This window comes from Castanea sativa, chromosome 11 (genome assembly GCF_040712315.1).
Source record: "Castanea sativa cultivar Marrone di Chiusa Pesio chromosome 11, ASM4071231v1".
NCBI lineage: Eukaryota > Viridiplantae > Streptophyta > Magnoliopsida > Fagales > Fagaceae > Castanea > Castanea sativa.
In genome coordinates, this window is record NC_134023.1 from 43,644,026 (window position 1) to 43,932,383 (window position 288,358).

General features: G+C 34.9%; 16 protein-coding genes, 1 non-coding gene and 6 pseudogenes across 22 annotated transcripts in view; 8 read left to right on the forward strand and 15 right to left on the reverse strand.

Moving 5' to 3' along the window:
- LOC142618062 (cellulose synthase-like protein H1) overlaps nucleotides 1-4,682 on the reverse strand; it is a 5,977-nt gene extending 1,295 nt beyond the window's left edge. Inside the window, exons 1-8 of the mRNA XM_075791031.1 lie at nucleotides 4,386-4,682; nucleotides 3,900-4,224; nucleotides 3,319-3,444; nucleotides 2,102-2,218; nucleotides 1,760-1,972; nucleotides 1,466-1,580; nucleotides 1,105-1,280; nucleotides 321-671 (exon numbers count right to left, since the gene is read on the reverse strand). Coding sequence (XP_075647146.1) covers nucleotides 321-671; nucleotides 1,105-1,280; nucleotides 1,466-1,580; nucleotides 1,760-1,972; nucleotides 2,102-2,218; nucleotides 3,319-3,444; nucleotides 3,900-4,224; nucleotides 4,386-4,642 — 1,680 coding nt within the window. The 5' untranslated portion in view covers nucleotides 4,643-4,682. The remainder of the gene's footprint in view (nucleotides 1-320; nucleotides 672-1,104; nucleotides 1,281-1,465; nucleotides 1,581-1,759; nucleotides 1,973-2,101; nucleotides 2,219-3,318; nucleotides 3,445-3,899; nucleotides 4,225-4,385) is intronic.
- A 28,173-nt stretch (nucleotides 4,683-32,855) lies between these two features.
- Nucleotides 32,856-37,047, reverse strand: LOC142614972 (uncharacterized). Its single transcript, XM_075787620.1, has 7 exons — nucleotides 36,283-37,047; nucleotides 35,227-35,359; nucleotides 35,030-35,083; nucleotides 34,828-34,919; nucleotides 33,569-33,804; nucleotides 33,266-33,436; nucleotides 32,856-33,179 (listed from the first exon to the last, which is right to left on the reverse strand). Exons 1-7 carry the CDS (start codon nucleotides 36,948-36,950, stop codon nucleotides 33,082-33,084), a joined length of 1,452 nt encoding a protein of 483 aa, XP_075643735.1. The 5' UTR covers nucleotides 36,951-37,047; the 3' UTR covers nucleotides 32,856-33,081.
- A 2,490-nt stretch (nucleotides 37,048-39,537) lies between these two features.
- LOC142614830 (uncharacterized) lies at nucleotides 39,538-44,389 on the reverse strand. Of its 4 annotated transcripts, none has more exons than XM_075787466.1 (3): nucleotides 43,937-44,389; nucleotides 40,622-40,738; nucleotides 39,538-39,936 (listed from the first exon to the last, which is right to left on the reverse strand). In XM_075787466.1, exons 1-2 carry the CDS (start codon nucleotides 44,243-44,245, stop codon nucleotides 40,622-40,624), a joined length of 426 nt encoding a protein of 141 aa, XP_075643581.1. In that variant the 5' UTR covers nucleotides 44,246-44,389; the 3' UTR covers nucleotides 39,538-39,936. The 4 variants fall into 4 exon arrangements, with proteins under 4 accessions (XP_075643581.1, XP_075643580.1, XP_075643583.1 ...); XM_075787465.1 differs by having other exon boundaries at nucleotides 39,538-39,941; XM_075787468.1 differs by lacking the exon at nucleotides 39,538-39,936 and adding an exon at nucleotides 40,024-40,282.
- A 5,548-nt stretch (nucleotides 44,390-49,937) lies between these two features.
- Nucleotides 49,938-51,140, forward strand: LOC142616549 (uncharacterized). The gene has a single exon (XM_075789378.1). It carries the CDS (start codon nucleotides 49,938-49,940, stop codon nucleotides 51,138-51,140), a length of 1,203 nt encoding a protein of 400 aa, XP_075645493.1.
- A 10,375-nt stretch (nucleotides 51,141-61,515) lies between these two features.
- Nucleotides 61,516-70,909, forward strand: LOC142615518 (pyruvate kinase 1, cytosolic-like). Its single transcript, XM_075788256.1, has 16 exons — nucleotides 61,516-61,743; nucleotides 62,703-62,799; nucleotides 63,232-63,329; nucleotides 63,516-63,671; nucleotides 64,740-64,817; nucleotides 65,142-65,273; nucleotides 65,741-65,821; nucleotides 66,074-66,145; nucleotides 66,402-66,491; nucleotides 66,692-66,836; nucleotides 67,073-67,161; nucleotides 68,037-68,132; nucleotides 68,267-68,334; nucleotides 68,447-68,546; nucleotides 68,985-69,044; nucleotides 70,247-70,909. Exons 1-16 carry the CDS (start codon nucleotides 61,675-61,677, stop codon nucleotides 70,397-70,399), a joined length of 1,584 nt encoding a protein of 527 aa, XP_075644371.1. The 5' UTR covers nucleotides 61,516-61,674; the 3' UTR covers nucleotides 70,400-70,909.
- Nucleotides 70,910-72,674: 1,765 nt separating this feature from the next.
- Nucleotides 72,675-72,747, forward strand: TRNAR-UCU (transfer RNA arginine (anticodon UCU)). Its single transcript has one exon. It is a non-coding gene; the product is annotated as a tRNA-Arg (tRNA).
- Nucleotides 72,748-76,248: 3,501 nt separating this feature from the next.
- On the reverse strand, nucleotides 76,249-77,232 carry LOC142616550 (agamous-like MADS-box protein AGL8 homolog). The gene has a single exon (XM_075789379.1). The coding sequence runs from the start codon at nucleotides 77,230-77,232 to the stop codon at nucleotides 76,249-76,251; it is 984 nt and encodes a 327-aa protein (XP_075645494.1).
- Nucleotides 77,233-90,355: 13,123 nt separating this feature from the next.
- Nucleotides 90,356-95,722, reverse strand: LOC142614836 (mRNA cap guanine-N(7) methyltransferase 2). Its single transcript, XM_075787476.1, has 9 exons — nucleotides 95,372-95,722; nucleotides 93,279-93,350; nucleotides 93,035-93,144; nucleotides 92,053-92,175; nucleotides 91,876-91,968; nucleotides 91,448-91,516; nucleotides 91,177-91,265; nucleotides 90,962-91,059; nucleotides 90,356-90,686 (listed from the first exon to the last, which is right to left on the reverse strand). The coding sequence occupies exons 1-9, from the start codon at nucleotides 95,660-95,662 to the stop codon at nucleotides 90,546-90,548; spliced, it is 1,086 nt and encodes a 361-aa protein (XP_075643591.1). The 5' UTR covers nucleotides 95,663-95,722; the 3' UTR covers nucleotides 90,356-90,545.
- A 2,420-nt stretch (nucleotides 95,723-98,142) lies between these two features.
- On the forward strand, nucleotides 98,143-103,754 carry LOC142615355 (uncharacterized). The gene is made up of 4 exons (XM_075788105.1): nucleotides 98,143-98,436; nucleotides 98,542-98,661; nucleotides 100,628-100,858; nucleotides 103,014-103,754. The coding sequence occupies exons 1-4, from the start codon at nucleotides 98,242-98,244 to the stop codon at nucleotides 103,392-103,394; spliced, it is 927 nt and encodes a 308-aa protein (XP_075644220.1). The 5' UTR covers nucleotides 98,143-98,241; the 3' UTR covers nucleotides 103,395-103,754.
- A 13,413-nt stretch (nucleotides 103,755-117,167) lies between these two features.
- Nucleotides 117,168-121,342, reverse strand: LOC142616551 (ADP-ribosylation factor 1-like; the record flags this gene model as incomplete). Its single annotated transcript, XM_075789380.1, has 6 exons — nucleotides 117,168-117,451; nucleotides 117,542-117,613; nucleotides 117,761-117,879; nucleotides 118,941-119,076; nucleotides 120,829-120,880; nucleotides 121,147-121,342. Coding segments are annotated over 5 exons (504 nt in total), but the record flags the coding sequence as incomplete, so codon positions are not given.
- An 879-nt stretch (nucleotides 121,343-122,221) lies between these two features.
- On the reverse strand, nucleotides 122,222-124,155 carry LOC142615014 (uncharacterized; annotated as a pseudogene).
- A 12,875-nt stretch (nucleotides 124,156-137,030) lies between these two features.
- Nucleotides 137,031-150,464, reverse strand: LOC142617245 (dihydrolipoyllysine-residue acetyltransferase component 1 of pyruvate dehydrogenase complex, mitochondrial). 2 transcript variants are annotated; one of them, XM_075790016.1, is made up of 23 exons: nucleotides 150,156-150,464; nucleotides 148,941-148,991; nucleotides 148,014-148,068; nucleotides 147,902-147,938; nucleotides 145,526-145,572; nucleotides 145,376-145,420; nucleotides 145,130-145,203; nucleotides 144,762-144,831; nucleotides 144,240-144,428; nucleotides 144,099-144,143; nucleotides 143,910-143,983; nucleotides 143,273-143,342; nucleotides 142,569-142,949; nucleotides 141,423-141,483; nucleotides 141,289-141,333; nucleotides 141,117-141,200; nucleotides 139,680-139,756; nucleotides 139,542-139,604; nucleotides 139,109-139,179; nucleotides 138,966-139,026; nucleotides 138,366-138,426; nucleotides 138,204-138,284; nucleotides 137,031-137,543 (listed from the first exon to the last, which is right to left on the reverse strand). In XM_075790016.1, exons 1-23 carry the CDS (start codon nucleotides 150,266-150,268, stop codon nucleotides 137,485-137,487), a joined length of 1,914 nt encoding a protein of 637 aa, XP_075646131.1. In that variant the 5' UTR covers nucleotides 150,269-150,464; the 3' UTR covers nucleotides 137,031-137,484. The 2 variants fall into 2 exon arrangements, with proteins under 2 accessions (XP_075646131.1, XP_075646132.1); XM_075790017.1 differs by lacking the exon at nucleotides 148,014-148,068 and having other exon boundaries at nucleotides 147,902-147,984; nucleotides 150,156-150,458.
- Nucleotides 150,465-152,288: 1,824 nt separating this feature from the next.
- LOC142616552 (putative glycosyltransferase At5g03795) lies at nucleotides 152,289-163,584 on the forward strand (annotated as a pseudogene).
- A 6,907-nt stretch (nucleotides 163,585-170,491) lies between these two features.
- LOC142615569 (uncharacterized) lies at nucleotides 170,492-173,098 on the reverse strand (annotated as a pseudogene).
- A 1,862-nt stretch (nucleotides 173,099-174,960) lies between these two features.
- On the reverse strand, nucleotides 174,961-182,382 carry LOC142616554 (putative phytol kinase 1, chloroplastic; annotated as a pseudogene).
- A 6,630-nt stretch (nucleotides 182,383-189,012) lies between these two features.
- On the forward strand, nucleotides 189,013-200,028 carry LOC142618067 (putative glycosyltransferase At5g03795). Its single transcript, XM_075791033.1, has 5 exons — nucleotides 189,013-189,756; nucleotides 194,768-195,054; nucleotides 196,767-196,999; nucleotides 198,767-198,924; nucleotides 199,624-200,028. The coding sequence occupies exons 1-5, from the start codon at nucleotides 189,259-189,261 to the stop codon at nucleotides 199,723-199,725; spliced, it is 1,278 nt and encodes a 425-aa protein (XP_075647148.1). The 5' UTR covers nucleotides 189,013-189,258; the 3' UTR covers nucleotides 199,726-200,028.
- A 9,258-nt stretch (nucleotides 200,029-209,286) lies between these two features.
- LOC142614974 (uncharacterized) lies at nucleotides 209,287-213,540 on the reverse strand. 2 transcript variants are annotated; one of them, XR_012840621.1, is made up of 2 exons: nucleotides 211,338-213,540; nucleotides 209,287-209,613 (listed from the first exon to the last, which is right to left on the reverse strand). XR_012840621.1 is itself a non-coding variant. In XM_075787622.1 (1 exon), the coding sequence occupies exon 1, from the start codon at nucleotides 213,212-213,214 to the stop codon at nucleotides 211,400-211,402; it is 1,815 nt and encodes a 604-aa protein (XP_075643737.1). In that variant the 5' UTR covers nucleotides 213,215-213,540; the 3' UTR covers nucleotides 211,278-211,399. The 2 variants fall into 2 exon arrangements, 1 of the variants encoding a protein (XP_075643737.1); XM_075787622.1 differs by lacking the exon at nucleotides 209,287-209,613 and having other exon boundaries at nucleotides 211,278-213,540.
- Nucleotides 213,541-224,761: 11,221 nt separating this feature from the next.
- LOC142617530 (uncharacterized) lies at nucleotides 224,762-226,733 on the reverse strand (annotated as a pseudogene).
- A 7,522-nt stretch (nucleotides 226,734-234,255) lies between these two features.
- LOC142616555 (uncharacterized) lies at nucleotides 234,256-234,906 on the forward strand. Its single transcript, XM_075789381.1, has one exon. The coding sequence runs from the start codon at nucleotides 234,256-234,258 to the stop codon at nucleotides 234,904-234,906; it is 651 nt and encodes a 216-aa protein (XP_075645496.1).
- A 7,000-nt stretch (nucleotides 234,907-241,906) lies between these two features.
- Nucleotides 241,907-245,922, reverse strand: LOC142614485 (large ribosomal subunit protein eL24-like). Its single transcript, XM_075787001.1, has 5 exons — nucleotides 245,788-245,922; nucleotides 242,932-243,007; nucleotides 242,662-242,763; nucleotides 242,431-242,579; nucleotides 241,907-242,294 (listed from the first exon to the last, which is right to left on the reverse strand). The coding sequence occupies exons 1-5, from the start codon at nucleotides 245,796-245,798 to the stop codon at nucleotides 242,141-242,143; spliced, it is 492 nt and encodes a 163-aa protein (XP_075643116.1). The 5' UTR covers nucleotides 245,799-245,922; the 3' UTR covers nucleotides 241,907-242,140.
- Nucleotides 245,923-257,672: 11,750 nt separating this feature from the next.
- Nucleotides 257,673-259,372, reverse strand: LOC142616556 (uncharacterized). Its single transcript, XM_075789382.1, has 3 exons — nucleotides 259,019-259,372; nucleotides 258,662-258,825; nucleotides 257,673-258,525 (listed from the first exon to the last, which is right to left on the reverse strand). The coding sequence occupies exons 1-3, from the start codon at nucleotides 259,370-259,372 to the stop codon at nucleotides 257,673-257,675; spliced, it is 1,371 nt and encodes a 456-aa protein (XP_075645497.1).
- A 7,794-nt stretch (nucleotides 259,373-267,166) lies between these two features.
- LOC142617818 (uncharacterized) lies at nucleotides 267,167-273,918 on the forward strand. The gene is made up of 6 exons (XM_075790777.1): nucleotides 267,167-267,245; nucleotides 272,066-272,195; nucleotides 272,283-272,452; nucleotides 272,941-273,226; nucleotides 273,341-273,504; nucleotides 273,620-273,918. Exons 1-6 carry the CDS (start codon nucleotides 267,209-267,211, stop codon nucleotides 273,766-273,768), a joined length of 936 nt encoding a protein of 311 aa, XP_075646892.1. The 5' UTR covers nucleotides 267,167-267,208; the 3' UTR covers nucleotides 273,769-273,918.
- A 13,896-nt stretch (nucleotides 273,919-287,814) lies between these two features.
- The window catches only part of LOC142617453 (bark storage protein A-like), a 3,185-nt pseudogene continuing 2,641 nt past the window's right edge, over nucleotides 287,815-288,358 (reverse strand).

Consider the following 288,358-nt stretch of genomic DNA (forward strand, 5'->3'; position numbering starts at 1 on the left):
AGCTAACAAATTGAGATTGTATATTTCTTTCTATAAGGTGATAATTTTTTATTAGAAATTACTTCTCTTATTATTTTCCATCTAAGCAAGAAAACGTCAATAAGGGACTTCATTTTGCCACACCAAAATTAGTGTCTTAAGAAAAAGAAAATCTCCCCCCCCCCCCCCACCCCCCCCTCTCAAAAAATAAGCTATCATTAATTTATTTTAGTGGCAAATACGAACAAAATCGTGCAATAAAAAGACAAATTAGTTAGTCAACATTAGAAGGTGCATATATGCTAAAGTAAAATTAGAGGCTTGCTATGGTTTGTCCTCACCTTGGGCAAGAAGTGGGAGTTGGTGATGAGACAATACGCAGGCAAAGCAGCATAGCATAGCTCGGGGATGGAGCGTAGGCCCCACATGAGGACCCACAAATATGCCAAACATTGCCTAAATTGAAGCTCCCCAAAGAGAGTAGCAAATATAGGACAACTTTTGCTAAAAAGAATTTCAAGTAGGCCTGTGACCCACCTCTTTTGTTGGGTTGCTGCGGAAGGCCCACCTGAGGGTGCACACCCTAAAAAGGCCGGTGGGTTTGGTGATAAAAAGGCCGACCTCCAACCTCTTTTATGGATCATTAGTCCAGTGTGGGCATCTTCTGTGGTGGATCCATATTTCCAACCAACCTGAAATGGGGCACCCACAATCGTCAGAGTTGGACCGTAAAAATAAAAAAAAATACTAAATAAAAAAGAATAAGGGAAGTAATTAAAAGTACACCTTTCAATACATATTCAGTGAAATATACTAGCTCAACGCCTTATTAAAAAACAACCACTAAAAGAACTTAACGCATAAAATTGATCCATGTAGTAGGCTAAACTTTAAATATTTTTTGAAGTAAGGTGGAGTAATTAAATTACATACGTTTAATGGTCCTCCTAATTCGTGATTTGTATATATTTATTGAACAAATTTAGGGATTAAATTTTTTTAAAATTATTGGTAGATAATAAAAATAGATTCAGTAATGGCCATATAATTACAACTTATTAATTAGCACCGTAACAAGTTTTGAAAAAAGTGGCATATTTAACAGTGCTCTTTTGTGTTACTGACCTTTGTACCCCAACTAGTACCGTACTCGTAACCAGAACCACTGACTTGGTATGATGCCTGAATAGAATTCGAAAGATTGAGCGGTGAATCTGTCTTCCCTTTCAAAGCATTAGCACCTGATTTGATCAACTCCTTTGAACTCCCAAAATTTGAAAGAATATTATTAACCGTTTTTTCTACCAAAAGGAAAGGGAAAAATAAAACATTAGTAGTACAAAAAGGAAAATCTCCACCATGAAGTAATTGTGAAATGGACCCAAACATGTATTTGTTTGTACTTTGTACCCCCACGATAGTTAATAGAGAATGACATTTTTTTTTTTTTGGTAGGCTAAAATCCAAAATTAATTTACATATTTACCATTTACTGAATCTACATCGTCTGGAAATAGACCATAGATAACTTTCCGACTGTGAAAGCATCCTGTTCCACTATAAAAAGGTCCTTGAAGTCCCGCTATTCCATGCCCCATATACTATATATGCATATAAAAGGCAGTTAAGTACTTGACTAATCAAATGATAACTTTCTTCATATTATTAAATTTCCTTTAGTCATGTAACATATCCATGGAATTTGATCTTTATTTAATTATAGAATATAAAAGAAAAAGGAAAGACTTATTTTGTAAGATTAAGATTAAATTTGACGCACTTTAAACAAAACCACCATTTGATTGCCGTATGGGTCATCCTTTAATCCATCATAGAACACTTGTGGGAATTGAGAAAATGCAATTTTGTTTTCACTCTTGGAACCCAGTAGTGGGCACATTGCATGAAGAGCAGTTTTTGGATTGTTGACAAACATATCACAGTCTACATTCAGCATATAGGGAGCATTCGTCATCAAACCAGAGACTCTGGCCTATATATCATATAAACGGTTACAAAAAAAGGGGAAAAAGTGTTAGCCAATTAGAATACATCAATAAAGAGTGATAAGATTTTAACCGAAAAAAAAAGAGTGATAAGATTTATTAAAATAAAATCCTACGAGAACATTCATGGCTCCTGCTTTGTAATGATGTAGATGTTTTGGTCGCTTCTCCCTCGATATATAAATCAAATGTGGCAATCCATCTGGAAGACTTGTCTTGTTCTCCCATATAACCTATTGTAAAATAATATAAATAAGAACAAAGTATCATACATATATCAAACATATACATATGTAATGCTTCTTTCACATGGAAATGGTTTTATGTTTATGAGATTCATCCTTATGTTTTAAATAAACCCAATACACTAGATATCTTTCAGAATTTACATGTAATTTTAACAGGGCCGGATTAATGTACATATTTAAGGCATACATTAATCATTAATTTTAGGAAATTTTTTATGATGAATTGAAAAAGTTGTTAAAAAATTAGTATATATATATTTTTTTTAATAAAACATTTTCTAAAATAATTTATTAAAAAAATAAAAAATAAAAGGGAAACGCTGTAGTCTCACGAGTCAGCAAGGCTAGACTGGTAAAGGTCAAATATTAAATTCTGACAAACTACAATAGTAATAACTGTTCAGAGCATTCCCATCAAGTGTGCTAAATGTCAAATATTTGGCATTTGATGCACCAAACTCTAAAAAATCACTTTCATCAAGTGTTTTAAATGTCATAATATTTGGCATTGATGAACAGTGCAATCTCAAATTTGAGACCGAACTGTTCACAAATTGTAAAACTTATATTATTTTTTATTTAAGTGGGGCCTGTTTTCTTTTAAAGAAAGAATAAAAATTAAATGAAGTTGGAAAAAAAATGAATAAAAATATTAAAGAAAGAATATTTAAATGAAATTGTAAAAAAAATAGAATTTTTGATATTTGGTATATTGTAAAATGGGGTTTTAAAATTGTAAAAGTAATATTTTGAAATTGTAAATACTAAAACCTTTACAATTGTTGATGAGAATGCTCTCAATAGTCAAAGGGGCGGCTGCTATATGGAAACCATTGGTTAATTGAATTTTTTTTTTTATGGAACATTGGTTACTTAATTGATACACTACGAGTATGTACTCTAATATATAAGCGGATTTTGTGAAAGGATAAGCTAACTCTTCAACTGAGTTTTGCTTTTTGTTTTTGTTTTTGTTTTTATGTTTTTTTTTTACTTTATGTTTTGTGTTTTTTTTCCCCCCGAATCATTGAGTTTTACTTCTTCTTCTTTTTTTTCTTTTTTCTTTATTTGGGAGTTAATGTTACCTTGATAATAGCTGGATGGTTTTTGCGTTCTATGTTTGAGAATTCTGCAAAGTCTCCAGTAAAATCACTTGGCACAGACTTTTGGACCGCATCCTCAATTTTGCGGCTAAGTCGCTCATACTCGTCCTACAGAAGAAAAAGACAAACAAATTTGCATATAAAGTGCAGGCAAAGATCTCATCGTTGTCCCATTTCACAATTGAAAAATGCTATACTATTAATTTCAGATTAATTTTAAAAAAATTGATCTGCCAATCAACGTTATTAATAGACTTAAATAATATAATATATAGAACTTTGAATTTTTTTTCTTAAATTTGTGATTGATGATATACGACTTTATAAATTTATGTAACAAGATTTGTAATAATCTCGCCATTAGATTCCTGCAATACAGCAAACAAAAAGTTTTTTTTATAAGATATACCAATTTTGTGATTTAAGATTGAAAATAAATTTTGTGAATTCTAGTTAGCTTAACTGGTAAACTGGTTGGTGTCTTAATATGATAAATGTTAAAACACTCTCTCAAAAAAAATATTGAAAATAAATTTTCAGACACAACTCCAGATTTGGATTACCTTCATTCTTTTCCATTCCTGTAGAAAATCACTTGAACTACCACCGAAAGTTTGGGGGTTACTAGAAAAGTATCTAAAGGGGGCTCTAACATGAATATTGAACTTCTTACAAAATGGAACCCAAAGCTTAGCAAACTTTGAGGCTTCCACAAGAGAGTAGTAAGTGATTGGAGAACAACCATCATCTGATACGTAACAAGCTAGCTTGTGAGCTGGATAATCAATTGCCAACAAAGAGAGCACGGTGTTTACTGTGATGAGAGGTGGTTCTAGCACAGGGTCCGCAGTTGTCACAAACATGTCCACCGATGGAAGTTCAGGGACCCTATATCAAAGTTATGAACAAGAATGAATCAATCATGTTAGACACCTGACTAGGTAAAGAGATTGTAATAAAAATAATATAGAAGAAGAACAGCCAAATACAAATTGTAGTGGCAACTAAAATTAAGTCACATATTATTGGCACAACATGTTATGGGTTACCGTTGTAAGAGTCGGTCTGGATGCGTTTTGTATTCAACAGGATTCCATTTGGTGCTGATGACGAGAGCCCAAGTGAAGGTGAACCATGACTCGCATAGGAAGGCAAGAAACCAAGTGAGACCATGATTTTTGAGGAATAGAAAACGATAAATAAGAAGAGAAAGGAGAAGGAAGAAGATTAGGATATCGAAGACTCTTTGTAAAGTGTTTTTACGTGGGATTTTTTCATATAGAGGGAGAGCGATCTGGTTGGCCATGGAGTCGATAGGAATACAATTTTAGCGGCACTACTTACTACTCTGCTGGTCTGGTAGATGGCCATGAATATATGTGGCAGAGATAGGTGAAGACATGGACATCGTGTTTATTATTGTGGCCACTCTAGACGTGGATTTCACATGCATGGGTCCTACTCCATTGTTACTGCATGCATTCGGTGTAGATAGAAAATTCAGTCTTTCCGTGGGTTTAAATCCCACTTACTTTTCTAAAAACAAAAAATAATAAAAACAAATATTTAAAAAGTTACTATTTATACAATTTTTACTATTCACATGTCTAAATACACTCCTAGACAATGAACAGTACAAGAGGCGCTCAGTTGAAGAAAAAAAAAACCCACAAAACATGAGCTTTTCTAACCGCTCACTTAGGGTATGTTTGGTTCAGGTAAAAATAGGGAGGAAGGAAAATAAAGAGAGGAAAATGAGGTGGAAAATAACATTTTTCACTGTTTAAATGAGAATGGTAGGGGGAGAGAAAAGTTGTGGAGCCTACCTGTTTTCTCTCCTCCCCTTTAAAATACAATCTCTCCAAATTGGGGTGAAAAGTAAGAATAATATTTGTACAAAATTGCCCCACCTCTAATTAACATTTCTGACTTTTTTTTTTTTTTTTTTCTTTTCACTTTTTCAGTTTCCTTGTAACGTTAGCTTGCTTTTTTTTTTTTTCTTTTCCAGTTTCCTTGTAACGTTGGCTTCTTCTTCTCTCTCTTTTTCTTTTTTTTCTTTTTTTGGTAACATTGGCTTTTTTTTATTCTTTTTTCTTTTTTTGGTTTTGTCGGTGGGTTCTTCTTCTTTTCTTTCTGTTTTTTCTTAATTTTTATTTTTATTATTTTTTTAAGAAAACACTGTTGAATAATTTTTTTATGTTATTTTTGAAATGTCTATTTTTATTTATACACAATTTTTTTTAAAAAGTATAATGTATTACTTTTTGCTTTATTTAAGAGGGACATGATAGTAAATTTATACAAACCTTATTTTCAACCAAATTAAAAAGTTTTCTGTCCTTCAACTTTTTCACACTTTCAACCAAACACAAATGAGGAATTTTAAAAAAAAAAGTATAATGTATTATTTTTTGTTTTATTTAAAAGGGATATAATGGTAAATTTATACAAATCTTATTTTCAACCAAATCAAAAAAAATTTCATCCTTCCACTGTTTTACACTCTCAACCAAACAGAAATAAGAAAAACTAAAAATTTTTATATCCTCTCATTTTTCCATTCTCCTAACCAAACGGACCCTTGGAGTAAGGACCCAGGACAATATCTTCAAACTCTTTGGAATGGAGTGTGGAGAATCCTATATATCGATATTATGTTTCCTTTTTTTAATATAATCATAATGAGTGGACAATTTTCATTGATCCAACTAGCTTCCCACGTTGATGCCCTCGTCGATGGTACAATACACAACAAAGGGTTATTTATGTGAGGACCGTGAGGCGAAGGTGAACAGTACTGACGAGTGGATTTCCATGATCACAAGTGCGTGGCCATTTATTCAGCAAAAAAATAAAAAGTGTGTGACCATATAGTGTGCGTGCGGCTTTTTAATTTATTCTCACTCATCCATTATTTCACCTTTTTTCTTTTCCACATCCGCTAGCTTTTATATGTTAAATTGTGGATATCTTTATATCAACTTTGGATATCATGCATCCAGTTTTTTCTATTTATTGATAATATCATATATACAACTTGTTGTTGATGTGTGTATATAACTCTAAGTAATATCATATCACTTAATAACTTATTATTAGATGCGAATTCTAATAAATCTACCGTTGGAATACTTAATTTTATATACTCTCCGTGCTTGAAAAATTTCATGGTGATCAAAGATTAATAGTTATGTTATCAATCAATTGTTTAAATTCAAGTTTTTATAATTTAAAATAATTTATAAAAGATGACTTTATAAATCACATGATAAATAACATCTAATTAGCATGAAAATTAACGTGCATGTTAAACACATATAAAACATGTAATTCAACGGTAGGATTTTAAAATATGAATTTAATAACAAGTTATTGAGTAGTGTAATATTACTTAAAGTTATATATATACACACAAATATATTTCACATGCTTAACTTGTTGGATTATATATTGAAACTTCGCCTAGATGTTACTCACATGATTATAGTCATTTATGTGAAATGCTAGCCTTAGCTATTAAATTAATTATACTCCTAAGGAAATAGAGAAAATTAAAACACTTAAAAGTAATGGTACTTATTAAAGATATCAAAGTCCCAATTTATAAACTTCTAGGTTTATTTTTTCTTATGATATTTGGAATGCAAATAAAGTATTCATATTCATAATTCTATATATATATCTTACTTATAGTTCAAGTCATGTGACCTTAAAATGAAATTACTCTCATAAAAAAATTATTGTATATTTCATTCAATAGTTATATTGTAGCATTAATTAAATAAATACTACTTAATATTAAAGATCTAATGATTAAGAATTTTTACTATGAAGGTAAGTGTAAGGTCACAATTTGCACCCAAACCCAACAGTAAGAAGGGGATAGGCCCAAAAAGCTCAATACAATGAAATTTGTAGAGAGTGGGCTTGAAATCTAAGTTCTAGTGATGTTGGATAACAAAAATGATAGGCTAGATTACCACGTCAAATACAATGAACTGTTTATGTAACAAAATTTCTCCTCGGATACAAGTCGAGGATGATTTGTATTATCTTTCCCTCTTTTTCAAAGATAGATTACAATTATGGAGGGTGATGTGTACGATGTTTTCTCTTTTTCTTCTCCGATCCCCTTTTCCAAATGCCTTTCTTTTCCTTTTATATCATCCTCCTCATTCTCCCCATCTTCCACGTATGGATCTAATTGTCGATCAAGATGCTTGTCCCATCATCCCCTTCCTAAAGTCTTCAGACAATAGCTGTAAGGCTGGTCACCACTGTTCAAATGTCACTTCCTCATTAATGCGGCCATAGATTTAGGTACAGAGCATTCAATGCAGTGGTAGCACTTTCTCTAAGATACTTCCCATATGTTCTTCCTCCCTATGCCCTAGTGAAACATATCTTCATCCATAAGACCTTCTAGAATATCATTATAATCACCATGGCGTACCATCTGACCTTCACTTCACTTAGCCGAGGAGATACCCCTCCTCAGACTATTTCCACCAGTCTATCTCGCAACAATTTGATCGTGGGCCTTTAAGTTTGATATCATTATTACCACTAAACCCTCCTCGGACAAGTAAATAGCCTCGGATCAAGCCCAAGGCCCAAGAACATGCCCTGGACCTTTTGTCCTCACAATAGCCCCTCAAAACTTCATTTTTCTTCCCTATCAGAGGAGAAAATTGAGGTTTTAACCCAATGCTCCAGCTTTCACATGCTTCTTAAACTACCACACGTAAAAACGTCATTTCCCTCCTTTAAAACTGTTTCTGACGCCTCGAAATCCACAACATCCCTATTAATTGGTCCAAGTAACGCATTGTCTTCCATGTCCAACGGTGAGATGTACATCTAACGGTCTGGATTTTTCCTTGAATTTTGAGCAGGATAGCTCCCATTTGATGTCGCCTCTCATATAAAATGCCTGGGAAGTTGCAATTTTTTTATTACTCCGGAAATCAACCAGCTCTTAAGAATTCCTCATTTTCTTAACTCCCAAGAAGCTCCTGAAGAATCGTCTACTCATTTTCTCGTAAGTTTTCACGCTTTTAAATTCTTTTTCTCCTCGACCATCGTCCTCGGCCATTAATTTTACCCCTTTTCTTTTCTAAATCTTCACTTTTATTTCAACCAAATAGGTAGGTTCAAATGTTTAGTAGATACACCTGCCGATATGGAGAGTTTTCGAGCCAAATACCACATTCCCCAGAGAGTGGGTTTGAGGTACTATGCCCCAGAATCCATAGCCGACGATAGGAAAGAAGGGGAAGTTGTCACTCCCATAATCGTGTTTTTAGAAGAAGGAATGACACTTCCCATGAAGAGTGTAACCCATGACTACTTGTATAATCATAGACTATGCTCAGACCAATGTACACCTAACATGTTTAGAATATTAGGTTATGTCGATGCGCTCAACGAGCAAATGGGTTTGAGACTCACGTGGCGCGACGTTGTCCATATGTATGAGTGTCACTCACTTAAGGACGCGGGGTATTACCTCAAGTCTAGGTCTAACATCGTTAGACTCATATCATGTCTTCCCAAATCTAACAAAGGCATGAAGGACGACAACTTAATCGCCTCCGAGGAGTGGTACGACGGTCCTCATTGTCCAGTCAAAGAGGGAACACTAGGTGTGATTCCATAGAGTTTAGGTCCCCTGGAATGGGGTCTAGTTCTTCTAATTTTATCATTTGGATTTACATTGCACTTTACTTTCTCTTTGTTTGACATTTGTTGTTGGTCTAGTCATGTTTGGCTTCTCGGATGTCTTTGCAGATAAACAGCACGTATCACCTCGTTTGAGCCTATCCAGCATCGAGGACCTCAATAGAGTTTTAAGATCCGAGGTATTTGTGAGTGAAGACGAGTAGGTGAGGGCAGCCCATCTCATCCTAGGGTACGAACCTCTATCGTCTACCTTCCAAGACATTGGTAACGCAATCATTGCGGGTGATCGGAGACGTAAAAGGATAGACGTCTCAAAAATGGGATTCCTTGCCTCACGTGATCTGCCGGACGACCCTTATATCATCCTCTACATACGCCCAATAACAGCAGTCCCCCCACCTGTAAAACCTGCTGAAGCAGCAACCATCCGAGAAGAATCCACATCTTCACGCTAATCCCTTGAGGAGGAAATAGACCAATTTCGACTTGAGGAAGTAGAGAAACCTTCAGAAGGCCACATTATTAATCTCTCGGACAAAGAAAACGAATCCGACGAGAGCTCTGGTATCAGAGGTTTTGTAGTTGCACTTGTGGATAGTAGCGCTGAGGAAGAGGAAGAAGACATGTCTCTATGACAAGGAAAAAGCTTGAGGACTCTTCTTGCTGCAAGGGGTAAACAGATCACTACGTAGGACACTTCAAGATCTCAACCTCCGACCAATCTTCCACCCCCTCCACCTCCTCCAAGTACCCTTCTTCCCACACCTAACCTCAAAAAGAAAAGAACGGAGGAGGCTAAGGAAGGGGAGTTGGCACAGCAGAAAAAATAGAAACAACAAAAATGGCAAAGGGCCAAACACGAGCCTCTTCCGTGGAAAGCAAGGAAAGCCATGATTTGGCCGAGGTGCGCCAAATTCAGTCCAATTGGTCACCTCAGTTGGAATTGGATGGAGCTCCCATTCCTCGCCACTCAACCATAAGGGAATTCCAAAAAGGGCACGCCCATTACTTACCCAAGCCCTTGGAGCAGCCCATCCTACTGTCGAAGGACATGGCCGCCCTAAAGCAAATGAGTCAACCAAAACTTTTTGTCTCTAAAAAGGGATTTAGCTTTGGTATGTACCATCATCAACAACATCAATCCTATAGTTACTTTTGCGCAGGCCATCCAGGAGGTTTTTGTAGCGAAAAAATGGGTAGAAGATGCTTGGAACGAGGCTAAGGCAGAGGCTCATGTTAGGATCAAGACTGAAAAAGCTTTGGGTCAGGCCGAGCAAGAGAAAAAAGATCTTGCCGATAAATTGGTGGAAGAAAGGAAAGGAAGAAGGAGTGCCGAGGCAGGACTAAAAACTACCGAAATTCAGGCGGAGGAGCAGCGTAAACTGCTTCATCACAAAGGGATAAAGCTAGCCACAGCTCAACAAGAAATCTTGGATCTGAAGAAGGAACTTGCCCAGGCTAAGGAAGCCGCCCGCACTATCAAGGAGACCATGGATGCCGCATCAATGGCATCCTTCAATCGTGGGGTCAAAGAAATGGAAATCTGACTGGCCGAGGAGCTTGCTGAGGTATGTAGGGACTACTGCTAGCAGGTATGGGCAGAAGCCCTCAATGTGGCAGGAATCCCTACTACCTCTGAGTGGAGGAAGGCCGAAAATAGGTGGTATCCCCTAGATATTTATGCAATTGAGGCCTTTCCTCTTCCTCCAACAGCCCTCGAGATAATTTGTACCACACAACCCTCCATTGCTCATAGCTCTCTTCCACCCCCTGAAGTATCTATAGGTCCCGATCAAGCTGTGGACCAGGGTGAAAAGACTGATAAGGGTTTGAGCGAGAACGCTAGCCAGGGTGAGCCTCGGACAAGGGTGAAAGAAAAAGGAAAACAAATTATGACCCTGCCCGAGACCAAATCTTCAAATGCTCCCCTTACCATCAAAAAAGTGGCTCCCCAACCTAAAGAGACTAAGGTCAAATCAAAGGGGTCTGAAAACAAAACAAAGGAGACTGCAGGCAAGTCCAAGGAAGACCCTCTGCCAAAAACTAAGGCATAGACCAGGATTCCCTTTCCTCCATGCCCACATTTGTGACAACTCCAGCTTACCATAGGCTTATTTTTGTTATTCTGCCTACATTTCTTTTTCACAATGTAATTACGCAAATTCATAATGACAAGTTCAAGATTTTTATCTTTCATTCCATACAAATTTCTTTTAAGGGGGATGTTTAACTCTTTATCTTAATGCAACTTATATACATCTTAATGCAACTTATATACACATCTTAATGCAAATTATATACACAATATGAATGATTTGGTGTTCAATTGAATAAGGTAGGTCTTAATACTGACTTTGGTAATATCTGTAATCTAACAAGGAAATAATCTCATGTTAAGAATGGATGAATGAACACTTAAAACCCATATCCTCATTTGATAACTTGTGTGTTGGGATTATATTCTTTAACAAGCAATAGCAAACAAATAAACACCAAAGAATATGTATAAACCCAAAGCGAGAGAAATGTGGCCTAAGGCTAGGCTTTATGTAATACTTAAGCAAACAAAGAAAGATACCAATTTTACCGAAGTATGTGGTCCAAAGATCCAAGCATAACCAAGGTTCTATTTGATTCTTAGAAAAATGAGCGGAAGTGTTAATTTTCCCCAAGCAGGTGGTCCGAGGACCAGACGTAACTAAGGTTCTGTTTAACACTTGATAGAAATATCAATTTATTCAAGGTATGTGGTCCGAGGAGCCAGGTATGACCAAGTTTCAGTTTGATACTTAGAAAAATGAACTAAAGTGTTAATTTTCCCAAAGTAAATGGTTCAAGGACCAGATGTAACTAAGGTTCTATTAACACTTGATAGAAATATCAATTTATTCAAGGTATGTGGTTCGAGGAGCTAAGCATGACCAAGTTTCAATTTGATACTTAGAAAAATGAACTGAAGTGTTAATTTTTTCAAAGTAGATGGTTCGAGGACCAGACATAACTAAGGTTCTGTTAACACTTGATAGAAATATCAATTTATTCGAGATATGTGGTCCAAGGAGCCAGACATGACCAAGTTTTAGTTTGATACTTAGAAAATGAAAGTGTTAATTTTCCCAAAGTAAATGGTCTGAGGACCAAACGTAACTAAGGTTCTGTTTAACACTTGATAGAAATATTAATATATTCGAGGTATGTGGTCTAAGGAGCCAAGCATGACCACGTTTCAGTTTGATACTTAGAAAAATGAACTGAAGTGTTAATTTTCCCAAAGTAGATGGTCCAAGGACCAGACGTAACTAAGGTTCTATTTAACACTTGATAGAAATATTAATTTATTCGAGGTATGTGGTTCGAGGAGCTAGGCAAGACCAAGTTTCAGTTTGATACTTAGAAAAAATAGTAATCAACGTAATACAATATCAACAAAAATAAGATGGCAAAAATGTCTTTCATTAATAATAATACATTTGCAGGTTATTTACGTTCCAAGGACGTGGTACAACGTGCCCATCAAGATCTTCAAGATAATAGGCCCCTATGCCAGCTACCAAAGTGATATGATAAGATCCTTCCCAATTAGGTCCTAGTTTTCCCCATGCTGGGTTTTTGGTAGTACCCAAAACCTTTCTCAATACTAAATCTCTAGGTGCAAGTGGCCGTAGCTTCACATGGGAATCATATCCCTGCTTGAGTTTATGTTGATAATAAGCTAGCTGAACCATGGCATTTTCTCGCCGTTCCTCAACTAGGTCTAGGTTTTTTTTCCAGTAAATTGTCATTACTGCTTGGGATGAAAGAACTCGTCCTCAGTGTTGGAAACCCAGTTTCCAAAGGGATTACAGCCTCGACTCCATAAGTCATAGAGAAGGGTGTTTCTCCAGTTGATCTTCTAGGCGTAGTTCGATACGTCCACAAAACATACGGCAATTCTTCCACCCACCTTCCATTAGCATCATCCAGTCTTTTCTTGAGCCCATTCACCATAACTTTATTGACCACCTCGACTTGTCCATTCCCTTGCGGATAAGTTGGAGAGAAATATCTATTCGTGATGCCTAAATCACAACAATATCTTCTAAAGGCCTTACTATCAAATTGCAGGTCGTTATCTAAAATAAGAGTATGAGGGATTCCAAACCTGGTAATAATGTTTTTCCAGACAAATTTCTTCGCATCCACATCCCTAATGTTTGACAATGGCTTAACTTCAACCCATTTAGTGAAATAATCTGTTCCAACGAGCAACCACCTCCTATTCCCTACTACTTTTAGGAAAAGCCCTACAATGTCCAAGTCTCATTGAGAAAAAGGCCAAGGACTAGACAGAGGGTTAAGGACACCCCTTGGTTGATGGATGTTGGAGGCAAATCTCTGACATTGGTCACACTTCTTTGCATAATCCTGTGTCTCTCTCTACATATTGGGCCACCAATACCCTTGTGTAAGAGCTCTATGAGATAGAGACCTTTCCCCTGTGTGACTTCCACAAATCCCTTTAAATAACTCTTCCAAAAGTAATTTTGTTGTCTCAGGGTGTATACATAGCAAATATGATCCTAAAAAAGAGCGTTTGTACAACTTCTGGTCCTCGGACAGCCAAAACCGAGGTGCTTTTCTACGTACTTTATCTGCTTCAGATCTCTCTTCGGGCAAGATATCATTTTTAAGGAATGACACTATAGGATCCATCTAACTAGGTCCCACCCTAATTTGATTAACCCGAATGGTGTCGCTATTGGTTCCAACGGATTTACACAGATCTTCAATAAGGAAGACCCAAGGTAGGCCTTGTGCCGAGGATGTTGCAAGGGTGGCTAGGGAGTCAGCATGGGTATTCATACTCCTGGAGATATGTAACAAGGTAAAAGATTCAAATTTTGATTGTAAATACCTGGCCCAGGTTAGATACTCTTGCATTCTCAGATCTCTAGCCTCTAACTTTCCTTCCACCTGGCCCACCACTAATTATGAATCAGAGAATATTTGCATTGTTTTTCCACCCATTTTCTGAACCATATCCATTCCAACCAGTAAAGCTTCATATTCTGCCTCATTGTTGATGGCCGCGAACCCCAGTCTCAAGGATTTCTCAAAAGTTATTCCCTCATGAGACACCAAGACTAGCCCCACACCAAATCCTCTTTGATTAGCTGCTCCGTCAACATACACTTTTTATATCAAAGGTTCCTTGCACAAAATCATGCTAACTAATTTTTCATCCATGTCTAACCTCTTAGCGTTCTCTTCTAATGAAGACTCAGCAAATTCCGCCACCAAATCAACTTTCATGGAGGTGCGAGGCATATACTTGATATCAAAAGCCCCCAATATGGTACCCCATTTAGCAATCATTCCCGTGTAATCAGCACTCCGAAGTATAGACTTAAAAGGAAGTTAAGTTAAAACAACAACTGTATGAGATTGGAAGTAATGAGCAAGCTTACACGTAGCATGCACCACTACTAGGATCGCTTTTTCCAATGGTAAATAATGCACCTCGGCCTCATGTAAAAATTTGCTTACGTAATAAACTGGCCTCTATACATCATTATCAACACGTATCAAAACCAAACTAACGGCATGATTAGCCACAGCAATATACGCGAACAGAACTTCATCAACTTCTGGCCGAGACATAATGGGTGGTCGCGAAAGATACTCCTTAAGCTGTTGAAAAGCTAAAGCACACTCCTCGGTCCATTCAAATCCCTTCCACTTATTCAGCAACTGAAAGAAAGGCCTGCATCTATCTGCGGACCAAGAAATAAACCGGTTGAGGGCAGCAGTCAACCCTGTCAACCTTTGAACTTTTTTAGGATTCCGAGGTGGCTGTAAGCTATCAATTGCCTTGACTTGCGATGGGTTAACTTCAATTCCCCGATGAATTACCATATAACCCAAAAATTTACTAGATCCCACACCAAAAGAACACTTGGAAGCATTAAGGCGTAACTTGTACCTCCTTAGCGTCTGAAAAGTATCATTTAGATCTTCCACATGCATGGAAATTGTTTTACTTTTCACCACCATGTCATCCACATACACTTTAATAGTCTTTCCTAGTTGTGGCTCAAACATCCTGGTCATCATCCTTTGATAGGTAGCTTCTGCATTCTTCAAACCAAAAGGCATCACCTTATAGTGATAATTCCATGTAGGAGTGACAAAGGACGTCTTCTCCTGATCCTCCAAAGCTAAAGGTATTTGGTGATAACCTTAAAAAGTATCCAAAAAACTCATCTGAGGATGCCCAACAGTAGCATCCACCAGCTGATCTATACGAGGCATTGGGAAAGAATCTTTAGAACAAGCCTTGTTCAAATTTGTAAAGTCTACGCATACTCTCCACTTCCCATTCTTCTTCTTCACTACCACTATATGAGCCAACCATTCAGGATAAAACACCTCTTTGATAGCACCAGCCTTTTGAGTTTGAGTACTTCTTCCTTGACGACCTCGGTTGCTTCCTCGGCACCACAGCTGGATTGACATTCAAATGATGATAAATGAAACTCAGATCAACCCTGAGGGCCTCATAAGCATTCCATGCAAATACATCCACATTCTTCTTCAAAACATAACCAGCTTCGCCTTCTCCTGAGGTGGCAACTGAACTCACACTTGAAAGAACTATTCAGGGTCGTCATCTATAAGAACCTTCTCTAATTCTTCACATGCAGGTTCTTCTACCTTCGCTACCCTAGGCATGGCCAGAGACATTGATTGTTATGAGCCCCCCTCAGTTGAGGTCGAGGACTCCAGCCCAGGATGATGCAGAATTGCAGCCGCCATGCCCTGTCTAGCCACAGATTGACTCCCAATTAGTTCCTCAATCTGATCCCTAGATGGAAACTTGACTTTGACATGCAGAGTTGAGGACACGGCACCCAGAGCATGCAACCAAGGTCTTGCCACAATGGCCGTGTAGGGAGAATAGGCATCTACCACAATGAAATCCACGTCTACCACTTCTGGGTCTGATTGCACAGACAATCTAATTTGCCCCTTTGGTATGACAAACGTCCCCTCAAAGTTTATCAATGGCAAATCATAAGCCGTAAAATCCTCAAGCTTTAATTTTAGCCCCCTGAACAAGTCAGGGTACATAATATCTGCACCACTACCCTGGTTAACCATCACCCTCTTCACATTGTAACCCCCTATCCTCAGCGTAACCACCAAAGCATCGTCATGCGGTTGGATAGTCCTAATCTTGTCTTCTTCCGAGAAACCTAAAATTGGTGGGACATTCCCTTTAGTCCTCTTTGGCTCAGAACTAGAATCCTCGGCAAGGGTCCATGCTACAAACATCACCCTGGAAGGACGAGAACCAGTCCTCCTAAGAGTAGCAAAAATAACATTGATCATACCCAAAGGAGGCCGTGATGAAATGTTCCCCTAGTTCATCGAAGCTGAATAGTCTCTCTGCCCATTGGGCCAATACAAAAATTGCTTTAACTTGCCCTCCTTAACCAATTGCTCCAAATGATTCCACAGAGTCCTACAATCCTTAGTGGTATGACCCCTTTCTCAATGATAGTGGCAATGGAGGTTCTGATTACGCCTCACGGGGTCCCTTGCCATCTTGTTGGGCCATTTGAAATATGGTTCATTCTGGATTTTCTCCAACACTTAATGCACAGGTTCCCGAAACACAATATTAACCACCTGAGGAGTGGTAGGACCAAATTGCCTGGCAAAATCTCTTCGGGGCCTGTTGTTGTTGAATCTGTCCGACCTGAAATCCCTCCTCTCCTGAGGGATAACCTTCGCCTTTCCCTTACCTTGCTGTTGATCTTCCTCAACCCGTTTGTACTCATCAATGCGATCCATGAGCCGACGTGCACTCCTTACAGGTTTTTTAGTCAGAGATTTCCTTAAGTCGTGCTCAGTAGGGAGGCCAACCTTGAATGTCCTTATTGCTACATCGTCAAAATCACCATCGATCTCATCGAACATCTCCCACTACCTATCAGAGTATGTTTTTAGGATCTCCCCTTCTCTCATGGCCATAGACAATAACGAATTCAAGGGCCGAGGAACTCTACTACATGTAATGAAGTGAGACCCAAATGACCAGGTAAGTTCCATAAAAGAATTGACAGAACATGCCCTCAAGCCATTAAACCACCTCATCGCCATAGGTTTTAGGCTGAAGGGGAAGACTTTGCACATTAAAGTTTCATTCTTAGAATGCACCGCCATCTTCTGATTGAAATGACTCACATGCTCTACGGGGTCCATTTGGCCGTTATAAATGGTGAATGTTGGTTGGGTGAAGCATCAAGGGAGCTTCCCTTTCTCCACCTTGCATGTGATGGGTGACTTGGAAATTTGGTGCAACGCTCTACTCATAGTATCATTTCTCAAACCTCAGGAGGAAGGCTTCTTGCCCTCACGACCACAACCATGAAGATTACCCTCCTCGTAGGAAAAAGACTCACTAGGAGGAGTTCTTGACCTAGGCCTGTAACTACTACCCTGAGTGTCCTCAGAAGAAGGGTTAAAAAAAGAGGGAGTTCGCCTTCGCCTCTCATGACGCAATTTCTTCTTCAGGTGGTTAATCTCCTACTGCATGGCCTTAGCATTTTCCTCGTGAGGAATTCTACTTCCACTTCGTGAATGACTCCTACCGGTGTGCCCTATATGCACACTACCCTCCCGATCTCTTTCCTGCTCAAGATGCAAGAAGTGGACCTGAGCCTACCATAATGCTAAACTTCCTAAAACACAAGATTTCCCACAGACGGCGCCAATTGTAAGGTCACAATTTGCACCCAAACCTAACAGTAAGAAGGAGATATGACCAAAAAGCCCAATACAATGAAATTTGTAGAGAGTAGGCTTGAAATCTAGGTTCTAGTGATGTTGGATAACAAAAATGATGGGCTAGATTACCACGTCAAATACAATGAATTATTTATGTAACAGAATTTCTCTTCGGACACAAGCCGGGGATGATTTGTATTATTTTTCCCTCTTTTTCAAAGATAGATTACAATTATGGATAGTGATGTGTACACTGTTTTCTCTTTTTCTTCTTCAATCCCCCTTTCTGAATGCATTTCTTTTCCTTTTATATCATCCTCCTCCTTCTCCCCATCTTCCACGTATGGATTTGATCGTCAATCAAGATACTTGTTCCATCAACCCCTTCTTAAAGTCTTCAGTCAATAGCTGTAAGGCTGGTCACCACTGTTCAAATGTTACTTCCTTATTAATGCGGCCATAGATTTAGGTACAGAGTATTCAATGCGGTGGTAGCAGCTTTCTCTAAGATATTTACCATCTGTTCTTCCTCCCTGTGCCCTTGTGAAACATATCTTCATCCACAAAACCGTCTAGAATATCATTCTAATCACCATGACGTACCATCTGACCTTCACTTCACTTAGTCGAGGAGATACCCCTCCTCGGACTATTTCCACCAGCCTATCTCGCAATAGTTTGATCATGGGCCTTTAAGTTTGATATCATTATTACCACTAAACCCTCCTCGAACAAATAAATACCCTCGGATCAGGCCTAAGAACATTCTCTGGACCTTTTGTCTTCATAGTAAGTTTCTAATACCAAATCATTCTTCCTTATATTCTCTCTCTCTCTCTTCATTTTTCCTATCAAATTTTCTTATGTACTGTATAATAGTTATATATACTATGCCACATCTTTAATAATATAGCATCAATATTGTTCATAAAAATAATAAAAAAAAAAACATAGCATCAATTTTCATTAGAAGCAATAATCATTTTATAATCCAGGAAAACAAGTTTACCATAGGATTTTTATTGATTTAGCATTTATAAAGAAAGATGATAAAGTGGAGAGTCGTTGGTTGCTTGCGTCATTACATGCATAATATTTGCCAAATGAGAACTAGTGCAAGGATGGATATGCATCAAAAGTTGAGCCAAATTCAAGAAGACTATGCCCAGTTTGTTAAACATATTCCAAAAGTGAAATGACCTTTTTAAACCTCTACTTTTTGTTTCCTTAATTAAGGAGTAGCTAGGAGCATGTTTTTTTCCTTATTATATCTAAGCACATTGAAAAATTTTCTATAAAAACTAACTAATTTTTCTCAAAAAAAAAAAAAGAATTATGCATTCAATTTAATCATGATTAAGTACCACAAGAAAACTTATGAACTCATTCTCAGGAAGAATCATTACGAGGTTTAATCTTGACCCCTACTATTTAGAATTCAAGTATTACAATTGAGATATACATAAACCCCTAACTGCTATCCAATAAATTCTTATAGACATGACCCCACAATCTACTTCGAGTTACTTGGACTCTTCTATATCATGAGACTCTCTCATCATGAACTGTATTGTGACAAACAAAGAGGGTTTTAAGGGTTTAAGCTTGATCGCCAATAAAAAACACATCATCTTAAGATTATCTATCTTAACTCACGGGTTGTGGTGAAAAGAGAGGTTTTGTGATTTCCTCCTTTTAAGTGAAAAAAATGGCTCTCTAGCCTCATTCTTAGTTAATTATTATGTGCTCTTTTATACTTTAGAAAGTATTTCATGATTACCAACTGAGACCTGATTAAAACTTAGGTTTTACATGTCTCAACCAAATGAGTCTCAGTCAAGGGAATCAATAGGTTGATCTTGATTAATCGAGAGATGATGAGAGTCAATTGAGAATACAATGACTGCCCTCTCTTAAGCTAAATCATGAAACATAACTGTTATATTTTAGACCCCTAAACAAATAAGGTTTAACCAATTTTAAGGCCAAGTTGTTAATTATATTAATTGTGCAAGCTCTAGGTTAAAAAATTAATCAAACATATCATGCACAGTGGAAAAGTAAATAATGCAATGATATGATGACCTAGAAAAACCAATGAAACAAATTATTTTCATAGTAAAAAACCTAAGGGGACCAATCCCAGGAAGAACAATCCACAATTAGATAGAAGTTTACAGTCAAAATATATAATAAATAGTAAACCTAATTAGAGTTAACAAATAGTTCTAAATTCCACAGACTTCTCTGATATAGATGTGTTCCGAACATGAACCTCCAATCCACGACTCCAAGACCACCCTTGAAGGTTTTGTCTAGCATAGACCTCCGGTCTATAACTCCAAGATCACCCTTAAAGGTTTAGATCCAGCACCTTTGATGACTGGTTTGCAGCAACTTCAGGTCTACCTATTCAGATTGTATGTAAATTGATTTCCGTAGTGACTTTGAAACGAGAAGGCACAAAAAATTTTAGATCTCAAATGAGAAACTCCAAAGTCTCTGAAAACTTGCCTTAGGGTTTCCTTTAAATACTAAATGAATTACAACTGAAACCATAATCATCTGATTTGCTGATGTGCTAAAAACTGATTTAGCAAATATGAATTTCAATCATGCGAACTTAAGTTTCGATCAGTTGAAACTGATGAAATTTCAATTCTTGAATCAACAATTTTCCAATTCTTGCACACCTTGAACATTGAACATTGTCTAATCATACCCATAGACTTAGTAATCGATATTTAGACAAGTTTGTGCTCACGCGAATTGCCAACAAATCCATACACATATAGAAACAAACAAATCTAGTTTTTGAAGTTGAATTTATTGAATAATTTTCTATTTCATATTTGACTTTGGTAATATAAAGAATGATTTATGCACTAATAAAAAGAGTCACCTTTGAAAATGTTGCTTTGAAATTGAAGGTTGCTTATTAATTATTATTACTAGTATACAACTCGTACTTACGCATAGGAATAATGAATTGTAGTGGTACTATTAATGTTGGCTTGGGTTATAAAACATATAGGATATTAGTTTGATTTGAATATTTAGAGGTACTTAAATAGTATTTTCTTGCAATTTTCATGATATTGGTTATGTCTAGTTTCTCATTACACGGCCAAAATGGGCTTTTGCCCTTTTCGCAAAAAAAATCAGCATGTTGCCCCCTTTCCCAAACTAATTAGGAAAATGTCCCTCTTTTGAAACTCAATTTTCTCAAGATCGAGTTAAGCCCTGTAGCAACGTTTTAAGGAGCCTATAGTGACGTTTTTAAGGACCTATAGCGGCGTTTTGTAACTTGAGCTCCATGAAGTCGAGTTATAGGTAAAAAAAAAAAAAAACTTGCATGTAACTCGATTTTATAGAGGTCGAGTTACAAAACGCCACCATAGGTCCTTAAAACGTCATTATAGGCTTCTTAAAACGTCGCTATAGGGCTCCAGAAATTTTTTTTTTAACTCGATTTTCAAAAAAATCAAGTTTCAAAAGAGAGGCATTTCTCTAATTAGTTTGGGAAATTGGGCATTTGCCTATTTTTTTTGTGCGAAATGGGCATTTGCCCATTTTCGCCCTCATTACACTACTATTATGTATATAATTTTGAAATTCAATATTGGATATTACATATACAATATCAATTCATAATTGTTGTCTGTGAAATTCTACTAAATGCAACACAAAATAAAAAAAATAAATTGGTCTAATAGTATCTCTTAAATTGCATGGGGATAGGTGCATGAGATCGTTCAGCTCAATTAAATTTTGTTACGTTGAAGATCCTAGCATACAAAATATCTTAATAGAAATAGTATTAAAAAAAATGCTCATTAGTTCAAAAAAAATAATAGCAAAAATCTAAACAATTTAATTTGTATTAAAATGCTAACACAAGCAAAATTCAATTTTGAATCTAAAAATTTTCTCTAAGCATTGGTTGTGTGTGTGTGTGTGTGTGTGTGTGTGTGAGTGATTAGGTTTTTTATGGTTTATTTAAAATTTAACTTTAATTGAATTCTAATTTAAAATCTAATTGGATTTTCTCTCAGTTTTGTATATATACATGTGTGTGTGAGTGTGTGTGTGTGTGTGTGTGTGACACGTGGTGCAAAATTAAACTTTAATTGAAATCTAATTGAATTTTCTTTCAGTTTTGCCTATATATTTTGCAGCACATGTCACACACACAAATATATATATATATATATATATATATATATATAAAATTTTGAAGTGGAAGGTTCAAGATTGCTTATTATTTCATAAAAAATTTTAAAAAATGTTGCTTAAGATGATTTATGCACTAATGAGATGTCACCTTCGTACATATTACTTTGAAACTGATGGTTGCTCATTATTAATTACTAGTCATTAAAAATTAAAAGTATATATTTTTCTTAAAGGTCTATAAGTTGACTTAAAAAAATGTATAACTTGAAAATGAATGAAAATAAGTAATTTTTTTGTTCAATATAATGGTTTAGAAAAATTCTTTTTCTTTCATATCATTGGTCTCACACAACACAAGCTATTCTATAGTGATGACTTCACACAATACTCAACTGCAATTAAATCTACTATCCACCACCAATCTAATCTATGTTATCTTGATAGTAAATCTACAAATTGCATTCTCATATCCTTCATCATTTAGAAAATAACTAAAATAATGATTGTATGTAATGTATAAATTTTATTCTTTTACAATATAAAATTATTAAAATAAAATCTAATGTTTTGAAATAGAATTTTAAATTTCTTAAAACTTAGTTAATAAAGTTTCTATTTTACCTAAAAGTTAACTATCACAATTAACGAGAATTTAACCTTTTTTTGCAAAGAGAAGATAACCATAGGCCAAATTTTTATTTTATAGCATAGGATGTTACAGTTAAATTCGTACCATATGTAATACATTAGTTTATTATAATAGTTCCAAATAATATCCTAATACAAATCTATATGAGTTTTCTTTTTAATGATGCCATATTATTACCCAACTTAGTCTCTCACATATTATCCAACTTGGGCCCACATGAATACTTCTCAAACTAGTACCAAAATTTGGCCACAAAATTATATCATCTCTATAAAGCCTAAACTCATTTATCTTGTGGGCGAAACCCAAAAGGCCCAACAAAACTTCTTATTAAGCATGTTGCTACACTGCACTCTAAAGCCCGTTGCTACACAACACTTTTAAAAGCCCGTTGCTACACGGTACTCTAAAACCCGTTACTACACGACACCCTAAAGCTTATTGCTACATGGCACCCTAAAACATGGCACTCTTACAAAGCTCATTACTACACCGCACTCTTACTAAACCCGTTGCTACACAAGAATATATTTACACAAAAAAAAAAAAAAAAAAAACTTAATATTATTTGGCAACTTTTACAAAAAAAACCCAATGCTATTTTGGCAACTTTTACAAAAAGCCCAATACTATTTTTGGCAACGTTTTACAAAAGCCCAATGCTATTTTGGCAAGTTTTACAAAAAGTCTAATATTATTTTGGCAACTTTTACAAAAAAAAAAAAAAAAACCCAAAGCTATTTTGGCAACTCTTACAAAAATTCTAGTACTATTTTGACAACTTTTATCAAAAAACCTAATCCTATTGGATAAACAATTATTCTATCAAAGCCCAAATATTATTTGTCAAAATAATTATATTACGCTCAAAGCCCAAAACTATTTTTTGACAAAAACATATTTCGATATACTAAATTCTCAAACTCATGGGAAACATAAATTACTTATGACATACTAGCCTCTAAGCACGAGCTCAAGCGCGTGCTCAAAGGCTCTTCTATTTTTTGGATGAGCGCGTGCTCAGAGGCTCTTCTATTTTTTGGGTAAGGGTTAATTTAGAGCATTTATTATAATTTAGGATTACTACATTTTCCAATCACAAAAAAAAAAAACTAGGGGTGTGATGAAAAATTATTTCATTGCACATAATACTCATCTCACTCCTAGGTTTTTTTTGTGATTGAAAAATGTAGTTATCCCAAATTATAATAAATGCTCTAAATTAACCCTTACTCAAAAAATAGAAGAGTCTTTAAGCACGAGCGTGAGCGCGTGCTCAAAGATTAGTAAGCACTAACATATCTGATTTTGAAAGACAATAAAAGCCTAAATTTTAGGGAAATTTAAAAGATTAAGGTCGGGAATTGGTGTAACCCCATCCTTATTTAAAATTTTATCAAAAAAAGAAAAACTACACGTTTAAAAAAATCTCATGTTCTATATATCCATGTACTATTTAAAAAAAAAATCTCACTTTCTATCCCATGTTTAAAAACTACCCGACCACCCTTTTTTTTTCAAATTCACGTTTTCCTCTTTTCTTTTTCTTTTAAATCTCTTCCATATTCTGGGAAAAAAAAAACTCCTTCTATAAAACCACTACTATAATTTCTCCATTCATATCCTTATATTTAGGCACTAACATATCTGATTTTGAAAGAAAATAAAAGGCTAAATTTTATGAAAATTTAAAAGATTAAAGTGGGGAATTAGTGTGACCCTATCCTTATTTAAAAGTTTATCAAAAAAAAGAAAAACTACACGTTTAAAAAAAATCCTATGTTCTATTAATGTACTATTTAAAAAAATCTCATTTCTATCCCACATTTAAAAATTACACAACCACCCTTTTTTTTTCAAATTCACGTTTTCCTCTCCTTTTTTTTCTTTTAAATCTCTTCCATACTTTAGAAAAAAAAAAATGACTCCTACTATAAAACCACTACTATAACTTCTCCATACATATCTTTATATTTAGACAGTAACATATCTAATTTTGAAAGAAAATAAAAGGCTAAATTTTAGGAAAATTTAAAAGATTAAGGTGGGGAATTGGTGTGACCCTATCCTTATTTAAAAGTTTATCAAGAAAAGAAAAACTACACATTTAAAAAAAATCTAATGTTCTATCCATGTACTATTTAACAAAATCTCACTTTCTATCTCACGTTTAAAAACTACCCAACCACCTTTTCTTTTTCTTTTTTTCAAATTCAAAGTTTAAAAACTACATATACTGTTTTAATCCTAACAGTTAGCCACTTACTACACATCCAAAACAAAAATTACCCTTAAAATTGAGAAAATGTACGTAACATTTTTTATGGAATAGTAAATTAATAATTCTAAAAAAAATGTAAATTGAATTTCACATAGAATTATACAAATGATAAATATAATTTATGTTACAAAAGAAATTTTTTTACAATAATTACGTAGATAAAAACCACTTCATGTGACATTTAAATTGGGTAACTATTAACATGATACATCAAATATATAATAATACCCTCTAAAAAAAGTAGCGTAAATTACATTTTTAAAAAATAGCATAAATTACATGGAAAAACTTGTTTACATAATACCCTCTTAAAAAAGTAGCGTAAATTACATTAAAAAAAAGTAGCGGAAATTACCACTTCAAGCAGCTTAATTCCCTTCAAACCCAACACCAAATTGACCAATCATGCACACATTCGCTCTAGCCTGCAATGCCTCCATAAATTCCTTGGTCCTAGACCTCGCAATTATACCCAAATTGTTCACTAAATCTATAACCCAAAAACCAGAAAAAGTGTTAGCAATCTAAAATCACATTAAATATTAAGTTCTTGGACCAAAATAGAGAAGAATAATATATAAGTACTTGAACACATGAATAGAGAGAGTCTTGCTGAATCGAATCTTATCCAATACCTACACACATAAATGCAAAACCAATCAGTCTTAATTCTCATCCAAGTAGCTTAATTCCCTTAACAAAAATACCGTAAATTCCAAAAAAAAAAAAAAAGACTCAAAAAAGGAGTTTGCCAATATACTTTTTCAAGCAGCTAGTTCAAGCACAAACCCTCCTAAAAAGCCACAGTGAAAAGATATAACCTAAAAAGTTGTTGGAGCCTCTGACAGTAAATATCTTCAATCTGAAGAAAAATAAAGGAGGATGTAGAGCTAAATTAAATGCCTTCAATCTGAAGAAGAATGAGAAATAGAAAATGAGATAGTAATTGACAGTGTACGTGAGTTTGTGGGTCTTAAAGTATAGGATTTTTAAGTTACATATTTATCCCCATTGGTTGAAAACTTGTAGGTGGGTATGATAAGGGTATTTTGGGCAATGTATTAGTGAGAATTAGAGTTGCATTCTTACCATATTATACTTTAATTTTGTCTCTACTTAAACATAAGGGTGTAAGGGCATTTTTGAACTAAAAAATGAGGAATCCAAATAGAGGAAGCCCATTAAATAGTAGCATAGATTACCTATATTTCAAAACCATTTTTTCTACAAAATTTTATTGGAACTATGCTTATTTTTTCCTAAGAAACTCTAACTACAAAAGCCCATGTATATTGAAAACCCATGGCAAAACTATTCATTTTGTAGGGATGAACAAGCCCAAGAAGACCAACAATAAGGCCTAGCCGAGACAGTCCAGCCCATGTGCCAAATCCCAGCAGCTAAAGCTTACATGGGTAACTAAAATGGTTAGACCAGCCACAAGTCACGTTTTAACACAACTAGACTAGCAGCTAGGATCCATTGCAATCACCTTCAGCTTGTCAAATTAGCACAACCAGATTGACAATTAGGACCCAATGCAATCACCTTTAGCTTGTCAAATCAGGTCAAAGGGACACATGTCAAGCTGAGCTTAAACTCTTCCTTAGTAAGCTGATTTTCATGATTACTAACAAGACATAAAGCTATGAAGGCTGAAGCCAGCCATGCTCTCTCTCATCTCCAACACAATGGCCAGGGAACAAGGGGCTACCACAACTAGACCATGGAAGCTTCTGGAATCACTTATGAATAGCTCACTACCTTGCCAAAAATGTATATTTTCTAATTCATGAACCAAGCACATGAACCCAAATAGAGAAACTTAGGGAAATGTAGTTTGGAGGGCACCAAGGAGATCTCCAGCAGAGTTTCTAGTAAAGGGCTCCAAGATTGATACCTGGCTTGGGGTGACACAATTTGCCCTTGGAACTCTAACACTAGCAATAGACAACCAGGATCGTTAGCCTCAACACATGCTCTAATCTCATCGGCCAAGGACAATCAGCATTTAATGCTAAATCAGAGCCTCCAGCTGCTATTACCCAAAACAACAAGAACACCTTAATGCTAAACATACCATTCTTGGCCAAATTATATGAATGATTTTTTGAAGATTGAGACAAATTTTGACTAAGATTATTTGCTAAACAGCCCCTTAAACTCAACTATAAATAGAACTCTTCACCAACACCTCAAGGTACACCAAAATAGAAGAACAACTCTCTCATAAACTTCTCTATTTTCCTTTTCCTCTCCCTCTAATTTTCTTAAGTTCTTAGTAAGCCTCTGAGCTTCTGAGTTCTTAGTTTCAAAATTAGAAATTAAGCTCTTCAACCTCTAGCTCACAAATACCACTCACACCTCTACTTATAAGTTCTCATCCATCCCCCAGCAGAAAGTCCCAGCAGCTTTGCTAAATACTCTCTCTCTCACTACTCTTACTACTCACTACATATACTATCTTCATGAGCATACCCTGGAATAATAATAATCTTGTTGTGCTAACTAGAATCTCTCTTTCTCCCTTCATCTCACACTAAGCTTTTTCCATTACTTCCATTAAACTCAACTATAAATAGAACTCTTCACCAACACCTCAAGGTACACCAAAATAGAAGAACAACTCTCTCATAAACTTCTCTATTTTCCTTTTCCTCTCCCTCTAATTTTCTTAAGTTCTTAGTAAGCCTCTGAGCTTCTGAGTTCTTAGTTTCAAAATTAGAAATTAAGCTCTTCAACCTCTAGCTCACAAATACCACTCACACCTCTACTTATAAGTTCTCATCCATCCCCCAGCAGAAAGTCCCAGCAGCTTTGCTAAATACTCTCTCTCTCACTACTCTTACTACTCACTACATATACTATCTTCATGAGCATACCCTGGAATAATAATAATCTTGCTGTGCTAACTAGAATCTCTCTTTCTCCCTTCATCTCACACTAAGCTTTTTCCCTTACTTGTTATAATGGACCCTGTGGTATTTGTTTATTCATTTACTATTGAATGCTATAATATAATTGCTACTATAGAGTATTTCCCTTGTGTTGTTATATTGGAGGACTTCCCCTTGTTGGAACCTATGGATGATAATTTTGGAGATGTAGACAATCTCCTTAATTTATGAAATAACTAACAGCTGGAGCTTTATTCTATTCTGTCTTATTTTACCACTGGAATATTTTTCCGCTAGAATATCTTGCTGCTGGAATATTTTACTGCTAGGTTATCTCTTTATTGTAGTGGGTTTTTCTATTCGTGCTGATGTACCTGTTGAAGGAAATGTTTTGGGCCATCCCATAATCCTTGTCAGTCCTAACCTAGGCCAAAGCATAAAAAAAATGCGAATTTCTCAAAAGTTTCACCGATAGCATTTGGACCATGTTTCATGCCCATTGTGAAGTTTCGATTTAGGCCCCTAACCCAACTAAAACCTGTTGAGGACTCTTTTTTCGGCCCACATGGCATTACTTCATTGGCAACCCATGCCACATCAACATATGGATTGGGCTCACACAGTGAATCAAAACTCACGGCCTATATCACCTTTCTTACACTCATGGCAAGCGGCTTCTTCAACAAGAGCTCATATTTACACAATGTCACAACAAAACCCGAGGTACTTCATCTCATCTTGGGCTTATGATTAAAGCTCATAAGTTTCTTTGGGGGAACTTTGGGAGTCGTGGTTTAGAGGGCCAAGAGGTATGTTCAGTAAAGTTCCAGCGGTTTAAAGTTGATAAAAGAAACATGTTGCTTGGCGTGTCTTCTTCAACTCCCTAAACTCTGACGAGTCCGTGTGTGGTGGATAACATATGATAAGCATCTCTTATCACATAGCACTTAAAATGATAAAATTCCCTATTGCTCTTTTCCTAAAGCTTAATATTCATCACATGACACATACTCAATATCCCCAGCCATCTAGCTGCTGGGAATATAACTGCTCATTCAATCCCCAACTGTTGCTATACAAATTTGGAAAACTTCATTATATTATTCTACATGATCTCATTACTGCTTTCGGCTAAAATCCAACTCATAAACATGGCCTAATCTGATTGACTATCTTTTATCTCCAACTATGTACAAAATATTCATTATATCTCTCATGCCCAGCTGCTGTCTGCCACAATCAGACCATATTTCTTTGCCAGCTGCTAGAGCAGAGCATTAAAAACTCTTCTTGCTCACCAAGATTAAGTTACAACACAATGGGACCTCAACTAAATCTCTAAACCTTCATTACCTTTCAACCAATGCTTCTATTACTTGCTAGAAATGTGTTGTAATGGAACCTTGCACCAAAAACACAAACACCCAAAATGGGAAACATTTTCAGCAGACCCCCAGCAGTGTATTCAGCACTTGACACCTGGCTGGGAGTGACATCATCACCCGTTTAATACTGAAAGCCCAGCTACCAGCTGCTATGCCTAAAATAGCAAGATACCCTTGAAAGTGATCTTACCATTTTCAGCTAAGACCATAAAGTAAATGCTAAATGACCTCTCCAAGACTCTTCAATCACCATGCTGACCTCTTTTGCTTCTGCCCAAAGTGACAGCTGCTCCTAACAGCTGTGACAGCTGCTCCTGACAGCTAGGACAGCTTTACCTGACAGTTAGGACAGCTTTTTCAGGACAGATGTGACAGCTGACCCAGCAGCCTTAGCATTACTTTTTTTTTTTCACATTTGACTAAAACCAAAACCAGCTAGACTAACCATATTTTTCTTGCCAAAATACATTCATTTTCTGTTACTTTTTCCCCAGCAACTCTTACCCGAAATAGCAAGAACATCTTGAACCTAAATTTACCATTTTTGCCTAAATCTTAAGATGGATTTTCTGAAGATTCATTGCAAGTTGGGACAGATATTGGCTGATATTATTTGCTAAAATACCCCCTCAAACTCAGCTTTAAATAGGACCCCTCATCAACACCTCAAGGGAACAACCAAGAAGGGAGAAGAACTCTTTCTTAAACTTCTCTATTCTCTCTCCCTAAGCTCTGAATGAAGTTCTGAGTTTTTAGTTTCAAAATCAAGAACTAAACTCTTTAGCCCTTGGCTCATAAATCGCTTCATAAGCCCTCATCTATCCTCCAGCTAAAAATCCCAACAGTACATACCAGCAGAAAAGCCCAGCAGTAAATTCCAGCAACATTGCTAAACACGCTGCAGCACTATTACCCCTCATATATTGATCCTCTCACTCTTCATACTCAGAGAATAGACCTATCTTACTGCTTCCATCTCCAAATACTTATACATATCTCCATACTCTTCTCCTACAAAATCTTTCCTCTTGGAAAGCAATCTCTACAACTTCTCCAACGATTGTAATCTCATATTTTTACTATCTTCAACTGTCATATCTTTCATACTTTCATATATCATACATATTACAAATAATACATCCCACAAAGCATCTCTTTCTTTACTTCTCTTACACAATCTCATACATATTTACTACAACATTACATATAATACACTACACTCTTCTAAACTCCACTCTCATACTCTTTTACTCTGAATTTCTATTGTTTTGCTGCTCATAAACACCTATCAATACTCTTCTCTATCTCTCTTACTAAAGCCTTTCTCCTAGAAGGCACCAAGATCTCACATCAAAGCCCTTCTCATGGAAGGCATAAATCCATCTTACACAAAACTCTTCTCTTAGAAGGCACAAGTACTCTATACAAAAGCCCTTCTCATCGAAGGCAACACTATTCATAACTTCACAATAACTAAAAGAGTATTGTCAAGGGGAAAACTCATTTAAGTGCATGATAAGAGGGGCAAGCCTAACCAGCCCTTACACACAGCTAGGCATACTCTCTCTCCCTCCAGTTGCACCCATTTTTCCCTTTCAATCTTGAAGTTATTATGGCAAACTGCCTCTCTACCGCTGGGGTCACTCTGCTGGGATATCATCAACTCACAGAAGCTGTACAGCTAAATTACGAACCATACAAAGATAAGTGACTTTGCTTCCTTATCTTTAAATTTACATTATTGAGCACATGAATACTTCACATTTAAATACATTTTACTTTATTCCAACTATTATTACAACCATTAACTAAGGCTTAAACTCATTTAATTGCATGATAAGAGGGTCAAGCTTAACTAGCCTCTACCGCTGGCATTCTACTATAATCCTATCAGCTCACTGATGTTATACGGCTGGGCTACAAATCATACAAAGGAGGGGCCAGCTTAACTAGCCTTTACCACTGGCATTCTGCTATAATCCTATTAGCTCACTGATGCTACACAGCTGAGCTACAAATCATACAAAGGAGGGGCCAGCTTAACTAGCCTCTACCACTGGCATTCTGCTATAATCCTATCAGCTCACTGATACTACACGGCTGGGCTCCAAATCATACGAAGATAAGTGACTTTGCCTCCTTATCTTTAAATTTACATCATTGAGTACATGACTACTTTACTTCTAAATAAATACTACTTTATTGCAACTACTATTACAACTACGAATCAAACCTATTATATCAAGCACATATTACATATTCATTCAATCATTATCATGATTCTTAGATTTTGGCTTTAATGGTTTGATAGGCTTAAAAGGTACACCGGTAGCCGTTGGACCACGTGGCCCAATGTTGAGTTACGGGACGCAACTCCCCAAAAAGAATCCGGGCCTAGCAAGGTCACTAATCTAGTGAATATCACGTGGCCGAGCAATCGAAAAAGGCCCCCGAACAAAACCTCATTTGTTGGAGGGAAAACTTTTTCACCCCTAACACCTTTTAAGCCTCAAAAGGATTTTATTTAATGAATATATTTTATTTAATTATTTATCTTCGACTTTTTTTAGTTGCCTTACAATATTAAAGTCAAAATTAAATAAGGGATGAGAGAGAAAAGAGAGTATTTTAGGGTTTATGTTAAAAAAAAAAAGTCTAAAGTATTTTAGGTTTTATTACGTGTCAACAAAAAAGGCAAAATAAAACAAGGCAGAAAATAAATAAAAAATAGACAAACAGAATTAATAAGGAAAGAAAAAAAAATGGCATTAAAGACAAGATAAAACAGAAAATGAAAAGAAATCTGGAATCTGCTCAAGTTGGCGTATGCCATGAGAAAGGTACATACGCATCATTCTATAGGTGTTTGCACCTGGGCTTTAAACACCTAGCAGACAGAGAGGAGAGAGAGTGCTTTGAGAAAGAGAGTGATAATGAGGAAGGACAAGAAAAATGAAGGGAAAGAAAAATACACAGAGGGATAAAAATAGGGGGTTTGCACTTTTCAAGGAGGGCGGAGTGGCCAATGTTCAATTGTTAGAGTAGAAAAAGACCAAAGAAAATAGACTAATTTTATTTAGAATATTTTATAATAATTTTTGGTAGGTAATTTCCTGCTAATTAATCAAGTTGGAACATATTTTATTTCGGTAAATTCCTTTAATGTGACACATAAGCATCCGACAACCACATCAAAAAATCCTATGGACAACAAATCCTAAAAGTTAATGAACAATAATAGATTTAATCATAAATTATAAAGAAGTGTCATGGTAACAATATTTTCACAACAAATTATAAATGACTAGTTGTTATTGGTTCTAATTTGAACCTACCACTGAAATTTTTTTTTTTACTCACTAGTAACAACCCGTACAACCTGTCACATAAAATTTATAAACAAAAACCTGCGCATTGCTCAGGTAACAAGCTAGAAAAATTCAATAAAGAGGAAGAACTGTGCTTTATATTGGCATCAACAGCATTCAAGATCCAGCCTGATCCAACCTCCCCAGAATCTAAACCCACAAACTGGAGTAAAATCTGTAATAAAAACTTTACAACAATTGTTAACAAATCTTGCAGGGTACAGAGACGACGTTATTTCTATATTCTATACCAAATTCCCATTCATCTCTAGGGGGAAAAAAAAACTAATAAGTTATTATGAGAAAAACTGATGGAAAAATTTACAGGCAATGTTGAATTAGGAAAAGAGTAATACAAATGGAGGAAGTAAAAAGTATACTGTAAAACTACAAGGACAAAACTTTCCAATATCACTATGAGGCCTAATTTGCTCCTAATTTTCTATTTAAATACTTCTAACAAGGACTAATGACACTTACAGATTAACTTATACTAAACTTTAAAAGAATCAGGTTAGACATGGCTCCAAATGCATTAACTAATACTTCCAGCCTGATCAATCAAAGTGCCAACTTGGTCTCCACATAATGCTCTCGAGATATTCCCAGGCTCAAGCAGATTAAAAACCACAACTACAGAGAAAGTATAAATACCTTTTAGACAAAAGAGAAGGATAAAATACGGCATTGAAAATTTAGAAGAATGAAATAAGACCAACCAGGAATTCCATTCTCTTCACAGTATGTTATTGCCATCAGGTCCATAGAGGTTATGGTGCTAGAAATAGCATCGCGATAGGAAATGTGATCAAGTATCACATTGCTGTTACCAGAATGAAAGTCATAGACACCATTCACACTGGTACCTTTAAGAACTGCATCTGCATTAACTGAGACCCAAAAAAAAATACACAACATCACAATGTCCTCCAAGACAATGTTCCTCAATATATATATATAAAGATAGTGAACCAGAAATGTAGAGGAAAATATTGGTTTGTTGGAAAAGGGTAGGGTCATACGCTCAGAAGCTCTCAGAGCTGCAGCTGTATCAGTAGTGAAGAGTGGATTTCCAGTGCCAGCACCAACACCACCAAATATGACAACTCTTCCTTTCTCAAGATGCCGGATGGCCCGTTGCCTGCTATAGGGTTCAGCAATCTCTGGCATAGCAAATGCACTTTGCACACGTGTCTGAACGCCAAGCTTCTCTAGTGCTGATTGAAGCAGTATAGAGTTCATAACTGTTGCCATCATACTGCAACAGATCAAAAATGGCCAAATGGTCAGCACGAAAGCAACAACTGAAGTTTAAGATGAGAACATAAATTACTTAATCCGTATACAGTGGAGTTTGAGAAAAATATATGGAAATAAAGAAGCAAATCAAGTAAATAGACCATCAGGAATTATAAAATTTGACATAACAAACATGTCTGTACTATGAGAGTACAAACAAGTTTTCCTTTTCAAACCAGTTTACATATCAGCAAAAAGGGCTGAGAACTGCCAAAATATCTATTTAGCACAAGAAAACCTAGTAACTTCACTACACCTAAATTTGCATCAAAGATCCTGACAAACTAGTAAAACAGCAAAAATCTGTAACAAAGGAAAAGAAACAGTATGAAAACAATTCTAATTATGCTGACTTCTGAATCGCTATGTTTCTCAGTCTCATTCTAGTTCTGCACACAGCATCAATAAAATGCAGCAAATAGAAATGGCCGAATACATTGTAGTTTAAAAGTAACAATGATACCATAGGGATAACACCAATGTACTTCAATTTGGGCAATGCAATAAAACCAACAACATAACAACAAGGACAGTAAAGATAAAACTTCTTCTTTTTTTTTCAGAAAACAAATCATTAACAAAAGAGTATGCTCAAGTACATGGGACACGTACAAGAACTGCTCTTACAAATTACAATCTAGAATTCAAAGGTTCAATGAATTCTTAAATAGAAGTGGAATAGACACTGGCTAGAATAGTCATCCAATCATACAAAGATCTCAAAAACAATGATTAACTGAATTCCAAAGGAACTCAGCACCATTGTAAGTCAGACATTCCCTTCTCTCCAAATCATCCACATTAGGAACAGTAGAACAGCATTACAAAATTTACTGCTCTTATGAATTCCTCAAAAAACAGAGCTGACTAGCCATTGCTGATTGAACTTTTAAACATCAATAACGTGATAATATTAAACCACAGCCTGGTGCAGAAGTTTTACTGCAAGATAGAAGTTGTAATGTCGGTTAAAGGCCATTACCCAATTTGGTAAGCTGTAGGTCTATCTAAGCCAGTAGCAGATACCCATGTGTCTCCGCAAAAGAAATTACGACCTCCAACAACAATTGCCACCTATACAATAATTTGAATCACAAAAAATTAACATTGAAAGCATAAAATTTAAGAAATACGTTAAAAATGAAAAATAAAAAATAAAATAAAATTAGGGAAGTTTGGTATACCTCCACCCCAATGCGGCAAGCAGATGCAACTTCCTTAGCAACCTGCATCGCCACCTAATGACAGAAGATAGCAGTTCAGGTTGAATTTTTCATTCAAAAACTGCTAGTAGAATGAAATAATTCATTTGTTCAAAATTTCCAAAAGTCATAACAAATCCAATTGCAAATCAATGATAACATGTAGAGAGAACGTGCACCTTGGGGTCAATACTCTGGCAGTTCCCAGCTAATGCAGTACCACTGATTTTAAACACTACTCTACGCCATTTTAAATTTGATATCGGTTTGGATTTCAGATTGTTTGCCAAGGCAGCATTGCTCGACACATATCTGTCCATAAAAATATCAGACATTTGATTAGATGAATATGAAAGTCTTCTATGCCATGACATGCTATGAACTGACTAACTTGGCAACAAAAATGTTTGGTCTAAACATCTACTATGCATGCTGCACCTCCCCCTTAGCAAGACAAACGGTCAATGAGCTGATTCAGCTGTACCCCTAAAAACTTCATTTTAGCAACACAATTTAAAAACAACCCAATTAATCATCAATTCTCGTAAATGTCACACACGTCATCTACCATAATAGTATTAACTTATAACATATAAGCTCAACCAGAATGTCTGCAGTAGAATAAAGATACACAGTCAAGCAACATTCCTCATATCTCACATCCCTTCCAAGATAATCCAAGAAGTCATTCTCATCAACAACACAAAATTTCAGTCACAATGCACATACCACCACAAAAAATTTCACCTTTTGAAGATTTTACAAAACTAAAATGGTTTTTTTAGATTTGCCAATGTGCTCATCCTCAAACTATGTCATGAATTCAACAAAACATTTTATTATACATAACAAGCACTTTAAAATAAAAAATAAAAAAAATAAAAAAAATTCACTCCCCAAAACTAAATCCGTAACCAATTTAATCCAAAACTCGATAAATTAACCCAAAAAAAAAAATTAAAACAACATCAATGACAAAGAACAAAAATTAGAATATTTTACATAACTCAAATGCTAATAAAATAAACTCATTACCAATGAGCTCACCCTCAAACTACATCATGAATTCAAGAGTCCTCATTGCATGTGTAAACATACTAATAAAACTTGAAATTAGAAAACTTGAATTTCTGAAATTAGAAAAATCATAACATGAAACGCGAAGTTATGACTTAAATTTAAGAACAAAAAATAAACAAATTTTGGTTAAAAACTTGAAATTAAAAAAAAAAAACCTCTTAGATTGGCGAGGCGATCTAGCGTGAGAAATGGACCGGTCCTCATCGGAACCGCCGCCTTTGTTGGCGGTTCCAGAATTTCCGACGATAGCCTCAATCTTCTTGAACCAATGCCAATGCGAGTGCGTCGTGGTGGTTGTACTACCCGTAGCAGCGCTCATTCTCTGCAGCTCCACCTTGTACCTTTTCTTCAAATTATCGATCTTGTTCTTACACTGCTCCACACTCTTGTACGTCGCCTTGCTCTTATCGCCGCCGCCGACGCCGCCGCCGCAGCGATCGGTCACAGCCTCCGCGACCTCCTCCCAATCCCTCCCGCGAAGGTTCCCGCGGTTCAGCTCGTTGTACTTCTCCGTGTACGCCTCCAGCAGACACGCGATCGCCGTGTCCGACCACTCCTCGCGGTCCTTCCGGTACGACTCGCTCTCCGACTCGCCCGAGTTGCTGCATTTGTGCTTCTTGTAGTGGTTGTAGGGAGAGGCGGTCCGCTTCGGCGGAGTCGGGGCTCCGGGAGGCCCGCCGGGCCTGTTGTTCGGGTCGGATTCGGCGTCGTTGAACGGGGCTTCGGTGGAGTAGTAGGCGGCGGTGTCGTGGCGCGTGTGCGCGTGGAGGTTGGGAGAGGAGGAGGAAGAGTCGATGAGAGGAAAGTCATCGGAAGAGGCCATAGATAATGGAGCGGTTAGGGTTTGGGGAAAGGGAGTGACGGCAGCGTTTAGAGGGATGTGCCGTCACGTCATGTAACGGTTCCGTCTAACCTGTTGTTGTTGTTTTATGGTACAATAATTATATAAGGAAATTTAAATAAAAAAAATTTTCTTAAAATGTCATTTACTTTACATGAAGAAGATGAAGTGTCTCATGGTTTTTAATAAGGATTTTATAATTTTTTTGATTTTTAGAAAAGAAAATGTGGGAGGATAATATAGAAACATCAAGTTTTTATTTTTAATAATTTTTTTTTTGTTTTTTTGGATATTTAAAAATGAAGAATGGTTATCTATTGGGAAAGGTAGCATAGGGAATATCCAAAGATTATAACTATGTTATATAAATAAAAAAATATTATAATTATGGTGAAATGAAAATAATGTTTTTTTAATTTAAATTAATAGGAAATGAGAAAAGAAAGTTAATTATAATGAAAAAAAAATGTGAGAAAGAGGTGGTTTGGGGGTGGGGTGGGAGGATAAATATAATGAAATTAATTAATAAAAATTGAAGTTTCACACAAAACAAAAGGCTTAAATTGAAGTTTTTTTTTTTTTTTTAGAATGGCTTAAATTGGAGTTGATATAAATACCAAGAGGGATATGGTTTGGAGTGAAACAATGTTAATAAATGAAGATTGCACGTGTGTTAAAAAAACTACATGGTATTGTTTTGTTTAAACATTTTTCGTTAATAATGTCAATGCGTGCAATGAAGAAAATATTCAATCCTCTTGTTGGATCATTCACATGGTCTTCTCCCACCAATAAAACAAAATAAGTTTTATAAGTTTTAATTACCATGTGAAATCCTTGAATTCTAAATTTGATTGTCATCTTGTAGGACTGAATAAAGTCTAAATGAGCTTGTGGTTTGATATTTTTTTTAAGTACAAAGTTTGATTTCACTTAATTTGAAACCACTCATACTCTGATATTTAAAATATAATTAGTATTACTTTTTGGCAATGCATGGCTTGATAAAGATTCATATATAAGGTCAAAATTTTTTAAATAATTAAAACTAATTATTAAATAAATAGTAATAATAAATTATAAAATAAGGAATAGTTTTAATAAAAAGAATTCTTTTAAGTTCTGATTGTTTAGAATTTAGACTTTAGCAATATTTATTCATTTTTATATATTAAAATTCTCTTTGTACTTTGTGTTAATTTTTTAATATGAGACATAGAGTCTGTTTAAATACCGATTATTCGCTAAAAACTGAAAACTTATTACTAAAAACATTAAAGCAAAATTATTTTTAAATATGTGAATAGTGCCGTGAGACTCAGAAATGCATGGGTATGCGCGTTTTTCAGTTCTTGGTGGTCCTTGAACGGTACCCATGGGACCCACTAAAAAAAGGCAAAACGCCCAATCCAAACGCACACATAGAATGAGTTTGATTGTCCTATCTGAGTTATATTTAATCTATGCCCTAGCCAACACAAACAACAATAAACAAAATAGTTCTTTAATACCGATTTTTCCTAGCGATAGTCTAATTGAAAAAATCAACACAATCACAAATTAAATATAATAACCTAAACTGAAAATCAAAACATACACAAAAAAGTTCAAAAATCGAGAATTTAAAAAAAATTACATAAGAGAACCAAGAACTTAAATGGGTTTCCATTGTTTCATTTCTTTATAGTAAACTTCATTTGACATAAGTAAGATTAAGAAGCAAAGAACAATAAGTGAGATTAATTTATTAGAATTTAAATTTATAAAACTTAGATGATAAATCTTTATCTAAATTAAATTATTGCTAAATTTTATCCCTTAGTTAAGAGCTTTGTAACTTAATATCCTAATAAAATATTAATTTAATAAGATGCAACTTGAGGAAAAAAACAAAAACAAAAACAAAAACGTGGGTTGTGTCATGTGTTGGATTTAAGTTTAAAAACTTTTGATAATAGACTTTTAGTTTGAATATAAATTTAATTTTTTTAAAAATTATTGTTAAATCATGCAAGTTGAAGGGAAAAAAATGAGAGTTGTGTGAGATTTAAGTTTAGAAATTTTTTATAATAGATTTTTAGTTTGAATAGCGTTTAAATTTGTTTTAAATTATTGTTAAATCTTATTCCTTAATAAGTTTTTTTTTTTTTTTTAATAAAGAAAACATAGGTTGTTGTGTGGGATTTAAGGGTAGTTACTTAGCGCAATTACTGCTTCTAAACTAAAAAAAAAAAAAAAAAAATCACCTCATAAATACGTTTAGTTTCAAGCCTGTTTCAATTGTCAGTTTTTTCAAAAACCTCTTCTTCTTTTTTCCTCTCTTCTAAATATAACCCTTAGTTTATATATAATTGTTTTTTATTAAAAAAAAATGGTTTTCTTTGTCATCGTTAGACTTTAACCCTTCAGGCATAGCATTTTCACTTGGCAATATCTCATCACAAATGTCGAAATGCCCATTGGTGGAATTGCAATTAAATGAGTTTCTCCTTTCTTCTACAATTGGTGCACCCTCAAAAAGTAATTCAAAGTTTCAAAACCAAATTCTTCCCCACATGAGTATTAGAAAAGATTACTAAACCGCAGGACCTTTGCCATATTATTATCTTTTGCCTTTTTCTAAGAGTGGAATTCTACATAGAAACATCTGTGGCTCTTATTACCTTGTTTGAGCTAGTCATGCAATTATAAATTGCATCAAGGAAAGGAAAGTCTCAAAACAGAATTTGCGTATTCATCACCATTCAACAGATCATAGAATAATAGTTGAGTGCTTTTCATGTCAAATATAAGCTTGAGTGATTCAAATCCTCCTGTTATCCTTCTAGTTTAACTCTCAGCATCTGCAGCTGCATGCTACTCCTACACAACAGTATCTTGAGTTCTATGCTATTACCACAATCCTCAAACTTTGTACTTTCACCCGAAAGTGTTAACTGTGTAATTGGCATGTCTAGAGCTCTGGCCTCTGAGCTGCATTATACAGAAAATTGATAAGAAGAAAGAATTTGGGTTTGCAGTAGGTAGAAAATTGGATGGGGCATGAATCCTAATATATTGCCTTCATCTACCAACTGAACACACTCATAAGGCCATAACCCTTTTTTTCCAGTCACATGGTAGGATAACTCCATTGATAGTTAAATGGTCTGCTGAGAATCAGTTGTATGGATTGCAACCATTGCCATGTAAATGGACAACACAAGGATCAACTGAACTCAAGTTCGTATTTTATAATTAAACATCAGAAGCAATTGGAGAGCTTGAAACCCAAAGAGAGTGATAATAATTATCTGCCTGATATACTGCATCACCTGATTCACCCGTAATAAAAAAAACATTCATTTCTTTATAAGTGTAATAAAAAAACATTCATGAGGCGAAAACTCTATTTTTAACCCGGTACGGGCCTTATGAGGATATTGTTTACAACCAAGTGACATGAAAATGCAACAAGGATAGAACAAGTACGTGATTTGAGAAGCAAACCAGAAAGGCATTTAGAGAACTTGAATCCCTGTATGAATTAAAAGCTATTATACGCTAGTTCAGTGACCAACTACTTTTTACATTCAAAGCAAAAGAACCCCAAATATTAGAAACACTATTCCAATATGTTCACACATTGAGGATTAGTGAGATCAGATGATAACCTATTCAGCATCTGAAGATTCATCATTATCATCATCATCAGGACCCCTTTGGGCCTTCCTCTCCTGCCATCTTCCCCATATCCACTTCAATACAATGAATCCTCCCAGAGCATAAACCTACAAGTATACAAAGTATATTCATTATTATATATAAACAAAGGAGGTGGAGTAGGGGAATTACAACTGCAGTTGAGTGGAAACTTAAGTTTACAATCATTCTTGTGTTTATGGTCTGAGAACACACAAAAAGACTGTTACAAAGTGCAGTAAAGGAAATTCGCCCAAATTAGGTCATTTCAATGCAGTGCCAAAATTTAACTAAACCTAGTTAGGATAAATCTTGGTAGCTGAACCTTCAAGGTATTGAGACAACCAACATTAGACCACCAAAGAAAATCTGATAGTAAGCTTTGAACGAACAGAAAAGAAAGGTGAATATCTCATTCAAAACTGTTATTACCATTACTAAAGACTTGACTGATAGTGGACAGGACTTAAGTAAAACTGTTAAAGGCTTTCCCATTCCTATCAACCAGACCTGATGAGGTAAAGGCTGGAGAAGACATGAATAAGTTGGAGAGAGAAGATGCTCCATCAAGTATGGCGGATGGCATTTGGTTAATGAGGAGGCATGCAGTTAGAACAACATTGCTCCAAAACTGTTTGGTACATTCATATGAAACAAAAAGTCTCAGGAAATATCAAGGGGAGGTCTAAATGTGCACTCAGCAACACCAATTTGTTGTGGTAAGTGAGGACAAGTGGTATGGTGCACAATGCCTTTTTCAGATAAATTAGTAGCTAAGAAATTATGTTTTTTAGACATTTTTTGGCATTGTCAGAACGCACAGTTTCGGATATTTCTGGCCAATTAGGTTCTGATTTCTTTGCAAAAAATTTGAAAATTTGACATTTACTCTGAACGATTTCACATTAAAAATAGCCAACACTCAAGTCATTCAGGAGTAATCGTCAACAAAAGTAACAGTATATTGAAATCTATTTGATGAAACATGGAAATGACCTCATATATTGAAATGGACTAACTCAAATGGATTAGGAACTAAAGCAACAGAACTAGAGGGGAATGACACACTATTGTGTTTACTGATTTGACATAATTCATGGGATAAAGAAGAAACGTGACTAAGAGTCTAGACTTGATTCTTCAATATGGCCAGAGACGAGTGACCAAGTTGACAATGCCACTCCATGAAAGATAAGGAAGACTATAGGACTCACAAAGGAGAGATAGGTGCAAAATCCAAATAGTTGCGAGCACCAAACTTATGTCCCACACCAATCATCAGTTTAAGCTGCAGATCTTCAAAGATACTTCTGGAGGGGCAAAAACTAACACAACACTTAAGGTTTTTCTTTGGCTACATTACTAATGGACAACAAATTAAAGGGAAACCAGGAATGATTAAAACAGATAACACATAAGGCAAGTGGTTTTAGAGCCCTGAACTTTGGTTAAGGAACCATTAGGTAATGTAACACTCTAAGGTGATGTAACAATATGATAACAAAAAAGATTAGTAAACGCACCAATCATATGCTCAATGGCACCAGAATTGATGACCCATAGATAAAAGGTAGAGAGAAAAGATAGTGGGGTGCAATGCCTGACTAAGCTAGAGTGGTGGTGTAGTAAGCAGCTACCCACTTTTGATGCAAAGCATGCCCGTCCTTGGATATAGAGATCAATTCTACTATTGGGTATAGTGGACAATCTTGATGCTAGAGGAGACTCATCCTGATAGAATTCCTAATTGGCAAACCCAAGGATTTGCCATGGAGATCCCAAAAGTAATCTATGGTATGATTGTTGCCCCCACATGCATACACTTCTTATGTTCTTGGTTTCTAGTGCAGTTGCGACTCCCCTAGAGTCGCATCCACCATGCACATTATGATCACCCTGACTACTACAACATCTTAGTGATACATTAGCACTGCCACAAGAGGTGACAAGCATAGAGCTCTCACTAGAACCAGTGTTTGTGTCAAAATTATTAAAGAATTGAGGAATAAACCTCATGTAAAGAGGGAAGGTCAGAAGTTACACAAGATCTAGGCACAAACTGGCTCATACTCAGATTTCAGACCACCGAGAAATGGCACTACATCCATATGCTGGCATTATCTTTCCATATAGTGTAGATCAGTTGAGAGTGGTTGACACAAGTTTCTCCTCAATTACCCCCAAGACCTAATAATAATATTCTGCCAAGCTCAGACTGCCTTGCTCAAGATTGAAATACTACTTACAAACATTATTCAAACCTAGAATAAATATGCTGCAAGTGATCCCACATGGCCTTCACAGATCATAGGTGCATCAAAGTGACTCCTATATTGGGATTGATAATAGAGAGCATGAGTGACACGATAAGATTGTTTTCTTGATCCCAAAGGCTTGTTGAGGTAGCAGAAGTATGAAGGGTAGTTTACCCATCTACGCTTGTCATATCACTAACACATGCAGAGGATGGTGGTTTGTCATACAAGAGATGGTCAAATAATTCCTTTCCTCCTAAGAATATTTCAATTGAGCTAGTCCAACAAATGTAGTCATAGCCAATAAGCTTAAGTCATATCATGGGAGAACTCATAGTCGATGGGGAGGAGATCAGATAAGCTCATGTCTAGTATTCATTGCGCAAGGAAAACAAATAAGTTCAAGCGCAAAAGATGAACAACTTAGAAACTCACTGAGTAGCTGAATAATGGTTGAAACAGCTGAAGCTGACTAAAAATGGTACTGAATCAGCCTAGCCAACATGTGCTCTGTTTTGGCCAAAATATGCTTACTCTCTCTCTCTCTCTCACACGACATGCAAAAAGTCTACTTGACCCAAATATCATATCCTAAACTTCATCCTCATCTAGTTTGGGGAAAAAAAAAACTATGGTCCCTTTGTCTAAGCCTTGAATTGAATCAACTTTGCTGATATAGTTTCTCTGCATTTTGCAACTTTTCCAGACACACAAATGGTGACAAAACCCGATTAACAAAAGGCCCATCCCATCTCAACTCACAAAGACAAAGTGTAGACTCAATCATCCAAACACAATTATCACAACCCCAATTTCAAAATCTTACTACAACTTTATCATGCCATACTCAACTCAACCTGAAAAACACCATCATCCAATGACCAAACAACACGAATTACAAGTTATCACATTCAAACTCTCACTCTCTCTCTCATTTTCCTCCACATTCCCAACAACCAAACACAATTTACCACAACACACACACACACACACAAAAATATTTAAAACAAATATATAAATAAAAAGGCAGACCTGCCAGAGGATAAAAGGATTGGAAGTCTTAGAAGAAGTCTCTTCAGCCTCAACCGCCAAAGGGGGTGGAATCAACGGTTTCCTCTCTGCAAACTTCACAACATCAGGTTTCTTAGTCGAGTCTTCTTTACCCTCATCACCACCAACCACTATTTCACCTTTCACTTCCTTCTTCACAACCACCTCTGCCTTCGGTCCTCCACGCTTCAGAAATGGGATTTCAAGCTTAAACTTTGGGAAAAACGAGAACAGGTTCTGGGGTCCTTTTGGGTCTTCTTTACTGGTAGAAATTTCAGTGTTTTCAGCCATTTTTGATGTTGAGAGAAAATGGGTTATGCTTAGAATGTGGGTTTTTTTTTTTTTTCCTTGATTTGGAAGCGGCGGAATAAACAGAGTGAGAGATATTTGAGAGTAAGGTGGGTACTGTTCTTGTTTTAAGCCCCAAGGTTTTGGATTTTCTTGAAGCTACCGAGTCTTGTCCGGAAAGTTTTAGGTACACGAAGCCACAAGCGTGGGCTAAAGATTTGACACGTCAGTAGCAGATGAAAAAAAATAAAAATAAAACATACATTTTTTAATTTATTTAACAATTCGATAGTTATGAGATGAGAGATTTGAATCGGGTTGCGTTCCTAACAAAATTTTTATTTAGGTTAAAATGTAAATTGCACGTAATATGTTTGACTAATATTCATTTTGTCAAAAGTCTTATAATTGAATTGGCACCTTCTTATATACAAAATGTTTAGAAGGTTTAAGAGGTGAGATTTGAATCGGGTCGCGTTCCTAACAAAATTTTTATTTAGGCTAAAATGTAAATTGCACGTTTTATGTTTGACTAATTTTCATTTTGCCAAAAGTCTTGGAGTTGAATTGGCACCATCTTATGTATAAAGTGCTTGGCAAGTTTAGGAGAGAAATGATTCGAGTTGCGGGATTAGCAGCATGTTGTAATTATCTCTCAAAAAAAAATGTTCATTTTAGTAATGGACTTTATTTTTAACTAATTTGAGTTCTCTAAATTTTAAATATATTAAGTTTAGACATTTTGTCTAATTCCATTAAATTTGCCATTAATTGTGCAATTTACTAATGAATTTTTTTTAAAATTATCACATGAAAAAGATATAAAATATTTTTTTTTTAATTTTATAGATTTTTTTCATGTGAGAAATTTTTTTTTTAATGAAATTGGATGGATTGCTTGAATTGAATAAATTTAAAATTTAGAGGATTTAATGAACCTATAGCGTCCACTCCTAATGATAACTCTTTATCGTCAGATTAAAATTCCAATCAGATTTTGATGTAGGCGAAGATTGAGCCTCAGATCTCTTATTCAACCATTAAAGACTTTACTAGTTAAATAAAAGTAAAGTCAGAATACTGAAATGGATTTAAGTTAAACTTAAAGGGAGCAATTTGCATTTTACCCTTTATTTTTTTGAACATGAAGAAAATAGTTTTTAATAATGCTAGAAACACATGAATTAGATTAATTTGACATTTAAGTAATTTTACATCTACTAAAATGATAAATTATGATTAATTTGACATCACATGAAATCATCCATTACACCACTTTTTGGATATCATACACTATCCACATTCCACAACTTACCGCTTTAGCCGTTGTAAATTTATTGTAATTTTGAATTTACCTTTTTTTGAGGGAAGAATTGATATCAAACACACCAACCACAACCTACCATTTCAAATTTTCAAACCATAACTTTCTTATTATTTGTGTCTTCCTTATAATATCATACACTAACCAATTGCAACCAATAATGTGGCGTTTGGTACGGGGAATCCACATTACTCCTGGCATCCAGATTCCTAGGAATGTGATTCCTAGGAATCACATTCCTAGGAATGTAGCTATTCCTATGTTTGGTATCATTAGGAGATTCCCAGGAATGTGAGATGATAATGTTTGGTGTATTCCCAAGAATCTTAAATGAATTATTTGTTTTTCCCATTTTGTCCTTAGATTTGAATGTGAAGTACCAAGCCCTTTAAAAAAAAAAAATCTTCCTTTAAATAATAATGAAAAAATATATATAAACTATTAATTAGTCCTTAAAAAAAATATCTTACTCTAAATAGATAGATAAAAAACATTATATAAACTATTAATTAGCAACACATTCATTAAAACTGTGATCTAACATTTCAAAATGACAAGAATAATATAAAAATAACTATTAGCAAAGTTATTTATCCTGTTTATGTTATTTTGGCGGAAAAAGATAAAGACAAGAGAGAAGATATTGATAATTTGTTTTATAATTTATCTTAATTGCTTAAATGATAAGGAAAAAAGGTTAAAATTGTCAATTTATAAAAAATACAATTTCTTTTAAGCTTGGGAATCTGGATTCCCACCTGTTTTAAAGGGAATCCACATTCCTACTGAGAGGGGTTTAAGGATTCCCCTGGCATCTGATTTCTTAGCGTAATTTGCAACCAAACATGGGAATCTTTAAACATTCCTAGGAATCCTAAAACATTACCCCATACCAAACGCCACCTAAGAGTATCATACACTCCTTCCCCCCCAACCTATATCGTCCGCTCCTAATGGTAGTTTTTTATCATCAGATCATGACACTAATCAGTTTTTGGTGTAGGCGGGGATTAAATCATAGATCTCTTATACAACCAACAGAGACTTTATCAGTTGAGTTAACTGGAACCCATCACACACACACACATATATATGTCATACACTAAGCACAATCTGTGTGTAGTTTTAAACTTACCTTTATGAAAAAATTGGTAACAAAAGTTATAGGTAAATCTTAATCAAAAGGCAATGAGTTCTTAATCAATTTATGTGAAAATCAATAAAAACTTACAACTTTAACAAGTTATTATAAAAAAGAATGTGTTGGTAAGATCACTCAAGCATATTTATCATGTACTTCAAAAAAAAAATTTAAAACATAATTTTTACGTATCAAAAGAGAAAAAGAATCATATAATTTTTCATATTGTATGGTATTGGTAGGTCAACAAGTAAATTTATTACCAAATCAACGTATTATAAATATATATACTATTCTAAAGGAAGATGATTTGTTTTATGGTCAATATCTACCAAATTAAACATATTCTTATCATCTTATCTAAATTCTAAAACTTAATTTCTTAAATTAAGAAATATTAGCTGGTTTTAAATTATGTGAATATATGACATTAGGTAATAGGTACACCTTTAATATTATTATTATTAAGAAATGAAAATTGGTTTTAAATTATGTGAATATATCAACAATTGTCTTGGGATACGGGTCCATTTGAATATAACTTATTGCTGAAAACTGAAAACTGAAAACACTATAGTAAAATAATTTTTAAATGTGTGAATAGTACCGTGGGACCCATTTTTAATATTTTTTCTAAATAAAGTGCTTATGGGTCCCATGAATAGTGCGTGAACAGTAACTTTGTCTCCCCACAGTGCTGAATAGTATCGGTTACTGTTCATGCACGTTGAAAAAAAAAGGGGAGAAAACGCAAAAACTTAAAACGCAGCCATTATAATCTGGATCCAAATGGTCACGTAGCCTCATTTTCACAGCAATAAAAGTTTCTATTTTCCTTAAAAAAAAAATGTCCCCAAGCATATGATTAAAACAAAATAAAGCCTTATTGGAGAGCACAACTCTTCCGAACAAGACCACCCACCAGTTTGTTTGCTTTCTTATATAGTTATATCCATGCTTCTTGCTCTTGGAAGGACTCGGACAACGAGTCATCAAGGTCATGACTCATGAGGATCTGTTAGTTTGTGATTCACAAGCACCCCAAATTTTTATTTTTAATTTGTGATTTGAGGTTCCAACCATTTGTCAGAACTGGTCTACACCTTAGATGAGTGAATATTGAATAATATACAAAGGAGGTTCTTTCATCAAATGACATGCTCGTCTTTCTGGAAAATTACACTTTACCATCCTAAATTATACCTCATATTACATTTTGTACATTAAATTTTTTAAATGCACATTTTGCACCCAAGAAGAAAGTGTTTCGTTTTGAGGAGATGTGGTTATCTAACACACGATGTGGAGAAATTGTGGAGGCGGTTTGGAGGAATGGGGAGGATGGTGACATCATGAAAAAAATTGAAAAATGTAGTAAGGATTTGGAAGAGTGGGGAAAAAATGAATTTGGTAGTGTAAGGCGAGAATTGGAGGAAAAAAAGAAGATGCTAGCCAGGATTGAGGCCAAGACAATTAGGAGGGGAGATAATTCTCGACTTAGAGAGTTGAAAGCTGAAATTCATGATCTCATGGACAAGGAAACACGGATGTGGTGCCAAAGATCTAGGGTGTTGTGGTTGAAAAATGGGGATAACAATTCCAAATTTTTCCACAACAAAGCAACTCAAAGATTCAGGAAGAATTCCATTCTTGGAATTGAAGATAAAAGGGGGAATTTGCAAGAGCAACCGGAAGTGATTGGAGACATCATTGTAGAGTATTTTGCAAAATTGTTCACTACAAGGAATTCGGTCATTGAGGAAGGTTCTCTCTCCTTTATACCAAGGTTGGTCACAGATGAGATCAATGAACAGCTAATGGGGGAGTTCATGGAGTGGGAAATTGAGGAAGCACTAAACCAAATGGCGTCCCTAAAAGCACCAGGTCCTGATAGGATGCCACCCTTATTCTATCAACACTTTTGGGCGATTATGAACAGAGAAGTTACTTCCACAATACTAGCTTGGCTGAATTCAGGTAAATTACCTTACCCAATAAACCATACTTTTGTCACTCTAATTCCAAAAGTGAAGAATCCAATTTCAATCTCTCAATATCGCCCTATTAGTCTATGTAATGTATTGTACAAAATATTTTCAAAAGTCCTTGCAAACAGATTAAAAAAATTCATACCAGATCTTATAACTGAGCATCAATCTGCTTTTGCAAAGAATAGGCTTATTTCAGATAATGTATTAGTAGCTTTTGAGACCTTGCATTGTATGAAAAATCACAATTCAGGACAAACAAGTTTTATGGCGCTAAAACTAGACATGAGCAAGGCGTACGACAGGGTGGAATGAAATTATCTTCAGAAACTAATGGAAAAAATGAGATTCTGCTCAAGGTGGATCAGTTTAATTATGGAGTGTGTTCATACAGTCTCATACTCAATTCTGGTGAATGGTGATCCAAAGGGGTTAATAAATCCAACAAGAGGCATAAGACAAGGCGACCCACTCTCTCCATTCCTTTTCCTATTATGTATGGAAGGATTACATGGCTTAATCAAAAGAGTTGCAAGGTCAAAGGAGATCAACGCCTTCTTAATATGCAAAAGAGGCCCCAAACTAACCCACTTATTTTTTGCAGATGACAGCTTGCTTTTTTGTAAGGCAAATTCTCAAGAATGTGGAAACGTGCTTAAAATTTTGGCAAAATATGAAGAGATGTCGGGGCAAAAAATAAATAAAGAAAAAACTTCTCTTTTCTTTAGCAAGTCCACAAAATATGAGGTTAAAGAAGAGATTAAAAATGTGTTGGGGGTGAATGAAATAAGGTCTTATGAGAGGTATTTAGGGCTACCCTCATTGGTAGGAAGGGGCAAAAAGGCAAGCTTTAACTATATTAAGGAGAGAGTGTGGAGGAAATTACAAGGGTGTGAGGGGAAGCTCCTTTCTTAAGCTGGTAGAGAAGTCCTAATCAAAGCAATTGCTCAAGCCATTCCAACTTATGTCATGGGTTGTTTCAAGTTATCCTTGATCCTTTGCCATGAAATTGAAGCAATGGTAAAAAAATTCTTTTGGGGGCAACGAGGTAACAAACGAAAAATACATTGGGTTAAATGGTCAGAGTTCACAAAACCAAAACTAGAAGGAAGAATGGGTTTTCAAGATCTTGCTCTTTTCAATGACTCTCTCCTTGCCAAGCAAGCATGGCGGCTCTTACACAATGAAGGTACTCTCTTTTACAGAATTTTTAAGGTGAGATTTTTTCCCCATTGTTCATTCATGGAAGCAAAAGAATCGGCTTCCAGTTCCTATGCTTGGAAAAGCATCTTGAAGGGAAGAGAGGTGATACAAATGGGAGCTAGATTCAGGGTGGGTAATGAAAAAAGTATCAAAATCTGGCAGCATCATTGGTTGCCCATAAAACATCCTCCATTGATTTCATCCCCAATCATTGAATCTATGGAAGATGCCACCGTGGACTGCCTCATAGACAACAATATGGGTAAGTGGGATGCTGAAATGCTTATAGGTGTGCTCATTCCAGCTGAAGCGGAACTTGCTCGAGGGAAACCATTGCCTCGCTGCCAAATAGAAGATGTTTTGTATTGGCCCTTCACTGCTAATGGACAGTACAATTGTAAGTCCGGATGCAAGTTTCTAAAGGACTTGGAGGAAAAATCAGAGGATGGCACTCACTCGAAGGTGGACAAGAAATTTTGGAAGAGTATTTGGTCCCTAGAAGTTCCAAAAAAATATAAAAATCTGTTGTGGCATGCGTGTAGGAACTCACTTCCAACTAAGCAAAATTTGGTACGGCGAACAATCATACAAAATCCCAGCTGTGACCGTTGCTCCCTACAAGCAGAGGATACCTTGCATGCTTTATGGAGTTGCACGAGTTTGAATGAGGTGTGGGAAGGTGACAGATGGAATTTCCGTGCAAGGATTCATTTTGCTGATTTCAAAGAGTTGTGCAGTTGGATTCTTGAAAATGGGAAGCAGCTGGACCTGTTTGCTATTCAGGTGTGGAGCATATGGAACCAACGCAATAAACTTAGGCTGAATCACTCTTGCCACCTTACCAAAGAGCTACGAAAAATGGCAGAGGAGAGCTGGAATGAAATCCGTAGAAGTAACCTCAGGCAGAACCGTTTCAGTTCAAGCTCAATGCATCAGAATTTGTGGACTGCACCTGCACCGGACAGCTACAAGATCAATTACGATGGAGCGCTGTCAATTGCAGACAACAAATTTGGGATTGGCATTGTTGTAAGGAGCTGTCATAGAGAGGTTATTGCTTCACTTATACAGCAGCTGGACCAAGCTTACCAACTCGTGGAAGTTGAGGCAATGGTAGCTAGAAAGGCTGTGGAGTTTGGCAGTGAGTTGGGTCTTCATAGAGCCATAATTGAGGGTGACTCGGAAGTAGTTGTTGAGGCCCTAACATGCAAGATTTTGGATTGGCTTCTTACACACATTTGATATATGACGTATCGTTATTTTCCGGTTTATATTCACAATTGTCATACTCTTATGTAAAGAGAGATGGTAATAAAGTTGCTCACAGTTTAGCTAGGCTAGCTTTGACAACTCAAAATTGTATAGTGTGGATGGAGGATATCCCATCTTGCACCTTACCTTATGTTCAAGCTAATTTGGTCGCTCTTTAGTTTTTTCAATAAAAGTCTTCATTCTTAAAAAAAATAGGGTGTAAAGTATAATCAAGAGTATAATTTACGATGATAAAATATAATTTATCTTTTATTTTTAAAATATTGAGAAGAGGGGCAACTAGGTTTTTTCAAGTGGTGCTATATTTTTCCATCCAAGTTAATAGTAAACTCGATGTCGGAGTGCAAAATGTAACAAGGTTATAGTTTAGGATGTAAAGTATAATCAATGGTATAATTTAAGGTGGTAAAATGTAATCTTTCCTCACCCTTTCCCTAACAAAGAGTCATCCTACAAATCTTATGATGTGTATTGTGCTCAAGAAATATTCTTTATCAGTTTTAATCCCATCATTCTCTACACTACAAACTACCAGTTTATTTTTTTTTCATAATTTATTGTATTTCCCTTCATGCTTTAATAATATAAACATTACGGTCATTACCCTTTGGTTTGTGAATGGATTAAACATCACTAAGGTTACAAATATACCTAATTTCACACTCAACTAATGTATCAAGCTGTGATTGGTTCATGTTTTTTTTTTTTAATAATATTTTAAAAGGTTGTGATTCGGTATAGAAAAATTAAAGTGTAAAGTGTCATTAGTAGACTCATATGAAAGTAATGTTACTTTCATAAAGTGACAACTTCATAGTATGTGATATGTACATAAAATGAAAATTGGCTTTAAATTATGTTATTTCAATTTTTAGGATTATTGATTAAACATTCCACTAGCAAAGGCCCTGGTTGTTTCAATTAGGGGTGTTTGCAGTGCGGTTCGATGTGGTTCTAAGCCAATTTAGGCATCGCACTTTGTGGTGCGGTTTGGCCAAAACCATAACCACACCACACCTCAATTTTGCAGTCACATGTGTGGTGTGGTATACAAGATACGGTTTGGTCAGTTTTTGGATGATATATTTTTCAAGATGTGATGGTCAATTTCTAGTTTACTACTCTCTCTGTCCCACTTTGTTTGTCCTATTTGAAAAGTCAAACTTTTTAAGGGAACATCATTTATTGTCTTATCTGCCTTATAAAAATGTATAAGTTTACAAAACTACCCTTAAATAAATTTATCAGCTTTTTTAAAAAGGAGTTATTCTTAATGAGGCAACTAAAAAGGTGCCCCAATTAGATTGATTTTTTTTTAGTTTTCTTTTCAAATAGCTTTGAAAATAAAGTATGGGTATAATAGGAACATTAGTAAACTAATAACTTTTATTTTTAGAAAAATGACAATATTTTGGGACATTTCAAAATGGAATAGAGGACAAACAAAGTGGGACGGAGGGAGTATTAATAATCATGACAATATGATAATAAGTTTATATATATATATATATATATAACAAAAAAGGTCACGCAAATATATACAAGACAAAAAAAAATTCATGATAGATTGACAGTAAATTAAAATTACCACAAATATATACATAAAATTAAACTTTTGAACTTCTGATTTTGTGAGAATGAGAGTGTGAGATAGAGTATTTAACCAAAACAAAGTAGTTTTTACTGTGAAACTAGAATACACTAATACTAAGTTCACCACTTACTTTATATAATATTAAATCATTAATATAAATTTAACATCAAGGTGCACATTACGCTGTGGTGTGGTTCTCTACTACTTGCAGTGCAGTGGGGTGCAATTATTTCATTTTACAGGCAATTTTGCTCGATTTAGGTGCAGTCGAACAATGTGACGAACACCCCTTAATTGACTGGGTTATGCCCATTGGAAAAGAAAAGGTCATAGTCACACATAATACAGAATAAAGAAGGAAAAGTTTTTTCTTTGGTAAAATTTGGCTAAAGGTTGTCATTCATAAAAACTAGTATTTGCTTTCTTGGTAATTAGAGCTCTCTATACAGGGTATTGAACCCACAGACTAGCAAACCCTCGTGCTTGCTTCCAAATAATCATTCCTCTTTATCAAATGCATTGCATATAGTGTTAACCTTTTCTTGGACAACTTCACCAAAAAAAACCTTTTCTTGGACAACACAATCCATATCAGTGCATGAAAATCTGAACGTTCATACACCGTGATCCAAGGAATTATCATTCCTTCTTCAAGGGGGTTTCCTCATTATTTCTTGAGATTGCATCACACCTCACATGATAAGTGATGAGCAGACTTTGAAGAGTATTTCTTCCTATTCACACTGACTATTGGGTCAAGTACACATGTAGAATCATTAATTCCTGTGTTCTATCGTTCTATGACTTCTGTCTAGTATTGAATATACTCAATTTCACAATATATTTAGGTGTCAGCTTATAATTGATTTTTAAAAAAAAAAATGACTCTGTTGGCCATAAAATTGAATCAAGTTGGATCGTCAATTGCATCCATCTGATTGTGAGAATCAATCATAAAAATTAATGTCTTAACAAATTAGTTTTTGGCTTCCCTTAATTGTTTGATGTTAATGAATTGATCAGGGCGGAGCTATGTTGAAGCTTGGCCCCCCAAAATTTTGAAATTTTTTAAATTATATATATAATTATTTTAGTATTTTCAAAATTTAGTCTATAAAAATAAGAGTTGGCCCTCCCAAATATTTGAATTAGTTCAATGATGCTCTTAAAAAAAATAATTGGTCTAAAAGTTATAGAGATATAACTTTATTTTTTACAATTCTATTTTTTATTTTAAAATGTGCTCTTAAATCTGTTAAATATTTGATAAAGTTTGGCATCAAACATGTTTGAATTTATCTTTTTTAACCCGTTATGTGGCGATTAACAAGTCATTGACTCATTAAAAAAATCTTGTCACTAAAACTACACATAATAGGTTAGAGCAAGATAGTTTTAAAAATGTTTGGAACCTAACTTATTTTAGTGTTTTTAGTTGCATATTTTTGAAATTTTCATTAGTTCAATTGAAATATTTTTTACTTTAGTATAAAATTTGATAATTTGTATTTAAAATGAAATTTTTTAAGAATTTTACTATGAAAATGGAAAAAATAAATTTTATTTTATAAAGATCGTCATCAAACATAACTTTGATTGAAAATACTAAGTTTTTTTTTTTGTTTAGTGAGTGTATATATATAACTTATCAAATAAAAAAATGTGTATATGTGTGTGTATTTATATGAGGGTTCCGCACTTGGCCCCTAAACAAAAATTCCTAGCTCCGCCCTGAAATAGATCATGATCAGATGGCCTCCGTTAGTCAAACACCTGATCCCACTCAAACCCAATTATAAAAGCTCCTATCTGAAGTACATGAATAGGATTGAAACAGCAGAAGAGTTTTCTCACTGTAAGCTGCAAATTTGAAATGAGTTGTGTATAGTTCTTAAAATACTTTTTTTTTTTTGTTGCTAAAATCTCAAAATATTATTCATCTATTTTGAAACAAGTAATTTTATCACACTTTTAATTAAATGACATTCAACATTCAAATACTCCCACACCAATTATCAAATTATCATAAAAAATAAAATTAACATTATTTTAATAATTATATAAATTATTAATAATATAGAAAAAGTTTAACTCACTCATTTAAATATAAAATGAATAGTTAGGATTTAAAAAAAAATGTTTAATAACACTTTAGGTGGTGTTTGGTACATGGGAATCCACCCCTGACATCCAGATTCCTTAAAATATGATGTCTTCTAATTTAGATGCCTTGAAATGTAACTATTCTTATGTTTGATTTATTCTTAGGAATTTTAAAGGAATTATTTATTTTACCCATACTATCCTTAGATTTATAAACCCAATATCAATTTTTTAAATCTTCCTCTAAATAAATAATAACAAACAAAATATAAAATTAAGACAAATTCATTAAAACTATAGTCTAAAATTTCAAAATGACATGAATAATACAAAAATAACTACTTAAATTCTTGTTCTTTATGAAAATCACAACATCCTGTTTTGTTAATAAAAATAATATTTCATTTTATTTTAGCAAATAACCAATCCCAAATAGGAGATATAAATATTTTATTTTATTATAGCATTTATGTTGTTGTGGTAGGAAGAGATAAATATAAAGGAATAAATGTTGATGATTTGTTTTATGTTTTATCTCAATTTGTTTTTGATAAGTATGTTTTATCTCCATAGGTTCAATGCTAAGTAAAAAATAGTAAAATTGTCAATTTTGTTGGGAAATTTAGACCCCGGTTGATAGAATTAACAAGTTTTAAACCTAAGTTATTCATTAGATTTATAATAAATAAAACTTGTTAAAACAAACAAACAAACATCAATATCATGTTACAAATAATGCAGCGGAAAAATAAATAAGACAATATATTATGACATAGAAAAACCAATGAAACCAACTAGTTTCATAGTAAAAAACTTGAGGGGAAATCTTCCCGAAAAGCAATTCACTATAATAAAGAGAAGTTTCAGATCTAGTACAAAACCTTTGTCCCTAGACTCTACAATCCCCGTAGATGAACTTACAATAGAAACCTTTTACTGGTTTAGAACCTCTGAACTCTTCAATATATGAACGCTGCCTTTTGATACATGGATCCCAGTACGTGACTAACTCCTTTGCACAAATCCCAGTACGTGATTCACTCACCAACTTGAGAAAGAAAAATGTTAGTTACAAAGTTCTTCACTTCATCAACAATAAATATCAAGAAGCACTTGATTACAAAACCCTAAAGCGCAAAGAAGCAGTAGCTTCTTTTAGAGAGAATAAGGTTTCAGTCACCTTTTGCATGTGTTATCCTTGTATTCTCTTATGTGACGGTCTTTAAAATAAGTCTTATATATGTTTAGGGTTGTGAAAAAAGAAATCATACACAAATACATAAGCATGGGCCGAAAATTAGATCTGAAAAACTGAATTTTGTACCTGTTGCGAGCTATCGAGAGGTAACGAGAGCTATCTAGTAGCTATCGAGATTTAATGAATCAGAACTTCTTCACTTGTGAGCTATCGAGCATCTAGAAAGTTTATTGATCGATCGACCTAGCTATCGAGAGGTGTCGAGATTGCAATAAAAAGCAACTGAAGAGCTCGATAGATAAGCTATGTGTCAAGAGGTGTCGAGCAGCTATCGAGTTTTAAAATCCAGTACTTTCTGACTTGATTCTTGGACTGACTTGCATGTTTTTAACACTTGAACTTGAAACAAGGTTTCTTGAAGTATTTAAACACATCCTAGATCTACCCAAATACAAGTAAAGTGCATTTTGTCAAAGGATTAGTCAATTACATAAAATGTTGACATATGTCCCTAACAACCAATCACATATGTCCTAACAAATTTATAACAATTTATTTTATTTTATTTTAAGTTTGGAAATTTGGATACTCACTTGTTTTAAAGGAAATTCACATTCCTAAAAAAATGGGTTAAGTGGAAATCCAGATACTTGGAAGGACTAGGACAACGAGTCATCAAGGTCATGACTCGTGAGGAATCTATTATTTTGTGATTAAATTATTAGTCCTAGGTGAGAGTCACATGCACCTAAAATTTTTAGATTAAATTTTTTATTAGTCCTATGTGAGGTTTGAACCATTCGCCAGAATTGGTCTATGTCTTTGATGAGTGAATATTGAATAATATCCAAGGAGGTTCTTTCATCAAATGACATGCCCACCTTTCTTAAAAACTATATTTTACTACCCTAAACTATATCTCATATTACACTTTGTATCTTAAACTTTTTAAATACACATTTTGCTCTCTAAACTATGACATTTTGTTATACTTTGCACCCTAACGTTAAGTTTGCTATTAACTTTGATGGAAATTCAAAGTTTAGGATGCAAAGTGTAATCAGAAGTATAGTTTAGGATGGTAGAATGTAATTTATCTTTTATTTTTAAGAGATTGAGAAGAGGGGCAACTAGGAGTCCGTTTGGATAGAACTTATTGCTGAAAACTGAAAACTGAAAATACTGTAGCAAAATAATTTTTAAAGGGGGTAAAAAATACTGTTCATTCCAAAAGTTACTGTTCATTGGCCTAAAATCACTGTTCATGGCCAATGAACAGTAACAAACACGCGTTGAAAAAAAAAAAAAAAAAAAAAAGCCAAAACTTGGACGTGGACGGGCTATCCAAACGCCCTCTAGGTTTTTTCAAGTGGTGCTATATTTTTCCATTCAAGTTAACGGTAAACTTGATGTTAGGGTGCAAAGTATAATAATGTCATAGTTTATGGTACAAAACATGCATTCCAAAAGTTCAAGGTGCAAAGTATAATTAGAGGTATAATTTGGGATGATAAAATGTAATTTTCCCTCACCCTTTCCCTAACAAAGAGCCATCCTACAAATCTCATGATGTGTATTGTGTTCAAGAAATATTCTTTATCAGTTTTAATCTCATCATTCTCTACACTACAAACTACAAACTACCAGTTTATTTTTTTTTTTCATAATTTATTGTATTTCCCCTCATGCTTTAATAATATAAATTATGGTCATTACCCTTTGGTTTGTGAATGGATTAAACATCACTAAGTTTGCAAACATACCTAATTTCACACTCAACTAATGTATCAAGTTGTGATTGGTACATTTTTTTTTTAATAATGTTAAAAAAAGTTGTGATCGGTACATAAAAATTAAAGTGTAAAGTGTCATTAGTGAACTCATATGAAAGTAATATTACTTTCATAAATTGACAATTTCATAGTATGTGATATGTACATAAAATGAAAATTTGCTTTAAATTATGTTATTTCAATTTTTAGGATTATTGATTAAACATTGCACTAGTAAAGGCCCCACTTGTTTTAATTAGGGATGTTTGTGGTACGGTTCGATGTGGTTTAAGGCCAATTTAAGCATCTCACTTTGTGGTGCGGTTTGGCTAAAACCAAAACCACACCACACCTCAATTTAGCGGTTACATGTGTGGTGTGGTATACAAGATACAGTTTGGTCGGTTTTTGAATGATATATTTTTCAAGATTTAATGGTCAATTTCTAGTATTAATAATCATGACAATATGATAGTAAGTTTATGTAAGTTCATATATATATATATATATATAACAAAAAAAGTCACACAAATATATACAAGTCAAAAAAAAAAAAATATCCATGACAAGTTGATAGTAAACTAAAAGTACCACAAATATATACATAAAATTAAACTTTTGAACTTTTGATTTTGTGAGAGTGAGAGTGTGAGATAGAGTATTTAACTAAAACAAAGTAGTTTTTAATGTGAAACTAGAATGCACTAATACTAAGTTGATCACTTACTTTATATACTATTAAATTATTAATATAAATTTAACATCAAATAATATATATATATATATATATGTATGGGTGTGGTGCGGTGCAATTTTCTTATCATAAAGCTACACACTACAGTGTGGTGTGGTTTACTATTACTTGTGGTGCGGTGCGATTACTTTATTTTGTAGGCAATTTTGGTCGATTTGGATGCAGTAGTAAGGTTTGGCGAACACCCTCAATTGACTTGGTTATGCCCATTGGAAAAGAAAAGGTCATAGTTACACATAAAACAGAACAAAGAAGGAAAAGTTTTTTCTTTGGGAAAATTTGGCTAAAGGTTGTCTTTGATAAAAACTAGTATTTACTTTCTTGGTAATTAGATCTATACAGGATATTGAACCCACAGACTAGCAAACCGTTGTGCTTGCTTCTAAATGATCATTCCTCTTTAACACAAGCATTACATATATCGTGTGTTTGAGAAGTAATGAAAATTATAAATTATTTCACTATTCAACTTATTTTTGGTACTATTCATGGGCTCCACTGCATTTTTTGGTACTATTTATAGGTCTCACTGTACTATTTCAACTAATTTTTACTTTTATCTATAGTACTTTTAGCAATATATTTTCAGTTTCAGCAAAAAAAACAGTATCTAAACAAGCTAGTTTATTAAAAAGCTAGCTTATTTTACTATTTAACTTTATTTTTGTTATTATTCATGGGTCTTATGATACATTTTGATACTATTTATGGTTTCACTGTACTATTTCAGCAAATTTTTACCTTTATCTACAGTATTCTCAACAAAATAAACTAATTGGCTAATCCCAAACAGTGCTAACCTTTTCTTGGACAACACAATCCATATCAGTGCATGAAAATCTGAACCGTTCATACAACGTGATCCAAGGAATTAGGATCTTTTAAAGTTATGTGTATAGTTCTTAAAATACTTTTTTGTTCTTAAAATAGATATGTGTATTATTCATCTATTTTGAAACAGAGTAATTTTATCACACTTTTAATTAAATTACATTCAAGATTCAAATACTCTCACACCAATTATCAAATTATCATAAAAAATAACATTATTTTAATAATTATATAAATTATTAACAATATAGAAAAAGTTTAACTCACTCATTTTAAATATAAAATGGATAGTTAGGCTTTTCAAAAAAAAAAAAAATGTTTAATAACACTTTAGGTGGCGTTTGGTATGTGGAAATCCACTCCAAGCATCCAGATTCCTTAGAATATGATGTCTTCTAATTTGGATATCTTAGAATGTAACTATTCTTATATTTGATTTATTCTTAAGAATCTTAAAGGAATTATTTATTTCACCCATACTATCCTTAGATTTATAAACCCAATATCAATTTTTTTAATCTTACTCTAATTAAATAATAACAAACAAAATATAAAATTAAGATAAATTCATTAAAACTATAGTCTAACATTTCAAAATGACATGTATAATACAAGAATAACTACTTAAATTCTTGTTCTTTATGAAAATCACAACATCCTGTTTTGTTAATAAAAATAAAATTTTATTTTATTTTAGCAAATAACCAATCCCAAATAGGAGATATAAATATTTTATTTTATTTTAGCGTTTATGTTGTTGTGGTAGGAAGAGATAAAAATAAAGGAATATATGTTGATAATTTGTTTTATGTTTTATCTCCATTTTTTTTATAAGTATGTTTTATCTCCATTGGTTAAATGATAAGTAAAAAAAAAATGGTAAAATTGTCAATTTATAACAAATGTATTTTTTTTTTTTTGAAGTTTGAAAATTTAGATACCCACTTGTTAAGGGGGATCCACATTCCTAAAAAAAAGGTTAGGTGGAAATCTAGATATTTGTGTGATTTGCAACCAAATGTAAGAATTTTTCAATATTTCCAAGAATCTTAAAACATTACCCCGAGAGAATGTTAATACTCACCCAATGCATTGGAAAGTGAACATCAAGTATCACACAATTTCTCCGTAATTATCTTATGTAATAGACTGTCATTGACTTTTTAGCATAGACTAGTTATTTTTCTTTACTACTCACAGTCTGTTACATCAAAATTATTGCAGCAAAAAGCGAGTGATCCTAAAATTTTTCCCGACTAGATAGGTTTAGGGCATGTTTGGTAACGTTATTTAAATAACAGTTTTCGTTGTTTAAACAACACAACAAGTATTTTTATTTTCTATAACACTTTTTTACTCACACGTATTTCCACAACACTTAAATAATATTACTAGAATAACATTACAGCTCTTAAATTTTTTACATTTGGTTTTGGAATTTGGATAACAAATGGTAAAATAGTCCATTTATAACAAATGTACTTTTTTTAAGTTTAGGAATTTAGATACTCATCTGTTTCAAAGGGAATTTACATTCCTAAAAGAAGTGAGTTAAGTGAGAATCCAAATACTTGTGTGATTTGTAACTAAATGTAAGAATTTTTCAACATTTTAAAAATCTTAAAGCAATATCCTGTACCAAATGACCCCTGAAGTTTAGAGAATATTAATACTCACCCAATGCACTAGAAAGTGAACACCAAGTATCATACAATTTCTCCGCAATTATCTTATATACTAGACTGTGATTGCTTTTTAGCATAAACTAATTATTTTTCTTTACTTCTTACCGTCTGTTACATTAAAATTGTGGCACCAAAAAGTGAGGGATCCTAAAATTTTCCCGACCGGACGGGTTAAAAAAATTTTAATGTTTGGTTTTGGACCCAAGCATATTCCTTTAGTTAACAGTGAAACCTTTGTTTTACCACCCATAGTTTTCGTGTCTCCTTCATTTCACAGTGATTTCTTTCCTTCTTTTTTTGACTTTACATTCCACGACCACGTTGTCTACGGGTCCACATGACCATTGACTCCACTGTATACCATTACCCCTCTCGCTTTCTATAAAACAAACAAGAAAGCTATAATAAAAACAATAGAGAGTAGATAACTAAGAAACTCATAACTGACGCGACCTTTGATCATAGTACTGGTTTTTTCATAATTCACATTCCTCATCTTCCCACTGTCTGTCTGTTTCATCCAGATCAGTCTGTGTGTGTGTGTGTCTCTCTCTTGATCATCAGAAAATGCATTCCAATCACTTGCTCCTTGAGGAGCCCATAAGAATGGCCTCAATTCTCGAGCCATCAAAGCCTGTAAGTGTTTCACTTTCCACTCTCTGTGACACTGTTATTAATTCAAACCAAAAGTCAAGGAAAAGGGTTACTTTAATTTTCAGAGTTAAGTTTTCTTTGTTTGTTTGTTACTTGAGCAAACAAAAACATAGTTTTTTTTGGGTAAAAGTGTTGGGTTTTTTTATTTATAATCTTCTTTGGTCCCCCACCATGTTCTGCTTGTTATCGATCCGTTTGGTTGCTGAGAAAATGTTTGAGAAAATATTATTAAAAAAAAGTAGATTGAAATGTGATTGATATATGGGACCTTTAAACAACATAATTTCACCTCTCAGAAGTGCTTAATACTAGCATTTGCTTATGATAAATAATTACTTGTACCAAAAAGCCTAAAATATTAGGATACTTGTGAATTTGTTTATATTATTAGGATATTAGGATACTGGTGAATTTGTTTACTTTATTCATGAGACGGATAAGTGGAATTACACAAAGATATGATTCGAAATAAGATAATTCTCTTATAGATAGGGGTTGTACTTATTGACGAAAAAATGAGGAGAGTTGCTTTAGATGGTTTGATCATTGATCAGAAGAGAGCGATTAATGCACCAATGAAAAAGAGTGAGTTGATTCAAGTTGAGGGAATGGAAAAAAGTAGAGGAAGAGCAAAAATAATATTAGTAGAATTAGTAAAAAAAGACATGTTAATTAAGGAAGTAATTGAGAGTATGAGATTGGACAGAACTGAATGGCAGAAAATAATACTTTTGACTGACGCAGACTAGCATGTTGAGGATAAAACTTTTGGATTAAGGCTCGGTTGTTGTTCTATTGTTTACTTAATTTACCTGGTAATGAAACTGAAAAAAAAAATTTGGGATAGGAAAAATTGTATTGATTATCTGTGGAATCTTTGTTTAGGATTGACACAAGTTTATGTTTTGTCATTCATGTTTCTAATGAGATGTTCTCTGCAGAGTTTCTTTCCTGCAATGACGAAGATTGTTGGAACGCTTGGTCCAAAATCACGATCTGTTGAGATCATTTCCGGTTGTTTGCAGGCGGGAATGTCTGGTATTTCCGGACCTGTTGCCTTTATATTCCTTATCTCTTCTATTTTGCTTTATCCATGGTTGATAATTGAGACTTGAGAGAGCATATTGTACGTTATATGAGTCTTTATGTCATTGTTTTTGCGGGTTCTGAGAGATATGGAATAATTTGTTTAATGGAACTCACTAAGTTCTCTTGCTCAGTTGATTGGAGGTTTGTATTTACTTGGTCACAAATATTGAGAAATACATACTAAAAACTCTACTTTCTTTTGCATCTATATGTTTTTCAAACAGACTAAAACAAGTCATCAAGTTAACATGTACTTTTTGTTTTTACTTTTCTTGTACAGTGGGTTTCCCCTTACTAAGTTCTACTGTCAGATTTGGACTTATTTTTGGGGTTAAATTTAATGTACTTATGTTCATATTTATTTTTTTGGGTATATGTTAGTGGCAAGGTTCGATTTCTCATTGGGTGATACTCAATTTCACCAAGAGACACTGGAAAACTTAAGGACTGCTGTCAAGAATACCAAGAAGCTCTGTGCAGTAAGCCTGACATTCTTGTGTTCAATACTTTTCATAGTTTATGTTCATATTAACCATTTGTGGTCAATTTTGGCTAATAATGCGATTTCCCCCCTGAAATGACTTGCTACCCCAATTTACTCTTTGAATTCTATGCCTTGCAAAGATGGATAATGTGAACTTAATTTTTTTTCCCCTCTAATTCAGGTAATGCTCGATACTGGGGGTCCGGAACTGCAAGTTGTCAACAAAACTGAGCACCCCATATCCCTTCAAGCTGATACATTGGTCATCCTGACACCTGATCAAGAAAAAGAAGCTACTTCAAATCTCTTACCCATAAACTTTAGTGGGTTATCAAAGGTAAGCATTTTATTGTTTTGTTTTCATAATAATATATATTCATTTTTGGCTTAATATAAAATTGACATTCTGACAAGGGTTAGGCCATTTCTGTAAGATAAATGTTTAGTTTAGGTCCAAATGCTACAAGCTGTTTTGCCTTGCTGAAAACCATCGTATTATTGGCATAATTCTGCTTTATCTTTCTATTTGTTTTAAACAGAATATGAATTACAGTTTTACACCTATGCTACATATATTCAGTTGACTGTCTTTTGGTTTCCTTGACAGTCTCTAGACCATACTAATCATTAGGTATTTGTTCAGATTGTCACTATACAAAGTAAAAAAGTTACTATAATCAATTTGTCTAATGGAATTTTCTCATATGGTGGGAGTGCATGTTCTTCTTTATTATGGACTTCTTCACAATTTTACCCTGATTTACTGCAACTTTTTTAATGTTCTTGAAGTAATTGCAACTTATGTATGCACTGTTTTTTTTTTTTTTTTTTCAAACTTGATTGTTTGAGTATTATTTCTGACCGGGAGGCTCGTTCTTGCTGTATGTCTTCACTATCATGTATAAAAAGGAATCACTCATTTTTTGGAATCTCAAATTATATCACTCAGTGAAGATTTCTGAGAACTTTTATTTTTAGAAATTGGAAATAAAAATAGTGAAGGCCAAAAACATTAAATTCAAAATCTTTAAACTGAAGGAAAGTGTTTGTGTTTAATCCTTGCTGCCTATGCCTTTCTTTAGGGATTTTGAGCTAAATTAGATGTTTGCACTTGTCTACAAAGTTAGTACACTGCTAAGAAGGATTTTCTGCTCTGCCATGTCTTTTTTTTTTTGAGATAGTAAGCTGGAATTCCTCATGAGATTGTATCTTCTTTCGAAGATATTTCTTTTTCCACCTATTGTTTTTTCTGGCTCCCTCTCCTACATCTATGATGAACATAAGGAGAATTGTAGAATAATATTCTAGTTATTTGTATATATATTTATTATATTACATTTGATTCATTGCAGCGACATGTTTGGTTGCACTATTTCCGTGTTTGAAGTTAACTTATTCTTTGCAGGCAGTGAAGAAGGGAGACACTATATTTATTGGTCAATACCTCTTTACAGGGAATGAAACTACCTCAGTATGGCTGGAGGTAAGGCAACGGTGAAAAAAATGAATTTAATTATAAGGTACATGCTGATTGGACCCGATATGTAACTTATGAAATTAGGCATGTCGAATCACCTATTTGCCTAGTCAGACATTATCTGTCATGATCACGTTTTTAAGAATGAGACAGAAGTAACTAGGTTGCTACTAGGCTGCCCATCTCAAGCATGCTTATTCTTACAGGCAATGCCAAGTATCTGTACTAAGAAAAATAAAAGGCTGTATAAATTCAAGAAAGTTCAAAAATTGGATTTTATATGGTTGTCTGTAATTCAAGAATGTCATGAATTCCAATTTCACTATGCAGGTCTCTGAGGTGAATGGTGATGATGTGGTTTGCTTGATAAAGAATTCTGCTACCTTGTCTGGGTCGCTGTACACATTGCATGTCTCCCAAATTCGTATTGATCTACCTACACTCACTGATAAAGATAAGGAGGTAAGTTCTCTGTTTGCACCAGACACTATGAGCACACAAAATCAGCCATGAAAGGTGTTAATAAATTTCTTATCACTCATTAATGTTTGCAATGGGAACCTTTACTATGGTGTTTCTTTTTTTGAAAAATATAACTTTTGGTGACATTGCTTGATTGTCATCCCTTCTGATATCCACCAAAAAGTTTTATAGTCATATTTATTAGGCTTATGTTCCTCATAATTCCATTAATAGTGTCATTGGGCCCTGCTTTATTGACATTACTTAAAATGATATGATTAATGAATACTTCTGGTAATCCATTGATATATTATGATTGTCTTTCACATTACAAAGATTATGTATGTCTTGATTATGCAAAATTGGTTTTGGGGCCAACTATATGAAAAAGATTGGTGCAGTTTCCCCTCTAAAAGATTGATGTGTTCTTATTAACTTCTTTCATGCATTTTGTTGATTGAAATCAGGTTATAAGGACATGGGGTGCTAGAAACAATATAGACTTCCTCTCGTTGTCGATTACACGGCATGCAGAAGATATTCGCCATGTAAGAATTATTCCTGCTGGGAATTCTTGTCTAGTTCATTTTTCTTAAGTCAATTATATTATCCAACCACCCCCTCTCTCCCCATCTTATTTGTTCTCGTTCTCTTATATTAGCTTCCATCTTTATCCTTGCTCTTTTTTATTGGCTCTTAACTTAATGATGGGTTGGCTTAAATTTATAATTTACTGCAATAAGTTTTTTTCTTTTAATTAATTCTTACATTCAGCTGTGATTGTTCTTGCCATTGTGCAGGCCCGGGAATTTATTTCTAAATTAGGTGGCCTCCATCAAACTCAAATTTTTGCGAAGATTGAAAACGTAGAGGTGAGGTGCACTAACAAAAGTTATATTCTTTTAACCATCTCCTAACCACCATATTTACCGCTAAGACACAAACGGTATGCTTACCCCCATTTCTTGTGGGTATGACCATCCGTGTCTAATTGTTGAAGTGGTGGTAAGGAATGACAGTAAGAATAGGAGTCATACATAAACAGTCAACAAGCTTTCCCTTTTAAATTTATTGTGCTTGAATTTGATTTTGAATCTGCACTTTCTTCTTTCTCATGTATTCTTGCAGGGGTTGACTCATTTTGATGAGATCCTAAAAGAAGCAGATGGTATCATTATCTCGCGTGGGAACTTGGGGATAGATCTCCCACCAGAGAAGGTCAGTTTTCAAATCTGAACATGTTATCAATTTGATGTTGCTAGTCAATGGGCCTTGGATTCAGGATGAGGTTACAGGCTTGATCCTACACTCTGGATGTTGGATTACCACTTGTGTTTTTTTAACTGTTAGGTTGGTTTATGTTTGTGCACCATCAGGGACCCGTAATGACATGCTGGTAACTCCTCTGAAATTTTCAGGTGTTTTTATTTCAAAAGGCTGCTGTTTACAAGTGCAACATGGCTGGAAAGCCAGCAGTGGTTACTCGTGTTGTGGACAGTATGACTGACAACCTGAGACCTACTCGTGCTGAAGCAACAGATGTTGCCAATGCAGTATTGGATGGTAAATTTCAGAATTCTGTCATTGAAAATGTTCTACTTATTTCTTTTGGTGGATGGCCATTGTATCAGTGTTTTCTGGATGTCTTTTCTATCTTTTAATGTGAGAGAATATACCTCTCCTATTGTTTTAGCACTCATTCATATTGTATTTTCTTGAGAATTGCTGACATCTTCAAATAATAATATAGGCGTGACCAGTCTGGAATCTTATATTTTTTAGGGCTGTTTGTTTTTCAGGGAGTGATGCGATTCTTCTAGGTGCAGAGACCCTGCGGGGATTGTACCCAGTAGAGACCATTTCTATTGTTGGAAAAATTTCTGCAGAGGTAAATGTTGCTATTTTTCTTTTGTAGTTTCTCTCTCAACCCCCACCTTGTACAGGCACTAGGGGAATTTTAATTCTGAAAAAATAGGGGTCTGTATCCCAATTAGCTTCACTGTTATCTTATTTCCATCTAAAGCTCCTTATGAGTCACAACACTGGTGCGGTTCATAAGATTTTGTTTTTGTTTCAAATAGTGCCTCAGCATGCACTCATAAAAATTAAAAATAGGGCCTCAGCATGCAAGTGGACATTCGTAGTCTTAAGTCCAACTGGTAAAATGCCTTACATGGGTTTTCGAAATGGTGACTACCCTAGCTTTTTGTTCTAAACCTTGATGCAGAAGACTTTAAATCCAGTCTTTTTATCTAAAAATGATTAGACTTATTATTCCTCATCAGTAAAAATTTTATGTCTCCAGCTTAATTGTACTGTCTTTTGTTGGAATAAACATTTTATTGGCAGAGAGTCATCTCAGCAGGGACTTCCTATTAATTATACATATATTCTTCTCAAAAGTTTGCAGGACTTTTTGTGGTTAGATATAGATATTCTGCTTCTTCTTGTTCCCCGCTTTATAAATTTTTTCCTCAAATGAATTAAGTATTATTTTCTTCTCTCTATCTTTATCAATCTTTGGGGTTACTTCTGTCACATGCTGGCCTTGGCTGCTGATCATTTGCACAGGTCTTGTTTGACAGTGATACAAATTTCAAAATTTGAAGAGAATGAAATAATCTTTGTTGTTATTATGGCACATATGCCATGGTCTGGATCATCAAAAGTTTATTCAACAGAGAAAATTATGGCCCTGAACTTTGTGTCTCCTCAATGTGTACATTTTAGATTAAAGGTTATTAACTAAAATTCTGACTGCAGGCAGAGAAGGTTTTCAATCACGACCTATACTACAAGAATACTGTCAAATATGTTGGAGAACCAATGACCCACTTGGAATCTATTGCTTCCTCTGCGGTACTTGTGACGTTCCTGCATTAAATTTATTCTATTGTTACCATCATATAGATTGCTGATGAAGAAGAGGTTTTTATTTGATAAATGAAAGATATTCAGTCCCTGCTAAAAAAATTTCTTTTTCCCTTGTGTAGGTTCGTGCAGCCATCAAGGTGAAGGCCTCTGTAATTATTTGCTTCACTTCATCTGGAAGAGCTGCAAGGTCTTCCCCCTTTCTTTTTATATTTTTTTACCTTTTTATTTGTGGTTATGCACATGGGTATCTTGGGACATTGAGTTTTCATAAAAATTAGTTTTGTTCTCTTTTTATTCAGGTTAATTGCAAAATACAGGCCAACAATGCCTGTCTTGTCTGTTGTCATCCCTCGGCTTCAAACAAATCAACTCTGCTGGACTTTTACTGGTGCTTTTGAGGTACATAATTTTAATTTATTTTTTTATTTTAAGGCTTCTGTTGCGGCAACTTATCTTTCTCTCTCTGACAGACACTAGATTGAGGCATTTTATTGTTCTTGACTTGTTGGGAAGTAGTTCTACGTTAAACCAAGGAACCGGACCCGGTAAAAGTGGGGTTAAAGTGGCCCACTTTGACCCAAATTTATTAACACTATAAACTAACCTGCAAAAAATCGTGTCATGTTTGTGAATCATGTCAAACGTTGCCACCCTTGCCTCCAAGCCCTATAAAGTTAGGAGCTCAATTCCAGGTCTGAAGCAGCAACAGCCACTAAAGAAGCAAATATTATCTTAATTCATTTTTTTCCAAATTAGTTCTTGCATTAGGCATTGCATCATATGACTGCAACTGATGCTTATTATTGATACCTTTTTCTTTTGATGATTTTCTGTCAGGCAAGGCAATCACTAATTGTTAGAGGCCTTTTTCCCACGCTTGCAGATCCTCGACATCCGGTAAGAATTACATTTTGTTGATTGAGATACTTTTACTCAAATACAAAATTGGAGGTGTATTATCATCTCTCTCTCTAAATTGTATAACTTAATTATTTTGTCCCCCCACCCCTCCCCCCTCCCTTCTCCTCTTAAAAGTGTAGAAGATAGAAGTCACACAAATGGAATTTCATTGAGCTAATGCACCCACTCTAATAGATTTCTCATTTTACAACAAGATAGTATGTTTTACTGAACTAAAATTCATTGACTATTGTATCTTGCTATTGTCCACAATCTTTATTTTATTTTATTTTTTTCTTTTGACATTCATGATATAAGATTTCAGCCAAAAGAAAAATTGATATAAGTTATTCTCAATCTTAATGACTGGTATTGTTACAATCTTATGTATAATGACAGTTTTGGTTTTGACCTTAACCTTTGCTTGGATGAATTTTCTAGCCACCCCTTACCCTCTCCTCTCCACCAATCTCAAACATACCCCTAAGGTTAAGTTTCACATAATTACTTTCTTACTTATCAAAAAAAAAGAAAAATTTTCACATAATTACTAGAATCCTATTATTTTTATTCCCTAGTCATCAATTGCAGATATGCTATTTCACACGAGTAAAGCAATGAGGGTTAGTTTGGCTAGATGTGTTGGTGAAAAAATGCAAATTGTAAGTGTTGTTTAGGAATAGAAGTAAAAAATTTAGAATCTTCAAATTGTGCCTATGATGCAAATTTGGGGTGTCAACCAACAAGACTCCACACCATCTAGAAGTTTTTGGGGGAGGGAGGATTTGAATCTTGGACATCTCCATTAAAAAAACTAGGAGGTTCCAGTTGAGTTACAAGGGCTCTTGGCCCAGAAGTCAATATTACCATTCTTGATCCAATCCTGTTGACCCTATCCAAGCCTACTGAGTTCAGAACAACTGAATTGTGGACTTAGTTTGGTTTCTCAGGCCTTTTGCCGAAACACTGTTGAGTTATAGAGATATTAGGTATGGTATAGAAGTGATTGGTAGAAATGTCTAGAAATATTTGTGTAGCTAAGGATGCATGTACTAAGTACTACATAATGTGGCATATTCATTTCTTTTGATAATATCATAGAATATTTATGATGATGATTTGTCTATCATCGGCTGATATTTCCCTTTCCTAAGTTTTGCTTTACTACCCCATTAGATGATCATGCTCGGTTTTTGCAGGCTGAGTCAACAAATGCAGCAAATGAATCGATTCTAAAAGTTGCTTTGGATCATGGCAAGGCGTCTGGTGTCATAAAGCCTCATGATCGTGTAGTTGTCTTCCAGAAAGTTGGTGATGCGTCTGTTGTGAAGATCATTGAGTTGGAAGATTAGAACTGCTCTGGCATTTTTTTTTTCGAGTATATTTTTATTTGGAGTTCTCTACTGCTTGCCATTTTGTGTTCAAAAATAAGCAAAAGGTATGTGCAAGAGGTTGTACACTAAGACAGACGGCAGTTCTTACTCTTTTGCTCAACTTAGTTGAAGTCATCAAACCTTATCTTTTCTGTGTAGTACACATCTCTACATGTTCTTGAAGGAAGCTGTTGTGGATTCAACTCTTTTATTTTGGGTTGTTATGTAAAAGTTGTAGGGGGCGACCAGTCTGTATAAGAGCATAGTAGCACCCATCTGCTGAGGAATTCATCTGTTTTTACATGCAGATTTTACTCCCAAGGTTACCAATGCTAGGGCCTATATAGTTGGAGTTGCCATTATATACAGTTTTGAGCGCATAAAAATTGTTGTGAGGATTATTGTTTAAGCATGAATGACAGGTTGACCTAAGTCAGTGATATTGTGCTTCAGTTTGGAGACCTCTTAATACACCAACATAGTTGTTCATGGAGTGTTTTATTGTGTCTAGAGTATCAAGATGTTCAAAGATTAATAACATCATCATAGAACAATAGAACATGAATTTGTAGCAATTGAAAAGGCCAACTCATGAGGTTATTTCTCAACAAAAATGCAAAATTTGCTAATTTGGACAGGATCTTAAGAATTTAATTTTTATTCAAACTTTTGGTGTCTATTTGGATACTACTTTTTGCTGAAAACTTATTACTGAAACTACTGTAGCAAAATCATTTTTAAATGTGTGAATAGTGTCGCCGGACCCAGTTTTAAAGCAAAATTTGTGTTTATCCATACTTGCAGGTCTCGTGAACAGTGCACGAGAGGGAAAAAATGCCAAATGCCCCATTTATCAGTGCTATTCAAACTCACACTAGGTGGGGCAAATGTAGGGATTAAAAGTTTGCAGGCCAAATTGTGATGACACCAAACTAAAAGTGGTACTTATTTATCATACGTATATAAAGCAGTACTCAAAAATTAAACGCGAGCTACTCCTCAAGCATGTGCAACCCAAAATGGCTTTGCATAAACGTGAGTTCATAAGCTAGTGATGGGATCATGGGAGTTTCTGATGCATGGGTGTGTTTGTGGTGCGGTGCGGTGTGGTTTTGGACCAGTTGTAGCACCGCACTTTGCGGTGCAATTTAGCTAAAATCATAACTGTACCACATCTCAATTTTGCGGTTACATGTGCGGTGCAGTGCGATTTAGGGTTTAGCCAAAATCATAACTGCAAAATTTATTTTTTCCTTTATTTTGGGCCAAGTTTTAAACTATTGAGTTAGTTTTTCTTTATTTTATGCTGTCTTTCCTAATCAACACTTACTAGGATTATTAAACTTTTTGTTTTTGTTTTAAAAACTAGGCCTATTAAACTATTAATAATATATTTAATATTTAAAAAATAAATATATTAATATGTAGAGAGAGTGTGGTTTGTGCAGTTTTCTTATTATAAAATCGCAAATTGCAATGCTCCATGCAGTGCGGTGCGGTGCGATTATGCTATATTACGGGTGGTTTTGGTGCGGTTTGGTGAATACCCCTACATAGAAGTACTTGCTCTTTGGTAGGAAATATGAAATTTTTTATTTATTTATTTTTTTGTAGATACTAGAGAGAATGATATTACTGACGTTGAACTGGGATTCTTCTGGGAAGCCAAAAATATGCAAATTTACAAGATTGCTGTTCTCAACTATTTGCCGGAGGACGAGTGTTATCTTTTTAGTCCATTCTAATTTTCCTAAAATTAGGCAAAATATAAAAATTTTAAATTAAAATGGCCATGTTTTCTCAATAATATCCCGAACATTGTTTTTAATTTAAAGGAAAAACCAAATTACTGTTTGAGAAATGGTAAATTCACAACACTTTCATAATATTTTTACAAAAAATTTTAAGTGGCAGACTATTACTGTTGGATAAAAAAGTAATGTTAATGATGAGCTTAAATTATAACCAGTAATAGTATGCATTATTATTATTATTTTTTTTTTGAGAGAGTATGCATTACTTTTGTTTGTTCATCTACTTTCCAAGGCTAAAATTTAATTCATCCAAGTGGTTCGTTTGATAAATTAGGCAACATGCTGCCTTATTCATAACTTGATTTTCTATTCCGTTTTCAGCTAGGAAAAGTTCTTCTCACCAAAAAAAAAAAAAAAAAAAAAAGACTAGGAAATGTTTCAGAATCCACCCTAATTAGTTTCATTAAAATATAATTATTAAGCCATACATGACAAGAGAAGCGCCCATGGCCTAATGGATAAGGCGTCTGACTTCTAATCAGGCGATTGTGGGTTCGAGTCCCACTGGGCGTGTTTTTGGATTTTTTTAAATTTATTTTTTGGGCTGATATTTTCAAGTCTGAGCAGCCTCAATTTAATTAGTAATCAATCTGAAACAACTTGTTCGGGCTGAGCAGATAGCTATTTTATCAGGTTGCAACTCTCGGGTTAGAGGTCTGAAATCTGAAATTAATGACTTGCTGGTTAAGGAAAATAGGCTGTGGAAACAACGCTCTAAGACTTTTTGGCTTCTTTGAGGGGATAAGAATTCTAATTATTGCCATAGCAGGGCGACTTAGAGACACAGAAGGAATAAAATTACAGGTATTTATAACTCTTCGGGACAGTGGTGTACAAAGCCTGATGAAGTGGCTGATTCTCTAATTGCTTTCTATCAAGATCTGTTCACCTCTTCTAAGCCCAGTTGAAAAAAAATTGTTACTGATGAGATGTACATTCAGCTTACTCATGAGTTCACAGCATTGGAAGTTCAAATTGCTTTAAAGCAAATGGCCCCTCTCAAAGCTTCAGGTTCGGACAGTATGCCCTCTATTTTTTACCAAATTATTGGGATCTAATTGGTAGTGATGTCTCTCAAACTATCTTGTCTTATCTCAATTACCCTCTTAATCATACTTTTATTACCCTTGTCCCTAAGGTTAAGAGTCCTGTGTCGGTTACTAAATATCGACCTATCAGTTTATGCAGTGTGCTTTATAATATTTTTTCTAAGGTTCTAGCTAATAGATTTAAGAAAATTTTACTATCCATTATTACTGAACATTAGAGTGCTTTCACAAAGAATCGTTTTTATTTCTGATAACATTCTTGTAGCATTTGAGACCCTTCACAGCATGCATAATCACAAGAGTGGTAAAATGGGGTATATGACTTTTAAACTTGATATGAGTAAAGCCTATGATAGGGTGAAGTAGGGTTTCTTGGAGGATATTATGAGGAAGTTAGGATTCAATGAAAAATGGATCATTCTTATGATGACATGTGTTAAATCTGTTTTCTACTCTATTTTGTTAAATAGGGAACCCAAGGGTTTGATTAAACCCACTAGAGGGATTCATCAAGGAGATTCATTTTCTCCTTTTCTTTTCCTCCTTTGCACTGAGGGTTTGCATAGCTTAATTACTCAAGCTGGTTTGGATGGTTCTATTCAAGGTTTCTCACTTTGTAAAAGAAGTCCTAGACTAATTCATTTGTTTTTTTTGCAGATGATAGTCTTCTTTTTTGCAGAGCTAATAGGAATGATTGTCAAAAGGTGGTAGATATTTTGGCAAACTATGAGGCAATATTAGGACAGCAGGTTAATAGGGGGAAAACTTCTTTGTTCTTCAGCAAATCCACTTATGATGAGATGAAACAAGAGATTAAAAACTCTTTAGGTGTCCCTAAAATTGTGCACTATGATAAATATTTAGGGTTGTCCTCTCTTGTGGATAGATGAAAGAAAACGAGTTTTGATTACATCAAAGAAAGAGTGCAGAGGAAACTTCAAGGTTGAGAAGAGAAGCTATTATCATAGGTAGATAGAGAAGTGTTGATTAAAGCTGTAATGCAGGATATCCCAACTTATTCTATAAGCTGTTTCAAGTTGCCTCTGCGTCTTTGCCATGAACTTGAAAGTCTGATCCGTAAATTTTGGTGGGGACATCGTGGATATTGTCAAAAAATTAATTGGGTTAAATGGGAGGATATGTGTAAATCCAAATCAAAAGAAGGCATGAGTTTTAAGGATTTACCTCTTTTTAATGATGCTCTATTGGCTAAGCAGACTTGGCAACTGTTACATAATAAAAACTCATTATTCAATTGAGTTTTTAAATCGAGGTTTTTTCCAAATTGCTCTATTATGGAAGCAAAGGAGTCGAGATCAGGTTCTTATGCTTGGAAAATCATTTTACAGGGTAAAGATGTTATTAAAAGAGGTGCAAAGTGGAGAATAGGTAACGGTGCTTCAACCAAGATTTGGTTTGACAATTGGCTTCCCTCAATCACTTCTCCAAGAATCCAATCTCCCATGGTGGCCAAAATTGAAAGAAGCCACTGTTAGTTACCTTATTAATTCGTTTTCTAGCCACTAGAATATGGACATTCTACCAACAATTCTAAACTAGGAGGAAGTTGAGATTGTTAGGAAAATTCCCTTGAGTCACGTTGATGCTGAGGACTCCCTCTTCTGGCCTTATGTGCAATTAGGTGTTATTTGGTTAGGTTAGGTTATTTTTGTTCTACCAAAAGCCTTTACCCAAACTCCTTAGCTCAGGTCACGTAGTCTAGTTCCTTTTGGAAAAAAATTTGGAGTATTTTTGCACCTAATAAGGTCCGCAATTTTCTGTGGAGAGCTTGTCGGAATGCAATTCCTACGAAAGCTAGTCTGGCTCGTAGGACCGTAATTGATTCAACTATAAGTGATCACCGCAATCATGACTCGGAAGATGTTCTGCACGCGCTATGGTCTTGTTCACATCTTACTTTGGTCTGGGATATGGACAGCCAGTGGAGTTTTCGACAAAGCCTACAATTTGCAGATTTTCCCAACTGGTTCTTCATGTTATGGAGACAAAATTGGATTTAGTTTTGTTTGCTTAAATGGTTTGGACGATCTGGTTTAGGAGAAATTCGATCAGGTCCTCTCCCCTAACTTTTCCGATTCAGATTGTGATTCAACAAGCCCATGATTCTTTGGATGAATATCAAGCTGCACAACCCAGTCACAGCCAATTCTACCCGCCATCTTCGACAACCAGTTTTGTGGTCTCCACCTCCAATAACTGTTTTCAAAATAAATTTTGATGGGGTTGTTTTTTCAAAAAGAAGGTACTACTGGTATTGGAGCCATTATTCGTGATAACAAAGGTTTGGTTATTGCTTCCATGTCCGAGAATTTTTGCTCTCCTCCATTCTATTGTGGACATTAAAGCCGTTGCTGCCAGTAGAGCTTTAGCTTTCTCTCTTGAGGTTGGCATTTTTTTAGCTATTCTTGAAGGAGATTCTGCTATAGTGACTAATGCACGAAAGGATTCCTCTCCCTCAGTAGCTTCTTTTGGTCTTTTGATTCAGGATATTTGCCTCTATGCAGAGCATTTTTATTGTATTAGTTTTTCTCGTGTATGTAGAAATGGAAACTCTGTAGCTCATGACCTAGTTAGGCATGCACGCCGTATCATAGGTTTTCTTGTGTAGATAGAAGATATACCTCCACAAGTTTCGCACTTTTATCTTGCAGATTTGGCTTCTGTTTCTTATTAATATTTCGGGTTTTCTTTCTCAAAAAAAAAAAAAACCAGAATAAATAAATGGAAGAAGATCCAATAGGATTTTGGAGTCATAAATACTTGAAACAAGCCTCCAAAATTATAAGCCAAGGCTCTCACATCCTTGACAAAAAATTAAAATAAGAACCAAGGTTAAACAACTAAGTACGTGAAAACCAAAGCTAACTAACATTCAAGTATGAAAGTCCTAATCTTCTCAAAAAAAAAAAAAGTATGAAAGTCCTAATCTTCAAGATTAGCTAATCTAAATCATGGCATTCTTGTCCTTCATATTAAACTGGCCGATATCATATAACTCATTCACTTGAAAACCAGGCATTTGAGATGAAATATTTGGCAACATAGGGTACTGCACATATTGTGGAGTACTGAATTGTCTGGTCAGGTCATTGTAGTTCATGGAGGCACTAGGATTGTTCAAGATTGTGTTCTCCAACATGCCATGTATCATATTGTAATTAGACGGATCATTCAATGGAGCATATTGAACAATATTGTTGGAAAACACTGCATCAAATTGAGTCCAATCCTCACCATACAAAAGATTCAGGAAAGAATTGTCCATATGATCACCATAATGACTTGTATCAATTGGTACCATGTGAGATCCTTGGGTGGTTTGGAACTGAGTTGGCCACTGAATATCAAGTGGCTTTATTGAAGAGTCTTGACACTGTAAGGCTTGCATTTGCATGTTATCAAAATGGTTTTTGGTTAATTCAGGGTTATGAGAAACATGACCACCTACCATAAGCTGCTTTCCTTGCAACATCTTCATCCTCCTTGTCATAGCTTCAAACTTTGCATCCAAAACATCAAGAAAAGCCATTAGTTGATCCTGAGGCAATGTTTCAATGCGATCATCCCATGTTGGGTACTTTGCCTTGAAAATGTTCTTGCGTAATCTTGAAATCTCAATGTCTACCTTCTTGTTCCTCTCTTGAAAAAAGTCGGGCAAAGTAGTGCTTCCCCTAGAACGTTTATGCCTAATATTGACCTTGTACTTGTTAATCATTTTGACAACTTCTTCATGGTTTTGGGGCCAAGTTTCAAGCTCCATTGGTCGAATCTGAAGTTTAGGACCATAGATGATCATACAGGTTTCAACTCCACAGAGGGTGGAGAACTCATAAGCCTTCTTCATTAGGCCCTTCTTTCTCTTCTGAAAAGTCACATTACGAGATTTCTCACTCTCCATGAGTTTCATGGTTAGTTTTCCACGACCCATTTTCTAAACTAATAGAACAGAGATCGATGTAGTTAGAATATAGATATATATTTGGACAGAAAAAATTGAAGAACATATATATATCAGTTCTTAATTTTGGACACTAAAAGAGCTAAACATGATCTACTTGAAACATTAATGGTCTAAAATTGTACACTTGATTGAAAGAATAAAACTCACAATATAATTGGCTTAGGCAGTGTTCGGTTGATTTCTGATTCCTGAGAATTTAAAATTCTTGTGATTTAAATTCATAGCTATATGAATTCCGGAGAAATTAAACTTTAGGGTACGTGCTACACTATAATAATTATTACATTGTAATAGGAATAAGTATTATAAGTAATAATTCATCTAAAAAAAAAAGTATTACAAGTAATACAAAAAGCTGGAATAACAGAACTATTCCTATGCATTTGTTTGGTGATAACACTGTAATGGAAGCCTGAATCTATGTTAAGATCGTGGAATGCCATTATATTTTGGATAAAACTTATGTACAGTATCTTAGGTGTTGTTCCTTAAGTTTCCTTCTTAAAATTCTATCATGTGGCTACTTAATTTAAAAAATACACTTCCGGCCATCATGAGAAAAAAGCCACATGACAATCTTAAGAGAAAAACTTAAAGAATAGCACTTAAGTACTGTACCTAAGTCTTGCTCTTATATTTTTGTCAAATTTCCTAAAATACCATTTTAAAAAAAGATATATATTTTGCCATATGGCTTAATATCTATCCTTTTATAAATTGAAAAAATATATATGATTAATTGATTAGTATTATTTTTATTTTTATTAATTAATCTTAAAAAATTTAAAAAATTCATAACATCATATCATAGTAATATAGTTATTTTTATCACAACATATAGATACCAATTTATAAATACAAAACTAAATACAATTTATAATTTTCAAAATTTTAATACCAAATCATAACAAAGAACATGCTAGCATTGACTCTTTTCACATCATTGAGCTTTGAATGTAGAACCAACAGTGATAATAATAGTAGAAAAAATTAATATGGAGAATAACGAAGCCAAAAAATAGTAAAAAAATTATGAATTGATTCTTGAGAGAGAGAGAGAGAGAGAGAGTTATTAGTGTTGGGGGTCTTTTAGTAATTTTTTATTTTTTTATTTATTATGCAGGTTAAAGAATAGTTATTGAAACCATTTTGGTAAGGAATTGTTATTCTTCATTTTAAAGAATAGATATCCCTAAGAAATGACTATTACTTGTAATAAAAACACAATCAAACAACCAAATGGTTATTCCTAAGGAATAGTTATAACCGTACCACTCCGTTTGTTTCGAAGTAAAATATTTGCAAATGTAAAATATTTTTATTTTACCGTGTTTGATTGTCAACATGATAATACAGTAAAAATAATTTTTCAATTATATGTTTCACTATTTTACGGTGAAATCCCAAGAGTTTAATGTGCGTTGGTCGATTAACATATATTCTACTAAAAGGAAACAGCTCTAGCATGCTACTATCTCTCTCTCTCTCTGAATATTATGAGTTCATTAAGACATTCTTATATACTAAACCACGAAAAAAAGAAGAAGCGAGGATGTTATGTTTACAACTACAAGATTGAAACATGTATATATATATATATATAACACCCAAAAAGTTTTATTATCAGAGTTAAAAAGGTACATGTGAGTTTAAAAACAAAGCCTGTCTTTTTATCTCTCTCTTTTTTTTCTTTTTCTTTTTTTGAGAAGAAAAGCCTATATTTATTGGGTATAGGAGTTTTTAAAATTTTTATTTTTATATTTATGTGTATTGGGTATAGGAGTTGAAACAGAACTCTATAATTATGATTTAAAAAAAAAAAACTCTATATATTTGGGCTAATTTGCCTATCAAAAAATAATAGATAGATAGTAGTGGAGATGCTCAGCAAACCCCTTGCTAAAACCATGGCTCGTAATTTTCTTTTTGGGAAACATTAGTGCCGATCTTTTTTTTTTTTTGGTCTCTATTTTATCAGTTTTTTTAAAAAAAAAATTTTGCACTTAATTTTAAATTATCGACATTTTAGAGTGTACTTAATTTAATAAATATGAATTATTTGAAAAAAAATTTGACCTCAAGAATTTAATCTAAGTCTAACGTGTAAATCCCATGAAGACAAAGTGTTTTGCTATTATATCATGTGGAACTAAGACTCCACTTTTCTGCTACGAATGAGTTAGACATACTAGAATCTATTTTCATCTAATTTGGAAGGCAATTTGGGTTGAGATATATTCAAACCCAAATGCTTAAAATTTTTGTTATAGCCTAAACCTTCATATTGTACCTCTAGATTAACCCAAAGACAACTATGTTTTATATCCAAGCTACTTATAAAAGAATAATATATATATATATATCTGTGTGTGTGTGCGTGTGTGTTTATCCCAAGTTTCTTTGGAGAACTTCGTCAAACACTTAAGCTGCAATTATCCTATACTAATGCTTTAAGATAAATTTTATAAATTATTTAGAACCAAAATAGAAACACACAAAAAGAATCAAAATTTAATGAAAATTTGAATATAGAAAGTCTACTTTTTGTGAAAGCGTAGAAGTATTGAACAAAAATGGAGCATGAAAATTCAAAACCAAGCTTTATGTATTCTATATTTTGCCTTTTCTTATTGGGCTTGGGAAGGGGGGGGGGGGGGCATTGCCCCCCTGGTTCAAACATAGTTCCGTCCCTAAATTATGCCAAATAGCCAATGCCTACTACTTTTTTTTTAATTTTATTTTATTATGCAAGATAGATTATAAATGTGTGCGAAACTCCCTCTTATGGATTTGAATCTCGGCCTTTACCCGACACCCTATAAGAATTATGTACTTGTGGATCATCACACTAAGGGTGGTCGGTTGTCAATGCCTACTATTAGTAAGGGCAAGGCTTTCTTGCTCTACATGTGCATTTATGATTTGACCATGAAATTTCAAATAATTCCTTATTCTAGGTCTTGTTTTAAATGTTAATGCAATTTCTGGCCAAATCTACTCTACTCTCCTTCAATCCAAACTAGACATAAGATTCTTTATAAGAAATTCATTAGAACAAGACAAGAGTCAAGAGGTTTATTCTCCTGATTTTTCACAAATAAGTAAATAACCTTCTATTTTGTGGGTAACCGTAGTTCATATCATCATACACAATTAATTAATTAATTGAGGCTGAGTGGATCTTCTTTTCTCAATTAAGAAGAAAGTGCAATTGTTGAGCATAAAATATGTGAGACCGAGAGTAAAATAAAAACAAAAACCAAAACGAAACAAAACCCTACAAAAGACTAAGGAAATTCTCCCAAACACCGAACTCTCCACCACTTCTCTCTTTCTCCCTCTTTCCACACCACAATTCTGTCAGCCCAGTTTAATTTAAATATATAATAATAATAAGTCTTATTTTGGCATATAGAAGCTTAAGAAATCCAAATATTGTTTAACATAAAACGGAAATTTTTTAAGTATTTTCGAAATAAAGAGAAATGGTGCCCCCTCTTCTCATATGTATGATAGATCTACCATAATTAAAAATTACTCACATAAAACCAGAAAAGAAAAAGAAAAAAATCAATTCATAGAAAGAGAAAAGATAACGGTTTCTACCAATTAAGAGTGAAGCATTGAAAATTAATGACAAGAAAATAATGAAAAACATATAGTTTTTATTGCATACAGAAGAGCATAATAAATAAATAAAAGAAGACAAAAGAAGTAGGCGTTTTTACAAAACTAACTACAAAACTGAAACTATATCATTAGTAAGCAAACGTTTGAAACATATTTGGTTTCTAACAATTCGAGTCTATTGGACTCGATTTTCGGTTTATATTTCTCCTACGCGGCACTGGCTGAGCTGGACAGGGAGGCCACGTTGGCACAAAAATCGAGTTCAAAGAACTCGATTTTTGGTCAAGAAAATCGAGTTCAATGAACTCGATTTCTATTTTCCACACTCACGCCGGCGCACGTGATCACGTTAGTAAATCGAGTCCAGTGGACTCGATTTTTGGTCACGTGATCACTTAAGGTAAATCGAGTCTACTGGACTCGATTTTTGGGCACCATAGTTTTCGGGCACGTGGATGTAACTCGAGTCAAGGAGGCTCGATTTATTTGCTTCTAAAAATCGAGTCTCCTGAACTCGATTTCCGTGAATGGTCCCCAACCCATCCACGTGTCATGTGGGTCCCAACTGGGACCTTTTTCCCCCTTACCCGGCTCACTTATGCTCTCATTTCTCTTCTGCTCTCACAGCAACACCACTCACACAACCCTCATCACTCACACAACCCTCATCACTCACACAACTTACTTCACTCACACAACAATCACACTCATCTTTCATCAACTTTCATCAACTCTCAGGTAATATTTTTTACAATATTGATAATATTTTTTGTTAGTTAAATATAGTAATTATTTGCTAGGTTATTTTTTTTAAGAAACAATTAGAACATATTAGGAAAATTTTTGTTTTTTTGTTTGTTAGTGTAAATATTGTGATTAGTTTGTTTGTTTGTGGGTAGTTTGTTAGTGTAAATATTGTGATTAGTTTGTTTCTTTGTTTGTGGGTAGTTTGTTAGTATATTGTGATTATTTGTTAGTTTTTTTTTAATTATTATTATGATTAATTATTGGAAATACTTAGTACTAAATATTTTGATTAATGTTATTACAACATATTTGGAAATTTTTTTTTTTGTTAGTGTAAATATTGTGATTAAATTATTTGCTAAGTTTTTTTTAGGAAATTAATATTGTGATTGTAAATTGGGAATTTTTAGTACCAAATATTGTGATTAATTATGTTATTACAACATATTGAGAATATTTGCTTATTTTTTGTTAGTGTAAATATTGTGATTAAATTATTTTGTAGGTTTTTTTAAAAAATTAATATTGTGATTAATTATTGGGAATATTTAGTATTGGGGAAATATTTAGTACCAAATATTGTGATTATGCTAGGTTTTTATTCAAATTAATATTGGGAATATTTAGTACTAAATATTGTGATCAATTGTTAAGAATATTTAGTACTTTTAGGTTTTTGTCATTGGTATGAAATGGATTATGAGTTTGATACCTAAGACACCCATTACAGTCTTTTTAGTATAAATTATTTCAAGATATAGTTGTTTCAGATTTGTAACAAAGATTTCAATGGGTAACTAGTTGCTGACGGTACCGAACCAAACAGATTTCGGCGGGGCTATTCTTCGTGCTCACGACCCAAACCAACCTACAATGAAGAAAGAGGAAATCAATATCTACCAAATATGCAATGTAATAAAAAAGAAAAAGGATATGTATGTTGAATAATGCTAAGTTCAATGTGTCATATCGTTTAAAATGATGAATCCAAAAAAAATAGAGAGAATCGGTCAAGGAAGAGACTTACTTAATAGACAATGGCGAAGATGGTAATGGTGGGCCATATGCACCATCTGGTGGGAGGTCCATCCTTGGGCACAAGAAAGGGAATCTGGACCATGCCCAATATTGAACGAGTATTAAGGCCCCACCAATCTGACTAGCGTTTTTGTCGGTTGCCCGCATAACTCTCTGTACAACCATGCAAGGCAAGCGCTCCCCCAACGTCCGAGGTGGATTGTGAAGGTCCCTCAACATCTGCAACCACATCGTATGCACCCTATCGCCGGACTTGTCGGCGAAAATTGTGTCCCCTAGGAGTGCTAGAATATAACACCGTGCATGCGATGCACAACAACCTCTTCGCACCATCGAGGGCAACCCTTGGTCAATTTTTTCAAGTAGCTTCTTGATTTGGATCCTGTCCTTTAAGCACCACGGAATTAGTAACAATTCCAAGCATTTCTTGACATTCAACAGCCCATTTCAAGGCACAAGTTCCAACAATTGCCTCACCATCGATTGGAATCCCCAACAGAACCTCCACGTCTTGTAATGTGATCGTCATCTCACCATGTGGAAGGTGGAAGGTGTGGGTTTCAGGCCGCCATCGCTCAACAAAGGCCGTTATCAAATTATGGTCAAGCTCTCTAAATGGAGTCCTATACAGCCCCTCTAATCCAATTCTCTTGACAATGTCGAGGACGCGATCATCCACCATCGGGCTTCGTTTTCGAAACTCCTCATTACGACCACGACATTTCAATACCCCCGGATCCTGCACATGATAGAACCATGGTGATGAGATGTAATATGCCATAACCTTTGTATAAATGATTGTAGCTATTGTTGGGAAAATAGATTATAAGTTCTTCAATAGGAATTTCCATGAGTTTATGACAACTTCTTTAACGAAGGGTTTGTAGTCTTCTTATTTTTTTTATACAAAAACCAAAAATACAAAAGCTATATATCAAGATTAAGGTTATGCTCAAGAAGAATTACATCAACAAAATCAGGAGTATAACCTAAAACGAAAATGATAAGAGGTAGATAATTATTTAGAGACCATTTTGCAAGAGCATTACTATGCATTCAAAGCTAGTGATACCATTGACAAACTTAGGATTTTAGAAATGAAAAAAAAAATCAACATAATGTGAAAGGATAAGAAAAGAATATAGAAATTCGGCGGGTCGTCGATTTTAATTTTACCTGGCCTTCCCAAACGACGGATGATCGATGTTCTGTTAGAAACCTTAACAGAAGGAACCACGGGGGACCAGGACCGAACTCATCATCCACCTCGGCAACGGCGACCATACTACAGGTGCACCAATGTCAATAGAAGAGATCTTGCTTCCTGTTAATGCATCAAACTCTGCATGTAGAAATTTGACATCATCGTTAAGAAACTCATGATAGCCCTCAAATGACAGAGAAATCACCATAAATAGAAGGATTAACTTTTTCTTTAAATGAATTTATAAATGAGGTGCTCAACATATGAATGTTTCAAATTAAACAAATGCAAATGCGCTTTTTAGCCTTTTCCAACATTTTCTCACATATGGCCACGAAGAGACCCTTTAATATCAGTGCAGCTGTAGTTTTTTATTAAAAAAAAAGTAAATGAGCATTTTATAGATAAGAGACTACTTCATATACATGATTGAACACAAAGAAGTCTAAAGAATTACAAAATGGGTTCTTAGACCACTAAATACCATGTTTTCGGATAAATTGATAAACTAAAACGGATCACCTAAACAATTTCCCACAAGAATCAATAACTTAATTAATAGAAAAATGACTTGCAACAATTTAATAAATAGAACCATTAGTAAGGCAAAACCTACCAAAGACATACCTTTGAGATCTTACTTTATTATTTCTTCTAGATTTTTTATTTATTTATTTTGTACATAATCATGAAACAAAGTCAAGAAAGAATGCAACGACTTTTCATACATACTAGCAAGAGAACTTGCATTGCAAAGAATGAAGAATGGACAAATTTTTAGATGCTCACAAAGATATTTGCATTCGTGAGTAAAAGCCATCAATAACAAGACGAGTTTCATAGGATCATTAGAGCTCACAGAATAGCATCTCTCAACAGTTCCAGTAATGTTATAGTTGGAAGATATGGTCTCTTGAGACTTGAATATCGTAAGTGCACCATACAAATGAATTTGATATGTTCAAGATGAAAACTTGAAGGCTTAAAAAATGTCTATTAACATAACAGGGAAACTTGAGTATCAAAGATTTGCAGAATTTGGAGAACCAAACAAAAATAAGTCTTCAGGGTGTTCAAATGAAAAAGTTTTGGAGGCCTCTTCCTATATGCAAAGCTCATTCACTAGAATTCCAATACTTGAGTAAAAAGCACACACATGGTACTTACCATAATTTTTTTACTTTTGTAGGACTAAATTTTAATGGATTAAATAAAGAATTTAACCGAAAAAAAAAATTGGCTGCTTATTTTCATTTTCATTTTTGTTACTATTCACACAACTAAATTTCATCCTTCTTGTTGCAGGGAAACCAACTTCAACATGAAAATAAGGAACTATATAAGAAGGTGAACTTAATCCACCAAGAAAACATGGAATTATATAAAAAGGTATTAATTAAAAACAATAATAAGAATTTCAACTATCTCTTACATATAAAAATTCAATCCTTAAAATTATGCCAAATTTGAGATTTTTTACAATTGCCCTCAACAAAAAAGTTTCAGATCCCAAGTCTATGAAACAAGGGATGCCAATGGAGCAAACAGAACTTCCCTTCTCTTAGATGGTCTTGGAACTGGAGAGTGGACCTGTCCATCTCCAACTTTTTTTCTTTTTTTTTGAGAAGGACCTGTCTATCTCCAACTTAACCAACCACAACAACAAAAACTAAGAGACACCAACAAGAGCTACAAAATAATTAGATATTTCAATCATAACTACCAACGTACCTTGCCAAAATCATGATACCAAACTTGTTTCGTTGATAACTGCAGCAAACTACAACTGCAATAGTGAAGAAGATGTAATTAGAGATGGATGTTACTTGGTCTCAATCAATAAAATGGCCTGTTGAGATAGATTTACGCTTCCATCAATGAGGTATGATATAAGAGTCACATAACAAAAAAGAAAGGTATGGTATAAGAGCGACAGATAAATTCAATAAAAAGACACTTTGAAATGATCAATGAAACCAAATATAGCATGTGGGTAATGAGCGATGAAACCAGCTACTCATATAACGATAAGATCAACTCTAGTAAGAATAGCGGTAATATATTGCATGTGCAATGCATTCTTTTAGCAGTCTTCAAGTCATCATCCTTGAAACAGACAAGCCAGCTGAAAGGTTGATACCAGTTATATTGTTGGTAAGGAGGATATGAAAATAGAAAAGTTCATCGCCATTTGGATGGACACGAAGAACCAAAAGCAGCAGGTACTTATGCAAGAATAAAACTTATAGATAAGTAAGCATAACTATAGAAGTATATATAAATAAATAAATATATATATATATATATATCAACTCAGTGTCATATAAAAAACTTAAAAAGTGATTTATTAATCTCTGTTGTGATAATAAAGGTAATAGCATACCAAGGTCATTAAATTATAGATATATGTCCTTCTTTACAATAAGAGACAGAGAATAGTGCAATACTAAGCATAAGTGATAAAACAAAAACAAAGGCAAAAGAGAAAGGGGTAAAATAAAATAATAATAATAATAAAAAAGGAATAATTTCATTATTTACACATGGCAACTAGCATAATTAAAACATACTTTAACTCCACCAAAGAAAACTTGATTTACATTAATGGTTAACAGGTACAGAAACTCAACAATATGTACCGTTGCTCTGTCTAAGAGTAATGATACAAATGCAGCTCTAGAACCTGGCTTAACTAATAAGCCCATTGAAACTCTATTAAGCAATCAGGAAGCAAAAACACGTAGAGTTTGTTAACATTAAATTTGGTACATTCCCATAACTACTTAACCGGAACTGTTCCCTGTAGGATTAGAGACCTGTCCCTCCTAATTTATGTTAACCTCAACTAACTACAATAACCTTTGGGCAACATTCCCCTTTTTCTCATTAACATAGCTCAGTTGAACTTGTCATACAATTCTTTGAACTTGTCATACAATAACATTGCTCAGTTGAACTTGTCGAACCCTTAAAACACAAAAAAAAAAAAAAAAACAAATAAAGCAAGGAATTTAAGAATCAATTACCTGAGAGTGAGAGAGAGATGGTGGGTCAGAGAGATGGTCACAGTCCGACGAGGAGAGCCCGAGCTGCCGATGAGTTGAGAGGAGAATGACAGAGAGAGGGAGAGCTGCCGATGAGTTGAGCGTTTGGGTGTTTGAGAGTGAGAGACTATGAGAGAGAGAGTGAGTGTTTGAATTTTTGTGATTTTGAGAGTGAGAGATGAGTGTGATCTGTGGCTTTGAGAGTGAGAGCGAGAGACTGAGTGTGTGAGGTGTTTGAGTGTTTTGGTGAGAGTGAGTTGTTAGACACTGAACACAAATCGAGTCTCTTAGACTCGAGTTCTTAAAACGAGTTTAATAGACTCGATTTTTAAATCTACGTGGACATTTTGTCCACATCAGCCGTGCCGCGACAGAGAAATCGAGTACATTGTACTCGATTTATAGGCCCAAAATCGAGTTCAATGAACTCGATTTGTTAGAAACCAAATTAGTTTGAAACGTTGCCCAACTAATAATATTGTTTACATTTTATAGTTATTTAACAATTTTGTTCAAAGAAGTACATACCTAATTAACTTGAAGTTGAATGGCTTCTTACAGCTTTTTCTGAAAATGTTACGTACAGACAAATAATGGAGTTCTCCATGCATGGTCTTGAATGCTTGATATATAAAAAGGAGGAGTTCAAGCTAAGTTCAAATACTAATCTTTCGTTTCAAAAAAAAAAAAATACTAATCTTTATTCTCAGATATCTGCAGTAATAATTGCATTATTAATACAAAATCTTAGATTTTATTTGCCCCAAAATTTTTTTTTTTTTATATGCCTTCCGGCTTCCACGTTGATTTCCAAAATCTTAGATTTATTCCGCCATAACAATTACTTTGTGCCCATCAAAAAAAGTTATTTATTAAGCACGCAACGTCAAATCCTTTTTTTTTTATTAATAAAAGCAATGTCAAACTCTTGATTGTACTACATTCAAATATATATATATATATAACCGAAGTCTTTGAAACTCTCACAATTTCCTACGTTATCACTATTCTCATTTTCATTTCTTTTTATTTTAGATTGTTTTTATTTTAGGTTTTATATCTTATATATTTATTATTTCTCTTCACCGTGTAATTATCTTCAAGTGTTATAATAGTTTAGATTAAGTAAAACTCTATTAGAGATATGTTTCAAGAGTTTGAAAATTCTACTTTAACTAAAATTCTATAACAAAAATAACCGAAGTCTCTGAAGCTCTCACAATTTTCCACGTCACCACTATTTTCTTTTTCTTTTTATTTTAGGTTTTATATCTTATATATTTATTATTTCTCTTCAACGTGTAATTATCTTTTCAAATCTTACAATAGTTTAGATTAAGTAAAACTCTATTAGATATATGTTTTAAGAGCTTGAAAATTCTACTTCAACTAAAATTCTATAACAAAAATTTGAACAAATAATAAGCCCCTACCAAGGTTGAAATCCTTCATATTCACTCAAATTTTCACAAAGAAAACGTGAAGGTTCAGAAGATGAAGATGACTTCAGAATAAAACTTCTACATTTTGGATGTTATTCTATTTGGTCATAGTGCGCACTATGTTTAAATTTTTTTCTTTTACTTCATTCATTCATTCTATTCTTTTTTTCTTTATTTATTTATTTTTTTTTTTGCACTTTTATGTGCGAAAAGACATAACTTTTGCCTGGAAGAAGGAATTGGAGCAATGGGCAATTCTGTCCTGGTTATTATGGAATGCAAGAAACAAAGTTTATTTTAAGAATATTCAAACACAGCCATAGATTATTCTAGAAGGAGCCAATACAGTTCTGAAAGCATATCAGCGAGTTTCGTCTACGTTTAAAGGATAAGCATGTTTTTGTGTTATAGAAAGTCATTGTTCTTTTTATAATTTTTTTGAAGTTTCCATGGTTGGTTTGGTACTGTAACATGCATAGTGTTGGCATGTCTTACTCTGTATATGTTTTCCTTTGCATCAATAAAGTATTTATTTTTAATTTTAAAAAAAATAGTAATTTCTACCTGGAATTCATCAAACCGAAAATTTCTTAGAGTAAAAAAAAATTAAGCTTGAAATTCAAAGCAAAGAATATATGATTAGAGAAAAAGCAAAGAGAAGAGAGAAAAAGTGAGAGAGCTTACCGTGAGAGAGAGAAGACACCAAAAAATTATGTTTTCCATGGCTACAAAAGAATATAACATTTATAGGAGATGCAATGAGTGAGAGAGATTGTTTTCAAAAAAAAAAATTTTGGAAAGCAACCTATAAAAAATATGCCTTATTTTTATTAGGGTTTTCCGTTAACTAAAGATTGCTTTCTGTTGACCCGTTTTTTTTTTTGCTACCAAATACTGAAAAATGCTAAAAACTATCTTTACTGAAAGTTTTCTAGTGAAACAAATAGAGCGATATATATAAATATATATATATATATATATATATATATATATATATATATATATATATATATATATAGTGTGGGGACACTTTTTAGCTTCTGTCCAAGCAAGTGTTGCACTTGTACTTGGTTTTGGCTTTTTTCATGAATCCCACATTGAAGAAATACTTCCCCACTTTCTGCCTTATAAGCATGAGCTGAAGGAAGTAGTGTACCATCAGTTAAAAAAGCCAAAACCAAGTACAAGTGCAACACTTGCTTGGACAGAAGCTAAAAAGTGTCCCCACATATAAAACTCAAATATTTTTTTTTTACTTCAATTTTTTAATATATAACTATAATTAGCTCTTTGAAAATGGACAGCTAGAAAAAGTTTATACCTAAAAAAAAAAAAAAAAGTTTTGAAAAACTGTACTTTGAAAAAATGCAATTTCAAAATGGGCATGGGAAACGGCGAAGTTTTATAGTTCCACCTGATATCTACAAGCTTAAAATGTTCAAGAAAAGAATAGAGTTTATTGGCATCAAAGTAAATATGTTAATGTACATTTGGTACATTAAATGATGATTACTACAAGAATTGTAATCTTTATTATTAGTAATAAAGTGTGTTGTAATATAATAACTAAACCTATTTATTAGTTTAGTTATAATATTAGAATGAAACTTAATATTTATTTTAGGAAATATCTTACTCATACAATTATATCTCCTTAAAATTTGTTATTTTTTAAATTTAAGAGAGACATGTTATTTTTTATGATTTTTTATTTTTATAATTGTTATATGTATATGGAAAGTTTGTTTATTTGAAAATATATTAAGTTTTGAAATTATTGCATTTACTAAGGAATAGCTAATACAATCTTTTAAAGAGAAATAGTTATTCCTCATTTTGAAGAATAGCTATTCATAAGGAATGACTATTCCTTGTAATAAAAATATAACCAAACTAAAAAAAAAACTAAACAAAAGGAATAACTATTATATTACAACAGCTATTATAGTCTACCAAACATGTCCTTAAAGTAAATGATAAACATCCCTCCTCCCCCCTCCCGGGGCCAAAAAAGAAAGAAAGAACTAAATGAAGCCTACGAAATGAAATGGATCACTCCAATATCCACATTCATTACAACTACAGTCTACATGCACAAAATTAGTTTGCAATTGCAACACTGTATCTGGTTCTTCCCTTTGCCATCCGCATTCCTCTTGCTTGTTTCCAACCCGGTCATAGTGCCTCAGGAAAACGTAAATCCGCAGGGCCTGGACCCAGAATCCCTTTCTGGTCGTTAATCTTGGGGAGTACAAGAGGTGGCTCTGTATGTCCATCTTTTTCATCATCTCTCCAGCCAGGCGCTGGCCAATCTCTCTATAACATCAAGAGAAAAGTAAATGAACTACTAAAGAAAATAGAGAATATTATGCGGGTCAAGTAGAGAAAATGATCATTTCTTTTTGAGAAGAGAAAAAGCTATAAAGAGGGACCACCATGGAAAGAAGCATTAGGAGTCCATCACCACAATCAGATTGAAGTAACCTCAACATTTGCTTCTTACTTTAAAAAAGTTATTATCGCCTTATAATTGATTGTGCCTTATAGATGATGCTCTTATTATCGTGTTTGCTAATGTCAGAAATACTTGCCTCATCATGAGTGTAACTTGTGTCCTGCAATATAGGGGTCACTATTGGGGGAGCAATATCCGGGTCTGGTTTTTGAAATATAAATGTGGTGTAAAGACCTGTGAAAGGAAAACGCCAAAGAACCTATTAGTAAACTGCTGAACTGGGCAAGTTGCAACTGATAAATGGTAGAAAGAATAGGCTTTGAAGTAGGCAATGAAATGTAAATGAATCACCTAACACATCATAAGATCGAGGAAGAAGTCTCCCTCTGGGATCAACAAGGTTTGGAACAGAATTCGTTATCATGCCTGCAAATTGGGCTCTTTCGGCAACACCAAATATGGAGAATGAATAATCAGCCTCACTAAATCAAACAATGTTAATCACAAGCAAATACATTACATAAAATCAAAAGCAGAGCACCGGGGATTGTTTGGACTTCTAAGATTTTAATAATTAATTCATTTCAGAACTTTGTTAAGGCATTAAAGAAGATTCACAAACCTGTTATCATCATAAAATTCAGTTAAGTTTTGAATCTCGACATACTCAAGACCAGCTTCCCTTGCCAACCTGAGTCATATTAGAGAAGTTAATTGTTACAACATTTCAAAGTCAGCGTCTAAGCTAGAGAGCACTTTAAAACTATAAAACCATTCCAGTACTACCAACCCAAAGAAATATGAGAATGCCAAACAAAAGAACTAAACTTGAGGTCATTGAACCAAAAACATAGTGTGATACGTTGGCAATCTAGTGTGAGCCATAATTAGCACTCTGCAATTTTAAACATTATCATTTCTATTCCAACTGCAGTTAAAAACTTCAATTCTCACTAATCTGCAGTCACTTTGGAGGCAGGATGGATTTATGGCAGTTTATAGGATTGACCAAAGTCTAGAACCAAAATATAAGATAGTATATAAATGAACCTGATGAAACTTGGGAAATGAACCAGGCAATGGGTTTCAGCAGATGGATCACTAGCAAATTTCAGCTGATATTTCTTTCCAAATAATGGGAACCTGGAAATATACAGTTTATTCAATTGAATTAGAATGAAAATATAGAACAAGGAAACACGCTTCTTATTGAAAATTCATACATACTTTTCTTCCTCAACTTCAAACGTGATCATGTAGCTTTCTGATCGAATGCAATTGGGAACAATGTTTGGCTTCATGCTGCTGCCTTTGTTGTGGTATGCTTCAACATTCTTTTGGTACTTTGCCCTGAATGGCCAAAATGTTAATATCTATAGTATAGCACTCCTTTTCTAAGAAGAAAGATCTCATGCAGCATTGATCACAAAGATAAAAAATCAAGCAATGTCACGAATAGAAGAAAATATCATTGAAACCTGGGCTGAAAGCTAGAAGAGAGCTGGAAAAAACAAACAACATTAATGATGGAATTAACACCCAGACAGAGATGCTCTTAACAACTGCAAAGAAAGTTTTGTTTTCATTCAAAGAAGTATATGGTTGACATTCTTAGACTTAAGTTGCTTGACCTTAACACTATCTCTATACCTGATTTGTTAAATAATAAGGAGGCACAACCATTTGTAATCTAAAATGACTTTTTAATTCAAATTTAACATGACTCTGGCTCAAGGGAAACTGAAATCAACTTAAGTTCTCCATGTTTTTGTTAAAGCATCAACCTTGGCCCTATGGAAATTAGCAGGGACAAAGAACCATGAACAAATATTAATACTTGATGGTGGAAGGTGAATTATAACCCTGAGTAATCTAAAGAATTTAGAATCTGATCACAATGCAAGATCTTTCTATTAGATCAAGCAGGGCAAAAGGATAAAAGTCTACCAAATCAACTGAGAGAGATGGAGAGCAGCATATGGGTGAGGGCCCTGTTATCTTAGTTTTAGTACCAAGAAAAGCCACTAATATGGATCAACAATTAATTAAATCACCAAATTGCAGTCAAGTACTGAAAGCACTAATTAGCTCAAATTTTTGAACTGATTTCTTTAAATATATACAAACAAAACAAGTATACAAAGTAAATCCAATGCAATCAACTAAGCAACTCCATAAACAATAGGTCTTAACAATCACTATTTCATACCATATTGTAGATGAGTCAGGAGTAATACCGAAAAAATAACCCCCCGGTTTCAGCAAACATGACACATTTTGTAGAAGTTTCCTTGCTCTCTCCTCGGTTTCAAAGCATAACTGCAAGTAGAAATGCTTTTCAGATTTGGGACCTGATACTCTGGAGGGAGATACAGGACTGTTTGTGCGTGTATGTGTGTGCGTGTGCAAGCATGTGTGTGTGCACAAGAGAGAGGGGAAAACATATATGAAACCTGTAAATGCTGCAAGCAGCATACTATATCGGCCTGATTGGTCTTATCCTTTAAATGCGTCTCCATATTTTCCTATCAAGGCATACACTGTCAGAGAAGGAGGAAAATGTAAAACAAAGACTATCTGGAAGTAACTTTTGCTCCAATATATATATATAATGACATTTTATACAAATTATTGATGGATCCAATGCGACAAAGACAACTTTAAGTTCTATTTTCTTTGTTGTTGTTTGTTGTTTTTTCTTGTGTTCACCATCATGAACACCTTGTATTTTCATTCTATATTTTTCTTCATCTTGATTAATATTATTCTTATTACCTATCAAAAACAAATGACCACTTAAGAAGAAACTATAAAAAATTCTTAGAAAAAAGGATCTTTTATCCCCATATGAGGTTGAATTAAGTAAAGCATAAGTCACTAAATAATACAGAAACTTGTCACAAACTGCAAGATCCCAATTAAGACCAAAGTCAGAGGGTATTTTTAAATCAAATGTGACAAGAGTTTTCAGGACATGTAGAAAAGGAGGCAAAAAAAGAAATGATTCTGAACCCCTTTAAAAGCAATGAATAAAGGCTTCTGGAGCAGATGGAAAGTCCTTTAAAAAATGAGGTTCAACATTGTCAAAATGACTTCAACCTATGCAATGGGTTAAGCTCATTAGTTAATCTCCTAGGCAATTGCAAGGCCACCTTAACTGCATTCATATTTCTGAAATCATCATGTGGTACACCTATTTAAAATCTTTGCATAGTGACAATTAAGGTACCAGAAGATGTCTCACTCACTACCATTATTCTAGAGGCAAACTTGAAAGTAACCCCCCCACCCTCCTTTTTTTATTTATTTATTTTTTTAAATTACACTCTCAAGAGTAGCAAAATGAACAATTTGTATTATCATCATTTAATTATATTAGTAGATTAAGTGGATAATATTTACTTTGGGGGAGGGGGGGGGGGGGGGGTTTAAAGCAACTCATGCACCCAAGCAAGATCGAACCTGAGACCACTCAGAACCACTAGAGTGGTATAGCCCAACTGGTGGATTAAGCGTATAATCATTACTATAATTTTAGCTAGCAAATGGCACAGCATAAATTGCACATAGGCTGACAGCTGAAATCCAAAAAGTAACTATTTCCAAGGTACGAGGATCATTATCCCAAGTCTTGTGACAGAACCCTGTCACCGAAATAATTGTCTTAAGCCTTTTACGTATGTACAAAAGCACTCAAAAGCTGGAGTGAGTAAGTTTTAAGGTCAACCTTTTTACCTTAAAGATCTACTTCGAATTGCTTACTAAAAACATGTACTACATGTAAATGTTCTTCAATGGCCCCAAAACGCTTCAACAACCCCCAACCAGGAAGTAACACAGAAATCGGCGGGGCACAAACTAAAATATTGGTAGGTTCTGCCGATTAGGTACAAAATTCCTAATGCATAACAACACCTATCAAGATAACTAGACACCCACCTGGATCAAAATTTGAGAAGTATAGTCAAGGCACCTGCATTGAGGGACTAGAATCACATACAACATTTAATTTTAAATCTGGTGATCGATAATTTGACGTTGACAAATCAGCTTTTAAGCCATGTGAATCATAGGCATAGAAATGCGCTTTGGTGTTCAACATGAATGCGAGTTATTATATACAGGAAACCAGAAAACTAAATTGAACTGAAGCACAGATAGCAGACTGAAGACAACAAAGTTTATGAATCATACATTAGTATCTATATCAAAACTGGTCAGTTTACAAAAAAGAAAAAACCACCTGTGACCCTTGTTAGCCTATGTTGTTCCATTTCATGAAATACAATAAAGTACAAAACTTGTCACAACAAGATATCTGATCATCTTAGTCACATTATCCTCCAAAACCCACAAGCCAAAATCCAAACTTGAACAGACCCAGAAGTTGTATACTCAATAAACAAAGCTCCCACTATGCAAAACACTGACTTTATAAGAATAAATAAGCTTCGCAAAGCCAACAACAAACACTAAAACCCAATAACCAAAACTAAATAGCAAAAGAGAAAGAGAAAGAGAGAAGAAGAAGAAGAAGAAGACAGACCAAGCAAGGATCAAAGTGAAAGAATTCAGAAGGGTAAGGCTTCTTCTGAATCAGGCTCTCCCAGGCTTCTCTTAATTGGGCTATTCCAGTCGAAGATACATCGATTCCGATGTAGTGACCAATTTGGGCATCGTTGTCGAGGCCAAATCCTCCTCCTCCACAGCAATACAAGTCACAAAGAGTCGCATATGGGTGCGCGAATATCTTTATCAGCGCCATTTTTGCGAACTCGTACAGCTTTTGCTGACTCGACTCGCTCCGATTTGGGAGCCCCACTACTTGGGAACTCATCCCTGAGTTTGTCAGCTCACTGGCGGAGGAACTGGAATAAGTATAGTTTGCAATTGCATTGCATTAGAATGAACCGGTGTTGGGCCTGGGCCTAGGCCTCTAATTTGTAGATTTTTCTCCCCCAAAAAAAAGAATTTGAATGGGCAAAGGTTGGATCCAGGAAAAATGGTAAGATCACGTCAAATGACATAACTTGTTTTACAATTGTTCACGTGACAGGCTGTAAATAGTAGAGAAAAAGTGGTGGATTTATGTAAAAGTAACAGGCAGCCAATAACAATTTGACACGTAAGATAATTATGACAAAAGTTGTGATATTAGAACTACTCTAAATCTAGTGTTCTAATGCACTAAATTTATTGGATCATAACATGTTTCGAATCCAAGCCAAGTTTAAGATCTATATAAAATTTATATGGGCTCATGGCCTTTTGTTTTTAAGATGGATTATATATCGTTAAGTTGAGTTTTTTAATACACTGAAACCAAACACCGAAACAAATAGTAAGGGTGGTTATGTTTGACACATCTATTGATCACCACACTTTTTTGGGGATTAGTTGGGGTGTCCAACAACCCATGAAACTCGACCAAACTAATCAACCCAAACCCCTCAACTTCATGATTGATTTTCTCAACTCCTTTGATTGACAACAAGTTACATGTCTTAAAACCCAACCTTTTTCAATTGAATAGCAAGTGGAGTTGGTGGCAAATTGAATATCAACTGATTGCTTAAACGTATTCATTCTTTGTCGGAGATCTATTGTCACCAACTACCTCCTTAGCAAGAAGTACCAGATTTGGCCATAAGAGGCTGTAGTCTTAAAGAAAAAACCATATTTGGTTGTGAAACGCTGAGATCGTCATGAATAGAAAAATAAAAAAAAGTATAGATATGGTCTTTACAGGTTAAGATCTTCACCTCTCTCCCTGCCCCTTGCCATCATGTTCTTGTCTTTGTCTTTAACAAACCAACTGATGAAATTGACCATATCCGACTGATTACTAGAGGCCTACTAGTAGTCGAATAACTTAGACTCAGCGCTCAATGGCAGTTTCTTGATTATCCCACCTAAACAAGGTAGGTTGAGTGAAGAGTAGAGTATAAATCCAACCGAACCCAACCCATGGGAAACCTCTAGGAATTAGTGTTTAGCTTAAATGATTTCGTGTTAAAACAAGTTGACCTAATTTGACACAATTAATAGTCAAACCAATTCAATGCTAATCTACTTAACTCATAATAAACTCAAATGGCCCTATGCATATAAATAGAGATTATTTTTTATGTAACACAAATTTTGAACGTCATATATATAGAACTAAGAAATGGAAAGAATTTTTTGTCATATTACGAAATCTTCAATTTAGTTCACTTTTTTTATTATTTTATAATTTGATAATTACAATGAGCGAAGGGAAAGTTAAACCCTATATGTCATACTAATTACCAACCAATTTAAAACACTTTCAAATTAGTTATATCCGGTCAAAAGTTTTGTAGCTTAATTTACGTCTAAATTTTAAATCCTCTATTTTCTATAATAATTTCAAAATTATCCAAAAAAAGAAAAAAAAAAGAAAAAGAAAAAGAAAAAGGAGTGATAGGACATCTTGACACAAATTATCAATCTGTTACCTCTAAATTATTAAACAAAGGCATTTCGTTTCTAAAAGGGGCGAAAATAGTAAATTAGGCATAACTTTTTAACTATATAATTATCAGTTTCGATTTACAAACTATATTTTTTACTAGCATCTCGAGGATTAGAGGCTCGATTTTGGGTCTAAAAATCGAGTTTTTGAGGGTCGATTTTTAATGTATGATGTGGCATTTTTTCCATGTGGAATCTACCTGGAAATCGAGTGTCTAAGACTCGATTTACAAAGCAAAAAAATATTAAATCCATCCACCATGACTGAGCAAAACTCACCACAAAAAAAAAAAAACCAGCGCAAGCCCAGATCTAGGCCGCGATCCCCCAGATCCAGGTCGTGTCGCGCCCAGGCCGCGGCACGCCCAGGTCGCGCGACCTGGGCGCGACGCGGCCTGGGTCGCGTGCTGCCTGGGCGCGACGCGGCCTGGGTTGCGCGGCGGCCTGGGTCAGCCTGGTTCGACGGCAGATCAATGTGGAGGAGGAAGAAAGGAAAAGATGAAGAGGTAGGGAGGAAGAAAGGAACAGATGGAGATGTAAAGAGAAGAGAGATGTGAAACGTAGAAAAAATAAGAAGGAAAAGAGGGAAGATTTAGGATGTAAATCGAGTCTTAGAGACTCGATTTTCAAGTAGTCGCCACGTGAAAAAATGCCACATCAGATAGAATTAGACTATAAAAATCGACTATCAAAGACTCGATTTATAGCCTCAAAATCGAGTTTTTTAGACTCGAGATGCTAGTAAAAAATATAGTTTGTAAACCTTAACTATTAATTATATTGTTTGAAAATTAATGTTATTTTACTATTTGTGTATCTAAAAGGTGAAATGCTGATAGCTCATCATTTTGTTTTTGGAATCTATTACTAATTGCAAAGCAGAAAAGAAAGAAAAAAAGAGAGCAAACAGAAAAGCAAAACATGAGCCCACAGCAGCAAGATGGTGAGGAGACATTAGTGAAAGCAGCATTACGAGTGCTGAACACAGCCGACCCATACGAGAAGGCTCGACTCGGCGACTCTGTGGCATCCCAATGGCTACAAGGGACAATCACTCAGCCCTACGACCCTTCCCTGGACCTGCCCGTGCCAGACCGCCCCGCCAGGCTCGCCAACGTACATTTTTTTCTATTTCAATGCCCATTTGCTACTTTGCATTCCAACTGTTCGATGAAATGCCTCAATGAAACTTTTTTGTGTTTTGTTTTTTTTTGGGTGCAGGTTAAGTTGGTGTCGCCGAGTCTAATGCCGAAGCTGGGAAAAGCAGGTAGCTTGCAGAGTAGACAGGCAATCGTGCATAGCCTGGTGCACACTGAGAGCTGGGCTATTGACTTGTCTTGGGTACTATTTTGATGTAGAAAATAGGAACAAATTCCAAAAACCAATGTGGGACTAAACAGGAACTGAATGAATAGGGAAACACAGAGAATGGGTTCCACTTTAAAGGGTCACTTATAATATAATAAAGAAGAAGACTAATTTATGAAACTTCTTGTACTTTTCAGTTGGTTGAATGATAAATTTTCTTATTAAATTAAGGAATAAACTAATGATGAGAAGGACAAGGATGATATCTATATTGTTTTTCAAACACCCCCCCCCCCCCCCCCTACCCCCCTTTTGTTTTGTTTTTATTTGAATCATGTTTGTTTTTATCTTTGTTTTTAGTCATACACATTGATTGGTTCTATTTTACCATTTTTTGTGGTACTAATTTAGACCATCTAATATGAAATAAAGTATACATACATTGGTAACCTTTTACCAGTTTTTCCATTCATTAATTCTATAATTTTGAGGGATTATGGCATGGTACATCATACATGGTGTGTAATAAATCATTTATTAGAAGAACTATTTCCATACTTGTACTTAATTGTAGTGGATAAACTAGCACCTGACTTTATAAGTTTTAAGGGGAGGGTGACGTCACGAGTTGAAGACTTATTGGTACACGTGTGTGTGTGTGTGTGTGTATATATTCATTAGAAGAACTATTTCCATACTTGCACTTAATTCTAGTCGACAAACTAGCTCCTGACTTTAAAAGTTTTAAGGGGAGGGTGAGGTCATGGGTTGAAGACTTATTGGTGCACGTGTATATATATATATATATATGTGTATGTATGTGTGTGTGATGTAGCAGATAAGGATTCTTGTATTCATTCTTTGTTGGAGCTTGTGAATGAAAAGGGTGCCTCTTGGACCATTGGATTTGATTGCTTGAAGTGGAGATTGAAGAGTAATGGCAAATTTGATTTGTTCTTATTACAAGACTCTAGGAGGATACAGTGATGCCAGTTTCCCAAAGGAAGAGTATCTGGTGTAATAAGTTATTGGAAAAAGCTGGATTTTTTTTTGTGTTTGCATAGCAGCATGGGGAAAAACTTATATTGTGACAACCTTAACAAGAGAGGTATCATTTTGGTAGACTAGTGTTGTATACGCAGAGTTAGTGAAAAAATGTGAATCATTTATTATTGATCCACTATGTGGTAGCCTATGAATTGTGGTTTTTCTTTTTCTTTTTTTGTCTTTTCTATGTCTGTCAGTAGGCAATGCCAAAGAGTGTAGTGGATCTGGTTTTTGAATGGAGAAATTGGTTTGAGAAACAAAGATCTTCAGTATAAAATATTGTTCCCCTATGCTTAATGTGGGTCATATGGAGGGAGTGAACAATTTTTATGATGTGGAGGGATCAGTTTTGGAGCTGAAAAATAAGTTTGTGAGATTGTTGTTTCGATGGTCTAGAATCCTTGGAGATATTGATATGTATTCTATTATAGACTTAGACTTCTCTTTTTCTTGTAATTCTTTGTTGGGACATTGTTTTGTACGCATCCTATGTACATGATATATCTCCTCATCTCAATAAAATTCTATTATTTATTAAAAAAAAAAAATTCTAGAAGTTTAGGGATCTTATGTATGTATTTTATTAGGAATTCTTTTTTGATAGGTATATTTTATTAGGGATTCTTTCATGTAACACTTCTTGTATTAATTTTTTTTTGTAATAATCCTGAAGAGCATTACTGCAGAATATTATATTTAGAAGAAGCTTTCCGAACTTAGTTTCTTAAAATACATTAAAATAGCTTATTCTTTTTTTCTCTTTTGCATTATTTTTTATTTCCTACTTTCGAAAACGAAGAACTGATTCCAAATGTGAAGCAAGCATGCATTAGTTATTCATATACTTGTTCATGTGCTTCATCTATTCTTTTTTGGATGCATTAATTTCTTGTTCTATGCATCTCATGTATGGCCTTCCATCTATCTATCGTGTACTTTTGGATTCTTGTAGGATATAATTGCTCGTTTTGGTAAGCAAGAGGCAATGCCAAGGGAGTTCTTTACCGATTTTGTAAAGGTGGCTCAAGATGAGGGCCGGCACTTCACTCTCCTTGCGGCACGGCTAGAGGAGATAAGTTCTTCTTATGGAGCATTACCGGCTCATGATGGCCTTTGGGACTCTGCCATTGCTACTTCAAATGATCTCCTTGCACGCCTTGCAGTTGAGCATTGTGTCCATGAGGTGCTTTTTCCTTAAAAACTTTCTTGTTTTGAATGGACCAACATGGTCCATGGAGTCATCAAATAACTGATTACGAATTTCAAACGGACACACTTTTCAATAAATTAATTAAAATATAGTATGTATATTTCTGCAATTGTGACCTGGTGGGGTCTAGCAGTCTTTCATTGGAATAATCTAGTGTTCTCAGGTTTGATAAAAAACAAAAATCTAGTTTTCTCAGGTTGGTAGGTTTGGGGTGGGAATTGATTTTTTATATATATAGGTAAGTAGATCATCACAAATTTAGGGCACGTTTGATTAGCTGTAATGGTGATTACCTGGGAAGATGAGGAGGAATCAGAACTTACTAGGAATACAAGAAGTTGGAATGCAATAATTATTCTGTTCAACTGTTTGGTAATGACACTGGAATAGATCAAGAATTATTATTGTTTGAGCAAACTCTTAGGTTCTCTTACAGAGTTTCCATCTACCATATTTAATGAAGATGCAAAGACCTGGACTTAAGGGTTATATTATTCTTTCACAAAAAACAAATTTGGCTTTGTCACTGACCATATATAAAGGGTTATATAATTATTTTACTTGGAAAATAAAAATAAAAGCTATGAGTCTATGACTTCATCACTGAGCAGGGATCACATATAATTAATAAATGACAATATGTACTCATGCAATATATACCACTAACATATTGAAAAAAAAAAAAACACTAAAAAAAACAACCATTATTTTAATTTTTGGCATCTTGCTAGGGAAGAAATATGGATACTACATCACATAGGTGTAAAAGATCATAAAAAGACCTACAATGAGTATTCAAATGCGCTTTTAAACCCATAGAAAACCTAATCTGGTCAGTATTGAACTTTCCTCCTACTTTGTTTTCAATTTGACTCAAGAGTGTTCAAAATCTGATGTGCTACATTCTCCTCTAATGATGGATAGCTTGGGACCTAAATTTCCATGGAGCACGAATGGAGCCAGGAGGATAAGATACTGATTAACTATCAAGACGAGATTCCACTTTGCTGCCAAATTATTAGCAACAGATTTTAGATGGTGCCACTTTGTTGCCTAAATGTGATTCTAAAACGCACCCACTCAAATAAAGCCATGAGGATAAGATACTAATTAACTATCAAGGTTGGATTCCATTATGCTGTCAAATTATTAGAGTAATATATTGTAGATAGTACCACATTTTAGATAGCGATAGATCTGAGGAGACTGAAAGCTAATAGCGGTTTTTTGGGATCTTTATTTTTTAGAACTATTAGAGCATCTCCAATGGTGTAGCTAAAGACAAAATATTCTCTATAATAGAGAATGAGACCAAAAAAAGGTCTCTAATAGATTCTCTAAACTCTAATTTTTTTTTTGGCTCATGAACAGTAGCTCATCAAATCTGATGGGCTACTGTACATCCTTCAAATTTTTTTTCTATTATAATAATCAGGTATTGAATAAAAAAATGTTGGAATATGTGTAGTTGTTAAAAAAAAGAATAAATAATGAATGAAGAAATGATATTTAGATGTGATAGATAATGGGATAGAGAATCTGTTGGAAAATGTATTTGAAAAAATGGGTAGCTAAAAGGTAAAAGTCACTATTCATTCTTCAAACAGTACAAAAATTTGGAGAATCTGCTGGAAATGCTCTAATAAGTTAAGAAATAGCTATTACCAACCTTTTGGGAAAGAATAGTTATTCTAATAGCTATTCCTTAGTTTAAGTGAAATATAGTTATTTTATTACAAGATCTATTCTTTTATACCAAACTTGCCCTGAATTTCTAATGAAGCCAGCTATTGGACTTGCTATTTGAAATAAATGGAAATAGATTTTCTTCATACATGTTGTAATAGCATCTGTTGGTAAAAATCCATCTAGATTGCAGGAATTGAAGAGAATGGAACCATAGTTCAAATCATGCAAATGATGGGCATCCATTTGTCGAGATGAATTGAGTCCTATCATTTGTGAAGATGGCTCCATTTTCTTGAATTTCTGCAAATGATGGGTATTCTTTCATGCAGTTTTCATGTAGAGGGCTCATTTTTCTGATACACCCTTTCAGTATGGTGTCCAAACATTCCATCAGTGAATGATGTTTCCATAATCATAACCCTTTTCAGTTTGAACACAGGCCAGAGGACTTGACGTGCTGCCCACAACCATTTCTCGTTTTCGCAATGGAGGTGATAATGAGACAGCAGAATTACTGGAGAGTGTGGTTTACCCAGAGGAGATTACCCATTGTGCTGCTGGGGTTAAATGGTTTAAATATATTTGCCTGAGGGATAGTAATCCTGCTCGGGATCAGGACAGCTTGGCACCTCAAGGTGGGGCAGGAGAAAATGGAACAATGGAGATTGAAAATGAAGTAATTCAGAAGTTTCACTCAATAGTGAGAACACACTTCAGGGGACCATTGAAACCACCTTTTAACGTGGAGGCAAGGAAAGCGGCTGGGTTTGGTCCTAGGTGGTATGAACCACTTGCTGTCAAAGAGGCCACCCCAGAATGATGACACTATTGTAATTAGCAAGAATACTCTGATAATTTTTGTTTGGGAATTGAAAATGTTTCTTTTAGATTTCCCCTTAAGAGGCAAATGTGTTTTTTTCCCCCTTATTTAAGATGAGTTGGCATAAACTTTCGATCATAGAAATCCTAAGAACTAGTATTTCAAGTGGCGTATTCCTTCCTCTGTTTTTGGATCATGGAACTTCTAAGTCTGGCCTTTTTGTTTTACTTGTTTCTTATATGGTGAGCTTCTGCTGTTTATGCTACTTGTTGCAGTTTGGACTCTTATGGGTTCATCTTGATTGGCTGATATTTGATATTTGACAGGCTTAAACTACCTGGCTGAAAGTTCTCATTAAAACTCCATTGTATCACATTCTCCAAGTTTTAGAACTTTCAAGCAGTCAATGAACTTTTCTAAGACCAAGAGAACAATTAGCAAATTGACTGAGGTGCTACCTAGTGTTACGAGAACTGGACAGAACCATCAGTTCAATTAGAAAACTCATCACCCCCCAATAAAATTGTCCGGACCTTTGTAATGCAAATAAGCCACTCGCCGCTCGTGTTTGATGCCCCTGAACTAAAAGAAGACAATTGATGGCATTGAAAGAATTCGAAGGGCACTTTTTTTCTAATCTAGGGACATGCCTAATTTCACCACCAATTAATGTGCTGTTATTGGTGTACAATAGAAGGACAAAACCTAGTACAATACTTTAGGTGCTGCTTCTTAAGTTCCTCTCTTAGGATTTGACTATATGGCTACTTAACTAAAAACTACATTTTCACTCACGAAAAAAAATCCACATGGCAGAATCATAAGAGGAGAACCTAAAGAATAACACCTAAGTACTGTACCTAAGTTTTGCCTATGATAAAAATAGTTTCAATGATAAGTTCATGTGAAAGTAATCTCACTCCTATCATAAATTGATAACTCAGCAGGGTATGACGAGTTTGTTCATATGATTGTTGTTTACCAAACATATTTATAAATCTTGATGTTTTAGTCCCATAATGTAGGTGTCCAGAACTCTTTAAACAGTTAACTTTTCTCCCAAATGTATATAGGCCACCATACCACACGTACCAAGGAATTACAATGAGGGATCCCTCCCCCTTTCCCCCTTAATGTGGGTGTCTAGAACTCTTCAAATACTTAACTATTCTTCTGTATGTCTAGGCCCGATCCCACTCACACATAAGACCTATATGGAGTACTCCCTTGAGGGTAAACCTATAAATGGACCGAGTTTTTTATGAACAAGTCAAGCTTGACTTAAGAAAAGACTTGTTTATGTTCATTTATCTGGCAAGTAAGTCAAGCTCAAACAAAATAATCTACTTGCAAACATGCTCGCGAACATGAAGCTAAATTTAGGTATTATAATATATGTATATATATATATGTATGTATGTATGTATGTATATTTCATTTCGTAGTAAAATTTATATATACTTTTTAACAAGAAAAGGTTGGTGAGTATAATTTTATAAGTTTATAAACATAAACTATTATTTTTAATTAACTCAAATAATATAATTTTAACTATAATCTCGTTATTAGTTATTAGCATAAATTTGAGAATGCAAAAATTTTAATCATGGTATTATTATATATAAGAAAATAATTAGTTAATTAAGTGACTTGTTTACAAGTTGGAATAAGAAAATGATCCAAATTTGAAAATTTAATTTAGTTTAATAATGGGATTCAGATCATCTAGATTTATTAAGTAGTCTATCAGTAGATTTTCTTAAATCCTTACTACTCTAATGATTTAATGGTTTAAATTCTGCTATATCAGCATTCCACTAACAACATTCTAGGAAATCTAGAGGATCTGAATCCCATCATTAAACTAAATTAAGTTTTCATTATTAAGTGATCACTTGCTATTTGGTTGGAAAAGGTGGTCGGTCCATGGTGTTTATATATATATATATATTAGTTAATTACTAAAGAATTCCAAAACAAATAAATATATATAATTATGCCTACCTTTTTTTTTCTGGGAAGAAAAAATTTTTTGAGACAAAAAACTAAGATACAAAGAGAGCATACTCCAAAATAACATTCACAACAGCAAGAGGAACCAAAGAACCCAAAAACTCTATTAGAGAGGGACTAACAGCCAAGCTCATAAGCAGCCTTATTGGCTCTCCTGGAACCCAGCTAAAAGAAGAGGAAGGTACTGGGTTCGTTGAAGAACCTGGCTTCTAACAAAAGATTAGCAACAAGCCGAAGGACTGGAGCATTAGGAAAAGAAGGGCCTTTCAAAACATACATTAGTAAAGTTTGTGTTTCAACACGGTTGCATCTAAGGTTGTGCACCGATTGGATTGGGTCAAATTTAGGTATTTTTGAACCCAAGGTTAAGAAATCTTCATTTCAGCCCAGCCCATAAAAGATCTAAAAATTAATTCAACACAATTCACGTCAACCGAGTAAGGTTGGATGGGGCCTTCGGGTTTGTTAAGCCTGCTAAACACTACTTTTTTTACAATAAATTTCACAATTGCAAAAATAGTTCACCGTGATAGGTGAATAACTTACATTGATGAACCCACCGCTTTATTTTTGAGAGGAGCTACGTCCACAATATTTTTACAATATTTTCACAACAAATCATAGGTGATTAGTTGTTATTGGTTCAAATTTGAACCTAACACTAAGATTATTTTTTTACCCTAACAATAACAACCAGTAACAACCTGCCATTTAGGATTTGTTATAAAAATGTTGTGAAAATGTTGTGGACATATCATTCCTCATTTATTTCCTTCACAACTCACAGTCCACTATTTTAATTATTGTAAAATTTATTGTGAAAAAGTTGCGAATGCATTATTGTATGACAATTCAATTAGTAGGTTCTATAATTAACTTTTGTAGATTGATTTATTTTTTTAAATTTTTTTTAAGTAATCAAATTATGTCTAAATTTTATGTATTTAAATTAATTTCCCACTTTGATTGTTAGTAACTATGATTGATTATTTTGTTCTTTTGTTTTAATAATATGAAACATATACTTGTAGTTACAATTGTCTATTTATTTTGTTATTATTATCAATTAATGTTTTTAGATTAATTTTATTAATAATATTGCTTTTCAATCTTTCCTCCCCTAAACTGAAATCTTAGCTCAACCACTGTGCGTAACTTGAGCAAAAAAAATGTCTTTTTTTTTATTTTTACTCTCACTTACTGTCACGGTGTTTTCTCTCTATTTCTTTCTGACTGCACCTCTCATGACGCTCTCTTTGTGTCTGTGTCTCTCTCATTGTCTGCGACTTTAAGGGTGAGTTTGGTTAGGCTTTTTAAAAAAGTGCATAATGAAAAAGTTGAGTTTTGAAAAAGTGCATAATGAAAAAGTGATTTTTCAAAAAGCTGAGTGTTTGGTAAAAGCTGTTAAAAAGTGCTTTTTGAAAAAGCTGAGTGTTTGGCTAAAACTATAAAAGTTGCAGTTTGAGGGACAAATTACCAAAAAGGACAACGTATATATAAGGGAGTTTATTTCATACTTATAATTCAACTACTTCATATACTTACTAAATAATAATAATAATAATAAATTTATATTATTGGTATTATTTTAATAATGTTTGGGCAATTATTCTTTTTTAGTGGCATAATTATTTGTTATTACCATTAATGACTTCTTATTAATATTAATTAAATCTAAACAATTTTCATCATCATGAAGCACAAAATGAAAATGTAAAAAGATGATAAAATATACACCAATAATCCAAGTTTAAATTGTGCTATATAAAAATGTAAAAAGATATAAAATACATATCAATAATCCAAATATAAATTGTACTACATGATATTATACAAAAAAAAAAAATACAACTACTAATTATTACCCCCCCAAATAGAATTTGCATGACCCATCGGCGGCGACGGCATCGGTTTCTTCTTTTCTTGACGTGATGCGGCTGCTTCCTTCTTCTTCTTGGGCGGAAATTTGGAACCAAGGCTAATCAGATCTAAAATATTTTTTCCCACACAACGTAACTTCACAATGATAATTCCCCTAAATGCAATACAAACCAACAAATCATAATATGGTTTCATAATATTATAACAAACTCAAATATTATAACAAATCATAATATGCAGCATCGAGCCTAGCCTAGCTGGAGCATGACCCATCGAGCGGGCGAAGCTTTCTTCTTCTTCCTGTGAGAAATTTGGAACCAAGGCTAATCAGATCTAAAAATTTTTTTCCCACACAACGTAACTTCACAATGATAATTCCCCTAAATGCAATACAAACCAACAAATCATAATATGGTTTCATAATATTATAACAAACTCAAATATTATAACAAATCATAATATGGTTTCATTTTGGCCAAACAAACAAATGGGGCTTTATTTCAAAACCATTTGCAACAATTTCTAAATCCGAAACAAATGGGGCTTTATTTCATTTTGGCCGAACACACTATCAACTAAAGAACTGAAACAAACAAACAAAGTTAGATCAAATACACCCAATCAACAAACAAATTTCAAAACCCAATCAACTAAAGAACCAAATGGGTCATCATTAAATCTCCAAACCCTCAAAAACTCAAAAAGGTACAAATAAATTAGATCAAATACACCCTGTTTCAGATCTTAAAAAAAAAAAAAAAAATTCGGATCACTGTTGGTACTTGGTGGATTTTGGTAGCAGATCAGTCTTGCTTGGTGCCTTTTTGATCAAATGCGTACCTTCAAGATTCCTGTCTCAGATCAGAAAAAAAAAATTAAAACAAAAAAATTACAGATCAGAGAAAACGAAGAAAGCAGAAGAGGAAGAAGAAGAAGAGGACGAAGAAGAAGAGGAAGAAGAAGAAGAGGACGAAGAAGAAGAGGAAGAAGAAGAAGAAGTCACAGATGACTTACCATAGGGAGATCGGTAGCAGCACGGAGAAGGCAGAGTAGAGAAGAGATGAGAGGAATTATTACACAGAAATTTCAGCGAAGCAGAGAGATGAGATGAGAGGGTGATTCGGTAATTTTAGGTCTCAGCTATCCGTTGAGCTGAAAACGTTGATGCGCGTTTGAGATATGGACCTTCAGACCACCATTTCAGAAATCAGCGTTTTTGCCTTTGCCTTAAAACACAACTTTTATCTAAAATTTGCGTTTAGGCTTCACCAAACGCCCAGCCACTGCCAACTTTATGAAAAAGCTACGTTTTGGGTCCTAAAAGCCCAACCAAACGGGCACTAACTCTCACACCAAAAAATGGCCGAATGGCCTCAATGCTTTAGCTCTCTTTCTTTCTTCATTCTGAGACATGCTTGACATCGCTTTTCATTAAGAGAAGTCTAACTTGTTACAAAAGGCTTGGGAGACAAGATCATTAAATGAGCTTCGACAAATGTGGCAAGCAAGTGGGCTGGACCCACACAGTGCTATGACACGGGAAATATGTACATACTCCGGGAGCATTGTACGTAGCCCTTTGATGCACCCAACATTTAGGAATTAGGAGCAAGTCACTTCCCCCAAATTGGTTGTATTCCAGAAACACTCGGATCCAAGGCCACAAATTATGATCAAGGCCTTGTACTCTGCATTGAAGGATGGCCATCACCTTTGATCAAACAACTGGCTGAAGCTAGCTGCTCCAATTTTCTCCTCCATATGAGACTTTACCTTGGCCCATCAGCGGTAAATACCAGTAAAAGAGACTCAGCTTAGTCCACACTCCACCTGTCCCCCCAGCAATGGGCTTTCAAAGCCTCAAACCTGCAACTTGCATTTTATTGATCATATATTCCACACATAGTACAAATCGAACGCCCCCAAACTTTTCATAAAATAGCACAACATTAACTTATTTATCCAAAAAGAAAAGAGAGATCAGTATTAGCTGAATTACAACAAGAACTTCCAGATTTTTGCCCATAGAAATCCCATAATTTGGTTTCACAATCTGCTCATTCAGTAATGTTACCCACATTCCTGTAAAAAAAAAAAAAAAAAATTAATGTTACCAACATAATTTTTTTAACCATAAATTTCACAATGTTTAAATTAGTCAATAATGGGTAATAAAATAAAAATGTTTATAAATGTCAATTGTGTACCGTCCACCACTCACCAACTTAATAATTAAGAAATATTGAAAAAAAAAATTGAGAAGATGAAATATAGAAATTTGTTTTGGAAAAAAAATTGTATTTGTAAGTGTAACATTACTATATATATATATATATATATATATATATATATATATATATATATATATAAAAGATCATGTTAATGTGTATTCTTATTTCTTAGAGCAACCGTTAATTAAACATTTTAAGAAAATTTGACACTAATTTTATGACAAATATAAAAAATCTTCAAATAGATTAATAACTTTTTCCTCATAAATGATTTTTAAAAATATTTCTTAAATTAATCTCATTACTCCATCCATTAAGTTTTTCTTAACATATTAAACGAAAGAAAAAAAAAAAGGAAAATAAAAAAGAAGGTAGATGAGAAACATAATGCAGAACCCAACGTTATTGACCTGGATTGGGATTGGGAATTGTTTGTGGTTTTTTAGTTTTTCTTTTTAGAATCCGCTTATTTTGCTAAAACTGAAAACTTTTTGTTGAAAGTATTGTAGATAAAGGTAAAAGTGAGCTAAAAGAGTAGAGTGTGACTCATGAATAGTACTAGTATTGTGAGACCCATGAATAGTTGCAAAAATAAGCTAAATAGTAAAATAAGTTGACTTTAATTTTTACCAAACATACACTTTATGCCCATGGAGCTATGAAGGTCGCGCTCTAAAAAATGAGTTTTACTAATGTATGTCCTTAGAGTATGTGTAAATGAACCATTTTAGAAAGTTTTTTTTATGGAAAATTAAAAAAGTTATCAAACATTTTGACAATTTTTTTAAAAATACTTCTTAAAATGGATGATTAACGGCCTTAGAGTATATGTTAACCGAATCCAAAAAAATCACCTGGAAGGTTTGGAACTGGGATCGTACGGCACTATAAAGTTTAGAGAAAGAGTAGAATAGAAATTGCACAGAAAGTGAGAGAAAATCCACACAAAAAAAAAAAAAGGAACAGAGAATGTGGTGTGGTTTTGAAAACTTTGAGAACACATTTGTCTCTCTATTCTATTTATACGAACGTCGCTTGTTTATTTTGGACCGACTAAATCATTAAATTGGAATCTGAGTTTGTTTTTTCGTTAAACTCCCATTAGTCATGAGTGGGAGTTGAAATTGGGTGTTTGTGTGTTTTGAACTATATTCTCTTTCACAGGTTGGAGACATGTGTTATCTCGTCCCTCAAACTATCTGAAGAGAACCAAATTTAAAGCCAGAATAAGAGTTTAAATTTCATGTTTTTGATGAATTTGGGAATACTCAGATTTATTTTTATTTTTTATAGATGACCAAGTTTGTGATTTTTTAGGCGATGTTCTGGGTTTTACATGTTGGATTATATTCTCATAATTTTAATTGAGCATCTTTTTGGGTATTGAGGAATAAAAAACAATGAAGAAAAAGTGATTGGAAGCACAATCAATTGTGAAGGGTTTTTTACTTTTTTTTAGATATGTTGGTGAATTGTGAGTTTTGCTTTGTTAATTTGCAAATTGAGGATTACTTTATAGATATTGGTAGATATTTTTTCTAGGGAGAGATTTAACAAAGCAATGAATGATAACTTTGCTATTATTTATTTTTTCTTTTCTAATAAATTTTTTCTTTATGTTCTTTCTACTAACATATGTCTACGGTTTTCTATTTGACTTCCATTGCTTTTCTTTTTTGTAGATTATTCAATCCAACAGATTTTGGGAACACACTAGACACCACCATTCATATGGGAAGAACACTTTAATAACTTCTTCATTCATAGCAGGTACTTATAGTTCTTTGTTTGGCTTATTTTACCATATAATAATATTTGGAATTGTTTTAGTTCCACTATTATTGTTTTGGGATAATATATAAACTTTGATTTTTTTTTGACACATGAATATTGATATATGGAAAAAAGAAAAAGAAAAGAAAAAAAGAGGACATTATTGGCCCAATGAATGAGGAAGAACAGGGCAAAGGAGAGCTAAGGCATTGCAAAGCCAGTTTATGGATATGCATCTTACTTTGATTGGTAATTTGGTTCTTCCTTTGTTTACTGCATAATATTTATTTTTCACGAAGTTTCATTGATATTTTAAACTATATTTATATCTTTTTTATTTGTCTATGGTGTTTGTATCTTGTTTCAATGATTGGACCAATACCATTGTTTCATGATGCCATTGTTGACGTTGTTAGTATTTTGTTTTAGTTTATATTTCTACGTGTTAAGAATAACAACTTGAATTTTGGAGTAAAGACTGTGTGCATTTTTATTAATATATTTACTCTATTTTTTTCTCCTTAAAATTTCGATTGACATGGTAGTAGATTCAAAACATGTGTAATTTCTTCTTCATCATTTTTTCTTGTAAAGTTTGATTTTTCTTTTATCACCACCATTATCAATTCATCAATATTTTTAATCAAAGTTGAGTGTTTGATTTTGTGTGTGTCTGTGTATACTATTTCTCTTCGCTTTTGGTTCCAACAAACACAGTGGGTTTTGGTTTCAGGCTAAATGTCAAGTGGGGATTTCCAATTCAGGCTCATTTCCTGATTCCCTCACCAATTCACCCTCCGAGCTTATTGTCACAGTTTTTCAATGATGCACACTTAGTGCTTTAAATTTAGCTTATATACAAGCCACCTCATAATTTTGAAGTCCACATTTAAGCCTAACAAGGTATGAATAGAGTAGAGTGCAAATTTGACTTTACAAGCTAACCAACTTAAAACAATTTTAATGGGTATTGAAGTTTAGAATTTGCTCTGAGAATTGGTTCTAATAGCTTGATTTTGTAGATATTAGACACTTGAAGTATGTAACCGGCTCTTTACGGATAGTCAATTTGAGGATCTATTTAATTATATAACAAGAAAATAAGGTCTCAAAATTTTCAACTTCATTGCTTTGAAAAAAAATTAATTGTTGTCATTCCTTTGTACCCAATAAGTATGCAGTGCTTGTTAGAGCAAATAAGGAAAAAAAAAATTAAAGAAGAAGAAGAAGAAGAAGAATGACCAGTCGTTATGTTCCATTAAAAAAGGTTCAGCTCTTTTAGAGCCTCAACGGCTTTAACACCTCGCCAAAATGTGTTGTTTCAAGGGAACCCCCAAGTGGGCCAAATTGCAGCTTATTATTTTAAACTCACTATCACATTCTTTGATTTGAATAGTTTTCTTGGAATGAGTTGTGTCAATTTTGGGAATTTATTCAGATAGACAGTCTTCTTCTCTATTTCTAATCTACCTCTGAATTTCTATCTTTATATCCTTTTGTGCAATTGTTGTAGTGAATTAGTACTAAAGATTCATAATGATATCACTTAGCTATCGATTGTTGATGAATGATTGTCTCAAGAGCTTAAACTATTAGGAAACAGTGAATTTTCCACAATTCTAACACTCTTATAAGAGAAAAATGTTAATGGGAATGTACATTGGGAATTGGAATTGTGCATGTTGATCTATAGAACAAATGGGGTTTGATGGATAGCTTAGTCTCATATTTCTTGTCTTTTGCAGGAAGGTTGAATAATATTGGACATAGCTTGATTTTGGATATAATATATGTTTATTTTTGAACTTGAGTTGGTAGCTAGATAACACATAAGAATCTTCAATCAAATTGGATTTTTTAGCATTGTAGACATTACAATTTCGATAATTTCCTAAACATTAACGATAACTCTTACATCTATCTATCTATCTATTATCTTTTGTCATTAAGGAGAGACCTCATGATGGTGTACCCAAAATCTCTGATATCTTTTAGGCCAAGGGTGTGAGACCACTCTACAAACATTTTCATGCATGATGATTTCAGCACTGTAATTGAGAGTGCTGAATTGTTAGATATTTTATTGTTTCTATCCCTCTATATTGCCCACATTCCAAACAAAAAGGTCATCAATGTTTAAGTTGGAGGCGATGCTTGCTATTGATACTGAATTCTTCTAGAGGCCTTCATTTTTTTTTTCCCAATTAAATCAGTCTTCCTCCCTCTAACTTTCTTTATGGTTCTTGGTTGGATATAGCACAAAGAAATTTAATTTAGTCAAACTACACAAATATGAATTGTGGACAACATTGAATATTGTCCTTTTTAAAGAGAGATATCTTATGACAAATTTTTTGGAGGAAAGGGACAAGGCCATGGTTTGTAAAGTTATCGTGTTTAGTTTTGAGATTGAACACTTAGTTGTTAAAAATTTGTTTTTTGATGACTTTATGATTTATATTATATTTATTTGTACTCAATTTTATATTAGGATACGATTTTTCTTATTTTGTATTTTCTTATTATTTTGCAGAATGATGAATCCCTGATTAATTGGACCTTCCTCTTTACGAGCTCACAAAAAAATTCACAAAAAACTAATCTTGAGCTTGTCTTTGTTCTTTCTTCCTTATGGGTGGTTCAAGGAGTTTGTTTGGCTAATTTATTTTGTTCAAATATAGTGTGTATTTTGTAAGTTTTATTCAAGCCATAAATGGAAAATGGTTGTAATTTAGTATTTTGATGGGCCTCTAATTTGGTGGATCTCTCCACTTGGGCCTATCCTTTTGTTTTCTCATTGTGAGCCCTACAAAATGGACAAATCTACTATATATTGCCATGAATTTTTATTCCACATGGGTTTTAGTTGTTAGTAAAAATAAAATGAATCCATGAGCTTTAATAAATATTTATGATAAGTTTTGGGTATTAATTTCCATGGGCTTTAAATAACAACTTGTATAGTTTCTTATAATTTTTGCTATGGATTATTTTTGTAAATGATAGTTTCTTTGGGGCTTTTAAATAATGACCTCTAATATTTCTCAAGAATAATATTTACCATGGGTTTTAAATAGTGGCAATATCCATGGGTTTCAAATAAAATATAGTAAAAACCACTATAGTGGAATATTGTGATATTACCATGGGTTTTCTATAGATAATCATAGTAAAGTGAATAATTATTATGAGTTTTGAAAATAGATATTAAGAATGTATAAGATAAATAGTGACCATGGGTTCTTATATAAATTCCATGGGTTTATAATATGGTATAAATAAACAAATGTCATGGGTTTAAGATAATCATAACTTTCCATGGGCTTTTATAAGATAATTGCCATGGGTTGAGAATAGATAATTGTCATAAATTCCATGAGCTTGTAATATTATAGTAATAGGTTTAAGAACTTAAAGTATTGTTCATTATTGGACTTTTAAGTGAAATAATTATGATATAATATTTTGTCAAGTATTGATAACCTTGGGCTTTTGATAAAATAGTGTTAAGTAGATAGCTTAGGTTTTTAATAGTGTCAAAGTAAATTAGGCTTTTGATGTTGTCATTGCATGCCACCGCCACCACTGGTGGTGGCTTCTCTTCTTCTTTCCCCTCTCACTTATTCTCTCCTCAACTTGGTTCGATCTCTTTGAATTAAACCCAAATCTTAGAGCGTTTAGAGAGTGCAAAAGTTTCTATTTTTGAATATTCGCCTTGATTTGCTAAGTGGGTCTAGCGGATTGTAAGTGAATATTACCAATTTCCTATCAGAAAAATACATCTACAACACAATTTGGCTGTAACAGCTTAAGAATCTAAGAAAAATTAAATGAAACTTGCCATCCACAAACCTTAACGTACTAAGAGGCTTCTATTATTATTTTTTTCTTCTTCTTGATATTCTTTGGATTTGCTGGGTATTTGATCAATTGATCAAATTGGAAAGCCTGTGACGTTTTGATATCTTTAGTCCTTAAGAATTTTATTTTATTTTTTGAATTAATTGAATTTAAATGTTAATATGGCACATTTTAACGACAATAAAAAAATTTTAATTTTTTTTTCGTTGCCACATAGGCTTCAAATGTGTCAACAATGCACACTGTTTGCAATGTAAGCATTTTGCATTAGTGAGTCAATTGTAAGAACCAAATTAACTACAAGTTGAAAATAACATGGACTAAATTGATTACTGCCAAAATGTAAAGACCAAATTGAATATGACCTCAAAATGTAAGGACTAAAATGGAGTTTTCGCCAACTATTTATTTGTTTCAAAGTTCTAATAATTTCTAACAAATTTTCTTTAAATCAATCATTGTACAACAAAACTTCCCCATCAAATGCATAATATTTTAGAAGCAAAATTACACATAATTCCTTACATTTATTAGGATTCTATACCTTAGGTTCTTGAATTAAATTCATCTATGTAATTGCATTGGTTAATACAATACAAAATGTGTTATCTTCTTTCAATAATAAATAGATTAAAAGTGGTAGCTTATCGGTCAATGCAACCATGTGAGTGAATTTAACATAATAGAATTTTTTCTCTCTTCTATTTTTTTCTTGTCTAAATCGAAATTTGATAATAATTATAGTTATTTATAGACATTTATTATTACTATATTTGTATATGAAATTTAGAAATCATTTATTATACTATTTATAGAAAATATAATATACTAAGATCCTAATATAATTTCAACTTAGTTGATTTAAGCGTGTTTCATTTAAATCTTATAACTTCCAAAATGTTTCATTTAAACATAAAAAATTTTAAAAACATTTTATTTAAACCTTTTATCATGTTTTCCTAATTGCCATGAAAAAAAGAATGTAGTGCTAACTAGTTAAGTTGCAATACTCTCGGCTAAATAAAATGTATTTTGAGATTTTAAGATTTAAATAAAAGACATCAAGGTTTTAAATGTAAATTAGCTGTGTTTTATTTAGTGGAGTCGTTATACTTGATTGTAGTTTAGCGGAATTGTTAGAAACTAAAGATGGGATAGGTGTCATTATAAGTCGTAGTGTCTCACAGTAATATATTACACTGAACAAAGAATAAGTAATAAAACAAAACAAAAAGTTCAACAATATGATATGAGCCATCAACACCAGATGGTCAAAACTTCATGGCCTTCAGCCAAAAAAAAAAAACTTCGTGGCCATCAACTTGGATATTGGTCAAATTCATGTGCCATTAGCGACAATAATGAGAGATGAATCTCTTTCAACACCAAGTGATGCAAATATCTGAACTCAAAATGGGTAACCCTTCTGGCCTTCTCAATGTTTCAGAATGGCATATTGGTTCACCAATTCAACACCTTTGCTCAACAATGCAATGTATTGTTGAGCAAAGTGGTGCAAATATCAGAGCTCTAACTCAAGATGTGATGCATTCAAAATTTACTTGGCCTCAAGTACTAAAAGCAAGTGCAAATATTCACAAGTTGTTGTGGTTGCTGTATACAAGATGCTCTCCCCACAGTTGGAATACTATTCTTTTTATCTGAAATTTCATAAAGACCCCTAGCTATTGAGATGTAACCAATCACATGTTAATCTATTAAGACTTCAACACCAAAATCCTTAGCATTAAACCAAAATCCTGATGGTTATGGATTAAAATTTCAACAGCTTTTTTAATGTACTTGTGCATTGAAAGAGGACCCATTATGGAAGAGAAGATCAAATCAACTGTCCCATAATCAAGCCCTAGAAACTAAAGTACCACTTACTACCACTATTCCAAACAAAGAGATTGGAAACTCGCAAAAGATTAACATCAATGGATCTTCAACTACCCATGCAACTTCACCACATAGGAGAATTGACCTTTTAATCATAAATGAGAATTAGGGGGAGGAGAACTTATTACAACCATATCCATTGAAGGTCAACCAAAAGCAAGGGTATCCCAAAAGAAGCAAGGTTTAATCATATCTATGAACTGTGAATCATTAATTAATTAGAATCTACAAGGCAAATGTCAATTTCTATCATATTGTAACAATGATCTAAACAAACAGATACATTCTCAAGACAATATCAAATGTAAAATGCATAAACACCACATACCGACAAAATCCCCTTTGACAGAGATTGCAGCCCAAAAAAGTAAATGAAGATTTACGAATCTCCTAAGCCTGCAAGAACCAAATAGAAAATATTAATAAACCAGCCGATAACCATATCCAAGATTTTCACTTATGTTGCATGCAGCACTAGAGCCTAACCTTGTTAGCAATATTGTTGGAAAGCCAGTCTAGTCCCTCGTACAGCCATTCCCCTGAAGTGGCACATGTGCTCTGAATATACATGAAATAGAACCCAAAGTAATGGCCCCAATCAGTGGATACCAAATTTCCTATGCATAGGGTAAAACATGAGAGAGAGAGAGAGAGAGGGAGGGAGGGAGTGTGTGTGTGTGTGTGTGTGTGTGTGTGTTAATATACCAGTGGTGTTGACGGAGGGAATGAAGACCAAGCTTATCACTTATTTCAGCAGCATTCATGGCATTTTGAAGATCCTGCTTGTTTACAAATACAAGCAGCACAGCCTCCCTCAACTCATCCTAGGCATTCAACCAACAATATTATCATGCACAAGAAAATTTTAAACAAAACTGAGAGATAGTTAAGTAAAATGAGCTATTGGCAGTAAGATGTACAATGGGTATATATGTTAGTGGCATTATATCTCTAATTAGTGCACAAACCATGTACACCTGCACCATTTTCAGGACTCAAGGCTATATTATGCTCCAATCCAACCATTTATAGATACTTTATTAAACATTGAGAATCTTACAAAGTATATAATAATAGTTGTCTCCGATAAACAATATGAGCCATTAGCGGTTGTCAGTGTCACGTTTTCAACAATGTGGGTCATCAATATCAGGTGTTCACGTCTTCAAGCCCTTAAGAGACCAAAGTGATGCATTTTTATCCCATCTTAGCTCTATCTAGGTGATCACCTTTGGCAGCATTTACTTAAGCTTCCCATATAGATGCATAATGTTTTAAGAGCAAAACTTACAGTACAATATCTTCTGTTCCTTAGATACGTTAGGTTCACCGTTCACCAATTAAAATCAATCGTGCAATTACATTGACCAAGCAACACAAAAGCTGGTATCTTCTCCAGCAGACAAATAAATTTAACTACGTGGCCCATTAGCCAGCCACATGAGTGAATTTAATTAGGGAACATTAGGTAAAACATCTAAGGAATTGTATCTAAGTTCTGTCCATATTTCAAAATGACAAAAAGGTCTACTCATTTACCAAAAACAAAAACTTTGCATAACAATGCACACAACGAAAAAGGCCAACCTTCAATTAACGAATATGAATGCTGGACGTACTTGAGAACAACCACTGGGCTCAAGTACTAAAAGCAAGTGCTAGTATAACAAAATTGTTGTTGGTGCAGTATAATACACACTTTCCTCACATTTAGGACATACTTTCTGTTTATGTAAAATTTTATAAACATCCCTAATCATAGAGATGTAACCAACTACTTTATGAAGATTGGCACGCTAAAAGCCTAAGCATTCACCAAATTCCCAATGGGCTTCAAAGCAAAAGCATGATTCCATTGAGAGAGAGTCAGTTGTACACAAAATACCTGAGCGTTAACTAACAATGAAAAGCATTTGAATGTATCTACACATTGAAAGTTAATCCACAATGGATGAAGGAACAGATCAACTGCATCATAATCAAGCCTAGAAACCAAGGTACCACTGCCATCTGCTATTGTTCTAGCCAAAGATATTGGGAGCAATTCCTAGTGATTTCATATCTCTATCTAAATTAATGACCACAGAGTAATGCTTCATTCTTGAAATGGCACCCAAAAATTGATTAAAATCCACAGGGGAAGGGAAAGGGTGCATGTGAAGCATTGTATCAAACAGAAAAAGAATGAACCTCTCAAAACCATCTTTAGCAACTATACCAAATGAATTTATATTCATCCAATTCATAATTATTTAGGAATCAATAAAACTAACTGCAAATATTATTAGAAAAATTTCAAATAAATACAGGAAATGAAATGCTTAGACCAGAGGACAAACCCATATGGTCCCTCCAATGAAGGCTTTTCCATCCTACATAAAACAATTTGATCTAGATGAAATGTTGTAAGATATGTCAATAGAGTTGTATATAGAATACGTACTACACTTTAATGGTTTACCATTTTCCGAGGTGCAGTAGGATTGCAACTGCTACCAAAGTTAGCAGGCATATTGGCATAAAGTAATAAAGTTGCATGAGTGTCCTCATTCGATGATCCTCTAGTAGAATTAACAATCATCATCCAAACCCCATATATTTTATATTAAAACTTTTGTTATAGTAACTTTACTGCCATCATCCTGCTACAGTATTAACACATTTATGGATCAAATGTTTTAGAAGTGACCTTGAAAAGTCCTCAAAGAGTTCTATTTTTTGTGAAAAAAATTTAAAACTTCAATGCTTATAATCTAGACCTAGTAGTGAATGCATGCAACTAAATGTAGCATAAATCCACCTAAGAATTGATGACCATTACCATCTTTGTTGATTTAAGTATCTCCGTAGCACAACATTCATAGTGAAATAAAGTGATACAATGTGTTTAGGTAGTACATCTATATTACTATTTCATTTCCTTAGATAGAAAACTTTAATTGCCATGCCAACAGGTACGCAACATGGGATTAAAATCCAAAACGGAAGGAAAAAGGCACATGTGAACCGATTGATCAAACAACCCTAAGGCACTACCAACATTCCTAAAGCTTTGAGATCTGCATTGATCTCTCACAAATTTATAGAACCAATTGAGGTTTTCCACATCTTCACTACTAATATACATGAAAACAAACTCCTTATAAATTGACTAGCAAAGCATTAAATTATGAAACCGAGTACCTGATGTTGAAAGACTAAAAGCCTTCATACAAGTTGTTCTATATGTTGAAAAACTGATCCCTTGCATATGCTAAATAACCATGCAACTATTTATCCTAACTAACTTCCCAAATGGATCAAATTATCCCTATACATGAGAACCCAATTCCAGCCATCAAAACAGTGTTCCCAACTTGCCAACACATATTAGCAACTATCAAGGAGGTGTTGTAGGAATACAGAGCTTAACAAAACAAGATAGGCTGATCGGCACACAACACTATAGGTTAGAGCCTTTGTGTCAAATTGTCATTAGTGTCGTTCAGCACTGATATCCTGGACCAAAGTGATGTTCAGCACTCTTGGTCAGATCCCAATTTTCCAGTCCCGCCTTCATTCATCAAGTCAGTTTGAGTTTTGGGTTGAGTTCCTTTCAAACTCCATAGAGACTAAAGTTCTCCTTCATGGCTCTCTCATCCAATAATTCCTTTTGAGGATCTACCCCGATGTACCCAACAATAGTTAAGTTTATTTTTAGAGCCAAATCTTCAATTGCTTCTTCTTGGAAACTCCAATGACACCCAAATCAAGTCATTCCTAGAAGTATATACCTTCGCCATAAACGAAGTTCTGAATGATTTACTTGAGGACAACAACTTGAGCCTGGATTAATGACAAACTCATCCAACCCAAATAATTTGAAGGAAAGTTAACCTGAGCATTTATCTTTCTATTTTAGCTAGAGAAAAGTTAAAAATATTTTTTAATCATAAATTATTATAGATATATTTTCAAATGTTTGGATATATTAATTAATTATTATGAAAATCAGTGTCACCTGCAAAATTCTAAGCAACAAAAGGATTTGTAAAATCCAACTACCTATAACTACAAACAAGCAGCACATTATATAATAGAGCAACGTTAACAATATAGCAAAAGAATACCAATGGTAGGAAGGGTGGTCCCAATCTCTCCCAATTTCAGCTCATACAAAATGGTAGTCTTGCCCGCTGCATGAAGACCCACCATTAGAATACGCATCTCCTTGGCAAAAGGCCAGCTAAAAACTTGGTGAAAGAGAACCCCATCTTTTATCTCAAGCTGAATTCCCAAAATCACAAGTCAAAGACCAAATCAACCTAACAAGAAAACACTCATACATAATAATTATCTTATTATAATGATTTTGCAGTAACCTATGGCACGACTTTTATAAACCTTGTTGTATATTTCACAAGACCTATGGGATTATCTATGTTATACTTGACCAAACATGACATCACTAAGTTAACCTTGTGTATTTCAAAAAGATTGGTTTTCTTTAAGCATAACATCACTAACTAAAACTAAGAAACCTAACCTAAGTTAGGCTAGGAAATCACAATCTACATACAACAAAATGACATTACAAAAGCTCCAAAAGAATCAGCTCTTGGTGTCCATGAAATGTAATCAATCACTAACAAATGAACTATTCTTCAGCTATATGGTCGCAAGTTAGGAGTTTCCAACTCAATTCATTTACTTTAAATCGTAAATGTCAAAATGATTATACCATGAAGTTAATTTTGTATTGCACTACAACGTAAGTTGCTTCTCTCTTAGACAATTCAAGGAGAAGCACATACAAAATTATCAGCTGTCACCTTGAGTTGATAAACCAACTAAGCTAGACTAACAAAATTTGACTTGAGTCCACTGCACAAAAGCACCACAAGGCTTATAAGAGGGGGAAAAAAGGGAGGGGGGGGGGGGGTACTCAATTTGCATAAATGCAACTCCAAAACTTAATTTCATTGGAGGAAACATTTATTATCATTAATTCCACTGGCTAAGGGATGTATAACCACACAAAAAATGCCAGATTTTAGAGCAACAATATTTAGCATTAACCTTAAATAAGAAAAAATTTTGAAACAACTATCCAGGAAAATAGGTTCTAACTTCCAAGCAACAACATGAGTGCACAATGAAATCACAACAAAAGATAGAACAGTTAAAGGTACAAACAATCATGCATACATAAATGAAATAGAAAATCATCTTTAAAAACTATAAAATTTTCCTGAAATGATACACATCTTTTAAAGATTGACATGTGATGGATAAAATATGAAACTTGTCCTTGATTTTGAGAAACTAAAAAACCTTCACACAAGCTTCTAGAGAAATTCTTGAATGTTCTTATCTACTTGATTAGATGACAGCAAATCAAATAACATGCTTGCAACTGTCGCATTTGCTGAAAAACCCTTGTCAACCATTATTTCAAGATATTTAATTGCCTTTGATGTCTCATTATGTTGCAGTAACCCTTGGATTATTGTGTTATATGTGCGATCGTTAGGTGAACAACCACTCCTATCCATTTTCTCAAATATCTCACTTGCTTCTTCTAGCAGTCCTTCTTTGCAAAGTCCTTTGAGCATTATGGTGTAAGTTCGAACATTGGGTTGCAATCCTTTTGCAGGTAGACTATAAAAGAGTTTTCTTGCAACTGTAAGATTCCCGGCATTACACAAACCATCAATCAAAATGCTGTAAATCACAATATTGTTGCCCAACGTTTTGTCTTCCATCTCAAGAAACACTTTTATTGCCTCAACAACTTGTCCATTCTTACATAGGCCGTCCAACAAGACAGCATAAGTTTGGGGATCTGGAGGTTGGCCACAAGCCTGCATCTTATGGAATAGCTCTAGAGCAGCCTTGTGTCTCTTCACTTGACAAAACCCACCTATTAGAGTGTTATAAGTCGCAATGTCGGGAGCCACTCCCTTGTTGGCCATTTCATCAAAGAGACTCCTTGCTTCATCAATTCTTTTATTTTTGCAAAATCCATTGATTAATATGTTATAGCTAATCGCATCAGGTGAACAATCCCTCTCATCCATCATATTAAATGTTTTGATTGCATCATCCATTTTGTTTTGCAAACAGTAACCATCAATTAGAGAACTGTAAGTGATTGTGTTAGGCCTGATTCCTCTTTCAATCATCACATCAAAAACTTCTTTTGCCTCTGTCAGCATTCCCTCTTTGCAACGTGTGTCCACCAATATATTGAAGGTATACACATCAGGCATGATCTTCCTTCACGCCATCTCATTCAATAGAGTAGTAACCTCTCTCCACTGGTTGAAATTGCATAGGCATTGAATTAAGGAATTGTAAATGACAAGGTTCGGCTGAATGCATTTACTCAACATATCAGATAAAAGGTTCAAAGCCTCAGTTACTGATCTATCCTTACATAAACTATCAATGATTGTGCTATACACTATCAGATCAAGCTCAAAATCTCCTTCTTCCAATTTCCTAAGCAACCCAATAGCCATATCAGTCTTACCAATCTTACACACAGCATTTAGTATCGTTCCACAAGTAAATGCATCAGGTTGATACCCTTTCTTCTCCATATCTTCTACCAACTTCACAGCTCCAGCAATGTTACCTTGAAGACAGAGACCCTTCACAAGGATGTTTAGAGTAACAAAGTCTGGGTGATAACCAAGTTTCAAAATTGTTGCCAAGACAGAAAACCCAAAACCTAGACGGTTCCAATGGCAAAAGCAGTTAATCAAAATATTAAGAGTATAAATATCGGGAGAGATTCCAAATGATTCGATTCGTTTAATTAGAGAAATGACTACTGGGTAATGCTTCATTCTTGCAATGCCACCCAAAACGTGATTAAAATCGGCAATGGAAGGCAAAGGGCACGTGTGAAGCATTTTATCAAACAGGTCTAAGGCATGATCAACATTCCTTAAGCTTCTAGATTTGCACTGATCTCTAACAGGTTTCAAGAATTGATTTTGATTGTGATTGTGATTGTGATTATGATTGTGATTCGGGGTTTTTTTAGCACTAGCAGCAGTAAGCGTAGAATAACAATAATAACGAAAACAAGTGTGGGAAGAAAGAAGCAGCGTACCCAGCGTACCCATTTTCCTGAAGATCCAGCAAGCAAACAATTCGGCAGCCGAAATCAGAACGAAACGATAGATAATATCTCATGGAACGAAACGGAAATCAGTTTGAGAATTGAGAGAGAGAGAGAGAGAGAGTTTTGAGGGCAGTCTGAGAACTAAGCTACTGATCAGTTATTTTATAAGTACTCCCACTCTCTAACTGCACTTATAAATATCATTTTGTCAACAAGTTAAATGAGGTTTTGGTATTTTGTCATTTTGTACAGGGTAATTTGTCTAGTACACGAAATTTAACACTTCAATAATTTTATTATTTATGATTTGGTTTCATATAATTTTTTAGTTTTCTTTTGTTTTTTTTTTTTTTTTTGAGAAAAGGTTTTCTTTTGTTTATACCACAAAAATCTATTAATTTTTTCGTTAGACCAAAATTGTAGTGCGTAAACTTTCCATAAATTAGAAATAGTAATAGCATACCATACATTCAATTTGCATTTAATTATTTTAACGTTATTACTTAATGATATTGACTTATTGAGACAACATAAGTGTAAGGACACAATTCAAGTTCCCAAACTACGACTGGGAGAAAAATGGGCTTGAAAGGCCTTTCTTTACAATGAATTTGTAGAGGATGGGCTTGTAATTTAGATTTCAAGGATGGTTTTAGACAATTACAAAAAGAACGGGCTTTGGGCCCAATAGAACAGAACAAAGAATCGTTTGCAAAGAGTAAGACTGAGAAATCGTCCTCGGATTGTGTCCGAGGATGGTTTCTAATGATATTTCTCAAGTTTGGATACAAGTGTTGATTATCATTTACTATTGGCTCTATCTCTTTTACTCAGAAAAGTCCTCTTCTTCTTCGTATGCCTTTCCTCCTATTTATATCCTTTTCTTTCCCTTCATCACCTTCCACTTTTCTGGTTGCAATCCCCCTTTTTGGATACTTGTCCCATCCATTCTTCCCTAAAGCCCGCTGGGATTAGGGACCAAGTTCCAAGCTCGATGTTCAGGTCCCATCCTTCCATCTATACAGTCAGCGTATCAATTTACAGAGCTTTTAATGTATGGGCGGTGGTAGCAGCTTTATTTTTAGGCATTCCACCGTTCTTTCTCTCGCCCTCCACGTATACCGTGCATCCCCATAATTGTAGGACTCATTATAATATAACCCAGGGATACCAAACTTCTCTTTCTATGTCCTCGGCCTTGAAATCCGAGGACAAATCTACTCCTCGGACGTGTTTGGATATGTAAATAGTCCACGACCATTTTGATGTCTTCGGATTTTGGGTTTCCACCCAAAATACTTCGTGGGCCATCCTTCACTTACTATCGGGCCCAATACCCCTACAATAGCCCCTCGAGTTTCTTTATTTTTTTCACCTCGGGAGAAAAATAGAATCTCGACTTAAAAAGACCCTTACCCCGTACTTTGGCAACATTGTTGACGAAATAACTTCGAATCACCCATCGCGTGTTCCCAATGCTTCGGTATGCGAAACGCCCCGAATTGATTGTTGGCGCTTCTATGTCCCCCACGTTTCATTAATATGACACATATCCAACGGTCGAGAGCGATTCCCCGGGTTCGAGGCGGAATTCGCCCGCTTTAAAACATCTTCTCGACATATAAATACTAATTTTCTTCAAAATTCTTCACACTACGTAAACCTCATAACGTACCTGCCACACTTTTCATCTCCCCGTACTCTCTCCGTCTATCAAGTACCCCGTCCGAGGTGACCGTGCTTTCTTCCTTTTTAAAAGTAAGTTCTTCAATACTCTGCCCCTCCTTATCGCCTTTTTGTTTTCTTTTGTTTCTTTTCTTTCCCATCTTCTCTTTTTCACCGTGTCTTTCATCCTCGGCATAGTTATTTTTTTCTCCACACCCCCCCTTTTTTCAAAAAAGAATGGGTAGATTTGCGTCCCCGGTGGATTCAAACGAAAAAATAGAACAGGTTTAAGGTTAAGTACAAAATTCCTCGATGTATCCATTAGGTACCGTAACGAGGAAGAGTTTTATACAAAAAGAAAAACGGGGGAAGTTGTAATCCCGATGATTGCGTTCATCGAAGGGGGAATGAAAATCCCAATGGGAACTGTGACTAGGGATTATCTTAGGGCTTTTAGGTTGGCTCCCACCGTGTGCCCCAAATGTCTTTAGGATCTTAGGTTCCATAGACGCTTTAAATGAGAAGATGAACCTAGGGCTCACTCACCACGACGTGAACTCGGGTTTATAACCTCCATCACCTAAGCAAAAAAGATGAATATTACCTAAAGTCTAGACACCCAAGGAAGTCAAGTGCTAATTCAATGTCCGCGAATCAAATAAGGGCCTAAAAATGACTTCCCGATCATATCAGAAATTGGCACGACGGCCTCCCCGTCCGACAAGGGAAGGGACTCCAGGTGAAGTTTCTTTTACATACTTTTATCTTTCGTCTTTTTACTTACTCTTACCCACTTTTACTTGGACAACTGAGATCCACACTGGCCGGATCGTCATCCTAACCTTGTGGATTTCGGGCGATTGGATAGGATCCTACAAGCCGAGATCTTCGTGCACACCGACGGTCAACTCCGTGCGGCTCATCTCGATCCTCGGCTACACTCCAATATCAAAAGCCTTTCAGGGCGCCGAAGTGCGTGATTAAAGCCCGCGATCCTCGTCTTCCTCTGGATTAGCGTTGCCTGGGAGGGTTTGCTACCGGGGGGACTACCATTCCTCAAGGTACCTTGGTCACCTCAACCAATCCAACCGCCACCATTTGTTCCAGTTGGGATTCCCACAGTTCCTTTCTCCACAATTTTAACCTCTCGGTGAAGCCGCATCTTCCTACCTTACCGTAAAGGAAGAAGAAGAAGAAGAAGAAGTTGACGTACCAGATTCCGAGGACGAGTTCGAGGTTTTTAATCAACTCCACTCTCCCCGAAGACTCAACTTCCATCCTCGGCACTTCTACCCAAATCTCAAAGGTTACTACCGAAGAACTTGACGTTACGGGCATTCAACGAAAGATTAAACCTACCGAAAGATGTCCTTGAGGGCGCCGACAAGGACCCTAGAGTCCAAGAACCTCCAAAAGAGGTGCGCCCTCGACTCAAGAAAAGGGTGCCGACAAACGCCCCGAAGCTAGGCTTCCTCCTCCTCCTCCATCCTCCCAAACTCAACGTGCCAACATAGCTGATCTCAAAAGAAAAAGGGATCAGCCGAAAGGGAAGGAAGTTGTGGAGGTAGGAAAGGGTTCTCGTATCCAAGGAGCCCGAGGTTGAAAAGGGTGCAAAGCAAGCCCGCACCATACGTACTAGGTCGGAAAGAAGAACCGACCAACAAGGCGGTCGTACGCGCCCTCATGGCTTCCCGACCTTTCTATGGACGACGAGGTCATCACCGTGGATGCGTCCATTAGAAATTCCGATGAAGGGACAGCGGCATGCGTCGCAGATGCTTTGGAGCAAGCACCGTTACTCCCCGAGGATATGATTGAGCCGAGAAAGAAAAGGGACCACACCGTCTTCATGACTTTGAAGAAGGAGCTTGCAATGGTGAGTTTTCTCTAAAACCTTGACTTTTGTTTTTATTTCCTATATATATCTATACGTCTAAGGTTTATATGTTTTGTTTGTAGGCCGTTCAATCCGCCCATAGGGCCCAAGAGATTGCCATTAATTCCTACAAGTCTCGAGGGCCGAGGAGTCCAGGCGTGAAACCGCTCAAAAGATCTCGGACCTTCATAAGCAAGAAACCGCAGGAGGTCACAACAAAATTGGCTAAGGTTGAGAGTGCCAAGGCGGGCTTAGAGGCCGATGAAAACGACGACTAAATGCCGAGGATCGCGTCTAATGCTTCGCCAAGCCGAGGATAACCTCTTAGTAGCACGAAGGCTCGGAGAGGATCTTAAGAAAGATCCGCACGAGTCCGAAGAAGGCCAAAGAAGAAGCCATCAAGGGCAAAGAAGAAGCCATCGAGGAGAAGAAAAGGCCGAGAAAGCAAAGGAAGAGGCCGAGAACTCGAGCTGGACCAAGCCGAACAAGACGGCTATGATATAGGCGTGAAGGAGGTCACCGAAACCTTCAAGGCTCAGGTTCCCGAGGTATGTAGGCACTACCGCCTCCAAGTGTGGAATGAGGCACTTTCCCAAGCTTGGGGTTGATGCCTCTTCCACTCTTTGGAAAGCGTAGAGTGTCTACTATCCTCCTGCAATTCGCGCTTCTTCCATTCCCGACACGCACAAGAAGCCGCCCAGGATCATCCGAGGATAAAGGGGGGTGATTTGGCGAAGACTCAACTCTTCCCGAAGATGCCCCCGAACAACTTGACCTCGCACAAGAAAAGGCAATTGAAGACGTACGCCTTCAAGTGATCTTCGGGAATCTTCAAAGGATGAGTTGGGTGATCAAGCTAACCCAATAACCTTGATAGATGATCCCAAAGGCAAAGGAATTGCCGTTGAGTCTCTCCTCGCCTTTCCATCTCCTCAAGACTCCAAAGGCCCTCGAAGATTAAGCTTGAAACACTGACTTGCTCGTTGTCTTTCCTTTCTTTATTTTTATTTTGTCTCCAAGTGTAATACCTAAGTATAGGTGCAAAAGTACTTTTTTGGAATTTAATACAAGAATGAATGTTTGTTTTTAGATGATTCTTATACATATATTTTTTTTGTTTTTATGCCGATCATATCATTCCATAAATATCATCTTCTTGTCTTTTACCAAAGTTACTAGCAACAACTTGAATTGAAATTTGATACTCCAGAGGGTTTAATTATGCCCTGAACCGCATTAAGTGATGTTTTTTTTTTTGAGTATTTGATTCTTCATTTTGGATCTCTAGTTTGAACTATGTAAAGATAAGGCATATGGTCTATGCAAATATCCGATGTTTATGTCAAAAAAAAAAAGAACGAAGTATTAATTTTTCCCAAGTAATTGATCCGAGGATCGAGGCATACCAAGTTTCAGCTTGAGACTTAGATGAATAAATTTAAAAATGTTAATTTTCCCAAAGTAGATGATCCGAGGACCGACGTAACTTAGGTTCTGCTGAACACTTAGTAAAGAATATCAATTTAGACGAGGTACGTGGTCCGAGGATCCAGTGCATACCAAGTTTCAGCTTGACACTTAGATGAATAAATTTAAAATGTTAATTTTCCAAAAGTAGATGATCCGAGGACCAGACGGAACTTAGGTTCGTTTTAACACTTAGTAAAGAATATCAAGTTAGACGAGGTAATGTGGTCCGAGGATCCAGTCATACCAAGTTTCAGCTTGATACTTAGATGAATAAATTTAAAGTGTTAATTTTCCCAAAGTAGATGATCCGAGGACCAGACGTAACTTAGGTTCTGTTTAACACTTAGTAAAGAATATCAATTTAGACGAGGTATGTGGTCCGAGGATCCAGGCATACCAAGTTTCATCTTGAAACTTAGTTTGACACTTATATGAATAAATTTAAAGTGTTAATTTTCCCAAAGTAGATGATCCGAGGACCAGACGTAACTTAGGTTCTGTTTAACACTTAGTAAAGAATATCAATTTAGACGAGGTATGTGGTCCGAGGATCCGTGCATACCAAGTTTCTAGCTTGACACTTAGATGAATAAATTTAAAGTGTTAATTTTCCCAAAGTAGATGATCCGAGGACCAGACGTAACTTAGGTTCTGTTTAACACTTAGTAAAGAATATCAATTTAGACGAGGTACGTGGTCCGAGGATCCAGTGCATACCAAGTTTTAGCTTGACACTTAGATGAATAAATTTAAACTGTTAATTTTTCCAAAGTAGATGATCCGAGGACCAGACGTTACTTAGGTTCGTTTAACACTTAGTAAAGAATATCAATTTAGACGAGGTATGTGGTCCGAGGATCCAGTGCATACCAAGTTTCAGCTTGATACTTAGACGAATGAAGATAACGAATATAATGTAGTTTACAACAAAGAACGGCCGAAGTGCCCTTTATTTAGTAATAGTACCTTCGTAGATTATTTACATTCCAGGGACGTTGTACAACATTCTCGTCCAAATCTTCCAGATTGTAGGCCCCTATTCCCGCGACCGAAGTAATACGATAAGGTCCTTCCCTAGCTGGGCCCCAATTTTCCCCACGCAGATTCTTCATCGTGCCCAAAACTTTCCTTAATACTAAGTCACTCGGTCCAAGAGGTCGAAGTTTCACATGAGAATCATATCCCTGCTTCTGAGCTTATGTTGATAATAAGCTAGTTGAACCATGGCGCTTTCTCGCCGTTCCTCAACTAAGTCTAAGTTTCTCATTAATAGATCATCATTGCTATCCGAAATAAAGGAGCTTTTCTTCTTCTGTGGTTTGGAACCCAGCTTAGTGGGATTACCGCCTCGGCTCCATAAGTCATGGCGAAGGGTGTTTCACTCCGTGGATCTCCGTGGTGTAGTTCTATACGTCCACAAGACATGTGGCAGCTTCTTCCACCCACCTCCCCTTGGCGTCACCCAACCTCTTTTGAGTCCGCTCACTATTACTTTGTTGGCCAGCTTCGGCTTGCCCATTTCCTTGGGGATAAGCCGAGTGGAAATATCTATTCGTAATGCCCGTATCACAAGAAGATTTCCGAAAGGCTTTGCTATCAAATTGTAAACCGTTATCCGAAATGAGAGTATGAGGGATGCCGAACCCGGTAACGATATTCTTCCATACAAACTTTTTTGCTTCCGTGTCTCGATGTTTGATAATGGCTCACGCTTCAACCCATTTGGTAAAGTAACCGTTCCCACGAGAAGCCACCGTCGGTTTCCCGTTGCGTTGGGGAAGGGTCCAACAATGTCCAAGCCCCATTGGGCAAAGGGCCATGGGCGAGATAGAGGCTTTAGGACTCCACCTCGGTTGATGTATATTTGGAGCGAACCTTTGACATTGGTCACATTTCTTTGCATAATTTTGCGCTTCTCTCTCGCATATTTGGCCACCAATAGCCCCGAGTAAGGGCCCCGTGAGCTAAAGACCTTCCTCCGTGTGACTTCCGCAAATCCCTTCGTGTAGCTCTTCCAAAAGTAGCTCGTTGCTCCTGGGTGTATGCATAGCAAATATGGTCCCGAAAAGGAACGTTTGTACAATTTTTGGTCCTGATAACCGAAACGAGTGGCTTTTCTGCGAACCTTATCCGCTTCAGCTTTTTCTCCAGTAGGATGTCATTTCGAGAAATGTTACTATTTGATCCATCCAACTAGGTCCTGTCCTAATTTGAAGAATTTGAGTGGAGTTACCATCCGTCCTGGGCTTCAACAGTATCTTCAACGAGGATAACTCGTGGTAGACTTTGTGCCGAGGACGTCGCGAGCGTGGCTAATGAGTCGGCATGGGTATTGCCACATCCGGATACATGCAATAGTAGAAAAGACTCAAATTTAGATTGCATAAACCTGACCTCGGGTTAGGTATTCTCGCATTCGGAATCCCTTGCTTCTAGCTTCCCTTCTACTTGGCCTACCACCAATAGTGAGTCCGAGAACATTTGCACCGCCTTTCCTCCCATTTTATGAACCATGTTCATCCCCGCGAGGACCGCTTCATACTCGCTTCGTTGTTGGTGGCCGAGAATCCTAATCTTAGGGATTTCTCAAAAGTAATACCCTCTGGGGATATCAAAACTAATCCGATACCTCGATCCCCTCCGATTTGCTGCTCCATCAACATGGACTTTCCATAACGGAGGCCCTTCACACGAAATCATGCCTACCGATTTTTTACCCATGCCTTCTTGATAGTCTTCTAACGAAGGCTCGCAAACTCGCCACAAGGTCCGCGATGACCTGCCCCTGTATAGAGGTGCGAGGCATATACTTGATATCGAAAGCTCCTAGGACAGTTCCCCATTTGGCAATTCTTCCCATATAATCTGCACTTCGCAAAATTGATTTGAGAGGGAGTTGTGTAAGAACAACAACCGTACGAGACTGGAAGTAATGGGGAAGTCTTCGTGTAGCATGTACCACGCCCAAGATAGCTTTTTCCAAAGTGGCAACAACTCAAATTTCGGCCTCATGCAGAGATTTGCTTACATAGTACACCGGCCTCTCGGATGTTATTGTCATCTCGGATAAGAACCAGGCTAATCGCATGTTTAGCCACCGCAATATATGCAAACAGAATCTCATCAACCTTCCGGTCGAGACATAACTTGGTGGTCGCGAGAGATATTCTTTTAGTCGTTGGAAAGCCGTTGCACACTCCTGGTCCATTCAAAACCCTTCCATTTATTTAATAACTGAAAGAAAGGCCTGCATCCGTCCGCGGACCGAGATATAAATCGGAGAGCAGCGTCATACCCGTTAGCCTTTGCACCTCTTTAGGATTCCGAGGTGGGTGTAAGTCGCTTATTGCCTTAACCTGAGCAAGGATTCACTTCAATTCCTCGAGTCACCATATATCCTAGAAACTTGCCCGACCCTACACCGAAAGAGCATTTAGAGGCATTGAGCCGCAATTTATACTCTCTTAGCTTCGAAAAGTGTTGCTCGAGATCTTCCAGATGTGCGTAAACTTCTTTACTCTTTACTACCATATCATCCACGTATACCTCAATATTTTTTCCTAGCCGTGCCTCAAACATCCTCGTCATCATCCTTTGGTAGGTAGCCCTGCGTTTTTCAAGCCAAAAGGCATTACCTTATATTGATATTTTCCCGTTGGAGTGACTTATGAAGTCGTCTTCTTGTCCTCAACGTCTAAAGGTATCTGGTGATAACCTTGGAATGCATCTAGAATACTGATCCGAGGATGTGCAACAGTAGCGTCAACCGCTTGATCAATCCGAGGCATCGGGAATGAGTCCTTTGGGCAAGCCTTGTTTAAATCTGTGAAATCTACACATACTCTCCACTTCCCATTCTTCTTTTTCACCACCACGGATGGGCTAACCATTCAGATAAAACACTTCTTTGATAGCCCCCGCCGCTTCGAGTTTGAGCACTTCCTCTTTGACGGCTTCCGAATGTTCCTTTGAGGACCTCCGAGGTGGTTGCCTCCTCGGCACTACGGTTGGATTGACCCTTAAATGATGACATATGAAGTTCGGATCAACCCGTGGGCCTCATACGCGTTCCAAGCAAATACATCCATATTTTTCTTTAAAAATAAAATCAGCTCTGTCTTCTTCCCCGCGGCAATTGAACTCCAACCCGGAAGAACTTTTCGAGATCATTGTCTATGATAATTTTCTCCAATTCTTCACACGTTGCTTCATCTACCTCGGCTATGGGAAGAGACTTTGATTGCTATGCTTCACCGTTAGCCGAGGACGGGGAGTCTCGGTTCCGTCGACGCAATTGCAGCCGTGACACACCGTCGAGCCACAGACCGACTCCCAAGTAACTCCACCACCTCGATCTCCAATGAAATTTGATTTTGACATGCAAGGTTGAGGAAACAGGCCCCTAACGCATGCAACCAAGGTCTCGCCACAATAGCCGTATAGGGAGAGTAGGCATCGACCACGATGAAATCTACGTCTACTACCTCCGACTGATTGCACATGGGCCCTGAATCCTTCCTGGAACGACAGCTCTCCTTCGAAGCTTATCAAGGGTGAGTCATATGGCATAAGATCTTCAACTCTTAACTTCAAGCCTCTAAATAGGTCGTGTACATGATATCTCGCACCACTACCTTGATCAACCATTACCCTCTTTACATCATAGTTCCCAATTCGAGGGTTACCACTAAGGCATCATCATGAGGCCGGATGGTCCCCATCTTGTCCTCTTCAGGAAAACTTAGGATCGGCAGAGGATACTTGCCTTGATCCTCTTCGGCCGATCCCGTGACTCCTCGGCCAATGTTCGAGCAACCGACATTACCCCGAAAGGAGCCGAGCTGAGTCCCTACCGTGTGCCGCAAAATGACGTTGATAGTACCTAGAGGAGGTCCGGATGAAGGACCGTCGTGGTTTGCCACTCCCGATTGGTTTCCTCGCCCGTCGGGTTGGTAGAGAACTGCTTCAGCTTTCCTCTTTAACCAATTGTTCCGCATGATTCCACAAAGTGCGACAATCCCCCTGGTATGACCTCTCTCCCCGGTGATAATGGCAGTGGAGATTTTGGTTGCGTCTGGGTCCCCTCGCCATTTTATTTGGCCATTTGAAAAAAGGCTCATGCCTTATTTTCTCCAACACCACAGACCGCTCCCCGAAGACGGTGTTGACCACTTCGGGGGTATGTGGCCGCCCGCCTCGGAAAAATCCCGCGTAGGCCTATTGTTGTTGTATCGGTCCGACCCGAAATCCCTCCTTTCCCCGTGGGATAACCTTCGCCTTGCCCTTTCCCCGCTCGCCGATCTTCCTCAACCCTTTTGTACTCGTCGATGCGATCCATCGCCGACGTACGCTTCCGACAGGTTTCTTCGTTAAGGATTTCCTCAAGTCATGCTCTGTTGGTAGGCCGACCTTGAAGGTCCTTATTGCTACATCGTCAAAAGTCTCCGTCAATTTCGTTGAACATTTCCCGCACCGGTCCGAATATGTTTTCAGGGTTTCCCCTTCCCTCATGGCCATGGATAGTAAAGAATCCAATGGACGAGGAACTCTACTGCACGTGATAAAGCGAGAACCAAATGCCCTAGTAAGCTCTTTGAAAGAATCAATGGAGCCCGCCCTTAAGCCGTCAAACCATCTCATGGCTACGGGCCCTAGGCTAGAAGGAAAAATCTTGCATAACAAAGTTTCATTCCTGGAATGCAATCGCCATTCTCTCGGCCGAAGTGGCTTACGTGCTCTACAGATCCGTCCGACCATTGTAAAGAGTGAAGGCCGGTTGTGTGAAGCGCCGAGGCAACCTTCCTTCTTCCAATCCGCGCGAAGGGTGACCTGGAGATTTGGTGCAATGCTCTTCCCATTGCGTCATTTCCTAAGCCCCTGAAACCTGGGGTAGTCTCGCCACGTCTCCCATGCATTGTCTTCTTCGAAGAGGCATATTCACTCGGGGGAGTTCTCGGATCTTTGCCCGTAATTGTCATCCTCGGATCCTTCCGAGAGGGGTCGAGGTCCTGAGGAGTTCTCCTTCGCCTCTCGTGGCGCAATCTCCCTCTTTAGGCCGTCAATCTCCTTCTCATGGCCCCGGCATTTCTTTCATAAGGAGCTCGCGCTTCCTCCTTGCGAATGACTTGCACTTCGATGGCACGTGTAGTATGTACACTTCCCTCTTGCTCTCTCCGTGATCAGGATGCAAGGAGAGATCCTCACGCTGAGAGCCCACGGACTCCGCACTGCGTTGTGGTCCTGATCCTACCATGATGTCCTAAACTTCCTTAAAGACTAAATTCCCACAGACGGCGCCAATTGTAAGGACACAATTCAAGTTCCCAAACTACGACCGGGAGAAACGGGCTTGAAAGGCCTTTCTTTACAATGAATTTGTAGAGGATGGGCTTGTAATTTAGATTTCAAGGATGGTTTTAGACAATTACAAAAAGAACGGGCTTTGGGCCCAATAGAACAGAACAAAGAATCGTTTGCAAAGAGTAAGACTGAGAAATCGTCCTAGGATTGTGTCCGAGGTTGGTTTCTAATGATATTTCTCAAGTTTGGATACAAGTGTTGATTATCATTTACTATTGGCTCTATCTCTTTTACTCGAAAAAGTCCTCTTCTTCTTCGTATGCCTTTCCTCCTATTTATATCCTTTTCTTTCCTTCATCACCTTCCACTTTTCTGGTTGCAATCCCCCTTTTGGATACTTGTCCCATCCATTCTTCCCTAAAGCTCCGCCGGGATTAGGACCAAGTTCCAAGCTTTCGATGTTCAGGTCCCATCCTTCCATCTATACAGTCAGCGTATCAATTTACAGAGCTTTTAATGTATGGGCGGTGGTAGCAGCTTTATTTTTAGGCATTCCACCGTTCTTTCTCTCGCCCTCCACGTATACCGTGCATCCCCATAATTGTAGGACTCATTATAATATAACCCAGGGATACCAAACTTCTCTTTCTATGTCCTCGGCCTTGAAATCCGAGGACAAATCTACTCCTCGGACGTGTTTGGATATGTAAATAGTCCACGACCATTTTGATGTCTTCGGATTTTGGGTTTCCAGCCCAAAATACTTCGTTGGGCCATCCTTCACATACTATCGGGCCCAATACCCCTACAATAAGTATTTACATAAGCTAAAGGAATGATTACCCATGGTATTGATTAAAAGTTCAAATCTTTTTTCTTTTTCTTTTTGTGTGTGGATATTTTCTATTTTTTCTTGTTTGTAATGTATTTTAGCCATTTTAATTAAGAAATGTACTCAATACTTAAATATTAAACTTATGGGCAACCGATGAACCATTGATTAAACCAATAAATCATTCATTTAGTTTATTCGATCCTCGGCTCGTTTCTGAACCTGTGTCACAAACGACTAACTAAACAACTGTCCCTATGCATTGCTCATAAAGCTTCATAATTGGGATCTTTCTTTCCAGGTGCAGGTTGTCTGTATTTTCAGACAAGTTTTATCTCCTATACAGTGCCTAGTTCATTACACACTCTATCTCGGTCAACACTTCAAAATAACCAAAGAATTCCACAATCTATGAGCCATTCTATTTACGATATCAATTTTTCATCGGCTTCCCTATCATCAGGTCACCATCATCTTGACCTTACCGCTCTGGGAAAGTAGCAGCCCGTCGATGGTCTTTCTCAAATTTGTAGCCATAGAATGCTTTGGGTAATATTATCTACATATGCAACAAAAACACTAACAGAGTATCAAGAACAAAGGTTAGGATCAAGCTTTGGTCTCATTTAGGAACTACTGGCACAAGCAAACAGCTAAGATTTCACCAAATCACTATCAATAATAATAAATAAATAAATAAAATCAGGGGGGAAAAAGATTGAATACTGCACAAATAAGCATTAACTCATTGATATAGAAGTTTATTTTCTGTAGCTCTTTTATACATCATTTTTCCAAAAAAAAAATGGAACATAAAGCTACAGAATTATGTTTGATGACAAAAAGCATCAAAACCTTGGAACATTTCTGTTGTTTTCTTGTTCAGAAAACCTCAGACATTTGAAACCTAAAATCATGCCAAACCTCATGGCTTATGCTCCTCAACAATTCAGTTCTCTATGGGGAAGTTGGATTCAAGGAACCAGCAAAAATCCTCTGACTGAGATGGTACAACAAAAGTAGAATGTTTTGGGCTGGGGTATTCCAGGAAGAAAAATAACATGTTAATCTGAAAAAAAAAAAAAAAAAAAAATTGACTAAATTACATCCGCCACTGTAGTTGATCTCTTGGAAGCCCCCATTAATTAATTTCATGGCTTTTCTCATGTTTATTACAAAAGAAGTCTTCGGACATCACTAAAGTTTGAACCCAAAGCTGAGAGGAATGCTCCTGCAAGATAGAATAGCATTAACCTGATAAGTACTCAAAAATTATGAATAGGGATGAAACTTTGTGATCATGACCTTCAATAGGTCCTTTTCAACTGCTTATATATCAAATCATCCCTAGGATAGCTAATGATCAAGACAATATAAGAGTAAACATTAAACAAGAAGATAAATCAGAACCCTTTATCAGGTCTGAATATGTCTGACAACAGCAATGAGAAATTGGTGCATATTTCAAGACTGGTTGTACCCAACAAAAAAAAGTACGTCTTCAGGTTCACTGGTTGTCAATCTCAATAAGGTTTTAGTTACTATCTGCAATGAGCCTCCCCAATTTGTCATTCACCCATAGCACCATGCCACATTCAAGGACATACATGATCTGTTACCCAATACAGGGGCAGCATAGTAGCTAACTTCTCTGATAAGTCAACTGTGGCCCCATGTCATGATTGGCATGTCACATTGACTACGAAACCAGAAGGCTCAAGAAGAAGCCAAATAGTTCACTGTTGTCAATTGTGCTAAACAGAGTTTGTGCAAGATTAATCATTTACGAGGCAACCTCCTAAATTAGAAGCAATGGATTGGTGATTGATGAAAAGATTCATGTCAAACATTAGCACACAACCTCACACAAATAGGATAGCAAAGATTGTACCTCCAACTTTGCCATCAAAAACACGATGATCAGCAGATAATGTTAAGTTCATTTTTGTGACAACTGCAGGCCTTTCCACTCCTGGGTAAAAAATAATTCACGTCATCTAACCTGTCACTAAAAGCATATAATATTTGGTGTAGAAAACAACAAATTTCTTACCATCACTTCCAATTACTACTTCAACAACTTTGTTGCCTCTGCCAACAGCAAGGATACCAGCCTGCAGGAAGTCAACAAATTTATACAAGAGACATTTACAGCATGCAATGCCAACTAAATGTAGAATAGAGTACTCTAAAGGGTCAATTTGGTTTCTTTTTGAAAGGCATTTTCTATTTTCTGAAAATGGAAAAGAAGAAGAAGATTATAAAAATAAACAAATATAAAAAAAACCACAAGATTTGGCAGCACAAATTCTTGTCAATTGTTTCATGTAAACAGCCTGCATTCAGCAAAAGATGAAGAATTGTTTGCTGTGTATGAACATGAAGATTATTGAACTGACAGGAACCCAAAAACAATGTGCATTTAATCATTTGATATCTCAAAATGCCTCTTAGATCTTCCTCTGTTAATTAAAAAAAAAAAAAAAACAGCTTTTCATCTTCCGAAACAAAAATAGCACCATCATTTTTAACACAGATAAAATTAATTTTACCAATTGCTTATTCTAGAGCTGATATCATCACTTGTAAAGTTAATAACCAAACAGAGAAATAAGTAAATTTAGGCTCACAGAGAGAGAGAGGGAGAGAGAACCTGTGGAGGATTTATAATTGCACAAAATTGATCCACTGGAAACATTCCCAAGTTTGAAATGCTGCATAAAAAATAGAACAATTTAAATTTTAACTATTTTAGAAAACGAAAGAGTAATTAGGTCCCTAGCATGATATATTCACCTAAAAGTTCCTCCTTGGAATTCATTTGGTGAAAGCTTCCCTGCCCTTGCCTTCTCAGCTAATTCCTTGATCTGAAGCCAAATATCAGCAGAGAAATTGACAATGATCCATATTAAATTTGAATGGATGATTAACAAGAAAAGGTGGATCTAGAACAACTTTTTTCCTGTTGAGCAGTGAATTTAAATAACTTCAAATTCTATGTTTTTGTATCAATCTTTTTCCTGCAGCAGATTCCACACTAACTTCTTTGGACATCATAGCAATGAAGAGGAAATAATAAATTGACGCATGCTTCAAAAGTGCAACTGCATTCAAGCAGATTTTGACCCCCATTGGAGGAAAAAGAAAAACGCAAGGAAAGCCTCAAATTGTAAAAGGAACCCAAATTGAAGTGATCAAACTAAAAACTACTCAAATTACAATAGAGTACCTCCAAGGATATTGAAGATAGGGTCTTCTGATCTGCATTCCTCACTATTGGAGTCATCAATCCCTAGGCAATACAATAGGATGACATTAGGCACTGTTTAAAACTTCAAAGCCACAATTGTTGATATAATATTCATACCTTCTCTGTTGCCACTGCAATCGAAATATCAACAGAATCGCATAAAATGACTTCTCCTTTCTCAGCATTCCAGTAAGCTGACATGCATCAAGAGAGAACAAAATTTCAGTATCAGAATATCACTGACTAAATTGCTGTTTTAGAGTCTAGAGTCAAAATGAACATAGATAAAACACATGCATATTTGTATGTATGTATGCTTACTCAGTAGATCCTGCCAGCAGTAGAAAGAAATGAAGTTCCGAGTATTATACAACAATAGAACATTGGGGAAATTTTTTTTACCTTAAATTCATCAACCTGACCAATAATAATATACAAGAAACATTGGGAAACAGATACTGGTGTCGAATTTAATGCAAGAAAATTGAAATACTCCTAAACTTCTGATGTATATCTATAACACATATTTCTTTTTTTTGATAGGTTTTAGAAAGCAAACTAAATGAATTTTTTTTTTTTTCTTTTTATACAAGATAGAAATTTTACTATAGAGTAATCTAAGTGTATATGTGTGTGAAACTCCCTCCTAGAAACTTGAACCCCGGCCCTTACCCCTCACACCCTGCAAGCACTTATACTTATGAGTGACCATCACACCAAAGGTGTGCGATGGTTACATATTTCAGAGAAGCTTGTTGCTAATACAAGCCAGTGTGGTGGAAAAGAGCATCCGTATTAATTAGTGGGCTAATGACAAGTGAGAGGTTGCAGGAATGATAGAGAAAAATAGTTACAAACTCCATGAAAATGACAATCAACAAACAAGCACACGAAGAGAAAGTGTATTAGTTTTATACATTCAGATATAACTAAAATGTAATCATTTTATTGTTTATTCATTGACAGCCTTCAGATCAACAAATACTGAGTATTCAATTAAAACATTTCAGATGCAACTAAAAATAATCTTTTCATTGTTCATTGACCACCCTCAGATCAAGCTGACATCCCCTATCCCAAAAAAAAAAAATCTTTTTTTTTCTCCCCTCAAACCTACAATAGTTGGAATTAAAAAAAAAACACAAGCAAAGCACAAAAAACAACAATTATAAGTAATAGCAGGGCATGAAAATATAGGAGAATCAGCATTTCTCTATTTCTTGGTCAAGATATTGGGTTTTCTACTACCTTTTGGGCATAAAATAATCAAGAAAAATACGGGTTTATATATGTTTTGGCACAGCCTGTTTCCCTAAAGACTGACATCAAATATTTTCTCGTTGCTCCATTTTTCTTTATATAAAAGAAGTACAATTTGATTTAATTATCAAAAAATAAGTACAATTTGATTTTCTAGAAGACTCTACCACCTTTTTTAATAAGAATTACAATTTCCAGGATTGACTCTACTATCTGGCAACAAAAAACGTCTGCCACCAATTATATGTGCATCAACGAATTCACTTGACCATTATATAACTGATATGTCTTTACCATTTGCTTCCGGTACATTTCTCAGTGCCACAGCTACAGCTTTGATGACGATGTCATTCACTGAAACTTTAACATCATGCTTCTCTGTAATTAAGGAAGTAAAATGAATGATCACAGAGAGTACATATAAGCCCAAGAAACTGAATTAATAGATTTGAAACTTATTCCGTACCTTTAAGTTCCTTCCGAAGAGAAAGAAGAGGATCCAGTATAACATCTGACAAACATCATTTTAATATTTTAGATACATCATTTTATATTAACAACCATAGAGTATTCACATTATCAACTGTAGAGCTTCAGAACCTGATGATAAATATAAATGTGGTGTATTTTGTTTCGATTCCAATAACCTTCTGGCTATTACCTGAAAAACAACAATGATATTACAGCACAATCACTATAAACTACTATTTAATCACCAAAAAAAACAAAAGAGACATTCTAAATAGTCTAAATATCAGAGATTTTGAAGCTCAAATGTTATGCTTTTGGTGGCCTTTAATTAGGCTGACATTCAATTTAAAAATTAAGTCTAAACATTATTCTAACACCTACCCCTCACACGTAGGCCCAGACTCCCATTAATAAGTGGGGCCCAAGAAGTGGGATTTTTAATCTTTTAAAAGTTGAGGAAGAGTGGAGATCTAGTTCGAACTCGAGACCACCTACTCTAATACCAAGATAAACTACTACTTTTCCCAAAAGATTAAACTACTAGGAAATGGTAAATTGAATCATTTAACAATTATTCTAACAAAATGTATCTCTTTATACAAAATTCCCTGACATACATACCAAGTTCCATGTAAAGACAAGTCAATGAATTCTCATTCCAACCACTAATGATCATTCGTAGAATCCTTTTTTATTGTTCTATGCTACCTAAGTCAAGAACATAAGGCCACAATCTTTTCCTAATTGCCTTGACAGTGGTTCTTCTCGGCACTTACCCTTGCCTTTGAGTTGCATGCACTTGAACCAAATTACTCCTGCTTCTAGTGCATAATCTTCTCCAGACCATCTTATCCAACTTTTTCCCACAATGTCCTCTTTTAGTTGCCGCCATGTACTTCTCATGAAAGCAATTTTTTTAGTCAACTTATATTATATATATATATATATATATATATATATATTATTCCCTTCTCACAATTCTAATTTACATTATAATCATGTAATTCTTAAATACCCCGTACTCTAGGCCACCAGCAAGGCTAGCATTGGAGCCATTTATGGATTTTCTTTTAATTTAACAAGTACTCATCAACTATATGAAAAATATTTTAAACACTTGGATTATCAAATATATGAGACAGCAACAATGCGCCTGGGATGCTGTATTGTTGTCTCTTAAACTTCTCCAACCTTGGAATCCACAAAACATGTATAAAAGGACATTCTAAACAGAAAATATTGCTCAAATCTAATTACTAGTTCAACAAAACCAACCTTGCGTATTTGACTATTAGGCAGATCTTCAAAAGAATCTGACTGCTTTATGTGAGACCTTGAATCTGTTGACACAGTGGGAGAAGCTTTTTGAGGCGATGGGAGTGTCTTCTCTTTAGATGAAGATCCTTTTCCTGACTTAATTGCAGCTAAAACATCCCCCTTGAGCAGCGTACCATGAGAACCTGATGCCTTTAATGATGATGAATCCAATCCATATTCTGTAATTAGCAACTTTGCAGATGGACTGATCCTTGCAACACCTGTTTTCTGAGCTTTAGCTTCATTTCCATCATCATGATGCATTGGCTTTGCCTCTTTGATTTCAGAACCACTGCTAACACTATTGTTTACTGTCTCAATATCAGCTGGATCCTCAACCTTGCAAAACAATAGGCAATGGTGTTTCCATAAAGTATAAGTGGCTAGTTTAAAGGATGACCTTTCCATAAAGTAACAGTGCAGAAAGAAACTATAGCTATTATTCAATTTAGCTGGCAATTAATAGCAGCCTCTACATTTCTTTTTGGGGGGCAATAAAACATATTAAAATTTAGACTAGAACAATGTCAACCCTTTACAGGTGCAGGCTGGAACCATTAGCAAGCTTACAGATGCCCTACTACTCAGCTATAATAGCATTGGCTGAAAGTTGCTAAGGTCAAAAGTATGTTATACATTTGTACAAGCATTATCACACTTACTGTTATTGCAATAGGTTGACCCACAGCCACATCCTTTGAACCTTCAGGTGCTAGTATCTTAGCCAAGTACCTAAACCCAATATTCCATTTTAAAATGTAAGCAAACATGTTAAAAGTAACAAATAAAGGGCTTCATTATTAACGATTCAAATGCCTCCATACCAATAAGAAGAAGCATCCCAAAAAAACTGGCATTAGCATTAAATTCAAAAGTTCTAAACTCAAAGATGGAACCAAAGCAAGCTATTTTAAGGGAAAGAGAGAGGGTGATAAAATAATATACATAAATGCTTTGGTTCCCTAGCCTTTTCCTATTCTTTAAACTATACAACTACCAGTTAAAAACAACTAGGACTACTTAACAAAGACACCCAACAAAGCCCTTTTATTCTGTGAAACGCGTTCACGCGTATACCTACATGACCGTGGTTATATTGCATTTCAACTTTATTAAAGTCACAATTTGGACACAATGAATCAGTTTTTAACAACAATATCAGTCACTTCCTCACACTGATCAGACATGCAAAATAAATGGTGATCTATTCTACAAGTAACCAAACACCATGTTAAGACACAAATATTTAACATCAACCAACTGCAACACAATAATCCTAACATAGAGAAAGAACATTACCCCTCTTCAAGACATTCAAATTCAAGGGTAGCTTTGTCTGTCTCTATCTCACATATAACATCACCCACGTTGATCTGTTAGTTTGAGTAAACAATCAAGAGGCATTTTAATGCAATTATTCTGTATCCCCTAAATGAGAAGCAAGAAGTAGTTCAACAGCAGATTTAAAATATATTAAACACAACAAACCTTGTCTCCTTCTTTCTTTAGCCACTTCGCAATGTTTCCCTGATTCTGTGCATACATATAAAAGCAAACTTAAGCTTCACCCAGAAGAAAGAAAATTTAGCATGATAATCTGAGCAGAAACTAACATCCAATGTTTCTTACCATAGTTGGGGATAATGCTGGCATTCCAACAAGAATATGAGGAGGAAGCGCAGATGCACTTGTCTTAATTGAACTTTTCTCTTGTACATTGTTCTCATTTTTCACATTCTGATTTATTGTTTCCTCTTTAATCTCAGATCCACCTGCCACAGTAGCAGGGATATTTTGGATATCATCTTGATCCTCAACCTAGTAAATGCACAAATGTTAGTTTTTTTTTTTTCTTTTACTGGTAAACTACACACACACCCAATAGATTCAAGACCTCACCCTCCAACCCATTACAAAGAAAGGAAGTACCAGTTGAGCTATTGCTCATTGGCACGTGCCTAATTTAGTTTTTACAATAATTAAATACTTGAATGGTTAATACAGAAACTATTAAAACAGCAGTGTCACATTAAAATGATATTAACTTTCCCAAAAAAAATTAATATCTTTACAAAGTAAATAAAATTTACTGCAGTATGATTTTCATGAAAAAGAAATGGCAATCTTTCATAAAGGATTATCATGAGTTACCGTTATTGCAATAGGTTGTCCAACAGGCACATCTTTTGAACCATCAGGTACCAGTATCTTAGCCAGAAACCTGCAGAATTTAACCCATTACCCATCCAAGAACAGATGTGATAAGCATTTTAGGATGGATCAGAATTTGCACCTTTATGTAGTTCTGATCAACTTAGAATACAAAAGAACTGAAGACCCAGGAAACAGATATGAAGCAAACTATTTCAAAAGACCAATCTAGAAAGAAAACATTCTTATTGCCAATGCCAAATGAAACATCTAATGTGAAGAGTGGTTACTAAACAATTCCTTTCTTTAATAGCTGATGTGCAACACGCATTCAAGCATTATGCATTTTCCAAGCAAATAAACATTACCCCTCCTCAAGACTTTCTAGCTCAAGAGTGGCTTTGTCAGTCTCAATTTCGCATAGTACATCACCCACTTCTATCTGTTAAATTAAATCAACAGTCAGGACAACACAAATTTAATAATGAAATAAATAAATTTATCCCCACTTCATTAAGAGATTTATTTTTCAACAATTATCTTTAAGTATATTGAATTGAAAATAACTAAGCTTTAATCTTTCAAAACTATATGAAACTTTTGGTATAACTGACCCTATCTCCTTCTTTCTTCCTCCATTTTGCAATGTTACCTTGGCTCTGCACAAAAGAGTAACAATTAAGATTGCGAAACTTCTTGGAAGCAACAAAAGAACAACACACGCATGTGGATAACATCTAAAACCAACTCCTCGCATATCTTACCATTGTAGGAGACATAGCTGGCATCTGGAGTACTGTATGTGAAGAATCTGCAATAACAGTCCAATTGATGATGAAAGTCAGAATATAATTCACTTACACGCATGATTAAGCATGCACAGTAGAGTATTTTCATCATTAGATAATATTAATAGTTGTAAAACCATACTGCAAGGAAAAAAAAAAAAACTAACACTAATCTGGTATATGTCAGAATAAAGTTAAACAAAATCAAAACAAGAAGAAGACGCCATTTGATGAACATTCATACTAATAAATAAGAGAAAAGGTGATATGTGACATTGCACCAACAATCATGTCACGTAACTTATGAGTCTCTAAAATGATAAACAAAATATTAAAAAAATTATTTTAAAGAATTAATTTGGGTTCTATGTGAGGGGGATTATAATGAAAAAGTATGATACTTGGAAATTTATGGAAGTTTAAAGAGAAGAGAAGTAATCCTTGAGAGATATGAAGGATTTCTTTTCTTTTCCAATTTTTTGTTTTTGGATAATTTCCATAATGGAAGAACATCAATCGAAAACATTGAGGACATATGATAATTAGAAGAATGAAAAGCAAAATTCTTTCAGAAGTATGCTTTTGTCAAGAGTTGATAAGCCCTTTTTTTTATGAATAATAAATTTTATTGAGTAAAGAAAATGGAGTGCACCACACAGGATGTGTACCAAAGGTATATCATAATTAAACTCCAAAGTTACGATGATCAATGAAATCTAATAAGTTTGAAAAAGAGAAACGTTTCAGAACTTTGTATAAAAAGAATTGATAAGTCCTTAATTTATTTTACATTGCTTATGGAGACATGTGCAAGACTTTTCCATGACAGACCGAGAGTAAGGTTAATTCTAAGTAAAAGCAACAGAGATATACTTTCAAATTTGAACAGTTTAAGGTTATGCACAAGACAAAATATAATTCAAACCATACTGCTCTCTGTCGCAGTCAGTCATTCTTGGACATTATATTGATTTAATATAAAAAATGCCTTCCTTCATGGAGAACTTCAAGACGAAATATACATGGATCAACCCCCTGGATATGTTGTTACCAGTAGTGAACACATGTTTGTTGAATGCACAAGGCTTTCTTTGGTTTGAAGTAGTCTACTCATCCATAATTAGATCTAATATAAATCTTTTTATTAACGAACTGTTTTAATGATGTTGGTCAATACCGCTAATTGTTTGGGAAGTTATTTCCAACTATCAATTGCCTGACATTACTTGTTTGATTCGTGTGGTTAGAAAATATATGCATGCTCCGTCCCAGCCCCACTAACAATGAAGCTATTTTTCATATCTCGCATTATCTAAAGGATGATCCTAGAAGAAGACTATTGTACATGACCTTTACTTTTTTGCCTGACAGATTTTCCTGATGCTAACTAGGCTGGTAGTCATTTTGATCGGCAGTCCACTTTTGGCTATTATAGCTTTGTCAAAGGTAATCTTGTTACGTGGCACGGGGAAAAGCAAAATGCTATCACTCATTCTATTGCCGAAGCTAAATATCAAGCTATGGCTCATACTGCTTCCAAGATGTTATGGGTTTGCTCTCTCCTTCATGACATGGATATTGATGCTCCTACTCCTATGCAAATAGTCAGTGACAACCAAGCTACTATAGTATTTTACATGAGCATCCCAAACATATCAAGGTTGACTATCACTTTATTTGAGATTTATTAATGTGGCAACAGATTTCCACTCCCTATGTTCTCTTAGATAATTATATGGGTGGCATTCTCACGAAGTCGTTAGCTTGTGCCTCATTGCAAACACCGTCTTTCAAACTAAGCACGTTTGATGTGTATGCTCCAGCTTGAGGGGGAACGTTAGAATTGCCCTTGTTATTTTTAATATTAGCATAAAGGTGTTCTTTTGGTTATATATATATATATATATAGGTAAGAATAATTTTATTGAAAAGAAACTACTACATGTATAAAAGACACAAAAAATTCTATAGAATTATAACAAAAAGAATTATCTACAGAAAGGTAATTACTCTATGAATGATGCAATGGAATCACCATTTCTAAGCCCCTTGCACGCAACCACCCATATAATGAACTAGTAAAAGTTGCCTCCCTATGCCTTCCAAATCTTCAAAAGTGTGCTGCTTTCCAAATATGCGCTAAGGCAAGGGACTAATTAACAAAGCACTAAAACTTTTATCAAATGTCTCTCCCCCCCCCCCCCCCGCCCCCTCCTCAAACCTAATGCCTCATATTTTACAATTTAATTACCATGATAAGCTACCACTTGTCCCAAAAGTTTAAGCTAATAAGAAAGCATTATTCTGTCAAAGACAAGCAGAGATTTGTAACTGAATGCATAAGACATATACCTGTGGAAGAGAAGTGCTTGATACCACCAACCCACAGCTGAAAAAATTGTAATGGTATCAGAAGACATCCTGGGTATGAAGAGCTATTTACCAATACATTTCAAACACTAACCTTTAGTTTTAAAGAATTATTTTGAACTCCAGTGAGCATAAATAAAGATGCGGGCCTGATTAATTTCATTGTCAGTAAATAAGAAATTAAAAACAAAAAACAAAAAGAAAAGAAAGAAATATCTAGGAGTGACAGCTGAGTGAGTCCGACAAGACAAAGCCAAATAGCCCCTGAATAAAATTTTGGGTTTTCCCTACAACATTTTTCTTTTTTCTTTTTTTTGTAAGTAACATTGTTTTGGTTCTATGCTGAACGCCTTCAAGATATGCATACAGGCATACAAGTGAAAGATGGATAAAAAATTCATACAGGGTCACAAGACTAACAAAACATCTGTCATACTACGTGGACAATCACTAACTACATCTGGAAAGGTAAGAGCTTGTTCAAGCTTATGCAATTGAGGTCACAAATGCAAAAACACATTTAAAAGAAAGATAAATTATTATAAATTATTGAGGATAACAAATTTAACATAATCTTCTTTATACTGTAATTTACCACCTCAAGCTGTAATAGGAAAATTGGGTAAGGACCAGACAAGTTTAGAGCTAGTCCTTTTGCCATCTTAGGTCTGTCCTAAATTTATCTGCGTGGTTGGATTAAACTGGTTCCTAAGCTGATGATCCTAGCTTGGCTTAATTTCAACTTTCAAGTATCAATGCAACTAAGTTTTGATGGCAATATGCCCAAGCCAAAACAACTTTACCCTTTTGAGTTGTAAAGACAAAATGCCCAATAAATTCAAAGTACATTCATTGAAAAAGGGGTAACACCTTTACTCCTCAAGCTAAATAACAAGTGCTTCAAGACAGTCACGATTTCCAAGAGAAAGTGAATACGGAGTTTATGAATCATAAAACCATGTAAAGCAATTGTAATTGAATTTGCAAACTAATGATAAACAAAAAGCTGATGAATGCAAACCTTAATGGAGAGCCATGACCACCCACAAGAGAATTTTGAACACAGGGAGGGCTGCATCAGCAGGACAAAACAGCACATAATAAGATCAATTATGCAGCTCTATACAGAAAAATACTGAGCAATATGCATTCAAAACAATAAGAGTAATATATATATATATATATATATATATATATATATATATATATATATTCCCTGATAAGTGAAAATATAAAGAATTCTTCTAGATTAGTTGAGAAGCGATCATTTAAATTGTTAGAAGAACATTGACGTGTAAAGGAAACACAATGGCCATTGACATCTTATTTTTATGTATATTCAAGTCAAAGTCATCAAGTGTTGTAACATTAACCCATCATCCACTCTTAAAATTTTCAAAAACACACTTATTTTTACTGAGATTTAGCACAACACAATGATTTATTGGCAGCTTTATTCGATTGACCAGCATTGTCCCAGTTCTGTTTAGTGTCAAACGAAAAATATGTCCTAATTCAATATAAATCCACTATAGTGCACACATTAATTAGTTCTTTGATCATACTAGCAGCTCATTTCAAATATTTTCTCCTCCAAATCTAGTCATAAACCCTCTTTCTCCGATTCCATGCTTTTCATACACCAGTTTAGTAATTCATAATATAGACCATGTTCTTGCATTTCCTTCACAGCTCAGTCTATGAAAATGCCTATGGAGTATCACACTTTACTTGAACACAATTTGGTCTCCCTTCAACCTTTTTTGTTCCAACCCAAAACAACAAGCTTGATATGATACCAAAACTTTTACAATAACAACAACCAAGCCTTGGTCCCAAAATTTTGGAGTCGCCTATAAATCCTCAACAAATTAGTCAACATCAGCAGACCAACAGCGTATTCTTTTCCGTCATTCTATTCTATACGAAATCACACTCTCTGTTACCTCCTTAATTGATACCGAAACTCGCGGCAGCACAAAATTCACCAAATAAAATTTGCAGAACATTATAAAATAAAAAAAAAAAATTGGCCAATTGTTGCTATAAGTCGAACTCAAAGCTTTCAACAGAGTAGTTATCAATATCAGTACACAAACAGATTCACAAGATTCTCATCATCTCAATAACAAGTTCGATCATATGCGATAATCCTCAACACCATTTCACCAATCCAAACCATCCAAAATCAAAAGAAGAAAGAAAATAAATTTCAAGAGAGAGAGAGGGTGTGTACCGAGAGAGGGATCTAGAGGAAGAAGAAGAAGAGAGAAAGCGAGCTCTTAAGAAAGAAGGAGCGTGAGAGTTAGAGATCTCTTTGACTGGACCTCGAAGCCGTGAAAGCGCCATTTTCCAATTTTACTTCACTGTCTCTCTCTCTCTCTCTTCTTCGTTTTCTCTTCAGAAAACGATCTAGCACGCCGTGGGAACCAAAAGCCGAACGGCAAATGAAGAAGAATTCTGAGTCGCTCGAACGAACAAAGGAAGTTGAAATGGAACGATCGTTCGTTAATGGCGAGCCGAGTGCGAGTGCGAATGCAGAAAGGTCCTCGTTGTCGTTCCACGACTCTTTAACAATTTTTTTTTTCCTCTTATTTAAATTAATTTTTTATTATTTATATTAGTATTTTATTTTAGGCTGAGTAGTAGCAGCCTGGGCAAATTGCAAAGGGAAAAGTAGCACGCACTAGCAGTCTAGCTCTAGCACTCCATTTTGGTAGCTTGCGCCAGCCAACTACTACTTTCTCTTCTATTCACTATTTACTACCCTACCAACCTTGGACTGGAGTAGGGGAATCTCTTTCATTAGTATTATTTTTATTGATTAATAATTCTCTCTCTAATACTTTTTTATTTTTCCTAAAAAAATTGGTAGGAATAAAAATTAAAAAAAAATTCACAACTTTTGTCATGCCTTATAAATGAGGTGCAGTTAATGGAGGTAGAATGCTTTAACTGCTCATAACTCATCACGTGAGGTGTGGCAAAAATTATGGAAATTTTTGTGCCTTTAATATTGTTTTTTAATTTTTGGGACAACACTACCCCCAAGTACTTATGATCCTGACTCCCTACAAAAATACTTGCACTCTCAACAGGAAGTATTTGTGTAAAAGGACATTTTGGAAAGATATTGGCTTTTAAGTATTTTTACTATCTTTTTTTTGGTCTCAAAAAAGTAGGAATTTTACTATTTTTGGTTATTCGTCAAATAATGAGTTTTAAATAAATCATGAATATTTGTGGGTTACTTTTTCTGTTTTGCAGTGCATGGGCCGAGTTGGGTTATGCATGAGAAGTGGAGCCCAATACTATTGCAATCTTTTCCCATTCGATAGGTACCACCAGCACATTTCCAAACTCGCAAGCTTAAAGGCCATGTCAACCATTTTAAGAAAAAGAATAGAAAATAACAAACTCAAGTGAAGTGAGTACGTTGGTATAAGAAGAAACCCAAAATGTTCTATCTATTCACGATAATTGCTTAAGATTTTTTTAATATAAATAATGTTAATTTCTTTTGTTGGAATTTCTGGGAGTGAGAGTCCGGGCCTTGCAGACACCACACCAGGCCTATAGTGCAAAGTCCAAGTCTGTTGGGCTAGGAGACTTTTTTTCAAGACCTAGTGAGAGTGAAGCTCCCATGAGTTTAAGCCCGAGGAAAGATTGATCCACTGGGAGGGGAATGATTTTGAGCGTGAACGTTATGAGTTGATGGGATTTTGACGGGCTTTCTTTCAGGACCAGTGATTGCTCCTTTTGTCATCAATTAGATCATCTCTAATGGGCTTCCTTGTTCTTAGTGTAAGTTTTGTTATTAGTTCATAGTTTTGGCCTTTTTATGGCCTGGGTCTTAAAGCCTGCAATAAATGGGTCATGAACATTAGCCCGTGTGAGTGTCTTCAGTCTTTTGCCTTTTCTTGACCTAGGCCTGTCCACAGGCTAGGTCGGTTCAATTTTGGACCCAACCTGCTGGTATCAGGTGGAAGGTGAAGGGACTCGAAATTGACCGATTTGGTTGGGGGTGAAGTTCACATGGAATCTGCAAAACGTTATCAGAATCTTCAAATTTTCATTAAAAATTGCTAGGATTTTGTCGGATTTGAATAAATCAAACGAGGTCTAGTAGAGAGCTCATTAGATCTAGCCGGATTTCTTGTATAACATTGGTCTGGTCGGGTGGCTTTGGTTTTGGAGAAGGAAATCCGCCATTAGACCTGCCGGTGTCAGTTCTTGGAATCGGATACCGACTGTCGACCAATTGAAACTTTGGTTCAGGCTAGAATTGGGTCAACGTCAAGTAGTTTGGTCAAGTTTTTAGGCTCCGGTCTAATGTGAACATCCCTATGGGGGTGGTGTGGGTCGCAGCATGAAGGGTGTGATCAAGAGTAAGGTCTCCAACCTCCACTATGTATATCACCCTAATATTGTGTAGCTAGGTCTGGACCTCGACCAATGTACTTTTTGCCACTCTCATGGTATCAATTTATCTACTACCATGACCTTAATCCCAAACCTCTGGCTTGATGAGAAAAGTTATTTCAGGGTCTCGGATTTTGGTGATTGCCTTGTGCCCTTTTCAGACTAGGTATGCTCTTTTGTTTTATGATGTGGGTGGTAATTATGGATTGCAATGACAAAAGAGAGCTAAATAAAAATTGTAAGAAAATAATATTTTAACAATGTAAAAAATTAAAAATAAAAAGAATTGGATATGTGGTGTAATGTATTTGAAAGTGAGAGTAACTAAATATGAAATATAACTTTTTTGTTTCATTTTATTTTTAAAAATTAGGGTAAATTATAAATTACCCCCTAAAGTTTAAGGTGTTTGGATTTTATTTTACACACCAAGTTATGAAACTTTGGGATTTAAAATTCAAATATTCCCAAATTTTAAGGCGTAAAATCTAAATTCTAAAATTTCAGAGTGTAAAATTCAAACACCCTAAACTTTATGAGTGCATTTTTTAGGGATGTAATTTGCAATTTACAAAAAAAAAAAACTATGCTAGTGCTAAATTGCTAATACTCTTAGAGAATTAGTATTGGTGGAGACAAATTATTAAAATGCTAAATTTATCAACCAAATATAAGAAAAGTGGGTTGCATTAATGGAGGAAAAATAAAAAAAAATTTCCTGTTGAGCCACCGTGAACATCCATCTTTGTGTGTGCACAATTGCTTAGATGTTAAAGGAATATATATATATATATATATATATATATATATATATATATATATATATATATATATAAATGATATGTCCACAACATTTTCACAATATTTTTACAACAAATCCTAAGTGGTAGGATGTTACTGGTTGTTATTGTTGGGGCAAAAAAGTAATCTTAGTGTTAGGTTCAAATTTGAATCAATAACAACTAACCACTTATGATTTGTTGTAAAAATGTTGTGGACGTAGCACCTCATATATATATATATATATATATATATATATATATATGCTCAGATTATGATTATTGTAGTGGATCTCCATCACTTTCTACCAAACCCTGAGGAAGCTCACCGGGAAGTATGCCAGCGAGAGCTATTTCTTCCAGAACATTCGCGAGAGCCGATTCCGGACTTTAGATCCCGATCAGGCGCACCTCTTCTTCATCCCCATTTCCTGCCACAAGATGCGAGGCAAGGTACTGCGCTTTTCGCCAATCTGAACCTGTTCTATATGCATTGATTGAAAATGTGAGAACAAGTTGGTGTTTTTGTGAAATTTTTTTAGGGATTTTAGGAGTATTTGAGAGATAAAAGAGAAGATTTTTACTATTGAATTATAAAAAATAAAATATAAAAAAAAATGTTGAATTTTTTGTTATTGACTACAATAAAGCATTGGACTCTAATTGATCTATTCCTAAAAAGACTAGGACTACAAGTAATAACTAAGAAAAGTACTGAAGAATTTAATCAAAATACAAAATAAGACTCATGGGCATTTGGGTGGAGTCAGTTGCCTGTAGGAGTTTGATTAACAGTATGCAACTAATCTGAGTGAAGTTTTCTTATGTCATAAAAAAAAAAAAACTCATATGGGCATTTGGTACAGGGGCAATCCATTCCAAAAAAATTTAGAATTAACTATGAAGCACGGACGCGGCTGGGAGGGTGCCGCATCGGAGTCCGATGCGGCCTGACGCGGGACGTGGCGTCCGACGGGGTTGCCTGTGCGTCGGTGCCACGTCCGAGGTTTTTTTTTTTTTCATGGATTCGCGCCGACTCGGCTTGATTCGCGCCGAATCGGGAAGATTCGGCCAAAATCAAGCCATATTGGCCATATCGACCGAAACGGCCGAAACGTACAGAAATGGTCGAAACAGCCCAAAATCTTCCTTGAATCACGCTGGAACAGCCAAAATCGGCTTTGAATGAGGCCCAAACTTCCTAAATCTTTCCTTCTTTAATTTTATTATGAATTTTTGTTGCTTCTTTTGTGTTTAATGTTTTGTTTTGTGTTTCTTGCCTTCTTCTTTTTTTGTTTTGTGAATCAAGGCATAGTAATGTGTTTTTTAAGAATATTTTAATAGTAAAAATATAAATAAAAATATTTTTAATAATTTTTTAATCGCCACATCTCGCTGCACCCGCATCCAGCTTTTTCAAAAATTGCCAAGTCCTGCACCCGCACTCGCACCCGCACCCGAATCCAGAAACGCACCCGTGCTTCATAGCGAATTAACAAGATTGGCATTGTTATGTAGATGTAATTAAAATTGATCCATCAACAAATAAACAATAAAGTAAGACTAAATTCAATGTAACTAACTAAGCAGGTCCTAAGAGAGCTATACATCATCCAAAGGATGTCAAAGTAATGCTTCTATGCTACTTTTTCTGATGGAAAGAATTTGGTGAAAATTGGAGAGGTTGGATTTGTGCCTGTATTTTTAATGTTTGATTCTTAGTCTTAGTGAACTGTCCCTGTTCTGGTTTCTTTAGTGGTTTGAGGGGGGTCTAAGATTTGATGGCCACTATTTCCATTGTCTTTTGTTTTGGTTATGGAGGTGTGGAACAAGATGATGTAGAAAACTGAGGAAAGAGGCTTCATTAATGACTTCAGGGTGGGAGCTGTTGCAGAAACTAGGCTTCGCATCTCTCACCTCTTATTTGCCAATGTTAGAATTTTATCCGTGATGCAAATGTTGAAAAAATTCTTTATATTAGAATGGTAATGAATTGTTTTGAAGCTGTTATAGGTCTAATAGTAAACTTGGGTAAGAGTGTCAGACTGAAATGGTTCCAATAGAAGAGTTTGGCAACATGGTAGAGCTCATAGATGTAATATGTTGCAAGATTGGGAATTTTTTGATGGCTTATCTTGGGATTCCATTGGGGTCATCCTTTAAAGTGAAAATGCTATGGAGTCCATTTATAGAGAAGATGGACCGTAGATTATTTGGTTAGAATAAGTTGTGCTTGTCAAGGAGGAGGGGGGGAGGATAATGCTTTTGAAGAGTACACTTTTTAGCTTACTTACGCACTCTCTCTCTTTATCATCCCCACATGTGTAGCAAACCAATGGAGAGACTACAGAGAAGCTTTTTGTGGGGTGGCTCAGGAGATGTGGGTACAAATACCATTAGATGAGGTGGGATACAGTTTGCTCCCTTGTTGCTAATGGAGGATTAGATGTAACTTTGTAAGGAAGATTAGAACCCTTAATCAGGCTTTATTGGAAATGGTTAGGGCACTTTGGGATGGAAAATACACATTTATGGTGACAGGTGTTAGGCTATTAGCTATGAAGTAAGGTGAGGAATGGGGTGGATGGGCTTTGAAAGCCATTGGAGGGACTCATGGTTGTAGCTATGGAAAAGTATTAGGGTGGAATGGGACATTCCTCTACACTGATAGATAGGAAGATGCAGAGCTAGAATGTCATATTTCATAGAGGCTTTAATGATTGGGAGTTAAAGTAAGGTGAGGAATGGGGTGGATGGGTATCGAAAGCTATTTGAGGGACTCATGGTTGTAGCTATGGAAAAGCATTAGGGTGGAATGGGACATACCTCTACACCGATAGATGGAAGATGCAGAGCTGGAATGTCAGATTTCATAGAGGCTTTAATGATTGGGAGTTGGGAGTTGGTGAACTCCTTACTAAACCCTCTTTACTTACCGTAGGAGAATGGGATGTGATAGAATGAGTTAGAGATTAAAAGGGAGTAGTGAATGTGATGTTTGCTCTTTTTACAATACCTTAAGGGGTACATGTGCAGTTTCTTTGCCATGGAAGAGTATTTAGTGTGTTAAGTCTCCAATGAGGGTCTCCTTTGTATGGTCAATAACTTGGAGAAAATCCCTTAAATGTGATAATCTCATTAAGAGAGGCTATATATTAGTAGGAATAGGATGGTGCTGTATACGTTGGTGCAGTGAGGAGACAGTGGATCATTTACTGTGTTGTTGCATATGATTTGTGGAGTTTTGTTTTTAGATCTTTTGGGATTTCAATGGATGTTACTGAAAAAGGTCGTTGATCTTTTGTTTGGTTGGAGGAATTGGATTGGCAAACATTTATCAGATATTTGGAATTTAGTCCCTTTATGTTTGATGCGGACATTGGGTAGAGAACGAACTTGTCGTACTCTTGAGGATGCAGAAAGTCCAGTGACTCAATTGACAACAATATTTGTTAAATCTTTGTTTAATTGGTCTCTTGCCTGGGGCCTTACCAATAATAATTTTATTTTTGATTTTAAAGAGTCACTACACGTTTGTATATAATACATTTTCTTTGTAATTCTTTAGGCCTCTTTGTGTTCAGTCTTTATGTTCATGAAGTAGTCTTTTTTGAATAAAATATCATTACTTTAAAAATTAAAAAATAAACCTAGATTTCCCTTGCCCCCTTATATCTTCAAAGGGGGGCCGCCAATTACTTTCCCCATCAGAGTCTACTGAAATCCGAAAGTTCATTTGCCTTTCTAGGTTTCCACAAAGAGTTTATTCTAGTGTTGTGTTGTATAACTTCTCCAATTAACCAACTGGATATTACTATAACTGATGTAGCTCCTGTACATAGCAATGGCCTGAGAGATACTGCCATTCATATTCATAAGCCTGTAATGGAGAAAATTTTCTACTCATAAAGGTGGAGAATTCTTTTTCCTTAATTATGGGAAGATCTTGCAGTATTTAACTTTTTGTTTTTTGCTTTGATTTCCTGGTCACATATTTATTATTTTTTCCAATGAAGGCTATATCACTAACTGCTATATCATTTTTGTAGAGATAAAAGATGAATAAGTGTTTTACTTTATAATATGGAACATATTGCAGTTGCTGGTTGTTTTGCTCGTGTCAGTTGTAATTTTGTAGGTTCATGTTCATGAAAAAAAAAAAAAAAGAAGAAGAGAAAAATGACATTTTAAACCCTATAATTTGGAGGGTGTAACAAATTAAACCATTTAGTTTCACATGTAATAAATTAAACCATAAAAGTTTCAAAATTTAACAGTATACCTTGAGATTTCAAAGAGTAACAAATTAAACCCCATTGCTTAATGTGGGCTATGGTTTTGGGTTTATTTGGAGTAAGCTGGGTTATGCCCCAATCTGTTTAGGGGCTCTTATAGTGTTGGCAAGGCAGGTTTGGTCGTCATCGAAATGGTTTTATTTGGTCAATTGTACCACATTGCTTAATGTGGTGTCTTTGGAGAGAGAGAAATAGTAGGTGTTTTGAGGATATTGAGAGATCCATACCAGACCTCAAGTCATTTTTCTTTAACACTTTATTGGATTGGTTGGTTGTTACGCAAAACTAATCATTCCCTTCTTATATTGATTTCCTTGATTCTTGTAATTTTTGTCTTTGAGTTGTTGACTCCTTGTACACTCCCTGTGTACTAGGGTGATCCTATTTTGATATCAATAAAACTTATTACTTATAAAAAAAAAAAAAAATTAAACCTCACCCCATTTAAGTGGACTTTGTTTGGTGTTTGCTATAATTTTAGGGTTTAATTTGTTACTTTTTAAAATCTCAAGGTTTAATTTATTATTTTGAAACTATAGGATTTAATTTGTTACTTTAAACTTCAGTGTTTAATTTTTTACCATTAAAACTATAGGGTTTTATTTGTTTTACCCCTTAACTATAGGGTTTACACATGGTTCTTCCATTTTTGAGTTCCATAACTCCCTTAGATTTTCTATTTGATATTCTTGTAATTTTTTAAGCTACTTTTGTTTACCCTCGTGACTGTACAGTACTTTTCATTTTCAATAAAAGTATAAAACTCTAATTGCTTAGAAAAAAAAAAAAAATCTATACAAAGAAATTTTCCCTGGAAAATAATCGTTATGGGTTCTGTGAAGAAGCAATGGCTATAATGATTTCAAATGTGGATGGTTACATGTTATGGAAGGTTCTGCCGTGCTGACTATGACAGCAAGTGCTTCTTTTACAGACTCAGAACTATTTCTGAATTTGTCAGATGTTGGTCATATTCAAGACACATACAACTAATACAACACGCACACACACACACATCCAAATGCATTGGGTTAGGTCTGACTGACATTTCCTTCCTATCTATAATTTGATATATTCTGTGCTGGTATGTGATGATTGCTTGATCATATGCAGGGTACTTCTTATGAGAATATGACCATAATTGTCCAGAATTATGTGGAAAGCTTAATTTCCAAGTATCCTTACTGGAATAGAACCTTGGGCGCGGATCACTTTTTTGTCACTTGTCATGATGTTGGCGTTAGGGCAACAGAAGGATTTCCACTTCTTGTAAAGAATTCAATTCGAGTTGTGTGCTCCCCAAGCTATGATGTTGGATTCATTCCACATAAAGATGTTGCTCTGCCTCAAGTTTGCAGCCATTTGCTCTCCCAGCTGGAGGAAATGATCTTGAAAATAGGTAAACTTGTGGGATGTGAATTTTTGATTCCCTGATTAACATTCTTTCACATCTTGACTTAGCTTATGACTAGATGACAGATGGACAGTTTTGTGGGGTATTTTCTTGCTTTGATTATTTGCTGCTCTTTTTCCACAGCTAGTCCTTCAAAAAATCAATTGGAAATAGTTTAGCTCCAAATTGGCTTGGAGCTATCTTCCTCCAACCCACTATGTTGCTATTGAAGATATCATCCATTTACAATATTTTAGTCACTTGACTGTTTGTAATGTGTAGTGTGACTTATTTAAATAATACACATAGATAATCTTATGAATTATCACGTAGTGGGTTGGACTCTGTTGGAGGATATAGCTCCAAACCAGTTTGGAGCTAAAATTTTTGCAACTCAATTTGATTTACTTTATCTCAAAAGGAAATAGTCCATATTGGAAAAGAAGGCACACCTCCCCCTCCTGTTGTAAACAATTTCCTGGTATTTGAACCACAATCTGATTGTTACCTTGAATGCAATGTGTTTACTGCTTTATGTTGTGGTGTCATAATGTGCTTAAATCAAATGAGAAGAGAAGATTTTTATATTCACCTTTCGAATAAGGTTTGGATGAAACTGCAAAGGACGGTTAGATATACACAATAAACAGTTACTGTTGATGATCAATGGCATGACTCGTTTGGAAGTTCAACCATGAAACTTGTCTGAAAGTCTACTGTAGTTGAAATTAATTATGCCGCTTTCTTCTTCAACTTTCTTTATATGTATAGAATTCTTTATCTGAAAGTGGATTGATTTGTAGAGATGTTTGGAAATACGTGGAACTTGAACCTATTTCAGTTCAGACCTCAGCTCGAGTAGTTTAGAGTATTGCTTCCCTTTCTTAAGATGGAGGTCAGGCCATCGGTTTAACTCAGTAAGGGTGGGAACCTGTGGGGTTTGGACCTTTGGGGTTGTTATTACCTTTGCATTAGAAAGAAAAATTAAGAAAAGAAAGTCATCTTAGTGTATTGCTTCCCCTTCTTAAGATGGAGGTCAGGCCATCGGTTTAATTCAGTAAGTTTGGGAACTTGTGGGGTTTGGACCTTTGGGGTTGTTATTACCTTTTCAGGGGAATGAAAAACTAAGAAAAGAAAGTCATCTAATTAATTTTTTTATTAGGTTTGTCTCTTTTTACAGGAGGACTTGTTAAGTTGTTGTATATGTTAATGTCTAGTTAGACGTAGCACAAGTCATCTTCTCTGTTTTCCCTAGCAGCTAAGAGTTGAGATGTATCACTTCATAAACTGAAATTGAGATTGGAAAAGGTGTCTATCCAATCTGTGAAGCATAATCTAGGAGCTTGGTTCACTTGATTTAGCTTTTGTCAACTTACCAACCCAAACATGTTCAATAATGTTGTCAAGCATTTATGGGAAAAATGAAATGTGAGAGTGGTAATATTTCACAATCCCCTGAACCTATCAAATTTTGCAGAGACCTTTTGTTTTCATAAAATTTTTTATTTTATTTTTTAATTATGAATTGTTACAAGACTCTCACTCCTCATCTTGAATGGAACGTTGTTTTCATTTCATAAGAATGTCTCATGGTGTCGTCTTATTGCTTGTGGAGAGTTGTCAACTTGTTATAGGTTAAGACATGCCTTACATGGGTGGGTGATTATGATTTCTTTATATTATCCACCTAAAAAACGCAGTAAGGTAGTTCATTGCTTATAAAAATAACAAAGATGCTTTGCAGGACAAAACTTGGATTTTGGGCTGGACATCGGAACTCGAAAATTAGAGTAATACTAGCATGAGTTTGGGAGAATGACACGGAACTTGACATTTCGAATAACAGAATTAATAGGGCTATTGGACCGCTTGTATATCAAAAGAGATTTTATAGTACTAAGTTCTCCATATGCCCTGGTGGTTCCCAGGTCAACAGTGCTCGCATAGCTGACTCAATCCATTATGGGTGTGTTCCTAGTAAGATCTCAGTGCTTCTAGGCTGTTCATATGATTAAGGTATTGGATAGTTTTTGTTCCATTTTCTCTCGTTACATGCATGGTAAATGTGGATTGTGCAACCATATACCTGAATAATTGAGTAAGTAGAAATTAATCAATGACCCATGGCCTGTTCCAAAATATGATCTTTATTCATTATTGATGCAAGGCAGACCAGAACGTGCATAATCAAATTGAAGAATAGGAAAAATAAAATAGAGAACCTAGGAATTAGCAGCTAGGCCTGCTTAGAGTTAGCACCAAGCATGAGAAAGCCTCTAGGAGTCAACACTTAGGTTGGCTGAAGTTGGCATTAGACCTTTGGGACAATTTCAACATAAATTTTATTCATCAAATCACTACCCCTTTCATTGAAGTACAATACCTTGTTTATATAGACTACTAAACCCTAATTCTACTGACGTAGAAACCCCTAATTCTAAATGATTTGGGAAAGTCCCAATTATTGAATTTCAAAAATGATCTTGACTCTTAAATAAAAATACTAATAAAACTAATTACATACTAGGACCTAAAATAAAATACAATTGACCAATAATACATATAATTGACTTGAAAATTAAATACAACCAAATTAAAATCAAAATATCTTTGCACTTCCCGAATCAACTATACTTCAGCCTAACAACTTGACTACATAATACCTAAACCCAAAAAAGATCACTTTGACATTTTGCCTGTGCTATGTTGGATATGTGATGATTTACCTTTGACTGAGATTATAGTTGCAATGCTTTAATAGGAGCTGTCTCAAAATATAATTCAATTTTCTTAAACAACTTTTGAAACCTACCTGGTAATCACCATCGAACATTTGGAGAATATGGTTAAGCTAGAGGAGAAAACTGCAAACCTGAAAATAACCCAGGTGTCTAGCAGTCATGATTTCTGCTTTTGGATCATGATGGGCGCTGCCTATGTAATACTGTAACTAGGAAACAGACCTGCTACTATTGAGTATGTTCCATGGAATGCGTAGGAAACTATCTTTTGAATAACATCAAGACATGAGAATGCCTTTGTTATGGAAATGTACAGTGAAGCACTAAGGTTCGCTTTTTTGGCATGAAGCAGATAGCATTCTAATAAGATGAATCCCTTGGAGTACTTCCTGTGCACTTGGGTTGTGTCCCTTTGTGCTGTATTTTATTACTTAACCTGATGAGAAGAAAATGAATAAATTAGAGATTCCATATAATAACACCTGCTCTCCCCATGAAGAAGTATAAATACTTTTGACTAAATCTTAAATAGTACTCTTAAATCTTAAACAACTTATTCTATTTTGGCTAATACATTCATGTGGAAGTTTAATTGCAAAGTTATTTAGGTGTAAAGCCTGTGGCGTAGAACTTGACCTTATTAATAACATTAAGGAATTAATGGTAGATGTTAGTCTCAGTTTAATGTTTGGGTTTTTTCTTGTGAACTTAAATTTTTTTATAATTATTATTACTATTATAATAATGGTTAATTGCTTAAATTCACTTGTTCCTTTATTAGCTTAAACTTTTGGAACTAGCAATAGTTTATCATACTATTAGAGTAGATGGTCCTAATCACAAGAGGAAGAGTGTTACAATAATTGCTAAAGTCATTAAATATACATTTTCCTGTTAGTTCAAGCATTTGGGACTACCTGTGGTTTATCAATTTTTTTAATTAATTTCCAAAGCCCTAAGTTCCTTATGTACTGGATCTCTTGCTGTGATATTGTTAAATTATTACGACCTGCCATTCAATGATATTATTGATTGGCATAAATTTGCTGTTGTACTTGAGGAGCATGATGTGTACTGGCTAAAGCAAATTCTCAAGGGCATTGCTGATGCTGAATTTGTTGCTCTTCATAAGAACTTAGTTAAGGTAGAATATGACTTTCTAAGTAGTATATTTGATTTATATCACTTCTCATTTTCATATAATTGATTTGCTCCTACCCTTTATATATATATTTTGGGCATCAACATAGGTGGAGATTAAAATTTTAGGTTTTAGCAACTCAAAAAAACTACTTTATTTATTTTAATACTTCACTTTACGATTCACCCAACATCAATGGTTCTTTTTTTTTATCACTTCATTTAAATATTCCTTCTTTATTTATTATTTATTATTCTTTCTTTCTCTCTCTTTCTTACTTTATCAATGTGGCCTACCTTTTTTACTTTTTTTTCCATGCAGTTTCTTGATCCCACTTGTCTGAATTGAGAAAGAAATAAAATAACATTTTTTTAACCATACCACCATCAATGTGGCCTACCTTTTAGTGTTATGGGTGGTATAATAGCAATTTAGCTATTATACCACCATCAATGCTAATGCTAATATATGTATTGCTTGTGTATATATGTATCTGTGTCTGTTTTGTCTAGAGAGCCTCAACTTCCACAGGGGAAGAAGTTATACTGAATAACTCACTGCTGTATTAAGTGCTGTTTTATTGTTCATTATCCAAAAAAAGGGTAAACTATGATTGTTAAGAATTTCCTTTTTGGATTGTCTTTTATCAGGTTCAGAAGCATTTCCAGTGGAACTCTCCCCCCAACAGATACGCTGCATTCCATATGGTCATGTACGAGCTTTAGTTGTGCCACCATGTTATCAAATACTAATTTATCCACAATTTCAATAGATTATACGTACATTTACTGGCTAGTTATCAAAAAATCCTGTAAATCATCATATATATATATTCTTTATCTGCCCTGATTGACTCTTGATGGGGAAGTAAACTTACAAGTGTTTTCGTTTAGGTGTTCCCTGGAGGTTTTGTAAAAAATATCTTTTTTTAAAGATAATTTGTAAAAGTAGAATACATTTCAAATCATCTGGGGATCTGATGCAATTTTGAAATCATGTTGTGACATGATTTTTGTGCTCAATTTCAAAACCAAACCCACATCTATGGCTTATGGCCAAGAAATCTCTACCAGTACATGTCGAAGCATGCCTCTGATATGGCCTAAGACAACCACACCAAAATCCATATAGCAAGATTTTGTTGTGAACAGCTGCTACTCCACTTTCAGACCCACAATAGGGAGGTGAGATATGAGCTCGTGAATGGCTGCTACGCTGTTGCCCCCTGCTGGCTCCATTAGCCCCCACTTGACTTCTGCTCTTTGGTGTTTTGTTCTTTCATCTTGTTTTTCATCGAAATTTCATGTGTCACTCCCCGAACCCAACAATATAGATAAGCACGTGATAACGGCCGCACTCTTATAAAGTTTTCACCGTACAAATGTGCGAGGCCTTTTTAGCAATTAAAATTTATCCTCAAGGAAAATTCCATCAATAAATGCACAATCATCCTCAATAATGTAGTTGTCAAAAGATCTCCAAAGTACTAATAGAAACAATCCAAACTTCAAGAACGTTAAACAAAAAATGTACTAATTATTACAAGATCATCTTATTTTAAAAATTCCTAATCTTCAAGTGTACACTTTTATCAAAAATTCTAAAAATTGTTATTCTTCGTAATATGAAATTCGAGGGAAAAAGCAGGGGAGTTGACAGCTCAATAAGTAACCAAATACCAAACTAGTGGAAACAAGTGTATAGATTGACAAAATAATATAAATTTATGAGATCAAAATACTTCACATATGTCAAAGTTATAATATATTATGGGTTTTCAAAAAATAAACTAAAGTTTCATAAACTTAAAATAATTCATAAATTCAAATATATTCACATTTCTAACAATCTTATATATTTATGACTTTGGTCATGCTATATCTTCGTAACTACAAATCAGATTCAAAATAAACTAGTTCTGTGCTAATGTATGTCCCTTATTAGCTGAGTCTAGAAACACGATAAATTCGTGATGCCCTAGATAGAACTAGTTTTGGTGCCAATGAATAACCCTCATTAACTGGATATCAGAGTCAAAACATAGTCATATTGTCCAAAATCATATATATAAATAAGAGTTCAGACAAAAATATATCTCATTCAAATACATATATATATAAAATCATATATTCAATAATCAAATGTATTTGTGATAAATTTTTATTCTTTACTTTAAATTAGTACAATTGAAATAAAAATATAACAATTATAAACAATATTCAGTAGTTAAAATACAGTAGTATAAGCAAAATAAAATCAATTATGATAAGGTTACTTATTTCAATTAGCTCACCATAAAAAAATTTATCCCTAACACTTCTTCTAAAATCTTTAGATATCACCTAAAATAATTTTTTTTTTCAGATACCATATACTGAATAATCAAATAATTTAAGAAAAATTTATATGGAACCCTGCTAGAAGAAAAATTGCTAAAAATATCCAATAATTTCCCATTACTAAATCTCTTCATAAAGGAAAAAATAGCATTACAAAGGGCCTATTCATATTTTGGAATCATCAATAATATATATATATATATATATATATATATATATATTTTTTTTTTTTTTCTTTACTTTCTGCCACTAATAGTTCCCTATGAATAAAGCCTATAGAATACATATAGCCATGTAGGGTCAAAAGTCAATTGTAAAAGAACACCACCTGGACTTTACTTCTTCTATACGAATGTACCTTCTTTTTTTTTTTAAATCTGATTTCTGGTCAGACTTCAAGTCTATACTAGTAGACTTTTCCTATTCAACCAATCCAACACTCCAGTACAACTTCTTAAGGATAAACATGTGCTAAAACTAGACCGACCATGCCAAACAATCTGCAATTCTATCTACCACGCAACAATAGGCATGGAAAAAATATTAAGGCTGCGTTTGTTTTGGCTGAAAAAGATTTCAGAAAATCATTTTACACCAGCCTATGTGTTTGATAAGCACAGAAAATTGGGTCAAATAAAAATCAATTTCCGCGTTGACTGTAAAATAACCATTTCCAACCGGAAATGAATTTCAGTTTCTATTTTACCTTTAAATGATTTCCACCCCAGGAAAATAGAAGAGAGAGAGAGAGAAACAGCAAGAAGAGATCGCATCAGAAGCAGAAGCGTCGATCTCACCATCGCCCCCAACCCCACCGAGATCGCACCCCAGACCGATTGTTACCACCCAAGACCGATCCACTCAAAACCGATCTCGTTCTCGACCCAAAGCTCATCGGCACTGCCATTCTCATTCTCGTTCTCGTTCTCACCATCGTTCTCGTAAGCCTATCTATTTAAATCCACCCTCGCCGGAAGTCTGGTTGCATCCCACCGCACCCATCCCTGAAACCCAAAAAACCCATTCCTCAAACCCACTCCGACAAACCCACCACTCCGCGAGATCGAACCCGGTCGCCTTCGCCGTGAGATCAAACCCAGTCCCCTCCGCCGCGAGATCGAACCCAATCACACCGATCTCTCTTCCTTCTTCTCTCAATTTGACCGGATTTGATGAATTTTTTTTGTTGGGTTTTGTTTGTTTTGTGTTTATCTGTTGAGAAATGATATTATATATTTGTTTGGAAGCTGAGAAAATGTGAGCAATAAGTAGAAAATGTGTTTTCTATAGTATTTTCAAGAATACAACCACATACCAAAAAATATTTTTCAAAGTATTTTTTAAAATGCAACCAAACACTAGAAAATATTTTCCTTTCCCGAAAATATTTTCACCTGAAATTATTTTCCACTTCGAAAATATTTTCCACTCAAACAAACGCAACCTAAATTACAATAACATGTACTTAGCGTCCAAATTACAGAAAATCTAATTTAAATCCTTATTTGTTTACATCATAAAACTCATTGGATACTTAGATAGTCTCATTACTAGCCAAAAATACCCACATAAAAATATTCTAATCTCATATAAAGCTTAGATTTGATGAAGGATGAGATTTCTTAGACTCTAACCTCAAGTGTGTCATCAATCTTTCTCTACATGAATGTATTGAGAAGTCCTCCTTAAAAAATATACATAGTTATACGCTGACTAATTAACTTATATACAACTAGGGTTTCAACTTAATTTTCTAAAAACTCCTTTAATAATATTAAGGGTAAATTGCAAATTATACCTCTAACATGTTTGGATTTTTCACCTTAAAGTTTTAGAGTTTGGATTTTACTCCCTAAAGTTTTGGGTGTTTGGATTTTACACCTTAACATTTTAAAATTTGGATTTTATCCTCTAAAGTTTGGCAGCGTTTGGATTTAACACCCGAGAGGTGCTACATTCACAACAAATCATAGGTGGTTAGTTGTTATTGGTTCTAATTTGAAACTACCATTGAAATTACTTTTCTACTCTACCAATAACAACCTGTAACAACATGCCACATAGAATTTGTTGTGAAAATGTTGTGGATATAACATTTCTTTTTAACACCCCTAAATTTTAGGGAGTAAAATTCAAACATTTCTAAAATTTAGTGGATAAATTTCAAATTTTAAAATGTGAGGGTGTAAAATCCAAACACTCTCAAACTTTAGGGGATAAAATTCAATTTTTGAAACTCCAAGATGTAAAATCCAAACATCCCCAACTTTAGAAATGTAATTTGCAATTTACCCTAATATTAATTATAAAATTAACCCCAGAAAAAGATTTACTTAAATACCGCACCTTTAACTCTCTCTCTCTCTCTCTCTCTCTTATTTTTATTTATTACTTTTTATTCTGGATATTACAGTTTGAAATTTCTTTGTGCTGTTGAATTTGTTTGTGCTTCATTTTGCACTTCTCTTTAACAGGAAGAATGGTAAAGTTGGAATTTTGTTTGTGCTGTCAAAATTTTATTTTTTTTCGTTGCTTATGCTGTGTTCAAGACTTCAAGCCTGGAAATATTTCTTGCTTCAAAATGCTCAATCATACTTTTGATTGTAGATGGAGACACAATTTTGGTTTTGATAGTGAAATCGACATGACTTCAATATCTATACCAAAATTATATTTTCAAGACATGATTTCTACATGTTGATGAGTTTTTAAAATTTACCACATCAGTTGGGCTAGATTAGCAGGAAAATGCAGAAATCATGAACATTCAATTTTTAAACCACATTAGATACCGAAATAATTTAAGAACTGTTGAACTTATACAGATAATTCTTAAAATTGCAAAATTTTCAAAAAGCTCCCATAAAATCCTTAACAAGATGTGGAGATATTTTGAAAAATCTGCGCAGATTCCGTATTATAAAGGTTTAGAGAAACTCTTAAAAATGTGGAGATACAGGGTATTATATTAAATTTTGGAGAATTTTTTTTTTTAATGTGGATAATTTTTAAAGAAGTGTAGAAATTTAAAATGTTTCTTTTTATTTAAAAAAAATATATGTAAAGATGTTTTGTGAAAATCTGGAGGTCTTGTACGTTGTTTTGAAGGTTCTTCATAATTTTTTTTATCTGTAAGATACGTACCAATGGGTCTTGACTCTTGAGTCCCCAATCTCATGTCTTCTCCCATTATTAATTTGTTATGAGATGAATAAGTATATGATATCCAAATTATGGAGATTGCATATAAATTTGTGGAGATCCTTTGTAAGATAAAGTAAATCCTTTGGAGATCCTTTTCGAGTTGAAAAAATAACTAAAAATTAGGGAAATTTTATTTCGCATTAGTAGCAAAAAGGGGTGGCTTAAGGAGGTGGATAGTTATGGTATTGTGCAATAAATGGCTGACTAAGGGTATGGTACAATGGAGGGAGAGAAGGGGAAAATCTTTATGATTATGAAGGATAAGAGTGATTTAAGGAAAACAATTAAGTAAAGGTAGCATTGTGCAAGTAAATGGGTGATTAAGACCCAAGTGGGGGCATAAATGTGATGGTTTTTTTACTACTGCACACTCTTGGTACGTTGGTCAGTCCACAAGTATAAGTGTTTGTGAGGTGTGGGGGGCAAAGGTCGGGGTTCAAGTCTCCAGGAAGGAGTTTCACACACATATACACTTAGATTAGGCTAGAGTAAAAATTCTGTCTTTTATATATATATATATAAAGAGTGATCAATGATTGTATATAAAAAAAGAGTGATCAATGATCATGGAGGAAATCTCTGCATTGATTGCAAACACAAAAAACAAGTTGTGCAAGAATTTTCTTAAAAATAAATTTCAAAGTCTTTCTTCTTGCTGTCAATTGCACTACCCTACAGACAAAAAGTAAATCGGCAAATTATAACTTACCTACATGTGATTTTGCCGAAATTTAAGTTGCCTACTTATGGTTTGAAATTTAACACTTTATCCACTTGAAGTTTACCTAAGTTAGAGTTCAATAACCTACTTTTATTAAAAATATGGCTAAATATGTAATTTTGCTATACTTTTATGTCTCTCTTCTCCAAAAACCCAAAAAACATAAAAATATAAAATCAAATTATATAAAAAAGAATCCGGCGGAACACTTGCATCTTGGGATTTAAAACCACAGGTGAGTAAGTAGTAATTTACCCAAAGTAAATTGGTCTTCAATCTTAAAATCTTGGACCCCCTGACATTGATTAGTATACAAGCTTTTGTTCCAGGGACTTTTTACCCTCCCTCCAATTTCAGCTCAACATAATGTAAACTTTCTGCGAGAAGAAGTAAATTTCAGACAAACAAAGTAACACAGCAATCCTAAAGACCATAAAACAAGTCTGCATGGACTAATTCAACACGTCCTGCACCATTCTGCAAGGAAAATTTAATGCCCCTCAGTTGGGAGGTACCTTCCTTTTTGATCTCTATATATAGAGGCATGCAAGAATTCAAGCTCCAACAAAATATAAGCTCTTCTATTTGTCTAGGAAATTACTACTAATTGCTTGCAATGGCTCTAAATAATTTCCTACTTGTGTCAGCATTTTTACTTCTTGTGCTATCATGCTCACACACATTTCAATCAAAACCAGCCGGGTGTGGCAAGTTGTTCTACTTTATCCAAGAAGGATCCTTATCACTCAAGGGTCAAGATGTCAGTGAGCTCCAAAAGCTGAACCAAAATCTCAAGGAATTAGGATGTTCATGCTGTAATCATCAAGCCAACAAAGTTGGTGAGCAAGTCAAGAAGAAGAATGAATTTAACTACCTTCTAAAGTCATACCAATCCAACGCTTATCTAAAACTCAGCAGATTTGTTGGGGCGCTACTAATTTGGAATCTGTTACATGCCAAATAAAAAACAGCTTTTCATGTTTCTTTTTCTTTTTTGTAGGGGTCTTGTTGCTGCTCCATTAAAGCATCTACCACATTCATGAAATATATTGACACTGGAATTCATGATCAACAAACTATCAAGTTACTTTTGTACCAGAATGAAATCTAAATTTCCTATCTTCAAGTCGATGGACAAAGAAGCAACTTCCTTAAGTTGAGAAGCTATTCAAGCTACACTGGTCTAAATAGGTTCCTATGAAAGTAGGCTACGTTCAGCTAAGAAATATGAGTAAGGCATTCACTGCACCTTATCATAGAGAATAATATATAACGTTTAAGCATAATATATAGTTTATTGAATTACAATTTAACATGCAACAGCTAGACTTTTTTTTTAATAAGAAATTTTTTATTGAAAATAAAAGGACTACTTCATGCAAAAAGGACACAAAGCCGCAAACAAAGTACAAAGAAAACTCAAAACTATGTACATAAGAGAAGATGATCTATAAACATTGGAAGGGAATCACTAGATATGAGTCTCAAAAACAATAATTCGAGTAGCCAATGGACATATAACTACAAAAATGCCACACTTTACAGGATAACACTTAGCAACTGCCAATCAACCAAAATTTGAAAAACAATGTTGGTGAAATTAGGTTTAAAGCAATAAAATGAGTGCACGACGAAATTGCAACAAAAGATAAAATTGTTAAAGGAACAAATAGTCTTTCGACATAAATGGAAACATATATCAGCTTGTAAAAATTATAGAATTTATATGAAGCCAATACACGTCATTTACATATTGAGTTGTGATGAGTAAAAATATGAAAGTTGCCCCTGATATTGATCTCGATAAACTAAAAAACCTTCACACAAACTTCTGAAGCAATTCTTGAATATTTTTATCAGCATGACTAGATGATAGCAAGTCAACCAACATAGTTGCAGTGGTCGCATCTGCGGAGAACACCTTGTTAACCCTTATCTTAACAAGTTCCATAGCCTTTGACGTCTCACTGTGTTGCAGTAAACCTTGGAAGATTGTGTTGTATGTGCAATCATCAGGTGAACAATTGTCCCCATCCATTCTCTCAATAAGCTCACTTGCTTGGGCACATAAATGAAAAGAAATACCATCTCGTAAAATGTATAGAATTTTACTCAAAGCAAATATACCACTCACATAATGACTAGTGATAGGTTGAAATATAAAAGTTTTCTTTGATCTTGAGAAACTAAATAACCTTCACCTAGACTTTGGAAGCAGCTCTTGAATATTTTCATCTATTTGATTAGACAACAGTAAGTCAATAAACATGGCAGCAGTTGTTGCGTTTGCTGAAAATCCCTTGTCAACCATCATCTTGAGATATTTCATTGCCTTTGATGTCTCACTATGTTGCAATAACCCTTGAATTATTGTGTTATACGTGCACTCGTCAGGTGAACAACCCTTACTATCCATTTTCTCAAGCAGCTCATTCGCTTCATCAACTAGTCCATTCTTGCAAAATCCTTTGATCATTATATTGTAAGTCAGAACATTCGGTTGCAATTTTTTTGCAGGAAGACCACTAAAGATTTCTCTTGCAGTTGTAAGTTCCCCAACATTGCAGAAACCATCAATCAAGATGTTGTAAAACACAATATTGTGGTCCAACTTTTTTTCTTCCATCTCCCGAAACAATGCCATTGCCTCAGCAATTTGTCTATTTTTACAAAATCCATCTAACAAGATGGCATAGGTTTGGAGATTTGGATGTTGGCCACAAGCTTGCATCTTATGGAATAGCTCTAGTGCAGCCTGGGGTCTCTCCACTTTGAAAAACCCATCGATAAGAGGGTTGTGAGTCACAACATTTGGAATCACTCCCTTGTTGGACATTTCATGAAAGATACGCATTGCCTCATCAATTTTTTTAATTTTGCAATATCCATTGATCAATATGGTATAGCTAAACACATTGGGTGAACAACCCTTCTCAACCATCCTATTAAATGCCTTAACTGCCTCATCCATTTGGTTTTGCAAACAATAACCATCAATCAAAGAATTGTAAGTGACTATGTTAGGATCAATGCCTCTTTGAATCATCGCATCAAAAACTTCATTTGCCTCAGTCAACATCCCTTCCTTGCAAAGTGTGTCTATTAATATGCTAAATGTTTGTACATCTGGCATGACCTTCCTTTGCCCCATCTCATTCAACAAAGTAGCCGCCTCCCTCCACCGGCCAAAATTGCATAGTCCTTGAACTAAGGAATTGTAAGTGACAATGTCTGGTTGAATGCCTTTACGAATCATTTCAGATAAAAGGTTCAAGGCCTCAGTTACCAATTTGTCTTTACATAAACTGTCAATGACCATGCTATAGAGCACCACATTTTGTTCAAAATAACCTTTTTCAAGCTTCCTGAGCAACCTAACAGCCACACCGGTTTGGCCAATCTTACACAGACCGTTTAGTATTGTTCCACAAGTAATTGCATTAGGTTGGTACCCTTTGTTCTCCATTTCCTCTACCAAACTCACAGCTCCAGAAATATTACCTTTAAGACATAGGCCTTTGACAAGAGTGGTTAGAGTTATACAGTCTGGCTTATAGCCAAGTTTCAAAATTGTTGCTAAGACAGAGAAACCAAAATCGACCCGCTTCAGATGGCAGAAGCAATTAATCAAAACAGTGAAGAGTATAAACATCGGGAGAGATTCCGAATGATTCCATTCGTTTAATTAGAGTAACGACTACAGAGTAATGCTTCATTCTTGCAATGGCACCCAACAATTGAGTAAACTCGAAATTGGAAGGAAAAGGGTGCATGTGAAGCATTGTATCAAACAGGCCTAAAGCATGATCAAGATTCTTAAAGGTTCCAGATTTGCAGTGATCTCTCACTGATTTCAAAAACTGATTCCGATTCTGATATGGGGTTTTCGCATTTTCTCTAATAGTAGAACAATAATGAGAAGAAGTAAAAGCACGAAATGGATGGCTTACTACTCTAATAATCAAACGATTGCATAGAAAAAGAAGAGAGGATGTTGATTTATCCATTTCACAAAGACGACAGTCTCAGCTACCAAGTCGGGTGGGTCGGGTTTGGTTTCGGCTTAGCTTCAAAAATCGAAAGGAGGAGAAGTCATGGAGGTGGAGTGGCAGATCGAGATCGGAGAGCGAAGCAGTGAGTACAACTGTAAATAGGAAACTCGTTCAGTCTTGAAAAAGAAAGAGTGAGATTTAAGAAATTAAAAGTAAAAGGCTTGAAAAAAAAATAATCAGTTCAGTCTTTTTATCCCGAATCAGCCCAATCAGATGGGTTCCATGCCCAATCAATGACTGTAAATAGGCCCGTAACATTGAGCCCATTATTATATTATGATTTTGTATTAAACAAAGGGCCCATTGTTATTTTGAATAAAAGTTAGAAAATACTAGAAAAGCGAAACTGTGAAATAACAACAACGACGGAGTTTCACACTTGGGAGTATGACTGTGAGAGAAAGTGGGCTAATGGGGAGCGATATATATATATATACTCGCGCGTAAGATGAGGTGTTTTTTTTTTTTTTTAGTAGTAGTAGTAAAAAAAAAAACAGTTTTTTATTATATATATAATTTTTATTTTGAGAATCTAATTTATAAGTGAATAAATAAATTTGAAAATCAATAGGTAAGTGACCCTATTTTTTAGACAATGTTTTAGTAGAAATTAGGATTGTATTTTTACTTGATTGTTCTTTAATTTTGTCTCTACTTAAACATAGGAATGTAAGGGTATATTAGAACAAAAAAAAAAAAAACTGGATTGTGCTTTAGTTTTATTTTATATATTTAGATTTGTTTTTTAATAAACGTAGGGTGTTTAACTTATTTTTCTATTTAAAAAAAAATATATAGTTACTTTGAAGAAGTGGGTTAGTGGAAGAGTATTCTTATTTTGTAGGTAATATTTTAGTGCAAGTTAGACATGTATTTTTACCAAACTATCCTTTAGTTTTGTCTCTACCTTAACATAGGGATGTAGGGGTATTTTGGAACAAAAAAAAAAATTCGGTCTAAATAGGAGCAACCCCTTAAATAGTAGTATAGATATATATACTAGCCATCACACGCGAAGCTTCGCATGTGAGATGAGGCTTTTTTTTTTTTTTTAGTGGTAGTAGCAAAAAAACAAAAAATTATGTTTTTTTATTATATATATAATTTTTATTTTGAGAATATAATTTATAAGTGGATAAATAAATTTGAAAATCAATAGGAAAGTGACCCTATTTTTTAGACAATATTTTAGTGGAAGTTAGGATTGTATTTTTACCGGATTGTTCTTTAGTTTTGTCTCTATTTAAACATAAGAATGTAAGGGTATTTTAGAACAAAAAAAATCCGGATTGTCCTTTAGTTTTTTTATTTTTTATTTTTATATATTTAGATTTGTTTTTGAATAAACGTGAGGTGTTTAACTTATTTTTCTATTTTTTTAAAAAAACACAATAAACTTATACTCGCTTTGAAAAAGTGAGTTAGTCAAAGTGTGTTCCTATTTTGTAGGAAATATTTTAGTGCAAGTCAAACATGTATTTTTACTTGACTATCCTTTACTTTTGTCTCTACTTAAACTTAGGGGTGTAAGGGTATGTTCGAACAAAAAGAAATTGGAGGTTACTTCTAAATCAATCCCTGAACTTTCACAACCTTACAACTTACATCTTCCACCATGACAACAATATCAATGTAGTGTTATTAACATCTGTTAAAATATTACGTTAAGTGTTAACCCACACAAAAATAAAATTTTGGATAGAAAAAAAGAAGAAGTCAATTTTAGGCATATTAATTAAGAGTGAAAATGTGAAAAACCGTGATGGATGGAGTACTTTGACATTGATATTGCAAGTATTGAAAAACAAGGGACCTATTTAAAAGTAACCTTAAACTATTTTGCTTTCTGTACTTATTTCATCTTTTCTCATTACGTAAGAGACAGAAATGGCCTAAAAAACATGACAGTCTAATAAGAAAGAGTTAGCCCAGTGGACATCTTGCTTGTCTACTATCAAATTATGGGGGGAAAATGGTCTGGAATTCCCCATTTGTATGAGCTGAAGCAATAAGAAACAGGAGTATTCAAGAACACTAAAAAGAAAAGGTACAAATCAAACAGTCATATAGATGAGCTGAACATGAAAATACAAAATTAAAAGGGTTATAAACAAACAGATGACCAAACATTGAAAATGCCACTGCCATGCTTACTAAAGGAACAGATATGTTGTCATCTACTACCTCTGTCGTTGGAAGGGACTCCACCACAGTTGCCACCAAAGAAACTAGAGCGACCTTTTGCACTGTTTGGACCCAATCCAAATGTAAATATCCCAGAACTGAATAGTATTGCAGCATCCTACATTATAAAGATAATTTTCATGTCAATGCCAAAATCCATACAAAGCAATTTAAATTTTGATAACCTATTTGGTTGACCACAATGATGGTTTCAAACTCACCCGATGGAAATTAGAAATCCAAAAATAAACATGGATATGCTACCCGCCCAACTCTTCTGCTGATTATAAGGAATCTTCAAGGACCCAAATCTTCTACCTATGATATCGGCAATACCTATAAGCCACCAGGTTGAAAATTAGTAACTGGAAGTAGTCAGGGGCAGCTGAAATTGGATGATGGAAGAAGTATTACCATCACCACCACACATCATTGCAGCGAGATCACTCCAACCGGAGACTCACGCCAAAAGATAAGAGCACATAAAATCAATATCAGAACATAATACAAAGGACCTTTAAGCAACTCCCTGTGAAAACATTGATATTGAAGCGAAATTACTTATCTCTATTATCACAAAGAGATGAATCCAAATAGCTTTGTAATGATGACTGAAAAAATTACTCTGGTTTTCCTTCTCGAGTAACAGATTTTATGAGCCCTTCATCAGAAGCCAATGAGAGGCCGTGGATGACAAGCCTTAAACAGTTCACAAGAGGAACTAAACAAGCAAAGTACCGAGCCTCTGTTGTGGTGCTATTTTAGGATTAAAATGACCAGCTGAAGTGGTTAAGGAAAACGGCAGTTCAAACCACTAGTATTTTTTTATGAATAAAACCAGTTAGGATTTCATATACAGAGGGAAGCAATACCTGAAATTTGGCCAAGAATCCATGGAAAAACAGCCCAGACAATATATGAACCAGCTTCTGCTTAAGCTCTGCTCCAATCACTAGAGATATGAAAATTTGTCAAAAAGAAAGCAAGTCATGACAAAGAGAGAATATGTATACATTCTTAAAAGCACAATGCAATGCTTGCTTTCTGCTTGATTAAGGTTTATTTGTCAACGGAAATACACAAAAGCCTATTATATATCTTCTCTGCTAAATAAGTGGCATCATTTTTAACAAGTAATGAATACAGTTTCACCCAAAGCTTCTTTTTCCAAAATTCACTAAAGTAGGCTACCACTACCAATTCCTTAATGTCCCTGAACCTTTTCAGTTAATGGATCTGCACAACATATGCCTTTTAACTGCTACAAGGAAATCACCTTACCACAATGACTCTTCCATAATATATACATTTGGAAGGCACTCTGTGCTTGGAGTCCAACACTAACTGGACACCAGTTAATAAATCCAACTAAGATACTTCATGTTACAATAGTTGTTGCAAAGTCCTTCAAACTAACTTTAAAACTAAAATGCACAAAACATGGATTCTTGGTTTCCTTAGCAAAAAATAGATACCTATCTTCCTTAGTTTGGCTTGATGTAAGTATTTTGGCTTTAAAACCTAAACTTTGATGGATTCAAAAAAATTACAACTTGCAAGGTCAATGTTTTTGTATTTCTAACATTATAAGGATCTGATAGGCAAGCCCAACATGGCAACATATGTAAGTGAGCAACCCTATCTCAATTTTTTCTCTCTTTTAAAAGTTCAGCAATGGAAAAATAATGGAGCTTTTGAGTAAATTTAAGGCTTTCAAGAAAACCCTGATGTAAATTATATCCTAGTATCCTACAAATTGGTGGACAAAGACACAGATGTCATTTAGTAACATAGCAACACATGTGGAGTTGATAAATTAGAACTTAAAAGCTTAACCTGATGGGACATGGTGAATTCAATCACTTAATCAAAATGTGGGATTTTTAACTTTAAACAAGAGGTACAAAGTGGAGAAATTATTCAAACTCAAGACTATCCTATAAGCCTAAGCTGAATCACTTAATCAATATCGAATAATGATGTTAAATAAGATAACTCCAAAAGAACAAGAGAGTAAACACGAGTGTGAAATCAATTTGTCATTGTGCCTCATGACACAAATATTAAGCCAAGTGCACAAGTCTTTGTTTGTGCATGTGAAATAGCCAATTCTCCTAATATTAGAGATGAGATCATGATTTCACTTCAAAAGAGGCGAAATTCAAAATCAATTAATATGTGGATCGGCTATGAAATCAATAGATACAACAACAATAACTAAGCCTTAGTATCAAAAATTTTGGATCAGCTATGAATCTTTAACAGACGAATTAGGATGTTATTTTCCACCATATCAGTGTTTGATATTTGTATGTGGATGGTTGTTGTGCACATACGCAAGTCCAGCAATGTTAACAAAAAAACAATACTTGGCCTACAAGATCCTTTGTTGCTAGTGTATTCATCTGGTAGTGTGACAAAGACCTAGATTACAGCTCTCATGAGTTCAAATTAAAAGAAGAAATGAAAAAAAGAACAGACAAATAAATGAAGCTCTAAAACTAAGAATGTTGAAAAGGAGTAGCCAGTGCTTATCTAGTGCAAGTGTTACCATTCCAATATCATGTTCTTATTTCCTTTGTACTAGGTACATGGTCTTTGACGGTTTTTGTATTACGTTAACCTTAATATTGATGAGAAGAAGCTAATTTATATGACAAAGAATCTATTCCAAGATATGTGATCTTGCTATATCATCTTAACTCTTGCCTTTGAGAGCTGTATCTTGGTAAGGAATGTTATTGTCAGCTGATGGGGATCAAAATGTTTAGGTGCTTAAATGTTGCGTTGTTGTTATTACTATTGTTTTCTTTATGATAAAGAAACATGTTGCGGTTTATAATAACTAGCCGCAGACCCACGCGATGTGTGAGAATATAAATATTATGTAATGAAGTGTAATATATAAAAAGTAATCATTACTTCAAGTATTGTCTATTTAAAAAAAAAATATTTCTACAAGTATTTTTTTATCATTTTATCTCTACAAATATATTTTTATTTTTTAAGTTTGATTAATATTTTTTTAAGGTGAACCATATTCTTCTAACTTCCTATTGTAGTGTATTATATTAGCTTAATATACAAGTAAACTTTATAAGTTTCAAATTTATTATTTAAATTTCTCATATCTAAAGGATTAAGGAAATTATCATAATAATCAAAACTCATTACAAAATTACAATGTTATCTTAGCCAAAATTAAAATGAAACTAAAGGAATAAATAATAGGCTTTATAATAATTTATTACTCAAACAATTGGTAGGCATATTCAAATTCCTGTTTCCAAAAAAACTAAGTATTAACCCAAACTAAAATTTAACCAAAGCTATAAAAGAGAAAGAGAATACTTTCTTATGGGATATTAAAAAAAAAAAACACAGTATCAAAACATATGTTAAAATTTTTTTTTTTTTAAAATCAACCTTAATTAGAGTTATAAGAAAGAACAAAAATTCACTGAAAGAAAGTATAGAGAGAGAGAGAGAGAGAGAGAAAGAGAGAGAACTCACAATTTTGTGTGGAAAAAATATGGATTGAATGAGAAAACGATATCAAATTTATACAAAATAAAATGAGTCGAAGAAGAGTTAAAAAAAAAAAAAGAAGTATAACGGTAAAGTAGTGAGGAGATAAAGAGGCAAAAAGGAAAGGGAAAGGTTGGAAGAAGTGTAAGAGTACGTGTGTAAAATAATAGGGAGAAGAAGAGTTTTTTTTTTTTTGGAAAATAGGGGGAAGAAAAGTTTAAATAGAGAAAAAGAAAAAGAAAAAAAAAAGAATAACATAGCTGTTGATGTGGCTCAACAAGAGCGTAGCAACAATAAATGCTACGCTTCAACTTTTAGTAAATACTAGTCGCAGACTCACGCGTTGCGCGTGATAATTTTTTAGATAAAATATTATTTTAGTCCCTAAACTTTATAAAGAGTTTTTTTTTTTTTTAAGTTTTATCACATTTTTAATAATCTTGTCTATAACATTTTTTACCATTATCATATATATATTAGTTGATGATTTGCATAGCATAGACATTAAATAAGAGGTAGAACTATTCCTTAAATTTTTCAAGTCATAATGTATGAAGATTATGATTATATATATATATATACACACACACACACATATAATTTCCCTAGTTAGAGTTTGATTAGTTTTAAGTTTAAATTTGTATTATTATATTTAATTGTTGATTTTATTGCACTATAAAGTTTTCAATGTCCTCTGTATAGCCATCTCTATTTTATTTCTTACTCCTCTTGACCACTTTTTTTTTTTCCAAATAACAATTATTAATTGACGTTTGATTTCATTTCTTTTTTTCTTCCTTCATTTATTCTTTAATTTATTACTTTGTATGTTTCCTTGCTAGTTGTAAATTTTATGGTTATCAATAAGAAATAGGTATCATAGATGGCTTAAATAGTTATAGATGTAGTTATGTTAGTGGTATGTCAAATGTTTTTTTTTTTCTTCTAAATTTTCAAGAAAATATGAAAGTCATTTCTCTAGTTTAATCTCAATCAATTAAGATATCCATAATATATTATCGGAAGTAATAATGAGCTTTAAATTTTTTAATGTATGAAGTGGTTAGGTTAGTGGTGTCAAAGGTTTTATAAAAAAAATTTAAAAATAATTCCAAGGAAATGTAAAAGCCCTTTTTTTGAAAGAAGAAATTGTGACTTTTTGAATTGTAAAAATATGATTGTTTTAATTACCTTGTTTATAGATTTCATTATTAAGTTATAAACATCTAAATTAAAGTAGATGAATATATAAATGCAAAATTATATGTAAAGTTACTACCGCACAAGATAAATATGTATAGATAGTTTTTTTTTTTTTTTTTTTAATTCATGAATCATTAGTTCATTGTTTACTTATAAATATCTAAATTAAAGTTTTTTTTTTTAAAAAAAATCTAAATTAAAATAGATGAATATGTAAAGATAAAATTATATGAAAAGTTAAAACTACTCAAGATGAACGTTTAACCACTTGTAGAGTGTTTTTTGAAGACTAAAAGTATACATAATTGCTTTAGCTGGAACTATATAACTATGTAAATATTGTTGTGAGTGGTTCCATCATTTGCAAATTACCAAGTTTGGTGGCCTTACAAAACATATATATTATTTTGCAAAAAACTTTACACGAACTCCTTTTTTGTGACAACTTTTTTTTTTTTTTCTTTTTGCCAAAGCAACTTAAAAATATTAAGACTTAAGTTAACACATATGGTAGTTATAAAACATATCAGTGATATGAAAAAACAAAAAAGTTTAAATATTAAAAAAAAAACATTTATAGTAGATTGTAATATAAAACATTTTTTTTCTTAATATTTTATGTAACTTTTCCCACAAAATCAATATTGTTGGCATCCTTTAAAGATGATACATAATATTTTTGAGAAGAAAAAGAAGAAGCAGAAACAATGCTAACACATAACTTAAAATTATTAAGTTTGCATGATTTAAATTTGTGACAAAAAATATTAATGCATCTATGATAAAAGTTTTTATCTAAATGATATATAGTAGTTTATATTTTTTTAGACTTGATTCAAAAAGTTCATTCTCAATAGCCTTTTAATTCTACAAATTGCTAAATCTATGGGCCTAGACACATTCAAAGGATGCTATCAAAATTATAAATTATATGACCCTTTATCACACAAATATATTGATTCCCCCAATGTACGGTAAATGAACGCAGGTTTGTGTCTAGCCATTTTCTTGATTTGTGCTGCATAATTTAATAGTATGGAGAATGCGACTGGATTTAAATGTTAAATAAAATAAGATGAGGGGAAAAAAGAGTAAAAATAAAATATATAACAATAAACATCAAATTATCCAAGTCATTATATATAACATAATAACATTATATTATTATATGTTATATGTATAATGCAGTAGGATAATACTTAATCAAAGAGAGTATAAAAGATAACAACTTAAAACACAAACTAAATTGTATCAACCCAAAGTAGAATTCTAATTAACACAAAAAATTATCAACCTAAAGAATTGATGCAATTAAAATAAAAAAATCAAACAAAAAATGAAAAACAAATTGAGAGAGAGAGAGAGAGAGAGAGAGAGAGAGGAGTAACCTTTTTTGTGTGAGAAAACTATGCATAAAATGAAAACGAAAATGTCAAATTTATAGTAAAATGTTGAGAATAAGAAGAGTCAAAATAAAGGAAGATAAAAAAGTAGAGAAAGAATGATATTAAGGTAGAAAGTAGTGGGGATATGAAAAGGTAAAAGGGAGGGAGAGTTTTAAAAAATTAATAATAAAAATAATGGTTAAAGATATTTTAATTTTTAAATAATGGAGTTTTTAAGTCACCTTAAATGAGAAAATGTTTTAAAAATATATATAACAAAAATTGGAAACAAAAAATGATGACGTGGCTGTTGATGTGGCTCAATGTAAGAGTGACAACATTAAATGCTACGCTTCAGCTTTTAGTAATATATAGATGTTTGGTTAACGAGGGAGAACTTAAAGTCATATAGAATTATTAGGTTATGATGTCCATTTGCTTTTCTCCTGGGCATTGATTGGACTTTAGGGACCCAATTTATTTATGAGAAAATTTGTTTGATGCTGATTTTGTTGTATGTCATCCCAAGATTAATTTTGGAACTTATTTGACTTCTTGCATGGACATCAACTAGTCATCTATATATTTGGATACATACTGGAGGTGGTTTGCTTATACTCTCAAGTTTCAACATCTTGAAAATGACAAATATTCTCTAATTCTCAAACTCTCTCTCTCTAGCATATACCCACTTTTTTATAATACTAGAGAAATTTATTGTAATTTTCCCTTTTAAGTGCGTGGAATAAAAGTACTTTCTTAGAACAAAGAAAAGCATAAATTCATTCCTGAACCTCTATTAGAGCAATACCATTCTCCCTATATCCTTGTACATTACCCATTGACCTTCCAACTCGATAGCATGATTTCCATAACCAGCATTCTACCTCCTGCAAACACATATTTCTCCAGTCATAATAAGATAACTGTTTTATGTTGGGAATTTTGTTTGGATGCCAGCCTGCCTAAGTACACTCACTCATTCACAAATTACAATTGTCTATCACTTTTTCTTCATTCTCTACCCATAATTTGTGGAGCCACATACGCTGATCCTCCAAGTCAGGACCAACCATTTCTCTAGTGACGTCATGGTTGACATCCTAAAGAGGCTGCCATTGAAAACATAGATGAGGGTTCATGTATGTAAAAACCTTGCACACAAACTCAACAACAGTAGTGGCTTTCTCTTACTTTGATTCCTGCTAGAGCCAATGCCACTCTGATACCATGATAAAATATAGTCTTTCAAAACCTTAATTTATTTGGATTATATCATGTAACCGTTATTTTAATAAGATTGAAGTTGAAATAATCAAATATCAATTTCTTGGCTCAGGGAGGTTACGCAATATTCAAACTTAAAATTTCATCATAGCCAAATTTGGTAAGATTGCCAAATTGGCTTTTTATTTGGTTGCATTGGATAATATTCATCATAGCTAAAGATTTGCTGAACAGAGCAAAGAGACATCGGTTGAAGTGGGAGAGAAAGAGGGAGTGTGAGTGTTTGGGGGTTTGGTTTCAAATGCTAAGTTTCAGTGTTTGGGTATGAGCTGGGGCTGCTGTGACAATGGATTGAAGGAAAGGTAGAGAATGGGTTGAAGGAGAGGCAGAGAGCAGTAGCTGCGCAAGGGAGAGAGAGAAAAAAATTTGATTTTATGATAGTTTACTCAGACTTACTAGAAGAAACATTGGGCGGGCTGTGAAATTTTTTAAGAGTAAAACAGTAGGCGGGATATGAATCCTCCTTGTTCTTAGTGTAAGTTATGTTATTAGTTCATAGTTTTGGCCTTTTTATGGCTTGGGTCTTAAAGCCTGCAATAAATGGGTCATGAACATTAGCCCTCCTAGCACATGTGCTGCGTGTGAGTGTCTTTAGTCTTTTGCCTTTTCTTGACCTAGGTTTGTCCACAGGTCAAGTTGGTTCGATTTTGGACCTAACCAGGACCTAACCCATTGGTATCAGGTGGAAGGTGAAGGGACCTGAAACCAACCGATTTGGTTGGTGGTGAAGTTCACTTGGAATCAACAAAACGTTATCGAAATCTTCAAATTTTTGTTGAAACTTGCTAGGATTTGGCCGGATTTGGCTAAATCAAACTAGGTCTAGTTGAGATCTCATTAGATCTGGCTGGATTTCTTATATAGCATCGGTCTGGTTGGAGAAGGAAACCTGCCACTAGACCTGCCATTGTCAGTTCTTAGAATCATATACCCATTGTTGACCAATTGGAGCTTTGGTTCGGGCTAGAATTGGGTTGACATCGAGTAGTTTGGTTGGGTTTTTAGGCTCTGGTCTAGTCTGAACACCCCTATGGTGGTGGTGTGGGTTGCAGCATGAAGGGTGTGATCAAGAGTAGGGTCTCCATCCTCCACTATGTATATCACCCTAATATTGTGTAGCTAAGTCCGAACCTTGACCAATGTACTTTTTGCCACTCTCATGGTATCAATTTATCTACTACCATGACCTTAATCCCAAACCTTTGGCTTGATGAGAACAGTTTTTCCAAGGTCTCAAATTTTGGTGATTGCCTTATGCCCTTTCAGATTAGGTATGCTCATGTGGGCGGTAATTATGGATTGCAATGACAAAAGAGAGCTAAATAAAAATTGTAAGAAAATAATATTTTAACAATGTAAAAAAATAAAAATAAAAAGAATTGGATATGTGGTGTAATGTATTTGAAAGTGAGAGTAGCTAAAATATGAAATATAACTTTTTTTTGTTTTATTTTATTATAAAAAAATTAGGGTAAATTGCAACTACTTTTTGGGGAATATGAGTCGAAGCAATAACAAGAATATTTCTAGTGGAATGTCTTTCACAATCCCTGGAGAGATAGTTCACTAATAGACTGAGGGATAAGTAATTCGACTCATTCACATCTAGATCATGAATGTTTGGAATCCATATTATGCAAGGAGACATTGCTTTTGCTAATTCAAATTGAAGGGTGATATAAAATTAGTCTATTTCCGGCATCATATCCATAGTTAGTGCATTCGTCATAGTTAGAAGCTCCAGCTCCGTATCAAGGTTACAGCCAATATCGTCACTATCATCAATAAGAAAACCCTTAGGCTTGTTATCCAGGAACTTGTTCAGAAATACTGTAATGAAAGGAACATAGGAGTTTTCTGCTAGGTATTTGACCAAATAGGATTGTCTAGTTCCTATAGAGCCTATCACTAAAATACCCCTAGAGGGGGATAGGGCTAAGCGACGCGAAAAGGGTTTTCCATGAGATGGGAAATGAAAACTATTAGCCTCACACGAGGTTTGTGAATAAGTGATTGTCTGATAATGAGCAAGAAATATCCGTCTTTCTGCTAAACAGGATGTATTGAACTCATAATTCATTAGATACTTTTTATGAATGTCAACTAAGTATCGTAAGTAAATTGCTCCCGGTTGTTCAATCATTTGATAACCAGAGTCATTCTTTGATAAATGATCACTATGAGTCAGACTCAATAGAATTTGATCAATCCTTTTTTCTGTCGTTAAGGTGGAGAACTGAACCAAGAATTCTCTTTCTTTATCATCAATCGAATCACTGTTCGAGACCCAGGATTCTATTTGATCATCAATCCAATCACCGTTCACGTTTTTTCTTTTTCTTATCAATGAATAGATCTCTTTACTTGTATGACTTAGATGTCTCGTATTTCTCGAAAAAGCGATTCGATTGATGGGATTTGGTATGATACTCATGAGATCGATGAGATTGATATTCAAATATTTCTTCTTAGAACGTATTGATTTGACCCCATAAGCGGGCCCACCGCCCCATAGCATGTTGCCGCCGGAAGCATAACCCCGTATTTCTTCTATAGAATCTCCTAATTGTTCCAGAGCAACTAGAAAGAGATTCTTTAACCAGAAAGAATTCAGCTCAGATGTAGGATACCTATCCAGAAGTTTTCGCAACTCAATCATGTATGATGGAATCATCAAAGATTTGACCTTTTCGAATTCTGTCTGTAACTCACTATAGGCTCGAGAAACAAAGAGAAGATGTGTACGAACGAGATATCCAGCAACAAGAAGAAGGAAAAGGATTGAATAGAGGAACTCCCGAACATTTTGCGATCTCAGATGTGTCGATATCAATGGTGACTCATTATTTCGATGAATCATTTCTTCGGACAGAAGAAGATTATGTAAACACTTACTCGAAATCTCACTTATCAGATTCCATTGTGGAAGACACAATTTTTTCTGAAGAATTCGCCATGATATATCTGATCCATGCATAATATCATGAAAAATGGATACAAATTTTTGGCTGCTACTTAGTATCGGCAATAGGTCTGAAAAAGTATCTAAAAATATCAAATTTAGATATTTGTACCCTGTCGAAGTAAGGAACCATGGCATATATGTTTGGAATAGATTCCATTTTGAGAGAGTTGAAAAAGCACTATCTCGTTGAAAGGTTCTATACATCTGCCCTTTCTCAAGGCATTTCTTTAGACAAAGACTCCGTTTTTTCCTCTTTTCGGATGGTAAATATTTCTCAGAACATGGAGTGCGAATCAAACCCATGTTTGAATTGAAATTGAGATACTGCTGCAAGTTCTTCCCCTCTGAATCAGATAAATTCATATCTGAAGGAGGTTTACAATAAGTTCTTTCAAAATTGACTATTTGTCCCTCTGTTAGAGGTGTTCCAAAAATGTCTGCGATCGAGTAAATAGCTCTACGAACGAATGGATCGGATCGAATTGGAAAATGGAAAGATTTGTACAAGTTATACCTTCTTTCGTCACCACTTTGTGGAAAATCGTTAGGTATGAATATGTTAGATACCTGTAACTCGATTGGTGAAATAGTATCTCTCTCCAAAAAAGCATGTTTTTTTTTACCGCCGCGCAAAGAAAATATTTTGTTGCGAATGAACAAGATATTGAGGAATTGTCCATACGTAAAATCATAATTATTGACACGGGCCTTTTCCACATAAAAAGGGAATCTTTTGTTACAATCGAAGCAGAAGTGATGTGGATTATTCAAGAATCGAAGTCGATTTGCTTTATAAAAAGAAGATATCAATGAACTTCTATGAAATGGTTTCGCGGGATTCGGCCAATTGTCTTGATCGTGGGATATCATTGAGAAATAGGAATCCGTGTTCTCAAAAGATTTCCTGCGATTATTTCTAGTATGGAATGAGTCAATCATCCACCACTTTGGTATCTTATTGAACAAAAATGGTGATATTGTTCCTCCGTTGATCAATAATTTCGATTTCTGGGAAGTATCATGATCATCCAATAAGAAGGGTTTCAATTTTTTCAAATGAACGATTTGAAGACCTATTGATTCTAACAACTGATTGCAGAGTTGATCATTCGGACCTTTCAATTCATAGATGTGGATCTCGGACCTATGAATGGGGATATTCCCGAAACTCACAAAGAAAAAAGGAAGTGAGTTAGACAAAAAGAGAAGAAACTTGGACAAAAAAAGAAGTAACTTGGACAAAAAGAAAGGAAGTGACTTAGACAAATCTTTTTTGTCGATAACCTCAGACCAATCAATCGAATATTGATTAATACGTAATCGATCGAACACTACTTGAAAATGAAAACGGCTCTTCTGTTCAGAAATGAAATGTTCCAAATGTTCCTGGAAATTCTTGCTCCCATTGGACCATTTGTATCTATATGCATTAGGATCCCGATTCATGGATCTCTCGGTTCGAGAAATAAAACTACGAGGATCGAACCCTTTCTTCTGGCTCTTTTTCAAATTTGATAAATGTTGGTTGATCGTATATTTCATTATAGTTCTATGATTCAGAGTATCATTTCCTATTTGATCCCTTTGAATTCCATATTCGAAGTTGCGATCGGATCTATTCATTAAAAAGAATCGATTCAATACATTTATTATGTACCCACAGGTGTTATATTGGATTTGAATCAGATTTCGGATCAATTTATATTGATTGACTGCCTCGATTATGTTGTTGCTAGCAAATGCCACTATTTTTGGTTTTGGATCTTCCAAATCATTCCCGCAGGAGGTCCGGACCCATTTTTCTCTGATCCTTCGATAAAAGGATTCATTCTCTTCATAAAAAATAGGAGGTAGAACCAATAAATATTTCTTTTTCGATTCATCCCTGGAGTTGAATACCTCATTCAAGAATTGTTTTTGATCCAATCTGCAGGAATCAATAGAAAAGGTAAATCCCCTATGATACGACAGATCCGACTCGGTTATTGATAGAGTGAATATATCTGTCATTTCTTGAAATCTCTCTTTTTGATTCAAATCGTGGTGTAACGTGTATCCCCCTGTTCCGGTCACGAAATAAATCAAAAAATGGATTTTTGTTCAAGGATGAAATCTTATTGGAATTGTCCATATCTAGTTCATCCTTCGGAACCATATCACATCCCGGATTGGATGAAATAGGATGAATTGAGGCGGTATTTTGTAAATAAGTAATTATCTTGAATATATTAGCTATTTCTTTATTTTCTGATCGCCTGGAAGGGACAAAAGAAACATCTTGTTCTTTCTTCAACAATTTCTGATCTCTAGTGGACCTTTCAGTAGGATTCGAACCCAGATGAAACTTTGGGGTTTAAAATTCAAATTCTCCCAAAATTTAGGGAGTAAAATCCAAACACCCCTAAAATTTATGGGGTAAAATCTATATTTTGAATCGCTAGGGTGTAAAATCCAAATACTCCAAAATTTCAAGGTGTAAAATTCAAATTTTAAAATTTCATAGTGTAAAATCCAAACATCCCAAACTTTAGGATTGCACTTTTTTAGGGATGTAATTTGCAATTTACCAAAAAAAAAAAAAAAACTATGCTAGTGCTAAATTGCTAATACTCTTAGAGAATTAGTATTGGTAGAGACAAATTACTAAAAGGCTAAATTTACCAACCAAATATAACAATAGTGGTTTGCATCAATGGAGGAAAGGCCAAAATTTTTTGCTGTTGAGCTACAGTGAACATCCATATTTGTATGTGGACAGTTGCTTAGATGTTAATGGGATATATATATGTCTTCCACTGTAGCTCAGATTATGATTATTGTAGTGGATATATTATTTTATTGTGTTGAATACTAAAATAAAATTATTGATGTTGGGTGTTTTGTAAAGTGATATGGTAAAATAAATAAAATAGCTTTTTGTGGTGTCAAATTGCTAAATTTTTTCCACCACCAATGCTAATGCTTTAAGGAGCAAGTATAGCAAGTTAATTTATATTAAAAAAAGTGAAGAAAAATTTGTCATTAATTATGGCATTATTATAATAAAAATAAGGGCATAACATCTTTCATAATTATGAATAAATCTATTGTGATTGATTTGTTATAAAAATAACATTATTGATCTACTAGATCTGTATTTATTTTTATTTTTTTGAGAAGGTGATCTACTAGGTAACTTTTTGGGTAATTTTTCAACTTTTGACAGTTTTTCAGTTTTTGACAATTTTTTTAATCTCTTTTGATAATTTTTTTGACAAATTTTTTTTTATTTTTTTAAGTGAAACACAAGAAAAAAATAAATTTTAACAAGCACTGCTTGATACCTATTAACATTTCCCTTTATAATTATGAATAAATCTATTGTGATTGATTTGTTATTGATCTACTAGTTTTTTTTTGAGAAGGTGATCTGCTAGATCTATATAGTTAGAAGCAATCTAATGTTGGTCCACTAGTGGAAAAAAAACAAGTATGGAAAGAATGGTACTTTGAGATGGTGACTTCACTCATATCACATGTACGATAACACAGATCTGACAGTCCTGCCGAAATTATATGGCGTGAATTTGAAGCCTCTGAACCACCGACTTCCTATTTTCAAAGCTAAACAGTAAACCACACCCCATTCAGCCATTTACCATTTCTTCTTCTTGCTCTCTCTCTCTCTCTCTCTCTCTAATTCATACATACATATCCGGCAATGTTAGCCGGCAAGGCAGCAGCAGCAGCAACGACGTCGTTTTGCTCACTCCAAGCCTCCCTCCTCACACTGGCAATCCTAACTCTCCTTTCCTTCACCTACTTCTCCCTCAACTCCTCCTCCATCCTCCGCTCCCCCCACCACCCCCACCACCACCACCTGCTTTCGGCCACTATCCCCGAAGATCACGTCAACACCACCACCACCACCGCCACCATTGATGGCGACCACCACCACCAACAACAACTCTCCGATATTTACCATTCGCCCAAGGTTTTCGGGTTGAATTTCGCGGAAATGGAGGCCAATTTCAAGGTCTTCATATACCCAGATGGAGATCCCAACACTTTCTACCAAACCCCGAGGAAGCTCACCGGGAAGTATGCCAGCGAGGGCTATTTCTTCCAGAACATTCGTGAGAGCCGATTCCGGACTTTGGATCCCGATCAGGCTCACCTCTTCTTCGTCCCCATTTCCTGCCACAAGATGCGAGGCAAGGTACTGCGCCTTTTCGCCAATCTCAACCTCTTCTATATGCTTTGATTGAAAATGTGAGAACAAGTTTGAGTTTTTGTGAAATCTTTTAGGGATTTTAGGAGTAATTGAGAGATAAAAAGAGAAGATTTTTACTATTGAATTATAAAAAATAAGACTAGGACTACTTGTAATAACTAGAAAAGTACTTTAAGAATTTAATCAAAATACAAAATAAGACTCATGTGCATTTGGGTGGGGTCGGTTGCCTGTAGGAGTTTGATTACCCGTATGCACTGTGGCGAGCAACTAATCTGAGTGAAGTTCTCCTCCGTCATATAAAAAAAAAGAAAAAAGATTGGCATTGTTATGTAAAATGTAATTAAAATTGATCCATCAACAAATAAACAATAAAGTAAGACTCAATTTCAACATAACTAACTAAGCGGGTTCTAAGAGAGCTCTACATCATCCGAAGGATGCCAAAGTAATGCTTTTGCGCTACTTTTTCTGATGGAAAGAATTTGGTGAAAATTGGAGAGGTTGGATTTGTGCCTGCATTTTTAATGTTTGATTCTTAGTCTTAGTGAACTGTCCCTGTTCTGGTTTCTTTAGTGGTTTGAGGGGGTCTAAGATTTGATGGCCACTATTTCCATTGTCTTTTGTTTTGGTTATGGAGGTAGAAAATTGAGGAAAGAAGCTTCATTAATGACTTCAGGGTGGGAGCTGTTGCAGAAACTAGGCTTCGCATCTCTCACCTCTTATTTGCCAATGTTAGAATTTTATCCGTGATGCAAATGTTGAAAAAATTCTTTATATTAGAATGGTAATGATTTGTTTTGAAGCTGTTATAGGTCTAATAGTAAACTTGGGTAAGAGTGTCAGACTGAAATGGTTCCAATAGAAGAGTTTGGCAACTTGGTAGAGCTCATAGATGTAATATGTTGCAAGATTGGGAATTTCTTGATGGCTTATCTTGGAATTCCATTGGGGTCATCCTTTAAAGTGAAAATGCTATGGAGTTCATTTATAGAGAAGATGGACCGTAGATTATTTGGTTAGAATAAGTTATGCTTGTCAAGGAGGAGGGGGGGAGGATAATGCTTTTGAAGAGTACACTTTTTAGCTTACTTACGTACTCTCTCTCTTTATCATCCCCACATGTGTAGCAAACCAATGGAGAGACTACAGAGAAACTTTTTGTGGGGTGGTTCAGAAGATGAGAGTACAAATACCATTAGATGAGGTGGGATACAATTTGCTCCCTTTTTGCTAATGGAGGATTAGATGCAACTTTGTAAGGAAGATTGGAACCCTTAATCAGGCTTTATTGGTAATGGTTAGGGCACTTTGGGATAGAAAACACACATTTATGGTGACAGGTGTTAGGCTATTAGCCATGAAGTAAGGTGAGGAATGGGGTGGATGGGCTTTGAAAGCTATTTGAGGGACTCATGGTTGTAGCTATGGAAAAGCATTAGGGTGGAATGGGACATACCTCTACACCGATAGATGGAAGATGCGGAGCTGGAATGTCAGATTTCATAGAGGCTTTAGTGATTGGGAGTTGGGAGTTCGTGAACTCCTTTCTAAATCTTCTTTACTTACCCTAGGAGAATGGGATGTGATAGAATGAGTTGGAGAAGATGGAAAGGAGATTAGCAGGGTGGAAGAGGTTGTATCTATCTAAGGGGGGTAAGGTAACTCTTATTAAAAGTACCCTCTCCTCCTTACCTACATATTTCCTTTCCCTTCTGCCTATACCTGGGAAGGTGGCAAATCGTATGGAGAAGATACAACGAGATTTTTTGTGGAGTGGTATTAATGGTGACCCTAAATTACACTTGGTCAGTTGGGCTCAGGTTTGTAAACCGATGCAGGTTGGAGGGTTGGGTATTAGAAGTTTGAGGAGTTTTAATGCTGCCTTGTTAGGGAAATGGTTATGGAGGTATGGCTTGGAGACCGATGCTCTTTGGAGGAGGGTCATAGAAGTGAAATATGGGAATGATTGGGGTGGTTGGTGCACAAAAAAGGTGACCAGTGCTTATGGCGTTAGTTTGTGGAGACATATTAGGAGTGGTTGGATGAGTTTTTCTAAACTAATTCGGTATGAGGTAGGGGATGGTACTAGTGTGAAGTTTTGGAAGCATGTATGGTGCGGAGATCGTACTCTCCAAGAGGCTTTTCCGGAGCTCTATTGTATTTGTAGAACAAAGGATTCTTCAGTAGCGGAGATTATGTGTTGGTTTGGTGGGAGGATTCATTGGGATGCTAAATTTCGTCGTCCTCCACAAGATTGGGAACAAGAATCCTTTGATTGTTTCATGGATATGGTTTACTCTTCGTCGGTAAGGGGATTGGGTCTGGATCGGTTGTGTTGGAAGCCAGCAAGGAATAGAGGTTTTGAGGTTAGAGGATTCTATCTTTCTTTCTTCCCTCATAGCATCTTATCTTTCCCTTGGAAGTTGATTTGGAAATCGAAGGTTCCTCCAAGGGTAGCTTTCTTTTCGTGGTCTGCTTCTTTGGGTAAGATTTTAACAACAGATAATCTTCATAAACGACGTGTGATTGTTCTTAATTGGTGCTATATGTGTAAGAATTGTGGTGAGTCGGTGGATCATCTGCTTCTTCATTGCCCCATTGCTTGTGAGCTGTGGTCGTTGGTGTTTTGCTTGTTTGGAATTCAGTGGGTTATGCCACAAAAGGTTATTGAGTTGTTTGAGTCGTGGCAAGGTAAGTTTGGAAGACATAGAAATATAGAGCTGTGGAGAATGGTGCCTCATTGCGTGTTATGGTGTGTTTGGCGCGAAAGGAATGCGAGATGCTTTGAGGGCTGTGAAAGCTCTATTTTAGAGATTAAGTCTTCTTTCTTACACACTCTCCTAGATTGGAGTGTGGTTTTTTGTCATTTTTCTTGTTCTTCCATTCCTGTTTTACTTGATCGTTGTAATCTTGGTTTTTGACTTATGCCCCCATAGTACATTCCCAATGTACTCGGGTTGGCTATTCTTCATTTTTTAATAAAATTTTGTCGTTACTTATCAAAAAAAAAAAAAAAGGGAGTAGTGAATGTGATGTTCACTCTTTTTACAATTCCTTAAGTGGTACATGTGCAGTTTCTTTCCCATGGAAGAGTATTTAGTGTGTTGAGTCTCCAATGAGGGTCTCCTTTGTATGGACAATAACTTGGAGAAAATCCCTTAAATGTGATGATCTCATTAAGAGAGGCTATATGTTAGTAGGATGGTGTTGTATACGTTGGTGCAGTGGGGAGACAGTGGATCATTTACTGTTACATTGCGTTGTTGCATATGATTTGTGGAGTTTTGTTTTTGGATCTTTTGGGATTTCAATGGATGTCACTGAAAAAGGTCGTTGATCTTTTGTTTGGTCGGAGGAATTGGATTGGCAAACATTTATCGGATATTTGGAATTTAGTCCCTTTATGTTTGATGTGGACATTGGGTAGAGAACGAAATTGTCGTACTCTTGAGGATGCAAAAAGTTCAGTGACTCAATTGACAACAATATTTGTTAAATCTTTGTTTGATTGGTCTCTTGCTTGGGGCCTTACCAATAATACTTTTATTGTTGATTTTAAAGAGTTGCTACACGTTTGTATATAATACATTTTCTTTGTAATTCTTTAGGCCTCTTTGTGTTCAATATTTATGTTCATGAAGTAGTCTTTTTCCAATAAAATATCATTACTTTAAAAATAAAAAAATAAACCTAGATTTCCCTTGCAACTTATATCTTCAAAGGGGGGCTGCCAATTACTTTCCCCATCACAGAGTCTACATGAAATCTGAAAGTTCATTTGCCTTTCTAGGCATCCACAAAGAGTTTATTCTAGTGTTGTGTTGTATAACTTCTCCAATTAACCAATTGGATATTACTATAAGTGATGTAGGACCTGTATATAGCAATGGCCATACTGCCATTCATATTCATAAGCATGTAATGGAGAAAATTTTCAACTCATAAAGGTGGAGAATTCTTTTTCCTTAATTATGGGAAGATCTTGCAGTATTTAACTTTTTGTTTTTTTCTTTAATTTCCTGGCCACATTTATTATTTTTTCCGATGAAGGCTATAGACTCTCACTAACTGCCATATCATTTTTGCCGAGATAAAAGATGAGTATGTTACTTTATAATATGGAACATATTGCAGTTGCTGGTTGTTTTGCTCGTGTCAGTTGTAATTTTGTAGGTTCATGTTCATAAAAAATAAAAAATAAAAAGAAGAGAAAAATTACATTTTAAACCCTATAATTTGGAGGGTGTAACAAATTAAACCATTTAGTTTCACAAGTAATAAATTAAACCATAAAAGTTTCAAAATTTAACAGATTATACCTTGAGATTTCAAAGAGTAACAAATTAAACCTCATCCCATTTAAGTGGACTTTGTTTGGTGTTTGATATAATTTTAGGGTTTAATTTGTTACTTTTTAAAATCTCAGGGTTTAATTTATTATTTTCAAACTATAGGATTTAATTTGTTACTTTAAATTTTAGGGTTTATTTTTTACTATTAAAACTGTAGGGTTTACACATGGTTCTTCCATTTTTGAGTTCCAAAACTCCCCTAGATTTTCTATTTGATATCCTTGCAATTTTTTAAGCTACTTTGTGTTCACCATCTTGACTGTAGAGTACTTTTCATTTTCAATAAAAGTATAAAACTCTCATTGCTTATATATAAAAAAAAAAAATTATAAAATGAAAATTTCCCAAGAAAATAATTGTTATGGGTTCTGTGAAGAAGAAATGGCTATAATGATTTCAAATGTGGATTGTTACATGTTACGGAAGGTTCTACCATGCTGACTATGACAGCAAGTGCATCTTTTACAGACTCAGAACTATTTCTGAATTTGTCAGATGTTGGTCATATACAAGACACATACAACTAATACAACACACACACACATCTGAATGCATTGGGTTAGGTCTGACTGACATTTCCTTCCTATCTATACTTTGATATATTCTGTGCTGGTATGTGATGATTGCTTGATCATACGCAGGGTACTTCTTATGAGAATATGACCATAATTGTCCAGAATTATGTGGAAAGCTTAATTTCCAAGTATCCTTACTGGAATAGAACCTTGGGTGCGGATCATTTTTTTGTCACTTGTCATGATGTTGGCGTTAGGGCAACAGAAGGATTTCCACTTCTTGTAAAGAATTCAATTCGAGTTGTGTGCTCCCCAAGCTATGATGTTGGATTCATTCCACATAAAGATGTTGCTCTGCCTCAAGTATTGCAGCCATTTGCTCTCCCAGCTGGAGGAAATGATCTTGAAAATAGGTAAAATTGTGGGATGTGAATTTTTGATTCCCTGATTAACATTCTTTCACATCTTGACTTGGCTTACAAGTAGATGACAGATGGACAGTTTTTTGAGGTATTTTCCTGCTTTGATTATTTGTTGTTCTTTTCCACAGCTACTCCTACAAGAAATCAATTGGAAATAGTTTAGCTCTAAACTGGTTTGGAACTATCTTCCTCCAAACCACTATGTTGCTATTGAAGATATCATCTGTGTACCGTTTTAGTCACTTGACTTTTTTAATGAGTAGTGTGACTTGTTTGAATAATACACATGGATAATCTTATAAATTGTCACGTAGTGGGTTGGACTCTGTTGGAGGATATAGTTTGGAACTAAAATTTTTGCAACTCAATTTGATTTACTTTACTTTATCTCAAAAGGAAATAGTCCATATTGGAAAAGAAGGCACACCTCCCCCTCCTGTTGTAAAAGATTTCCTGGTATTTGAACCACAATCTGATTGTTATCTTGAATGTAATGTGGTTACTGCTTTATGTTGTGGTGTCATGATGTGCTAAAATCAAATGAGAGGGGAAGATTTTTATATTCACCTTTAGAATAAGGTTAGGATAAAACTGCAAAGAACAGGTAGATATACACAATAAACACATACTGTTGATGATCAATGTCATGGCTCGTTTGGAAGTTCAACCGCAGAACTTGTCTGAAATTAATTATGCTTCTTTCTTCTTCAACTTTTTTTTATATGTATAGAATTCTTCCCTGAAAGTGGATTGATTTGTAGAGATGTTTGGAAATATGTGGAACTTGAACCTATTTCAATTCAGACCTCAGCTTGAGCAGTTTAGTGTATTGCTTCCCTTTCTTAAGATGGAGGTCAGGCCATTGGGTTAACTCAGTAAGGGTGGGAACCTGTGGGGTTTGGACCTTTTGGGTTGTTATTACCTTTGCAGTGGAAAGAAAAATTAAGAAAAGAAAGTCATCTTAGTGTATTGCTTCCCCTTCTTAAGATGGAGGTCAGGCCATCAGTTTAACTTAGTAAGGGTGGGAACTTTTGGGGTTTGGACCTTTGGGGTTGTTATGACCTTTGCAGGGGAAAGAAAATCTAAGAAAAGAAAGTCATCTAATTAATTTTTTTATAAGGTGTGTCTCTTTTTACAGGAGGACTCGTTAAGTTGTTGTATATGTTAATGTCTAGTTAGACGTAGCACAAGTCATCTTCTCTGTTTTCCCTAGCAGCTAGGAGTTGAGATGTATCACTTCATAAAATGAAATTGAGATTGGAAAAGCTGTCTATCCAGTCTGTGAAGCATAATCTAGGAGCTTGGTTCACTTGATTTAGCTTTTGTCAACTTGCCAACCCAAACATGTTCAATAATGTTGTCAAGCATTTATGGGAAAAATGAAATGCAAGAGTGGTAATATTTCACAATCCCCTGAACCTATCAAATTTTGCAGAGACCTTTTGTTTTCATAAAATTTTTTATTTTAAATTTTTAAATATGAATTGTTATAAGACTCTCTCTCCTCATCTTGAATGGAATGTTGTTTTCATTTCATAAGAATGTCTCATGGTGTCATCTTATTGCTTGTGGAGAGTTGTCAGCTTGTTATAGGTTAAGACATGCCTTACATGGGTGGGTGATTATGATTTCTTTATATTATCCACCTAAAGAACTCAGAAAGGTAGTTCTTTGCTTATAAAAATAACAAAGATGCTTTGCAGGACAAAACTTGGATTTTGGGCTGGACATCGGAACTCAAAAATTAGAGTAATACTAGCACGAGTTTGGGAGAATGACACGGAACTCGACATTTCGAATAACAGAATTAATAGGGCTATTGGACCGCTTGTATATCAAAAGAGATTTTATAGTACTAAGTTCTGCATATGCCCTGGTGGTTCCCAGGTCAACAGTGCTCGCATAGCTGACTCAATCCATTATGGGTGTGTTCCTGGTAAGATCTCAGTGCTTCTAGGCTGTTCATATGATTAAGGTATTGGATAGTTTTTGTTCCATTTTCTCTCGTTACATGCATGGTAAATGTGGATTGTGGAACCATATTCCTGAATAATTGAGTAAGTAGAGATTAATCAAAGACCCATGGCCTGTTCCAAAATATGATCTTTATTCATTATTGATGCAAGGCAGACCAGAACGTGCATAATCAAATTGAAGAATAGGAAAAATAAAATAGAGAACCTATGAATTAGCAGCTAGGCATGCTTAGAGTTAGCACCAAGCATGAGAAAGCCTCTAGGAGCCAATACCTAGGTTGGCTGAAGTCGGCACTAGACCTTTGGGACAATTTCAACATAAATTTTATTCATCAAACTACCCCTTTCATTGAAGTACAATACCTTGTTTATATAGACTACTAAACCCTAATTCTACTGACGTAAAAAACTCTAATTCTAAATGACCTGGGAAAGTCCCAATTATTGAATTTCAAAAATGATCTTGACTCTTCAATAAAAATACTAATAAAACTAATTACATACTAGGACCCAAAATAAAATACAATTGACCCATAATAAATATAATTGACTTGAAGATTAAATACAACCAAATTAAAATAAAAATATCGTTGCACTTCCCGAATCAACTATACTTCGGCCTAATAACTTGACTACATAATACCTAAACACAACAAGATCACTTTGACATTTTTCCTATGTAATGTTGGATATGTGATGATTTACCTTTGACTGAGATTATGGTTGCAATGCTTTAATTAGAGCTGTCTCAAAATATAATTCAATTCTCTTAAACAACTTTTGAAACCTACCTGGTAATCACCATCGAACACTTGGAGAATATGGTTAAGCTAGAGGAGAAAACTGCAAACCTGAAAATAACCCAGGTGTCTAGCAGTCATGATTTCTGCTTTTGGATCATGATGGGTGCTGCCCCTGTAATACTGTAACTAGGAAACAGACCTGCTACTATTGAGTATGTTCCATGGTATGCATAGGAAATTATCTTTTGAATAACATCAAGACATGAGAATGCCTTTGTTATGGAAATGTACAGTGAAGCACTAAGGTTAGCCTTTTGGCATGAAGCAGATAGCATTCTAATGAGATGAATCCCCTTGGTGTACCTCCTGTGTACTTGGGTTGTGTCCCTTTGTGCTGTATTTTATTACTTAACCAGATGAGAAGAAAATGAATAAATTAGAGATTCCATATAATAACACCCGCTCTTCCCACGAAGAAGTATAAATACTTGTGACTAAAATTCATGACTTGACTTCTGACCTGATTAAGTAGTACTCTTAAATCTTAAACAACTTATGCTATTTTGGCTAATACATTAGTGTGGAAGTTTAATTGCAAAGTTATTTAGGTGTAAAGCCTGTGGCGTAGAACTTGACCTTATTAATAACATTAAGGAATTAATGGTAGATGTTAGTCTTGGTTTAATGTTTGGGTTTTTTCTTGTGAACTTAATTTTTTTAAATTATTATTACTATTATAATAATGGTTTAAGTACTTAAATTCACTTGTTCCTATATTAGCTTAAACTTTTGGAACTAGCGATAGTTTATCATACTATCAGAGTAGATGGTCCTAATCACAAGAGGAAGAGCGTTAGAATAATGGCTAAAGTTATTAAATTTACATTTTCCTATTAGTTCAAGCAATTGGGACTAGTTGTAGTTTATCAATTTTTTTATTAATTTCTAAAGCCCTAAGTTCCTTATGTACTGGATCTCTTGCAGTGATATTGTCAAATTATTACGACCTGCCATTCAATGATATTATTGATTGGCATAAATTTGCTGTTGTACTTAAGGAGCATGATGTGTACCGGCTAAAGCAAATTCTCAAGGACATAACTGATGCTGAGTTTGTTGCTCTTCATAAGAACTTAGTTAAGGTAGAATATGACTTTCTATCTCAACTTGAAAATTCTAAGTAGTATATTTGATTTATATCACTTCTCATTTTCATATAATTGATTTGCTCCTACCCTTTATATGTTTTTTTTTTGGCATCAACAAAGGTGGAGCTAAAATTTTTAGGTTTTAGCAACTCAAAAACTACTTTATCTATTTTAATACCCCACTATATGATTCACCCAACAACAATGGTTCTATTTTTTTATAACTTCATTTAAATATTCTTTCTTTATTTTTTATTTTTTATTCTTTCTTTCTCTCTCTTTCTTACTTTATCAACGTGGCCTACCTTTTTTACTTTCTTGTCCATGCAGTTTCTTGATCCCACTTGTCTGAGTTGAGAAAGAAATAAAATAAAATATTGTTTTTTTTTAAAAAATAACTTGTAGCTACACTGGAGCTCGTTGCCACCATCAATGTGGCCTACCTTTTAGTGTTTTGGGTGGTATAATAGCAATTTAGCTATTATACCACCATCGATGCTAATGCTAATATATATATTGCTTGTGTATATATGTATCTGTGTCTGTTTTGTCCAGAGGCCCTCAACTTCCACAGGGGAAGAAGTTATACTGAATAACTCACTGTTGTATTAAGTGCTGTTTTATTGTTCATTATCCAAAAAAAGGGTAAACTATGATTGTTAAGAATTTCCTTTATGGATTGTTTTTTATCAGATTCAGAAGCATTTCCAGTGGAACTCTCCCCCCATCAGATATGATGCATTCCATATGGTCATGTATGAGCTTTGGTTGCGCCGCCATGTTATCAAATACTAATTTATTCACAATTTCAATAGATTATATGTACATTTACTGGCTAGTTATCAAAAAATCCTGTAAATCATCATATACATTCTTTATCTGCCCTGATTGACTCCTGAATCTTGATGGGGAAGTAGACTGACAAGTGTTTTTGTTTAGGTGTTCCCCGGAGGTTTTGTAAAAATTATATTTTTTTAAAGATAATTTGTAAAAGTAGAATACATTTCAAATCATTTGGGGATCTAATGCAATTTTGAAATCATGCTGTGACATGATTTTTGTGCTTAATATCAAAACCTCTAACCATTAATCCAAGCACTTCCAGAACTCTCAATCAAACCCACATCCTTAGGCCCTCAATGACTGTTGGAATCTCCATCACCACCACATGCATTTCACCAGTATTATAGACACATTCAAATCATAACCAAACCCACATCTATGGCTTATGGCCAAGAAATCTCTACCAGTACCTGTCGAAGCATGCCTCTGATATGGCCTCAGACAACCACACCAAAATCCATATAGCAAGATTTTGCTGTGAACAGCTGCTACTCCACTTTCAGACGCACAATAGGGAGGTGAGATAGGAGCGCGTGAATGGCTGCTACGCTGTTGCCACCTGCTGGCTCCATTAGCCCCCTCTTGTCTTCTGCTCTTTGGTGTTTTGTTCTTTCATCTTGTATTTCATCAAAATTTCATGTGTCACTCCCCGAACCCAACAATATAGATAGGCACGTGGCAACAACCGTACTCTTATAAAGTTTTCACCCTACAAACGTGCAATGCCTTTTTAGCAATTAAAAATTATCCTCAAGGAAAATTTCATCAATAAATGCACAATCATCCTCAATAATGTAGTTGTCAAAAGATCTCCAAAGTACTAATAGAAACAATCCAAACGTCAAGAACGTTAAACAAAAGATGTACTAATTATTACAAGATCATTTTATTTTATAAATTCCTAATCTCCATTCAAGCGTACATTCTCAGCAAAAGTCTCAAAATTTGTTATTTTTCATAATTTGAAACTTGAGGGAAAAAGGAGGGCGAGTTGACAACTCAATAAGCAAACCAAATACCAAACTAGTTGAAACAAGTATATAGATTGACAAAATAATATAAATTTATGAGATCAAAATACTTCACATATGTCAAAGTTATAATATATTATGGGTTTTCAAAAAATAAACTAAAGAAGTTTCATAAACTTAAAATAATTCATATATTCAAACATATTCACATTTTTAACAATCTTATATATTTATGACTTTGGTCACGCTATATCCTCGTAACTATGCATCAGATTCAGAAGAAATTAGTTCCGTGCTAATGTATATCCCCCATTAGCTGAGTCTAGAAACATGACAGGTTCGTGATGCCCCTGATAGAACTAATTTCGGTGCCAATGAATAATTCTCATTAACTGGGTATCAGAGTCAAAACATAGTTATATTGTCTAAAATCATATATATAAATAAGAGTTCAAACAAAAATATCTCTCATTCAAATACACATGCACACACACATATATAACATCATATATTCAATAATCAAATATATTTATGATAATTCTTTATTCTTTACTTTAAATTAGTAGTACAATTGAAATAAAGATGTAACAATTATAAACAATATTCAGTAGTTAAAATACAATAGTATAAGCAAAATAAAATCAATTAGGATAAGGTTACTTATCTCAACTAGCTCAACACAAAAGAATTTCTTCCTAACACTTCTTCTAAAATCTTTACATATCACCTAAAACAAATTTTTTTTTTTCCAGATACCATTTACTCAATAATCAAATAATTTAAGAAAAACTTATAATGGTATCTAGTTAGAAGAGAAATTGCTAAAAATATCCAATGATTTCCCATTATTAAATCTCTTCATAAAGGATAAAATAGCATTACAAAGGGCCTATTCATATTTTGGAATCATCAATAATATATATATATATATATATATATATATATATATATATATATTTTTTTTTTTTCCCCCTTTACTTTCTGCCACTTTATGTTCCCTATGAATAAAGCCTATAGAATACATATAGCCATATAGGGTCAAAAGTTAATTGTAAAAGAACACCACCTGAACTCAAACTTCTTCTATACGAATGTACCTTCCTATTTTCTTTTTTCTTTTGTTTGTTTGTTTTTGTTTCATCTAATTGCTGATCAGACTTCAAGTCTACACTAGTAGACTTTTCTTATTCAACCAATCCAACATTTTTTTATTTATTGAAACTTGACTTGATTTCATTAAGAACACTTCAGAAATTGAAGTACAACAGATCAGGGCAAAATACATAAGAAAAAGAATCTAACATTTGGCCCTATCAATTTGGCAAAGATGATGAAGCATTGAAGGCTCCATATCAATCTAGGTCTGTGATGTCCTGGACTCTCTAGCCATTTTGGCTAACTCACGAGCCACAATGTTGTAATCCCTTTTCAAGTGCTTGACTTTCCACATCTCAAAAGAAGAGGACAGAGATAGGATACACTGGATGATTGGCCTTAAGTCACCATGGGGCGAGTTTGAGGAGATAGCCTAAATTACCAAGAGCGAATTAGACTCGATAATAACATGCGTGAGCTTCTTCTGATGGGCTAGGAGGATGCCTTCTTCAACTGCCAAGGCTTCGGTGACTTCCACACCATACTATGCATGTAGTAGCTTTGCACTTGCTGCAACAAAAATGCCTTTGCAGTCTCGAATTACCACACCAACACCTGAGGGTCTACCATCTTCGGACATTGCACCATCAACATTTATTTTATACATATCCGAGGGTGGTGCACTCCAACCAACCTCTGGTGATTGCTGCCGAAGAAGATTAACAGTTGCAATGACTTTATAGTCATTACAAGTTCGTTGCGCAGTACCCAGATTTGCATTGAAGGGAGGCCTTGAGCCTTATGAGCCACTTGATTTCAATTGTACCAGATCGACCACGCAGTGACAAAAAATATCTCTAAATCCTGATTGGTTCCAACTTCCATAAGTCGCAAAGCAACATCCACTACATTACTTGTTTCAACTAAGAGATTTATTGGGCATGACTGCCAACACCACCAGACATCACAAATTTGTTTACAATAGAGAAGAGCATGTTTTGTGCTTTCTCCATCTTTTCCACAGAAAGGGCAGGTTGCATCAACATCAAATCCTCTTATTACCATGTTCAGGTAAGTTGGCAGCCCATTCACACAGGCTCTCCAAGCAAAGATTCTGACTTTGGCCGGAATCTTTAGGTGCCACATTTTCCTCCAAAGTGGGGCTCGATAGTCTCCATTTGAGCATTCTCCTAAATCTGGTTCCTCAACTAAAGGCAAGGCAACATAGTAAGCACTCTTAACTGTAAATACATCTCTTTTGTTGCCCACCCAAGCAATACTGTCATCCGGTAAGCTGTAGCTCAGAGGTATATTAAGTTTAGTTTCTGCCTCACAAGGGTAGAAAAGTGCTCTTCCTCTATTAGCTCTCCATCGTCTTGTGTCCTTATCAATGAGAGATGAGACCATTGGGAAGTCATCTATGTCTCTTTGGGGGAGCAGACCTTATAGGTGGTTGGGTTGGGGAGTCATTTGTCCTCCCATATGTGTATCATTTTCCCATTCCCTACCCTCCATCTAGTGCCTTTCCTTATTACTTCCAAGTTGTTATAGATACTTCGCTAGGTATACGAGGGATTGCATCCAAGTTTTGTTGCAAGGACATCACTTGTGGGGTAATACTTAGCTCTGTAGAGACGAGCCACTAAGGATCTTAGGTTGGTTAGGAGGCGCCATCTTTGCTTTGCTAGGATAGCTAAGTTGAAAGCCTTAAGATTGCGAAAGCCCATTCCTCCATGTAATTTAGATTTACACATTTTCTTCCATTCTACCCACGATGTCCTTGTTCCTTGGTCCTTTTGCCCCCACCAAAAGTTTCTCATCATCCTTTCCAAGTCTTCACACAAACCCTTTGGAAGTAAGAAGAAACTCATTGTGTATGTCGGGATAACTTGTGCCACTGCTGTGATTAAAAATCTTCTTGCCACCCATTGAGAGCATTTTTTCCTTCCATTCGGAGAGTTTTTTCCCCACCTTTTCTTTTATTTCCACAAAGACTTGGTTCTTTGACTTCCCAATTATGGAAGGGAGGCCAAGGTATTTACCATGCCTTGTGTCTTGCATAGGGCCAAGGATGCCCACAACTTCATTCCTTGTGTCAGGTGTTGTATTTTGGCTGAAAAACAATGAAGACTTGTTCGTATTAATTTTTTGCTCGGATGCCAACTCATACCTCTCAAGGATCTCCACCAGCTTCTGACTCTCATGCTTTTCTGCCTTACAAAATAAAAGACTATCGTCTGCGAAGAATAAATGGGTGATTCTCGGACTCCCCCTACATATGGATATGCCACTGAGCCCTTGATTGTTATTGGCATCCACGATTAGGGCTGAAAGTTTTTTTTTTAATTTGCTCTTTCACTGTGAAGGGGCTAAGTAAAAAAAGAAATATTGTTTGTCCAAAAAAAGAAAAGAAAAAAGAAACCTATAATTTTGTTTTTTTTTTTTTTCATTCAAAAGATTTCTTTTTTTTGGTTATACATTCTTATCCCAAAATAATGAATTGCGTTCGTATTGGCATTTTGGATGCCGCTATTGAAATAGCCTTTCTGGCTACATTTTCTGCTATTCCACCCATTTCATCTCGGTACAACTTCTTAAAGAGAAACTTATGCAAAAAACGGATTGACCATGCCTAACAATCTGCAATTCTATCTACCACGCGATAATGGGCATAGAAAAAAAAAATTAAATTACAAGAACATGTACTTAGCAGAAAATCTAATTTAAATCCTTCTTTGTTTACATTATAAAACTCATTGGATACTTAAATAGTCTCACTACTATCCAAAAATACCCACATAAACATATTCTAATTTCATATAAAGCTTAGATTTGATGAAAGATGAGATTTCTTAGGCTTTAACCTCAAGTGTGCCGTCAATCTTTCTCTACATGAATATATTGATAAGTCCTTATAAAATATATATAGTTATATGTTTACTTAATTAACTTATATATAGCTAGGGATTCAACCTAATTTTCTAAAAACTCCCTTAATAATATTAAGAATAAATTGCAAATTACACCTCTAAAGTTTAGGTGTGTTTAGATTATAAGTCCTTATAAAATATATATAGTTATATGTTTACTTAATTAACTTATATATAGCTAGGGATTCAACCTAATTTTCTAAAAACTCCCTTAATAATATTAAGAATAAATTGCAAATTACACCTCTAAAGTTTAGGTGTGTTTAGATTTTACACCCTGAAATTTCAGAATTAGATTTTACTCCTTGAAGTTTTGAGTGTTTGGTTTTACACCTTAACATTTCAAAATTTGGATTTTTTCTCCTAAAGTTTGGTAGTGTTTGGATTTATCACCCGAGAGGTGCTACATTTACAATATTTTCACAATAAATTAGAGGTGGTTAGTTGTTGTTGGTTCTAATTTGAAACTATCATTGAAATTAATTTTTTACTCCACCAATGACAACCTGTAACAACATGCTATATAGGATTTATTGTGAAAATGTTGTGGATATAATATTTCTCTTTAACACCCCCAAATTCTGAAATTTCAAGGTGTAAAATTCAAACACTCCCAAATTTTGGAGAATAAAATCGAAACACTCCTAAAATTTAGTGGTTAAATTCCAAATTTTAAAATGTGAGGGTGTAAAATCAAAATACTATCAAACTTTAGGGATAAAATCCAATTTTTGAAACTTTAGGGGTGTAAAATCCGAACATCCCAAACTTTAGAGATGTGATTTGCAATTTACTCTAATATTAATTATAAAATTAACCCCACAGAAAGATTTTCTGAAATACCCCACCTTTAACTCTCTCTCTCTTTTATTTTTATTTTTTTTTATTCTGGATATTACAGTTAGAATTTCTTTGTGCCGTTAAATTTGTTTGTGCTTCATTTTGCACTTCTCTTTAAGAGGAAGAAAAGTAAAGTTGGAATTTTGTTTGTGCTATCAGAATTTTCTTTCGTTGCTTATGCTGTGTTCATGCCTGGAAATATTTCTTGCTTCAAAATGCTCATTCATACTTTTAATTGTAGATGGAGACACAATTTTGGTTCTGATAGTGAAATCGACATGATTTCAATATCTATACCAAAATCATATTTTCAAGACATGATTTCTACATGTTGATGAGTTTTTAAAATTTGCCACATCAGTTGGGCTAGATCAACAGGAAAATGCAGAAATCATGAACATTAAATTTCTAAACCACATTAGATACCAAAATAATTTAATAACTGTTGAACTTATACAGATAATTCGTAAAATTGCAAAATTTTCAAAAAGCTCCCATAAAATCCTTTACAAGATGTGGAGATACTTTGAAAGAACTGCACAGATTCTGAATTATAAATGTTTAGAGAAACTTTTAAAAATGTGGAGATACAGGTACTAAATTAAATTTTGGAGATTTTTTTTTAAGTGTGGATAATTTTTAAAGAAGTGTAGAAATTTAAAATGATTTATTTTATTTTATTTTTTAAAAATATATATGTAAAGATGTTTTGTGAAAATCTGGAGGTCTTATACATTGTTTTGAAGGTTCTTTATAAAATTTTTTTATCAGTAAGATACATACGTACCGATGGGTCTTGACTCTTGATTCCCCAATCTCATATCTTCTCCCATTTTTAATTTGTTATGAGATGAATAAGTATATGATATCCAAATCGTGGAGATTGCATATAAATTTGCGGAGATCCTTTGTAAGATAAAGTAAATCCTTTGGAGATCCTTTTCGAGTTGAAAAAATAGCTAAAAATTAGGGAAATTTATTTTGCATTAGCAGCAAAAAGGGGTGGCCTAAGGAGGTGGATAGTTACGGTATTGTGCAATAAATGGCTGACTAAGGGTATGCTACTGTGGAGGGAGTGAAGGGGAAAATCTTTATGATTATGAAGGATAAGAATGATTTGAGGAAAGCAATTAAGTAAAGGTCGCATTGTGCAAGTAAATGGGTGATTAAGAGTGATCAATGATTGTATATAAAAAAAGAGTGAGGAAAGCAATTAAGTAAAGGTTGCCACTACCCTACCAACAAAAAGTAAATCGGCAAATTATAACTTACCTGTGATTTGACTGAAATTTAAGTTGCTTACTTATGGTTTGAAATTTGACACTTTATCCACCTAAGGTTACCTAAGCTAGAGTTCAATAACCTACTTCTATTAAAAATATGGCTAAATATATAATTTTGCTAAACTTTTATGTCTCTCTCCTCTAAAAACCCAAAAAACATAAAAATACAAAATCAAATTATATCAAAAAGAATCCAGCAAAACATTTGCATCATGGGATTTTAAACCACAGGTAGTTAACTTAAATTTTGGTCAGACCACAGGTGAGTGAGTAGTAATTTACCAAAAGTAAATTGGTCTTCAATTTTAAAATCTTGGACCGATTAGTATACAAGCTTTTGTTCCAGGGACTTTTTACCCTCCCTCCTATTTCAGCTCAACAAAATATAAACTTTTTGCGAGAAGAAGTAAATTTCAGACATACACAGCAACACAGCAATCCTAAAGACCATAAAACAAGTCTGCATGGACTAATTCAACACTTCCTGCACCATTCTGCAAGGAAAATGTAATGCCCCTCAGTTGGAAGGTACCTTCCTTTTTGATCTCTATATATAGAGGCATGCAAGAAATTCGAGCTCCAACAACATATAAGCTCTTCTATTTGTCTAGGAAACTACTACTAATTGCTTGCAATGGCTCTAAATAATTTCCTACTTGTGTCAAAATTTTTACTTGTAGTGCTATCATGCTCACACACATTTCAATCAAAACCAACCGGGTGTGGCAAGTTGTTCTACTTTATCCAAGAAGGATCCTTATCACTCAAGGGTCAAGATGCCAGTGAGCTCCAAAAGCTGAACCAAAATCTCAAGGAATTAGGATGTTCATGCTGTAATCATCAAGCAACAAAGTTGGTGAGCAAGTCAAGAAGAAGAATGAGTTAGACTACCTTCTAGACTCATACCAATCCAACGCTTATCTAAAACTCATCAGATTTGTTGGGGCGCTATTAATTTGGAATCTGCTATGAAAGTTGTAAAAGAAAAAGTATATCCTCCAAGTAGGAGAATTCTTTTACATGCACTTAATTTCAACCTTCATTATAGGACATTGCTGTATTCAGTAAACATTCTATAGAAATAGAGCACCGGTAAAACGTAGTACACAAAAATCCCAACTAAGAAATGAAAATGCCCCATCTCCACTGCACTGCATAATCCTAGAGCATGTTCTTCAATTCAATCATTGCCTGCTTCTATTCTTGCACACATAGCCCCAATACATAACACCCGCCATCAAGGATAGCCAATCCCAAAACATGCCTCCCAAGTATCTTGTAGTTTTTGAATATTCTAAGTTTTCACCACATTCCTTCCATTTGATAGCCAATGTTTCATACATCCTTCACGACTGAGTGCATTTTACTAAATAAGAAGCCTTGTATTCTACCATAAGGCCACTGCTTCAACATTAGTTAGAAAAGTAATAACCTTATAAATCCTTTGTTTTTTGTTGCCTCCAGAGCTTCTTTCACAGCCAAACAGATGATTGCTACCTTGGTAGCTAGCTAAGATTCTTTTGTCTTACCTGATCTCTACAAACAAAACCTAGCCCTGATTATATTTTATTCTTTGATCTACAATCTGACACTAACAGAATACCTTGTCAGTTCATACATTCCACAAGGCCTTGATGCTTCCCCTTTCTAGATTATTGTTGCCTATCAAAGGCTTCCCTGCAAGTGCAAAACCAAAAATGCAGAAGACTGGGACAGCCTCAACATTGATGAGCATTCACTAAAAATCAGATTTGTACCTGAAACACCACAAGTTTTATAACTTCCCCTGCGAAAATGAATGAAAAATCAAGATATTCCTTACAATTATCATTACCCCCATTAGTCAGTTTTATCCTCTACTGCTGTAGGGATGGAGGTGATGTACAATATTTATGATAACGATCTCCAAGCCAAAACACAAGGCTCAAGCTTAGTATAATAATTATTTTTCCTTCTTGCAGATCTAATAAGTAGTGCCTTTTGTACAAATATTCCAAACAAATTAATAGATTTTTCTTTAACTATTGAACCTCCACAACCTTAACCATTTTCACTCAATACTATCCCCAAACATGGTTTGGTTTTAACCTCCCTCAGGCAACTGTCTACAGAAGAGGAAATATCTGAAGACTTCATAGTTCATACTATTACTATCATTTTCTAGAATAATGACAGATTGGCTTGTCAACAAGGCCATTCTAGCCTATCTTACCTTAAAAAAAAAAAAATCTTCAAGATTTCCCATGCACTTTAACATTGGTAGGTCCCATTAATCATTAGTCAATATGTTGATATGATTACAATAGAAATCAAAACAAAAAATCTTCTCCATTGTAGAGATGGCTTTATCCCAAAGGGAGGGAGGCATGAAGCAACCAAAGCGTCAAACTAATTATTATTTGTTTCAATACTACTGTATGATATAAAAATAAATAAAATTACTGATGATGGCATTGTTTCTTTAAAACTATTATCCTATGTACCCTCGAATGAATAAAGTTTCAAGAACCCCTAGTAACACTCAAATAGTGGTAATTGCAAACAGAACAGGAATCAAAATTAGTAAGGGTTGACACAACTTTCATCTAGCATTTTGACAAAAGGAAACTAAAAGATATGAAAGTGAAACAAAAAGGAACTTACAGATTGATATTGCATAGGTCTGACAACTCAATCCATAGTTGTTTTAAAACAATAGTTTAACTTGCAAGCACCCATGACCTGTTTAAAGACTAAATTTGATCAGCTAATTACAACTGGATTACTTTTGTAAAACTGAAACTGATTCAAGATATAATTTGGTCCAGAACCTAATCACTAAGCGCTAAGCATTTAAGAATTTAGCGATAGACAATATAAAGTAAAAGTATAATTAGGTTATTTAGTCATCAGAACAAGATTCTTCCAATGTTACAAAGCTGAAATCTACCCAATTTAGCTGGACTTGAACCAACAACTTCAACTCATAATACAACACTTCCCTCCTAAACTTGAAAATAAAAATATAAAACGCAAAGGCCAATACATGAATTCAAAATTTTCCAAAATTTTTTCTACTTTAATCACAAATATTACTGATGAATAAGATTTGGTCTAACTAATTCCAATACATTTGTCAATAGGATAGCTCATGTCCTTAGAAAATGGACTACAAATGTATGATGTAATGGTTATCCTAGTTTAAATGGCCAATAACTTTAAAAGTGTTTCTCCAAGGTATTGATTCTTATTTTATTATTTAAAGATGATGGCAGAATCAAAAACCTTAGTGGCTGCAACACTTGTTGAACATACATAATTCTTTTTATTTTTATGAATGCCTGCTGATTGAATGGCATGACATTCTAGTATCCTAACATTATAAAAATATCCAATGAATAAAATAAATTAATAATGGCATTTCAAACGACCTAATCATCCAAATCTGTGTACAACTCAGTACACGGAACTGTACATGGAACTTCGGAAGTAAAGGAAATTAATTATTGTTTTAGTCTTCTAAACAATTCCTTCTAATCCATAAATCATTTTCTTCTTTGCAAGTACGGTACAACAATCTCTTTCAATTTTCTTTCTTTCTGTTATTTTACTTATCTTTTCTTCTTCTTTTTTTTTTTTGGGGGGGGGGGGGGGGGGGTGGTTGGTTTAAATAGTCATAGTGGCTTAGCAAAAAGCAATAGTGATAACAACACATAAGAACCTAAACCGACAAACAAAGACTCCATTTCTGCGACAGCAATCTCTTTCAATTTGCCATCTAGGAAGCCTTGTATACTTAAACAAGGACACAGCTTTAGATTTAGAAGAAGAATAGTAAGCTTTAAAATCCTTTGTTTCTTGCTGCCTCCAGAGCTTCTTCAACAGCCAGACAGATGATTGTCTGCTAGTCCTGAGTTTCCAACCATGGCAGCCAGCGACGATCCTTTTGCCGTCTTAATCTATGAGAGAAAAACCTGACCCTCCCCATCTTTTATTCTTTGATCTTCTACCAGGCACTAACAAAATACCTTGCACGCATTCAATACAGTCTTGATCTATCTCCCCCACCCCCCCCCCCCCCCAAAAAAAAAGGTTTCAGCTCAGAAGCCTGTTGCTTACCAAAGATTTCCGTACACACATACACACACACATATTTGAATTGGAATACAAGTTTTTATGATTGGAAAACTTTGAATAATGGTTGGAAAGTAGTATAGCTAACTAGTAAAAGAAATAAGATCTATGAATCTAGTCTCAAACTAGTACTCTTGAGTGTCCACCTAAGAGAGCAGTATAATACACCCAATGGCTAGTCAAAAGGTTTAGCAACAAAATGAGTGCATAACAAAATCGCAACAAAAGATCGGACAGTAAAAGTAACAAACAATCTTGTGCATAGAATGGTAAAGAAATACCGTCTCATAAAAAGTATTAAATTTTACTGGAAGCAAGTATACATCACTCACATAATGACTAGTGATAGGTTGAAATATAAAATTTTCTTTGATCTTGAGAAACTAAATAACCTTCACCCAGACTTTGGAAGCAGCTCTTGAATATTTTCATCTACTTGATTAGACAACAGCAAGTCAATAAACATGGCAGCAGTTGTTGCGTTTGCTGAAAATCCCTTGTCAACCATCATTTTGAGATATTTCACTGCCTTGGATGTCTCACCATGTTGCAATAACCCTTGGATTAATGTGTTATATGTGTGATGGTTAGGTGAACAACCGTTGCTATCCATTTCCTCAAGCAGCTCACCCGCTTCATCAACTAGTTCATTCCTGCAAAATCCCTTGATCATTATATTGTAAGTCCGAACATTAGGTTGCAATCCTTTTGCAAGAAGACCACTAAAGATTTCTCTTGCAGTTGTAAGTTCCCCAACATTGTAGAAGCCATCAATCAAGATGTTGTAAAACACAATATTGTGGTCCAACTTTTTTTCTTCCATCTCCCGAAACAATGCCATTGCCTCAGCAATTTGTCTATTCTTACAAAATCCATCTAACAAGATGGCATAGGTTAGGGGATTTGGATGTTGGCCACAAGCTTGCATCTTATGGAATAGCTCCAGTGCAGCCTGGGGTCTCTCTACTTTGAAAAACCCATCGATAAGAGTGGTGTAAGTCACAACATTAGGAATCACTCCCTTGTTGGACATTTCATGAAAGATATGCATTGCCTCATCAATTTTTTTATTTTTGCAATATCCATTTATCAATATGGTATAGCTAAACACATCGGGCGAACAACCCTTCTCAACCATCATATTAAACGTCTTAACCGCCTCATTTATTTTGTTTTGCAAAAAATAACCATCAATCAAAGAATTGTAAGTGACTATGCTAGGATCAATGTCTCTTTGAATCATCACATCAAAAACTTCTTTGGCCTCAATCAACATCCCTTCCTTGCAAAGTGTGTCCACCAATATGTTAAATGTTTGTATATCTGGCATGACCTTCCTTTGCCCCATCTCATTCAACAAAGTAGCAGCCTCCCTCCACCAGCCAATATTGCATAGTCCTTGAACTAAGGAATTGTAAGTGACAATATTTGGTTGAATGCCTTTACTCGTCATTTCAGATAAAAGGTTCAAAGCCTCAGTTACCAATTTGTCCTTACACAAACTGTCAATGACCATACTGTAGAGCACCACATTTTGTTCAAAATTCCCTTTTTCAAGCTTCCTGAGCAACCTAATAGCCACACCAGTCTGGCCACTCTTACACAGACCGTTTACTATTGTTCCACAAGTAAATGCATCAGGTTGGTACCCTTCGTTCTCCATTTCCTCTACCAAACTCACAGCTCCAGAAATATTACCTTGAAGACAGAGACCTTTAACAAGAGTGTTTAGAGTAGTTTGGGTAGGCTGATAACCAAGTTTCAAAATTGTTGCTATGATAGAGAAACCAAAATCGACCCGGTTCAGATGGCAGTAGCAATTAATCAAAACAGAGAGAGTATAAACATCGGGAGAGATTCCGAATGATTCCATTCGTTGAATTAGAGTAATGACTACGGAGTAATGCTTCATTCTTGCAATGGCACCCAACAATAGAGTAAAATCGAAAATGGAAGGCAAAGGGTGCATGTGAAGCATTGTATCAAACAGGCCTAAGGCATGATCAAGATTCTTAAAGGTTCCAGATTTGCAGTGATCTCTAACAGATTTCAACAACTGATTCTGGTTCTGACATGGGGTTTTCGCATTTTCTCTAATAGTAGAACAATAATGGTAAGAAGTAAAAGCACGAAATGGAAATGGGAGGCTTACTACTCTAATAATCAAATGATTGCATATAAAAAGAAGAGAGGATGTTGATTTACCCATTTCACAATGACGACACACAGTCTCAGCTACCAACTGGGGTGGGTCGGGTATGGTTTGGTTTCGGCTTAGCTTCGAAAGGAGAAATCATGGTGGTGGAGTGGCAGATCGGAGAGCGAAGCAGGGCCGAGATCGCGATTTTTGAGTTTGGGTTTTTCTGCTTCGCTCTTGAGATCGTTATTTTAAGGGAAGAACTGTCTTGAGTTTTGGGGGCTTGGAAGTGGAAGAAGAGTGGAACGAACGGCAGTGGAGAAGAGGAGAAAAGAAAATGAAGTTGGAGAGAAGAAAAAGATGGAAGGAAGGACCAAAAAAAAACAATAAAAAATGGTAAGGTTAGACATATTTTGTTTTACTGCAAGTGTTCTATCTAATTAATTTTTTTTGAAATTTTTGTTCATGTTGTGCAAAAAAATGAAGAGGACAATAAATAAATAAAAAGTCAAAACCCCAATAGAGTAGAAGAAGAAAAAAAAAAAAAAGAGAGTAAATTTATGTGTATATAAAAAAATTAAAATTAAAATTAAAAATTAAAAAAGAGAAAGAGTAAAACTCATTTATGACTTGAAAAATGTATAACTTTTACATAAGATATAATTTGAACTCACACATATATATATATATATATATATATATATATATATATATAATTGTAATATATATTTTAATTGAGAGAAAATCTAAAGGTATATATATTTTAATTATCAAATGAGGAAGGCTAGTCCTAGCAACTAGAAGTCTCATTTAGGCTCATGTAGGGTATATATATTGCCCCACTTCATTATTATCAAAAAGACGAATATTTTATAATTATTTTATTTGGTGTATTTACTATCACGTTTACTGACCTCTTTATCCAGAACCTATAATAGTAAGGCATATTAATAAGTTGAAACTTGAAACTTGTGAATTGATATATGCTTTAAGTACTAAATTGTGAAAGAGGTAGGGTTCAAGTGATAAGTTTAATTGTAATGATATCTTTTGTGGTATTTTATGTTTGTGGCTCAAACCACATTTCCTCCTATCCACTATTTACCAATAATTTTTTTTATCTTGAAAAGAGACTGCGAATAATTTGTATTTATGTAAAATTATAAATTTGTGCATCAACATATTCTTTAATGGCCAGTGGTTTTACCAATTTTAATTGAAACTTTTCAACAAGACTGGCTGCATACAGATTGAGGGAAAAACATGTACTGATTTTTTGTTGTTGAATATCATTCAAATAATATTTATTTAATTTTCTATATTATAATTTTTTTAATTGAAGCCATTTTTCATAATTTTTGAAGTACAAAATTACTAGTTAATATATTTTTTTTTTGGAAACTAATTAATATTTTATATTTAAGTTTTGTTAACATCTACTTTTCAATTGATAATATAATTAAGGTCACCATTCATAGATTATTAAAAATTTATTGTAGGATGTCATTGTCATTTTCTTTTTAATAATTATGGTCACTTTCCAAGTACTTCACCTGCCAACTTTGCTATTCCATACTTCTCAATGTTGGGTTACTTCAGAATTTAGCAGCCAAACAAAAGTTAATTCAGAGGGTCTTATTTTAATTAAAAAAAATTTTATTAAATATTTTTTCAAAAAACACACCCCTCAACTTTTTATTATATATATATATATATATATATATATTTTTATTTTTTTTTTAAGTTTCTAAACACACCAATAGCATAGGTGGAAATGATAGTTTCATTTTAACTTATTTGGAGAATTGATGGGCATGTGAGTTTGACTGGAAGTACAATTTTATTGACCATGTTAAATTTCTCAATTATATCTATTGTGTTCTTAGTTTTTAGAAGTTTTAAATACTTTTAATTAAGTATAATGCTATTTTTGTGAAGTGTATTTTTTTATTCCAGCTAAATGTTGTGACCTGCCCCCTTTACACAGGCGCGAGTTTAGAGGATTTCTTTTATTGTTTAAAAATAAATATATAAATTAATTGATAAAAGGTTATCCAATGAAAGTAGACAGCACAATTTCTTTCCAAAAATATTTGGCAGCAATAAAAAGATGACATGTGTCCTGTTGTGTGTAATACACATGACTGACTTGATTGGTTGGATTAAGTGAGTTATGTGTATTGCACATGATAAAGACAAATGATATCTTCTTATTAGTGATTGGAGTCCAAAACTTCAAATATTTCTTTAAAACATAAGGTTTAGATGGTCAAAGTCTATTACAACTTAATAATCACCAAGTCAAAACATTATATCTGCAAAAGCAAAACAAAATACATGTTAAACAAAGCACAAATCCAAATGCTTGTCTAAAGAAAACATTAAATTTGCAATGTAAAATGCAAAAAGCCCATACTTTTTCCCAAAACTGCACATACAGTTCCATGTCTATACGCAAAACCCAAATCTAGATTCATTCATATACAGATATAATTTTTGGTGTTATGAAGGTACATTTCTCCCAGGATTGACATAAATTTGGTTTCAAATTTCTCCCATAATGTGCTATGAACGAAAACAATATCTCAATAGTATTATAAAAGAAATTGGGATGTAGCATCCATCATTGTAGCTAATTGCCAAGGAGTATGTTTTTCCCAAATCTGATATGATCAACCCCACTACAATCCAAAGGAAAATTCAATATAGTGATTAGTGAGCCTATTCTAACTATTTAGCTAACCAAGATATAAACTTATTCTCCTTTTCAGTTCACATACATACAAAACCAAACAACTCAAACAGTAAGATTCAATTCAATTCAGTTCTTTGACTTTCCTTCTCTTTCTCTCAACTTCACTCCGTGGATTGGTGTGTCCGTAGGCGGCCTAGATGCATTGTCCTCATTTATTAAAAATACAAAATTATGATAGATGAATTTAACAATCAAAATAAGTATAAAATTTATTTTAATTTCTTAAAATTTTTGGTAATAAGATTTTGGTCAGAATAAAATTTTTCAATTTCTTGAAACTTCTCTTTTTAATGGAAAGATTGTATTTTAAATTTTAATTTTGATGGACCTCATTAGCTAAACATGCTCAATAATAATAAAACAAATTTCCTTTATCCAATTGAAAAAATCTACAATGCCTGTCCAATTGACAAAAACCTATAATGACTCTAGCATGCTGCATTAGATAATGGGTTAATGAGCTGACAAAACCTGTTTAAACACCCTTAGAGCATTCACATCAGTCCAGTTAAAATCATCTAAAACACAAAAAACTACCAATTTTACACATTTTGAGCCAAAAAATGCACACATCAGTGAGTGTAAAAACATGCAAAATTGTGCAAACTCATCCCGAGCTACAGTAACCGTGTATATTAACACGGTTACTGTAGCTCGTTTATCCATTTTTTTATTAATTTCCATTGGCTCCTTTTTTTTCTCGCTCCTATCCGTGCTCAACAACCCAATTAACTGCTCATCTTCGTTTTCCTCATATGCACACAAACACACCCACAAACAAACACACAGAGATCATCACAGCGATACACTTCTCAAAAAAAAAAAAAAAAAAAAAAGAGATACACACAGATAGTAGATCGGAGCTCAGATCGGAGCTCGTGGCTATGGATCGGAGCTCCGAGCTGGTGGATCGTGGATTGGAGCTCGGAGCTCGGATCGGAGTTGATGGATCGGAGCGGATCGGAGCTCGTGGATCGGACGGATCGGAGCGAATCGGAGCTCGTGGATCGGACGGATCGGAGCGGATCCGAGCTCGGAGCTGGTGAATCACGGATCGGAGCTCGGATCCGAGCAGATCGAAGTGTTAATCGAGAGAGAGAGAGAGAGAGAGAGAGAGAGAGAGAGAGATTCTGAAACGGGTAGAGAGAGAGAGAGATGATCTGAAACGGGCTGGTAGAGAGAGAGAGACAAAAAAGTCTGAAATGAGAAAGGAGAGAAAGAGAGAGCGAGAGAGAAGAATGAGAAATGAGAAAGAAGAGAGAGAGAAAAAAATCATAAATGAGAAAGAAGAGAGAGAGAAAAAATCAGAAATGAGAGGAGAGAGAGCGCGCATTTGTTGGTTAGGAAAAGTAATAAAAAATTGTAAAAGTATTGATTATTTAATTAAAAGATGGGTAAAATAGAGGAACTGACGTGAAGATTTTATAAAAGTGAGTGTAAAATAAAAAAAGGTAGGTTTTTTTGTGTAAAATAGAGGAAATTTTTAAAAGAGCTGATGTGGTTGCTCTTAGATTGTTTAGATGAAACCATAATCACTTCATGGACTGATGGTGTCAGATTTATGTTTCAGTAAATATGACTTTCGATTTGGTGTTCTTATTCTTTATAAATTGCTTATAAAAAAATTGTTATTATTTATAAATAGGAGTTGGTGTTTATTGTCTAATGAGTGCGTTTTGGGGATTTTAAGGGATGTAAGCAATTTATAAATTTGGGGCCAAATGTGGTGTTACAGAAAAATTAGTTCCTAAAAGAATCACTTTATAGTAGCTCAAAATGAATATTATTTTAGATTCTCATACATTATAGAAATTTAATGTAGTGTACCTGAGTTTTGCCCTTTATATAATCAGGGAGTGAACATCATGTAGTAAATGTAGTACCAAAATCTCATCTTATAAGAGTAAGATGGAGCGGATCATGGGTTCAAGACACACTGGGTTTGTGTGTAACTAACCAATAAAAAAAATGGCATGGAGATGCTTAAAATTATGGTTCTTGGGTTTCTTTACAATCAACATCAATAACAGGACCAGGGAAAAAAAAATTAACATCAAGAGATTTCACTATAAGAAGTTGTTGACATTTACTGCTCGTATATATGTACATGAAGTAGAATATAGAATATAGGCTAGAGCTTTCCGGGTAACTAAAACTTTAACACCCTTGAAAGTTCAGCATAGTGGCAAATGAAAATTTGCTGCTGAATATGAAAAGCTTCATCCTTTAGCAAGTTTAATTTGTGGGGATAATGAGTCACTGGCTCACTGCAACATGCAATAAAAGTTCTGGAAAGTGATTTCTTGAAATTTAATAGACGTTTTCCAATTTATATATATTTATCCTTTGACTTTCATTTTTGATTGTTAAGTTAATAGATACAATCTTGTAGCATTTTGAGCTTACTTGTAACTCCTGGCTCCTACACCATAATTATATTTACTATACCATGCCAGTCCTTGCTTTTCAGGAAAATGATAAGCTGGCTTGGAATTTTCCAATTTTAATTTCAATGTTTTTCATCATGGTAACTATATGTGGCTATGGCATCTGAACCTTTGTGCCCTGTACGGGTAAACATAATTTCTATAGTCAATGTCAGCTCTTGTGAAGGTTTTGGGTTGAATTTTAGCACCTCCAATGCACAAAGTGCTTGGAGGTGTAGGAAGGCAAGAGTTCGAGCTGCAAGGTTAGTCCTCATATTGTAACTATCTCAAAAAAAAAAAATTGCACTTCATTTCTAGGCTGTCTTATCAGCAAAACCATGGAGTCAACTAGAAGGCATGCAATTCAATACATTTTCATAGGAATCAATCATTGAACCTCTTTGTCACATATTTCTATTCACCACCAGAATGGTTTCATGACATATCCTGCACAACTGTGGTAAATTGAGTAGCACAAAACTTCAATCATCTTCCATTATGTTGTCAAGAAATAGATTTCACACTCATTTTCCAACCCAAAAGACTCCAACACAAAACTTTTACCCTTCCCACTATCTTGGCAACCATGAGAGCAGCCACTAGAATGCTGAAATTAGGATGGTATCCAGCCAGGATCCTGCTTTTCTAGGACTAAAACACTGAGCATTGCCTTTTTTTTTAAACAAATTATGTTAAGTGTTTGGGCTAGAAGGTGGGGTTTGTCTGAGTCTTCTAAGTTGTCTTTACTCACGAAGGCAATGATGGACCTACTATTATGATGCATCTGCAGCTCTCTTGAAATAATACAGTACTAACCGGTCTATTTGTGAAAGAAGTGACTGCAATTAAGTTACAAACATTTTTCATAATTTTTTGGTAAATACAATTTCAGTCCTTACATTTTGTAGTTAGTGTCAATTTGACCCCTATATTTTGGTAGCAATTAATTTTGTTCCTGTTATTTTCAAATTTGAGCCACATGATGAAGAAGCTATAGTGTAAGTCTTATATTAAAATAAAAAATTATGATAGATGATTAAAACAATTAAAGCAAACATTAAAATGTTTGGTAATATAGTTTTTGTCAGACTAAAAATTTTCAATTTCTTGAAACTTTTTATTTTAAATTTGTGGAAAGATTGAAAATTCATTTAGAAGAGGATAAAAACATGATGTCTTGAGCTAAAACATGTTCAATAATAAAAGGAATTTCCTCTATCCAATTCACAAAACCTACAATGCCTCTAGCAAGCTGGGTTTGATAATGGGTTGATGAGAACATGTTTAAATACCCTTAGGCCTAAGGTTGTTTAGACAAAACCATAATCACTTCATGGACTGATGGGCTCAGATTTACGTTTCAGTAAAAACAACTTTAGATTTTCTGTCACCAACTGTCGAAGAACTAATTTCAATCTTGCACAAAGAAGTTTACAATATACCCAGTGATCAAAGAAATACAACATAAGATTGTTGAAGCGGAAGATATGGCAATTTGAATGTCATTAACATTAGTTAGACATGCTGTAACACATCTACCACATATTAAATTTAATGTCTTGGAGATGTGGTTCCTCACAATGGTGTTTCATATGTCTGCAGTAGACCGAGGCACCTGCCACATCTTGCCAAGAGGTAGGATTCTGTTTGCTAATCACTTCTAAGTGTTGTTTTTGCAAACAAACCGAGCATATTATTTAAACAACGTAGAAGCAGTATCCTTCCTGCAGGCATCCAAGACTGCAGCAGGAAGAGTATGAAAATTACAACAAACAGTAGATCTATGAACAGCTGCAAATTTAGCGAGACAATGAGCTGCAAACCTTTTATAGCACCACCTTTATATGAAGTTTTCTCATCTTCCTATTATGCTTCATGAAATTGACTTTTGTTTGCTAAGATAGTTATAAATACCTAATTTGAATGAATTTCAAGCAATCTCCACATGCAGCTTGAAGAATTCTTGCAAGTGAATAATACAATTAACAACTAGAGCAAAATCCAAGCAGAATTGAGCAGCTACTAGCTCGCATTACAGGGATCCTCTCACTGTTTTTTCCTTTGCTCATCCTTCATTAAACCACAGTAGGATGCAAAAAATGGGGGAATTTAATTGAAGATGCAGCTGTCATTTGACCAAAAAAGTCGAAATACTTAAAAGAACTAGCCAGTTGTTCAAAACAACTTCAGAATCATTAAGACATCCAACATATATGGTATGTGGCCTGGTTTTGTAGTACAAAAAAATGGTGAAAAACATCAAGCCACCCAACAAACATTTGACCACAACTATGCCAACAGTGACTTATCAGGCAACTGCCTCCTTTAATGACTGTATGGACCCTACTGATCAAAAAATAATAATTATAAATAACTGTATGGGTCCTGAAGAATCTGTAATGATCTTCCCATATGTTACCTCCTGTTGTGCTTAGTTAGTTATGTGCCACATTAATGGAGCCATTTCATTCTAATTTAAAGTCAAAGAAATATGATAATTAGGGCCATTTTACAAGCACTATGGTCTCTAATGTAAAAATGAAGATTAATGTATAAATTTTAAATGGCTGATTAAACTTCTACACTTTTGACAACCAACTATATATAGCTTCAACAAGAGTATCTTCCCATCTTTCATGGCTCAAACATGAAAGAAAGTGTACGTGCACAGCCATTGAATTAAAGGTTTGTCAGTTCTGATTATTATAGCTTCAATGGTAGCAAAATGCCAAGGAAAAATGTAAACAAAAATGTTTGTGAGGTGAAAGGAGGGGGAGTGGATTGAGATTATATTCGAGCATCAACTGCAGCTATTCTGGAGCTTAGTTTATTCTGTGAACAGTAGATTTATCAAACTATTGGAGTGGAATGGAGTGGAGTGCCTGTTTCTTTGATGAAACTATTGGAGTTATCAAAACCAGGTATTTCAATTAAGAAGATTGCATCCAGCAATTGGCAGAGAAATTTAAGTGGAGTGGCTGCATTGTAGATGAAACTATTTGAGTTATTAAAGCCAGGTGTTTTCAGTCAAGAAGATTGCACAGGAACACACAATTTCCTACAAGTGGCAAACAAATTTGAGTGGCTAACTAAAGTTCTACATCATTGACAATCAGTATATAGCTTCAAGAAGAGTACAGAAATTTGGCATCGCAATACTTGTATGCATGTTATAAACCACTTTTTCATGCCACAAGACCATAAGAACATCAGCATACCAGCTTATTTCTCCGAAAATAAAAATAAAAATAAAAGATACCAGCTTGACCAAACAAGCTCATCCACCTCTTTTTACCACTAGGTTAGTTTAATAATAAAATTTCAAATTTCAGAGAAGCCATTTTTCCTCACAGCTACAAGCATGATTAGCTCCATAACAAGGCAGAACTCCAGGTCATCATCCATCAAACAACAGTGCAACATGCTCAACAGAAAAGCTTCAAATACACTTGGGATGGAAAAAGAAAAGTTCCAATAAGCAAAGACTAAGAGCAACACAATATAAATCACTTGTAAGTCTTGATTTTCATTTCTGTCATAATTTATTCTACTGGCAATCAAGTGTTTACAGAATTCAAATTTAATTTTAGTACCATAATGGACAAAATGACTATTTTGATTAAAAGATGTAGGGACAAACAACTCCAATAACAAAATGAAATAAGAGAGCATGGGCTAGTTGAGTGATGCTGACAAGTATGCAGTGGGACATGAACATTTAATCTCATTACTCCAACATGAAAGAAATGTTACATTTTACAGTCAATGAATTAAAGATTTTTATAACCGTTACTAACTCACCTGCTTAGGGTTGATTGTTCTACTTCTATCATCATTGGTAGAAAGTGCTGGGTAAAAATGTCAATAAAAAAGTCTGTAAAGGTGCAAGGAGGGGAGTAGTTTGAACAGTAGTTCAACTTGAGCACTGTAGTTGAACTCAAAACCCACCCACCTCTCAACTAGACTATTCTATACCATGGTTGAAATATATGATTTGTGTTTTCAATTTTTGAATTTTGAAGTTGATCAAGAGTGACAAAATATAATGAAAACAAAAATTTAGTTCACTGCCAATCACTGCTGAGTTTCCTTTATTATGCTGCATGTTTTTCCACAGAATTAAGATATGAAGAACATGTATCCCAGGTCAAAATTTTGGCAAATAACACAGTGAAACACACCTCATTATAAACACCTCCTGCCCAAACTCTCTCTGCATATCTGCATTTACACGCTCAGATATGAGGATAATGCTCAGCACAGCGCAGTGTATCAAAAAAGGTGGTAGAGAGGGGAATCGGGATTGCCTTCATCTTTGAAAATTAATTCCAGGGAAAAATCAAAAAGAGCAGCAGCTAAGATTCCACTGCACATCCTAGTCCTGGACAACATCTCAGCCAGTCAGAGGCCCAGTAAATATCATACTCCTAAGGGTATGGAAGCTGTATATATATTGCCATATTGAACAATGTGTACATGGCTAGTATATATAATTCAACTATCTAATACTAAACGACCTTTAGCTTTGATTTATACAAGTAAACTACTGTTATTTTACAAGAAATTCAAACTAGCTTGACTTGCTTTCTTTCTTCTTCTTTTCTCTCTTCTAGACCAGGATTAAGCTTTAATTTAAACTTCTTGTCTTCTATTCTCTGATACTCCCCCTCAAGATTAGCAGGGGAATGGATGTTAACTAGGCTTATCTTGGTTAACATATCTCCTATCTGTGACTTGGTCTTAATGTGCAGCAATCTAATTACTTTTGCAATGACTTTATCTCGCACAACATGTCAGTCAATTTCTCTGTATTTCATCCTCTCATGAAACATAGGATTGGCTGCAATGTGGAAGTGCAGCTTGCCTATTAGCAATCCAACCCCACAGCAGAAATATATCTCTAGATTAATAAGATCACAGTTCAATAGCAATCAGATCACATCCAATTCATCACCATTCAATCATTTCAAAAAAAAAAATGTATTAGAAGCTTATGAACCACTTGGACACCAGAAGAATAAACTTTGGTTCCTAGTCCTACTAATCTGAAACTCAGTACCAAATACTATAATTCTTTTTGAGTTGTAATACTTTTAGAACCTATGTAAAAATTTGTACTTTTAAACCAACAAATTTGTAATTTTTGCTCTTTTTCCCTTTGTTATCAGAACTATGCCCACTACAAGCACATAGAGATAGACATATCTAACCCTCAACTCCCCAGCAGCACACATAAATAGATTCCAAAATCTGTCAAACTCAGAGGGCCACCTCGCATAGAGAGGATACACAAACACTATACTGGAAGTGCATTTACAATACCCAATAAGCTTTTCATCACTAAAGAATGTTAAAAATTGAATTTTTATCAAAAGCCCATAAACACAATCATGATTCTTGAATGAGAAACATAATAAGGAAAACTCCTTTATCCATTTATTCCCAACACACTAAAAAAAAAAAAAAAAAAAAAAAAGGGGTCTGATTCTAATGGTATCTATGTGTCTACAAATATAAAACAATAATTATAATCAAAACCCAAAATGGGCAGGTCTCAAAAGCAACCAAAAACCGAAATAAATCCACAACCCATGAAGAAACAAAAACAACAGAAGCAACAAATCTCTCAACCAAAATAAGTTCTAAACTTTTGATTTCAAATTCAAACAATCATGTAACTCACCATGTAAAAAGCCCAAATCTATAACATATATTCAGCAAAAGAGGAACAGAGAATTGTTACCTGGTAAGCAAGATGAAGAACGAAGCAGAAGCAGGAACAGAGAATTGAGAGCTAGTGGAGACAGAGAGAACAGAGTAGAAGATATACATGGAGGAGTATAGACTAACTGAGAAAATAGAAGATGAGATATACATCAGGGAAGGGATAAAGCTGGTATTTCTTATCGTATTGGCACTATTTTGATTTTTTGAAGAAAAAAATAGCAGTTAACCCATCTGCATTTTTGAAAAAGCAAAGCTTAGCAGTGTTTTGTAAACGTGAAAAATCTGGATTTTGAAAACGCAAACGTGCTGATTTTGTGGAGCCAAACGATTTGGCAAATCACGTTTTGTCTAAAACGTGCGTTAAGGTTTTATAAACAGCCTATCCAAATGGGCTCTAAATTTGATAAGCAAATTACAACTAGACTACATTTGTAAAACTAAAACTGATTCAAGAACTAATTTGGTGCAGACCTAATCACTAATGGTTTAAGAATTTGGGGTTGGTTTAGGGAGTGCATACATTAGAAAAAAATTGAAACACCTATCCATAAGAAAGGGTTTAATGCAACAAAATGAGTGTACAACAAAATCACCAACAAAAGATAGGATAGTAAAAGGAACAAACAATCTAGTGCACAGAATTGGAAAGAAATACCATCTCATAAAAAGTATTAAATTTTACTGAAGCAAATATACATCACTCGCATAATGACTTGTGATTGGTTAAATATGAATGTTATCCTTGATCTTGATAACCTAAAAAACCTTCACACGAACTTCGGAAGCAATTCTTGAATATTTTTATCTACTTGATTCGATGACAGCAAGTCAATAAACATGGTTGCAGTGGTCGCATTTGCTGAAAAACCCCTGTCAACCATTATTTTGAGATATTTAATTGCCTTTGATGTCTCACTATGTTGCAATAACCCTTGAATTATTGTGTTATATGTGCGATCGTCAGGTGAACAACCGTTGCTATCCATTTCCTCAAGCAGCTCACCTGCTTCATCAATTAGTTCATTCTTGCAAAATCCTTTGATCATTAAGTCCGTACATTAGATTGCAACCCTTTTGCCAAAAGACCACTAAAGATTTCTCTTGCAGTTGTAAGTTCCCTAACATTGTAGAAACCATCAATCAAGATGTTGTAAAACACAATATCGTGGTCCAACTTTTTTTCTTCCATCTCCTGAAACAATGCCATTGCCTCAACAATTTGCCTATTCTTACAAAATCCATCTAACAAGATGGCATAGGTTTGGAGATTTGGATGTTGGCCACAAGCTCGCATTGTATTGAATAGCTCTACTGCAGCCTGAACTCTCTCCACTCGAAAAAACCCACCAATAAGAGTGGTGTAAGTCACTACATCGGGAGTCATTCCTTTGTTGGACATTTTGTAAAGGAGACGCATTGCCTCATCAATTTTTTTACTTTTGTAATATCCATTTATCAATATGGTATAGCTAAACACATTGGGTGAACAACCCTTCTCAACCATCATATTAAACATCTTAACTGCCTCATCCAGTCTGTTTTGCAAACAATAACCATCAATCAAAGAATTGTAAGTGACTTTGTCAGGATCAATGCCTCTTTGAATCATCACATCAACAACTTTTTTTGCCTCAGTCAACATCCCTTCCTTGCAAAGTGTGTCCACCAATATGCTAAATGTTTGTACATCTGGCATGACCTTCCTTTGTTCCATCTCATTCAACAAGGTAGCAGCCTCCCTCCACCGGCAAAAATTGCATAGTCCTTGAATTACGCAACTGTAAGTGACAACATTTGGCTGAATGCCTTTACTCATCATTTCAGATAAAAGGTTCAAAGCCTCAGTTACCAATCTGTCCTTACATAAACTGTCAATGACCAAGCTATAGACCACCACATTTTGTTCAAAATTCCTTTTTTCAAGCTTCCTGAGCAACCTAATAGCCGCACTAGTCTTGCCAATCTTACACAGACAGTTTACTATCGTCCCACAAGTAATTACATTAGAAATATTACTTTGAAGACAGAGACCTTTAAGAAGAGTGTTTAGAGTAGGTTGGGTAGGCTGATAACCAAGTTTCAAAATTATTGCTAAGACAGAGAAACCAAAATCGACCCGGTTCAAATGGCAGTAGCTATTAATCAAAACATTGAGAGTATAAACATCGGGAGTAATTCCAAAGGAGCCCATATCTCTAATTAGAGTAATGACTATGGAGTAATGCTTCATTCTTGCAATGGCACTCAACAATAGAGTAAAATCGACAATGGAAGGCAAAGGGTGCATGTGAAGCATTGTATCAAACAGGCCTAAGGCATGATCAAGATTCTTAAAGGTTCCAAATTTGCAGTGATCTCTCACAGATTTCAACAACTGATTCTGGTTCTGATATGAGGTTTTCGCATTTTCTCTAATAGTAGAACAATAATGAGAAGAGGTAAAAGCACGAAATGGAAGGCTTACTCTAATAATCAAAGGATTGCATATAAAAAGAAGAGAGGATGTTGTTTTACGGATTTCACAAAGACAACACACAGCCTCAGCTACCAACTGGGGTGGGTCGGGTTTGGTTTTGGCTTAGCTTCGGAACTTCAAAAATCGAAAGGAGGAGAAGTCACGGAGGTGGAGTGGCAGATCGGAGAGCGAAGCAGCGAGTTCGAAGGTAAGAGTAAAGAACGAGAATGACTTTTCCATAATGCACCGTGTACTGTTTACAGATCCCACAAATTTCACTTTTTAGCTATTTTTTTCATTAAAAATAGGTTCTACAACACTATTTATACATTTAAAAATTATTTTGCTACAATATTTTTAATTTTCAATTTCAGCAAAATAAGTTCTTTCCAAACGGACCCTTATTAGAAACTCGGCTAGAGCCCTTATGTGTATATAAAAAAACTAAATTAAATAAGAGAGTGTAAAACTCATTTATGACTTAAAAAAATATTTAACTCTTATACCAAGCATAATTTAAATCCATATATGTGCAATTGTAATCAATATATATATGCCTTGTTTGTTTCGCAGAAAAACCTTCTGTAAAGATAGTTTTTCATATTTTTCCGTGTTTAGTAGCACAAAAAAAAGGTCAATGAAAAACAATCTTTAGTTAATGGAAAACCTTAATAAAAATAAGGCTTATTCTTTATAACTTGTTTTCCCAAAAAAAAAAAAATTGGAAAACAATCTCTTTGTCACTCGTTGCATCTCCTATAAATATTATATTCTTCTGTAGCCGTGGGAAACATAATTTTTTGGCATATTCTCTTTCTCACGGTAAGCCCTCTCACTTTCTCTCTCTTCTCTTTGCTTTTTCTCTAATCAAATATTCTTTGCTTTGAATTTCAAGCTTGATTTTTTTTTTTTCTCTAAGAAATTTTCAATTTAATGGATTCTAGGCAGAAGTTACTTCTTTTCGTACATAAAAGTGCAAAAATATATATAAAATAAGGGTGAGACCCATTGCTTTTTATACGCTATGTATGTAGGGGTGGCTTAATATATTTGTGGGCCTAAGGCTAAAACTAAAATTGAGACCTCTTATATATTTAAATATATTTTTTAAAAATTAAATATTACTTAAACTTTATTGTCTTTTTTTATATGCGAAAATTACTACTAATTAATATGAACTACGTAGATTTTTTTTTTTTTTTTGCAAAGTCTATACAAAAAAAAAAAAAAAAAATTTACAAAACTTTTCACACTTGTTAATGTTGTAGATTGACAGTTATAAGTAAAAAAGTGATGTTAGTGATGGACTTAGATAAGAACTAGTAAAAGTTTGTCAATTCAACTTGTGAAAAATGTTGTGAATTTTTTTGTGTATTGCTTATTTATTTATTTATTATTATTTGAGAAATGCTATATTCACAATATTTTCACACAAATTCTAGGTGTTAAGTTGCTACTGGTTCTAATTTAAATTCATCATTGAAATTAATTTTTTGTCATTAATTATAGCCTGTAACAACCTACCACTTAGAATTTATTGTGAAAGTGTTGTGGACGTAGCATTTCTCTAACTCTTACACTAATTAAAGTCAAAACTGAGAGAGAATCTAATTTAATTCTAAATTAGATTCTAATTATTGTCTAATTTTGCTTTAGTGTCCTATCTAAGTTTTTAAAATTTTTGTTATAGATGAGTTAATGTTGTGAAAAAGACGAAGAGTCCAATATAAATAAATCATCAAAAATCCAATAATAATAATAATAATAAAAGAATAAACTCATGTGCATATTCAAAAATAAAAATAAATAAAAAATAAAAAATGAGAGAGAGAGAGAGAGAGAGAGAGAGAGAGAGAGAGAGAGAGAGAGAGAGTAAACTCATTTATGACTATATAAATAATTAAAATCAATGCAGAGAGAAAATCTAATTAAATTCTAAATCAGATTACAATTGTTATCTAATTTTACACCATGTATCATTTCTAAGTTTTAAAAATTTTTGTTTTAGGTGAGTTAATGTTGTGCAAAAGACAAATGGTATAATATAAATAAGGCAAAATTACACTTTTAGTCCTTGGAGTTTACCTTGTGAGCACAATTGGTCCCTTAAGTTTCAAAGTGAGCACTATTGGTTCCTCAAGTTTAAAGAAAGGGTGGCATTATGTGCTGGCCACCCCCTAACCTAGAATTTTTTCTAATATATAAATTCTTTTACAAAAATTGTTTTGGCTTCCCTAAAATAAATATTTGAACACCTTGACCATAAATTTTTTTAAATCTAGCTAAAATAAACTTGAATATGATCATTTTAATGCTATTTTCACAATAATTTTACAATAGAGGGTAAGCGACAAATTGTAACTAGTTTTTATTTTGACTCACAATTGACATCACTTTTTTATCTTTCTTTTTTGCTAATATATCACTTTTTTTTATCTACCTTTAACAACTTGCCACCTATATTTTGTTGTGAAATTTTTGTGCAAGTGTTGTGTCAACAACACTACTACTTTTAAAATATTTAATTTTAGGCCAAAATGTAAAACTCGCCCTCTAAGTTTCACCACTTTTCATTTCAGTCCTCTAAGTTTGAGTTTTGTCATTTTAGGCCTCTATGTTTTATTCATTCTCAATCAAGTCCTTCGTTAACAATCTGTTAGTTATTGCTATTATCTACAGTAAAGCCACACCATTTTGTCATTTTTTTTTAAAATTTTTTTAATTTTAGTTTATTATTTTAAGAAAACGTTAATTTTGATAAATAAATTTGTTTTTTTTTTCAAAAAACCCGGAAATTAGATTAAGAAATGATGAACAACATTGAAGAACAAAATTGAATCCCCACCTGATACTAAGAGATTAAGAGGGAGAAAGATGGGGAAAGAGAGAGAAAGAGAGATTGCACAACTACAACATATAATGAGAGCCAAAACTCGATCTTTACGAACATATTGGCACTAAAACTTGATCTGTACAAATAGGCGGCAATTGAGATCGTCCTACGTGATGGTACTTTGCGTCCAATGCTTGAGCTTCTTACAGCCGGTGCACCGATTCTAGCTCAAACAAGGTCTCTAAGGTTAGTGTGACCTGTACGAACATGTGGAATCTCTGGGACCTAAGCTCAAATTCCTGACCCAAAGTCTCGCAAAAACGCAGGTATATCGGCAAGCTGAACAAATCGTACCCAACGATCTCGACCTTTGCTTGACTCAAGCCAAAGTATCGGTTTACAAACCAGAGATCTAGAAGCCGAGAACTCCGTCGATGAATTCCAAGGAATTGGTGATGATCTTCGAGAGTGGTTTTGCATTCTGAGTAGAGTACGATGTAATATCCTTGTTTTTTAAGGGAGGGAGTTTATGATATCCGGAATTGAATTCCGATGAGATTTTGTGGTATCTCTCATTCTCTTTCTCAATCCCTCAGAATTGGGCCAGGGTATCAGGTAGGGATTCAATTTTGTTCTTCAATGATGTTCGTCGTTTCTTAGTATAATTTCAGGTTTTTTTTTGTTGTTGAAATTAATGTTTTCTTAAAATAATAAATTAAAATTAAATTTTTTTAAAAATGACAAAACGTCGTTTTTAATAGAGATAACGACAACATTTAACAGATTGTTAAGGGATGACTTGATTGAGAATAAATGAAACTTAGAGGACAGAAATGACAAAACTCAAACTTAGAGGATTGAAATGAAAAGTGCTGAAACTTAGAAGGTGAGTTTTGCATTTTGACTATAATTTTATAATAAAGAAAAAAATATTTCAAATTTTTGCTTGTTCGTTAAAAATAAATAAATAAATAAACCTTCTATCTGGGGCTCTGGCTTACTTTTATGTTGACAACAAAATGAAGCTGCTTTTCCTTGCACTTTTTTTCTTCATCAGCAAAAAATTACACTAATGTTTCAACCAACTGATCTATATTTATATCTGTGACTTCTTTCTCTCTCTTTTTCCAATCTATGTTTTCTTAGCTTTTATCTTTCTTTGATCAAGTAGTTTTCTTAGCTTTTATCTTTGCTTGCTCCAATTCTAAGAGAGTGACCATGTGTATAGTTAAAAAAAATCGTACACTTTTATTATTATTATTATAATATAAGATAGAATTTCTACTCTAGCCTAATCTAAGTGTATATGTGTGTGAAACTCCCTCCTATATACTTGAACCCCAAACCTTGCCCCCCACACCCCACAAGCACTTATACTTGTAGGGTAACCATCGCACCAAGGGTATGCGGTGGTAAAAAAAAAATTGTACAATTTATTATTCATCTTTCTCATATATTTTTATTTATTTAATATTACATATAAATACAAAAAGTTATTATGCATTCAATGGTTGTTGTCTTACTAATCTTTAAACTATTAATAATTTTTTTAGACTATTACACGATATAGTTGTATTGTGTACTAAATTTTATTTATTTTAGATTATTGTATATAATATGAAAGTTTTATATACAAAAAAAAAATTAATCGTTTTATTTTTTAATCGCTCCTATGACAAATTCCTAGCTCTGCCACTACTGACTCTCCTTAAAAAAAAATCCTGGAGCTGCCACTAGTTCAAAGAAAGAGTGTTATTAGTCATTTTATTAACTTTCGTTAGTATTATTGTACATGTGGCTAACAAAAAAATATGTGACATCTTTTTACATACTTAGACCAATCAAAATAAGACACATCAATTAAAATCCAAGTCAGGTCCATATAGTAGGTTCCAGTTAGCTCAACTAGTAAAGTCTCTGATGGTTGAATAAGAGATCTGGGGTTCAATCCCTACTTACACCAAAAATTGATTAATGTCTTGATCTGATGATAAAGAGCTATCATCAGGATCAGACGCCCATAAGTTGAAACTCTCTCTCAAAAAAAAAGTCAGGTCCATATAAGCAAAACAAATGGTACAATCTCTGTGCTCCTCAATCGTCACGCTTATCTTTCCCACCTCCATCCCAAATTAATCACAACCATCTCTCCATCGTCAACCTTTGACCCTCTGCCATACAGTGTGGGTGAAAAGCGAGTCTGTTACTAGAATTAGAACTAGATGGATTATGTCTTCTTGAAAATAAAGCAGTCCAATAACGTTCACGGTTTTAAAGCCAACATTTTGACTACATCAAGTTAAGTCCATTTTGTTTTTCTCTCAAAAAAGAAAAGAAAAAGAAGAGACAGAAACCTTAGTTGCCTTCATATTTTGTGTCAGCCACCACATACTAGTAAGCTATCATGCAAAGACTCGATGACTCTAGTTGACGGCGTCGACGTTGGAGAAGCAAAGGTGGCCCACCCCTCCTCCTTAGCCGCTGCTTCTCTTCAACCAATTTCGGACTAAGATCTCTCTCTATCAACCTAAAATTTCTTCTTCATTTTTGGATTTTTATGTAAGTTCCTTTTGTGGGCTATCTTGGGGAATAATAGATTTGTAGAATTTTGTACCTAAACTCATGGGTTCAGCTGGGTGAAAGAGGTGGATGACCATCACGAGCTTTGATGGCCATGATAGATGAAGGTTAGGAGGCGTGGGTTTGGGTTTGGCTTCTTTTGTTTTTGCTTGAAAAAAAAAAAGTTTTCGTGGGTTGGAGCTTACATAATTTTTTAATTGACTAAGTTGCTTTGTATTGGACCAACTCAATTAAAGAAGCCACGTAATTATTCCGTTAGCCACATAGTGAATAACATTAACAATAGTTAACAGAATGACTAACAATGCTCATTTTTAAAACTTAAAAGACTAATAGCACTCACTTAAAATTTAAGGGACCAATTGTGCTCATAGGATAAACTTAAGCGACTAATAGTGTAGTTTTGCCTATAAATAAACCATTAAAAACTTAATAAAGAAAGGAAAAAAGAAAAAGAAAGAAAGAGAGAGAGCCAAATCATGCGTATATAAAAAATTCTAAAATTAAAAATTAAAAGAGAGAGAGAGAGAGTAAAACTCATCTATGACTTAAAAAATGTATAACTCTTAAACTATGTATAATTTGAATCCATATATGTGTGTAATTATAGTCTATATATATTAAAAGCCAAAGCTTAAAGAAAATCCAATTAGATTCTCAATTTTGTGACATGTGTCTCATCTAATTTTTAATTTTTGTGTTAAGTGAATTATTGAGTGTAAATATCAAAGAAGCCAAATCCAATTGAAGTCTAATTTTGTGTCACGTCTTCATCTATTTTTTAAAATTTTGTAGCAAGTGAATTATTGGGTACAAAAACTGAAAAGTCTAATCTCAATTAAATTCTAAATTTTACATATAAATAAATAAATATATATATATATATATATATATATATATATATATATATAAAATGAGAAACCATTACATATTTTTAAAATGTATGGTTTAAAAAATATGTAAGCTAATACCATTTATAATTTGAATTTCTTCTAAAAAAATTGTATAATTTAAATCGTGTAATTGCGATTGTTTTTAATTGTATCCGTCCATATGCACGGGGCTATACATTAGTTAATACTAGTGTGTAACCCATGCTTAGGCGTGGAAATTTTCAACTGTAGTGGTGCTATGGGTTATTAAACATATAGGATATTAGTTAATGTAATTTAATTATAACATAGATATGTTCAAGATTTTATCATTTTAGAACTACTTAAACATATTTTGCTTTTTCCGAATTGAATTAGATTGTTGCAAGAGGGAACAAGGAAAACGGTCTAAGTAGCATACTTGGATGACCAAGCAATTAGTCCCAACACAACTGGAACAGTCATAACATCGAGTCCTACTCCTACAACATGAATCAGTAAAGCCTTTAATGAAGATTGTTACTCATTTATCTTAGCATCAACCATAGAAGCAGTATCAACAACACTTACCTTAATATTTACACCCTGCAATTCGATTTCATACTTACCCTTTTTTGACAGGAGAGACATTGGTATGCGGTTTAGCATTTTGAAATAATTCTAACTAGTACTACTTTGTTCTTAATAATAATAAATAAACAAAAACTCATAAGAAAAACATTTTCATGGGGATGATTATATATATAAGAAGAGTCAAGGTGAATCTTGTAGGAATAAACCAAATCTGTGGGCTAAAATAGTGGGAATGATAAAAATCTGGAGTAATCTCAAATCCCACGACTCATTTTAATCACCAAAGGTAAATATCCAAAATTTTTAATTATATACTTATAGAATATATATTTTTATTGATAAAAAGTTAAACACTAACTAAATATAAATTTTCCTAAAAAAACTAGATATAAATTATTAATAAATTATTTATTTTTCCTTTTTCCCTCATAAAATTTTTCTTTAATTAATCTATCTATTTTATAAAACGTATGATATATTGTACGGGGTTTTTTTTTTTTTTTTTGTGTGATAATCTTTATACTTACTTATCATGATCATCTTCCTCCTTCTCACTTTTAGCTTTTGATGAATTATTGTTTATCTCTTTAAATAATACTATCTCTTTATTTATTTTTAATTATTTATTTATATAAAATCTTCTAAAAATTTGTATGATGGTTTAAACTTATTCTTAAACTTATTTATTTACAATATATTTAATGAGAAAATATCTCCTCCTTTTTTAAAGAATCAAAGAGAGGAATTACACATTAACAAATGTATAGGGTGTCTTCTCTCTAGGTCTTCTATGGAACCCTAGAGGTGAAAATAGGGCTTGCCGCTAGGCAAACATCTCTCTCTGTTTTGACGGTAGAAACTAGTTTTCTGGTCTTTACTTACTGTTGTCATCATGGACGATATCGCAAACAAGTGCGCAGGTCTACGATTGTCGAAAAGAGAAGAAAGTGAGGTGGATTTGACACCACCTATGGCAGAAATGAGGTATGTATTGGCCGGAAAATTTTGTACGAAAAGGAGGGTGAGTCTAGAATTGATGGCGAGGGTTCTGAAGTCTGTTTGGCGAACCAAGAAGAACTTTGAGGTCTGTGACATGGGGGAAAAGAAGGTTCTTTTCCAGTTTAAGGACGAGAAAGATCTAGATAGAGTCCTTTTGCTAAGCCCCTGGTCTTTCAACAAATACTTGGTGGTTCTCCATAAACTTGGTGAGGGGGAAGCAGTAAACAAATTAAAGTTTTGCAGGGCATCGTTCTGGGTACAAATCCATGGGCTCCCCACTATGAGCCAAACAAGGGGAGCTGGCTTACGGATTGGTGGAATACTAGGGGTGGTTGAGAAGGTAGACGTTGATGAGAAAGGCTTCCGCTTAGGGGGCTATTTTTGTATACGAGTATCGATGGATATAACTCAGCCTCTATGTAGAGGTAGACTGGTTCACATAGGGAGGTCACTGTTGACGTGGGTTGATTTCAAATATGAGAGGTTACCCATCTTCTGCTACTGGTGTGGGAAGGTTGACCATGATGAGCGAGACTGCATTTAGTGGATACATAGTAAAGAGACACTTAGGGCGGAGGACAAGCAGTTCAGTCCATGGCTGCGCGCAACTCAGGATCGACTCCAAAGGCCACAATTGGGCATCGCAACAAACCAGAGTAACATAAGAAGGGATGGATCACATAGTGTGGATGATCCCAGCAAGGGAGCAGTATCGTCCAACCATAGAACAAAGCAAGTAGGGGCTGACCAGGGACATGTACACGTGATTGATGACGTGGAATCCACTAGGGCTAACATTGCAAACCCAGAGACGCTACATCCACGAATTTCGAAGAGCAATTAAGAGAGATCGATGCCGCTATCACAAGAGCTACTACGATTTTGGAAGATTTGCCATTAACAGATACTATTTTGGATCCTGCGGAAAACAAGATGAAGAATTTGGAATATTCAAATTCCATAAAATCGGGGAAAGAGCTGGAAAAGTTAATGGGCCCTCGAAATGGGCCTACATCTGCATTAGGCTCAAAGACTATGGGTTCGATCACATAGCTTCCCACTTCTCAGAACATTATTATGGGTCAGGCATTAAGTCTAGCCATTAGCGTATTTTCTTTAGGATCCAATATCACAAAACCATCATGTGAAACCAAAATGAGAAAGGTGACGGGCACTGTTCAGAAAAAGAATAAATAGGGGCGTAAAGTGATGGGGAAGGAAAACATTATGAAGGAGGAACTAGGCCAAGTACAAAGGGAGGACGAGGTTAGAGATATGGTGATGGTGTTAGAAGAGAATGATATGGGGCCAAAGTGAAAGATACGATCACCATTAAAGGAGGTTTCAATGGGAGAGGAGGTGGGGAAGAAACAAAGGATAGAAGGAGAGGTTTTGGTGCTTAGTAAACTTATGGCACAACTGGGATCGGCGGTGGCTGCAGGACAGCCCTACCAAGAGCAATAAGTGTCGTGTGCTGAAACTGTCGGGGGCATGGGAACCCCTGCACAGTTAAAGCTCTCCAAAAGGCGGTTTTCGAGGAAGATCCCACCTTGGTATTTCTTATTGAGACCAAGTTCGTGGTGTAGGAAGTGGCAGGAATCAAGAGCAAATTGGATCGGCAACAAGGTCTAGTAGTTCCTAGTGTAAGGCGGGGAGGTGGTCTGACACTCTTATGGAGAAGCTCTACGAAAGTGGAGGTTCGAACCTTTTCTCCTTGCCATATTGATGCTATAATTATTGAAGAACATGGTAACAGGTTGTGGAGGTCACCTAGAAACCATTAATAGGGAGGACTCATGGAGACTGTTGGAGGAGTTGGGTAGAAGATCTGATCTCCCTTGGATTTGCATGGGGGATTTTAACAAAATACTACACCTAGGGGAGAAGGTGCATGGTAACTTACGACTGGACTGGCAGATGAGTAACTTTAGGGAGACAATAAACCGATGCAACCTCCGAGACATGGGATATATCGAAGCGGACTATACTTGGAGTAGGAGGCTGGGGTCTTGTGGTTGGGTTAGAGAATGTCTAGACAGGGCTTTGGTATCCATGGCTTGGTTGAAAATGTTTCCGAGAGTGAGGTTATATTACGTGGCAACCTTGACGTCGGATCATTACATGCTAGTACTCAAAACTCCTCAGACAAGACATAGAGTGCCTCGAAGGTAAAAAAATGTTCAGGTTTGAATTAATATGGCTAAGAGCCAAGCAATGCAAGGAAATGGTGATCGAAGCATGGGAGAGAGGAACAAGTATGGGCACTCCACACCAGTTTACGCAGTGCATGGATGAATGCAAGAGGTCACTCTCCTCTTGGAACAAAACTACGTTTGGTCATGTCGGTCAGAAGATATCAGCATTACAGAAAAAACTCCAATGGTTGGAAGGGAGATAGTATGGTCTTGTAAATATGGAGGAGATTCACGAAACAAAGATGGAGCTAAACTGGATGATGGTCGTGGAAGAGGATATGTGGCATCAACGATCAAGAAACTGTTGGTTGCGGTCTAGAGATTGTAATACCTCTTTCTTTCATGCCAATGCCTCAAACAGAAACCAACGAAATTCCATTCCCAGAATCAAGGATTTCGACGACATTTGGTAGAAGGATGAAAGGGTTATAAGCAAGACATTTGCGGAGTATTTTAAGCAACTATTTACATCCTCTCAATCGAATGTCAGTGCAGAACTTATTAATGCCATTCAGACCAAAGTAGCTGACAGAATGAACTCCAGACTTCTATAGGAATTTCAGGCTCTAGAGGTAGAGAAAGCTTTAAAGCAAATGTACCCTATGAAGGAGCCCAGACCCGATGGTATGCCCCCTTAATCTACCAGCATTTTTGGCCTACTGTAAACTCTATTGTTATACAAATTGCGTTGGATTTTCTTAACCATGGTGCAGCTCCCCCTAAATTTCATTAAACCCACATTGTACTTATTCCCAAAACCAAGAACCCTGAAAGAGTGATTGACTATAGAAAAATTAGTCTTTGCAACGTGGCATACAAGCTAGCATCCAAAGCAATGGTGAACAAGTTGAAGCTGGTGTTGTAGGATATAGTATGTGAGAATCAAAGTGTCTTTGTTTCAGAGAGGCTCATCACTGACAAGGTGCTAGTGGCCCATGAGATAATGAACCACATCAACAGGAAAAAGTAGGGAGATGGCATTGAAGTTGGATATAAGTAAGGCCTATGATCGTGTGGAATGGGGATGCTTACAACAAATAATGGCCAAGCTGGGATTCCATGAGAACTAGACTCGATTGGTCATGAGGTGTGTCTCATCTGTTACTTATGCAGTGTGCATTAATGGGCATCCTTGTGGCCAGATTGTTCCAACACGAGGATTGCGTCAAGGGGACCCGTTGTTGCCTTACCTATTCCTTATCTGTGTTGAAGGGTTATCTGCACTGCTGCACAAGGTTGTCCAAAACAGGGATTTATGGAGTGTAGCGGCATTGGCAAAGGGGGCCTAGAATCTCACACCTATTTTTTTTTCGAAGACAGTTTGATATTTGGGAGGGCCACAATGAAGGAAAGTGCTGAAATTTAGAGTGTATTACAGGTTTATAAAGCATCCTCGGGCCAACAATTGAACAGGAATAAGACTTCCCTATTCTTTATCCATAATACGACCAATGGTGCAAGAGAGACGATCAAGGCGATGTTTGGGGCGTAGGTCATAAAACCACATGAATCTTACCTTGGGCTCCCTTCCTTGGTAGGCAGGTCGAAGAGGAACATGTTTGCCCAGTTGAAGTAGTGGGTGTCAAACAAACTAGCGGGGTGGAAGGAAAAATTACTCATGACTGCGGGGAAGGAAATACTGATAAAGGCGGTAGCTCAAGCTGTACCATCATATAAAATGAGCTGTTTTAAACTACCTAATACCTTATGTGACGAGCTGATAGGGATGGCAAGGTAGTTCTGGTGGGGACAAGTGAAGGATGAGAAGACGCTAGCATGGATGAGTTGAGAGAAGACGTGTTTGCCAAAGGAAAAAGGTGGAATGGGTTTTAGTGACCTGAAGCTTTTCAACCTTGCACTCTTGGCGAAGCAGGGATGGAGATTACAGAGAAACTCATCCTCACTCTTCTATAGAGATACAAAGCCAAGTATTTCCCAAGTTGTGACTTTATAGAGGCTAACTTGGGAAGCCAGCCGTCCTTTGCTTGGAGAAGTATCTTGTCAACTCAAGCAGTGGTTAAAAGAGGCATAAGATGGCAAGTGGGTGATGGAGAACAGATTCAGGTATGGAAGGATAAATGGCTTCATAGCCCGAGCACCTATAAGGTAGTAACAGTTGAAAGGACGGGCTTGCAAGTGGCACAGGTTTGTGACCTAATTGATGGGGACAAAATGGAGTGGGAGGAGAACCTGATTCGCCAATGTTTTCTCTCCTAGAATGTTGATGCAATCCTAAGCATCCCCCTAAGTGCACATGGAGCTAGGGATCGTCTAATATGGGCAGAAAGTAAAAACGGGAAGCTTACGGTAAGGAGTGCATATAGGCTGGCTCGAGAAGTATCCATTGGTGGGAACACGCCTAAAAGTTCAGACCCTGCTACCTTGGAACAAGTTTGGAGGGGCCTTTGGAATATGAATTTGTCGAACAAGATCAAGCACTTTACCTGGAAGGTGTGCAGGAACATCTTAGCCACAAAAGAGAACTTACGACAGAGAAACATAACCAAGGATAATATTTGTGAATCATGTGGGAAAGCTTTGGAATCTGCAGGCCATCTATTCTGGCTCTGTGACAGCGCGAAGGAGATTTGGTCATCCAATAAGTTGATCATACCCTTTGAAACCAACCCATCATGGAAATTCATAGATGTGATGTGGAAATTACAAAAGTGGACGGAATCATGCCCCGGTTTGGTGGAGCGTACTATGGTGATATGTTGGGGAATATGGAAAAATTGAAACGAGGTAAGGCATGGAGGTGATTGTAGAAATGGAAAAGCTATTGTGAGAAGCTTGTTAAGGGTGTTGGATGAGTTCCAGATAGCGAATGAGAGACCACAGTCCACTAGAGCACTGCCTCCGAATGAGACCAAATGGTGCCCTCCACAATCGGGTAGTTACAAAGTAAATGTTGATGGTGCAGTGTTCTCTAAAAGGAAGCAGGTTGGTATTAGGGTGGTAATACGCGACTCGGCCAAAGAAGTGATTGCAAACACAAAAAAAAAAATTGTGCAAGACTTTTCTTAAAAATAAATTTCAAAGTCTTTCTTCTTGTCAGTTGCCACTACCCTACCGACAAAAAGTAAATCGGCAAACTATAACTTATTCACTTGTAATTTAGCCGAAATTTAAGTTGCATACTTATGGTTTGAAATTTGACACTTTATCCACCTGAGGTTATCTAAGTTAGAGTTCAATAACCTACTTCTATTAAAAATATGTAATCTTCCTCCACTTTTATGTCTCTCTCCTCCAAAAACCCAAAAAACATAAAAATACAAAATCACATAATATCAAAAAAAATCCAACGGAACACTTGCATCATGGGATTTTAAACCACAGGTAATTAACTTAAATTTTGGTCAAATCACAGGTGAGTAAGTAGTAATTTACCCAAAGTAAATTGGTCTTCAATCTTAAAATCTTGGACCCCCTAACATTGATTAGTATACAAGCTTTTGTTCCAGGGACTTTTTACCCTCCCTCCTATTTCAGCTCAACAAAATATAAACTTTTTGTGAGAAGAAGTAAATTTCAGACATACACAGCAATCCTAAAGACCATAAAACAAGTCTGCATGGACTAATTCAACACGTCCTGCACCATTCTGCAAGGAAAATTTAATGCCCCTCAGTTGGGAGGTACCTTCCTTTTTTATCTCTATATATAAAGGCATGCAAGAAATTCAAGCTCCAACAACATATAAGCTCTTCTATTTTTTTTTTTTTAATTGTATAAGCTCTTCTATTTGTCTAGGAAATTACTACTAATTGCTTGCAATGGCTCTAAATAATTTCCTACTTGTGTCAGCATTGTTACTTGTAGTGCTATCATGCTCACACACATTTCAATCAAAACCAACCGGGTGTGGCAAGTTGTTCTACTTCATCCAAGAAGGATCCTTTCTGATCTCAAAAAGTCTAAAGACATAACACCATTATTAATAAACTACCTCATAATATTGTGTCTCAATCGGATATGTTGACTTTTTTCATTATACATTTTGCTCTTAGGCTCTTAGCATATGCTACGGCAACCTGACAATTACAATGAATGCTAAGATCATAAATAGTTGTTTAAATAATAATAAAAAACCATAAAAATTTTCCCATAATAAAGTGGCTCTATAAACATCACAACACATGAAAGAGTAGTATTCCTAGTTTGAGATGTCTAAGACTTGTGTCTGGGTCCAGATTAATCAAATCATCCTAAACAAATTGCGAGCAAGTATAGTCGATCAGATTAAGAGTCAGTTAATAGGTTACGTGGTGCCCATACTTTTCACATGCAAGAATAATAATAATAATAATAATAATAACAATAGTAATAGTAATAATAGTAATATAAGCACATTTTCTTTATCTTCTTTTCAATACAAAATTACAAATGCGAGAACAAATAACAAAATACTAAAAAAAAATTATATAATAAATATATATATATATTTTTATTTACACAATGGATATCGAAATTAAAATTTATATAATATATAGGTTATTAAGTTTACACAAAGCATATTTCACAAATGATATCATCATCATAAATGAAAGAAGAAAAAAAAAAAAAAAAAACTCTTATGTAATACTTGTATTTGGGCAAAAAAAATTTATTCTAGACTTTTATACAATTTAGTTTGCGAGTAATTTCTTACAATTTTAAGAGGACATTTAATTCACCGTAATGTTACATTACACCGTAATATAACATTATTGTAATTTTACATTAATATAATCATAATATAAGAATACCACATTACATTGTTTAGAAATATGATGAAATTAAGATGACGTTATATATTTTGTAATTTTAGATTATAAAAATATTAGAAAAAATAAAATAAACTAAAATTTTTAATGTCACATAATCGTAATGTGCATCATATCAAAACGAGCTGTAATGTGCATCATATCAAAACGAGCTAAACGTGCTCCGCCTTTTTTAAATCCACCCATAATGTACTTAGTTTTTTACTTTTTTTTAAAATTAATCTAGATTTTGAAAATCTTTACTATTTATCTAGATTTTGCACATGCTTATTACGTTTGTTTAGTCAGATGTTATGGACCAATTTCTTTTATGTATTCGTTAGTTTAAAACCACAAAAAATAATAATAATAATAATAATAAATAAAACTTTATCATGCTCACTCGTTGTCCTCTAGTGAATAAAATTAAGCATATAATCGGGGACGTAAGTTTTGATTGTTCAAAATGATTGACAGTCCTACAATCCTATTTATAGATCACTGGAGCGAGCCACATCCAATTCATTCAACGATGCCCCCTATACAATCTATGAAATCCCCTAAAAAAGACTGATTGCAATCTATAGTTTAGTTCATGGAGTTTTCAAAACGATCCAAGATTTCGTATCCATATAAATTACCAGGAATTCAAAACAAAGCAATATAAAAAGGTCCTGACCAAAGCTTAAAACCTTGATACAAAGTATATCTGCTCGAGTTCAATTTTAATAAAGCCACAAAGAAAACAAAACTGAAGGAAAAGAAAGTACTACAAAATCTTCCTCAACGGTACAACCAGCCCAATAGCTCCCTCTGACTAGTCTAAGTTGTTGGCTCAGCGCTTTCCACCACCACCTCCCATTTTGGCCTTTGGTGCAGCACCCTTGAGCACATTTCCCTTGCTCTGACTCTTCTGAGATTTGGCCGTCACTTCTGCTTTCTTTGCCTTCTTCTCATCCTTGGTTTTCTTGATTCTTTCCTTAATTTCGCTGCACAATCATATTAAGGAAGCAATTTAATCACAGACATGGGATAAACAACTTGGGTGCACTTCAGTATCCAAATATCTAAACCGAAACCCTCCAATCTAGTATTGGGTTGAAAAATGGGTGGAAGAATGCATACCGGAGAGCAGCTTCACGCGCTGCATCTCGTACTTCTGGTTTTTCAGTTCTCCTTTTCTGGATAACTTCCAAGGTAGCTCCAACAATGGACCTAGAGTATGGCTTCTTGGTGGCCCGACGCCTCTTTTTCACAGACTCAGCAGCTATGTCCTGTGAGTCATGTAAAAGAGTAAAAATATAAGTCATACCAGTTACTGTAGCATCAAAACTAGATAATGGAAGGATATTCCACCTTTTTATGTTGCTTTCTATACATTGCTGTCCAAGTGAGCTTGGAGGGCTTCAATTTGTTGTGGAAGTACCTCTTGCATTTTGAGTTGACAAACAGGAAAACCTGAATTGACCAATCAAGAAGACAAACATCAATCTCAGTGCAAAAACAGGAAAACCAACACATTCTTCTCAACCAAACCAAACCAAACCAAATATAAATAAATTATAGAAAAGGATATAAAATGCAAAAACCCAAAGCTTTGCCATGGCTGTTTAAATAAAAACTAACCTGAGAATCTGATCTGATAAATCTGATACCCCTACCCGGGTATATCTTCGACCCGCTGAAGCGGCAGAGTTCAGTCCTGAAACATCAGACAGTACTGAGCATTTACATTGAAATAATAATGATTGAAAACCCCGATTCCTCATCAGTTTGTGAACGTTTTAGTTAAGTAGAACATTTTTATGTTATTCTTTTTTAGAATTTGACATAAATATTCTTCCTGCAAAGAATTATTGCATACTAAGAAAAGGAAGGTGAGACTCAGTCAGAAATGAATAGTCATTCTAGACTTATTTGGTATTCTTTGAAGAAAATACAATACCTAATTGTAGTAGTGCAAATAGAAAAATGCAATACATGCAAAGAATCGATATGGTTGGAAAGCACACCAATGAAACAAAAGAAACAAAATGACAAGTTTTATGCTATTTTATTTCATCTGAAAAGTAGCAAAATTTGGTAGGCTTAAACACAAAATCATTTAAGGCTTGCTTGACTAGTGTTGGTAAAAGCGAGGGGCACACTTAAGCGCAAAAGCCTCTTGGAGCCTAGGTGCAAAGTGCAAGCGCGCTACTGATTGAAGTGAAGCGCACATTTTTAAAAAATAATTATTAATGAGAAATGCAACAATCAAATTATCAAATTATCATATAAATTGAAATAAAAAATTTATATAATTCATATAACATTTAGATAAGCCATACTTTTGCAATTTTGATGCAAAAATTGCGAGTCAAGTCATTTTATTTTTTTGGATGAGCTAGATATGATTACTTCCATGTAATGTCCTTTCTTAAATCTCTAATATCCATAATGCCCTGTGATTAATTAGTAATATTAGTTAATAATTTAGGGCCTGTTTGGTCACTCAACTCAAACTCACATTTTTACATTTTAAACAACATTACACACATTTCCACACACTTTTTCACCCATACGTATTTCAAAAAACTAGAAAAATCTCATCTCAAACTACTCTACCAAACACCCCCTTAATCACTTAGTGACGATAACTCTATAAGAATTAGTGATTAGTCTACTATCTTCAACATCTATCACTAAAGAAACCAAAAAACTACTACAAATATATTATATCATACCTTTTTTTTCATGAATGAGCTAAGAATATGAAGAAATAGCAACATGTTAATTGGTGCCAAGCAAATATCCAAAAGGGATAAAATAGAATAAGAAGAAGAAACTGGGTAATTACTGTTTCAAGGAGAAAAAAATCAAGAAAATATAAAAATAAAAATAGAGAACTGGGAGGTTGTGGGTTGTAGGACAAGTTACAATCAAAATATATATTTTTTGATAAGTTACACTAAAAATATGTCAAATCAATGGTTTATATCAATAATGTCAAGATCCTAAGTTTTAATTCAGTTTTGGTTTTTTTTTTTTTTTTTGAAAAATATAAAAAAGCTCCAAAAAGCATGCTTCTTTGAATGAGCCTAGTTTTTGAGGCAAAAAGCACTAGAGCCTTAGGGCTTCAAGCTTTGAGCTTAGGCATGCTTTTTCCAACACTGTGCTTGACTGAAGCATCTTGTTTACTTATAATACAAATAGTGTAAAATAAAACTAAATTTTTTCTCAGCAACCAAAAAAACCATCAAGGAAAAAATTCAATATAGTATGAAGACTGAAGCATGATTTTCAAGTTATCTGTATAACCTGTAACAGTATGCAATAAAAAAAAAATCCTGTAGCCAAGTCCAATTCCTTAGTTGAATCATTTGTTAAGTTGGGTTAACTTACCAATTTCTGTCAGACTTTGAAACTTAAAGTGAAAGGAATCATCTTGCTACAGATAGTCATGTACATGTTTAGACAATACAGATTAAGCTCTGACAAGTCCTACCAGATGAACATAACTTAATACCCATGTAACTTTTTCTATCTGTGCTTCATTTATTTTCATTAATTTCCACTCCATCTATTCCCAACCTACAAAATCACACCAGTCTTCTCTTTATCTTCTTCCACAGAAGAACCAGGCTCATTCCCAAGGAATTTTCAAGTTGTTTTGATACATTGATAGCTGGGGGTGGTAGTATTTTTGAACCTTGGATGTCTCTGTTGGAAACTCCAGGGGGTGACAACCGGTTGAGCTACAAGACTCTTGGCGGAATTTTCAACTTAGCATATAAACCAAATGAAGTTACACGTGCATCCAGCAGGTCCTGAACCCACAACCTTACCCTCCATCCATATTATCAGAGGAGGTATGCCATTTGGGCTAAAGCTCATCGGCATGAGTACTTAAAATATATCCCATATTCCACAAATGCAATCTATAACAAATCTCTAGACCTTCATTAAAAAACCAACTCCCACAGCTTAACCCGAGACCTCAAGTCAGCCTCAACCCATTTCTGGATTTGAAACACAAGCTCAACCAACCTAGTACCCAGATTAGCTTACTCACAATACATTCAGCTCAAAGCTACAAAGCTAACTAAACATAAAATCAATTTATAAATAAAATATTTTTAAAAAAAAAACATTTTGAGCAAAACCCATCTTAAGAACAGATCCATAAAGTCATAAAAATAAAAATAAATACAAAAAATTGCATAAATCACAAGAATGCTGTTTGGATAAAGGCAAATTTTTTTTTTAAATAACCCATCAAAATCTAGAGCTGATCAATACAAAGTCCAATCCAATATTATCATAATCTAATCCATCGTATCACAATCTAAAACCGTCACAAACAAAATAAATATTATTCAATAAATTAACTGGAAATTACACATCCAAAGAAGAAATGAAACCCTTGGAAAAAAAAATCCCAACATTTTCTCGGGAACCAAACAGAGTTTGATGAGAAAATTGAAAGGAAAAGAAGGAACATACTTGAGAACCATTGGGTGTTGCTGCTGTTGTTGTCGCTGCTCTACGGCTTTTTTTCACTTCGCAGAAAACCCTAATATGAAAAATGAAACCCTAAATAGGTTAAAGGCGTTGATAGAAATCGCAACTGAATAGCCCTTGGATTTTGTTCAAATTACGAGGAGGGCACTGTGTAATTTTAGTCGAGGCTGGGTCCAGGATCTGGACTGGCTCTGAGTGCCGAACAAAGGGGTGGGCTAGGCCCAACTGAGCGCTAGCGGTAGAGTGGTCCATTAGGCTCAACTAATGGCAGCCCTTTTTAAAATTCGGATGACAAAAATGACTCGCTTTGAATATTTTCGTACGGATTTTTTTCCGTCTCGGAAGGGTGACGAGCGGAAATAGGTTTTGCTTATTCTGCCCCACCTCAAAAACACTTATCCCTCCTTTCTTCCCTATATCTCATTAATGTCAATTCATTTTATTATGATTAGTAAAATATCTTTAACTTGTCTTGACTTACTTCGGTCTCATCTTACTTGAATTTTCTCCTATCTTAAATAGGAGACAGGTCGAAGATGAGACCACCTATGATTTGATTTCATCCTAACCTGTTGTCATCCCTACTTTAAACCCTTACTCTTGCCGTTCTATGGGCAAAATTTGATCACACAAATTTCTTGTTCAACTAGAGGAAACTATATAGGTTAAGCCATTATCACTCAAAAAAGAAGACTATCATTTTTTTAATGGGCTATCATAATAAGTTAAGTAGTCAACTAAACTGCATAGATGATTGAAAATTAAAAGGATATGTAAAAAAGATAGTTTATTTGTGAAGTGTGAATGTAATACAAAGTCATTTTTTTTTGTCATAAAAAAAAAAAAAAACTTTATGATGAAATTGACTTAAAATATAATATTTTAAATAACTAAGTTGGCTATATTTTTTATAAAATGAAAATAAAAATTATGGGTTACTCAAGTAAAATGGTCAGATTGGAATGAAGAAAATAAAACTAATTAGAAATAGGTCGAACCAAACCAAAGTTAACCCTCAAGATGTTCCAACTCAACTCATTACGAAGTAAAAATGTCTGATTGGGAAAGAAAATAAAACTAATTAGAAATAGGTCATTTTGAGCCAAACCTAAGTTTGAGTCAAGATGTTCCAACCCAACCCATTACGAAGTAAAAAAATATTGATTTTTATTTTTAATGCATTTTACTATCCAATATATGTCTTTTACCTGCTTAAATGGATGAAATAGGCCTTTCTTAATGAGTAATCTCTTTTACTATCCAATAAGTTTGTCCTTTGCTACTCCTTTTCAAAAAAAAAAAAAGTTTGTCCTTTGCTACTGTTAGGGTGCAAACATGAGTCTTTCGCTTGCTTTCCTCATGTTAACGACCCAACGGTGCCTATTGAGTGTAGATAATGGCATTTAAAAATCCTTAGATGGCAATTTTATTCATTTAATGGTAGCTGTTTGTTTCTATATCACTTGCAATGTCTTCGCTTAAGAATGTTTATCTTTTCTAATCACTATTTGAATGCTCGTGCGTTGCACAGTTTTGGTCAATAACTTATTAAATACAATATGTAATAATGCATTTGACAAATAATAAATTAATGAAATATTTTTATTCAGAAATCTCTTCAACCGTACCAATTGTCTAAGAAAACTAAACAATAAAAATTAATATCAACATTTAACAAAATAATATGTCCATGTAAATTAATATCTAAGCATTAAATAAGTATCAACGTAAAATTCACAAATTATAAGCTATCCAAATGTATAAGCATTAAAAAAATGAAAAAATTTCAGTTTTCTATATATATATATATATATATATAAAATAAGAGAAGTGATTGAGCATCACAGCTCTTAGCCTGCTCGATGATGTAGTTGAAATTCTCCATCGTATTATACTTAGGTGATGCACAACTTATTTAAAATTTATATGTAATTAAATTATAATCATATTGATAACAAGCCATGTGATAAAACTGGATTAATTTTATAATGTGTAACTTCATGCGAGTATGGTATATAGTATGTAAATTTTATTATATATATTGAATTAAATTTATTTAAACTGCCACAAACATTTAGGGATAGAATTATAGTTGAGGAGAATTTATATTTTAGATGATAGAGTTTAACGTAGAGTAACACTCCGTTTGTTTCGATGTAAAATATTTTCAAATGTAAAATATTTTACTTTAAAAATATTTTCCATAAATTATTTTCATGTTACGGTGTTTGGTAGCATACATGAAAATGTTCAGGAAATTACTTTGTAAAAATTTTCCACCAGATCCCTGCAAAGTCCAACTAGATCAGAGCAAATCAAACCAAATCAAAGCAAAATTTTGTCTAGTTAGAGCTATTGAAGCATCAAAGGTAAATCCAAAGTCACAACTCAGTTTAAACACAGCAACAAACATCAAATCCACCCCACCAAGCTCCACATGAAACCCATCAAACAATCCAAGTCATCCATGAATCCACCGTCAACCCACCACCATGACAAACAAAACCCATACCTGAAATCCATTAAACGCGCACGCCGTCCACCAAGCCACCATCACCTTGCCTCTGCCACCGTCAACAAACGCAAACCATACCCAAAATCCATCATCACAAAAACCATCCACTCACCATATCCACAACAATCCAACCCACTAAAAGTAGCTCCGCCACAATCTGACTTCCAGAAACTCAACTTGAAAATCTTAGAGCAAGTGGAAATTGGAGAAATATTCGATGAATGATTCTGATCTCTTCAATCTTGGTCTTGAAGGGTGATTTTGAAGCTAAAGAACCAGATCGGATTTGTTATGGGGTGTGGCGCCACTGGTGGTCTGTTGCTGGTGGGTGTTGTTGCTAGTCTCACCAGTTTGGCTTGGTAGAGTTTGAGAGAAGGAGAGAAGAAGCGTGAGAGAGGGAGAGAGGAACTGAGAAGAAAATGGAGAAAGCATCGGGAGAGAGGGAATGAGAATTTTGTAAAATGTTTTACAGTTGATTTTTTGGTAAAATATTTTACAAGTTTCTAGGCACAAACTTTGGTCAAACTGAAAAAATTTTACAACTTTGACTATATTTTACATCCAAACAAATACTTGAAAATAGGAAAATATTTTACAGAAAATATTTTATTTCGAAACAAACAGAGCGAAATTACTGGTAATAGTTTTTTAATTTACAATAACTGGATAGTTTAAACACTTGTCACAAATAAATAAATAAAAGTTAATCAACGCATTCTATGAAACCCAAGAAATAGCCTGGTGTAGTTATTGAATTATAAAAAATAAAAACCAATGAAATAAAATGGGAATCTACCTAAAAATCCTGTATCTTAGATTTCACCTAAAACAATTTTACAGGTACCATTTACTTAATAATCAATACGTTAACACCTTTCTTCCCCCCCCCCCCCCTTTTTTTTTACATGCGATAACTGATAACTTGTCAGACCTCTCAAAGCCTAGACTAATTACTAGACTTTTGTATTCCCAAACTCCCTAACTCCATCACTTTGGTACTATTCCTTTAATAAAGGACTGTGCAGAAACTTGTCGCACCAAGCCTAAAAATCTATAGATTCTATCTCCGCTCAATGCAAGAAAATGCATAGATAAAGATTGAATTACCGAGCATAGAAAACTTTGCAGGTACTTGTGGACACAAGGGGGCGGGGGTTTGGAGTCGCCACCTAGTTTTTGCAATAGTTTAAGAACCATATATATATATTGTTCACTTGAGGAATGACATTTTGATCTTACTAACAGAGATATAGGTTTGGAGTTTAGGTACGCTCTTAGGAAGGTGTTAGCCACCCAAGATCACCCAATCCTAAGGTTGGCCTCCCATCATTGTGTCTTATATCATAACCTTATTAAAAACATGTTCAACATTTGTATTCTAACTCACACACACACACTAGTGTACATCTAAGCATACAACATGGCATCATTCATCCCAAACCCTAACCATACATCTAATCATGGAATCCATCACAAACCCTAGCATACATCTATCATCTCATTACAAACCCTGACATACATCTATCATGGCATCAAAGCATTCTCAAGGCAGCAATATATTCAATCAAATCAAAGCAAAAACATAAGCATAAGCAAAGATCCAAGCATTTACATTCACCTCTAACATCAATACAAGATTATATCACAAATGCATGAACATTTCTAATGCATGACTTACATTTTACTTACCTTGCAGCAACACAACACCCATGGTATTCGTGCATGAACATGTGAATAAATGGTATGTCATCAAAACAAGGAAAAGACTAAACAAACCCTAACTCCAACATGTGATAGCAAACAAAGCAATTAAACATGTGAAACATAGGCATTGAAAGCATAAAAGCATGGAGAAGAGTCTAAACAAACAAACATGCAAGAGCATAAAAAAAACAAAAAAAACAAAAAAAAATGGGGTTTCTAGGTAACAACATCACGCATGTTAGAACAGGCCTGCATACGCATAATCAAGCCTACGTGCGTAGGCTAGATCATGTGTACGTAGATCCTTGCCCAGAAAACCTAAAAACGTAGAAACAAAAAAAACAAAAAAAAAACAAAAAAAAACTTTAAAACAACAATTATAACAACCTAACATGCATTTTAAGCATACAAAAACTTAACCTAAAAAAGCATATTAAAACATATTCTAACAAACAATAAAGCAAGCAGGAGGATTTAAAGGCAGAAAATAAAATAAAAGGAAAAAGAAAGGTTTAGACTAGATACGTCGCACAAAAGCTTTCCAAGCTTGATTTTGACCATTTTCCTTAGTCAAATCTATTCACAAATCAACAAGAAAGTGATTAGAAACGTTAAACTAAAAGGATTGGGGCCAGAAAATGTCATAATCAAATAAAATTGACTTGAGGGTGTTTCATGAAAAACTCTCTTTTGATTCACTATTTTCTAGTAAATCTTAGGTTTTTCCTGTAAGATTTATGTGTGTTTTGAAAATGTACCATGTAAGGCTTTTTATAGTTGAAAAATTGGGGTTTGGAACGACTCCCAAACAATGTGACATTCATTCCAAACCTTAGCCATTATTGCAGAAAACTTACCTTTCTTATGCTTCTGAAACCCTAGTTATACATGCAGGAATGTGCCTACGTATGCATGCATTGGCTCGTGTACACGAGCCACATACGTAGGCCGAGAACCACTTTGGTCATTTTATTTTCAAAAATTGATTTCTTCTCATTCAAAAGGTTATATTTTCCATTTTAACACTCCTCAAGTCAATTTAATATATGATTGGGCTTTAAAATGGCCTTGGCCTTAAAGTTTGAGCATCATTGGAAAAAGGGGGCCCGAGTCGTAGGTGGTACAAAATGCGATGTCTATAGATGCCCTTCTTTTGATTCATGAGTTTTGCTAATAGAATCAAAAGAATAAGAGATTAAACATTTTGTTTCGACGTATGGCTTGGGCCCAACCCACACACATGACACACATCACGCATACATGGGGTGAGGTGCAACTCCGAAGAGCTGCGTGGGATTCGTATATCCGAAGTCCCACCTTTGTTGCTCGGGAAACAAGCAACAATAGGTTCGCTATCCTAGAACATGTTTTGCCATTTGCAAGCAAATGACGAGTGACTCACTATCTTAGAGTCACTAAAAAGAAAAAAGAAAACAAACAAAGGTGCTTTTATGAGCTAACCCAACAAACAACAAAATCATGTAGTCTCTGTGGTGTCCATCTGGGGCTCTTGTCTTAAACTTCACTGGGTGACTTGTTCCTCTTGTCTTCTTCACTTCTTTCTCTACCTTTTTTGGTGAGGCTCTTACCTCGTGTTGATCTTGATCTCTTTCTCTATTACTATCTCTACCTTTTTCTACCACACTTGCATGTTCAATTCTGGGAGGATATGTGCACGAGTAGGATCCACTAGAGATGGTGAAGAACTCGTTGAGGAGTAGATGTGCATAGGGAGGAGTCTTCTACCTCTCACGACTTGGTTGGAGAAAGTCACTGAGAACCAGTATGGATGGACTCGTTGAGGAGTAGTATGGATAGACTCGCTGAGGAGTAGTGTAGATGTGTGATCCACTAGGGAAGAATCTCCAGCTTTCTACATGGTTCGTTTAGGATTTTAAGGGAGAATCTTCTGCTTCCTTGTTGGGGATTTTTTTTTTTTGGTGTATGGGACTCACTGAGGAAGAATCTTCTACTTCTTTACTGGGGACATTTTGGGGAAGAATCTTTTGCTTCTTCATTAGGGATTTGCTTTATTGTATTTGGCTCCATCAGGGAAGAATCTTCTGCCTCCTCCATGTGGATGATGCTCAATATGCTTGAACTATTGAGGAAGAGTCTTATGCTTCCTTTATGGAGATGATGTTTGATAGGTTTGATTCATTTGAGGAAGAATCTTCTACTTCTTTACTGGGAATGTTACTTGTGATGCTTGAAATATTAAGGAAGAGCCTTTTGCCTCCTCACTAAGAATGATGTTTAATATGCTTGATCTACTGGGGAAGAGTATTCTACTTCCTCATTGAAAATAGTATTTTTGATATGCTTGATCTGCTGGGGAAGAGTCTTCTGCATCTTTCATGGGGATGGTGTTCTTGATGTGCTTGAACTACTAAGGATGGTTCTCGATGTGCTTGATTCACTGGGGATGGTTTTTGATGTGCTTGAATGGGGGAAGAGTCTTCTACTTCCTTTATCGCTTACAGAGGAGTCTTTTGATAATTTTGTGCTTAATTGGGGTAATCTTAAGATGTCCCTCCCTTTTGAAAGAAAAAAGGAATTTTTTTATACTATTCGCAACTAAACTACACATAGTTCAGTGATGAGGCCTAAACTACACGTAGTTTAGCCATCAGGTGTGTTCCCGCCTTTTCACTTTCTCTAACAGTTACCAACCGTTTTTTTCTTCTTCTTCATTCTCTTCATCTCCCTCACCTCTTCACATTCTTCATAACTCTTCCTTTTTTTTTCTACAAAAACCTCCCTCTCCTCTTTCCTTTCCTCACTTCCTGACTCTCTCATCCTCTTAAACCCTCTCATTTTCTTTCATTCTCTCATCATCTTCTCCAATGGCACCTATGGCCAAGAAATTCTCCTACTTCCTATCTTCTGATGCCCTCCATCTCACTCGCTGGAGCGGAGCAACAAGGTTGGTGAAGCCTCGACCACTAACATATTAGCCTAATAATCACATTCCCATGGATGAATCTATAAGTTTTCTCATTTTCAAGTTCCACTTTGATCTTCGGTTTTAGTGTGTTTTTGGCTATGTAAATGCTTGGGTTTTGCTATGGGATGGGTTTAGATGAAAACCTGACACCTTAGGAGGGGTAGGAACATGTCTAGGATTGATTTTGGACGATGCTTCTTTGAAAACGTTGAAGAACTGCTTCTGTCTATGTTCTTGCGAGTGTGGGCTCAGGTCAGCGTACATAGCTCATATTCATGTGTACGCAACTTTGTTTTTGCGTACACAAGTATGTTCTTGAGGCTCTGTGTATGTGGGAATGGACCTGCATATATGGGGTCTTGTCTGCGTACATGGGCTTTGACCCGAGTAAGTGAGATGCCTGGCAGAAGCCCAACTTTGCCCATTTTCACTTATTTTTCAACTGTTTCACTTCTACATGCAATCCTAACACACCTTTTTGTCATTTTTGCATCCGATTATCATTATATCATTCTTTTTATCTTCATTCTTGCATTAAAACATTGCATATTTTAAATTTTGCTTGAATCAGGGATCTAATGTTATCTTCTTTTTTTGTAGTCATCCTCCCCTTATGATGGTAGGGGAAGCACTAATATGGCGGTGGAGTGGTTCAACCTTCTTGTCCCCGAAACCAGAGGCTATATCTGAGAGGCTAGTTTTGAGCCTATCATTGGTCTTCTTCCGAAGAAGTCTGCAAATGCTACCTTGGCGCAATGCCTCATTGAGAGGTGGTGGGACACTACCCACACCTTTCATATTGCCGAGCGGGAGACGATGTTGACTCCCTACGACTTTTACTACATGACTGGCCTTGGCTTCGAAGGGGCCTTCATTAGTTTGGACGGTGTGTCGGGCATCCAGCTGTGACTCGACATGTTGGGAAAGATGTACTCCACTAAGACCATCCACTACTTTGACTTGGTGTCAGATTACATGTTCCTCCTATAGAGGACCACAGAGGAATGTGTCCGTATGGCTAGGACTTTCCTTCTCCACTTGTTGAGGGCCTACCTCTTTGCCAATGGTGGGTAAACGGTGTCTTTGAGATGGCTAGCCCTCTTCTAGGACTTTGGGGAGGCATAAAGGGCCAACTGGGGGCAAGTATGTCATGCTTATCTTTACTCCACCCTCGACACTCTTAGCCGAGGCACTTTGTGGCAGCTTACGGGGCCTTGAAAGCTCCTTGAGGTTAGTTCTCTTTTCATTCTTTGCACTTTTATTTGTAGCTTATAGCCTTGCAAAATGTATTGTCTTGAAAACTATCATCTTGCAAACTGTCATCTTGCATCTAACCTATGGCTTATGCTTATTTCTTGCAGCGGTGGGTTGTTAGGTATGGCCTCATAATTCCAAGCACCGACCTAGTTTTGAGGGATTTTCCCCGAGTGAGGGCACACCTTGCGAAGTTAACTTCGGATGAGGTAAGTTTAAGAGTTCTAGTTGTTTATGTTTCTTTATACATTACCTTTAGAATACTCTTCTTCTAACTTTGTGCCATTATAGGTGAATTGGACCCCTTGGGCTAGCCAACCCCTTCCTGCCACTTGAGACTTGGAGCCAGCCACTCTCATTGCTTCGGAGATTACTTGACCCCTTAAGGGAGCGGGTTTGAGGGCTCTATATTTGGCTAAGAGGGTGAGGTGCCAGTTGGTGGGTAGGGATGACCACAGATTCCAATGGACCTTCTTGAGTTCATGCTTGCCTCACACTCTATGACTGATGTTGAATACAACTCGTAGGGGAGTGGAGTTTCCTATGCCAAGCGGCTTCTTGAAGGGTTGGACTATGATGAGTTCAACATCACTCATTTCATGCCTTCTCTTACTGTTCAAGTATATGCTCAATCTCTTTCCTTTTTTTTATTTTTTTTTTCTGTTTGTCATGACTTCTAATGTGGGAAATTGTAATAGGGGGACTTGCTGTTGGTGAACTTATTGATCCTCCACATCTTCCTTGGAAAGTCTATGCTTATGGCCCGGATGGCTTTGCTCGGGAGTGTGTCGTGCCCCATAATCCCAATGTCATGAGCTATCCTTCCCCTACCGACACTCGAGCGGTGAGTTCTTTCTTCCCTTTGTCTTTTCTCTTTTCTTTTTTCTTTTTTTCTTTCTAAATTTCTCTTTTTATTTCAATCTCTAGCCCTTTCTTCATCGAATTGCAGCCCACTATCCAAGGGCATGAGGAGTTGGTGTGGTTGGCCGGGAATCTCAAGTTGGAGGTGACCAACTAATCGAGGGAGCTATACGGTCTTGGAGGAGTAGCCCATCCAGGCGGTGGAGATGATGATGATGGTAGTGAGGAGGAGGACTCGGAGGTGACCCCTAGCTACCAATCAAGGAAGAGGCAACATCGTTGATTACCTGCAATTACAACACATATAGGCACACAACACATAGTTTTTTCTTTTCTTTCTGCTTTTAATGTTTTTAATTTCCCTTAGCAAACATTTGGATTAAGTTTGAGACAAAGGATTGTATTTAAGGACATCTTTTTACATTAATTCTTTTGATTGGAACTTAGCACTTAATTCACAAGATATATCATAAATTGTATGTTTCTATACAAATTTGCTTCTTTGATACTTGCAATATTGTGCTTGGAATGTGTCTTGAATGACTCTTTAGGTCACAAAAACCCTAGGAATGCTTTGGAGTAGAAAACTCTGCTCAAACATGCATACGTGGAGATGAGCCTGTGTATGCAGCTTTGACTTTGCGTATGCAGAGTTGACTTTATGGACGTGGGCCGTGAATCAGAAAAACCCTAGCTGACTTACTTAGGTATAAAAGTAGTCCTTTGAGTCCAAAACCCTCACCAACGTATTTCTAACCTAGAGAACACTTTTTTTAGGTCTCCCAATGGCAGAAAACTCTCCTCTTGATGTCTCCACTTGGATTAGGAAGCTTGGTCCTGATTTTAAATATTCCATTACACTCTATGGTCTTTCTTGCATCTTCACTTACCATCAAATTAGGGTCGATAAGCCTCTTCTTCATGCTACTGCCAACTTTTGGGTTCCTTCTCGGCATGTATTCTGCTTCAATGGAATAGAATTCTGCCCCACTATCGAGGAATTGGCTGCTATCATGGGTGAACCGGAGATTGATGATCTCATCTTTCCTACCATGGGTGGGGATCTTCCTTCTTTGCTGCGAGTGGTGTTGGGCATCCCTAACACCATGGCTAACAAGTGGTGTGTCTTTGGCAAGCTCAACCTTAGGCTGGCCTTTGATTAATTTTCCGGCTTGGTCCTTCCTGAGGGTGAGAGGCCACGATCGTACTTCCTTCGTGCCTTTTGCTTATGTGCCCTTGCAAGGTATTTCTTGGTTCAAAAGTCATACTGTGTGGACCTTTGGATGTGCATGGTGGCTTATGAGCTAAAGAGAGGTAATCCGATGGGCTTCATCTTGACGGAAACTCTTAATGGTTTGAATGCCTTTCAGAGGAAGGAAGCAAGCTTTTTTGCAGGAAGTCCACTTCTTCTTCAAGTATAATCCCTAACTTTTGCCTAGGTACTCAACCTAGTGAGATTTGTCTAATTTTGCATGGATTGCCTTTTGCTTTTCAACCCATCAAGGCGCCTTATATTATCTTTCATTATTTATTTATTTATTTTTTCACTCATGTTCTCAATTTTTTTATTTTTTTGTTTTTTTTGTGTGTGTAGATATGGCTACAAGAGAGGCTTCAGTTACTTTAACCCCCTACTGTGCCCCTCAGCACCTACCTTCCTTGGTTCTTAGGGACCGCCGGCTTTGTCAGAATGACATGAGCTTTGAGGCGTACATGGAGTTTATGGGTTGCCTTAAGGAGACCGTAATTCAGTAGGTCGTGGAATGGTGGTATATCTCAAGCATGGTCCATAGTTGCTGCAAAGATCACTGTGTGACTTTAGTTGGGATTCGTTACTGCTCTTACTACTCCACTTGTCGTATCTCAAGGCAATTTGGAAAGCATCAAGGAGCTCCTGATGATGAAGGTGCCTACCACACTGCAGTGTTCACCGATAGGATCTTGGGCAGGATCAGTGAGGCTTGGCCAAGTCGTAGAGTGATGAAAGACATCGTTCCTCCCAAATATATCTACCCCACTGCAAGCTACAAGCAATGGTTAAAGGATGACATGAAGTGGATTCTAAGAGATGAGAAAACTTACATAAAGACTAGCAAGAAAGCAAGAAGGACTAAGTGACCACCTTAATATGCCCCATATCTTACTTTTCTGCACTTTTATGATTCTCATGTTTTGTTTTTGAATTTAGTAAAGAATTGGAATGTTCCAAATCCCCAATGAAAACAATCTTATTATCTTTTAATTTGAGCAATGAGAGAATTTCCTTTTTATTATCTCTGCTTATTGTCATCTCATCTATTTATTTATTTTTTCTTTTCTTTACTTTTTTGTTTTCTAGATGTTGTATTTCCGAAGTCTATACATGTTGATTGGGCGGAGCATTTCTTCCCTATCTAAATCTGTGATACTTGTAGCACCTCCAGGCATGATCTTCTTAATGATAAAAGGCCTAGAACACCTTGGCTTTATCTTCCCTCTTAGGTTAAAAGTTTCATCTCTAAACACCTTTAGGACCAAGTCCCCTTCTTTAAGGTTTCTTCATTTCACTTTCTTGTTGAATGCTCTAGCAATTCTTTTTTGGTACCCTTATACATGATATTGTGCCCTAGCCCTCTTCTCATCTATCAAAGCCAATTGTTCATATTTCGCCTTAGCCCAATCTTCTTCTAGGACCTTGGTTTCCACCAATACTCTCAAAGATTGTATCTCTACCTCAATAGCAAGCACTGCCTCACTATCATAAACCAAAGAGTAAAGTGTTGCCCTAGTTGATGCACGAATAGAAATTCTATAACCCCATAAAGCAAACGGAAGCTTCTCAGCCCAATCTTTGTATGTCACTACCATGTTGGCTAAGATATTTTTCACATTCTTATTGGTTGCTTCTATGGCCCCATTAGCTTGCGGTGGATACGGTGAAGACTTATGATGCTCAATGTTGTACAACCCCATGATCCTTCGAACCTTCCCCTCAAAGTGAGAACCGTTATAAAAAATGATCTTTTGGGGCACCCCAAACCAACATATTATGTTGTTTTCTAAGAACTGAGACACATGCCTAGCCTTCAATATGGAGTAGGAGGCTGCCTCCACCCACTTAGTGAAATAGTCAATTGCCACTAGAATGTATTCATGCTCATTTGGAGCCTTAGGAGCTATCCTTCCAATCACATCTATACCCCAAACTGAGAATGGCCATGGAGAAGTTATGCTATACAACTCATTAGGTGGTACATTGTTCAAGTTGGCGTGCATCTGAGAATCATGGCAACTCTTCACATAGTCCATACAATCGGTCTCCATCGTATTCCAAAAGTATCCTATCCTTAGGATTTTCTTGGTTGACATTCTTCCATTCATATGAGGACCACAGATCCCTTGATGAACTTCTTCCATTACCCTCTTAGCTTCTTCTTGCTTCAAGCAACGAAGGTGTACACTGTCATAGGAATTCTATAGAGTTGTCCCCCATATAGGATGTATTGAGTTGCCATCATCCTAATGGACAACGTTCTATCTTGTCGGCACCATCCGGATATGCCCCTAGTTCCAAGGACTTCATGATGTCATAGTACCACGGAACTTCCTCTTCCTTTATGGCCATTATTGAAGCTTTGGTCTTACTCTTGTGAACTTCCTCATAACTTTGCTCAATCTCCAAGGTCACATCCATACTCCTTCGGGTATTTCGACCATGGAGGCTAAAGTAGCTAAGGCATCCACAAATTGATTTTGAGCTCTAGGGATGATTGTGTACTCAATTTGTCAAAGGTCTTGGTCAGGTCCTGCAAGTATTATTGATAAGGCTTCAAATGTTCCTACTTCACGTTCCACAATTTTTGCACTTAGGCTATAACCAAAGTTGAATCCCTAAAGACTTCGGCTTCTTTTACCCCCAATTCTCAAAAAGCTTTCATTAAGGCAATGCAAACCTCATATTTAGCCATATTATTAGTTGCTTCAAAGATCAATTTAATTGCCAAAGGTATGTGAGATCCCTCGGGAGTGATCACGAGTACTCCTATCTCATTCCTATATTGGTTTACGGCCCCATCAAAGTACATCTTCCGTGTCCCTATCTCAACATCCAAAATGTCCTCATCTGGAAAGTCTTCTTCACCATCTTCCCCCTCTAAAGGATTTTTGGCACAGAAATCTGACACAACGCTTCCTTTGATAGTTTTCCTAACCACATACTTTAAATTGAATTCTACCAACAAAATCAACCATCTTGACAATCTTCCACTCAAAGCGAGTTTCTCAAAGAAGTACTTTAATAGGTCCATTCATGCTACCACCCATATTTGGAAGGGCAAAACGATGTCTCAACTTCTGTACGGTCTAAACGAGTGTAAAGCATGACTTCTCTATAGAAGTGTACCTAGTCTCGTAATCATGGAATCTCTTACTTAAGTAATATATGACCCTCTCATTCTTCTCATCATTTTTTTGTGCAAGCATACTTCCAACCGCATCCCCTACAATAGAGAGGTATAGGAGTAAGGGTTTTCCATATTATAAAGGCACTAGGATAGGTGGGTGGAGGAGATACTCCTTGATAAGCTCAAAGGCTTTTTGGCACTCATCATTCCATGTATGTGGTTTATTCTTCCTTAAGAGTTTGAAGATGGGCTCACAAGTAGAGGTGAGCTTGGAAATGAATCAACTAGTTTATTGTAGTCGACCTAAGAAGCCCCTAATCTCTTTCTCACTTTTGGGTGGAGGCATCTCCAATATGGCTTTAATCTTGGATGGGTCAACTTTTATCTCTCTATCACTCACTAGGAACCCTAACAACTTTCCAGCAGTTACACCAAAGGTGCACTTTTGTGGGTTCAATCTTAATCTATATTCTTTAATGCTCTCGAAGAACTTCCTCAAGTTTGTGGTGTGGCTTCCTCTATCCTTGGATTTCACTATCATATCATCAACATGCACCTCTACCTCATTATGCATCATATCATGTAGTAAGGTCGTAGCCATCCTTTGGTAAGTTGCCAACATTCTTGAGGCCAAATGACATTACCGTGTAACAATAGATTCTCCATTTGATAGTGAAGGTGGTTTTGGTCATGTCCTTAGGAGCCATTTTGATTTGGTTGTACCCCGAAAAACCATCCATGAAAGACATCAATGTGAGGGAGAGGAAAGTCATCATTAGGGCATGCCTTGCTCAAGTCTCTAAAACCCACACACATCCTCACCTTCCCATCCTTCTTAGGTATAGGCACGACATTGACTATCTATTCGACTTGGTGTACAGGTTTGATGAACCCCACTTTTAATAGCTTAGTGACTTCCTCTTTGATTTTTAAGAGCCATTCGGTTCTCATTCTTCTCAATTTTGTTTGACAGGCACCATATGATTATGAGTATCAATGTAATGTTGAGCTATCTCATGGTCAATTCCAAGCATATCTTCATAGGACCATGCAAACACCTCTTGAAATTCCATGAACAGTTCTTGGAGATCTTTCTTTTCTTTTTTCATTTAGAGTTGGGTCAATTTTAATTAAGCGTGGATTCTCATCATTGCCCAAATTAATAGTTTCAAGAGTTGGTTCCATAGGTTCAATTTTCTTTTCCAATTGTTTATTAATTTTATTTTCAAATTCGTTTGAATCATTTAGGTGCATAATTTCAATGTTATGGGACACATCAAAGTAATCCAGATCAAAATTCATCTTATTGAAAATATTGAAAAGTACATTGGAACTTGTATTACAAAAAATTTTCTCCATGTTCTCAGAAGACCCAACCCAAGTCCAATTATTAATGGGCCCCATAGTAGGCATGATGAATTTGGAAGGATCACTTGGTTTTTCATTGGTGATGGCAAACACGTCCCCACTTGTCTTCATCATGATCTTCATTACTTCAGCATCCATGCAGTTCACCCAATCGACCCCTTCTCGTATCTCTTTGATCACCATGATAGGCTTCTCCTTAAAAGTGAATTTTTCATTAAAGAACATTTCCCAACCTGGATACACCCTTCCATGAGAGTGCCATGGTTTTTCTTGATTCCATCGCAGCCCTCAAAGAATCCTAGATCCTCCTTAGTCACTTGAGTCTTGATATTGGGGAACTTAATTATCCCTTTTCCTTCTCTTCCAAGGCCGATGCCAGGCATGTATCCCATGTTCTTTATCATTACAATCACCTTATGGCTACAATATGGGAACAAATCGGTAGCATACCTTTCATCCTTCAACCCATAGTTAGCCATATTTATGAACTCAAAGCCACTCATTTGAAGCTCACTCCCTCCATCCTCGAGTCCACAAATCGGTGCTAGGATCTCACCATCTCCAAGCACTATAGCAATCTCTCCTTTCTATGGGATCTTCATCTTTAGGTGTAGTGAGGAAGGGATATTCCCATTGGGGTGAAGCCAAGCCCTTCCTAAGAGAAGATTGTAATTTGGGGTGATATCCATGACATGAAATTCCACAAAAGTTTCCATTGGCCCAATCTTACAAGGAGCCTTGAAAGTACTTGTGACATTCCTTGAAGTGTTGTCATGTGCCCTTACAGTCAAAGGAGAAGGAATGATGGTCTCCATGTCTAGGCTAATAGTGAGGGCAGTCCTAAAAGTACAAACATTCAAGGTAGATCTATTGTCAATAAGAATCATTGGAACCTTGGCACCTATGCATTCGATGGTGATTTGCAAGGGTCTAATTTGAGTAGCTTCTTTAGGAGGGAGGTCTTCATCGGAAAAAGCAAGGAGAGGGTATAAGGAACCCTCAACTCCCATGAGAGACAAAACTTCTTGTGGTGTAGTTTCTATAGGTACTTCTTTCTAATTCAAGGCATCCAAAAAAGTCTTATGGTGTTTTTGAGAGGCCATGAGATAGCCTTATACGGACACATGTGCTTAGGTCTTCTTTACTTGCATCAAGACCCTATCTTCTTCATCTTTATCTCCTTTTCCCCTAGGTTCCATTGGTTTGGACCCTTTCTCTAGATCCCTACTACGATGATCCTTTTCCAAAAAGAATGGCTTGTAGTGCTTCCCACTCCTAGTGATATTTGCTACATTGTCCTCCAAAACCCTTTTCTTCAATTTCGTCAATTCTTTGGGAAGCATTCCCCATACTGCTTTCACTTCCTTTAAGACTTCATCTTCTTCATCCTATATTCCTTGGACTTTCGGCATTGATATTGACATTTGTAGTTTCTATCAACTTCGAGCAATCCCATTCAACTTCATCTACTTGCACCCAATTTTGATATGGAGGGGGAGCCATATGGTAATCGAGCAAAGAATTCTTTCTAATGTTTGGTTTGGTAATGATGTTGGGATTTGGGAGAGTTCCACTGTCTATAAGGTCTTGTATCTCATCTTTAAGGCGAAAGCAATTATCGGTTTTGTGGTCGGATTTTGGTGATAGTGGCAATATTCATTGAGGTTCCAAGTGGGAGGTATAAGATTAGGCATGGGTGTAGGGTCTAAAGGCTTGATGAATCCTTTGGAGGATAAGTTTTCATATGCTTGGGTGAGGGTCATTCCTAGGTTGGAGAATTCTCGGCAAGCTTTCTTTGGGTAGGCTAGTGTTTGTTGGGGTATGATGGCGCTTAAATTTACGGGATTGGGTGCTTTATTGGTGGTCCCTCCTCCATATGTCTTCTTGGTTGAAGGCTTGCTTTCCCATTTCTCCAATTGTCCATTATTGAGAGCATCTAAGATTCTTGTCTCACAATCACATAATTCTCCAAATGAGCTAATAGGTGATGACAAAAGCCTACTATTATAAACCGAAAGCAAGTTCTTGATGACCATGTTGATTTGGTCTTTCTTATTTGGCCTCTTGACCATTCTAGATGCCTTGTTCTTCCATCTAGTCATGTATTCAAAAAATGTTTCCTTTACACTTTGTTTGGTAGTCTACAAACCCCTTAAAGTCACATCAATCATGGTGTTGAAGATGAATTAGTCCACAAACAACTTCACTAGCTCATTCCACACCTTAGTTTTGCTTGGATCAAGGCTATAGTACCACCTTGATGCACCTCTCGTGAGTGAAAGGGGAAATGCACGCAAAGTTTGCTTCTCATCTAGCTCCTTCATTTCGGCAATGCTTGGGTATCTTCTTATATGTTGCTTTGGATCCCTAGTCCCATCAAACTTTTTTGCATCGGAGATCTTGAACTTGGGAGGCAACGCAATAGGAGTCTTTGAGCTTACCCCCCCCCCCCCCCAGTTATAGAGGTAGTCATCCATTCCTTGTGCCTTACGGAAGGCAAGTTGCATCTTCTTCACCTTTTCCTTTATAGTTATGGTTTCTGTGGTAAGCTTCTCAAATTGCTTGTTTCTTTCATACTCAACTTGGAATATTTTTATGTTCTTGATGTCCATGATGCTCTCCAATAATTCGTTAATTCTACCATGATTTGTTTGCTTCCTTGAATGTAATTGATAAACGTATGCTAGGTTTGATGTGAATTACCATGATAGGTGTATTTTAGGATTTTGGGATAACTGATGCCATGTTTATTGCTAGATGAATGCCAGTGTATCTGTGTGTATGAGTATAGAATGCAATGTTGAATGTACCTTTAATGAGATTAAGACATAAGACACAATGAGTGAAAACTAACCCACAGGTCAAGCAGTATTGGGTGCTTAACACCTTCCCAAGATCGTACCTAAACTCTGAACCCATTCTAGTAGTAAGATCAATCCTTCCACGTAAGAGCGTTATGTAAATGGTTCCTAGACCTAACTTAGGTGGTGACTCCATATTTTCTATGCCCTGGTCCACTCAGCCGAGGCATACTCCCTTTTATTTTAAGGAGGAAACCGCTACGCCCACAAGGGTATAAAGTGAAACACATGTTATAGTTTAGGAAAGTAATCGTGCATTCTGAAAGTTCAAGGTGGTAAATGTAAACAAGAGTATAGTTTAGGGTGATAAAATATAATTGCCCTTAAAATAAACATGTTTGTATTACCATACAATCATTTTATCTATTTTATATAACCACTTTAACAATACACCACACATCTCATTCTTCATTTTACAGTTCATCCAATTAAAATAATATATTTTCTACTAACGCCAATAACAATAATTAAACCTAAAACACCATCATCTCACGATCAAACCCACCACTGCCCCAAAAATCCAAAACCAAATCCACCTTTGACCCAACAACAACCCACACTAATACTAACTATCCTCTCTAGCCATGATAACCACCAAAATTTTTGCCATCAAAACCTAAAATGAAACCCAACAACACTAGCATTGATGACCCACCCTAGCCATGACGACCATCACACAATTCAGATCTAAGAGGTGGTGCCTAGAAAATGAGGAAGAGGATGGAGGAGGGAGAGTGTGAGAATGGATGATGATGACCAATCCCACCAACACTAGCATTGACGATGACAATGATCCTACAATGATCATGCTTGCAATCCGACTACAAGGAGAGAGAGAGTGCGAGAGAGAGAGAGATAAAGAAATCATATATATATATATACACACACACACACGTTGTATAATATCATTTAAATATAGATGATATTGTAGCAATATGTAAACATTTGAAGAGTGGTGCATATTGAATGATTATTCATCATCTAAAATGAATTTATTTTTATATTGCATAACCCATTGAGAATGCTTTTATATTAATATATGTTAAAGACAACATAGTGAATCACTCATAAAAACATCATTGGTGTGGTTGCCTTAGCTTTAATGAGATTTTTTTTTTTTTCATTTTACCCGTTATGCTTCATTATCTACTCACCGTTTCACATAAGATGTATATATTAAAACAAAAAACTTCCATTGAGAAGAAAAGCATCGATAAGGCATAAGGAAGAGATGAGAAATCTAAGAAGAAAAATGCCCATAAAGTGTTTAAAGAAATTGTTTAGTATTATTGTTGCTACTGTTGGTGTGGCTTGATTCCTAAACTTTTTCACTATTTGACCAAAAAAAAAAAAACTTCAAAAAAAATCATCTGCCCAAACTATTGGTAATTTAGAGAAGTAATATAAAGAGATAACAAAATGTTCCAATACACAAATAGAAAATTTGATGTACAATTGAATGTTATCCTTAGACAATATTTGCCCCACAAATTTATCCTTAGGATACAATCAAGTTTATTGGATTTTATAAATAACAATTTTAGAGAAGACCCACAAGTTTCTTGTATTTCTAAGAAAGATGAAAGAAAAGAAGTTGAGAATAAGTTATCAAATGAATATAAACTACTATTTATACTTAAAAGATTATGACCTTTCAATAAACACATTTTCATTCAGTATGTACATTTTTAGTCAATAGACACATTTTCATTCAGTAAACACATTTTTGATTAATAGACACATTTTTCGTTTAATAGGTACTTTTAATATATATCTAATACAAAGGGTTATAACCTTTCAATAGACACGTTTTGATATATGTATATATATATATGTGTGTGTGTGTGTGTGTGTGTGTGTATTATAATCTATCTTGTATATACTTATATATACAACACAAACTAAACTATAAACGCAACATTTTGTCTCTTATTTCTTTCTAAAAAAAAAAAACTAATAAATAAAATAACATTACTTTCTTATTTCTTTCAATATTAATTTTTTATTTATTAATTTCATGCATTTTTGCTTACTACTCTAACTCAAAAATAATGGTTTTTTTTTTCCTCAAAACTCATCTAGTAATTGTTTGGCTAAAATGCAAAAGTCACCCTTTAAGTTTCACCATTTTTCATTTCAGTCCTCTAAGTTTATATTTTGTCATTTCAGTCCTCTAAGTTTCAATTCTTTCAAATTCAATCTTCCGTTAATATTCCGTCCATGGTTCCATTAACTTGTCCAAAAACTTATTTATTTCTTAATTAAAAAACATTAAATAAAAAAATTAAAAAAACCCAGTACATCATCTGAAGAACACATCTGAAGAATAAGAAATAGAAACCCCACTAACCACTTCAGCCTAACTGCCTAACCCATCAATAATTGAGATCGAGAGGGAGAAAGCCAGATTATGAGGGAGAAATAAATAATTAAGAAACAGAAAGCAAATTAGAGGAACCCAGTAAGGCTCTAATACCAGCAGATCGTGAGGAAGAAAGTGAGAGATTGACACACGTTTAACCCCAGCAGAAATACTCTTCCTCCGACCTGAAATAAACCAAGTAATCCACTGTGAAATCGGGTTAAAGAACCCCAGAGACCTAGACTAAACCCAGGTACTCAACTCAGTGATGCTCAAGCACCCAAGGTTCTCTAGCCTCATGGTTTGCGACTCCAGTGGCCGAGAACACAGGCGCCGCATTGAGAGTCTGAGAGGGAGAGGAGGTATTTCGGTTAGAGTCAAGTACATCTGGACGAAGTCGCCGAGGACTGGCCTGAGCCGAGATGCCGAGTACACCAAGAGCAGAGCCGCCGAAATACCTTCTCTCCCTCTCGATCTCTCGACCTCTCAGTCTCTCGATCTCTTTTTCTCCCTCTTGATCTTGCTTTCTCCCTCTCGATCTTCATTATAGATGGGTTAGGTAGTTAGGCAGAAGTGGGTAGTGGGTTTCTTTTTCTTTTTCTTCAGATGGGTTCTTCAAATGGAGGATGTACTGGGTTTTTTTTTTTTTTTAATTAACGTTTTTTAATTAAGAAATAAATAATTAAATATTAAGTAAAAGGGCAAAACTACACCGTTTTTGGACAAGTTAACAGTAGCCATGGATGGAATATTAACAGAAGACTGAATTGAGAATAATTGAAACTTAGAGGACTGAAATGACAAAATCAAAATTTAGAGGACTGAAATGAAAAATAGTGAAATTTAGAAGGTCACTTTTACATTTAAGCCTAATTGTTTTTACACTTTTTACTAACGTCTTTCTTATGGTTTCTTCGTACGTTGATCCCAAAACGAAACCTAGTTCTCGAATTCTCCTCTTCTACCCAATCAAAATATAGGCATCAATCCTTCTTTTTCCTTGCTTGTCGATTCCTTTTCTTTTCGTGTGTAAAGTGCAATGGCATTGTTGTGGAGGACAATCCTATTGATTACCCTATAAATAATGCAAATTAGATTGTAGTTTTTAAGAAAGTGATTTCTAGATAGTAAACACCAAAATCTGAAGTCATGGGCGAACCCAAGGCCAACCCTGCCGATGAGCTCAGTATGTTCTCTTTCCCCTTCCAAGATTACTATTTGACTCTATTAGTTTTGTTTCTTATTTATTTCATTTAAATATTCTAATAAAACAAGATCAAGATTGTCATACTCCCTAAACCCCGTGCAAACACATCAAACAAATGAATAATATTTCAAATTTGCTATTGAAAAAAAAAAAAAAAGGAATGATATATCAACTACAGCTAGCACTTTGTTTGTTTCGATATCAATTTTTTCCTAGATTTTTACACGTTAATTTTAAAAAAAAAATTTAATACATCACTTTAAACTGTCTAATGTAGAACAAAAATCAACCTAAACATAAGCACAATCAAACACCACACAGCTACAAACACCAGACCCCAACCATAGCCAACCACCACACCCACCCTCCACCGCAACCAAACCCACCTCCCCTGCCACCACAATCACAATCACAATCCAAAAATCAATCTCATAGCAAAAAAAGAAACTCACCCACAGCACAGAAGCCACCACCACCACTGCCAAATCATACCCACAAACCCAAACAGACCGGACTCCACCACCAAACAGACCAGACTCCACCACCTAATGACCCACCAAAACCCAAACCCACACAACCCACTCACCGTTTCCCACAACCCACTCACCGAATCCCACAACCCACTCACCGATTTCCATAACCCAACCACCGATTCATCGATTCCACAGCCCAGCAACCACCGTGACCCACACGTCAACCTCGACCACAAACGCCGATGCCCACCACAGACGCTGATCTCCACAAACCCACACCCTCCACGCAGAGAGGGACCGAGACAGAGAAAGGAGAGAACAAAACAGAGAATGGGGAGAGAGGAAGAGATGAGAGAAAAAAGGAAAGGGAGAGAGGGAGAGAGAGAGAGAGAGGGGGTGAGGCTGAGATATCAGACTTTAGAGTAAACTGAGATATGGGCCCGGTGAGAAATGAAAAGTATTAAACAAGTTTGCAATTTTTTTTTTATAGAAATAGCAACCCGGATAGAGCAAGATTTTATGGGTTTAGTGGCTAAAATAGCAACCGGGAGTTTTTGGGCCTGTTTGTTTAATCATCTTAAATTCACATTTTTACATTTTAAACAACATTAAACACATTTTTACAAACTTTTTCACTCACACGTATTTCAAAAAATTACAAAAATTTCATTTCAAACTACTCTACTAAACACCCCATTTACATCTCCGAATACTAGTGCTCTAAAAGTGTTACAAAAAAAAAAAAAAAAAAAAAAGAAGAAACTAATATCAGCCTCTTTTTCCCCAATAGAGAAAGAAAGGGGAAAAAAACTATTTGAAAGTTTTTTTCCCAATAAAGAAAGAAAGGAAAAAAAAAAAACTATATGAAAGTTGTTTTTGAGCAAATTTTAAACTTTTGAAGGTGTTTTCCCATAATTTTGAGGCATATCATGGTTATTGAATTTTTGAAGAGCTACTATTTTCATCATTTCAATTTTTTTTTAGTTGGTGGTTTTAAGGAAATTTCAATAATAGTAGAAGTTTTTAAGATATTTTGGTCTTTAAAATTTTGAGGGTATTTTTATCACGTTAAATATTTCCGTGGCACTTTTGGCTATTTTAGAACTTATGAGAGAATTTTGATCATTATATAGGTTTTAGGTGAGAGTTTAAGGGTGTTTCAATCGTCTTGAAAACGTTGGGAACGTTTTGAGAGTATATTTGTTTCTTCTACTATTAGGAGTTTTCAATAATAATAGAAGTTTTAAAGATATTTTGGTCTTTAAAATTTTGAGGGTATTTTTATCACATTAGATATTTTCAGTGGCATTTTGGTCATTTTTGAACTGATGAGAGCATTTTAATCATTATAAAGGTTTTAGGTGAGGGTTTAAGGTTATTTTAATTGTCTTGAAAACATTGGGAATGTTTTGAGAGTATTTTTGTTACTTTAGAAATTTTTCTAAGGTATTTTGGTCATTATAGAAGTTTTGTGTGCATTTCAATCATTATAAATGTTTTATGCAAGGTTTTGAGTATATTTTAGTCATCTTAGAAATTTTTAGGCCATTTCTATCATTTTGGAGGCTATTATGGAGTATTTTATTATTATTTTAAAGATTTTATAAGATATTTCGGCCATTTTCAAGTTTTTAGGGATATATTGATTATTTACAAATTTTTGAAGTATTTCTCTATTTGGATGCTTTCATGGTGTTTTGGTCATTTGGAAGATTTCAAGAATGTTTTCATGACTTTAGAGATTCTGAGTTATTATTTTCTCCACGTAGGTTTGAAGAGGTTTGTTCTCTTAAGATATAAGAGGGGCCTTAGATTCATGAGAAAGGAAGAAAACGCTTTAAGCTCCTTTTGGCATGTAAAACATTTTCAGCATTATCAACCTTAGAGATAGTGTATTTCTTGATGACCAAAAAATATTTTTGTTTAATCAAGTTTCTCAACCGTCTCAAAAAAAAAAAAAAAAAAACTCAACCACATCAAATGTCCAAAAATGAGGAAAAATTTTCCTTTTCCTTTTTTTTTTTTTTTTTTTTGCTTGTTTTTGCTAAAACAAATGGGATCTATGTTCGATACATTTTCTTTGTAGAGTATGTCTATGCTTGTACAATTATTAATCAAGATTTCCATCCCCTAATTTTCTTTAATATATGGAGTTAATATGGGCTTATTAATGAAAACGGTTCAATTTGATTTAATAAATATTTTGTAGATATGTATTGCACTGCATATAAATATAAATATTTATATTTGGTCTGACTCTTTCTTAATGCTATATTATTTAAGAGTAATATTTTAAATTATCATCATTAGATTACAAGTTTTCTTGTTTCTCAAAAAAAAAAAAATTACAAGTTTTTTTTTTTTTTGATATAAGATAGGGTTTGTACTCTAGCCTAATCTAAGTGTATATGTGTGTGATGTTTCCTCTTGGAGACTTGAACCCCGGTCCTTACCCCCCACACCTCACAAACATTTATACTTGTGGAGTGACCATCGCACCAAGAGTGCGCTGTGGCATTACAAGTTTTCATTATTATTACAAACATGTCAAATTTTGTTTTAACTGATCAATGTTATTTACTGTTGCTTGAGAACGTATTTTATGTATAATTTGAAAGTCCAAAAAACTTAAAGTCTATATTTTACAAACATGGATAGACTAAGAGGACAGCAGAATAAATAATATAAAACTGTGAGGAATAAACAATTTAAAACATGAGAGATGTAATAAGTGGCGGCTCTAGGAATTTTTTTTAAGGTAGTCATTAAAAAACTTAAATTAGTTAAAATTTTAATAAAAATAAAACTTGAATATATTAACATCACAAAAAAGCCTAAATATATAAAGTATTAAAATTTCTTTTACAAGTTTTCATATTTTGAAATCATTGTATGATATGATAGCTTCACTATTAATGCTATTTACAACATCTATTTTTTTTTAAGAGAGTTTCAACCTATGGCATCCACTCCTGATGATAGCTCTTTATTATCAGACCAAGACACTAATCAGTTTTTGGTGTAAGCGGAGATTGAATCTCAGATCTCCTATACAACCATCAAAGACTTTACCAATTGAACTAACTAGAACCCACTAGTTACATCTATTTAAATGTACACAATTAAGCAATTATTAAATTACTAATCTCTTATTCAATTACTGACATATTGCCTAAATAAGTAACAATATAAACAAAATGCATTATTTTTTTGAAAAAATATATCACATAAATCCAATAAATTCAGCTAAAGACTAAAACAAGTACTAATAGACTAACTATTTGAAAGTGTGCATTTTTTAAATAAAAAATAGTAATCTTAAAATATGCCATTTGAAAACACAATTTAAAAAATCACAATTAAACGTTTGATTTGGGCCTTTAGGCTAATTTGCTCGTTTGGGTAATTTTTTAAAAGTGATACGTCCATAATATTTTTGCAAAACTTATACAACAGGTGGTAATTTTTTACTAATTTTAATTTGAACTTATCACTAAAATTATTTTTTTATCTATCGGTAGCAACATACTATTTAAGATTTTTAACGAAAATGTTACAAAAATATTATAAATATAGTATTGCTTGCAATTTTTTGGAGAGGTAGAATTTAATTTTTAATGGGCTCAAATTGTTATTTAAGGTGTTTAAGCATTTTTTAATAGGTACATTTAAAAAAATATTCAAGTCAAGGTAGTCATGTGACCACCTTGAGCTACACTTGGTGCCGTCCCTAGATGTAATATGTCTTCCGTCATTGATTTTGTGATTATAAAACTTTTATCATTTTTTTTTCTTTTTTGTTTACAATTCATGATCAACAGTAAAATCACTTTCTTATCTATGTGATTAATTTTATGGACAATTTGATAGGAGTCTTGGTGGCAGTGAGAATATGAATTAAGTGCAATAATGAAAAATACAAAGTGTGTCTTTGGATGAGCTTAATTCATCAATTTATTCCTTTCAAAAAACAAAGTCATCAATATATTTAACTTCTTCTTCTTTTTTGAGAAGATCAATATATTTAACGAAGTTTGTTTATTTGTACAAATTCAATTAAATCTTGTAAAATATGATATTTGAAAAGCCACACGTTCCATTTTAGGATGAAAATTAAACAATAACATGTCATGATGGGTGATACAAAGGAAATATGTTGTATCATCAATCATGATATTGTTTATTCATTTTTTAAGTTTCATTGCCCTTAATTTATGATGATTATGCTTTAGCACTGCTTGATTGAAACTATTGCCAAACTTGACCCACATCTCCCTGCCCAATTGTTATTAGACAGTGTATTTAAATATTCCTAATGTATTGCAGCAATCAAAAGAACAAAAAGACATCATCGTCCAGCGCATTACTTACTTAAAATACAGTCATACTCTTTACTATGTGATACTGGGGTGGAAAAGTATGACTCTGGTGTTTTTGAAGCCAATGGATACAAATGGTGAGCTCTAATATTATTCTAATTCTTGTTTTTTCTAGTATTCAATTATAAATGTTTACTTCTAATGTAGTCAGTTTTATTTTGCAGGAGGTTGTCTATTTATCCAAAAGGAAACAAGAAAATGAATGGAAGTGGTCACATCTCAATTTACTTGGCAATTGTTGACACCGAAAGGTACACTCTTGGCTGGGAAATTTATGTCAGCTTCAAATTGTTCCTGTTCGATCAAATACAAGACAAGTTCTTGACCATTCAAGGTTTGCTTCCTCATAGTTTATATATATATATATATATATATAAACATGCATATTCATCTTTTATGATTGTATTTTGGTTTAAGTTATTAAATTACCGATTTTCTCAGAAACTTAAACTATAGGAGATGGTAAATTTATTCACGTGTTGGACACCTAAGCTACTTTTTTTTTTTTTTTGAAACTACACCTAAGCTACTATTGAGTGTGACTCAACACGTGAAAATTAAAAAAAGAATGTGAGAAGGTCATAAAAAAAATTTAGGGCTTGTTTGGTACTTCATCCCAAACTCACATTTTTATATTTTAAACAACATTACACATTTTTTCCACGTACTTTTTCACCTATACGTATTTCAAAAAACTACAAACAACATTTCTCAAACTACTCTACCAAACACCCCCTTAAACTTAGAACTTTTATCCTAATACCATTTAAATTTTCAATTCTCTCAAAAACTAATCTAACATATCTTTTTTTGTGTGTGTAGATTATGATGGGGCAGTTAGAAGATTCCATGATATCAAGACTGAATGGGGCTTTCACAAATTTCTATCCCTTGAATATTTCGAAGATCTTTCTCAAGGATATCTTGTCAATGATTGTTGCGTATTTGGTGCTGAGCTTTTTGTTCATGAACGCAATGCCAAACGGGAGTTTCTTACTATGATAAGAGAGCCCCTTAACCGTACTATGACTTGGAAGATTGAAAACTTTTCATCACTAGATAAAGTGACATATTATTCTCGAATATTTCAAGTTGGCGATGTGAAATGGTATTAATTTTTGTTATTATAAGTTGAACTTTTATTGTTGTAAACAAAAAGGAAAGTTTCCTTGATGAAACTTAAAACCTATTTTTTTTAACTCTTTTTATTGAATCCATGCAGGAAATTACTGGTTTATCCCAAAGGAATTTATAATGGAGAAACCAAAGCAATATCTGTCACCCTCCTTTGTTGTGATTGTGTTCTACCTGAGCAAAAGTTTTTTGCAGAATTCAAGATACGTATAATGGACCAAATTAACATGGAAAATCACGTGGAAAAAACAGGTATGTATGCTTATATGTGTGTGTGCACACATGTGCCTCCCGTTCTCTTTCACCTTGTTTTGTTCTTGTGTAATTTTTGTCTCAATTTTTTTTTGTCTTGTTTTGTTTCTTACAGAAAAACATTGGTTCACTACCTCTTCAAATGAATGGGGTTTCTCACACTTTATGCCTCTTAAGGATCTCCAAGATGCATCCAAGGGACTTCTTATGAATGATGGTTTAATTGTAGAAGGAGAAATAATAGTTATGTCTAATGTTAAGTGATTCTCTAAAATGGTTGTCTAAGAAATTATGGCAAAAACTATACTTTAAATATTGTAAAATCACATCTTTATCCCGGAATTGCATTTGGGGAGGTTATGGGATTATTATTATTATTATTATTGTAATTGCAAAGATGTCAATATTAAAAAAGTTTAAATTTGTCTTCTTTATTTTGAAGCTTGTGCATGCGCTCACATGCGTACATGCGCTTTATATACATAAATACGTACACATGTATGTATATAAATGTGTGTGTGCATATATATATATATATATGTATATATATATTATGTAATTATGTATGTATGCATACATGTATGTACGTATTCTCTAAATCATCTTAGTAGTATGTAATAACTAATAAGTGTGTATTTATAAAAATTAGGATAAACTATATATTTGGTCTCTAACTTTTAAGCTATTTTTCAATTTGGTCCTTAACTTTTCAAATGTATCAATTTAGTCCCTAACATTTTGCTATTATATTAAAATGATCCCTACCATTAAGTGATGGATGAAAAATGCTAATGTAACTAACAATCTTATTAAAATATTACTTTTATCCCACATGGAATTCTACATAAGCTGACACGTGAGACTAATTTTTTTTTTTTTTAAATCAAAGATAAAATCAATCTACTCTCTTTTTCCTCCTTCTAATCTAACTCTTTCCCTCTCTCTCTGGTCCGCCTCCATAACCGAAACTCACCACTCTCGAAGTTCCTTCGACACTGCTTGCCTCCAGCGGATGGTCTCCAAACCCAAAGCTCTTTGTTATTTTCTTTCTTGGCCTTTATCTGTCTTTGATCTGGTGCCTAAGGAGAAGCCAAATGAGATGGGTTTGGTGATTTCAAATGGGTCAGCTTCCGGTGGATTTTGGATTGTATTTCAAAATGGGTTTATGGGTTTGGATGTTTCATTTCGCTTGTAAACGGCTATAAATGTGAGTGTGTTCTTTGTGTAATCTAAAATTATTTGTTTGGGCTTAAAGGTCTAGGTATTGTTTTGGTTAGCATTTTTTTGTTCTCTCTAAGTAGAATAGCCAGGTTTAAGAGGAAGACCAACACGTCCAGATTTGGGAAAGCTCACATGGTGGCACTAGGTTTAGAGAGTGAGGCTGATAAAGAAAATAAGAGAGAGCTTTGGGTTTGGAGACCACCGCTGGTGGCAAGCGGCACTAAAGGAGTTCAAGAGTGTGCTTCAGTCATGGAGGTAGAGAGAGATTTAGAGTGATTTTATCTTTGATTTTTTTTAAAAAAATTTATGTCACATGTCAGCTTATGTGGAAGTCCACGTGGCATAAAAAAAATTTTAATAACACCGTTAGCCACATCAGTATTTTCAATCCATCACTTAATTGTAGGGACTATTTTGATACCATACCAAAAAATTAAGGACCAAATTGACACATTTGAAAGGTTAGGGACCAAATTGAAAAAAACCTTAAAGGTTAGGGACCAAATATGTAATTTAACCTAAAATTTACATTTATTTTTTCTTGTGCTACAAATATTAGTTTTGATCAATGTTGATGCCCTATTAATAGGAGATTAAATTCTATAAGGATGTGATGTAAAACCTAAATTTTACCCCCCAATGCCAATATGCCATATCATCATATTACATATTAAAGAATATACACAACCACACTCAATTAATTCTAATACCCATTGAAAAATTCAACTTAACAATAAGTTTATTGAAATATTATTAGATGTAGTAGGATGTATTGAGTTTTAAGTAAGAGCTGATGTAGAAATCACTTATTAGATGATGTAAAACATAAATTTTACATCTCATCCTTATCAAATTCGGACTTTAATTATAAGAATGGTTTTGTTTAGTGCAAAACTTGATACAAATAAAGTTGGCAAGTTCTTTTCAACAATTATTTTCCTTTAATCAGTATCGCTATGCTCAATCACACAACATATGCATAATTTTTTTTTTCTTGTTTTGCATAATATTTAAAATTGAAAATTAGGAAATTACATATCAATTCAATATCTCGATTGTTCATTTAAATATTGGCCTTTCGTCAGTAAGTTCTTTTTACTAATTGCTTTCCTTTGGCAGAAATCATCATTCTCAATCATACAACCTACACATTACTTTAAATATTTAGATGAAAGAATTCAAATTCAATTAAAAATCAACCGCTGAATCTACACCTAACAAAATGAATTTACACGAACCAAAATTTTAGATGAGAAAGGAAAATTAATGTCTTAATCAAATAATTTTAGATTTTTACAAATTCAAGAGTAAAAATAGAGAGAGAATAACTTCAAAGCTTTAAATACAAAGCAACAAAATTATGAATTTCGGAGTGAGAGAGATTAAAGAAGAAATTAAAGGGTTTTGATTGAATTTTTTTGGAGCATCCCTTGCTTCTTTAAATAGTAGGACATTAATTTGTACCAAATTGGTCTTTTGTGTGCTGGCCGCTCTTTCACCAATTGTCTTCATTTGGTGGGAATCATCGTGCTTAAATCCTAATCACATAACATGTACATTAATAAAATAAAGAAAAAATAATATTTAGATGAAAGATCTCAAATTCAAATTCAAATCAATCTTTGAATCTGCACCTCGCATCACCAAAATTTTAGATAAGAAAGAAAAAATTACGTCTTGATCAAACAATATTTGATATAGCAATTTGAGATCGAGAGAGAATACCTTACATGGGAATTGAAGTAGCTAATTGTTGATATTTAAGGGCATGTCAATTTGGGTGTGAGTAGCATAAAACTGATAGTAAATTATTTAATGTATTTTAAGAAGAAAATTCAGGGTCATGATTGAATTTTTCTCGAGTAACCCGTAGTTATCATTACTATAATGTGATTTTTTTAGGAAGTCATTTACTGCATGCTTGGACAATAATTTCTACCAAAAATGGTTCTTTTTTTAAAAAAGAAAAAAAATTAAAATAATAGTTACCAAATTGATCTTGGCAGGTTTATTTAGTATTTCCATAATAATTATGAGTTTATGACTGTTGTTTCCAAAAAAAAAAAAGTTTTGCAATGGACAAATATGGATGCCTTAAAGCAGCTAAAAAGTCTTACTTAGAGGTTAGTACGTAGATCATTTAAGTTTGACGTTAGTGCATAGGAATAGAGAGGGAAACAAAATTGGATCGACTATCCTATGTGCAGCAAAGTTGGACTTACCCCAAAAACAAAAAATAATAATAATGTCTTCCTACTATTCGTTCTGACATGGAACCTCAAACTCATTGTCACACACCACAGTGAACTTGTTCTACTCCTTAACCCTAATTAAAACCATCTCTCCTTCACTATTTTCTGTTTCCATAACAACTTCACGTAGAATTTGATGGCAAAAGAAACGAGGATTTGAAGAAGGTATATATATATTTTTGGTAAAAGGTATCAATATTCAATTGCAAGAATGTCTCTTTTAAATTTCTACTTGAGCTTGGTCTATTTATATCAAAATGAAAAGCATTATGGAGAATATCAATGGTTTTTTTTTTTCACGAAAATAATATCAATGGTTGGTTCTAAACTTTTAATAATTGTGGGTGAATATTTGATGTACTTTGGGTAGAGAGGATTATTTCCTAAAAGGCATCACCTTGATAAAGGAAGGGGAAATTGAAGAATCTATGGGTAACAGTTTATTAAATAAGAAATAAAACGGTTGAATTCAGAAAAAAAAAAAAAAAAAAAAGTCTAAAGAGTAGAGTAATTGTCACAAATTTTTTTACCAAAAACATTTTGTTTACTTGGACTACCAAAAAACTGTCATATAATAAATTAATAGTCTTTACATAATTGTAATCCTCATTGCATCAATTCAATTAGGTAATAATTCCTTCTCAAAAAAAAAAAGTACTAATTATGACAACAAAATGGATAACGAAATAGGAAAAAAAAAAAGGAAAAGAAATGAACGGCCATTTAAGTAGCCCATTGTGGATATTTCAGGGCATATCAATTTGGGTGTAACTAGGATAAAACTGACAGTAAATTATTTAATGTATTTTAAGGAATATATTTACATATGACAAACACATCATAAATGAAATTTATATATACTAATTATTGGAGTAATTCTTAGGTACTCCCGGAGCACGGAGAATGGTGCTCCCTCCTCTCATATTCATGGTGGGGTCTGATCATTAAATTCATGGTGGGGTCTACCATGAATGTGAGAGGAGGGAGCACCATTTCACTATACTCCGGGAGTACCTAAGAATTTTCCTAATTATTGTATGCCGTATAGTTTATCCAAATCATACCAAATAAAGGAAATAAATGACGTGTCATTGTCCGCTTTTATGATATTAGTATGTACATTTTTTTTTGTGCTAATATCGTTGCAAATGCTTTGTTAAGAAAAGTTTTACAGCATCATCACTAATATGTTACTATCAAATTATCAATGAAAATAAAAGCGTTACTAAGGGGTGTTCACAGTATGGTGCGGTGCGGTGTGGTTTTACACCATATTTAGTACCGCACTTTGCGTTGCAATTTACCTAAAATTATAACTGCACTGTACCTTATTTTTGCAGTCACATGTGTGGTGCAGTGCGGTTTAGAGTTTAGCTAAAACCATAACTGCACCGCACCTCATTTTTGCGGTCACATGTGCGATGCGATGTATAAGATTTGGTTTGAACGATTTGAAATTGATATATTTTTCAATTTTTGGGTTTTTCCTACCCAGGACAAAACTAATTTTTCCCTTTGTTTTGACCCAAGTTTTAAACCATTGAGCTACTTTTTCTTTATTTTGGGCTAGCTTTCCTAGTCAATACTTGCTAGGGTTATCAATTTTTTAAAAAAAACTAGGGTTATTAAACTATTAATAATATATTTAGTATTAAAAATAAATAAATACATTAATATATAGAGAGAGTGTAGTACGATGTGGTTTTCTTATAATAAAATCACAAACCACACTGCACCATGCGGTGTGGTGTGGTGTGATGCACTATTACTTGCGATGTGGTTATGCCATTTTGTAGGCAGTTTTGTGTGATTTGTACGGTTTGATGAACACCCATATTGCTAATAGTGATAATTTTAATAAACCGACATAGTAAGCGTTAGGAAAAATATGAGTGACCAGTAGGTGGACGGGTTAGGTCTAAATGGGTTACAAGTATATTTGCCACAAATTAAAAGTGCTAATAGCCCAATTAATGGTTTGCAATTGATTATTCAGCTTTGTACCTATTTTTTAGCCCAAATTAACAGGCTTGCCGCCACTAGTTTAGAGATAAATGTTAAGTACTCTCGAAGTACCATAAATGCGTATTCTTCCCTTTCACATAATTATGAGTCTCACTAATTAAATTTATGGTGGAACTCATAATTCATGTGAGAGTGAGGAATATACATTTATGGTACTTTCGGAGTACATTTAATAATTTTCCCTAGTTTAGTTTTGGACCATTTTTTAAAAGATGATTAATTTTAGTACCAATTTACAATAGGCCCTAGCTCATTTTTCTTTATAAATTAGAAAGGAAAACTATTTTCTATTTTAGTTGTGACTTATTAAGTTATTATAGCTTTTGCGTTTCTCTGTCGCTAGCGAAAGTTAGTAAACCTAACTTCTGCTAGGCTGTAGAATAGTTGTCCCTCACCGGAGGTGTTTATGTCCCTTAGGGTAACAAGGTTACTCTAAGGTTTGTTGGGTTTTTTTCTCTCGGGTATTTGGGAAACACTGTACGCACCTCCATGGACGACCTCACAAAACAATGGAAGGGCCTCTCTCTTTCTCAACGGGAAGAACCTAAGTTCCATATGATACCAGATTTGGCTACGACGGAGTATATTATCGCAGCCAAATTCTTAACAAAGAGAGCTTTAAATATGGACGCCATTGCAGCAACATTCCAACCTTTATGGCGATCCAAAAATGGTTTCCGGCTGAAAAATCTTGGAAACCATATAGTACTATTCATTTTCGACAGTAAAGTAGATGTTGATAATATCATTGCAAACGAACCATGGAGCTATGATAAAAATCTTATGGTTTTGCAACGGTATGAAGCGGACTCTGAAGTTGCAAGCCTGCCTTTTAACCTCACCCAATTCTGGGTTCAGGTCCATGGCATTCCGGTTAGGTTCATGAACAAAAAAGTGGCGGAAGGTTTATGTGAGACGGCGGGTCAAGTATGCCGCCTACAGAACGCCCCTACAGAGGATGGAGGAAGTTTTATGAGGGTCCGGGTTTCGATTGATATTTCATTACCTTTGTGCAGGGGACGCGTGATTGCTTTTGACGATAATAGAGAACAATGGGTCACATTCAAATATGAATGGCTTCCTAACCTGTGCTACTGGTGTGGTTGCCTGACGCATAGTGACAAGGATTGTGATCGGTGGATTGAAAGTGAAGGAACGTTACCTGAAACAGAGAAGCAATACGGACCTTGGATTAAGGCACCGCCATTCAATGGAAAGGGTAGATCGGTGATATCAGTCCCGGGGTTTTACGCGGCGAAGGTAGCCAAACAGACCGGTGAACACTCTCGAGGACCCACCCATCACTCGCCGGCGACTGACAAGTCAACCCGGTCAGACAACGCAACACAACCCGACAAGGAAAGTACAAACTCGGGAATGGCGTCGAATCCGCAGGTAGAAGATACTTTCCTTACTGGTAAGCCCACTGCGAACTTGTCTCCATCACACTCGGATTTTATGCCGCACTTTACTCACAAGAATGATTTTATGCCGCACTTTCCTCACAAGAATGATTTCCAGACTGCTATTGAAGAAATAGACCGAGACTTAAGTGAATTTGAATTGCCTCTGCCAGAGACCAACTCCCATCATATTCTACCCCAAAATATCCTACCCCAAAATATCACCCCACCCACGTCATCCCATAATATCCTAGAAACACATGACCCCACCTCTCATCCCAAATATCATAACACTCCATCCCTTAATTTAAATATCCAAAATACACATGACCCCACCTCTCATCCTAAAGATCACAGCACACCATCCCATAATGTCCAAAAAATACATTATCCCACCTCTCACCCAAAATGTCCTACCACGTCACAAATATCATCCATGCCTCTCTCTGATATTTCCAACCTGACAGTAACCCCACCAAAGAAAAACAACCCCACGTCAAACCATATTACCATGCAAACACAAACCCATGATATCCCCCCCAAAAATACTACCACGACACTTACACCACCATATCCCCTCTCTACTACTTCCACCCCAAAAGTAAACCCGCAAAACAAAGCCAACCTCACAACTTGGAAACGTATACTCAGAAATGGATGAGACCCAACATCGGACAACACTGAAATCCGGGGTCAGAAACGGCCAGCTAGCAACCATGAAGATCACACCGGGTTACCAAACAAAAAAATTGTGGTTTCTTAGAGTGGTAAGGAAAATATTCAGATATTGGCAGAGGCTGTTCAACAGCCCTGCCAGAAGCCATGAGTCTCCTAGTATGGAACTGTCGTGGGCTTGGGAACTCACTAACAGTCAATCAGCTTGCAGATTTGGTGTGGGCGAAAGATCCTTCTGTTGTGTTTATAGCCGAAACATGGACAGATAAAGCTAGGCTAGAACAAGTGAAAAGGAGAATTCAATTCAAGAATCTGTTTGAAGTTCCAAGGAGAAATAAAGCAGGTGGTCTGGCACTATTTTGGAAGGAAGACTTTAACTTAAATGTTGAAACTTTCTCCCCGAACCATATCGACACCACAATTAATAAAAATACGCCTGAAGAATGGAGATTCACCGGTTTCTATGGAGAACCAGACACCCAGAAAAGACATGAATCGTGGGATAAATTGAGAGTTTTGAAAAATAGGAGAGCCTCACCATGGTTATGTGCCGGAGATTTCAATGAGATTACTCGTCAATTGGAGAAAAGTGGGGGGAGAACCTGGCCGCATTCACAGATGCAGCTCTTTCGGGACGCTCTGGATGATTGTAGTTTCATAGACCTGGGGTATGTGGGGTTTCCTTACACTTGGCATAAACACTTTGCTGACTATACAATTTTTGAGAGACTTGACAGAGGTTTGGCCATAGCAGAGTGGTTTACGAGATTTCCGAGAACAAAAATCCACCATTTAGACGTAACAACCTCTGACCATAAACCGCTATGGATTACCCCTGAGGGGATAGACTCGAGTTTCCACAAACCGTTTAGATTTGAGCAAATGTGGCTAACGGAGAAAGGGTGCACTAATACAGTAGAAGCCGTTTGGAGGGAGAGGGTTGAAGACCCGTGGGACACCAAAGTTCTCAATAAAATAGACAAGTGTGGAAAAGAGTTGGCACGATGGAGCAAAAAATGTTTTGGAAGTGTCAAAAGAGAGCTCGATAATAAGCGTAAGCAACTCAAAAACGCAGAAAAGGAGGCAGCTCGGACTGGAAACTCAACCCGTATGAAGTTTTTAGAAAGAGAAGTAAATCAGTTGCTAGACAAGGAAGCCAAGATGTGGGGACAGCGCTCACGAGTAATGTGGCTTAGAGATGGTGATCGTAATACAAAATTTTTTCACAGCAAAGCCTCACAACGACGCCGACGAAACTACATCACCAAACTATGGGATGCCATGGGTAACTGGTGTGTTGGGCAAGAACATGTGAATGCTACTATTCTAGATTTCTACCAGAACTTATTCTCCTCTGATGAACCAAGGGACCTGACCGAAGTGATAGACGTTATACCACATGCGGTTACACCTGACATGAACGCTCAGCTTGACAGAGAATTTACTATTGAAGAGGTGGAAAGAGCAATGAAACAGATGGCCCCCCTTAAATCGCCCGGTCCCGACGGAATGCCCCCTCTGTTCTTCCAAAACTATTGGTCTTTGATTGGGCCCGATGTGACCAACTCCATACTGCATTATCTCAATACAGGTGTGCTCCCACAATCTCTTTGTCACTCTTTCATCACTCTGATACCGAAGGTTAAGAATCCAGAATATGTGTCTCAATTTAGGCCTATAAGCTTAAGTAATGTGCTTTATAGGATTTTCTCAAAAGTTTTGGCAAATAGATTGAAAATTATTATGCCTTATATCATTTCGGAGCATCAAAGTGCTTTTACATCTGAAGGGTTGATTTCAGATAATATTCTGGTAGCTTTTGAAACATTGCACTACATGAGAAATCATAATAAAGGGAAGACGGGTTTTATGGCCTTGAAACTTGACATGAGTAAAGCATATGACAGGGTAGAGTGGTCTTTTATGAAGAAAGTCTTGGTGAAAATGGGTTTTCAAGATAGATGGGTGAAACTGATGATGGCATGCATTACCACGGCATCATATTCGGTGTTGATAAATGGAGAACCCCACGGTCATATCACACCATCAAGGGGACTTCGACAAGGAGATCCCTTATCCCCATACCTTTTCCTTATGTGCACAGAAGGGCTGCATGGACTAATAAATAAAGTATCAATGAATGGTGATATTCATGGTGTGTCACTTTGTCGCAATGGCCCAAAACTAACCCACTTACTCTTTGCAGACGATAGCTTAATTTTTTGTAGGGCTACGGAGAATGAATGCCAAACTTTGTTGAACATTCTTGCTAAATATGAGCGTGCCTCTGGTCAACAAATAAACCGAGCTAAAACCACGCTCTTTTTCAGCAAATCCACTAATGCCGAGATCCAAGATAGGATCAAGAATATGCTTGGAGTAACAGTGGTTCAACAGTATGAGAAGTATTTGGGCCTCCCCTCCCTGGTTGGTAGAAATAAAACTAAGAGTTTCACCCACATAAAGCAACAAGTTTGGAAGAAACTACAAGGTTGGGAATCAAAGCTCTTGTCTCAGGCAGGTAGAGAAATTCTTATTAAAGCTGTTGCACAAGCTCTTCCCACCTACACCATGTCTTGCTTTAAATTACCACTTACCTTGTGTAATGAGATTGAAGCATTAATTCGCAAATTTTTTTGGGGTCAAAGAGGTGATAACCGAAAGATTCATTGGGTGAAATGGTCGGATTTATGTAAGCCTAAATCACAAGGAGGTATGGGTTTTAAAAACTTAGCCACGTTTAACGATGCCCTCTTGGCAAAACAAACGTGGAGACTTTTACATGACACCCAATCATTATTTTACAAGGTCTTCAAAGCAAAATTTTTTCCAAACACCTCAGTGATGGAAGCAAGATCCCCAAGTAATGCTTCTTATGCTTGGAAAAGCATAATAAAAGGGAGGGAGGTTATAAAATGAGGAGCGGTGTGGAGAATAGGCATAGGGACTTCAATTCGGGTGTGGGTCGACAACTGGCTTTTTGTGAAGAATAAACCCAGAATTTTTTCACCAAAACCGGATGGAGAAGACACGGTCAGGGTGAGTGATTTGATTGACCCAAACAGCAGAACGTGGAAAGAAGACTTGCTTGACCGAATTTTCTATGATTTTGAGGCAGCTACTATCAAGGCTATCCCTCTCTGTCGCTCCATTCAAGATGACGTCTTGCTATGGCCATTTAATCCAGATGGGGAGTACTCTGTTAAATCGGGGTATAGGTTCTTACAAGAGGCAAATCTGTCCCAACAACCAGGACCCTCAAACACTGACACCATGAAACCTCTCTGGAAAAACGTATGGGGATTGGAGGTGCCGAATAAGGTAAAAACCTTGATATGGCGTGCTTGCACAGACTCACTACCCACCAAAGTGAACTTGGTTCGTCGCAAGATCATCCATGATAACCGGTGCGATATCTGCCGAGTACACCAAGAAGACACGGTCCATGCCTTGCACGGTTGCCCAGTGCTGAGTTCCTTATGGAGTCAAAATCCAATTTGGAATCATGAAGCACTCAAGGGCAGCACAAGCTTCACTGACATTATGGGTTCTGTTTTTGCAGGTAATAGGAATCCGACGCTTTTTCCACTAGTCATTTGGAACCTGTGGAATCGCCGGAACAATCTCCGTCTCGGCAAAACAGCTCTGCCATTAGACAAAATAACAGAGCATGCTCGGGATATTGAAAATCCCACACATCCAGCGAACTACACTCTGCCCCGCGGCCAACAACGAATGAAATGGTCTCCGCCGGAAGCTCAACGATACAAAATAAACTATGATGCGGCAACGTTCGTGGAAGACAACCAAGCCGGACTGGGCGTTGTCATACGCAACAGTGAAGGTCACGCCAGGGCCTCACTAACGCAGCGAATCCCTTTGCCAACCACAGTGATTGAGATTGAAGCCCTTGCCGCACGGAGAGCAATGGAGCTTGCTTTGGAACTCAGCTTGGACAATATTACTCTGGAGGGCGACAATGAGACTCTGTTCAAAGCCTTGAAAAACAGAGACACAAGTTAGGGCCTCACTAACGCAGCGAATCCCTTTGCCAACCACAGTGATTGAGATTGAAGCCCTTGCCGCACGGAGAGCAATGGAGCTTGCTTTGGAACTCAGCTTGGACAATATTACTCTGGAGGGCGACAATGAGACTCTGTTCAAAGCCTTGAAAAACAGAGACACAAGTTTGGCAATGCATGGCCACCTTATCAAAGATATTTTATTTCTTAGCTCTTACTTTTCAACTTTTAATGTATCCTTCGTACGCCGACAGTGCAATCAGTTGGCTCACTTTCTAGCTCGTAAAGCAAAGTCTCTACCATTAATGACTGTTTGGATAGAGACTGTACCACCAGAACTTGTTTCAATTCTTCAGGCAGATTTACCTAGCCTGCCATAATGAAACGTATTTGACTGGATTCTCAAAAAAAAAAAAAAAAAAAATTTACAATAGGCCCTAAATATGGGTTTGTTCTTTAAATATTTTTTAGTCAATTAATTGGATCCTAATTCAGGTTTTATTATTACTATTTAAATTTTTTTAATAAATTAAAACTGTGAAAAAGATTTTGGTCGCTGTGTATGATCCTCTTTTTTTTTTTTTTTTTTTTGAGAAACCAGTCAAGAATTTTATTCAAATCACAGCAAAACTACTATCAATCAATACAAGAGAGTCAACATCACTAGGGATGTCCTCCAACCAAACTTGGGGAACAAGATACTTAGCTAATTTGGCTAACTTATTAGCCACAGCGTTACCCTTTCGGCGAACATGGGAGAACAAAGGACAAATATTAAAATTGAGTTAAAAAATGATATTGAGATAAAATGGGAATCTACCTTAAAAGCCTAAACAACCTTTTCTTTACAACATTGAGATTGAGTGTCAAGAGTCTTCAACCGTCTTAGAATCCATGGAATCTCCTACGACAATACTGAAAAAGAAAAGAAAAGAAAATATAAAATAACATATATATAGCAATAACTAAAATTGAAAGTACAAATCAGAAAGAAATTAAAATCTAAGTTAAAAAAATAGAATAACATAGATTACAACCTTTGAATTGTATGTTAATTTAGGAGTCTTCAACAATTTTGTAGGATGCTTGCTTGGAATCACCTATGAAAAAATTAGAAAAAAAATAATTTTAAGTATCACAACATATAAGAAATGGAATGAAACATATACCAATAGCCAAAAGTGAAAATATAAATCAGAAGGAAAATTAAACTAAATTAAAAATAGAATTGTATATTATACAACCTTTAAATTTAATGTCAATTTAAGAGTTTCCTATGACAAAATTGAAATAAAAATAAAATAATAGATCTAAAACTATATAAAAGAAAGCAAATGGAACATGTATTTCATCAATCCTTTGAGAGATTTGATTCCCTAATGAAAAACAACAACATTTGACTCCACAATGAAAAACAACACTATTTCAAAAGTACTAAGAATTAGCTTTTAATTACTATTAAAAAAAAATATGTATGAGAATCACTAACCTTTGTTGTTTATTGTTGAATTGAGATTGTGATATGGTGATAGATCAAACCTATTAATAACACAAATTTCCTTACATTTCCATCTTAATGTTGCAAATTGCATCTAGATCGTACCTACCTTTCGTGATGGCATAACATCTGTTATCTTAAATTAATTGGATACAATAAACGATTTTTGCCTATGCAGAGTAGATGGAACATAACCTAATTGATATAGGATTTTAAGATAGAGAAATCGTACAATTTTTTTGGAAAAGATTATTACAAATTAGTTGTACTTTTCTTTAGTTGCTTTATAACTTCTTTGGATAAAGTTATGTTGATAACAACTTCTTCTTCTCTTTGTGGGTTTTTATTTTATTTTAATTACAATGATTTTTTAGATAAATATAACATATTACTTGTTCTTATCAACCTTTATTCTATTGTTTTATCACTTCTTAGGATAAATTTGTTTTGCTCTTTGTGGATTTTTTTTTTAAAATCATATCCTATTTCCTTAGAGATCACCTTCTTTTCTTTTTTTTTTCTTTTTTTTTTTTTTTTTTTTTGCCTTTCATTCTATTCGTAATTTCATATGACCTTTCTTTTATTATTATTATTATTATTAATTCTATTTTTTTTTTAGTATGGCAATACAACACGTTGATTAACAATTCTATTTTCAATAGGATTTAAATTTTACATCAAATGGGACTATAACAAAATATATCCTTTTAAAAAAAAAAAAAACTATCTTAAATCCTTATTGCCTCATTCACGTGTTTTTTTTTTTTTTTTTACAATATGTTGATATCAACATTTGTTTTTCATTCTATCCATAAAAATATGACCTTTTTTATTCCATTTTTCTCATAGGATAACAACGACCACGTTAATTAGAAATTCTAATTATAATAGGATATAGTGATATACATAATATTTATTTATTTTTTTTTTAAAAATTATTTATTTTTATTTTTCTTCAATTTTGTGCCGTCACTTGGCACAACTATGGCTTCTAATAAACTCAACTTTTATTATTCTTTGTTTTTTCTTCAATTTTGTGTTGTCACTTGGTTCAACTACGGTTTTTAAGCTAAAATTTTATTATATAATATATGATATGATATTTCAGTTGATAATTTTTTAAATAATATGTCAAATAAAAAATAGTAAGGGTTAACAGAATTAGTGGTTCATCTGACCACTTATTTCATGATATGACACAAAACTTACAAGCATTATACACAAAATAATTGTGCTTGAATTATCAAAACATGATTGGCGAAACTTGATTGTCTTTAATAGCCTTTCCAAAGAAACTCGTGCAATAAATCTTATTTCGGACAACTTTTACAAATATTGTCCACTCTCATGCACTTTATTAAATGGAAAAAGTTTACTTTCAAACGAGTTTGGAGAAAAATTCCACCAACCACCACGTTATTCAAATGTTGCTGCAAGTGGTACTATTACAACTCAAGAATTGAGAAATTACATCATTGTAATATCTTGATAAACTGAACAACAGCTTTGGCAGCATTATATGCTGCAAGGGATCCGAATTTAGTATATGCATTCTCCCCTGATTGTTTTCCAGCTAAGTCTGATAGCCCTCTTAATGCTATCACTGGGAAGCCATTTGACAAGGTTGTCTGAAAGAATTACCACTCTATAAAAGTTATTTCTATTTATAGAATAAGCTACTATCAAATTTTATATATATATTAAGAAATCAATTTGTAAATGATACAAGTTGAATACGAGCTTTATAACTGGTAGTAT

Coding starts and splice junctions, on each gene's coding strand:
- LOC142614836 (XM_075787476.1), bottom strand. CDS start 95,662: ATGAGTTCCCAAGTAGTGGGGCTCCCAAATCGGAGCGAGTCGAGTCAG. Junction 91,266..91,447: donor GAATTTTATGATGATAACAG/GTTTGTGAATCT, acceptor TGTTGCCGAAAG/AGCCCAATTTGCAGGCATGA. Junction 90,687..90,961: donor CAAGTTACACTCATGATGAG/GCAAGTATTTCT, acceptor TTGATGTTATAG/AGAGATTGGCCAGCGCCTGG.
- LOC142617818 (XM_075790777.1), top strand. CDS start 267,209: ATGGGCGAACCCAAGGCCAACCCTGCCGATGAGCTCA. Junction 267,246..272,065: donor CAACCCTGCCGATGAGCTCA/GTATGTTCTCTT, acceptor AATGTATTGCAG/CAATCAAAAGAACAAAAAGA. Junction 273,505..273,619: donor AAATCACGTGGAAAAAACAG/GTATGTATGCTT, acceptor TGTTTCTTACAG/AAAAACATTGGTTCACTACC.
- LOC142614830 (XM_075787466.1), bottom strand. CDS start 44,245: ATGGCTGAAAACACTGAAATTTCTACCAGTAAAGAAGACCCAAAAGGA. Junction 40,739..43,936: donor ATCCTTTTATCCTCTGGCAG/GTCTGCCTTTTT, acceptor GTATACTTGTAG/GTTTATGCTCTGGGAGGATT.
- LOC142615518 (XM_075788256.1), top strand. CDS start 61,675: ATGCATTCCAATCACTTGCTCCTTGAGGAGCCCATAAGAATGGCCTCA. Junction 65,274..65,740: donor TCACTGATAAAGATAAGGAG/GTAAGTTCTCTG, acceptor GATTGAAATCAG/GTTATAAGGACATGGGGTGC. Junction 67,162..68,036: donor TTGGAAAAATTTCTGCAGAG/GTAAATGTTGCT, acceptor TTCTGACTGCAG/GCAGAGAAGGTTTTCAATCA.
- LOC142616550 (XM_075789379.1), bottom strand. CDS start 77,232: ATGGGTCGTGGAAAACTAACCATGAAACTCATGGAGAGTGAGAAATCT.
- LOC142614972 (XM_075787620.1), bottom strand. CDS start 36,950: ATGGCCTCTTCCGATGACTTTCCTCTCATCGACTCTTCCTCCTCCTCT. Junction 35,084..35,226: donor GCCAGAGTATTGACCCCAAG/GTGCACGTTCTC, acceptor TTCTGTCATTAG/GTGGCGATGCAGGTTGCTAA. Junction 34,920..35,029: donor CTTGCCGCATTGGGGTGGAG/GTATACCAAACT, acceptor ATTATTGTATAG/GTGGCAATTGTTGTTGGAGG.
- LOC142615355 (XM_075788105.1), top strand. CDS start 98,242: ATGAGCCCACAGCAGCAAGATGGTGAGGAGACATTAGTGAAAGCAGCA. Junction 98,437..98,541: donor GCCCCGCCAGGCTCGCCAAC/GTACATTTTTTT, acceptor TTTTGGGTGCAG/GTTAAGTTGGTGTCGCCGAG. Junction 98,662..100,627: donor GGGCTATTGACTTGTCTTGG/GTACTATTTTGA, acceptor GGATTCTTGTAG/GATATAATTGCTCGTTTTGG.
- LOC142617245 (XM_075790016.1), bottom strand. CDS start 150,268: ATGGCGCTTTCACGGCTTCGAGGTCCAGTCAAAGAGATCTCTAACTCT. Junction 143,984..144,098: donor TAAAGAAAGAAGGAGACAAG/GTTTGTTGTGTT, acceptor TCAAACTAACAG/ATCAACGTGGGTGATGTTAT. Junction 141,484..142,568: donor CTAATAGTCAAATACGCAAG/GTTGGTTTTGTT, acceptor GTTGTTTTTCAG/GTAATAGCCAGAAGGTTATT.
- LOC142614485 (XM_075787001.1), bottom strand. Junction 242,580..242,661: donor ATAGAAAGCAACATAAAAAG/GTGGAATATCCT, acceptor CATGACTCACAG/GACATAGCTGCTGAGTCTGT. Junction 242,295..242,430: donor GCGCGTGAAGCTGCTCTCCG/GTATGCATTCTT, acceptor ATGATTGTGCAG/CGAAATTAAGGAAAGAATCA.
- LOC142616556 (XM_075789382.1), bottom strand. CDS start 259,372: ATGGACCTATTAAAGTACTTCTTTGAGAAACTCGCTTTGAGTGGAAGA. Junction 258,826..259,018: donor ATAATATGGCTAAATATGAG/GTTTGCATTGCC, acceptor AATCATCCCTAG/AGCTCAAAATCAATTTGTGG. Junction 258,526..258,661: donor AAGGAAGAGGAAGTTCCGTG/GTACTATGACAT, acceptor TTCCTATGACAG/TGTACACCTTCGTTGCTTGA.
- LOC142616549 (XM_075789378.1), top strand. CDS start 49,938: ATGGAAGCAAAAGAATCGGCTTCCAGTTCCTATGCTTGGAAAAGCATC.
- LOC142616555 (XM_075789381.1), top strand. CDS start 234,256: ATGGACGATATCGCAAACAAGTGCGCAGGTCTACGATTGTCGAAAAGA.
- LOC142614974 (XM_075787622.1), bottom strand. CDS start 213,214: ATGGGTAAATCAACATCCTCTCTTCTTTTTATATGCAATCATTTGATT.
- LOC142618067 (XM_075791033.1), top strand. CDS start 189,259: ATGTTAGCCGGCAAGGCAGCAGCAGCAGCAACGACGTCGTTTTGCTCA. Junction 189,757..194,767: donor GCCACAAGATGCGAGGCAAG/GTACTGCGCCTT, acceptor GATCATACGCAG/GGTACTTCTTATGAGAATAT. Junction 197,000..198,766: donor CCATTATGGGTGTGTTCCTG/GTAAGATCTCAG, acceptor GATCTCTTGCAG/TGATATTGTCAAATTATTAC.